General features: G+C 41.8%; 5 protein-coding genes and 1 long non-coding RNA gene across 7 annotated transcripts; 2 read left to right on the forward strand and 4 right to left on the reverse strand.

The window, feature by feature from the left end:
* Positions 1-27516: 27516 nt before the first annotated feature.
* ICOSLG (inducible T cell costimulator ligand) lies at positions 27517-42082 on the forward strand. The gene is made up of 7 exons (XM_066571670.1): positions 27517-27622; positions 31288-31328; positions 33264-33635; positions 34114-34398; positions 35946-36122; positions 37557-37592; positions 39951-42082. Exons 1-7 carry the CDS (start codon positions 27609-27611, stop codon positions 39959-39961), a joined length of 936 nt encoding a protein of 311 aa, XP_066427767.1. The 5' UTR covers positions 27517-27608; the 3' UTR covers positions 39962-42082.
* A 12727-nt stretch (positions 42083-54809) lies between these two features.
* LOC136571315 (uncharacterized) lies at positions 54810-77497 on the forward strand. The gene is made up of 4 exons (XR_010785698.1): positions 54810-54900; positions 57191-57308; positions 76905-76977; positions 77427-77497. It is a non-coding gene; the product is annotated as an uncharacterized lncRNA (long non-coding RNA).
* A 17443-nt stretch (positions 77498-94940) lies between these two features.
* On the reverse strand, positions 94941-102978 carry GATD3 (glutamine amidotransferase class 1 domain containing 3). Its single transcript, XM_066571671.1, has 7 exons — positions 102759-102978; positions 99461-99513; positions 98693-98806; positions 98235-98354; positions 96993-97085; positions 96516-96672; positions 94941-95895 (listed from the first exon to the last, which is right to left on the reverse strand). Exons 1-7 carry the CDS (start codon positions 102870-102872, stop codon positions 95767-95769), a joined length of 780 nt encoding a protein of 259 aa, XP_066427768.1. The 5' UTR covers positions 102873-102978; the 3' UTR covers positions 94941-95766.
* Positions 102979-103687: 709 nt separating this feature from the next.
* Positions 103688-119507, reverse strand: PWP2 (PWP2 small subunit processome component). Its single transcript, XM_066545513.1, has 21 exons — positions 119445-119507; positions 119221-119333; positions 118284-118378; positions 117836-117935; positions 117198-117341; positions 116651-116786; positions 115996-116216; positions 115339-115482; positions 114559-114629; positions 113688-113824; positions 112468-112616; positions 111712-111859; positions 110527-110677; positions 109981-110161; positions 108897-109044; positions 107836-107944; positions 107480-107545; positions 107117-107335; positions 105918-106068; positions 104801-104875; positions 103688-104656 (listed from the first exon to the last, which is right to left on the reverse strand). The coding sequence occupies exons 1-21, from the start codon at positions 119460-119462 to the stop codon at positions 104497-104499; spliced, it is 2736 nt and encodes a 911-aa protein (XP_066401610.1). The 5' UTR covers positions 119463-119507; the 3' UTR covers positions 103688-104496.
* A 2060-nt stretch (positions 119508-121567) lies between these two features.
* Positions 121568-159492, reverse strand: TRAPPC10 (trafficking protein particle complex subunit 10). Its single transcript, XM_066545514.1, has 23 exons — positions 159312-159492; positions 150001-150082; positions 149177-149312; positions 147981-148177; positions 146483-146678; positions 145240-145351; positions 143989-144236; positions 141603-141749; positions 140071-140185; positions 139495-139571; positions 137531-137622; positions 136236-136376; positions 135228-135340; positions 133677-134191; positions 131102-131243; positions 129703-129861; positions 128823-129052; positions 127914-128014; positions 127445-127571; positions 126581-126751; positions 125005-125182; positions 124407-124601; positions 121568-123625 (listed from the first exon to the last, which is right to left on the reverse strand). Exons 1-23 carry the CDS (start codon positions 159388-159390, stop codon positions 123387-123389), a joined length of 3792 nt encoding a protein of 1263 aa, XP_066401611.1. The 5' UTR covers positions 159391-159492; the 3' UTR covers positions 121568-123386.
* A 17502-nt stretch (positions 159493-176994) lies between these two features.
* Positions 176995-265823, reverse strand: AGPAT3 (1-acylglycerol-3-phosphate O-acyltransferase 3). Of its 2 annotated transcripts, none has more exons than XM_066545516.1 (10): positions 265755-265823; positions 226696-226816; positions 194614-194840; positions 188593-188762; positions 187628-187789; positions 186023-186176; positions 185521-185623; positions 183071-183146; positions 180709-180907; positions 176995-180047 (listed from the first exon to the last, which is right to left on the reverse strand). In XM_066545516.1, the coding sequence occupies exons 3-10, from the start codon at positions 194789-194791 to the stop codon at positions 179959-179961; spliced, it is 1131 nt and encodes a 376-aa protein (XP_066401613.1). In that variant the 5' UTR covers positions 194792-194840; positions 226696-226816; positions 265755-265823; the 3' UTR covers positions 176995-179958. The 2 variants fall into 2 exon arrangements, with proteins under 2 accessions (XP_066401613.1, XP_066401612.1); XM_066545515.1 differs by lacking the exon at positions 265755-265823 and adding an exon at positions 265138-265370.
* Positions 265824-288358: the final 22535 nt, after the last annotated feature.

Raw genomic sequence — 288358 nt, forward strand, 5'->3', positions numbered from 1 at the left:
TTGCAGCTCAGGGCAGGAATGTCTGCAAGGCTGAGTTAGGGAAGGAGTGCCATCAGAAATGGGACTTTTAGGATTTGCCAGTCCCTTTTGGGGCTGTTTGGGCAGGGAGTCAAAGGGCAAAGTGAATCAGGGCTCCAATGCACCACTGGCTTACAGACTCTGCTGGTTCAGACACCACTCACACCATCTTCATCCAAAAAGAATTCACACTTTGCTTACAAAATGCTTATTTCAGAAGCCTCTTTTACTTCATATCTCCACATAATCCTACACTCTAATTGTACTTCATTTCTTTAATGCAGTGTTAAGTCTTCAGGCACATTTAAAGGCTAGAGAGAACATTAACTGCTTTGCAGGTATTTTTAGGAGACATTTTGATGACTTTGTACCATAGAGTTCAGTTAGAGTTTTCTTTCTAAAAACAACTAAGTCATCAACATGATTAAAATATGGGTATTAAATCCTTCAAAGCATTTAGATAAGTTTGGGGCTAGAAATAGAAGAGTTCTTCAGTTTTCATGGCGACACAGGACATCCTGTGCTATGGTTTAAAAGATAACTTTGACTGAGAAAAGGTCACTGGACCTTCATAACCCATCTACAGGTCCAAGGCTAGAGCCCACATAAATATTCTTTCACAACCTCAACACAATTCAGACCTATAATTATATAGGTATAAATTTGATATATATAAATTTGATCGGTCATCACTGATTTCCCTCAAATGTGGCAAGTTCATTTGTGTTTATGAAAGAAATAAATTGTATTTGAGCAGGGGTGAAAGGCAATAAAGCATTAAACAAAAGATGTAATTGAAAATCTGACAAGTTCCACACAAAGTCTGTTAAACAGATTTGCTCAGACTTGGTAAAGCACAGCCTCTTTCTCTGCAGAGCCACAGAGCTGTGGATGAGCTTACACAAAATTTAAGGGGCCAAGCCCACAGATCATCACTAAAGAATTATCCCCATGATGCAAACATTCCTGCTCCTTTTATAGGTTTTCAAAATGTGGATAAGAATTACCTTCAGAAGACACACTCTGGCAGGATGAATGGATACTGAGCAGAAGTTTAAATAAAGAAATGCTTTTCTGGTTCTCAACACAACCAAGCTGCAGTGAACACCACCAGACCCTTCCCTCCTCTGGGGAATGCAGAGGAACAGAGCTCTCCGGCAGGAAGAGACCTCTGGGAGCTCTTCCACGGGGCCCAGGAAGCACCAGCAGATGGTGCTCTGAAAGCAGGCAGGTTCCTAAGATAAATCAGCTTTTATGAATTGAAATTTGACAAGCACCGATGAGAAAATGTCTTCAGTAAAGATATCACAGTAATATAATAAATTATTCCTTCCTTCAGAGGAAAAATACAGCACTGTAAAAGGGCAATTTCCCCCCCTAACTCATCTGCTTCCAGATGATGCTGCTTTAATTATAATGGCACTGCTTTGTTTCCAGAGCACAAGTGCCAGTGCAGCAATCTCCTCCTTACCATCAGAGTACCTTCAAGACATCATTCCTTCTTGATACTTCACAGATTTGCCTTGGAGGCAAGAACAGTTCAAGTCATTCACTTATGAAACCAAAGAAATTCTCAGCGTTGTCAGAAATTGTGAAAAATTTGGGTACATGATTCCAGTGCCTTCTCTTTTCCTATTGCTTGGCAGCATAAAACAGCACTGCTTGAATGGATCTCACACTTGAATTTTTTTTGTATATTCACTATTTAACAGCTTCCAGAGTAGGACTGGCTTTCAGCACGTACAGATGCAGTCACAGAGCTGCAGAAGGATGGAGCAGCACCTAAAATGGACTTTAATATTGGAGAGCCACAGTGGGATCAATAGAGGAAGACATCAGTGATCGAGATATTTATTCTCTCAATTTAATGAAATCAAGATATTTAATTTCACTTATAGAAAATTATCATAGACTCAAGCCTGACAGAGGTCAAGAAGTGTTTGGACAACACTCTCAGCACATGGTGGGATTCTTGGGGTGTCCTCAATGATCCTGAAGGGTCCCACCCAGTTCAGGATGCTGTGTGATTCTATGAAAAATGACCACGAAAAATGTGACCCAAAGTCCCCAAACAGGCAAATCTCCACACTGGGGGAAGGGAAGGGATCCTCACTACATGAGCTGTACCTTGCAGAACAACAGGAACATGCCATGGCCAACCAAGGTGTTCCAGTCAGCCTGGGCAAGATTTACTGATCCAATGGATGAGAAAAGCAAAAAAAACCACCCCCAGACCAGTATATATGTTTCTACATTATTTGATATATTAATATTATACTAATACACTAATATATTAATAATATTTTATATATTATAAGATTGTTAATTTTATATATTGTTAATATAACAATATTAATATTGTATAATTATATATATATAATTTTATAATAAATGTATATTTATTGATATACATTTCTACATTTATTTGCTTGCAGCAGTTTATTTTATGTTTGCTAAACCAGGAGCCAAATCTTTCTAACATCCTCAAATAAGGTATGAGGTATGTAGTTCTCTCCTTGGTTTGGGAATCATGTCATCTTTAATTAAATATTTAATCATTAGGTGCCTCTCTGGGGACTCAGAAGAGCTGAGTTGCCTGGCCCAGCTCAGGTTTTGGTCTGTGAAAAGCCATCCCAGCTGCCAGCAGGAGATAAATCAGCAGCAGAGGGGAAGGAAGGGCAGCACCAGGTCCTGGGAGGAGCAGAGGCAGCTTTGCTGGGCTGGAGCAGCAGGACAAACAGGGCTGAGGTGAAAGAGGAGCGGGGCAGGTCTGAGGTGCTGAAACCCAAGGCAGAGCTGCTGGGAAGAGGTGTGGAGGAAGGGGAGAAGGGTGGGAAAGAAAAGGGGAATGCAGTATCCTGCATGGAAAGAACTGGAAACAGATAACTCATTACACCACACCACTAATCCTAATTACCATCCTCGGGTATCAAAGATTTAATTTGTGTTGAGCGTGAGCTTGGCACCTCTCGCTGGTTTGGGTAAGCTCAGGCCAGCACTGCCTGCACACAGGAGTGGGATTTCAGCCTCAAGGACTGCCAACCCACTGAGTTCACCAGAACCAGGTTTAAGGTGGGTGTGTACCTATGGAGGGAGTGGGAAATACTTTTCCTCTCTAATTGAGCAGTCCATCCTTTTCCTGTGCATTTTGAAACGCAGGTTTGACCATCTTTGAGGATGTACCTTACAAAGCTGTTCACCTGCAAGGACGGATTTCCCCCTGCACATTTCCGTGTCAGTTGCTAGCCAGCTATTTTACATCAAGATTTGTCTTTGGCAACCAGTTTCACAATGAGAATATTCACACCTAACTTCTCTCACCACAGCATTGAGCTCCAGGCAGAGAAAAGCCTGCAGTGGCAAAGTGGGCACTGTTCAGTGGGGATGCACCACTTGCCTCCCACACTGGGTCACAGTAAAGATTTGTAAGTTCTCTTTTTATTTACTTGTGATCGATACAAGAGAAGCAGAGAACACACCTCACTCACTGCCCCAGAACATACATCAATTTTCTGTATCAGTAGAACAATTCATGTGTTGATTTAGAACTCATTAGTTCCTATGATCTCTCCCTTGTCATTAAACTTCTCTCTGATGCCCTGCCTGATTTTAGTAGGACCTTAAATTACTGAAGAACTGTGCAACTGAGCCACATCTGTTTCCTCTGAGATTTTTAACACTATTGCCTGTAAAATATTTCTATATGTTTCAAAGTGAAAGGTCAAAAATTATCATGAGCTTGTTTCCTCCTACTGAAGCATTGTTTTCCCACCAAGTCTTTGATTTGCATGCAATTGGAAAGTTCCCCTTGCTTAATATCTTTGTCCATTCTAAATCTTTCATTACCTTGATGAAGAAACCAGATGATTTATCATTTGACACTGTTCCTGGATTAATATTTCCATCATCTCCACTAGAGTTATTTGTTTCCATTTTTTTTCTCTTGGAATAGTGGTAGAGACAACAGGTCCTGTGGCAATGTTGCATATATTAGATTTTATCTCAGCTTTAACTGATGCAAGGAATTCACATTTGCTGTCTGCCTCAGTTTCTTGGATGAGGGCTTGCATTTGGATCACATATCAGCCTTAGGGTCCCTATATGTACTTTTTCCCTCATGAACAATGTTTCAGCTCTTCATCTACAGCAGAAAGGTATTCTTTCATTCCACTGGATGGAACATTCTACCTTTAGCCTTATTTTATTTTCAGTCCTTCCTGACATCATTGCTATCAACTTCTGCTGGTACTACAGATCTCTGCAGCACAAAACCCAGCGCTTTCCTCAGGACATCACACAGAATATGATGGGTTTAATTTCACTTTCCACCACATCAGGAAAAAAAACCTGAAGTGTGAGAAGCAGGCAGTGGATACAGAGTTTGTTCAATAGACAAGAGGAACATTTTGCAGCTGCAGAGCACATTTCAGCTAAGGGCCTCAAAACATAAAATAAATTTCACAAGAGCCCTGCTGAGATAGGGTTTTGTGAAGTTCATTTAATTAAAGTTTAGTTGATGAATGAGGGTAATGTTTGAGTTTTTGCAGAGGAAATCTGCAAACAGTGTCAACAACAGTGACAAACAACTATATTTCTCATTTATTATGTGAAATTTGTGATGTTTCTGAAGAATTTTATAATAACCTGTGAAGACAGTCCTGGATAATCTTTCTCACACCAGAAAATTTTTAAAAACATGCAACTCTACTTTGTCAAACCATAATTGATTTCATATTGATCAGCAGAGTCACAAATTTGTATCAAGGCACTGAGGAGCAAAACACACCACAAAAGCAGAAGAGAACAATTGTGTGGAAAATAAGTGACAGGATTATTGAACCAGCTTTATCTGATATTGCATGGGAAGATGATTTGCCATTCAGGCACAAAAAAAAAAACCTTAAACTAGAAAAACAGTTAATTAATACACTCGGCTTCACAGATGTTTTAATCAAGTGTAGTCTAGATGATTGAAACTGGAACTGTTTGCTATCCTGAGTAAAAGACATAAAAATAAATCTTCAGCATTGAATCCTGACATGAATATGGACCTTCTAATAAGGCAAAAATTTACAATAAAATTAGCATAGGCATTTCTTGACAATTCAATTAGCTTAAAGAAATGTATGGTTTTACACAGATCACCAATCACTTTAAGGAGCTAAAAGTCCTTTTCCATTTACCACTGAAAAATCAAATAGTATGTACCTCAGGCAATACAAAAATTCCAGGAATATTAGCCACATTCTTATGGTTGTATTATCTTATGAAATAACAATTTCAAATATTTTTGGGACTGGAAGGAGGAAAGCCTTTGGGAGAGTGAAAATAGAGGGATGAGTCAGGTCCTCCTGCATGGTGTAGGCAGAGCTGGTCTGACTTGGGTCTGTCTTGGTGGCCTGAATAGCCCTGGGAGATTCATGTCACCACCCCTTAAAATGGAAGGTCAAGTGAGATGTTGTTCAAATGGATCAAAACTGCTGGACCGGAGTGGTGGAAATACAGAGTTCCCTGTTTGCTGCAGAGAAAAATACCCAGGAATCTCAGCAGACTGCAGCAGGGGTTAAAAAAAGGGTAATGGAAGTAGGGAAAGTTAAATCATAGACTCACAGAATGCCCTGGGGCATTGGAAGGGAAAACAAAGATCCTCCAGTTCCAACCCCCCTGCCATAGGCAGGGACGCCTTCCACTATTCCAGGCTGCTCCATCCAGCCTGGCCTTGGACACTGCCAGGGATGGGGCAGCCACAGCTTCTCTGGGCACCCTGTGCCAGGGCCTCACCACCCTCAGAGGGAAGAATTTCTTCCCAATACAAATTTAAACCTCCTCTCTTCCAGTGTGAGGCCATTCCCCCTTGTCCTGTCACTAGGCTGTGTCAGTGCTGTCTAGCCAGTCGAGGGCTCCCACTAGTGTTGCTCTTTATTTCAGTTCCAATGCTTGAGTAAGGAGCTAAAACCAGGGGATTATTAAAGAGGGGGGAAAGGACAGTAAGAGAAAGAAGTTATCATAAGGGTTAGGCTCACAGATACTTTCACACTCAATTCATCAGCTGTAAACCTGATCCATGCTGCCAATTCCTCAAAGCTTATAAAACCTGGAAATTATATCATCTGGAAATCTTGTTGAAAATATTCAGATGCCATTGTCAGCACCTAATGAAGAATTGCAACACTTTGTGAAAAATACAGTTTTAGTTGGAGCTCTGGAGAAGGATGGGGGTCATAGGGTGATCTGTCACTGCTGCCTGTGGCTCCTTCTAGAAACATCCATGGGCTTTTTACACCTGGTCCTCCAAATTCATGGTGTTGGGACACAGAATGTATCTAAGGCCAAGGAGAAACCAGTCTAGTTAAAATATTTAAGGGGGGAGGTTAGTTTGGTTTGCTCTTTTTCTTTAAATCAAAGCTGCAAGCTGAAGATCCTGCATGTAAAAATAAATCATGGAGGATTGGGCAATAGCAGGTAACACTAAAAAATTAAAGTCTTGGGAACAGAGTTAAAGCTGGCATATCTGGAAGCAAATATTTCCACACCTGACAACTTAAGCTGGTTTGCATGAGATAGAAATTTGCCCAGTTCTTTGTGTAGAACTGAGAATTTCTAATCTTGGAACCTTTGTAATATTCCACCCAAGTTCACATCTTTTGAAATATATCTTCTAACACACTAAAGTACACCCCTGACTTGGATTTTCTTTTCTAGCAAACATGATGAATATGCATTAATAAGAGCTACTTATTGGGAAACTATGAGCTTTTTGGTCTGTGTGTAAAAGAATTGAATATCTAAATAGGAAGGGGCCACAGGAAAAAGTGTTTACTTTTAGATTAGATAAAGACATAGGACACAAATAGTATCTTTGTATTTTCATTGAAATTTGCATCTAATCTGGCAATTTCCAGGCTCATATCCTGAATTCATTATTAAATAAATACTTTATATTTGTTTCCTGTGTATCATGCTTTCTCTGGCATGGTGAGTTGGGGGAACAACCAGACTGTCTGCTGGTACTCATGAGTCTACTGAGAAAACTGTAAAATGCCAAGTAGTTTACATTTTTAAAGTCTGGAAAAATAAATATAATTCCACTAAAGCATTTGATAGAGATATTTGTAACTCTTCATATCTCTTGGCACAAGAACGCAACAAAATGTTGAGCTCAGAATGAGAAAGCCACACACAAATCCAGATGAGAGACAAACCTTTGATGTGGAAATATGCAGCAATCACCTACTTAAGACATGGTCCATTTTCTGGGGGTTTTTTATTTTTATTTTATTAAGCCTTTAATTCAGGTTTGTGCAAATATAGATTTTTAAGTATTTGCTATTCACCAAATATATTCAGGCTAATTACCTGTGGGACAGCAGCTATGTAAGAAATAGGGAAGAAATTATGACTTTAAAACCCTAATTCCTTTTCTCAGTAAGAAATGGAATTCCCCAAATAAGTGTCACAAATTACACAAATAAGTGATAACCTTGCTTTTCTGGAAGCTTAGAAAATAAAATAAACCAAGAAGATTTATGAATACATGTAGAATTGCTGCCACTAATGAAATTCAAACTCCCATGTGCCTCCAGGACTATCATACACCAAGTTTTGCATAAACAAATAGTAGTTTCTTTTTTAATCTTCCCAGACTTGTGTCCATTTAAATGTATCCACTTTTCAAAGGTGGGATATCTGCTAGCTTCTTTTGAAAAAATTAACAACTGAGATAAAAAAGTCATACCTTTGGGGTTGATTTTAAAAGGAGAAGGAGTAAAAACTTACTTAAGTTGAGCCTCCATGAAAATGAACCTGTACATCTTCAAAACCTGAAAGTTTGCTGTTTCATATGAACAGGTGCTCCTGTTTAAGAGATTGGATGCCCTTGACACTTCCATGAGTGTTAAAGGCACCAGAAACCAGCTGTGTTTTATGTATCTGTGCTTGAGTACTCACAGGTTACTAAAAAGAAATCAGAAATAATCTGCACAGCTGATGGGCTGTTATGCTTAGGTATAAATTTTCATTGTCTTTTGATTGATTAACTGAAAGGGCTGAGGTTATTACTGAACCTGATCAATCCTGCACTGTTTTCCTTTGCCCATGTCATTATGATAATGCATGCCTTTGTTGTCAAAACAGATACTGAGCTCTTAGTTCTTAAAAGGGAGTCATCATCAATTGTCCTTGAACTTCAAAATCACTGTTTTGCAAACTTTAAAAGGATTTTTCAAGTTAATGAAGGCAAGGGTATTTTCCTGTGACTCAGAATTGAACGTCTCTATTAGGTGCACACAGGGTTTCTATTTCCAGCACCAAAACAATGCAGATTATCAGCACTGAACATTTCCATACAGCAACTGTGGGCTTTGATGACTGGACACCAAATATTTTTCTAGCAGAGATAAAACCATTGCCATAGAAGATTTCATCCTGCTTCAACAGGCTTGATTTCCAAATTACCTTGCTCTTCACAAGCCCTTTAGCTAAAGCCAGAGGTATCCAGTGTCAGGAATTTTAAAACAGTTCCACGCTGGAGCACCGAGAGAAGGAAAATCCTCTGCCTGCTCCTGCCCATCCATCCTTTCCCCAGGAGGGGGAAGCCGAGCTCTGCCAGTTGCAGAATAAAGTTGCAGTGGATTAAAGGGAAGTGTGGGAAGGATCTTTTATTCTTTAACATCCACTATTCTTATGCTTGTTCCCACGAATGAAGTTAATACTCTCCAAGTGTCTCCTCCCACGCCTCCCTACTGTGGACAAGAATCTCTCTATCCTCACTGAGAATGCTGTAAATTTTGGGTAAAAGAGATTTTTTTTTTTTCTTTTTTTTTTTTTTTTTTTTGCCTAGGCAATTCTGCTCTTGAGCAATAGGAGGATGAAGCTGACATGAACCACATGCCTTTCTGGCTCTCCTCTCACCCACACAAATGTGTTTTAACAAGGAGTTCCGAGCCCAAGCATCAGTTTCAATGAATACAAAATGCAACTGCTCTGTTATCCAGGGCCAGCAGCCTGTCTGGAGAGTTCCTCTCCATAATGAGGAGAGGTGCTACTTTCACAGAAGGCCATTTTCACTGCTGGAAATGAGGAGGATGAGTCAATTGCCAGAACACTTTCTTGCCATTGAAGCCTTGTGAAAGCTGACCTAGAACAGAGACTGGATAGGCTAAAGAATAAAGCAGGGATTTATTGAAAGGCCTCCATGGATCCACCTTGGGCAGCACAGGAGCCCAGCCAGGGCTGCACCCAAGATGAATCAAAATGGTCAAAAAATGCACAACAGGTCACGGGGTCTCTCACTTTTATAAGTTCTGCTCCATTTGCATCTTGCAGTTCATTGTCCAACTACAGCTTTAGGTTATGAAGTCCCCTCCTTGTTTTTCTCTCTTCAGTCCACGTTGTTTGTGCTCTTGGGCCTGAGATTTGGATCATTTGTCCTTGGTCCCCAGCTAGAGAAGGAGAAGAAATTATTTTGTCTTCCTACTCTGTGCAGAGAGCTCACCATCCCTTAATATGAAGCCCAGAAGTACACACTAAAGCAGTACAGAATCTGAAAAACATAAAAGCTAAAACCTGAGGCATCACCCTTGGAGACACCTTGGTCCCCAGGTGGTTCCAAGATTTCTGTAGGTTTACATTGCACACCCAGATGCCCAGGGTCATCTCTCCTGGCACACTGCCCACCTTTGGGCACCAAATCCTCCACTTGGGTGTGCTGGCTGCCCACCTGCAGGGCAGGGTTTGGTCTGTGAGCAGGTGTGAGGTGGGAGCAGCAGATGAAGTGTGGGACTCAGAAAATGAAACCTTCCCATGAAGCACTGTGACCACAGTGAAGTGATGGCTGGATGTGAGTCTGCAGCACACAAAACCATTAATTCTGCAGTCTTTACCTACAGCTTCAGCTGGTCCAAGGATACAAAGCCCAGGGAACTGTTTTGTGAGCTTCCCAGCCATGAGGAGCTGGGATGACAAAGGAACACCTGTGTTGGCTGGATCATTTGTTTAGGAAGGGCAGGCTGCAGGCAGGCAGTGATTTCCACACCAGAGCAGCAGCCCTGCTGCCAAGCAGTGATGCAACATCCACAGCAATCACCACTCCAGACCCCTGGGAAATCAAAACTAAAAGTTCACCACAAAAAAAAAAGTACAGTTTATAATCCTCAGTGGATAACTTCAAAGACTTGGACAATTATGTGAAGCAATCTTTTGATTCAGACAGAATCATCCCGCGAGGTTTCTATCTGCCTGAGGGCCCAAACCAGTGTCCTTTCCCTTTCGAAAGGTGAGCACACCTGACAAGCCTTGGGGTCAGCAAACACAGTATGACTTCAGGGATTAACCAAGCACATTCTGCCCCACTGGTTTTATTGAGAAAACAGCTCATGAATTAGAAGTAGATCTTGCTCCTGCTACCCTGTGGTAAGCACACAGAGCTGTTCTCCTTCTGATGCCTTACAGTTAGCCTGAAAAACTTGACAAGAAATCAAAAAGATTTTTTATTATTACAGAATTTTTTAGCAAAAGATATTCAGATTCTGCTGCAATATAGTACTTATAATGGGGTGTGTTGGCCCTGAGCTTTTAAATCATCTTACTTTTCAGCCTTCCTCAAAACAACCAAAACCAAGCAAATCAATTTTTTTTTTTTTAATTGAGAAACATGGAGAATATTTTTTTCATCCTAGTTCTCTGCTGTGCCTTTCTGTACATGTAAAATGCACAGACTTTTGGTTCTTATGGGAAAAACAAGTACACAAGCAATATATAGCATTGTTGACCCAGGATTTTTCGAGTTTCCTCCTAGAAAAAAAGCCTCCTTACTGAGTATGCATCCTCAGGGAGCAGAAAACTGATTCTGTGCATGTCAATTTCCGTATAGAAATAAATAAAATTTGGCACTATAATTTATATCTCCACTACAGAAGAATAAAAGAGTTTGAATGCTTGCATAAAAGAGTTTCTAAGAGTAGATATGATTTAATTATATACAAGACTGAATGACACTTTCTCCATTACAGGAGCTTATATTTCCCATCAGGAACTGCTGAATATTTTCTTCCACATTAATGCAAATCAATACAACATAAATTATTCTGTTAGACTATTTTTTAATTATGCCTGCCAGAAAAATCCTTATCTGTATGAAAGCTGTGTTAAGACTGTGCAATTCAGAGTCTGACTGTACCCATGCTCATTTCCCTGCCAGTGCCAGGGCCAAAAACAGCTCTGTGATATAAACCCTGTGCATTTCTGGGCACAGCAATTCCAAATCTGGGGCTCTAGGTAATGGAATTTTTTTCTGATGGTCTTTCTACCTGTCCTCTTTTTTTTTTTTTTAATTACAAGAGGGTCAATTTAGATTGAAATACAAGGAATAAGTGCTTTATAAGTGGTTTACAAGTGGGTTTGCATTCAAGAAATGACTGAATGTTGCATTTGGCCACAGACAACTTGGTTTGGGGGTGGCAGCTGTGGGAACAACTCCAGAGCCACAGCACACAGTGCCTTCTCTCCTTGATTTTCAGGGTGACTCCAGAGTCACTTCTGTACTGACTTGATTAACCCCACAGAAATTTTAGCTGGTACATTCTTTTTGCATTTGGATTTGTATAAGTCCTTTTTTTCTGGTGTGCCTGTAGATACCACCGTAGTTCAAGAGAGGGTGTGCTCTCTGCCACAGTGCCACACCTCAGGGACCCTGTGCCACTTACAAGTGTGGAGCACATCCCAAAATTCCTCTCAGCGTGTTCCTGGACCTCATCCAACCCAGGGTCTGAAATAAACCTGGTGGAAGTGGCTGCTCCATGTGGTCTGCTCCTTGTGCTGACCCTGAGCATCCCCCAGCATTCTCTCTCCAATACACATCATTGAGCTGGACCTACAAAAATGTTCATACTGTGAGAAGCAGCATATTCCCCCTCAAACAACTCCTACTGCCATGTCTTTCTTACTGAAAAGACAGAATTTGGGAGCTTACTTTCATGAGCTTGGGCCAGTGGGTGCCTGTTGCCCTTCCTGCCTCTCCCTCCTCCTCCCCATGGCCTGGAGTGTCCCCCAGCTCCTGGCAGTGATGGGGGATCACTCCTGTGGTTAGATATGGATAATCTTGATTTAATGGCCAACAACAAGCAGTTTCTTGCCTCTTTAAAGTGCTTGAAAGTTCTCAGAAAAGCCACTGCTTTCCCTTATTACTCACACTGGCACTTTGGAGTCTAGGTCCTTCCCGACTGAAGCACATTTTGTCCTTCAGAATGACAATGCTTTTGTTTTCTTAAAGCCTGCCCCAGTTTCTTTTCCTGCTCTTTAAGGCTCTCAGCTCCTGGTCTGGGGGGGTGCAGCAGCCTCTGTGGTGTCTCTTCAGCCAAAACAACAACCACTCATCAGATTAAAAATGAAGGGAGGGTCTCAGCTTGAGCCAACCCAGAGTTTGAAGCAGAGGTCCTACAAGGATTAGAGAAAAAATAAATGGCTGATGTTGAATGTCTGGAATCCATCTTGCACAAATTGATCTCATATTACACTGGGATTCATATCTGAAGATCCTCAGCTGTGGGAAGTCTTAGACAAAGCTTTTGGCCTAACTCTCTTATGGATTTAACAGAGTGACTAAGTGACTTTAAAACAGCACAAAAGCAACCACGGAGCATACCACAGGTATCTGTGTTTCTAGTTTTGATGCACTAATATGAACTAATAAAGTGAATACACTCAGATTTATTCTGCTGTGTGTTTATCACTTTCCAGCACCTATTTCTTCAAGAACTTCAACGCTTTTATGAGAAATAGGTGTTCCTAATGATAGTTCTTCAATACCAGAAACCGTACCTGATATTAAAAAAACTATAAACCATCCACACAATTTAAATCACTATAGATTTATCACTGGTGTTACAGTATTATCTGTTGGAGGAGCCCATTCCCACAGAGTTGGGATCCTGATTCTTAGACAGCATGAGAGCCAAGTGCTCATGTTGGCCTCAGCAGAAATCTCTTCACCAGAGTAGAGAACTGCCCTATCCAGCCCACAATACAAAGATTATGTCTAATGGCCCTCACAGTATTAAAACCTGCCTGACACTGTAGCCTAAGAGTTGCACACAACTGTGTATTTTTCTCTTTCAAAAGACAAAAGCTTTGAGCATACAGAGATATCACAGAGAGAACCTCCAGAACTGCATAATCAGGGAAACAAGACTGCTCATCACCTGCTCAAAGGTGACCAGCCAGGGAGTTTACAAAGGTTCAAGAGCTCTCACTTCTGGCCCTAAATTTTCTGGTGAAACAGCCAGCCATTCCCATCATCTCCTAGGTTACTGCTGAATAATAAAGCCTACCCTGTTATCTGCAGGTACTTCAGCACCATCTTAGGATCTGATCCTCTGGTTAACCAGTGGACTGGCTTTAGACTTTTAAATAAATTTTTTCTCACTTTGTCTGCAACTTCATAGTATTGTCCTCAGGCTAAAGAACCAAAGATATTTCTTGAGATGGCAGATATATTACTTATATTCTAGACAAGACTGCCTTACATTTCCTGCATTCCCAAAATTTATGTGTTTTTTTTTTAAAGCAAATCTCTTTCCCCAACTACATCTCATAATGAATGAAATTATCACATAAACTGCAAAGCAGTTCCTCTTTACTGCCCTAAACTTGGTATACAATAAAAATCCTATTAAAACATTTCCAACTCTTCCTTTGATAAATAAAATATGTTTATTTTAACTCTTCAAAGCTGACCTAAGATAATAAGGTCACATTTTTATTTAGCTAAATCACAAGCAGATAGGGCTTGTTTGGGTACAATTATGACTAAGTTTCAGTGTCTACGTCTACCACAGTCACTAGGAAAACATTCTTTTAAAATGCTTTTAAAATGCTAGTAAATATTCTTAATACAATAGAGTTTTGATAACACTATTTGCTGGCATGCCTAAAATATGGAACTAAGAAATTCTTCCCTGGATTGGACTAATATTCCCTCTAGTGCTACAAGAACTGCTCAATTAACATTTCCAAATATTTAGTAGATATGTAAACTGACTAAAACAGCCTGTCTCCCAGGGCAGGTGTTACCCAAAATTTATGAGATTTCTGTGTTATTTTTCTATTCAGTCCTGGTTTAAATTTCATTTATGTAAATAAGATCTTGTTGACTCCTAATAATCTTGATTCAGCTCTAGACTGCAACTTTCCTTCTTCATATTTCTTCCATGGTACATACAAAAACCACGTGTTTTTTTTCCTTCCACAACCACATTATTGTCTTTATTTGACATGAGGATGAGATTGGGTTTATGTTATTTCATTAGCTACTCAGAGACTGTTTATGCTGACCTTTGTGGTGACTTTGTAGAACACTGAGGTCTTGATTCTGTAAATGTCTTGTTGAGGCAGTCCCACTGACACCTGTGTAACCTCAGTTACAAAGCCTACTTGCCTGGAGGGTGGAAATCTCCATCAGTATCCACCAGGTCTTTTACATAAACACTAACATATAAAAATATTCTTTCTCTTTAACCTCTTCAAATGCTTACCAAATCAATGATTATTTATAGGTTAGAATAGTAAAATGTGTCTCATTTTTAGAAAATTGTACAGGATGGTGAATCTGAGAAAAGAACAGGATTTCTTAGTCCAAGTTTAAAAATCATCCTGTAAACATACTTGAAAATTACTTGGAAGTGTTTTATCTTGCTTCTAATGGTGTAATTGAAAGGTTTTTGACATCTGAATAGAAACAGGATAATAATCAGAAAATATAAACTCCTGAGAGCTGACATGAAAACGGAAAATAAAGTCAATGTAAGCAGTACAATTCCATCTGTATGTTATTGTTTTGTTCTGGGCAACCTCAACTCACATCCAGTCTGGCAACAGATGAGAAGCAGACACAGAACTAAAGCAATCACATTAAATTACAGCTCCATTATTATTTTACTGAGTAATTATTAGAGATAATTGCTTTCAGCACTTGAGGAAAGGCCATATAGAACACTCTCAAAGCAAGCACCACTGCCAGCTGGGAGGAGACCAAGCTCTGCTGCTGCTTTTTCATGTTGGCCTCAGACTAACTCACCTCATGGCCCTGTCCCTGCCCAAAGTCCATCACCTTTTGGCAAAGGCTGCTGCTGAGGTGTGAGTGCAGGCAGTGACCAGCCTCACAGACCTCTCTCTGCTCAGCTACACCCCCTCAGCAGAGTAAAAACTGTAAGAGCCTGAATGAGGGATGTGGGACTCCAGGCACTCTCCAAAATGCAGTTTATTCCATCCAAGAGGTTGCAGCAGCCCAGGGTGGTGGGTGACAGAGCTGTGCCTACAGCTGTCAGCTCCAGCTGCAGGCAGGCCTGGAGACCCTTTGGTTTAGGTTCCAATGCATTATAGACTGTTCTTTGCTGAGCATCTTAATGCAGTACAACCAATCTATACCTGAACTTTTATCTATAGCCTGTCATAACTACTGTAATTACCATATTCATGCTACTGTTCTCCAATCACTAAAAGTCAGTACATTGCAGTTTAACCTAGAAGTTGTTTTCCAGTTTTCTTTTCAGTGGAAAATTCTGAGACCTTTTTCCTACTTGCAGCTTTGCTGACTTGTTTGCCTGTGCTGTCTTTCTGCTTGGTAAAAACATCTTCTTGTTTGGGGTGGGTTTATCCTTTGCTCTAAGCCATAAAAACCCCTTCTAACTAACACACCCTGTGCCTCCTTGGTTATCCAGTCAGACTGGCTCAGCAATTCTTTTCTTCTATATCAAAACCTGCTTTCATTTCTATTCCTTTATCAGACTCTACATTTAAAAATCTTTCTGCTAAGCACACATATCTGTGAGACTTTCTTGTCAAACTTTCATTCTTCCAAATAAAAATCCCTGCCTGTCTCTGAACACAGGGCCAAAGGCAGCCCAGCCATGCAGCTGTGCTCAACAGCTGGACCTCAGCACAGCCCCAGTGAAACCCCACCAATCACTATAACAACCTTAGGACACCCTTTTTTTAGACATTTTCTCAGGCTGCCAATGGCCAGCAGAAAGTTAATATTTTCTACACAATATGAATCAGAAAATGCTCAGGGCTGTGATATTAGAGCAGGGGATGTTGTCCCCTGCAGGACTTCCTTTCCTTTTAATAGCTTTCCAAATATTTTTATCCTTCCAGTGGGAATTAGAAGAATGCCAAATGGATGCCTTCTGCTTGGGCAAGACCATACTGGACTGGCTTCACACAAAAGCATAGTCATGAACCAAAAGATAAGATTCTCAGAAACAATTAAAACACGCTGTTGGGGGGTAATACAGGAACAAATCATTTAGGAACCATGAGGGCATGAGCAGTCCAGATAACTTACTGGAGTCTGATACTGGGTGGGGAACAAATAAAAGTTACTGGCAAGGAATCTTATCTAGAAATTAATAGACTTGATTAATCCCAAGGAGGTAGTAAAGCTGAAAACATTTGCAATATATATCAGAGGTATATCTGGTGTTTGGGTCCAAATTGCAGATTTAAATTAAATGCCCCCAAATTTCAGGAACAGAATTATCCCAAATATTCTTAAATTATTTCCACTGCTAGCAACATTCCCATTAGGAAGGGATGCCCTCTACCTGTCTCACCATGGAGGATTTAGGCACTTGCACACTTTCCCACACTGGCTATTCTTATTTGGAAGTGTTCCATACCCTGTAGAACATTTTCCATTGTGTCACTGAGTCACTGCCTCACATCTCTGCCTGTTTCCACAGCTTGTTCTGCTTTTGTGGCTGTGTGGGTGGACAGGCCTGAGCAGCCCATGCAAGGAGCTCACAGGCAAAGGAAGCACCTCTGCATGCATGCTCCACTGAGACCCTTCCAGCTGTGATTCCAGGAAAACACCCACGAGTCAAAACAGGTGTGTGGATGGGGAAATCAGCACAAATGGGGAAACTGAGTTCTCTTACATCACATGTGCTCCCATTTTTTATTGCAGCATTCCAGCAGATGGGAATCTGGGTGAAAATCTCTGAATGGAATGCAGAGACAAAGTAAAAGATAAATGTCTGCTGGATTTTGAGTTGGTGATGTGTGTTGTGTAGCCAAGGTATTCATTCAATGTGGTTCTCATTCCTATTCATTCCCACATTTTCTAAACTCCTTTGTTTATGGGTGGAAGTTCTCAAAAGTGAAATGGTCAAGGAAAAGATACAGCTTTTTAACAATGTCATCTTACATTTCTTGTAGATCCCTGCATATGGAATACATACATGCATTTCCCTTGCCATGGTTCTGATATTCTGAAAGCAGTGCACAGTATGGATTGCATCTGCTGTGTAGATACACGAGTAGCATGCAAGAGAACTGGGATTCCTTCCCTTCCCTAAAATTAAATGAATGCCCAATCTGGTCCATTTAAAAAGAGAAAAAACCCACCAAAACCAAACCACAAAACCCACAAAACTTTAAAACCCCAATACTTTCTCTAGAGCAGTCTTATGAGCTGGAAGGGCAATGCTTGTTTCTACCAAGGTTGATGAATTATACACTGAGTCAGAGCGAAAACCACTAGGGCAAGAGAAATAATCCCAAACTTTCTTTTAGTTCATAGACAGGTTGTCTTGCAAATTCCTCCCTGAATGTCTGTAATCATCTGTTGTGTCCTCTCCCACAGCCAAACTACACTAAATCCTAACAACAGACATAAACAAAGACAACTTTAGAGAGAGATGCCTGACAGCACAAACTCTGAGGTGACCAACTTTGGAAAATAAAATAAAACTGATTGGAACAAGGAAAACAACCACTGCTGAGATGAGTCAGTCCCTAAAACAGTCACTCGGAGAAGGTCTAAACATTGCTCAGCAGCTTTTTTGCTCCTGAGAAATCTCCTGAGGATTTGAGAGGGAGGACAGAGGAGGGACACAGCTGCACATCCATCAGCAGTCCTTCATTCCTGGTCTTGCTGTGTGCCAAACACACACAAACATGCTCATAAGGGGAAGAGACATGCACATTTCTGCACCCCAGCTGAGGTACAGCAAGAGCAGACAGCCTGTTAATCCTATTTGTTGCAGAATTACAGACTTAGACAGATCCTGCTAATACAAACACACTCAAAGAGGAGAATGGAAGAGATTACAACTCCTCATTCACACTCCAGAGAAATTTAATACATGCTCTAGAAAACTAAGCCTATAATCTCTTAAACATTCAGAACACAATCTTAAAATATCTCTCAGCAATCTCAGACCTCAAAGGCTGAATGACCGCCCAGTGCTTTCAGTAATAAAATAAATATTTGTCTTTACAAGGGCAGTATTTCCTTGTTTCCACTTAGAGCACGAATTAGCACAATTAAAAAAAAAATGAAAGCTTCCAGTACAACCAAGAACATTTCAAATGTATGTACTTAAGACTCTTCTAAAAAATTGTCTGCTGGTCACAAGAGCAGATTATTTGCATTTTTAAAATAACAAAACTGGGAAACTGTTTTTCCTGAGGTAGAGTGAAATTATAAAGACGATGGAGGAAAAGCTGAACTCTGGCCTGTCCTTCTCACAAAATCAGTTCTATAACATTTAACCTAATTAAGGCTTTTTTTATGCAAGTCATCTGGTCTTAAAGGTGGGTTTACCAGGGTTTTGTATGTCTGCCTGCCTTTCTGTTCTTCTTTTTCCATTTTTCACTTAACCTTTTGGGAAGAGCCAGTCTGTTACCAGTGCAATGAAGATAGCACTTCCAATGCCCAGCTAAGAATAGACACAAGTGTTTATAGACTTTAAATTTGTCTGATATGTCACTCCCCTGATGGAGTAGAGGCAAAGGACCTGATTCTGCACATTTAAAGCACATCAGTCCTGTTGTACTGCCTTATTCATTGAACTGCTTTTGAATTCGGGTTCTATTCCACCCTCAGCTGCACTGCTGTACAGGTGAAGAACAGTAGGCCATGTCAATAATTCTTCAAGCTGCAGAAAAGCAAGAAATGCAATGAAAGGTCAACATTCACAAAAAGCAGAAATTAATTTCAGTGCAATGCTGTGGCACAAAGCCCATCAAATGGCTGGCTGAGGGAGAGGAGGGAGGAGGCAGTCACTCTAGGAAGGCTCTTTACTCCAGCACAGAAATGAGAAGGGAAACCAAAGACTGGAAGGAAATCCAGGCCACTGCCATGGGAGAGTGGAGAAATTGTTAAGAGTATGAACAATGAGCTCTGGAAATGAGCCACTGGCTGACATAACAGATCCATGTGGATGTGTTTGTCTTGGGCTTGTAGGTTAAACCTGGAGGTCCTTCTGGAGGTGAGGCTCTAGCCAAGCATTTGCTAAAGAGCTCAGGGCCCTTTGACTCTGGTGGCTTAGAGGAGTCAAAATAGCAACTTTAACAGTCCTTCAGCCTCTGCAAATTCACCAGAACAAACACAGATCCCAAACAAGACAAGAGATGAGTGAGGTGCCTGTGGGAGCAAACAGGCCAGAGTCTCCAGCTGCTCTGTCCTCTGCTACTGTCTTTGGAATGAAGGATGAAGTCTGAAGGGAGCCTGGGTGGAGGTGGCTGGGATGCCTGTCAGCCTTGGGGGCTAGCCAGCTTTCTTATTATTCTGGTACAGCATGTTCAGAAAGCAAATTGAGGTTTTTTCTTTGCTCTTTGTGCCAAAGGGAGTGTTGTGGCTGAAGCCAACTGCCCTAGGAGCAGGTCCCAGAAGTGCTGATGCCTGGGAAGCTGAAGGGCTGGAGCCAGAAGGCAGAGCAGGAGTGTTCTCCATTCTCTGGAGCAAGGTCCCCTCAGCTGTCACAAAGGCAGGGGTCAATGTCTGCTCCACAGGGCTGGCTGTGCAGCATGTGTGTGTAGATGAATGGCAACATCCATCTCCTTTTCAGTGCTCTCTGGAGTATTTCAGGGAAGTAACATCAGAGTGGGCAGTGTTCGCTGAGCAGCTTACACCCTGCCAGATCACATCCTTTTTTACCCCAGCAAAAATGATTTCTGCATCATTTAAGGCAAAAACTCATCTTAAATACCATCAAGTTGTGGCAGATCATGACTTCTTTTCATACAAAAGAGCAGAGGCTTTGAAATTTCCTCTTCAGAAATGAAAATCAGAATGGATCATCTCCAGAATGTGTCTAGGCAAAGATCACATTATTGCCTTCACCTCTCACAGGAGCACCTACAGCTCTGTGAGGTAGATTCTTCCTTCCTTCCTTCCTTCCTTCCTTCCTTCCTTCCTTCCTTCCTTCCTTCCTTCCTTCCTTCCTTCCTTCCTTCCTTCCTTCCTTCCTTCCTTCCTTCCTTCCTTCCCTCTCTCTCTCTTTCTCTCTACAAAATAAAGTCACAATCAATAATCTGACAAACAAAACTGAGAACTAAAACCCACTTCTCTCTCTCTGAGCTGTAACTAGTACAGCAGTGTATGCTGCTCCACCAAATCTTGCCTGCATCACATCACACCAGCATCAGTGATGAGAAAAGGACAAAGAGGCCACATTGCAATATTAGCTGGAGACAAGTGCCAGTGAAAAAAGGAAGTCATGAGTTTGGAAAAGTCAGAATTAAAATATTACAAAATATTACATATATGCAATCAATGGTGCAAGAAGCTGAGCACCACGGGCTGGAGGAAGCTGTTGGACAGCTGATCACCAGCTGATAAGCCATGCAATGTTGCTCCTTTTTTACTTTCTGGGGTGAGCCCTGTCCTGCTGTGCATAGAAGAGGCAGCACATCCATGGCTGCCTTTCATGGCATGGCAGCACACACAAAAATCCAGGCAGCATCCACAGGGAGATGCCCACCTGTACTCATTGTGCTGACAGCTCCTGACCTGCCTCTAACCCATTCTGGAATCAGGTTAATGTCCTGGCCTCTACACCTCCTGAAAGACAGGGCTTTTAGGGGAATTCAGCCCAATCACTCATCTGTCCTGCAACCACATTTTCAAAAACCCAAATGCCACACTACACTTTATCTACACTTTACACTTGTATTTCAAGTGGTATCAAAGGGAATTTTTTGAGTTATTTAAGGGCCAAACCAGCTTTTTACAATAAAATGAAACTACAGTTCTCATCAAATCCTAGTAGTAGTACCATATCTTATCAAATAATTCAATAAACAACATAAAGTCACATAGATTTCAGTTCCCATTTCTCATTAATTGGCACCCGTATCATATCCTGTTGCATTACATGGTTTCCTATTCTACTGTGCAATGAGGAGAAAGAAACACTTTTCTATTTTTTTTTTATTTCTAAAGACAATGTTAAAACATTCTTTTTGGTATGTGATGGGCACTGTTTTGCTCTGGCACTAATGTATCCAGGAATACAGCTGTTTTTCTTCAAGAGGGAATATTTTAATGTCAGAGATTGATTTCCAAAATGTGCTAGATTCTTAACTTCATGGCAATGGCTTAGAACAGGACAGATACATACTTGCTTTCTTACGTAGTGCTAAGATTTTTTTTTACAACATCTGTTCTTAAAATAGCTTTCTATAAGGTCCATTTAGACTTGGAACACAATATCAGTTTTCAAAGCCGTGCTTAATATGTTTTATAATTTCAAATCAGAGCTCATGTATTTTAACAGTTATAATGACATCATGATAATCAATTTATAATTATATATATAAAATTATGGATAATAGTATTTCTTTTAATCTGCTTCTTAAAAATTGTTGATGTAATCTTTAATTTGTACAGCAAATATCTGTGCTGAATTTTATTTCCTTAAGAAAGTATTAGTCTTGAGACTTTACATAATTTTGTTTGAATCTGAAAAATATTTTACCTATTTAGATGTTTTACCAGTTTTGTTTGTCAGATTATTGCCACAACGGCTCTTAAGCATTTTCTCTGAACATTTCCTTAGTTCTCCTCAAAGAAGATCACCATGATCACAAACAAAACGCCACTTTAATTGTAGGGCATTTTATGGACTTCATCTTACCTCAGTTTGAGAAGGCTGAGGTTTGAAATCAGTTTTGGTAGGTTCTAAATACCTTTATGTTTTAGTTTATATCAGATAGCAGCCGGTATATGCACCATGGATTCCCTCTCCATGCTCTGTGTGAGAGTTTGCAGTCACTGGGATCCAGGGTTAGCTGTGATGGGGATTTTTTTAAATTGCTCAGAGGATTTCCAGTGCTCTGCATGTTATGTGGGCTCAGAAATGCCATGCTGAAGAAGTTGTCCTAAAAATTAACAACGTCCTGTTGGAGAAGGAAAAAATTTGCTGAATGGTTTCAGACAATCTGGTTCTTCTCTTCCTCAGTTAAAGGCATCTGCACCTGGCTTAAGGCTGAGTTTCTTCAGCTGTGCTCCCTCTCTTGTCACTCTTAGAGTCAGTGGAGTGAACCTGGGCAAAAGAAAGTAACCTTTCTCCAGAAGGCATTTCACACTCTAAAACCTGTGAACTCAAAACCTGTGAATTCTATTCCCAAACAGCTTCTTTGATGCATAATCTCGTGGCCTGAGTAAATAATCAGAACAAAGACTATCTGGCAGAAATGAAACTGAGCAAAGGAGCAGAGGGCAATTGAGAAAACAAGAGCACTCTTCTCTTTGGAATCATTCCACACAGGATAATATGGCCTGAATACAAGAGGCTCAAGAGACATTTTCAGCAATGACATACCATGGTGGATCTTTTTTTTTTTTAACATGCCCACACACAGTGAGCTGGGAAAAATATTGTTATAGTATAGATATTCCCTTGCTATTCCTAAAACAACAGAAAATCAGCTATCTAAACATGCACAATTAATAAAGAATTGTGAATATCAGTGCTCCTTTCTAACAACATAATTAAATATAACACAGTACTTTCCTTCTCTGGGTATAAATAAATGGATTGTCATTGCTGCCACACACACAGAGTACATTTTGCCCAAAACATGTGTTTTACAGGGCTACAGGTTTCCTCTTTTGTATGGAACAATCTTGGAATTTGGGTGTTTAAAGTGATATTTTTGGCCAATTCCCTGAGTGCCTGCTGTGACAACAAAATGTGAGCAGGAGAGCAAACAAAGAGACAATCGCTTCCTCTTTTTCATTGACTTCTCACAAATGGTTTTCTCAGAATCACAAGATATTTTAATTGCAATTGCATCTTTTCCCATCACCAGACTGCTCTTAGCAGTCAGCTTCGCTGTCTTACTCCACTGTCTCCACTAGTTAAGGAAAAAAAATATGTTTGTGTTCCCCTCATCCTCTATTAAGTGTCCCTCCTCCATCTGCTAATTCTATTCGCTTCTCTGTAGGCAGATAAAAGGTATTGGAAAAGCGTTGCAAAATCATTCACACCTTGTGCCTTCTTTTGGTTTTACCCCTACATAAAATCACACAAGTGGCCAAAGCTACTGTGATTTCTCTCTTGACTTCTTTCCCAGTTGCAAGTCATACTTTACTCTAGTAAAGCTTTAGTGCCACACACTGAAACCTCCACAGTGCAAAAACCAGAGATTTGTGGACACCATTCCATAAGGATGTGATATATTTCAGGTGTCACAGCACTTCTTTCATGGCTGACTCCAAACACAGTTGAAGTCCTACATACCACACACAACCCTGTCACCCCTTTTTCCTGTCCCCGAAGGTGTTCAATCTGAGATCATTTCTTCTATAAATTTAGTGAATATATATCTTCTATATATGTCTCTTTTCTTCTATATATGTCTCTGTTTCACTCTGGATTCTCAATAACTGTATTAGTAAGATGGGTGTTTTGCAGATCCACCAGTTCTCTTTGCATGACACACGTCTGAAAGCAAACAGCTCTCTCATTTCTCTAAGAGCCTGGAAAAACTGGGATACTGTTTTCCTCTCTCTTTTTTTTTCCCTCAATCTTCGCAGTGTTTCTACTTTCAAAGTCCACAGGCAACATATTTGCCACACACAAGCTGTAGGAGTTACTTTATTTTCCTGACAGCCTTAGATGCTTTGTGTCAAGTCGTGTGTCCACACTAAAGAGAGGACAAATTACCTGTCAACAATTAGGGTGTTTTTAAAATCACTCTAGGAACTCAGCTGTCTCTGTCTGAATTTTTCTGTGAGTGCATGGTAATAGGAATGAGGAGCCACATCTTTGATGAAAACTTTTCACAAGCACCTGTCTGTTATTGTTCATCTTATTTTTCATGGGATACTTGTAGAGCAAAGATCACATCACTGAGGTCTCTCTTTTGACCCTGAACCAAATACCCCAACTTATTGCTAGCAAATGCCATATTAACAAATCTGTGTTCAGAAGAATAAAAATACATTTTTATTGTATGATATTCAGTGTAAATACAAGGAACCATATCAGCTGCAGCTGCTTCTCTTTTTTTTTGCTTGTATACTAAGAAACATCTTACATGTAATGACAATGATTTGGCAGTGAGAACCCACTTTTATTAACCACAGGGTTGCTCAGTGTGTTCCATAGGAATGGAGCCAGTGGCAGAAGAACATCCATATATTTCATGTCCTCTGAAGAATTCTGCAGATAGGGGCAAGTTACCTGCATAAGGCTGGGCCTTTGTGAACACCATTTAGAAGGGAAATAGAAGACAGGTTGACTTATAGATTAAAAATTTATCAGGCAATCCATATTCAAAAGTCTGATGCAGGCAGCAAAGTGGTTTGCAACCTGACCTTTCCAAATCCTAAAGAGATTCCTGGCTATGGAGACACATTTGCCTTTCTTGCTTATTGGGACATTCCTTTCCACCAAAACTGGTACAGAGGAGTGAAAAAAGCAGGATAGAAGCCATTGCAAAGAACAGCAGAAGAGTTCTTTCAAATTATGTATCTTAGAAAGAAAAAAAAATTATATCCAGAACTGTAAAAAGTCACATATAAACTCCCAAGCTTTTAAAGTCAGGAAGTTTTTAGCCACAAAGAACTGATTCTTTGTACATCCCCATTCACCAGATGCCTGCTATTAAAAACAACACCTAAAATATCAAAAGAACAATTCCCAAACTAAGATGTACCATCAGGAAATGTTTCAGTGAAAGACATGAATTGGCTGATACAAATATGTTCTGATTCAGGCAGAATTCCATAGGAATGTTGATCTTTCTTTAAATTCAGCACAAATTTAGGCCTACCCTCCCAAAAGGATGACTGATAGTGGGAATTGCAAGCAGTCCCGACATGGGAAGAGATGAGAATCTGACTCCATGTTTCAGAAGGCTGATTTATTATTTTATGATATATATTATATTAAAAGAAAATTATATACTAAAACTATACTAAAAGAATAGAAGAAAGGATTTCATCAGAAGGCTAGCAAGGAAAGGAATAGAAAGGAATGATAATAAAATCTTGTGACTGACCAGACAGTCCGAGACAGTTGGACTGTGACTTGCCAATAATTAGAAACAACCACATGAGACCAATCACAGATGCACCTGTTGCATTCCACAGCAGCAGATAACCATTGTTTTTCTTTTCTTCTGAGGCTTCTCAGCTTCTCAGGAGAAAAATCCTGGCAAAGGGATTTTTCAGAAAATATCATGGCTACAACTGATTTGCAGGTGTCAGTGATACAGAGAGGCTGAAGTAGTGTCAGCTTTAAGACCCAAAACTGAAATCCCCCTCTTGCTGGCTGGCAGCGGAAATGGCCTTGAGATGGCGGGTCTTGCACAACCCCACAGTTTCATATTCATTGTGCACAGCGTCATCGCATTCCCAGGGTGACTAAAACCCTGAAAAAATAAAACATGAATGTGCTAGACTTTAACCATTGCTGTGAAAGTTTTGTGCCTTGTGTCACAAATGCTCACATTGGCAAAGAGGTTCCAGCTGGGTTTGAGCTCCTAACAAACAAGGCAAACACAGCCATTGATGTGGAGCCGAAAATGAAACTGTAGCGACTGAGAACCGCAGTTTTCAAACAGCCGGGGGGTGCTAAAACACCCCCTCACCAACACACCTACGACAGCTCCAGGTGCGGTTCTGTTCTCTATCAAATCCCACTTAGCTATTTACAAAATATAAATACAGAATAAAGATGCTATTTATGTAAACATACACTTAACGTACTTTGAAAAACAACTTTCCCGCTTCCGAGGCAGGATTCTTCGAGATCTCCGAGATCACCGGGTGCAGTCCCTGCCCTCCCCCGGGGCTGTGGCACCGAACTCCAGCGCCTCGCAGAGCCAAGAGGACGGCTGTGAAAAACGCCAATCACTTGTTTTGAAAATTGTAAAAGTTTAATAGTAATAAAATGGTTTAAAAATAGTAATATAATTAGAATGGTTATAATAATAGTAATATAATAGTAATAAAAATTTGGACAATTAGGATTTAGGACAATATGAGACAATAAAAAACAAAGAGTTATGGACAGTCCGGGTACCTCTTTCTGGGCAAAATAAGCCCAAAAAGGACACATGTTAACAGAAGATTAACCCTTAAAAGCAATAGCCTGTTGCACATCCATACATCTCATACATGATGCAAAAATTCCATTCAAATACAGGATTCTGTCTGGTCAGTGTCAGCTTCTTCCTCTTTATCCTAACGGTGTCTTCATGGCTGAGCAAGGTAGGAAGAAGTTCGTTTCTCCTGATAATGGAACAATAAATTCTCTTTCTCTGAAAGATTTAGGTGTCCTGTGGCTGCTATCTCGCTGCGAGTCCTTTCTTTTAAAAAAGTATCTTACATAGCATAGTTTCTATTTTAACATTTTTTATAACCTAAAACCATATTTAACACACTACTTAAGAAAATCAATACAGCATAACTTTCTAACATAACACATACAATATTCGTTCTAATATTTGCGAGAAGGCAGTCATAAAATACGCATTTTTCACAACGCCGTTGTGTCTTCCACAACGCGCTATGGCCAAAGCCGCCCAGCCACGGCTCCTCAGCAGCGTGAGGGGGGTCCCGCCTGACGGGGACCGTCGTCCTTCCCTCACGGCACATGGATTTGCAGGAGCCGGGATCCCCCATCCAGAGGCCCCGACGAGGCTCTGGAAGGCGCTCACTGGGGACGGGCGGGTCCCCGAGCCCCGTCACGGCCGGGCCGGGCTGTGCCGGGTCCCCGAGCCCCGTCACGGCCGGGCCGGGTTGTGCCGGGTCCCCGAGCCCCCTCACGGTCGGGCCGGGCTGTGCCGGGTCCCCGAGCGCCCTCACGGTCGGGCCGGGCTGTGCCGGGTCCCCGAGCCCCCTCACGGCCGGGCCGGGTTGTGCCGGGTCCCCGAGCCCCCTCACGGTCGGGACGGGTTGTGCCGGGTCCCCGAGCCCCCTCACGGCCGGGCCGGGCTGTGCCGGGTCCCCGAGCCCCCTCACGGCCGGGCCGGGCTGTGCCGGGTCCCCGAGCCCCCTCACGGTCGGGCCGGGTTGTGCCGGGTCCCCGAGCCACCTCACGGCCGGGCCGGGCTGTGCCGGGTCCCGCTCACCGGCTCGGAAGGCGGAAATCCCCGGCGGAGGAGGCGTGGGAGGAGAAAGGGAACGGCCCGAGGCGGGCAGCTGGTGCTCGGCACGGCACGGCACGGCTCGGCTCGGCTCGGCACGGCTCGGCTCGGTTCGGCTCGGCTCGGCTCGGCTCGGCTCGGCTTAGCTCAGCTCAGCTCAGCACGGCACGGCTCGGCTCGGCTTAGCTCAGCACGGCTGGCCCGGCACGATGAAGCCGCGAGGGTGAGTGAATGGCGGCCGCGGGGAAGGGTCGCTGCTGCCGCTCCCTGTGCGCTTCCCGGGCAGGGATGCGCATCGCCCTTGGGAAACGCGAATTTTGCTGCTGCGGCGGGCAGGGAAAGCGCTGGCGGGGGCTGGGCTGCTAAAATGCACTCAGGGAGGAGACCCACGGAGCCGGGACAGGCGGCAGCGCTCCCGGAGCCGGGAGCAGGGAGCCGGGGGTTGCCAGAGCTCCCCGTCAGCCCGGGCAGGGGTCCCCTGTCATAGCAGCCATGGAGGGCTCCAGGCAATCAACGCCTTTTATGGATATTTTCAGCTGAAGGGTTGCGATGGGACGTGACTCGCTGGGGTTTATTGCCCCGGGTGGCGCTGCCTTACAGCAGGTGTTAGAAAAGCTCCGCAGGTGACACGCTTAGGGCACCTGCTGATCGGGAAAAACCGTGTCACCACAAGGCTAGGGGACAAAGTGGGTCTCAGCAGTGCAGCAAAGCCCCCAACGTTGTTACTGCAAGCATCAGGATGTCTCTTGCCTGGCTAGAGCATGCCATGGCAGCAGCATCCCGTGGCTTTAAGATAAGTAGTGTTGGAGAAGTTGAGGTGCTGGTAGGAAAATCGTCTCACCCATGAAAGGAGAAGTGCAACTTTCTCCTGTTTCACACGGCATTTTAAAACACTTGCAGAAGAGGAAGGTGTGGGAAAGAATTGAAAAAGTAAAAAAGTTTATATATTTTTTTAAAAATTTAGGAGACTAAGACACGAAGAAGGTAGTGCAACTATGCCAGCACTTAACTGAGCTCACTGCTAGTGATGGACACAGGAGCTGAGTGAATGTAGAGGTTTCTCTGCAGGCAGAGCATTTCTCCCTTTTTCCAACTGAAGCTTGGAACTAAAGCCATTCCAGGGGAACATCGTGGGTGGACACCACCCCCTCAAAACCACAGCTGCAACTTCCTTCAAGAAGGAGGAGGAGGCATCTCTGGATCTGTCTAACCTTGACTGTGGCATCATTTATTAAAATAAGAAATCAAGATCTGCTTTGTATACATACATATGAGAATCAGTTCTGGCTGAATATCTAAATGTCTGCTGGCATTAGCAAATTCCTACTATGGGAAATTCCCTAGAGAGTCTCTTAAGTATTAATCAGTTATTGTTTTCATTCTATTCAAATGAGTTGCTATATCCACAGCTTCTAACTTGGGTTGGGAATAATAAAACAAACACAGGCATGGGATTAAGAAAGATTGATGACTACATGACCTGAGCTTGTCAAGACAAACATCTACAAGCCTGGCAGAAAAGTGATGACTCCTGAACAGTGTAAAAAATACAACAGAAATAAAATGCAAATGCACGTGTAAAGGCCACTGTCAAAATCTTTACACTTATGTTTATGCATTAGTAAAAAAAAATCTATTGCTGTTCTGTTTTGTAGAGCTGTATGTTTTACATCTTTGATATTGGTTAATAAACTACTTAATGTAAGAGAAGTAGTAGAAGATAAATAATAGTACAGAATGTTTAGGTGTGCTTCCCTGGGAGACTTCTTTTGAGACTGATTGCAGATTTGCTGAAGTAATAGAGCAGAAATTTTCCACACTGGGTATACACTTAAACTTTTCAAGCCTCATCTATCAAATAATTTCAAAGGACACAGAAAAATAAAATTAAGTGTATTCTTTATACAAAAAATAATACAATTCAGATTGATTCTCCCCTAAAATTTCTCTACCTCAGTCTCTGGAAATGGGGCTTTGAGTAGATGTAGATTTTGTGTCAGGAATGTTCTCTGCATGGGAAGGTGAATATGTTTGGGAAGATGATAATTTTCCTGGTGGACAGGTTGGAATTGAAGACACTCCTCTGCAGCAGAGGAGCCCCAGGCTGTGCCCAGGCAGGTGGTGGGAGCAAAGCTGGGCAGGAGCAAAGCTGTGCCTGGGAAGGGATGTGTGAATTCCTGTGCTTGGCTGGACAAATGAGCTGTGGGGAAAGGGCAGGAAGCCTGGAAGAGAGGGGATTTTGTAAAGTGAGGAATGGCTGCTGGGGAGTGAGTTAGGTCAGGGCTTGGAGGGAGGAGGGCCAGACAGGGCAGGGTTGGTTTGGAGGGAAGGCAGTGACCAGCCTGGGTGGGGGAATCTGGAGCTCAATCCTGGGCAGAAATGGCCTGCTGGGAGCAGGTATCCCTCAATCCCTTTGCCTCAGCTCAGGGCTCAGTGCTGGGCCTGGCTGAGGGCTGGGTGATGCCTTGAGAGGCTGCCTGGAACAGAGGATTGACAGCATTAAAGGAATAAAGCAGGGATTTATTAAAAAGGCCTTCAAAGGATGCACCTTGGGCAGTACAAGAGCCTGGCTGGGGCTACACCCAGGATGGGTTCCTGGGTCACAGCTTTTCACACTTCTATAAGTTTTGGTCCATTTCCATATTGGGGTTAATTGTCCAATTACAGCTCCAGGTTATGCAGTCCCATCCTCCCAGATTGCTCTCCTCAGTTCCCTGTTGTTTGCACTTTTTGGGCCTAAAGCTGCCACAGTGTCCTTGGTTCTCCAGCTGGAAAAGGATTGTTTTATCTAATTAAACTGTGAAGAGAACTTGCTAACACTTTCTATTAAGTTCAGAGTTATATACTAATGCAGTACAGAATCTGGAAAATATGAAAAGCTAAAACTTAAGGCATCATGAGAACTCTGGAGGAAGGGAACCAGCAGAACCTGGGTAGTGCGGCCTCTCAGTTCTGCTTGCAAAGGAGAGCTGGGTACACTGGTGACAGGCCAGAGCTCCTGTTCCTCTGCCTGTCAGCTCAGCTTTGCAACCTTATTGCATCTGAGTAATATCAAGGTGGCCAGCTCAGCCACACAGTTCTCATTCCAAAACCTTTCCAGCACCTTTCTTTCCCTTCCTACAGCAATCTGGAAGAAGGAGAGCACAATGTGTAACTAGGTGTGGTGGTGAAAGGCTATTTTAAAGTAACTCACAGGGAAGTGCTGTCCATTTATCTTAAACCCCTGTGGGATGGGAGTTAAATCACTTGGACTTTATAGATGGGTTAAACTGGGTTTCCTATAACCTCCTTTCCTTTGGAGAAACTCCTGCACAGATTTGCCCCTCCTGAGTAATCAAACACACCAAATTCCTCCCAGCAAAAACCTTTGCACAGCTCTCCACTATCAGCAGGTTTCCTGTTTACACATTTTTACTCAGTGCACAGCCTGGTGGGCAGCATGGTCAGATGCTGTTTTCCTTTAACCAGACAAAATGACTCCTGGACTTTCAGCAAAAGATTGGAAACTTTTATAGGGTTTTGACCTGTGCAGCCACTGTCCCTCCCAGTGACCCAGATAGCCTCTAGAACCTGTTTGTCCAGCAAGCCAATCAATTCTTTCAGAAGAGAAAACAGGCCCAACACCAGCTTCATGCCCTCTGCCCTGATTCCAATATTAGTGCATTTTGCTGCTATTCGTGGCCTTGGCCACCAAACCACTGCTGAGTTGTATAAACAGAAGCTTTGCAGCTGTCAAAAATGCAAATACTTAATGGGGCATTACATGGGAGCAGTACCTAATTTACCTACTTCTGCCACTATATTAAAACAATCAAAATTGGGGTTATTGCTTATTTAAACAACAGAGATGCAAAGTCAGTTGTAACACATATTTGCTCTTTGTTTTAGGTACAGATTTCTGTTACTGCTTCTTCTTATCCTGAAAGCTGGTAAGTTCATAAAAACTCAGTAAAAATTAAACTGTCCTCCCTTTAATGTGTTTGGCCAATTGCACAAGGTAGATGTAAAATGTACAATATTAACATCTCTGTGTTTTCTACAAGATACTGAAGAATTCCTCAGAGTAAAATGTTTCTCTGACATGCATCAGGGAAAGAAGATAAAATCAATTTCTGTTTCATTGCAGAGAGCAGCAAGGGACCTTATGGATGCTCTTGCTTAGATTGCTTTGCTTGCTTCAGAGACTTCCCTGTGTACTTACCTCTGTCAACAAAAGGCCTTAAAAGTGGAGTAATAAGAGCTGCTGATAAGCAGATCTAACATGCCTGTATACTCAAGAGTAGAATTATATGTCACGGTATCAAGTAGCCAATGCTAGTAATTTTACTACTACTTATTAGTAGTAAATTTACTCCTACTATTAGTCATTTTACTTTTACTATGGTTCTAAAATATCCCTTGCAAAACAAAGGTAGAATTAAATTACACCATCTGGTGATATTAAAATGTTTTTAGAGTTCTCTCCTCTGTTCTTGCTTAATCACTGAGAAGGACCTCAACAAAGTCACCAAGGAAACTCCCTGGCCCCAATATCAGGACAATCTGTACCAGATTCAGTCCCAACAGATGCTGGCTGGCCTGTCTCTGTCCAGTCATGAAGTTGCACCCATCATTGCCAGGGCATTACTTTTCCTGCTATTCCAACGGGTTTCCCAAAATCTGAACCAAGCATTTGTGTTGCATTTCAAGCCTGTTGTTTCAGTCCTAGTACCTGGTAAACATCCTGCCTTTCTCCCTGCAAGCACTGTGCCTGCCTCAGTGGTAGTTTCAGACCAGGGTGCCCAACTCAAATGTGTAGATGAGCTGTTTCTGAGTCCAGTGCACCCTCACAAAGACAGGTTCCCTTTTAGCATTGACACCTCCCTCCCACCTCACCACATGCTGTTTCTGCATTTCCCAACCTCCACTCCTGTCATCTTCCTCCCCCTCAGCCATCCACCCAGGTAATCCCCTTCCCCCAGCTGTAATCTCTCCCATCCAGCCCCATGCCTGGCCCCTCTTGCCTGGCACCCACAACACAAACACTGCTTTGGTGCCACCAAGCAGTTGCACCAGTGAGGTTTTGGCTGCTGGTCTGGAGGGCAGGGATCCAGCAGGGAGGCCGTGGGCAGAGCTGCCCAGCCCTATGGGACTCACTGAGCTGAGCTTTCTGCATCAGCTGTCATCACCTTGTGCCTTTGCCTTGCTCACATGGAGCAGAGGCTGCCTTTCTCATGTCCAAAAGGCAGGAAAAGTGCTCTGAAAGCCAGATAAAGTTCTGACTTTACCTCAAGTGACCCTCAAGATGTAAATGTCTAATGAATGTGCCACTGGAGGTATCTGGGTGTGCTGGTTTGCCAGCTGAGTGTATTTGTTCAGAGGGTGTCACTGACAGTAGCAGTAAAATGTGGTTGCTTTGTCATGCCGGCTTTGAGAAGTACTTCTTTTAACTCCCTTCTTAATTTTTTGGGTCTCAAAATAATGGCAGCACTCTTTCTTATCAGTGTTTCCACTTCTTGTGATCTAAGTGGAGTTATTTGGCATTTTTCTTAATTAAAAAAAAAAAGTGATTATTGAAGCATTAGGACCTGAATGTGTGTCTGCAGTCAGTGTGAAAAGTGAAATGTGGGTATCCATGGGGCTAGGAATGATTAACACTGCTTTCAGAGAAAAGGTCCCTTTGGACAATGCACAGACAAATAGACATGATGAGAATTAGCCACTGGAAATTTGGGAGATAGGAATGACTATGAAGAGAGCATACTCACCTACCTGCTATAAAACTAATAACAGAGTCTATATGTGGTATAATGTACTCAAAAATAATTACTTTTTTCCCCACATAATCTCCCTTTTTTCTCCCTCTCTCTTTTTTAATCTTTTAGTTACTGCACGAGAGAAGAAGAACATCATCAGTAAACTTGGAGACAACGTCACACTAAGTTGCATTTATAACGAAAAGAAACCCTTGCAATTAAAAAATCTACGGGTATATTGGCAAATAGCTGATGATTCCTATCAAGAAAAGTGTTCAGTTGTACATGTACTGATCTCTGGCCAAGATGATAACAGTAATCAATGTATTCACTTTAAAGACAGAACTCAATTATTCTGGGATAAGTTGGAAAATGGTGATTTCTCTCTGCTATTGCTAAATGTCAGCCAGAGTGATGAACATACATACAAATGCATAGTGCAGGAGAAAACTGAACTTCCCAAAGTGATTCACCAGGCAGAAGTGGTTCTCAGCTTAGCAGGTAAGAACTTGTGTCACTTTGCCCAAATTCTCCTTTCTACTTTTCAAATTTGTGCTATTTCAATACTATATTTAAGCACAACTTTAATTTTGAAACAGACTTCTGCTCTTTGCTGAAATGAAGTCTTCTCTGCTTAATGTAAGACAGGGAACGTAAACCTTGGAAAATGAATGTAAAAACTGTTTATCCAGTGTCTGTTTCTTTTCTTCTTGTTTTTCATGGGTAAGAGAGCTCTTGCATGTAACTGGGTAACAGCAGCTGAAGTTGGTCCTTTTCCTTTGGGTTTGGCTTTAGCTTTCTGCCCTCTCAGAGATTCTCTCAGCTCTGTGGTTTACAGACCAAACCTGCAGGCACTTCTCCTTCAAGTCATGAGGGTGGTTTGAAATCCAGCAGTTTGTTCAGAATCCATCCCAAAATTTTGCCTTTCCAGTACGTTTCAAAACATCGACAACTATTTCTTTTTCTCCTTGCTCTCCAGCGAGTTACAGCAAACCAATACTCAGTGGACCAATAAGAAACAGTGACAGCACTGGAGAGGAGGTGACCTTTTACTGCAGGTCTGGCAATGGATACCCAAAGCCCAACGTTTACTGGATCAATAAAGTGAACAACAGTCGCCTGCATCCCTCACAAACTGAGATCATATCCCACGACGACGGCACCTTCAGTGTTTTCAGCACACTGAAGGTGGCAGCCACTTCTAACATGCAAATAGAGTGCTCCATAGAAAATGAGATGCTGCAGGAAAATCTATCAGCCAACTGTAAGTTCCCTCATGCTGCCTCTGTTTTCTAGGTAGCAGGAATTTCAACCAGCATGTCTCTGTCTGTAGATGCACATTAATGAGGGCTATGCATTAATTCAGGGGTTCCAAAATGTTCTGAGAAGATCTTAGGCCTTGTTTCAAGCGCCACTTGTGCTTAGCCATGGACCTGATGTTTAAATCATCCACACTGAAGCAAATAACCCACCAAGTGTGTTGTGACAACAGCACTGAGAAGCTCTTGGATCTGAGGCAGTTGCTGAGCTTAACCTTTTAGTTCCTCAGGAACATGATGGTTTGGGGAGTCAGGTTGTTTTTTAGGGGCCACCATCCAGCAGATCCATGATTTCTGACCCCCTACACAATGGCTTTGCAATACTAATATTTGCTTTTTACTCTGCCGAGTTCCAAAATTCAATTTCCATTTTCTCCAAAACTCAATTTAATACAGTGCACAACTTAAACCAGGTCTGCAGCAAATGGGCAATATGAGCTCAACAGAACAATGTACTTTATAGCACAAGTGTAATGTGCTAATTATTGCTGATGTGATGATTAATAGTAAAAGCAAGTATTTAGTCATTCAACTCTTCACAAAACCAGAAAGCTATTTTTAAAAAAAGGTATTAAGAAGTTATAGTTTCAGTACCACTGCCAGAGTTCATTATTTCCAAAAAGCTGTGTAGAGAATCTGTCTGGAGTGGAAGGCTGATCTGGAGGTGGCTGTTTGATCTCACTGCTGTTCCTGGTCCTGCCTCCAGCCACACCTTTCTCTCACAGGTCTCTGCACCCTGGTGCAAGGAGCTTGGAATATTTCCATAACTGTAGCTGGATACCCACAGTTAATTTACCTGAACACCCCTAACACTGATCCCATGCATGTAGGCAAACAATATAAACTATTTCCAGGAGCAAAAATTGAGCACATGAGCAGAAGTTGCACAGTAGAGTGTTTATGTGATAATACACCATGCTGTCATCCCAAATTAAAGGAAAATTAAGTAACCTCATCATTAGTTTCCTAATGGTATTGTCATGTTGTCTTCTGAGGGAAAGGATCTTCATATTAATATTTTTGTGGGGTTTTTTTAAGTCTCTCAATCGCACTTGAAAGAGTCAGAGATGTGATTTGAAACCTTCAGTTTGCAGCATTGAGTGAAGATTCTTCACTAACTTCAGGGAAGCAGATTTTCACCCATTTTTCTGAACACTATCAGGTTTGCTTTATAGATTCTATATAGATTTATTTTCAGCTGAGTCTAGATACAAGCCCAAACATACAGTCTCTAAAAGCTGGAGGGAAAGAAGAAAAAGGAAAAAAGAAGAATGGATGCATTATGATGACAGGGAAGAGTAAACTGGTATTTAGACATAATTAGTTGGAGATGTGTCTTACTCAGAAGGAATCACCAAAATCACAGTGATATGAATAGCACAAATCTTGACTCCTTCAGAATTTTTTATGCATCGAAGACATGGTGAAATATTTGCCTGGTATGAAATGTGAAAATTTACACCTTATGACATCCTTTTCTATTTTATTCTAGACACACAGCAGAAGAAAAACAGTGATGCTGGCACAGAAAGTGACAAAAAACCTGAAAAAAAAGGACGAGGTGCTCAAGCAGCTGCCATCATTGGCATTGTCTTTGTGATAGGTCTTCTAACTGGTTTAATCTGCTGGCTGTGGAGAAGGAGGTCCTCTAATCTAGTGTCCTATAAAGGTAATGAGACACTTCATTTGCATGACCAAATTATAAGAATCCTTTTTCACTTCCAAAATCCAACAGGAAGAGATGAAGTATGACTAAGCTACCTGCCCTTGGCAGTAGGAAATCCTGCCATTAACAAAAACTTGGGATGCCTTGGGGAGGAAATCTAGTGCCCCAGGATATGTTATTCTTTATGATTTTCTCTTCCTGTGTCTGAGCCTTTCTTCCTGTGTCTGTGCCTTTCTCCAAGCTGGAGGTGTTTAGCCTGGAGAAAAGGAGACCCAGGGGGGTCCTCATCACTCTCTACAACTTCCTGCAAGGTGTTTGTAGTCAGGTGGGGCTGGGCTCCTTCTCCAGGCAGCACTGGCAGAACCAGAGGACACAGTCCCAAGCTGCATTGAGGGAAATACAGGTTGGATATTAGGAAAAAGTTTTTTATGGAAAGAGTGATAAAGTTCTGGAATGGCTGCCCAGGGAGGTGGTGGAGTCCCCATCCCATCCCTGGGTGTGTTTAACAAAGCCTGGATGTGGCAGTGGGTGCCAAGGTTTAGTTGAGCTGTTGGGGCTGGGTTGAACTCAATGATCTTGAGGGTCTTTTCCAACCCAGTGATTCTGTGAATTCTGAGCCTCACAGGAAGTAATTTCTGGATGTGAGAGTAACTCAGACTTTGTGTCTGTTTGGGCTATGGTTTGTCAGCTGATCCCTGCAGGCTCCTTCTGGACAGATGGCACAAAACAGGACTGGGGTCAGTAGCTTGCTCATCATAGCACAGTTTGAAGCAGAAATCAGAGCATAATTCAGTCCTGAGAGCTTTTGAGTCACTGGCTGGATGATTAAGGGTCAGGATCCTGCTGGGATCAAGCAGAAATGTAGCTGGTCACATGGCTACCCTTGTGTAGCTGGATTTGCCCACGTGTGTGACTCTAAAAAAGCTCTAAAAGACATCTTGAGGGCCAGACTGAGTCTGCCAATGTAGCTGAGCACTTGCTCTAAGCCCCTATCCAGGAGCCAACATCTAAGGGACAGAGCAGGAGCAACCACACTTTTCATGGACAAGGACAATGCATGTTTTCAGTCTGTGCCCTCTTCCTCAATGTTAGCAACCCTGGGTGCCTCAGAAAAGATCAGGGGAAAGCAGGGGTGTGATCTTGTCCAGGATCTGCAGCAGCTCTTGTAGAAGTAATGTCCTTCCTACAGAAACAACAAGAGTGAGGCAGGACTCTGTCCCAAGATGGGGAGCGGGGCCATCACTTCAATCCCAAAACCTCTCCTTTCTGAAATGGTAGCCTGGATTGTAAGCAAATAGAATATTGGACTGCATTTTACAGAACATTTAGCACATTGAACCCTCAGCTTTGGTGGATGTTGCTAAATATGAATCTCATTTTTCTGAAGTCGGTGGTTGTCTATCCTACATGCTGAAACCCATGCATTTGTTCCAACAGATGTCCAGCAAAGAGAAGACCAAGGAGGACTCAGCTGTAAGTATTAAAAATATATTATTTTGTTTGTCTCAAATTACTTAACTTCATAGCTTCAGTACTCAGGTTCAACACAAGCCTTTAGATTAGACTTGCTAGATGATACAAAGTGAAGCATTTTTTTGTGCACTACTAGGTGATCTTTAACTGGGATACAGGGACATCATTTGCATCATGTCTGTGAACTTGAGCCTATATACACCCAATTTTAAAAAAAGCCTACCTTTCCTAGAAGAAACATACTCTTCAGACCTCCACCATGTTCATATTTTTATTTTTATTGCCACACAATATTGCAGGCCAGCTGGTTTACAAATTCATTTGTTATTTATAGTAGAGAAAAAAATGAAAATTGGGTGAAAAAATAAAGACAGATTTGGAAAAAAATTGGACAGAAGACTTGCAAGAGTACAGGGTGAAATATCTGCCTATTTGGTATCTCATTTGGTAGTTTCTATGAATCTAATGACTGTTGCCTGTGTGTCTGCAAAACAGGCAGAAAATACTGTGGTTTCACTAAAACTGTACTAGTTAGAGCATAGTTTGCTGTAGCAGATTCTGTGAATGTACACAATGCATAGTATCAAGCAGAAGCAAAATAATCCTTAAATAAATAAACCCATAAAAAAGGCTTTTACTTTTCCTGGAATTTCTCTGACAGCCATGGCAACTGGGTTAATGGTCAGTTATTTCTCAGACCACAGCCTGATCCCCAACATTTGTGGTTGCTAAACATCAACAGCTGTTGCATTCCCTCCTGCAGAGCATAATCTATGGAGGAGGATGGATTTTCTCCTTAAAATAAAGAGACATTTTCTCCTTTTGTTCCTAGGAACTGCATTGACATAACACAAGCAGCTCATTTAAGGTCGACTTTTTCTTCTCCAGACTGACTTAGAGCAGGCCCTTCTTGGTTTGATCCCTGGCCTTAGCCCATTAGTAAAAAAACCTCAGTGGCATAAATAAGAGTAAATATTTATTGTATTGAAGGCTGCTGTAGCGTGATTTGTTCGTTGAGGACAGAACAAGGGCACCTTCCAGATGCTGTCTTTCCATTGTCATTTCTCCACTCCACATGTGCAAGAGGAGGTGGGACAGCAGCTTTGGTGGCTCACTGATGACAGAAGCTGTCCCACCTCTGAGGGCCACGTTTTGGGCATCCTAATTTAAGGGCAACTTGGATTAATACCAGAGAAATGAAAATGGTCCAGGGAATGTCATCTCTGTTTAGGATTATGTCTGTTTAGGCTGGAGAAGGCCAGGCTGATTAAGGACAAAATAACAACCCTCTTCAGAGTGTCTTTTGAGAGGATGGGAAAAGTTATTTATTGTGCTAACCCAGTTGACACAGCAATTAAGGCACAGCAGACTTAAACAAAGGAGATTTAAGCCAGATGTTAGAAGAAATTGTCTAAGGGTAATGGTAGTTGAGCACTGAGGCAGAGTTTGTCCAGGCTATCAGTCCATCAGTCCAGGTTTGCTGCTTTGTGATTTCTTAACAAAAGAGAGAACCAGTATCTGGCAGGAATTATTTAGAAATAAAGCTGGTACTACCTTAGTACAAAAGATGAGCTCTAGGAGAAATTCTAGCCTAATTCAATCATTACTTGGTATTTTCAGTTCTGTTGTGTGTGGTAGGGGAATAAGGCCCTGGGGAGGTGCATCCTGGGGGATGCTCTGCCACAGCATTTTGCTTTTCAATACTGCTGTAAATGCACTTCTGCTTCTGGCACCTTTTGAAGAAGGCCAGGTTGTTTCATGGCAGTGAGAATCCTGAACGCTGCAAACCAAAATGAGATATTGAAACTAACTTTGCTGTTACAAAGGCAAAAAAGAGTTTGGAAACTGGGAGGAAGGCAGATTGCAAGGAAGAGTAACTCCATCCTGGTGGGATCAGTCTCTCCAACCACCCACTCCAGGCAGTGGGGGAGGAAGCCCTGGTGAGAAGAAATTCAGAGCTGGAGCAATTCTGAACTATTACATGAAGGAACTCCTTCATTTCCTGAGAGGACCCAGAGGAAGCTGTTTTCTCTTGGCCACAGAGAGGCTTTTTGCATCTCATTCTCTGAAATAGTTTTAAATGAGCCCAAGGTGATACTGATATCCCTTCACAAGGGAGGAGGTCACTGTTTCCATTCGCACAGAGAGGCACTTCCAGACTGTGGCATGAGGACAGAAAGCCCCCAGTGTCTTGGGTATCCAGGCAGGACTTCTCCCCAGTCAGTTCTCTCTCAGCAGCATGAATATGTCTTTTCCATAGCTTTGCAGCTTGTTCCACTGGTTACATATTAATGATTATTTCTGAGGGAGTTTTTTATCTATTTTTTTTTATAAAAATAAATTATTTTGTTCTTACAGCACCTGCCTAAATGGAAGGTCTGCCAACAACTTGGGCAGCTGGAGATGTGTCAAGAGAAGCATTGCTCCCTCAGTGGCAGCATTGTTTGTAATACAAGTGACAGATTTCTGCCAAGAGAGATGGCAAAGAAAAAAAAAAAGCTTCTAGAACACAATAGAGAGGAAAATCTGCAGAATTTTCCTTCCAGCCACTGACTGTGTCCACAGAACAGTTGTGTCACCACTCCAGCTCAGCACTTTGGACAGTCCTCTGTGATTGTCAGTGGTTTGGGCACCTGTACTGGGGAAAGCAGAAAGCCTGGGACTCAGCTGCTCTGTGCCAGACCACTGGAAGCTGGTGACTGTCCAGTCTCTCATCAGGATCCTTGAGGACTCTCAGGAGCAGAAGCAGCCACCTTCAGGAGCATGGGATGTGGTTCCTGCCACCTTACCTTGAGGATGGCTACTGCAGGTGAAGAAAGGCAGCTAAAACAAAGAAACAAAACTGAGGGGCTCTGCAGAGTGAGATTTGTGACTTCTTCCATGTTTTTCTCTCTCTAAAATGCAATCCTTTCATTGTCTCTTTTCACCAGCTGCTACTTTGTACAGAACCAGGCAGAGCACTTTGACCCAGTCCTCCAAAAACAGGAGTTGCTCTAATGGGGTCAAATACTGAATTTTTTATAATAAGGGAAGGTGCCTTCTTTAAGCCTTGATAGCAATATTTTGGTTTTTACCAAATATTCCACCAAAAAGGGGACTTCCACTTTCAACAGGAGCCAGCTGTGAGAAAAAAACAGGCTGTGGAAATCAGAAATGAAAAATAGTGCTCTCTACTAAGTGAATGTCATGTTACCTGGACTTAACCTTCTCAGGATGGTAAAAAAACCTGTGGTTGAGCTCTGCTTGATTCAACTGAATCTTTATTTAAGCACCTTCCTGTGGCTTCCAGGGAGGATTTTAAACTGAAGGTTTTAAACCAAACTTGTGCTTTTGTCTCATCCTTGCACACACCCAACAAAACAAAAAAGAACAAAAAACAAATTCTATCAGTGTGTTGTCCATGAATGTCCAGAAAGCCAAGAGCTGCATTTTCCTTGTGCCAGTGCATGTGTGTTGCTGTTTCAGCCCCAAGTCAGCCAAACTGACTGCCTGAAAATAGCAAAAGAGTAAACTTTGCTGATGACACAAAATTTTGAATGAGGAGGAATTTTTACAAGCTCTCTTTCCAGATGGGACAGTTTCCTCATCTTGTCATGGGGGGATGGAGATTGTTATTTTAAACTGAGCTCTGGAAACACTTGACCTCTCCTGCACCAGTTGCTAGACTAAATTTGTTTGATTTTTGTGAATAAGTCTTGTTTGTTTTTGCTTTGTGTGTAAGAGGCACTCTAGTATCAACTCTGAGCTCAGACACTGATTTTTCATATCAAGATCAGCTTTCAATTCCCAGCTGAGTGAAAATTCTGTTTTATTCACATCACGTGGAGGCAGGGCCACTTGGCAACAGTGCAGCAGTTATCTTTTGTCAAAGCAATGCCCCCAGGGAGGCTCCCAGCTGAGTAGCTGGGCTTCTCTCATGTCCCTAAGTCCAGATATCAGATATTTTCTGAGTCCAAATCTCGTCTTCAGTGTACCCTACAGGGAACTTGCTTGAAGAAAGCTTGCAGACACCTCAAAAATGTGAGCAACATCTGTGCAGATGTGCAGGGCAACCATTTCCTAGTGGTTCAGTAAAAAGTCCTGCAGACATTTCCTTCTTATCTGTCACATTGTGCAGCCTGTGGTGCTGCTGTACCTGACAGAAGCCTTTCCTACAAGTAGTTTCCACTTTTATATTCTGCAACTGTAATGGTTCAGAGATGTTAGAAGTGACCTAGCAGTCACTCTGCAATATGGCATTAAAACAAATTTGGACTGGTTGGGTTTTCTTACTTCTGGGCTACTTCATGGATACACCTAAATGCAAAAGCCTTTTCTTGCAAAATCTCTGCTTGCATTTAGCTTAGGGTTCCAGCTGTTCTTAGAGGTCAGTAAATCCTAGATGACAGTTGGTTGCTACCATTCAAAAGGACTTGGGAATTTAGTGATAACAGCTTTTGTCTTCACATGCCATGTTTATATTTTAAATAAAGTCTATTCATTCTTCTGGATGTTTGACTAAATCTATCAACACACACAGAGCCAAGTCAATCTGAGCCATTGCCTCCACCCAAAGTGAGTATTACTTTTAGCCACATCCCTCAGTGCTCCTTTTCAAAGGCCTCAGATTAGGGGAGAAAAACACAACACAGAGCTGACCACCTGTGCTTCATTTTGGCTCGCACAACAAAATCCCTCAAACAACACAACAAACTCCAGGAAAGCCAGGCAGTAGCCTGAGGGCAGCACTAAGCCTGGGCTGATTCATCCTTTTCTCATCCAACATCACAACCCCAAGCAGAGCAAAGGCACAGCACACACTCCTGCTTCCAGAACTGAAACCAGCTCATTGCACTCCCCCAGACCAGTCTTGCACAGGAGCACCAGCATCCCTCTGTTTGCCTTCATTAAAGACAGCAGCTCACTTAAACACATGCACAGGAAAGCAACAGTTGATGCAGCTTTGGAGGAAGACTAATAAATGGACTCACTTTAACAGAAAAGTGAAAGACTTTTGTTGTGGCATGGCTGGTAAACCACAAGTGGAAAGCCCCAAGAGAAAACATGTGTTGCTACTTAGTGATCTGGATCCGTCTGTCCTGTTGTTAGATTCATTATTTAAATCTTTTTACCTGAGAGAGCTGAAGTATCTCTTTTGCTCAAAAAAGCATTCCCTTTTTCCAGCTACCCTGACTCCAACATCTGTTCTCAGTAGCTGTTGGGCTATGTCAAAGAAAACTTATTTGTTGCTTTCCCAGCTTACAAAGTGAATTTTTCTCATATTTGTAGCAAACATGCACAAAAGGTAACATTACCCCCAAGTGTAATTTCTCCAACCTCTCTCGTTTCCAGAGGAGCAGAAACTGCTCTAAAGAACAATTGAGTACAGCCTAACTCCACAGGGAGAAAACACCCCCATAGCTGTCAGGCTCTTGGGACTTTCCCTCTCAATATGTGGTGGGCATTAGGGCTTTCACCACCTCCATGATATGACATGGGATGGAATCATTGCAATCTGGTCCCCCTTGAGGATTATTGTGGAGCTCCTGGAGCAAGTCTGGAACAAGGGTACAAAAGTGATGGGGGGACTGGAGCCCCTCAGTGATGAGGGAACATTGAGGGAGGTGGGCCCAAGAAGAGACAACTGGGAGGGGACTTGAGCCATGTCTGTCATTGTCTGCAGGGAAGGCTCAGAGCAGGGAGCAGGCTGAGACATGGGACAAGAGGAGTGGGCAGAAACTGGTGGACAGAAAGTTCCACCTGAAAATGAGGAAGAACCTTTTGCTGAGGGTGGCTGAGCACTGGAACAGGAGGCCCAGAGAGACTGTGGAGATCTTCCCTGGAGATGCTCGAAAGCTGTGTGGACACAATCCTGAATAGCATGTTCTGGGGCACTCTGCATGAGCAGAGAGGTTGGACTGGATGACTGTGGCCCCTTCCCAGCTTCCCCGTTCTGTGTTTATTAAAGGCACCCCACATGTCCTTGGAGGTGATCTCTGCATCTGCCACCCCAGGGAATTACAGAGCAGTGACTTCTATGTCATTCATCTCTCAGGATGCACTTAGGTGACAACAGGTCAGTTTGTACAATTACCTTCCAACATGGGAAAAATGCTTCCAACATTTCCTGTGTAATCAGCACCACTTAGCATAATAACTGCATCTGAACCATGCTCCCTTGATGTCAAATGCAAGCCCTTGGCAGCTGCTTGTGACATTGTTGTTAATCACAAACTCTTTGTTTGTATATTGTTAGGGAAGAGCCTGTCTCTCATTTCAGCCTGGCACAGAAACTGCTAAGTAGGGATAGCTGCTCATATATCAAGGATGCTTAGGCTGCCCTTTGAACTCGCCCAAAATAGGTTCCAACAATTTACTAATAAATTACTTATTCGTTTTTCTGTAATGCCAAGAAATGCTGCTAAGGATGACTGGACACAGAGTCATGCTCAGAGTCACACAAGGCTGCCTGTAGCTGACTTGGTGCTTACACTCCTATCTCCAGCTTGCAGAGACCTTTTTCCACTTGCTGGACTGGAAAGTCTACTTTTTTGCAGCTTCTACCCCAGTAGACATCATAAGTCAACAGAAGCTGTTTGCTAATTTTGAATGGGATTACACTGCACACAAAAAAAAGATCACCTCTAAAAAATTTAGAAAGAGGAAAAAGATATCTTTAAATAATGTGTCAGTAAAAAGCAACAGTAACACAGCCATAATGTGGACAGGGAGTGACTGCAAATGTTTCCTTAATTTCTTCTGTGCTGTCACATGTCATCCCTCTTACAGGGCTGAGACTGCAGTTTCGAAACAAGATCAGATTTGCCTGCAAAAAGAAGTTTTCCACAGCATCACGCTGGACTAGAAGCAACTCTACACCTCTCAATTCATCTCTCTGTCAATCAGACTTACCATTATTGTGCTACCTAGCTTCTAAAATGCATCACCACTGCAGTTATCACAGTTACTGTAACTAAAAATAGGTCATGGAATAAAGGTGCAAAATGCCTGAACTGTAGCTAATTTTATAACAGTAGGCAAACATGAAATATCTTTATCACCTTGTTGGAAGTTTTATTAACCAGCTCAGATCAGTGTGATTAAATTCTGTGTCAGAAAAGGACTACAAGTCCTATCACAAACCTGGTCTTTCAAGCCCTTGGTTTGGTTTTCCCTGCCCTCATGAACTAAGTCTCAATATGCCCATATTTCCATCTGGCTGTATCTGCAGCACAGAGGGCTGCTCTTATTCAAGATATGTTATTGAATTCTCTTATCAAAACCATGAGAAAAATCCAGCTCTGTGCTTGTTCCTGACCTATTGCACAAAGCAGGAGGACTGGCCAGATAATGGCCACGCTTCCCAGGAGAATTCAGTGACTGATTCTGCACAGGGTGAGGCAGAGGGACACCACCCCAGGAAGGTCTCCTGCACTCCTGGCACCATGCACAGGAAGCATGCCCAGAAACTGAAGGACTGGAGAGGCTGAGGAAGTGGCTTTGGAGACAGTGAAGTCTCCAGGGGTCCCAGACAGGGTGAGCTTTGGTGCCAGGTCTCTTCTCAGCAGGTGAGGATCCCATTGGGAGTCCTGGACACAACCCAGTGCTGAGGGGTAAGTGCCTCTGAGCAGGAAAAATTAAAAGAATACATAATTAAACACATAAATAAATAAATAACCCCCAAACTTTGTGCAACTGTTCTGTTTAACTTCAGATTATCTGTTTATTTTTTGAAGTTGCACTGCTCATGACTATCATGGGGCAGACAGCTGCCTGCCCATGCTGTTTTGTATGGGACAGTTTGATCCAGCTGAGAGGAGGAACAAGAAAGCAAGAGGGAAAAAAATATTTTAATCCTCTCCAGCCCAGTGACAATTTGCCAGTCCTCAGGAGATGAAGGCTTGTGGGGGAAATTGATTGGTATTTAATTTACTTTTAGTGACAATTTGCCAGTTCTCAGGAGATGAAGGTGTCTGGGGGAAAATGATTGAGTTTTAATTTGTTTTTATTTAAAATAGCCCATAAAGAAGAGCTACCAAACATACACTCTGGCCAGCTGGAATGATTAACCAAAAGACTATCAGGCATGCACAGAGTGAGCCAGTGCCTTTCATCAGCATTTTAGGCAATGTGGCAGCTGCAGACCAGCTTCATATAATGTGTCTCAGCTTCATTTTTCAGCAATTCCTACTGAATCACAACATAATCTGGGTAAAAAATTATTTCTAAACAAAGTCAAAAAATGGTTCCTCAGAAACAGAAAACTTGGCCAAAGGAATCCACCAGAGTCAGTGGCTGCATTTATTGCATCAATAGACCTTCAAGTCTTGGGAAACAGTAGTAGATAATCCACGTGTCAAACACCTCCTCCATTTTATGCTTTATCAACTTTTGCATTAAAACTGGTTTTAGTGTTCCCAGGTCACAGATGCTCAGGCTCAAGCACCCTACAGCCATGAGGGATCCCAGGCACAAGGGGTGTGCCCCTGCCTGAATATTTTTCAGAAGATTTGGGGTGTGGTTGAAGGGCAGGACAGGAAAGGAATTGTTTGGTTTAGTCTCCAGGCAATGCTGCAGTAAACAGCAAGGAGGGACCCACTGACCTTTTGCACCTAGACAGAAACCAGGTGAGAAGCTGGCAATGGACCCTAAATCCCTCCTACAAAGGCCTGGCTTTACAGCCCAGCAGTTTTACTGATCTCTCACTACACCTTTTACAAAGCAAGCTATAATCTCAATCTCTGCACCCCCAGGTGATGGGGCAGAGCACCCAGCCTGGCAATAAACACTTGTATATCATATCTCTGATATATCCTATCTCAGCTGAAAGCTCCATGCAAGCACACAGCACAGTTGAGAGGTGAGCACAAAGCAGCCACATGCAAAAGTGTAGTGGAGCAGAGATAAAGTGAAATTCAGCAGCTTGCCAAATGCTGGTCAAATTTTGCAAGGAGATAAGCAAGAAAGCACATGGCTCCCAAAACACCCCTGTCTGAGTGGCAGGACTGTCACAGGCTGGATGCAAACACAACTGGAACATCACTGATTTCATTCACACTGTTTGTTTTTTGGGGAGCTGTGGAAACCCAGGGCACCAGGAATATTTCTGTGTCTGCTCTGGGGTTCCCTGACCCCCAGGGGAGCACTGACTTTGACCCTCATTCATGGAGAAAGTTTCCCAGACTTCAAGATAGACCAGAATCCACAAAAGTGTGAAATAGATTATAGAGAGCAGTGTAGCAGTATGTTGTGGATGGCAGCAAGATGGAGGGCACAGGGTGTTGTCCTGGGTTTCTTCTTCATGCTTCTCCTTCCTTCTTCTCCATGGGTTTGGGTGGCATTTTGTAATTGGGCAGAAAAGTCCCCATTGCAGCTCTTTGGGATCAGTTATTGGGTTAAAAGGGAAAATAATCCAGGTGTCAGTTCTTCATTGGAGAGTTCAGTCTTAAAAGACCTTGTACCAAGAGATTGTTGGCCATTTTGTGCCTTCTAATGAAAAGCTGCCCAACTCACAAGAGTGAGACTGTGTTACTGATAAGAAATAATAAACAGCTGAGTGTGAACACAAATTACTGTCTCAAGTGCCTTCAATCCAAACCCAGAGAAACCAATGACTGGTACTGGCACAGGGAGGGAATATTGATATTCCTGTCTCCCCTGCACCCCAACATGCCAAAGCTCATGTCCCTGTTCACTGCCAAGACAGCACAGACTATTTTTTGCCCTCTTGAGGAGCTGCTCCCCACAGGTTGGCAGAATACCAGCAAGTTAATTACACAGACAGCTATTAGGGCCTGCCTGAACTTTCACACTAGGAAAAATTGGGCTTTCTCTCAAAATACTGATTTTTAGGTAAGGTGAGTTCCAAGATCTGAAGAGTTGCTGCTATATTCCTCTCCCATCACAAAGTCCCTGCTCACCTTGCTGTCCTTGTGGGTCACAGCCACAGGGAAGGTGTTGCCTTAAGGGCCTTTGGACACTTACAGCACAGCAGGTGGTGCTGAACCAAACAATTTCCCCACTATTAGACCAACTTCTGATAGGTCAGGGGTAAAGGACTGCAGATAACAACTGCAGAATGGGCACTTTCATTGCTTGCTAACATTTACAGTGACACGTGACCCTTCAGAGACAAAAAACCCTCTACAAAATATAACAAGAGTGGCTGGATCTGCAGTCATGTTCAGAAATGAACACATCAGGCTTGACAAAGCTCACACAGGATAGCAGAGACCATAACTCTGAGAGCATAAACCAAGCTGTAGGATTTTTTTCCTCTTGGATCTCATGGTATCCCTGCCATGAAATGGAAGAACCGCTCCTATAATTAGCCTTACTAAGCAGTTGCATCACTGGAGGATTGCAAATGGCATTGCTGGGTGTGAAAAACGCCAGTCACTTGTTTTTAAAATTTTAAAAGTTGAATAGCAATAAAATTATTATAAAAATTGTAATACAATTCGAGTAATAATAATTTGGACAATTTGCATTAGGACAATATGAGACAATAGAGACAAAGAATTACAGATGTCCGGGTACCTTTTTCTAGGCAGCAGAGCCCAAAAAAGGACACCCATTAACAGAGGATTAACCCTTAAAAGCAATGGCCTGTTGCATATTCAGACACCTCAAACATGATGCATAAATTCCATTCAAACAAAGGATTCTGTCTGGTCAGTGTCAGCTTCTTCCTCTGAATCCTAACAGCGCCTTCGAGACAGGAAGAAGTTCATTTCTTCTGATAATGGAGCAATAAATTCTCTTTCTCTGAAAGATTCAGGTGTCCTGTGGCTGCTATCTCGCTGAGAGTCCTTTCTTTGAAAAAAGTATCTTACATAGCATAGTTTCTATTTGAACATTTTTTATAACCTGAAACTATATTTAACACACTACTTAAGGGAATTAATACAGCATTACTTTCTAACACAACACATATCATATTCACTTTAATATTTGAGAAAAGCCAATCATAAAATACACATTTTTCACACTGGGACTGTGCTGAACCTCCCCCAGGTACCTCTGCTCAATTCCTGGCTTACACAATTCACAGGCCCAGAGAGGAACCCAGTTACACCCCCAAATACTATTATAGTTGCAAATAAACTGGTTGGAATGTTAAATACCTTTCAAAAGGTGGGTGTGCTCCCTGCACATTTCTAAGCTGAGCAGAGCCTTCCCCCCACCTGATTAAAGCAGGTCCTGCCCAACTGAAATAGTCTGTTTTATGTCTTGCTTATGCTGGGAGAAAAGCAACCATACATGGAGAAAATTACATTTCCAACACCTCCCTGTGCTTTCTGCTATTCCCTAGGAAAATCCAGAAGCCTTGTGGCAAATACAACCATTAACAGCTTTAGAGAAAAAGTACAAATCCTCCCCTGAGTGTCTGAGATCCTGAGCCCTCGGGCAGCCACCCACTGCAGGGTAACCTGAAAAAAGGGGGGAATTGACTTCAGAGAGAAACAAACAGCTAATTGATTGGCCCAAAAGTTTTATCAGTTAAAGTAGTAGTAGTAGTAGCAAAAATCAGCTTCACATTTGTTTCTTTCTCACAGTCAAGCTGAATTTTTGTTCCCATCCCTGCTGGCATGTTCAGGTCATTAGGCCACAGTAACAGATACATATTTCTTGCCAAGTATCTCCCATTGCCAGGACTTACACATCTCTTGGACAGCAATGCTGCTGGCTGTCACCTCTTCCTTTGCAACTGAACACACTGCTTCAGTTTTTGCTACTATGGCTGCACCGTGAAAGGTCTTCCACTGTTGCTCAAGTGACTCAAAAGCCAGCATGGAAACTCATTAATTCTTCCTGTGTCTGCATCTGCCCTCACCCTGGAGTAAGAGTCCTCACCACACAAGGTATTAGCTAAATACGTGATAAAAAGGGAAACCAGACACAATCAGGGCTGGAAAGCCCCACTGAGCAGCCAAATCCAAAATGACAAATAAAGCACACAGACTCAGGTGCTCACTAGTCTCATTTGAACAGTCTTTTGGTTTCCACCTGAACTGGAGAAGGATTAAAGTTTATCAACAGGAAGTGGAGAAGGTGAGCAGGACAAGATACAGCTGGTCTGTACTGCCTTACTCAAACAACCTTGCTGTCTTCTGCTCAGAATGACAAATGGAGTTTGCATTTTCCTTCTGAGGAGGGCTTGGTTGAGATTATCTATATTATTTGGTTAATCTGATAACAAAATGAGGAACAGGGCAAAGAGAAAAACTCACATTTATTAGTTATACCAGCTACAATCACCAATATGAGATGAACAGCCAAAAAAATACTCACTTTTTGGAGAACTCTGCCAGCAGGCTTAGAAGCCATTTGGATAACAAACACAAGCAGAGAGGAAATAAACAACTAGAAAAAGGAATATTGCAAGGTTACAACATGCTATAATAGCACCAAATGAAAGTACACAAGTCCCTTGACCAGTCTGCACCAGTACTCAGCTGAATGCAAGCTTATATTCCAGATACAGGAAATTAAAATATATAAGCTATTCATTCTTCCATCAATTCACTTATAGATGATGAAAACAGTCTGGCTCTGATTTTGGAAAGGATCTGCTTGACAGTGTTTGAATTAGCACATGTGTGGGCAACTGTGTTTGGTAAAAAAAAGGGAGTTGTGTTCTGTGGAAAAGCAGGCTGTATTTTGCTTTAGTTGGAAACCTTTTATCAAATATGCAGGATATAGCAAATACAGGGAAGAAAGCACATTTATACACCCTTTTACATGCTTTAAAGCAGCATGACAAAGGTACTGATCATGTGAACATCTCCAAACACTGAAGTGAGGAGCCCCAGGGACTGAAAACCAACAAGACATTAGACAATGGCCTGTAGTAAGTGAGCCAGCTTAAGGATTTGTGTTGGCTTGGTAGCTTGTCTCAACAAGGTTTTGTTCTGTGCTTGTTTCATTGCAATGTGTAGGAAGCCAAAAAAAAACAAGCAAAAACATACCAAGAGGCCTGCATGGATGCACAAGGAGATCCTGAAAAACTCAGGCACAACAAGAAGCAGGCAGAGGGTGGAGCAGGGGTGGATGACATGGAAGGAAGGAACAGAGACGCTGTCTGAGCATGCAGAAAGGCGGTTTAAAAAAAAACAAAATCCACCTGGATTTTGATCCATTCAAGGTTTTGATGAGATGCACCAATGAGTGCTGAGGGAGCTGGCAGATATCATTGCCAGGCCACTCTGGATAATCCTTGATGGATGGTGGCAATTGTGAGCAGTGCCAGAGAGGTAGAGGAGAACAAACATCACCCCTGTCTTCAAGAAGAGAAAAAAAAGGATCCACGTCAGACACAAGTCAGCATTGTATCCTTGTGGCAAAGAAGGTTAAAGGCATCCTGAGCTGCACTAGGCAAAATATTGCCTGAAGGTTCAGGGAGGTGATCCCTTCCCTCTCCTCAGCACTAATGAGGGGAACTTCCGGAGTTCTGGGCTCCCCCATACAATAAATATATCAATCTAAAGGGGAGAGAGTGAAGGGCCACAAGGATGAGGAAGAGACTGGAGTATGCCTTCTGTGAGGAGAGGCTGAGAGAGCTGGGGCTGTCCTGCCTGGGACAGAGGAGGCTCAGGTGGGATTCCATCAGTGTATGGAAAAACCTCCAGGGAGGGTGCAAAGAGGACAGAGCCAGGCTCTCTTCAGAGGAAATGGGCCCACACAGAAGGCTCTGTCTGAAGATCAAGTAGGTGGCCTGGCTTGAGCAGGGGAGCAGAAGCAGATCACTTACAGAGGTCCCTTCCAAGCTCAACCACTCTGTGGAAAAATTATGACTGGGTTTTGAAAGCATACAGACATAACAGCACTCCCCTTCAGGTCACTCAACCCATGCTAAGTTTAATAGGATAATGTTGGAAGAACGGGAAGGCTAGGAAGAGAAAAATATTTCTTTCAGTCTTTTCTTTCTGTCAAGATAAACAATTATAAGCCAGTATTGCACTGCTGCCAGGTCTTAATTTTCTTCCAAGTTTGACTACACTCAGTGTAGCACAGTGGAACACTCAGCAATCACAGCACCTCTTCTGTCACATGAACTAGTGATGAGCCTGGAAAAAAAATCATCCCAAACAAAAACCAACTCCAAACCAAAGCTCAACCACACACTGGAAAGGTTTATCCTGGTGAGCAGTCACCACAGATCAGTATGACTCCTTTGTATTTATCACTGAAAATCAAATTGAGTAAAATCTGTATGGCCATGCCCACCAGACCCACAGCCTTCATCCAGACCATTAAATGACCACAAGTGTCTGTAGCTCTTGTATTTTTGTATGCTGAGTGTGGAAACCCAGGGCACTGGGAATATTTCTGTGTCTGCTCTGGGGTGCCCTGACCCCCAGGGAGCACTGACTCTGACCCTCATTCATGGAGAAAGTTTCCCAGACTTCAAGATAGACTGGAATCCACAAAAGTGTGAAATAGATTATAGAGAGCAGTGTAGGTGCATCACTTGGTGAGAAATTGAGGTTTTGGGGTTTTTAGTATGTTGTGGATGGAAGCAAGATGGAGGGCACAGGGTGTTGTCCTGGGTTTCTTCTTCATGCTTCTCCTTCCTCCTTCTCCATGGGTTTGGGTGGCATTTTGTAATTGGGCAGAAAAGTCCCCATTGCAGCTCTTTGGGATCAGTTATTGGGGTAAAAGGGAAAATAATCCAGGTGTCAGTTCTTCATTGGATAGTTTAGTCTTAAAAGACCTTGGAACAAGAGATTGTTGCCATTTTGTGCCTTCTAATGAAAAGCTGCAGAACTCACAGTAGTGAGACTGTTTTACTGATAAGAAATAAAAAACACCTGAGTGTGAACATGAATTACTGTCTCAAGTGCCTTCAATCCAGACCCAGAGAAACCCACAACTGGGACCCCCACAGCTGAGAGGTTTTGAAAGAATGGATTGGTGATCCACACCTGCTACCTCCTCCTGCAAGATGGGAGGACAGCAATAACATGAGAAAATAATGGAAGGCACAGAGGGTATCTAACACAAAGCTGGAACACAGTGGCCTTTCCATCCTCATGAGTTTTTTGGCTAGGTGGTACTTAATCACCAGGCAGGGCACTTGGAAGACAAAACACAAGAAAAACTTGTGTTTAAAGACATAGGACTTTCAAGGGATGTAGTGGAAAAGGCTGTTGGAATCACTGGACACACAGGGCAATTTCTTCAGCTGATAGTTTAAATTTAGGCTTGTTCAAAGCACGTAAAGAAGGAATTAGCCTATGAAGCATTAAGGTCACATCCTTAATCTTTGTTATGGAGTGATTTTCTTTTATCTCAAACAGGACATGGCACCTCTGAGTCAGATTCCAGCAACTGAGTTAACTTGGACAATACTTTTGCTGTTGTGAGAGGAGTTCTCAGAGTAGGATTAGGATCTTCCAGAAGAGTAGCACTCAGAAGAGCATGAGGGGGGAAAAAACCACAAATACAACTTTCTCTTGACATTAGTGCAGCCATAGATGGTTTTGGTACTTAATCATGAATTCTAGTATTGGAAGACTTCCACTTCTGTGTTTCAGTGCTAGAGAGAAAATAACTTCTACAAACTCACAAGTTTATTCCCCTGCTCTGTCTTCCACACATCTAAATATGAGTTGCATCAGACATTCAAAGCTTTCCAAAAGTGAAGTGCCTCAGGAAATACTCTGGATTATCACTGCCACAGGGGAGAATGAGCAACTCCATTACAGCCCTATTTGAGTGAGAAATTACATATTGCTCAAATACTACCATGAAGCTGACTGATTTGTAAGTCTTACTTTTAAAACAGTTAAATAGAGTGTGGGTGGCTTTGTTTGTTTTCTAGTATAATGAAAGATGATTTTCTAGACTTTTTTCAATTACTTAACTTCTAGCTTAATACCAAAAAACCCCCAAAAAATAATGAATCCCCAAAAATAAAAACAAGAAACAAAAACCAAACAGGCTTATTCTAAAGTTTAAGTATTTTTTGTATGAGTGTAACATGTTAATATTTAAATTCTTCCAGCATGATTAAATAGCAAGCTCTCTACTTAATCCAAGCAGAGAAGGAGCTGAGATAAATGAGAACAGTGGTTGTATTATTATTATTTCTTTTTAAGAGCAAGTATTATTTAATACTTTTTAATAATAATTCAAATCAATGGGTATGCCTTTTATGGCATGTTTATATAATGTAAAATTCAACTAATAGTGAATTAAGTGTGTGTATGCATCTGTAAAGTAAACAAAGGGAGATGTCAGAAGGATTCAATTCAGTGCAAGAGAGACTACCCAGAAACCAGAGTTTGAATAAGTGTTGAACAGAATACACCAAACATATTTTTCCACAATTGAATTGCTGAATTGTGCAATTATGCAACTATGTGAAAAAAAAAAAAAAAAAAAAAACAAACCACCCTAGTGAAGAAATGCCCTTGGCAGCAAATGCCCATTGAAAGGAAAACATAAATTTCATTATTCATTCCAATTTCATCATTCAAATTTCAATTTGAAATGCAACAGCAGACCATGCCAGACTCAGAGCTCAGCAACATGCAAGAGCTCTCAAGGAGAAAAAGAAAGGCTTCTGCCACGGCTGGCTGAAAACATAAGGGGTAAATATTGCTCAGAACCTGCACATCAGAAGCAGAGAGCCAGGGGAAAAGCAGTGCTTGATTCCAGAGCAAATAAAAGAAACAGCTTTTTTTGGCACTCTAGAGTTTAGAAAGGCATGCTTAGAAACTGCAAGGGGTAGAGTCAGTGCTCAGCTGTAAAGGAAACCAAATACAATTAGTTTTGACTGATGTTAATGTAAGATAAAAGTTTTTTAATTATTTTTTTTCCTCAGTAGAAAGAATTAAGCAAAGTCCCAAGTGCCTGCTAAAGCTGAGAGACAAGAGTTGTTCCAGAAACACTGGCAAAATCCTTGTTCTGAACATTTTCAAGTAGCACATTCATGCAAAGAAATGCTTAACTATGAGACAAAAGGTAGGCAGTCCTCCTAGAAGGAACTGCAATACCTGAAGGCTGCATTATCGTAAATAGCTAAATTCTGGGAAAAGATCAAAGGTGGATCCTGAACTTTTTCTATTGGTAAAGTGGTAACTCCTGAGCTTTTTCTATTGGTAGTTTGTAAGAGCCTGTGTCAGCTGAACAGTCTATGGTGAGAGCTGACAATATTTCCATTTATTCCTCAGCTTGGCTGGAGAAACAGCCCCTGATTTCTCTGAGTCACTGCTCACATCCTGCCCTGCTCCAGCACTTCCTCATTCACAGCAGAAGCTCCTTGCAGCAGCACGTTTGGATCTCAGCACGTGCAGAGGGGACACAGGGAGATTCCACAGAGGTAAGCAAGAGATCAAGTTTTCTATATTGGATGAGAAAGTGCTAAAATTGCAGTATTTGGGCTATGGGGTTTGGCTAAGGTCTTTTACACTTGCTTCAGATGATGTTTCCATGGGTAAAAATGAAAAAGAAACCATGTGGATTAGGCTTGCGGGTTTGTTTTATTTTTCTTTGTCATAAGCAACAGTTTTCCAGAGAGGAAAAACTCTGGATTGAGGGGGTTCCCATTTGTGTAACTGCTCTCCCCTGTGCTGGCTCCCAGCTGGGGTGTGCTCAGACTGCAAAATGGAAAGTGAGGCCACCACTAAAACAAAAGGCATTTCCAACTAATTTTCTCACTGAGCACCACTTTGCCTTTATTTCTGCTCTTATCTTTTTGCTTTTCCTTAGCCATGAAAGTGGTACAGACAGAAGTGACTGAACAGGGAGTCTCAGCTTGGTGAAATTCAGAGGACAAACACTAGGCTGAAAACAATCCAATCACACTTGCTGCCTCAAAATGTCACCTGAGCAAGAGCAAAGGCTCAGGACATTCAGCAGCCAGGCAGAAAGGGAGCTCTGGGTAACTCCTCAGGTTCTGAATGGTCTCTGATCACAAACTGCAGAGAGTAACAGCAGCTAAAAGGAAGGCAAGAGGTCCCGGGGTGCAGGCTGCAGGTAGTGAAGAAGTCAAGTGTAAGAGTGACAAGACTAGAAAGAGGCTATACATCTGCACAGGAGGGTTTTCCCAAACTGAGTCACTGTGGTTTCTACTAGAAGTGGTGGTGGAGTTTGGGAAAAAAAAATTAAAATAACCAAATTCTGTTGCACAAATAAGCTCCAGAGAAACCTGGTGCCTTGATTTTGACAGATTTATATTAGATTAATTACAAAACAAACCACAAAACCTACACAGCAATATATGTACAAGCCAATGCCCAAACAAGGCATTTAAAACAACTTTCTTATCTTAAAATCTAATTTTATTCTTGGTAGCTCATTGTGGCCTTTAGAGGGGACTGTCTGTACCCACCAAATGAATGCAGGGACAGAGGAAGGTAGGAAAAAGACATCTGGGAGAAGTACAGAGCAACAAATGCCACAAAGATCAATTTCTCACACCTCCTCCATGTGAACCTGGAACTCAGACCCCCTCAAGAGCCAGCTCATGCTAGATAATCTTGCCTTTTTGAAAGCTAAATAGAAATATTTCACCAGATGACTCAAAGTGAATCTTGGGGAAGAAGTGAAATAACAGAGCTATAGATTTCAGTTCTCACTAAATCAAAAAACTTGCCATTTTTTGGAGTTTATCTTGGTAACACAAGTGTAAGTAGTGCAAAGGTGGAAATCAGCACAGATTTTTCATTCATTTCATTATTTATCTATTTCTGGAAAGGGAAAGGAGATGACAGGAAATTTTTTAGCTCCTAGTGCGCTTCTCGTAATACAGACCAGGTTATTGGAATATTTGGCAAGATGAGTATTACAAAAAAAATTCTGTTAAGCTTTCCCCAGTTGGAAAAGCCCTAAAAAAAGATATACTACACTCAGGAGACTGATCTTTTGGTAGAAAAGTCACCAGTTCTGCACATTTTATCTCCAGAAAAGCCACTCAGTGTTTGGTGGGAGGTGAGGGATGGGTGAGAGAAGAACATCTCACTCTGCAAAAGAAAAAGCATTTCTATCCTTTAAGGAAAAAAGAAAAGAAGCCAATACACAGGTGCAGTCAATTCTTTAGGGGGCTTCTTGGGTTTTCCTACCTTGTCACTTATCTACAGTTTTCTGCTAACATAAAAGAGAGACCTGGTGTAGCAGATCCAGAAGAAGTCCATAAAAACAGTCAGTGCTGGAACACCTCTCTTCTGAACACAGACTGAGAGAGTTGAGGCTGTTCAGCCTGGAGAAGACTCTGTGGAGATCTCAGAGGGGCCTTTCAGGGGCTGCTAAAAAAGAGAATTTTTACCAAGGCCTGTAGTGACAGGACAAAGGACAATGATTTTAAACTGGAAAAGGGTAGATGCAGGATGCACATAAGGAAAAAATTCTTTACTGTGAGAGTGGTGAGGCACTAAAATGGGTTTCCCAGAGAAGTTGTGGATGCCCCATCCTTGGAAGCATCCAGGTCAGATTGGATGTGTCTCTGGTATAGTAGAAGATGTGCTTGCCCATGGCAGGGGGGGTTGGAACGAGATGATCTTTCAGGGTCACTTCCAAATCATTCTATGATGAGTACTTAGAATCCTTTGAAAGAGTTTAGGTGGTTTTTCTTTCACACCCTTCTCACTTTCCTTTTCTGAACTGTGTTACAGCCTCCCTACCCTCTGAGGACAAAGCCTCCTATGGAAGCTGAGCATCCCTGAACAGCCACCTAAGGTGACAGTCCAGGTGCTGGGACATGTCCATGACTGAGCTTTGGTTCAACAACAGGTGAGAGAAATAAGGGAGGAGAGAAAAATGCATATAAACTGTCCTCTGAGCAATGAGATACTTTTCTGCTACATTACATTAAATACACACACACTTGAACATGCTTCAGTGAGTGTGTCTCATCGAGCACTGATAATTTTCAGGGCCATTTGGGGATGTGTATACATTGTGAGTGTACCTGCTGTCATATTTTTCAAAGCAGCCTGAGCCTCAGAGACTTCCATTCATTGATTTCAGGTCACATCTGCTCACATATTTTTAAAACAGCACCTCAACACCTTGAGGCAAATGCTAACCCCAGAGCAAGGTGTGGTGCAGAGGTGTCTGTGCTAACAGGAACTGGAGAAGTGCTGGAGCATTGCCTAGACATGAACTCCACGTGCTGAAGGGCAGTTGTTAACTGCATTACTCCAATACTCAAAGTTTCACTCCAAATTCACTTCTGTTCTATACAAAAAGAACACTGGTGAGTGGTGTAATCCAGGCTTTGCTTGATGTAGTTGAAGAATGCAACTTTATTAGAGAATGGGAAAGATGGAGAAAAAAGGGGAATTATTGATCTAGATAACTATTATGGGTTATAATCTATAGGGTTCTAATTTTTAAAATTATTTCCACAACTTAGTTTTGCATGTATTTTCCTCTCACACCACTTTGTGCACATGTTACAAAGCCATTTTTCATATTATTTCATTTCACTTACAATCTCCTTGCAAGGCTGCTGAAAAGAGCACACTAAATGAGACTAAGGAGACTGCTGCTTGCTTGATTTTTTTTTTTGGCCTCCTATCAGTTTATGAATATAGTTAATTAGTTGTACAGTCCAAACACATTTCTCAGCTAAGTGCATTTAAATGTAATCTCCAGCTCTGGCTTCTCTTCTAACATTTGAGCACCCCATGTTCTACATTGGCATGCGCTTAAGCTCTGAACCAGAATTTTTTTTAAAAGCAAAATTGCTTTCAGCTTTTTTATCAATAGTCTTGCCAGGCCAATGATTGATGCCACCACAGAGAAAGATCAGAGCTAAAGCCAAGCAGATCCTTCCCATTGGATCTCCAAAGAGGGCTGATTCATTTTGACATCAGGAAAGGGAAGAGCATACAGAACTCCATACACTACCTCTTTGAGGTAGACCAGCTTAAATTTGGTTGATCTTGTTACTCAAATGTAATGTATTATCCAGAGGATGACATTTTCTTTAAATAGTAATAGCAACAATGAAGGGGAAAAAGGAGATGCCCAGAAGCATTTGAAAAAACCACAAGGTGAGAAGAAATGGAGACAGGAGTGTCACCACTTTTCCAGCTCTATCACAGATCCAGCAAGGGCCATTCCATGGTTAATTCACTCCCATACACTCCTCACTCAGTCACCCACAGTGATGCTTCTGAAGACTCAGGCTGCAAGCCAAGTTTTCTGGCAGCACTATAAGTAGCACTATATTCATACTTCACAGAGATTTTTGAAAGCAAAGCATAACCTTGTATGAATCTAAAGGCCCAAGTGATAGGATCAATAGAGTAGAATCTATCAGAGCTTCAACTGTCTTCTATAACAAAATCAATATTCTTTTACAGAATGATTTGTTTAAGATGAGGAAGGATTTTTTTTCTCAACAAGAAATTCTGCAATAACGTGTGAGGATGGGAGTGAAAGCTCCCTGGGGTCCCCATGTTGTGTTGCATCTCTTGTACTTTTTAAATCCTCTGCTGGGAAAGGGAACAGGGACATGAAATTAAAAGCTTTAGGGCTAAAAGGTTTTCCTGGAAAGGTCCCCTCTACAGGACAGCTATGCCAAGCCAGAGAGTCAGGGGTCAGAATACAATTTCATTTCATCCCTAGGACCCATGTAAGTCCCTGTGCTGTAACACATTTTACTACCTCCTCCCCCATTTCTTCACTCAGCACAGAGGAATGAAGCAGAAAAGAGTGTGTTGATTTGTACTAGAGTGTTGTCATCCATCCAGTAAGTGTACCCTGGGGAAGCCTAATTCCATAAACATTGCTTGGGCCCACACTTGGCATCTATTAAAGCCAAGGAAAGCAGCAGTGCCTTGCTGAGGACAAACTCCTTTTATTACACAGGATAGAGCTGCATGAGTACCTGGATGAAACCTTCAGAGTCTCAAACTAAAACACAAAACACCTAATTAAAGAGCTAGCAGGGTTGTATGGTAGGCCTGTCTAGGGGATCTTTGAATTTCCTCATGGGAAACTTCTGTCCTCAAAGATTATCCTCCACACAGTTCATTTCACCTTTTGAGAACCTCACTGTGGCTACAATTTTCATGGTGGTCATGGAAAGAAACCATTTTATTACAGGTGTTTTCCAAATACTGCTTTCACTGAAGCTGAACAACTCAATTCAGATGCAGAGTGACCTGCAGGAGCTGATCTCCAGTCAGTGCAGATTTGCTGGCTTGGCATGTGTGACAAAGCCCAGCCACAGATGTGCCCCACACCTCAGAAGAGAGAGGATGATCTAACTTAGGATAGCCTTGGTTAAAATATAGTTTTATTAGCTTGGCTCCTATTTTCTCCTACTCTTCTGTGTTGAGAGATGCACGAACAAGTTCCCACTCAGAAATAGCCCTCATGTCAAGGGTTATATCCAAGGGTAAATGGAAACTTCAGCTCCAGTGTTCCTTGCATTTGCAGGCCATAAAATGCAGGGATTTGGGGATGAAGCAGCTGTAAGAGACAGAGCTCAGGGAGGTAACACAAATCATGGCAAGGCCACCACTGACTCCCTACCAGCAAGGTGTGGATCAGAGACACCCCATGTCTTGCTCAGGTTAGGCCAGAGCAGGTATTTCATCTTGGATCAGAGACACCCATGTCTTGCTTGGGTTACGCCAGAGCAGCTATTTCATCTTGGATCAGAGACACCCCATGTCCTGCTCAGGTTAGGCCAGGGCAGCTATTTCATCTTGGATCAGAGACACCCCATGTCTTGCTCTGGTTAGGCCGGGGCAGGTATTTCATCTTGGATCAGAGACACCCCATGTCTTGCTCTGGTTAGGCCGGGGCAGGTATTTCATCTTGGATCAGAGACACCCCATGTCTTGCCCAGGTTAGGCCAGAGCAGGTATTTCATCTTGGATCAGAGACACCCCATGTCCTGCTCAGGTTAGGCCAGAGCAGGTATTTCATCTTGGATCAGAGACACCCCATGTCTTGCTCAGGTTAGGCCAGAGCAGGTATTTCATCTTGGATCAGAGACACCCCATGTCTTGCTTGGGTTAGGCCAGAGCAGGTATTTCATCTTGGATCAGAGACACCCCATGTCCTGCTCAGGTTAGGCCAGGGCAGCTATTTCATCTTGGGTGGCTCCTGAACAGGGCTGCAAGGCCCAGACATTTTGCCATCCCTGAAAAACTGCATAGAAATAGGATTGCTTCAATTCCTGAAACCAGTGTTATGTTTCAGAGCTGCTCTGAGATGTTCACTGTCCTTCAGCTGCCAATTCAATCTCTCAAATGATGTTTTACAGCGTGAGTGATTGTAAAAAGGCCAACATGTAACACTCTTTGTTCAGTCCTCTAAATAAACAATCCTAGAAGCAGCGAGGTCAGCTTTGAGTTCCTCACAATCTGGGGCATTGAAAGAGACAAACTTAACGAGGCTCTTCAAATCCCATCTGGTAGCAGGACAGGAATGTAAGGGCTCTGAACCACAAATATGGGGTTGGCATGTTAACATCTAGAGAAGATTTCTGTGAGGGCTCTGAGGAAGTGCTTCAAAACTAGGTCATGTAAACTTCACATACCTTGAGTGCTTCCTACAAATCATTTCTCCCTTGGGTTGAACCCAGAAGCTACTACTTTTTTTGACAACTGTCACTTAAAGCAAATCACACCAAATAACTACTAGTAAACTTTCCACAAATGTGTCAGCAAGGGGAGGAAAAAAACCCCAATTTGTTCCATTATATATTCTCACAAATGGACTTTTGTGTCTGCAGAAAGGGCAGCTGTAGTGTTTAATGCCATTCCATAGTGCTCTAAAGAACCAAACACAATTCTTTGTTTGCCTGCATTATAATGAAGCCTCCAGATGTTTGGCAGCAGCCTGTAAAATATGCAAAATGCCATAGCTAATCAATTAGCATTTGGTACTTTCCCATCTGAGGACATCACATCCTTTTCCTTCGAGAGTTAGGAATGCCGTAGGTTGCAGAGAAGTCCCACCCAACACTCCCCCCCACTGCCCCAGCTGAAGTTAGGAGATGCAGTTTGGGTAAGAAGTAGGTCATTGGCACATTCCTATCAAGGATCAATCAACTCAAGTTCCCATTAAATGCATCAGCTCTTTTTACCAGGAAGCAAAGACAATTTGGAGAAGGAGTCCTGCCTTTCCAAATCAACGCTTCTGTGCGATTTTCATCTCAAGTTTAGTCATTTCTAAAGGCCCAAGTCTGGCCATCTCTTACCACAAATACTCAGAACTCAAGCTTTGGGCTCATTGAAAAAATGGGTTTTCATGAAAAGCTGATCACAAGAGAGGATGTGAATTCAGACAGTCCAGCTGTGGAAAATGTCAAGGAAAACATCCTTTCCCACCCATAGGAAGACCCACTCAGTTGCTACATCTGTCCTAGAGTAAAATTGCTACATCTGTCTAGCACATTGAGCACATTGCAATGACAAAACTCCTCCAGGCTACAGCTTTGTTAGACATCTCCCAGAAGTGCCTACTTCCCCAGAATCTGATGGCAACACAGAAAAATCAATTGTTTACTTTGGTAGCAAGAGCTGTGCATTGAATAACATTGTGTTTTATGAGAGTTTGACTCTCACACACTTTCAGTGTATTGGAAACACATTGAAAAGTAATTTAAGAACTGCAAAAAAGAACATCCCTTCCATCCAAACAAAATATCCACAGCATATTACAAGATGTCAAAAGGGCCCAGCCAGACATGGTCCTGCCTCTATTCTGCATGTGGATAAATAATAAAGTATTTGGCCTATGATTTTAAACATTTTGTGCAAGAACAGAATAAAGGAAGGTAGTCCTTTCTAAGGAAAGTGCAGCAGGCATTCTTAACTAGAGAAACCCAGATATAAACAATGATCTCACATATATCTCATTCTGTGTACAAAAAAAGTGGAGAATGTGAAGTGAATGTGAAGGAACACTGTCCCTTCAGCTAATACTTTACACATTTTGCTTTCCCAGAGAACAGGGCTATCCACTGGTGTTTACAGTTCTCAATGAGAATGATAGGAGAGAAAGCTGAGATCCTGTCTCTGATTTAGGTCCATTTGCACCTTAGGAGATCACTAAAGCAGAGAATATCAGAGGAGCTTGAAAGTAACCAGTTTAAAACCAGTTTTCACAGCTTGGACAGTCAATGTTTTTGTCATGGCACTAGGAAATGTGAGCAGAGAAACATTTGAGAAGCCTGGCCTGACACCACACAGCCATAACCTCCTGCTCAGTTCTGGATGGCCTCATGAATGACACTGCTTCTCTGGTATTCCAGGAGAAGATATCCAAGGATTCAGAGTTCTTAGGTGGTATTAGAGATTTCCACTCACACACCTCCTGGATTTTTGACATGGCTAGAACAACCAGTGCATCTTTCTGCCCTTTATGCTCCAAGGCACATCATGCACCCAACCAGAAATTAGCTGCCATATAATACAAGTATTTAGTAGTGTTTCCAAAATCACTGGCACAGACATAATCACTGTAGAGCTCCAACTCACTTTTTCCCTGGATTTCCAAAGAACAGTTGTTATCTAGGTGATGCAAAACCTCATCACTTGTGCAAATCTCCACCAAGGGTTCAGAGGGTGCCAAAGCAGATGTGCCACAGGCACTGTGGCAGAGGAGATTTGTGTCTGTGGCACTGAAACAGCTCCTGCAGCTACCCAGAGATACCAGATCACAACTGTTGAGCTACAGCCTGTTCCTGCTATTGCAGAAGCAGGTATTGGATCATCCTAGGGGAAAAAACCATCTGGTGTGAGATAGCATCAGAAGATATTTCACAGGGTGTTAATCAGTGGAAAGGAAAGAGCACAAGTTCAAGGGATGTAAGGATGTGTGTTGGGAGCAGGAGATGTCACACAAGCAGTGCTTCAGTCAGAGCACTGTTAAGATCTCTCAACAACACTGGTGAAGGTAAATGCTGCTGTTTTGGAAAGGAAAGGGCTCAGTCATTTGGGGGAAGGCAAGTCCTAAAGACCCAGCTGTGGGTCAGTGCAATGCTCTGCTGAATTTTCAAGCCTTATGTGGGTCATGCATTTCACACCCTCAACTTCCACTTCAGGGCTAGTTGAAAATAGACTGCAAAACAAAGATCACCTAAAACTTTCACAGGGGGATTTCCTACATTGAAAGTGTAGAACCACAAAGAGGTCAGGCTGATTTTTCATAGCAGGAAACCTTGTGGTTCTGCACAAACTGCTGCTCTTTCTTTTCAAGTCATTGCTTACCAAGGTGCTCCAAACAGCATAAGCATCTAAAAGAAATGCTGTTTGGCATCTCTGATGCTGAGAAAGATTTCCTTTGGTGCACTCTAGACTGCAAAAAAGACAAGACAGCAGCAACCCCTGTGCTGCTGTAGTTGCAGCTGCCTGCATAGCCAGCAAGTTTCCTTCAGAAAACAATCTCACACAGCTGATCCAGTGACTCACTGCTAAGGTAATTTGTTTGGGCCCAGGGCCATATCTAAAGGGAGCTCCAGCACAGCCCACAGGATGACCCTATGGCCCCCCAAGATGACCCTACCACCCACTACCGAGTGACCACCAGATGTTATTGCAACACAAGACATCTGGGCAGAATTTATTAGCCTGATACCATCTGGCTGATTTCAGATATTCATTCTCCAGCCTGCTTTCAGCTGTGTCCTATTTTCAGGACTCTCTGGTATTAAACATACCCACTGGTGAGAGGGTTACCTGGCTACAACCAAAATAAGCATCCTCTGAAGCAATGAGACAGTTCATTACCAGAGCTCCCTTCTCACTGAACCATTTCACCTTAGAAGAGCAAACTAAAAACTTTTTAAAAAGTCAGTGACTTTTAGGATTATATCCTCCCCTAGTTCTTGGAAGCTATAATACATTTACATATTGGGTTGTGCTCTTCAGTTGTTAAATTCAAGGACTGACTTAACTTTTCCCATTCTATCCCAACTCAAAGATCAGCACCAGCCAATTGCAAAAAGATGTAATTAACAGTTCACAACTTGGTTTCTTAAGAAGAGTGAGGTTTGTGGGATCAAGCAAAACACCTGCTTAATTCCTCCCTCTTCCCCCCAGCACCCCTTTTGGCCCTTTGACAAATCTTGCAAAAATAAGAAAGTAAAATAGAAATATTAAAAAAACCAAAAAAGCCAAAAAAAACACCAGCCAAACAACAACCAAAAAAACCCTCCAGAGATTCTCTTCTGAAGGCAAGAGAAAAGACATAACTAAGACAGTTCTGTAAAGTCCAGGGAATTTGTGTTAGAGGGCAAAAACATTAACATCAGAGAGACATCAGAGAACCCATACCAGAATTCATGTGCCCTTTCCATGCACTTCTGTGCACTTTTCTCACAGCAGTTATGGAACAACAGTTTGCCTTCCCTCAACAGTCTATCAGGGAATGCAACATCCAACGCAAAACATCTCTATGTCAACTGCTGCTATTTCTCAATTCTAAATTCATCCTTTGTAAAACCATCTGTAATGCTGCTGGAGCTGGATTTTCTATTCTCTCTCCTAGTTCTCCCAGATAAAGGCTTGCAACAGCTGATTTGCAATAGGAAAGGGAAGACACAGAAAGAAATTGTAATAAGAAGTGCTACAGCATAAGAAATTGTGGTTTCCATCTTACACTGTTCCTTTGCTTTCTCCTGGGGGAAGAGACCTTTTACTGTCCACTGGGGCAAAGGGGAGAGCTGGAATGGGAGGAGCTGGTTTGGATTTTTAAAACTAGAGCTGTTGGTCATCTTCCAATTTTGGAAGAGAAACACTTTAACCAAGTACGGCTTTAATTTAAAAGATCATTCACAAAAAAAAAAAAAATCCTGCTGAAGTCCTGCAGTCTCCAACAGGAAAACTAAGGCACTGAACCACCACAGAAAAAGCAAAAGTAACACACAGCCCTTCCCCACCCAGACACATGCACAGATAATAATGACACAAATTTCAGCTGGTCCCCACATACACCTAAACGAGAGAGCAGGTAATATGAAAATTAATTTACATGCACACAGCCATGGGAAGAATAGGGCACTGTTGTCAGAAAAGAGTAGGAGGGAAGATGCCACCTCATTCTCATGCCATGGTTCTGAGCAGAAACACGTAAGTAGGAAGCAAACACAAGTGGTCTTTCAGAGAGGTTCAAAAGAAGGGAGTTCCTTGCTTTGCTTCCAAATCCCAAGCCTTTTACTTTGAAAAGCAGCCAGCACCTCCCAGTGTGGCTGTGATTACAGTCAGGGGTAAAAGAATGCTATTAATGCTGTTGCATTAATAACAGAAATTGCTGTTTTGCTGGTGGGACAAGAATGAGACAAGATCTCATCATGCTTACACAATGCTTGAGAGATGGGTGCTCCAGATAGAAAATCATTTGGCTGAACTCAATCTGAACGAGGCATTAAAAAGGCCTGAAAGCTTTAAGAACATTGAGGAAACATTCCAGAGCATGGGGCCTGCAGGAAGTGCTTATGATCCTCAAGTCTTCCTTCTCTTTTTTACACAAATTGACTGTTACAGACAAAAAACCAAAATTTTCTTCAGACAAAAAAATACATCCACCTCAACTATGAAGCCAAAAGTCTACAGACCTTCAGCACCTGGGCAAAATGTCTCTGTATGACTGTTCTGCACTTGGAACAATTATTTGAAGGTTAGCAAAAGAAGCATGAAGTGCTTACAAGCATTTTTAAGGGCCTGTGCTTAGGATCCTGTTCATATCTCTGACAAACAGAAGTTAATTGGAGATTAATATTATCATGATTGTAACACAGCCATACAACTGGAAGCTTTCTGCTCCAACACCAGAGCAGCTAGGTTTAAAAGACTGTGTAGGCTGTGGCTTCATAAATATTTTCAAAAAGCAGGGGTTGGGAAAGCAATTCCATGGGGAAGAGGGGGTCAGGTTCAAGCCTGCAATATTTGGCAACTCTCAGTCTTATTTTTGTCACTGATTCAAGAGCCCTTGAACCACTAGGAGTCCATCTTTTTACTAATACAAAGTATTCCATTATACTTTGTGCATTACAATGGGCATCTGTGGAAAAAGCCAAGTTGGGCTCCTGGAGAAGGGAACAGCTTTTCCATTTCTTAATTATTTACACATCTGGTTTTTTCCTTGCATAAGAAAAGGTGCCATTGGAACCTGCAGAAGTATCAGAGATAATTCAGCAGCACGCCAGAGGTACTGGGTGTGCTATGTGTGTACATGCTATGAATCACTTGGGAAAAGCTCTTCTGTAAACAGCTCCTCTCTCCTTGAAAAGTTCTCACAAACTGCAGTTGCAGGTCAGTTTACAAGAATTGTGAGAAAACAAACCTCAAATAAAACCCAGACACCTTCACTTTTACTTTAAGAGAGCAATGTTCCTTGAGAGACCAGCTCAGGCAGAGACCAGCTGCTTTGGGTTCCTTAGCTCTGACATCAGTGAGCTAATTATTATCATTGATTGGCCCTAGGATTTGTTCCAGGTCTATAAGAACTTTATGATGAACAGTTGCTCATAAACATGTTCAAACAACTGCATTTAGTAGCTGAAAAACACTGGCTGTTACTCAGGTGGTTTCTGTTGCTCAGAGGAGCTGTTCTCAGGGTTTATCTTCCAGGTGTACAAACCTTCAGCAGGGGACTCTGTCACCTCAGTCCCCATAAAGTGAACATTAACCTCCAGCAAAGAGCCAAGAGAAGTTACACCAGCCTTGATTAATTTCGGTTTCTTTCTCTCCTCTCACCCTGGCACCCTGAACTTCCATTTTCAGACCCACCATTCACAGTGCATAGGCTGCTAATTAGCCTCATTTACCTGTCAGGCTCATCAATTTGTTGATGAATACTTAACTCCCTCTTGTAGAACAAAAACATTTTCTGAACTTGGTCCAAGTTTCTTCCTCTTCTTGTCTGATAGGAAATATAATTACAATTATTTTGGCATTACAAGTCAAGGATGAGATATATTGTCCTAACAGGTCTGATAGAGGGAAAAAAATCAATTGACTACTGAGGCTTGGTAGGATTGTTATATGTATCACTAACAACCACATCTTGTAGAAAGAACCTCTTTTTGAGATATTATAAAATTAAAATAGCTAAGGGAAGAGAAGAATCACAATAAGGAAAAGAAACTGGTAATCCTGGAGCTTCTTGCTAGCAAAAATAAACATCTGTATGTCAGGATTTTCCCTGCTCTCACAATATTGGGCTGGAAAGTCATTTTGGAGAATAGAAATTCTCTGGCAGTTGTGTGTTACACTTCCTCCTATATAAGGCATCAAACAAAAGTAATAAAGGCATTTTATTGACTATTCTGTCAGCTCAAAGCAGTCTCTTGAGCCTGAAATAGTTTCTCTTCTGCTTCCTAAGAAATTCCCCCAGAATTTCCCTTTCTCCCTCTCCCTTTTGATTAGGCTATATCCACTACCTGGATACAAAACTTCCAAGGGAGGGAGTTTTCCTCTTTCCTTCCTTGGGCTGATAACATTTACCAAGGGGGTTTTATAATCCTGGCTCTGTGTGAAAGATAGCTGCAGACTGGACAGGAAAAAAACCCACACTTTTAAAATGGATCATTTTGGAGCTTTACAAACTTAACAGCTCAATACTGTTCATAGGTTGGTCTGGGTTTTAAGGGATTTTAAAAGATCACCTCATTCCAACCCCTCTCCATGGGCAGGAACATCTTCCACTAGACTGGGCTGCTCAGAGCCTCATCCATCCTGGCCTTGGGCTCTTAGTGTTCAGTAACTCAATTTTTGTCAAGTTACATCCTCTCTAAGTTTTCCTTGCCCTTTCCATCATTCCAGGCAGAAATACCCTCCTGACTCTGTTTTTCCAAGAAGCCTGAACCAGCCTTGTACACATCTAGCTGTGCATGTACCTTGTCCCTCTGTGGGAGCTTTGTAACAAAGGAAGAGCTCAAATAATTGTGTGATTTCCATGCAAGCAGAGGAGCTCAGCCCATTAAATACTGGAGCTGCAAACTATTTGCAGAAATTTAAACTAGGTAGAGATATTTCATTGTAGGGAGGTTTCTACATGTAACAGACTAACAGAAGGATTAGGCTTCCATCCTCATTTTTAACAAGATAGAATAGTTTCACTTAGGGAATCTCTAATCCAGATGGCACAAAGCCCTTTCAGGCAAGTAGTAACTGCAATGGGAGGGAAAATGGGAGAGAAAAGGCAAGGCAAAATACCTGCCAACCACACCCATACTATGCAAGAACTTCCCACATATTTCAATCCATTTTGGTCCTTCTTGCCTGTATCTGTCTTATGAGGAGGCGTATTCCAGAATTCCTACCATTTGACATAATTAATACATAATTAATGTGTGGAAGGCTAGAGGAAGGATAGTGAGGTATTTTTATTTCACCTATCTTCTCTCCTACTCCAATCAGTTCCTCTCCAGTTTGTATCTAGCAAGAACCTCACACACATCCAGTCAGTAAGGCTCAGTAATCATTTCAGAGATTGTGGCACACTTGTACAGAAGCTGAGCTCTCTGTTCCAAAGTGATGCTAGCAACCCAGACTGGATCATCACTCTTCAAAACCAGGTCTCATTTTTACATCTCCAGATCATCCACTTTAGAAGTATTAGTACTGGTCAGTGTTGTATTAATCCAAACACTTTCACTGATATCAGTTAAACTAATAATGCCTCCGGGATTCTTCACATAATTTAATCTAAGAATCAGCTTAGCTGCTTGGTTGTTGAGTACTCCAGAGTCAGGCAGTATCACTGATTTAAGGGTTAGTTTGAGCAGATGCCAGAGGAAAAAAAGACCCCAGTGAAGAAAAAAATCAGATCCTTATTTCCATGTTAACATTCTAGCCTACAATACCTCTGTAGGTTAAACAACACTAAAATAAACCATTATACAGTGAGTACTAGAAGCAGATGTTCAGGCAGGAATTGCCTCCCAAATAAGAAAAAATACATAACATAGATTCAGCTGAATGAATTCTTGTCTCTTTCTGCATTGTCACTTGGGAGCTACTTCTTTAAGGCTACAGTTTCCTAAAAGGTAAAGCCTCACACACCTGTGCCTTTTTCACATAACTAATCTCTTGAAAGAAATCTTTATTCTTGAGAAGAATAATTTATTCACCAAAAGAGGAAAAAAATATATTTTGTTGGAACTGGAAGATAAAGAGCACTGGAAACTCTCAGAAAGGCAAAAAGGAATTGAGAAAAAGAAGAACTTTTGTGGGAGCTGTCAGAAGGACTTTACAAAAAGGAACCATGGCTTTTTTGTCTCATTCCAGAAGCTTCATCAAAGGGCATGATACCACCACAGACCACAAGTCACAAGGAATAAATCTCACCCATGAGCACGAGGGTCAAGGAGGGGATACAAATAGATATATAGATACGTATATATGCATATATATATATACACACACACATACACATATATACATACATATATATATTTATATATACACACACATACATATATATATTTATATATACACACACACATATACATACATACATATATATATACATACATATATATATACATACACACACACACACACACCCACACTTATACTGCTTAGGCTGTGCTTCCTGAGATCAGATGTCTCAGATCTGCAGAACTCAGTCCCAGGAGGGCTTAGGACACACAAGACAGGGATAGGTGGGGCTGGGAACATTTCCTAGGGATTTAGAGTGAAGAAGTCCCTCCCTATGCCAAGAGTCTTTGCAACAGGTAGAAAGCAAATGGAAGGCACTGCTCTGCCATGCAGCAGCAGCATTCTCTTGGAAAGCTAAATGCTCCAAAGTTATCTCACATAGAAAATAAACCATGTCTTAAGAAAATGGGATTAGGGCCCACTACTGAAAATGACAGACAGATGTCATGCCAAACTGCCAAACACTGACCCCAAATGTCAGGATCTTTATCTTGTCAGAGTGATCCCGAGATACATTAGAAAGTCTCTTTTCCCAGCCCAAGCGCTTGAAGAATGAGTTGGAGCTCTTCAGTTCTCAGTCTCAAGGTTGTTTATTGTATCTTATCTATAAAAAATTTTCTCCTGTCCAGCTGAGGTCCATCCAGCAGGACAGTTCCAGGCACTCTGCCTGCCCCCAGGGTGGTGTTGTGTCTTTATACTAAAAACTACCTGTACAATGTTTACAATTACTTTCCAATACCTATCTCCTATGTTAGACAGTGAGCTTCTACTCTACACCAATCTAAAAGTGCCAACATCACAGCAGGAGATGGAGGCCAAGGAAAAGAAGGAGAAAAGCTGGACACGCCCAGTTCCCTCCATCTTGCCCCCTGAACCCCCATACCAGAAACCCCAAAATCTACTTTTCCACCCCGTGATAACTTCACTATTATTCTACCTAAACTGTTGTGGCTTGCTGATCTTCCTATAGAGTTGGTAATTTGCTCCATGGGTCATAATCAAACCCACAGGTGTTTTGGGCTCTGTGCCAGGGCTCCTGAGCCCCCTGGCAGGGGTCTTGGCCATCCTGGACAACCAGAGGGATGTCCTGGGTTCCCACACCCAAAGGCAGCAGAGACACAACATCCCTCTGGAACGAGCACAAAAATCCTCCTTGTTCGTGGATTTGCCTCCATACAAGGCGATCGAGGAGATGACAGACACATTTCTCAGAAATAACAGCAGGAAATATGGATGCGACAGATCTTGACTGTCTGAGAATTCAATCAGACCAGACTTAACATGAAACCACCAAATAGCCACAAGACTGTAGCTTCATTTGCTCAGGGTTGAATTCTGTTCACTTGCATACCAAGAGCGTGCTTCCTTCCCCCTGAAACTTGAAACGAAACGTGCCACTTTTAGCATCAGTCCCCTGAGCCATCAAACTCCTCCCATTTTACAAAGCCACAGACTACCTCAGTTTAGTCTGAGAGCTATTTAGAATGGCTGTTTCTGAAATCAAAAACACAGTCTAGTTTCCCAAGGCTTCCAGCCTGCTAAGTGTGAGAGGTCACATACAGTCTGTTTCTTGCCAGACACCTCTAGAGTTTTGCTATTTTCCTTCAAACCCTTGGGAAGATGTTTATTTATGTTTGAATTCTGGAAACTGGTCCATTATAAACTGAAAATCCTGTTTTCCCTATGCATTTTATTTCCATGCACAGAGATAAATTTCTCTTTACCAAAGCTGTTTATTTAAAAGCCAGGGAGGCTCTAAGTTCCTGCTGCAGGACCTGTATGTGGTACAGTGGAGCAAACAAGGGACAACAGGGGTGGGAAAGGGTCTGGAGCACAGGTGTGGTGAGGAGCAGCTGAGGATGTTCAGCCTGAAGAACAGAAGGCTCAGGGAAAGCCTTATCACTCTCTACAATTATTTGAAGGAGGCTGTAGCCAGGTGGGAGTCAGCCTCTTCTCCCAGGCAACAACTGACAGGACCAGAAGTGGCCTCAAGTTGCACCAGAGGAGGTTTAGATTAGATATCAGGAAAAAAATTAAGGGTTGTACAGCACTGGAACAGGCTGCCCAGGGAGCAGCCTGTATGTCCATACAGTATTCATCATAAGGATTCATCAAATGATGGAGTCACTATCTGTGGAAGTGGTCAGAAAATGTGTAGAGGTGGCATTTGAGGGCATGGTTTAGTGGTGAACACAGCAGTGGTGCTGAGTTGACAGGTGGACTTGATGATCTTAAAGGACTTTTCCAACTTTAATGATTCTTTGATTCTACAGCTTTCCACCAGGAGCAAACCATGCACCATCACTCATTCATTCATTGTTCCCAGAAGGAAAATCTTTTCAGATCAGAAATGCCTTTGCTAACCTTTCAGTCCCCAGAGCCTGCTTGTGGCCCACAACAAGCCTTAAGCAATGGGACATTCCAGCAGCATGGGGAAACCCAGGAAAGCCCAAAGGCAGCACCCCACCCACCACCTCCACAGCTGGGCTGGGGTGACTGCAGCACAGAACACACAGAAGCCCAGTGCTCAGCAGAGAAGGGAAATTCAGAGAATTACAACTGCATAAAGTTTGCTAAAACAAACAAACATGAAAACCAGGCCAGCCACCCACAGCAGGGCACCTGAAGATAAGGATCCCAATCCAAGACCCAGCTGTCACCACAGCACATTTTGCAGCCTGAAGCTCCAGGCAGTCCCCCAAGGTAGAAGAGGACACTCCTTCCTTCCTTCCCACTGCCTTGGGCCACAAGGGTGGCTACAGAAACCCTTGCTGCCACCACTCAAACTTCCAGAAGATTGCTTTCAAATTAGGGCAATTTCAAAACCTAGAATCCTTGAAGAGGAAGCCACTGTTGCTTTTGACTATGTATCAGCATATACCCCTCTCCAAGATGTCTTAAATCCCTGTCCTTGAACTAATTATAGGGCAAGCCTGTAAATTGATGCCTCATGTTGTTTATAGGTTGCTTTCAGATGAGACCAGAAGTAATCACCCAGTTTCAGTACAGGCTGTTGCATCATAAAACTTTCTCTAAGAAACCAGAGTGTAATTTCCACTTGCAAACTCACTCATTAGCTTTCTATTAACTAATGGCTTTTACCTAAATGTAATAGGACTGTTACTGTGGTTACATGAGAGAGAGCATTTAAAGAAATGACAGAAAATTGCCTTGATGTGGGTAAGGAATAGCAAGGTGGCATTTTTCAGCTCAGGGTACACTCAGGATTTCACAAAGTCATGGAGAAAGGTGCCTCCCCCATGCTCCTGCAAGCACCAGTAACAACAGTCACTTTGCATAAATCTGTTCTCAAAAGCCAAATGTATGCAAGGAAGGGAGGGGAATAAAAACCATGCTTGAAAAAATGACCAGTGACTAAGCTACCAAGCCTTGCCAGGTGCACAATGAGAAGTTTCCACCTTGGCAGCAGCCTTCATTCATCTGCTGGGTGATTTTGGCTAATCCTTTCAGAAGTGCTGCTGCCTTCTCCAGCTGGTGTCTGCTCCACCTTGCACAGCCACTCATTCCGTGCCCAGGGCTGGATGGTGCCAGGTGAGGTGGAAGAGCTGAAAAAGCAAATCAGTTCCTTCAGTTTGTCCTGCCCACTTAGTTCACAACCACTTTGATATCAGTGTCACACTCTGTGGTCACCACACATGAAGAGTTTCAGTGCTCCCAAGAGCATTATAACTTTGACAGTAGCATTTAGACCCTTTCTCACCCATCCCTCCTGCACTGGAAAGGGACAATTGGAATCCTTTTGCTTTAGGACACAAAGCCCTGCAGTTCTACTGGGAACGTTTGGTTACTTCACTACTTGATTAATTTAATTTTAATGCAGGCTGAGCTAGCATGCTCAATACATGGCCTTGCACATATGACACAAAAGCTGGGTGACAAAGATTATGAAGATGATCATAATGTTACAATTTAATAATATGCTTCACAAGTTAATCATACACTTTACAATTTAATCATATATTTTAATTGCACCCAATGTCTTAGTTATTTCAGGTAGCTTAGCATGTTAAAGAGTTACTAATTAGCATTTGAATTCTTCCTGAAGTGACTATTCATTGCAAAGCCTTACTCTGTTAATTATTTTAACCTCTGGAAAAAGTCCTAAGTAATTCCTACAGCTGATTTAAATGATCAATAAATGGATCAAATTTTAAATCTGAAAAAAAAAATTAGAAAGAAAAAACTGTAAGTTTCCAAGCTTCTATTTAATTTAAACCAGAAATGGAAAATAAGAAAAATGAAATATAAAATAGAAACTGTTTTAAGTGCTTATCCACATGGTGCAGAACACATCTTACACCAGCTCAGCTGAACAGACATGAAGAGATCTCTCCTTTAGGGTAGTAGGAGCATCAAGTTAAGTCAGCTCAAACCAGAAAGAAATGTTATTTCAACTATACAGTACTGAATTAAGCTAAATTAGGGTCAGGTGCTCCAGCTAGACCATCTGAAGCATTCCTGTGGTTTGGTTCTGCTTCCTTAAAAAAGACCTGCATTGCTCTCTTTATGCACAAGCTTAACTCCAGTAGGGAAGTAACTCCAGCACATGGATGGCAAGAGAGCTCAACATACCAAATTGTGTCTGAATTGTGTATCTTAATTCTGATCTCAGTCATCCCTCAATCCAAAACTTCCAGAGAGGCATCTTTGAGAAGCAGAAACTCCACAGGGACTCCGTGGAAGGAAGCCAGCCAAAGGCAGGGACCCAAACAAACCAGCTATGCTGGAACAACCACCCTGCTTTTCCTGGAGTCAGAATCAAAACTGACAGAAAACAACTGATGCTCCACAAGAATAATACAGCTTTCAGGAGCCACCCTGGTTTTCCTGGAGTCAGAATGAAAATTGTCAGAAAATTACTGACCTTCCAGAAGAATAATACAACTTTCAGGAGCTCTGCCTTGTGGGTCATTCCTGTCTGCTGCCACTGTACTTTTAAAAATGCCTGTTAGCCGGCCATACATGCCAAAATGTTTAGCTGTTTTTGGATAAGGAGATTATCATAAGGACCACCTGTATGTAGAGAGAGAGTGGACATGGCCACAGTACCACAGAGCATGAGCTGCTTGGCCAGACACCCTCAGCATGGCCAGACCTCACTGCTGCCTGACAGGAGAGGCTGCTGGGGAGCCCTGGTCCAGCAGAACAAGTGCTCCTGGTATTTTGGCAGCTTTATGAGGAATGGAACATCTGCACAAAGCTGAGAGGGCAGATAAACTCAACTCTTGTCACAGGCAACCACACTGAGAGGACACAGCCCTCAACTGTAGCTGGGGAGGTTCAGGCTGGACATCAGGAAGAATTTTTCACAGAAAGGGTGGTTAAGCATTGGAGTGGGCTGCACAGGGAGGTGGTGGATTCTGCAGCCCTGCAGGTGTTCAAGAAAGAACTAGACATGGCACTCTGGTCTGGCTGACAAAGGTTATTCTATCTCAGAGGCCTTTTCCAACCCCAATGATTCTGTGATAGGAGCAACCATCAGTGCCTCTGTTTCATTGACAACAGGCAGGCAGGAAGGAAACAAATATGGAATAAACTTCCATAAATGTACACCCTTGCCCAAAACCTCCTCAGTGGGGAGGGAGGCAGCCATGGGAGTCCAGCAGAGACAGGCAGGACACACTGTTAATGTCAAAGAAGCCAACGATGGCAGATGGTTTGCACTGAGTATCAGGATGGGGCTGTTGAACAATTCATGAGCAGGGCTTGGCCATGAGGAGAGAGGGAAAAACACAAATCCAGTTCCCCAGGAAGCCACACTTGTGGCAGGAGCAACAGCCAGGAGAACAGCACCAGCACCCTTCCCACACAGAGCTCCCTCAGTGGGAAGAGAATCCTGGCTAAAACACCGCTTCCACCATCAGAATTGTTGGATCGGCAGAAGAAATGCGGTGCTCAATATGCGTGATCAGCAAGTCTCAAACTTTATTGATAGTTCACACATATTTATATTGGTGTTAAGGAAGCTTATACATATTGCAAAGCTGAGCTCATTATTGGTTAATTACTTATTGGTCAACCACGCCTACTTCCATATTCTTATGGTTATTTTGTTACTACTTCTACATTCTTGTGGTTATTCTGCTGAAACTATCCTCATATTTTTGGCAAAGGATCCTCTCCTCTATCCAGTTGTTGCACCAAGGGCACAATGTCCTTGCCAGTGATTGGACACTGACTGCTGAATCCTAGACTTGTCTCCTTCTAACTCAACCAATGCTATCATGTGGACGTGACCTTTCTCAGCTGGCCAACCGTCCACAAAGCTCTCCCAAGGATCATCTCTGAGCACACAGAGAGGAACAATCACTCTGATATTTGTACTCCTTAACCTGTGAGATCCTATGAGGATGGCGTTTGGAAGCCCAAACTCCACATTCATTCCCATCTCCACTCCTGCTCCATTTTGGATTTTTTCCTGAGAAAGTACCTGATTTAAAAGCCTCCTCAAAGGAAATATTTTCACTTTCCTTACAGGCTCATTATTTTGTTGGGATGTGTGCAGCTGTGGTGGTATTTAGCAGTTTGTAGGATGGTGCCTGCACCTCCTAATAAATACAACACCCATCAGGTTTCTCCACTTTCTCCTCTCAGCTGGCTGCAGAACAAAAAATCCCTTCACTGAGCTGAGGGCTAGTCAGTGCAGGGCTTGTGACTCACATCCATCCTACACAGGAAAATACATTCTTGGTATTGTAAGAGTGTGTGCAAAAAAAAAAAAAAAAAAAAAAACAAAACAAAACAAAAAAAAACAACCCCACAAGACAGTGAATTTACAGTGAATTTACAAACACAGACTGTAAATTATATATACCCAGAAATTATATAACACCCTGTGTTTTACATACACAAAGTGAAAGAAAACAGCAAACGAAGCATCAGTAAATAACCTATTCTCTCTTACAAGGAACACTGCTAACAAAAAATTAAGAGCCCTTTCACTCTTTTGCAGAGACACAAGTGGCAGCTGAAGTGTCTGGTGAAGCTCCTGATTCCCAAGGGCTGGGAGGCACAAAAATGAAATGGTAAGTTATTTCTAAGTAAGTTATTACTATTTATCACAGCTTTTCCTTGGGCTGTGAAGGAGCTGAAGTTTGGGAGCAGAAGGAATTTCATTTAATTACCAACAGAAAATAATCTCAGGATCAAACTATGACTATGTAGATGCAATTAACATTGTCTGTATGTGAAGGCAAGAGGGAGGTACAGGTCTGGAGTTGGCAAATGAAGCCTTGTCCCATCATGAACACTGAGAAACCTCAGTTCTACAGGCAGCAGATAAAACCCACACCAAAACTAGATGGCAAAACAAGCCAGGATTTCTAACCCATCCAGCTTCATATCCAAATTACCTTCACAGAGGAGGGAGCTGGGAAAGATGGCATAAATTACACCAGAGGAAAGGTCTTTGATCTCTGCTCCAGCAACCTAACAAAGCATTTGACCTTTCTCTCTTCTCTCTCCTTCTCACTAGGGAGACTGCTCTCTGGATGGTTGCCTGTTTACTGCTTGCTTCTCTGCCCAGAGGTAAATATTCCATAGTGCACACCCAGGAATTTGCAGAGGCATTTACATGCAAACACACAAGCTGCAAGCAGAACCTTGGAGCAAAACAGAACAAATGAATGTATTGATTTGCATCTATTTCATCACAATCCAAAGTTTGAGAGTACAGGTCATAACCCTCAGATAAACTTCTGTATCAAAAAGCAGTGGTTTTCAAATTTAAGGTGTTTCAGACCCAAAAACCTTTACCTATAAAGTTTATCCTGCCATATCCTTAAAAGTACCCCATCATTTTAATAATATCAAATATTACTTGGAATCTCATCCTTTAAAACCCCAAACCATCTTGCATCTGCTTAGTTCTAGCAGAGTTGACTTTCTGACATTACATGAATTAGATACCATCTTGCCTATGGAAAGGATAAACCAGCACATGTTGTTGAGAGAACTTTATACAAGATGCAGTTTCCTCATTGATGTTTAAGGACAGTAGTAATAAGACCTCTGTGTGTGGTCAGGACTCCTCTGCTTGCCCAGAAAAGCCTCACATTTGCCAGACACTGTGGTGGTTAAGGATGCTACACTTCACCTAGAAAACAAGGGGGGGGAACAAAAAAAGGCTCAATCTTCATGAGCTTCCCTGCACCACACTTCAATTGCTGAAGCAGGAGTGCTTTCTCATTACAGGAGTCTTACAGATTGGCTAAATTGTCACATTCAACTTCATCTTAACAGGCTTAAACATTTCAGCAATATTTAAAACACATACCTTTTTTTAAATTCACAAAATAAACTCATCCCACTTTCCTCATAACTGCAAGTGAAAGCTGTGTAGCAACATTCATCTCCTAGATGGAGAACAGCCCCTTCCATGTGCAAAGCTTTCTTGCTAGGCAAGATGAGCACTCTTAATCCTGATTTACACACCTCAGCAGCAAGTGCCACCACAACTACTCCAGTTTTCTGGCCAGGAAGTTCCCTGCTTCCACATTTCTTGCTGCAGTAACAGCCTCAGTGGGAAGCTCTACCAGCACCACCAGCCTTCAGCAGGACTTTACTCTTCTCCTCAAGACTGGCTTCTATAAGGACTCGTACTTGACTTGCCCCAGAAGTCTGTTCTCCCCATCTACCAAAGACCTCTTGCAGCTGTGGGCTGATTAAATAACTCATTACAGCAGATTTCAGACACCTGCTCTTATCCCAGCCAGCTTCAGCAGTGCCTCCTTTCCTGCCTCCTTCTGCCCTGATTTTACCAGCTGGAAGCAGGGAGGACAGGGTGGGCTGGACCCTGTGGCTGTTTGTAGGGTCCTCATGAGTGTTGCAAGGTTTGTACACCATGTCATGGAGGAGAGGGAATGGGTATGGCTCAGCTCAGGTATGCTAAATACTGCTGTCCTCCACCTTCAGAAAAAGAATCAAGAGCAAATAGGTGTGCTGCTAAAACCAGTATCAAATGTACAGGAGTCCACAGCCAGGAGGTAGGAGCCACACCCTTCCTCCCTCCTTTGCTCATTGGGAAAATCCTTATTGTCCATTTTTCTGCACGGAGCTACAAGCTCTGTTTACCATCTTTTCTTCATGCAAGTGCAGCACCACGCATTGCAGGCACTCTCCCCCCTCACAGCACCCTGCAGACAAGACTTTTCCCACCAGGAAAGTCTCTCTCCCTCCTCCTCTGGAGGCTCCTTTCTACCCCTGCCTGCCAAACCCCTGCAGCAGCCTCAGGCAGACTCCTCTCCCCCTGTGGTTTCCTGACCGTGGTCAGGGTCAGCCAGAACCACAATCTGCTTTCACACATGGCCATGCCCTGGGGACACTGCTGAGCACAGCCTTTCCCTGTCAGGATCAGGATGAAAGTGCTAGAGATGGTATTTTGTGCTCTGGCTCAAATGTTTATTATTTCTTATCTATATTACAATCTTACAAGCTGCGAGTTCTACAGTATCCTACTAACAAGCTAAAAAATGACCCCATATCTATCTCTCTACAAGGTCTTTTAAGGAAAAACTGTCCATTCAAGAAATGACACCTAAATTATTTTTACTTTTAACCTCATAACTAATTACTCACGTCCCACAATGCAGACTTTTCTGTCTAATTACAAAATACCCCCAAACCCATGCAGAAGAAGGTAAAGAAGAAGGACCAGCCTCTGCCCTAAAACCTCCAACTTATCTTTATATATTGCCACTGTCATATTTTCTGAAAAATCCTTTCACCAGGATTTCTTCTGCAAAGCTGAGAAGACTCAGAGAAAAATGTAAATAATAATTATCTGATTAGCTGCTCCTGTGTTTGCTGCTTTGGAATGTGGTCTGGACATTGTTTACCAACAGGTGAATGTTTGACTGGTTCCATGTGAATTGTTTTAACTTAATGACCAATCACCATCAGCTGTGTGGGACTCTGAGGAGTGAGTCATGAGCTTTCATCATCATTCTTGTTAAGCCTTCTGATGCATCCTTTCTCTTTCTTTAGTATAGTTTTAGTATAGCATTATGATATGATATGATAATCAGCCTTCTGAGAACATGGAGTCAGATTTCTCATCTCTCGTCCTGGGGACCTCAGCAAACACCACAATATATATTACTATATTCTAAACCCTTAAACTCTAAGTTTTCCACCCTATGATATTACACACTTCTAATCAAACTACACACCCACAATCCCAGTTCTGTCATTCCATTTTGGAAGCTTTCTCCATGGCCTCAGGTCAAATGCAGTGTTCTCTTGAGGGTCTGTCCTTTCAGAACAGAAAGTTTTAAATTCTCAGCATCCAGGGTTCCAACATTTCCCCAGGCCTAAACAGCTCAGGGAATGGGTTCAGGATACTCCATCTCCTCCTTTATCCAGCAGTGGCCCCTTTTTTTTGTCATGGCCAAAGCATAATGACCAAATGGCTCAGCTCTCCACACAAGGGGATTCTCCTTCCACCACTAACCAGAAAAAAGTCTTGGGATATGTGTTTTTTCCAGCTAAAAGCTGACATTGTTGGGCAAACTTGGCTGGGATTTTCAGCTGAAAACTCTGAAAACCAAAGAAAAGCAGATGTGTGGTGATAGAGTTATTACTGAAGACATTTACTTGGCTCTGAGATTCAGCTGTCTGGATCGTGCTTTTCCTTCTGCTTTCATGCCTGCATAAACACAGTGTGACACCAAAAAAGTCTGATTGATCTGGAAACAAAGGATGTAACAAACTGAGCCATGTGACAAGCTGAGCCATGGCTGATGTCACTGCCTTCAAGGGGAAACTGGGACTCTCTTTGGTCTTTAGCCTGACATATGCAGAGAGCTGATGCAAGCCAGGAACACAGGAGTGACCCCACTGCAATCAAGAATATTTATTTCAATATTGAGTCCAATTACTTGCCCCTTATGCTTCCCAAAACTTTGGCCATGGAAGCAGATTGAGTTGTTTCACAGTGAATTTTAGGGTTTTTTTTTAGTGCAGTCACAGACTCACACTGCTTTTGCTCTGTTCCATGCTGGGAATAACTTTTTCATCCAAATTAATTAATCTGCATTTAATTTATAATATTATTTTATGCAACAGGTTTGGTCAGAGTGCTAATTTAAGCCCACATTCTGTGCTGGAAATACCTAGTTGTTCATGCTTTATAAATGCATTAAAACTTTCTTCATTGCCCAGTCTACCCTAGAAGATGTGGCACTACAATCTGATAGGAATTGTCCTACCTGATAGAGGCAGACTCATCCATTTTTGCAAGTTTTAGTATGCTTTCAGCTCACTTGGAAAGATTTATAGAAATAATTGGCACTAAGTTATTAAATGAACAGTGTGTATAAGTGGGGTGCAGCTGCCTGCCCTGCCTGTGCCCCTGTTTGCCCACCTGCAGGATACCTCCATCCTGGCTCTTGCATGTGCTGGAATTGGTTGGCAAGGTTGGGAAAGTTGGTAACACCTCTGCCTGATGTCAAGGACATCCACCAAGTCTCCCCAAGGTCTTGGAAAAACCATTTCTCTAAAGTGGGAATGACAGACTCTTCTTTCTGGCTGCTGCAGATTAACACCCAAGAGTGTGAGACCACCAGACAGGGATCAGCAAGAGTGCACCAAGCCAGACCTGCAGAAAAAAAGCTCTTTTCTGTCAGACCCTCTGCAAGATTTTGCAGAGAAAGGGGGATGGGAGCCCCCAGCACATTGCTTAAAAGTTGGTAATTGTGATCTGGTAGCCAAATAATGGGAGTTGTGGGAGACCAAACTCGTCCAGGATTTTTCTCCTGGTCTAGCACTGTTTTTACACTTCTTCTTTTTTTCAGACAGACTTCCTACAAAACTAGAACTTGTTTCATCATATCTGCCCACCCCCACTTCCCTGCATCCCCTTTTCCTCTTGTGACCTGACCTATTAATTAAAGTCAAATCAGACACCTAATCCCACAGACTGAGAATACCAAAAGCTGGAACAAAAATCACCAGCTAAGGGGAAACAAGCTCAAGCAAAAGCCACATTTCCAAAGCGGAGGCAACTTGCACATATCAACATCTGTCCTGCTGTGTGGGGGTCCCAGTTGTGGGTTTCTCTGGGTCTGGATTGAAGGCACTTGAGATGGTGTTTCATGTTCACACTCAGGTGTTTTTTATTTCTTATCAGTAAAACAGCCTCACTACTGTGAGTTCTGCAGCTTTTCATTAGAAGACACAAAATGGCCAACAATCTCGTTACAAGATCTTTTAAGACTGAACTCTCCAATGAAGAACTGACACCTGGATTATTTTCCCTTTTACCCCAATAACTGATCCCACAGAGCTGCAATGGGGACTTTTCTGCCCAATTACAAAATGCCACCCAAACCCATGGAGAAGAAGAAGAAGAAGCATGAAGAAGAAACCCAGGACAACACCCTGTGCCCTCCATCTTGCTTCCATCCACAACATACTAAAAATCCCAAAACCTCAATTTCTCACCAAGTGATGCACCTACACTGCTCTCTATAATCTGTTTCACACTTTTGTGGATTCTGGTCGATCTTGAAGTCTGGGAAACTTTCTCCATGAATGAGAGTCAAAGTCAGTGTTCCCCTGGGGGTCAGGGCACCCCAGAGCAGACAGAGAAATATTCCCAGTGCCCTGGGCTTCCACACTGCTGCACAGCTGGCTGGGCTCTGAGCACACACGGCCCTGCTGGCTGGAAACAGGAGAATTTGGGAGGGAGAGTGGCAATAATGATATGGTGAAGCCAAATTCTAGGAATCGTGGTGCCCCTGTCTCTGCTGCATGCTGATGGAACTGTCTGGGCTTTATTCCAGGTCAGCTGGACACCGCGTGCCATGCATTTGTTGGAGAAACTGTGGTTCTGCCTTGCACCACCACCCCTCCTGGAGAGCTGGCCCTTTCCAAGTCAATGCTCTACTGGCAGATTGGCACCAAGCAGCTGGTGCACTTCTTTCAGAATGGGCAGGATTCACTGGAGGGCCAGGATGAAAAATTCCATAACAGAACCAGTCTTTTTCCGGACCAGATGAAGCATGGCAACCTTTCCTTAAAGATCTCTAATGTCCAGTTAGGGGATGATGCTGAATATTCCTGCATCTACAGACAGACTGAGAGCCACCAAACAAAGAAATCTACAATTAAACTCAATGTATCAGGTAAGATTTTTTTTTAGTACAGAGGAGGGAGTTGAGGGTGCCATTTCTTGTTGATAAGTCATATGCAGCCATTGAGAGGGATTACTTCAATTTTTAAAGCATTTTTTCACTCAGTTTCATCCTGTTCCTTGCTTTTGTTGAAAGAATATGTGAGAAAGAAAAGATAAATCCTCTTTGTTAAGCTTCAGCACTTCAGGGCTCCTAAAGGCAAGGCACCTGCCTCTTCATCCTCCCTTTGAGGAGACATTAAGGAATAATGTCCCCAAATTTAAGCCTCTGGTTATTTATGGTTTGGCCTGTCCTTGATCCACTTTGCCCCTGAGGAACAGCAGAGTTAATTTCACTGTTTGCACGTGGGTCTGTGAGGCAGAAGTTTAATCCTGGCAATTGGATCCAAGGTCCAGGTGACAGACCCTTTCAGAGGAATGACAGCCAGTTGCTGCTTTCCTTTCCCCTTGCAGCTGGAAAATGTGGGTCTGATGGCATGGCTGGACAGATGCAACAAGAATTTTTATTTTTCCTCCTTAGGAAAATGAGTGAGACCATAACACATGTTTGAATAGGCCAAACCTGTTTGAGCTACCTACAAGCATAGAAACCAGAAGGATGAGGCATTGAGTTTGACCAACTGAAAAAGAAAATCAAACAATAAGTAATAAACATCAAAACAAATAGTACATTTTTAAGGTGTCTTGTTTGAATAAATCAGCTGGAAAATTTCATTATGCTCAACCACACAAATTTACTTCTGCTTAAAATAGAAAAAAATTATTTTCAAATAATATAATCCTTTTAATATCTTTCTTTTAATGAAAAAAATTCTTGGGAGAAAAATGCTTTCAAAATGTAAAGTGAAATAACATTTGTTCAAAAATTTTGAGGTGAAATGTTTTACAGTTTTCAAAATGAAAAAAAAAATGTTTTGAAAATACAGAATCAAAATGTTTCAATCATCTAAATTTTGGGGGCAGTAAGGTGTCTTTGATATTATTCTGTGATCATACTCAAACTTTCAATTTGTTTGACAAATGTAGGAGAAAAAATAACATTAACCCTTAGATCAATTATCAGAAAGAGAGAAAAAGTTCTAGGTTCAAACAATTAACCTTGATTATTGTGGGGTTTTTTCCCAGCTGCACCTAGGATTGAGGAGCCACCTTCCCCTTCTGGTAAGGCAACACTCCTTAACTTGCAAGTGTCTGGGTGATTATCCTGTGCTTTACTTTGTATTTGCAAGATTGGCAAAATGTGCTGAATAGAGAAAGTCCAATAAACTTGGGGTGCTTGTTCTCCCTCACTAAGCTGTCCCAGACAGGGAAAACATCTCCAGCACTGAGACAGAGCTGGGCTGCAGGGAGAAGAAGGCTGAAGGGCCAGGAGCCTCGAGTCCCTGAGGACACTCACCAGTATGGGCATCATAAAAACCACTAAAAAGCAGGGGACGCAGAAGCCACTCCATTCTGGGAGTTAAGGCCTTTGTAAACTATCTTGCTGTGGATAAACCACGGGATCATCAAGGCTGTGAGACACCTGCAAGGTCATCCAGCCCCACCATCATCAGCCCTAATCCGTGTCCCCAGATGACACATCCAGGTTTCTCTTGAGCACTTCCAGAGATAGGGATTCCACCACCTCCCTGGGCAACCTCTTCCAATGCCTCCAACCACTCTCTCAGTAATTTTTTTTTCTAATATCTGATCTGAATGTCCCCTGATATAATTTAAGGCCATTTCCTCTCCTCCTGTCATTTGAGATATGGCAGAAGAGACCAACCCCACTTAGCTACCACTTCCTCTCAGGTAGTTCTGAAGTTACACTACCAGGTACCAGGTCAAGAGATCTGGGGGGTCCTTTGGTAATAAATATTAAAAAAACCAAAAAACATGATTAATGACTCCACATAAGCTCTTCTGGGAAATTAAAGTAGATTTCATCCAAAGGCAATATTGCAATATAGTGCAGATGTTATGATCTAGCTTTATTCATTACAGAGAAGTAACTACACAAAGGTGATTTGTAAACACTGCTGGAGTGAACTCAATGCAGAAAGGATGCCCAGCTTCTAGATACCATTGTCAGTAACTTCTTCCCTAAATATCTTCCTTGCAAGCCAAATAATTCTTATTAGTGCTACAAAATCTTGAATGGGCATTAAACCTATAACACTTGGTCATATAAAATCAACAGCAGCAGTTTTTATTTTAGTCAGTGGGGCTGGAAGATATGATCTTTTACATAGTAATTATTATATTACATTTAATGTGATAAGTTCAGCCACACTGTGACATTACAGACAGATTATGCTGCTATAAACTCAAATAGAAACTAAGAAAGAGAAATGTTCCAGGGTTTTATCTCATGATCACACAGAAGGAAAAAAACCAACCCCAACAGTTCTCGTGCCTGACAAGCAAAAAACAACTTGCAAAAATACAGGAAATATTAATTTTTAGAACTAAGCTAGGTAGTCTAGCTGGCCTGAAGGTCTTTAAAAAACATGAAGTTAAATTCAATATGGTATAATGTGCTTTCACATTACTTTATAAATGCAACTAGAACAGGAATTAGAATATCTCCAGCTGTTACCTTCCACAAGAAATCAGAAATTATTGAGGGTCAAACTTCTTAATGCAGAAGCAGTGGAAGATTCTCAAAACCAAATGTAAGTGTGTTATATTTAAATGAGATAGTTGTATATATGTTTGACTCAGCCAAAACCTCCCTGACAACTACCCCTGAATATAAACTATTTCTAATAATGAAAAGGCATTTTCATTGAGGAAGAAAACAAATAAATTATTGAAACAAAAGGGGAGTGTTTCACTTTAGGAGTACAAGCTGAAACACACACCTTTGACACCTCGTGGTTCTTGTACTGCAGGTTTTTGAGGGGCTTGGGGAGGAGGACAGAACAAAAGCCTAACTTTTTAAGTTTAATTTTTTGCAAAAAGGGAAAATCTATTTCCTGTTGTTAACCTCTTTTAAAGAAAATCATCAGCCACAGCTCCCCCCTTTTTTTTTTTAATTTTCAGCAATTTCTTAAGCAAGAGAGAAAGGGAATCTGTTTTATATTAGCTGTTATTTCAGAAGGGATGTAGGAAAATTTAAAAATGACCTGCTGGGAACAAAGGCATTATATACAGAAACAGTTCTCACATTTCACAGTCAACCAGATCAACAAATACCATTTTTACGTCAAGCAGAAACAATTTTCATCTGTTTCACTATGGCTACATCTCTGTTTGTTTGCTGCATGGATTATTTTTCCCAACTACTAGTTTAACACTTTTTCTGGGAAAAATGAAAGGGCCTGGGGAGAAGACACAAAAGGCCAGGAGGCTTGTTGTTATAACCTTACATTTATTTCAAAGCATTACTGAGGATTACCTGATGTTTACTTGTTCTCTGCACATTAATATCACAAACTCCTTCCAGGAACAGGGGGGAAGCACCCTGGCTAGAGATAAATTAACTCCAGTGAGACACTGACAGCTGATCCCACAGCAATAGGAACAGCCCTCAGGTATATAAAAACCAATATACAGCCTGTTCTTCACAGAGAAGGACTTGGAACACTTACAGGAAAAAATTCTCTTCTTTTTAACTCAGGGGTTGAAAATTTATTTTTAATTGTGTACTACATCCAGCACAGGTTGAAGATACCACCTGTGCCAAGGGTAATTTGTGGCTTTTGTCCACATTGTGGTTTTTGTACCAAGAGTGGCCCACAGTGCTGCTACCATCTAAAGTGTGTGTGACCCAGATTTTTTAATATTTATTACCATCATTTATGGACTCTTAATCAAAACATCTCCCTCAGGCCCTGAGTAGGAAGAAGGAGAATGTATTTTCATCCTGAAATCATAGAGTGGCATGGGCTGGAAGGCATCTCAACAAACCCACAGTTCCCAGCCCCTGCCATGGGCAGGGCCAGCTCCCATTAAACATTTGGCTGGTTGCTGCTTTTCTGTCAGGATTTTAAACAAAGATTCTCAGTCATCCAGAAAAATTGCAATCATTATTGCTGGGTTTCTGCACTTTTTCTGTGAAAAAGAAAAATTTATTTAATGTCCCAGTACTTTTTGTCTGGACTCTGTACAGACACAAAAAAGGAGAATTATGAAAATGAGGCAAAATCCATTATTTTAAAAATAATCCTCCATCCATCCATTTATGTAAAATGTGTCATGCAAACTTATATATATTTTGTCAAGCCATCACTTACATGCTGGCTTTCTCTTTTTCAATTTTTCAGAGCAGAATCAGATTCCCTCCGGAAGCCCCGTGGATGTGCCAAGTCTGGCTGTGCTTCCCCTCTCTTTCCTTCTCCTGGTCCCCCTGGGGCTTTGGCACTTGTGACAGGGGAATCCAACCTTGTCTTTGGGAAGTTCTCCTCACCAGAGGACCTTTCTGGGCAGGACAGGTCTGTGGGGTCAGTGTGACACCTGCTCCAGAGCACCAAGAGCTGAGAACAGACCAAGCATTATTAGGTGTTTACGTCCCACATTCTGGTGTTCCACAAAACCAAGGGCAGCAAAACTCTGAGGTGGCAAGTCTGCTTTTGCATTTGTTTCTTGGAGTCCAGTTTTAGTGCTGCCAGGATATACAATTTATTTTGGATTGTGTGGGTTTGCTTTACTTGCAGGAGAAAAGGCTCACAAAACTCCAGGATCAGGTTTTAGCTGATCCAAATGAGATCTTTTGCCTTTCATCTGCTGTCCTTCAAGACAACTGAAAGGAGGAGTGGGAGTAACTACTACTCTCTGTGTCAGACAAAAACTGGAAGTAGGAAAGCACTCCCATTGTCTGAAATGTGAGGATGGAAAACTTGTGAAACTTGATTATGTGGAACTTCAGCTTCTGTTTTCACTTCTAACGTCATGGGCTATGAGTAAGAACCCTTTTTTCCACAAGAAATGTAGTATTTCTTCAGCAGATGGGTGAAGCTTACCAAGAAAGGAGGTAGAAGTTTATAAAACATACATATAGAGGAAGGAAGTGATGTATTACTATAAAATCCACGGCTAAATGTGCCAAAAATTCAGAAGGCTGAATTCAGTATTATCTTTTTCTGTCATGGAATAAGGCAAAGCTGGATTCTTAAGCTGGAACTGTGCAATGAGAAATCATTACTGTGACAATGTTACTTCTTTAAAAACAGTATCTTTGGAGTGGAAAAAATATTTTAAAACTCATCAGAATACTTGTAACTGATACCTATGCAAACTAAATGAGTTTATTTCTAGAAATGTTCAATTCAGGTAGCAGAGGTGTCCTGGGCAAAACTTGGGTCCAAAGGACCCTGCGTACAAACAATGTCAAGGAAATGCAGAAGTTTTTTTCAGGCCAGAACTGCAATTCCCCTGTTTCACAACCAAAAAGCATCCAGAGAACAGAGCTGAGACTGAACCAGCTGAGACTGAACACACTGAGCCCTTGGGCAGGGGGAATGACTCACAAGGATGCACAAAGTCACCCTGATTTGGAACAGTTGCACCTTTTTTTTTTTTTTCCATTGGAGAGACAAGACTGTTTTTGCAAGGAAGGGACAGAATAAATCTGAGCTGAAAATGGACATGGAGGAGACAGTTACCTTTGAATTTCTTAACTAAAGGCTCTTTCCCCATGGTGGGGAAGAGAAACAAAATCCCCCAAAAAGGGCCTGTGCTAGTGCTGCAGTGAAGCTCAGGTGATATTTGGCTACCCTGAGTACAGAGCAGCTCAGTAGAACAGCTGGGGTCCAACTGCACAGAGAGATGTTATTGTAATAATTGTACATACTGTGACTGTCTTTCTTTTGGGTCTCATCCTCCAAATGTTTGTCTCAGAATTTGTGTATTTTTCAAGACACAATATGATTACAAATAAAAACCTGAAATAAAACCAAAAACCCCAATGAGAGCAATCACTTGGTCCATAAGAGTTCTTTATTTGTATTCCAGTTGTGCCTACAGTTAGAGAGGCTCTTCTGCAATTAGAAAGTTTAAAAGGTAACATCTGTGTGCTTTTGTTGTCCCTAAAAGTCTGGACTGCTTGCCTCATCTCAAGGACTCCATGACCTCTAAAAATCTGATAGCCACTTAAACAGCCCCGCATTTCTCAGGAATTGTAGAATCCCAGAATAGTTGAGGCTGGATAAGATCATTGAATCCAACAATTAACTCAGCACTGCCAAGTCCACCATTAAACCCTCAGAGCCACATCTCCATATCTTTTAGATCCACCCAGGGGTGGCAGTTCAGTTAAACAATCTCAACATTTTGGTGCCAGCTCTGTGTGAGGACACGTGTCCAGACAGAGACTAGAGACAAATTCCCTTGGCAGCAGGGCCCTTGTCCAGAGGGCTGCCAGGAAGAAACATGGCAGTCTGTCAGGAGCCAGGACTTCAAACCATATGTAATTTATAAACTAAACTCCATGTTTTGTGTCACACTTGAAAACAAACCAGGAGCCAGTGCATTTTAGAAGGAAACTTTCCTCTTTGCAAAGGGTGTCACAAGGCAAAGGGATGTCGAAACAGCACATAGTGGAATAATTTGCTCTAGCTGTGCTAATTGCATTCCCATAGTGCTGTATGTAGCAACAATCCAGACTGGAATTATAAAATTCCTTAATCATAGCACTGATGGCCACATCAAAAAAGACAAGGTCACATCTTTTTTTAGCCATTGCAGATGGATATTTTTTGGAGATGTTGATGGAACTTGGGCGTCTTCTTCCTTTAACAATATCCTTCCCTCCTTTCCCTTCTCTTCTCCTTTCCCTTTAGCCTTTTCCTTTTACCTTTTCTCTTAGCCTTTCTTTTCTAAACTATGGCCAGATTTTGGGTTTATATCTCAACCCAGGGGCCTTCCAGTTACACTGTACGTAAGACATCTAAAACCTCTCCCTCTCCCCCAGTTCCTCCCTTTCCCCTCCCCACATCAGTCACACAGCTCTGCCTTTCATCCCTTCTAGATCAACAGGCACTGTGTGAATGCTGGTTTAGCCTATACTAAGAACAGCATTTTTCTCCACTTCTACATGGAATTAAAAAGGTGTTTCCATGCTTCTTGAGTATTTGACAAGAGTCACAAAAGAAAGTTGAAATGGCAAAAAACAAACAAACAAACAAACAAACAAAACCCCAACCAGAACAAAAATATTCCCACACCTAGTTTTTAATTACCTTTTCTCTTCTTTTTTTCTAAATTCTTTTTCTATCTCACCCTTTGAGAAGAAAGGACTATTGGAAATGTATCACTACACATGATACACTCAGGATATGGCACAAGAACACAGGCCAAGCAGTTCCTGTTTCCTGAATAGCAAGAATTTTAAGAATGAGGATCTAGAGCAAACAAATTAATATGAGGGGGGAAAGGAGAAGGAGATTCATGGATTTTTCCAAATTATTACACTTACTGATGGCAATCTTTTTTGCCTGCCAAAATTGCCTGCCAAAACTGTGGGCTTCTTGGCCAGAGATGAGAACAAGAGACCAAGCCAGGGCATGAATGGTGCAAGGGCAGCAGCAAGAACTGAGCTGCAAGGACCTATCAGGTACTGATAGGTCATTGAAGATGTAATATGAATAGGTTTTGTAATGTAAACTGTTGTGTAAAAAAGGTTCTGTAAATTGCAAAAGCAAATATGCAAATAGTCTTAAAATTGCATTTAAGGAACCCAGAGTGGTAGCACAGGGCCTTTCTTGTGCTCCAGCCCAGATGCACCTTTATTGCTGGAATAAAGAGAGGACTTCTGCTGCCTTTTTTTCACAGTACCCTCCAACAAAGGAGAAGAAAATTAAAACACAAGGAAATCCATTTCAGTAACACCTGCATGGCTAAAGCAACCTTGCAATTTCAGCCCCACACCAGAGTCTTTTACAGGAATCCCTTTATGGCACAGAAGGGAGGGAAAGTTCCCAATTGCTTTAAGCACAGAAGAACACTAATGCAGAAATCTCATTTTTCCAGTGACCAGCCATACAAAGCCCTTTTGATGCAGGCAGCTCAAAGTATTTGTATAAATTCAGAGAACTCCCCAACACCACCCCTGTGCAGTGATGGAAAAGAGTCATCCCTGGTTTAGGGGGAGAAAGCTGAAGAAGTGCAATTTTTTCCAGCTGACATTGTTGACAGATCAGAAACCTGAGTCAAGATTCCTCACTTTGTTTTGGGTTTCTTTTGTGCCAAAAGCAGGAGAAACTTCCTAGCTACTGTTTTACGCAGTACTGGGCATTTATTCTATCAGCATTGTAATTTCTTCATCATAAACTGAAAAAATATTAGAAGTCCAATCATGTAAATGGACTAATGTATTCATTCTCAGAGCATATTTTGAAAATAAAACCCTTGTAAAAGCTGCACAAGAACAGAGACATATCCACTGTAATGCATATGGAACTAAAAGGTGTCAGTAATAGGCCCAGTATAAACATATGAGCTAGATTATATACTATTTAATTTCTACCAGTTTTTCTCAAAAAAATTGTAGAACTCAATTTTTATGGCTGCTGTGAAAATTTATTGAAAATAATTGGTGTTAATTGATTATCACCTGTAAATTAAGTCCATTAAAACTGATTTGTAAAGCCATGATATGAATAAGACTCTGATGCTTTAATGTTTTTTAAAATGTTTCATCTGGCATAACCTTTTTACACTTGAGTCCACATGCTGTGCTGTTGTTGGGAAAATAACATTTATTTCTTTGTTGTATCATCTATCTGTTTTTAAATGTAATTATTGCTGTGTGCTGCTCTGTGCTGTGTGAGCACCTCTGCTGACAAGTGTGAGCTGTGTGACTACAGAAGAGCCTGGGTGACCTCTTAAATGTTGTTTACAACTCTCCTTTCTTATGACTCAGATTTGCAGCAGCACTTTGGATGTTTAATTGTCCCTGTTTATTATATTTTCCCAGAGCTGTACTTCATGCCATTCCCAGTGCTTATCTACAACCACCATTCCAATTTCCTGCAAGTGAAGGTTTGAGTGACCAGCTGACCTCGAGTTGTCCTTCCTTGTCTGGGTGATGACACAGGAAAAAATTTTAAGTGCATATTCACACATATAAAGTACTGCTAGCTTGCAAAGCCACAGACAGTTCAAGAAACAGTATGTTTCCTTCCAGGGATATCTCTAGGCCTGATAAAAAGTCCTTCCTGACAAAACTTCATTTTCAGTAACATTGGCCATAACACCACTAGTGTTTAAATAAAATCCAAACAAGAAAACAAAAAACCCCATCCCTATTAAAAAAACCCAAACCTCACTATGTACCTTTATGACTTTATACTACACTTTTCTTAATTTTTTTTTCCAAGATATCTATATCACAGGAAGGGGCTAGAGCTTAACTGATGTTTATTTGCTACTATATTTTCAGGGGTATAAATAAGTGTGCTGAAGAAATGAATCTTAACAACACAGCAGGACAAATGCATTCATTGCAATGGAATAGGATGTCCTATCTGTTATTGTGAAGCTAGGAGGAAGAAATATTTGTTTTATTCTCCATACGGATCCAAAATGTCCAAAAAAACTGCCCTACGGAACTGTCCCACGTTCCAGCTGCCACACAGCTGGAATATCGTCCCTGGGTAAGTGGAACCCTGCACAGAACGTTGTTCACCAAGTGCCCTCTGCTGGCTTTTTATTCCCCCCCCCCAAAAAAGTGTCTCTCGCAGCCACAAACCAAAGGGTAAAAAACAAAACGGGCTTCTCAAACCCCGACTCTTGTTTCTGCTTTAGAAGAGAAAAGCACTGCTGCCAAATCTCTGAAAGCTGCAACCACCAGCAGAGAAACCTTCCACAAAACAGGGTTTGTGTGTAACCTTCAATGAGGCAAAAGGGGACAAACAGAATCACAGCTGAGAGGCAGCAACTCCTCCCACTCCTGCAAGTTAATCCTGCAAGCACTAGAAAAGCAACCCGAGCAGGAACACAATTATTACAACTCACTTTCAGCAGCACAAAGCTCTTAAATGCTTCCCAAAGATAACAAATGTCAGGAATCCATAAGCCAGGTATTGCATGACTCCTGGTGGAGGCTTCAAGAAGCCTCTTTCACTTCTTATTTCTGGTAGCATTTAGCAAAACATATTAATCATAAACTCTTGTCCCCTTGGCTGAAAGCAGCAAACCCCTCACCAGTTCCAATCTGCCCTACTGAAGGAAAGGAAAATCCCAGTTTGCAGACAAATCTGTAATAATAATCTCTAAATGCACATGGAATTTCCCTCCAAATTTACACAGGCTGAAGGCCAAGATGACAATCCTACATCTTCCACCAAAGTTAAACAACTTTCTTCTGATAACAAAAACAAAAACCAAAACAAAAAACACTGAACAAACAAACACAACCAAAAAAACCCACACCACCAAATCCTTGAAAAATGTGTGTATCAGAGGTTTCTGGTCAGCACATTACTGGGAAATTAGAGAGAATTTAAAAAATGAAAGGCAATTCTGGTGCACGATTCTTTCAACCTTAAAAAAATCCCATTGTCTCTAAATTCAGAGAAATTTAAAAAGAAGGGTAAAGAGAGTTGAGAACTGTTTTAAAGAGGCATCATCTGGGTGATCCAACCACCAACTTCCCACAGCTGCTCACTGATAGCAACAGCAATTTCTCCAAAAGATCATCTTTTTTCTCAGGGCACCTGGGTCTGAAGATTCAGCATCTAAGGAAGCTTTGTGCCACCACAGTTTCACTTCCTAGGAACTGTAGATATGAGAAACCTTAAATTCCAGCAGCCCTCAGCCCTGCTGTGGTGAGGGAGTTCACGGGAAGGTTTAACCCAGAGCCGAGTTCTTGCAGCAGAAGGAGGTGCTGTTAACGCAGGCACACCAGCTGCTCTTCCACCCTGGGGATTTCAGTATCATTTCTGTTGTGTGATCATTTCTGTTACCAAGTTTCTTCTAAATCTCCTGCAGATGTGGGAAACACGTGCACTTTAAAATGTTATTGCATTTTATATGAACAATGACCTCCTGTCTTCTGCTAAGCTTCTCCATATTGATCCTGAAATATCCACTAAAATATTCACTTTGTACAAGAAAAGCTCATGAAGGGGTGTTTTTGCACTGAAATATATAGGGGCAGTGTTATAAATTCTGTTTCTTACCAACTTGATACTGAAAATTTCATTAAGAATCTGATGCATAAGCAAAAAAGGTTTTAGAGAAATGTCCAAAATTCACTTTATGAACCACGTCTACTTCCACAATGACTTGGTGTCTGTGTATGATTCCTTTGTAACCTCACTGGAGTTGATCTGCTCAGGCAATCTCTGAAATCCCCCAAGAAAACAGTGCCAGCACTGAGTACAAATCCAAATCTTCTAAATCCAGATGTGATTTTTTTTCTTTTAGTGACAAAAAATTAATAATTAGGAGGCTCCAGAAGCAAAAATGCTTATTTCCTGAACCCTGACTGAGGAAGCTGAGCATGCCCAACACTCACTCTCAAATTTTCTCTTCACTCACTCCAATGAAAAAATGTCACCCCACACCCCTGGCAAGTGTTCAGCCACAAATGGCATTTGCCATACACCAACTCAATCTAAGACTGCTAAATTCATTTATGAAGCACACATTTCTCCCTTGAAAATATGGGTTCACTTCAGCAAGTCTCTCATGGAAAAGAAACTTAAATCCAAAGTAAAGGATGTCATTTTGCTTTTTTGTTTGTTTGAATTTGAGAAATGCTGTGTCCTAATCAATAGAAAGAGGTGGAAGTGGAGAAGATTCTGCTGGATTCTATATGGAAAAAATATACAAAATTGGTGAACTGAAAAGCAGAAGAACTGCTAAAATGTACCGACCAATGTAAGTTATCAAAGGTAGTACCCAAACACAAGTGAAAGGACAAGGATAAGATAAAGGCAGAAATTAATTTATTTATACATCATTATTCCAGACATTCAATAATACTTCTTTGGAGAAAGCTTTATTGCCCTAAAGCAGAGGAAGTTAGGATATTTTGAGATTGTTTTTTCCATTCACTACTTGTCATACAACTGCTTTAACAGGGTGCTGTCCTTAGAGTTGTGCGTCACGTCAGCGGATATTATTTTCTTCTTCATTTCAAGACCTTTTAAAACTATAATGGGCCAATGGATGAGTTTTTCAAAGTGCTGCTGTTGTGGCAGTTGTGTCCTGCTGCTGATTGGTGTTCAGAATGACCTTGTGAAAGTAGGATTCTTTGAAATTTAAACAAAATCTTTTCATTAATACTGAGTTAAATTAAGATGTGGAAGATGCCTTTTCCCTCAACAGATGAGCCTGGCTGTTGGTTTCCAGACACAGGCCTGAGCTTAGACACCTTGAACCATGCATTCCTTCCTCTCCCCCCATTCTTCATCCACTACATATGTTGCCATGTGACAAATCCCTACAACGCATATGCCCTCAGCTTCTGGAAGGGCCTTGAGTCTCTTTTTCCTCCCTTAAAACTGGTTTGACATTGGTGTGTTGGGAAGACTTTTGTTTCAGAACACATCCAGTCAGCTCTCTCCAGATGGAAAAGCTCAAGAAAATCCTCTGTGTCTCAGGCCAGGCTCCTTGTCCTCTGCAATGCCCCTCTCTCAAAAAGGCATGGAAAATCCTTTGTATCAGCATTCACTAGAGTGTGAGCAGGACAAGCAGGTGCAAAGATCTCCATTGGTCCATGATATGTTTGATACCACACCCTAAATTTCTGATTTTATTTGCCAGTTAATTTTAGCACATTCTTCACCATTGCCCCAATGCCATCAAAGATATGGTGTAATGCTGTTTCACACATAAACGCTGGGGTGGTCACCACCTTATTTTTTGTATCCACATGAGCTTCGTAAAAAGGAGTTAAGGAAAACACAGCACTTGCAGATGCTGTCTGCAAAATGAACCAGCACTGAGAAAACTTCACAGCTCCACTATCCTATAAAACTTCCTCCAAATATGGGATTACCATCCAGCTGTAAAGACAGCTGCAACCTATAATCCAACCTATGACAAGCTATTTTTTGCCAGAAATACAAATGCTGCATGAGAAACCTGTGGAAACACCCAGAAACACCAGAAAACCTACAAAATTCACTGATGGCAGTAAAATATCTCTAAGTACAATCTGCAGCATTAAACTTCAGGAAAATAAAAATCTCAAAGAGAACTGACCAGCTGTAACCCACATTAGTTTTATGTGCAAATTCATTCAGCACTTGGTGTATTACTGGGTGCCCAAGGGAGCTGACTGAGAACAACTTCTAACTCCCAGTGTGTAGTTACACAGCAGTACTTACACAGCTGTGTACAGAAGAGTTTGTAATCCTGCACTGCACCACTGCTATCTGCTACCCACTGCACATTCCCATGAAAATCTATGTGGAAAAGCACAGATTTTACAAGTGTTCATTCCTTTAATGCCACATTTCTGAACTGTCTCCCGACATGGAAATTACCAGGAAAGGATATGGTTACTTCTTTCACACAGTGTTTTGCTCCCAGCTCTTTGATGGCTCCTGCAGTCCCAGCATAAGGCCACTTGCCCCCTTCCTCCTCTTCATGGCCCACAGTTACCTCAGCACCAGAGAGCACCTTTGCTGCCAGCACTGGGGAAATGCAGCACAGGCTGCAACAGAAGGAACTGTAAGAGCAATTCTACACCACCACTAGTCCAGAACTTGCTCACAACTGACATGATTCAAATGAACACAGCCTTGAAAATCTGAAACACATCACAATTTCCTCTCAGCATTTCCCCAGCTTCTCCTTTGACAAACACCAACATACACAAATCTTGAAAAACAAATATAAAAAATAGGCTGCAAATGATACAAACCAGAAGATCCTTTTTCCAGTTCTAACAACAACAGCTGCACATTTCAACTAGACACAGGTTGTTTCCATGGTCACACTTTCAAACAAATGCCATCCAACTCACATACCTACCCAATAGGTTTGCCTGCTTTGTGGAAGTCTTTCAGGACTCGCTCAACTTCTCTGTTCACCTTGCAATCCTTCCCATCAACAGCAAAGGTAGATCTGTCACAACAAGAAACTTACACAAAGCTCAGTATAAACCTACAAACAGAGGTACTTGTCTATCTGCTGTGAAACTGGCTCCAAAGGGTCATACCAAACTTAACAGCTACTGAAAAACTGGTTAAAAACTCTCTGTAGGTGACCATCAATGCTTCAACCAAAATGTCTCTTTTCTAAGGCTTTGTTCTGCCAGAAAGTCTCTTACTTAATAAAAACATCTTAAAATGAGAATCATCAAATCAGCTTTCTAGGATTACTGAGAAGTTGAACAGCAATCTTCTCAAAGAAGAAAAATATGTAAGAAGAAAAGGGAAGTAACATTCATGTTCCTCCAAGGAAACAAGAAAGCATCTCAACAGCAAGATAACCAGTATTCCACATGGCTAACACTTTTTATTTCCTTTTTTTTTTCTGAGTCTGCTGTTGTTTTATAATTATAAAGCAAGCGGGGATTTTTTGGTAGGCAGAGAGGAAGAAACAGAATAACACTACAAGCATCTGAAACCATTAAAGTTGTACCTTCACTTCCCTCAGACCCAAAAAGAAACACCACTAGGGGGAGGAAAAAGAACCTCTTATGCATTATCTGAACTCCTGAGTTCTCATCAACATTGTTCAGAGAATTTAAAACAAGACAATGACAAGACTTTGAAAGGAGCTATCCTTATTAATTAGGAGTTACATATGTAGTAAATAAGGTCATTTATGGATTTTATTGTGTGAATCTTGGTTCATAGAGTGACAGAATGGTTTGTGCTGGAAGGGACCTTAAAGATCAGCTCATTCCAACCCCTCTGCCATAAGCAGGGACAACTCCCTCTAGGCCAGGCTGCTCTGAGCTCCATCCAGCCTGGCTTTGAACATTGCCAGGCATGGGACATCCACAGCTTCTCTGGACAACCTGCTCCAGTGCCTCACCATCCTTACAGCAAGCAGCTGCTGCTTAGTATCTCATCTAAACCTACTCTCTTCCAGTTTGAAGCCATTCCCCCTTGTACCATCACACCAGACCCTTGTAAAAAGTCTTTTTCCATCTTTCTGGTACTGAAAGGCTGCAATTAGACCACCTCAAAGCCTTCTCTTTGCCAGGTTGATTATGCATAGTTAATTATGAATATTTAGTAAATCTGATGTTTAGTTGGCACTCACAAGTTTTTGGCAGCTCCAAATCCACCAGGGAATATCACAGCATCGTGGTCTGCTGTAGTGAGCTTAGCCAGGCTTGTGATTTTACCACGAGCAATTCTGGCAGATTCCACTAAAACATTCCTTGAAGAACCAGAAACAAAACAATGTGATTAATTAAGCATCTGCACACAGAACAGAGTAAATAAAGTTTTGCAGAGGAAGAGGAGGGTGAGGAAGGGAGGAAGCAAGAACACTGGTATTTAGTAACTGAAGCTATTGAAGGTTCTGAAATGCTACTGCTGGGAAACACAGGCACTGACAGACTGTATATAATCAAGTCCAGAACACTCATATAACATCTTCTCTCCAAGAAAACCACCACAGCTGGCATAAAGCTACTGAAGGCATTCAGCCAAGTGCTACAAGAGCCATTTACAGGCTACTACATCTGAAGAAAGCCTAACACATCACAGACTTACCTTGACTCAGCTTCAGCTGGTTGCCCTTTACTGTGGTCAATGACATGCATCTGAGGGACATCTGGAGCATACATCTGAACCTCAGCTCCCCCACGGCTCAGGTGAACCAGGACACTGCAAACATGGAGATACAACGTGCAGAAAACTTTAAGGGAGAAGCTTTATGTGACCCCTAAACCTGCTACAAATATTCCACCAACTGGTGGTGGGATTTGAATTTGAAATGATGAGAAAAAATACACATCCTACCAAAGCAGGCAACCAAGAACAACAAAAGTTTCCCTTCTCCAAATCCCCAAGTGTTATGGAAGAATCTCACAATTAACATAGTCATTAACATTTAATCTAGGTCTAGGTGACACATCTCTTATTAGGTCACAGTAAGATGCTTACTTAATTCCACTTAAGCATTAACAATTCTGCTGTTAGATTTAGCCCCAGGAATGGAAACTCAAGTGGTTCTGGAATTAAGTCTGTATTTGACTCTCTTGAGATTGAATCTGGAACTCTGAATTCCTGTTTTGAAGAGAGTCTCTCTCAGACTCATTGTTCTGGCATCACATGCACGGTGCTGCATGTTTGGACAACCACTGAGTTCTACAAGAATGCAGCCTGAGCTCACTATCAGGCTGTGAGAAAACTGTGAGAAAGCTTCATCATTCATCTCTCAGGGTAATTCTGACAGCCAGAGACAGCAAAACTAAATTAAACAAACTGCTGCAATGCAACGGAGACTTGTGGAGCCCACAGTCCCAAAAAGCAACTTACGCTGATGCCTCGTGGATTTCTGTGCCATCATAGACACCACAGCCAGACAGGACCTGAAGTGAGAAATTAACAGAGTATTTAGTGAGAAACAACAGAGTATTGTGAGAAACAACAGAGTATTTAGCGAGAAAATAACAGAGTATTGCAGGTGACACAAAACTCCCCACAGGATCTTTCACAAGGTAAGATTTTAAAGAATAGTTAACAACAATTTAAAAGCAAGCTCTTACAATGCCAGTGAACACCATGCTATTAGCACTGGTGTCACCACTTGACAGACTGCAGAAATGACATTTCCTATTTATAGCAACCCATCACCGGGCTCAGAAATAACCACTATTTATTTCCTGGCTTATACTTAGTATTTATTTATACCAAAGTTAATAAACTGACATGCTACCCTTAGGAATGTTTTTATTGTGCACACAGTGGGTTGTTTTGAGTGTCATTCATCTTTCTTATGTAGTGTCCACATCCACGTGAAACCCTTCCTCATCCAGGTGCACATCCACCAGAAGAGGGACAGAAATGCACTCTGAGGTGGCACCCAAAATAAACTACTTTACCTGCTGCTCTATTTTAAATGAGCATCTGCATCAGAGATCAACAACTACATCACTTTTAATGCAGTAATACAATTATGCCGTATTAGCCATACTTCTCTTTAACTATGTGGAAATAATACTTTTGTTTATACACCCCAGAGAACAAAAAGCACAAAGCAGTCAGCTACTCTTGTGTGGGTGGAGAATCTAACAAAGTAGAAGGATAAAAAACTTTTTTTTTTCTAAAAGCCATTGTAAGAATGAAACAGAACCAAAAAAATCCAAAGGTTTATCTAAATCCTGAAAGCATAAAGGTGAATTCTTTTGGAGCTTTTTGTTTGGCTGTTTGTTCTGAAAGGAAAAAATCCTGTTAGGAAGTCAATTTTCTTTTTTCTTTTTATTATAATTTTTTTTTACTTTAGTCTCTTCCTTCCTGATTTTCCCTCAGTTTTTTTTTTGTTTGGTTTTTTTTTTTTTTGAAGCTTGAGAGTTTTTAAACACAGACACATGAACAGAAACTCACAACTGAAAAAGTCTCATCTAGTAATGTTACACTTGAAGGGACTTTCTGGTCACAATACCCAGGTGTCTGCTATCGTGGGCAGAACTTCAGCAAGTATCACCATCACCTCACCAAATGAACAAGACACGTGAATGTTCTTCTGTCCATGTTAATCTATTCTTATATTTAAGAGCTGCCTTTTGCTTTGTAACTCTTTTGTCTTATCTTTCATTTAATTTAGACTGAATAAAGACACAAGCAACTGTGCTAGGGTTATGCTCTGTAAATGACACTTCTAAAATGTTTTTGAAACTCAGTGAAACCAAAATACTGTAACATTATTATTGTAAACTCTTCTAAATATAAACTCTTCTGTTATTTCAGTACCTGCTTGATAATAGATCTTTTACCACAGTCAAAAATTTACATCACTAATGTCAAAAATCACATTTGTTTTCCCAGCTCTATTTTAAAAAGTGACTACTTATTTCAGTCACTTTTATTTAGTGACTTGCTAAAATGACAGCATTGCTGTTGGGTTATTTTTTAGCCATTTGGACCAGCATTCTGCCCTTTCCCAAACCAATTCTGCCCCAAACATTTCTTTATACAGGCAATGCCTTCTTATTCTTTTATGTGAATGCTGTCTAGACTATGCAAAGCTCAAGCTTCAAAGACTGTCCACTGAGTTCCAAAACCATTTGTGTAACCATTTGTGACACCATCTACAGCCTGGATTTTTCTTTAGCAATCTGTAGCCACCGCCTTGCTTTTTTCTGTAACATGTTTTTTCTGTTACATGTTTTACCCCCTTCCTGCCAAAAAGCATAACCCAATTTAAATATATTCACTGCCAGTACCTCACCCAGTAATAATATCAACTATTTCAAGTTAAATCCTCCTGGGTTCCTCAGTACAAAGGATTCATGGAGCTGTTCAGCTTCAAGAAGAGATGATGAGACTTCATTAATGTGTACAAATATCTAAATGGGAGGTGTCAGAGGATGGACCAGGCTCTGCCTGGAGGCACCCAGCAATGGGACAAGAGGAATGGGCATAAACTAATGCAAAGCTCCACCTGAACATGAGGAAGAATTTCTTTCCTGTGCAGTGACTGAGCACTGGGACAGACTGACAAGTGTGAAAAATGCTTATTTTATGATTGGCTTTTCGCAAATATTAAAATTAATATTATATGTATTATGTTGGAAAGTTATGCTGTATTAATTTTCTTAAGTAGTGTGTTAAATATAGTTTTAGGTTATAACATGTTAAAATAGAAACTATGCTATGTAAGATACTTTTTGCAAGAAAGGACTCGCACCGAGATAGCAGCCACAGGACACCAAAATCTTTCAGAGAAAGAGAATTTATTGCCCCATTATCAGGAGAAACAAACTTCTTCCTGCCTTGCTCAGCCATGAAGACACCGTTAGGATAAAGAGGAAGAAGCTGACACTGACCAGACAGAATCCTGTGTTTGAATGGAATTTATGCATCATGTATGAGGTGTATGAATATGCAACAGGCTATTGCTTTTAAGGGTTAATCCTCTGTTAATGGGTGTCCTTTTTCGGGCTTATTTTGACCAGAAAAAGGTACCCGGACTGTCCATAACTCTTTGTTTTTATAGTCTCGTATTGTCCTAATCTCAATTGTTCAAGTTTTATTACTCTAATTATATTACTATTTTTATAACCATTTTATTATCATTAAACTTTTAAAATTTTAAAAACAAGTGACTGGCGTTTTTCACAACAAGGAGGCTATGGAGTGTCCCTCAGTGAAGATATTCCAGAACCGCCTCGATACAACCCTGTGCCAGTGCTCTGGGCCGGCCCTGGTGACCACCGTGCTCCCTTTCCAGCCTGACCCATCCTGGCATTCTGTGGTTCCCAAACCAACTCCAGGCCAACAACAACTACACAGACGCCAATTTTTACATGTTTCCTTCTACTGGCCTGGCTTCCTCCAAGTTTCTGAGCTGCAAGCAGCCTTTTCTTCTCAAATTCAGCGTCTCTCCAGGGTTTCCAGCGGTCGCAGCCACCAGGCGAGGCTTTCCCAGGCCGCCGCCCCGCCGAGCCCTCCCCTGCACTGCCGGAGCGACCCCGGCTGCAGGGCCGAGGGTGGCTGTGGAGAGCCAGACGGTGGAAAAACAAACAAACAACAAACAAAGAAACAAACAGACAAACAGACAGACAAACGCTTCTCCTCAGCGCTGCCCCGGCCCCCGCGCTCCTCCATTACTCACCACAGCGACGCGGGCGGCGCGGCAGCGCCGAGCGGAGGAGTGGAAGGAAGCGAGGCCGCCGGGCGCTGCTCGCCGCAGCGCCGTGCACAGGGCCGGGCCTCGGGAGGTCAGCATGGCTGAGGGCGGCGGCGGAGGAGCCGGGAAGGGGAGCGGAGGAGCCGGGAAGGGGAGCGGGAGAGGCCCACGAGAACCGGGATAAACGCGCCCGGAGGCCGCTGCGCCCTTGGCGGCGGCGGCGACGGCGCCCCCTGGCGGCGGGGAGGGGCCACCTCAGGGCCGGGAGCCGCGGGCCTTTGGTCCCTTCACGGCCCTCATTTATCGGGAATGGCAGCGGTGGGAAGGGGACTGAGGGTGAAAAGATAACGGTGCGGAAATTACAGGGGAAAAATAAACAAGGTGGCAGACGGTGCAAAACTGGGAGGAGTTGTTGGGTCCTTGGAGGGCACGGAGGGCCTGTAGAGAGACCTTGCTAAATCAGAGAAATGGGCAATTGCCATCTGTATGAACATTGGTAAAGTGCTGGATTCTGCCCCTGGGATGGGACAATCCTGGATATACAGACAGAATGGGGAATGAAAGGCTGAAAAGAAAGGTATTAAACTATCAGAGAGTGTCCAGAGGAGGGCAGTGAAGATGGTGAAGGCCTTGAGGAGAAGCTGTGTGGAGAGCACTTGGGTCTGTTCAGCCTGGACTGAGGGGAGACCTCGTTGCAGTTACCTTTAATATTTAAAGCCCCATAAAACAAATCCAGAGGAGCAGAATATGCTGAGGAAATAAATTCTGGATCATTGGTAGTAGTTGTAGTATCTTCATTAAAAGCCATTTCAGCATGTGGCTTCGAAGTATTGCAAGGACAAGCCCAATTATTTGTATTCAGGTCCCTGCTCTTATTAGCCAGTTCTCCCATCAATTCACAAAACCAGAGGGAATGAAAAGTTACAGGTTTAATGTGTTAATAAACATTTAAAAAAAAAGACACAAAAGGGCTTTCATCAAAAAAAAAGAAAAACATTTTTAAAAAAACCTCAAAAAAATCCAACAAGCCATGACATTTGTAGCACATTCTCTTACAGTTTAAGTTACTTTATTTGGTTGGTAATGTCCAAACAAATTTTCACTACAGTACCTCAAGGCTGTCAAGCAAACTTCGACACAAACTGTAAAGCCCCATAAATTTTCTCCAATAGCTGCTGCTATGGGTCCTCATTTCTCCTCATTATTGAAATCTCATCAGGTTTGGAGGCTACAGAACTAAGAAAAGTGTTCCAGAAATATGTACATATTAAATCCAAGTAAAACAACATTTAAAACAAGTTGAGACCAGTATATTTCCAATCAATAATTTTTTTCATCCTTTTTAAAATTCAGTCAGTCTTTAAGCTTGCACTATAAAATTCACAATACTTAATGTCCAAGGCATTTTTAATAAAGAATAAACTTCTTCCAGTTGTACTTCTAACTTCCCTAAGAACACTTTTTTGTTTTCTTACTTGAAATCAGGAATTATTTAAAAAAAAGAAATCAGTTAATCAAGAGATCAATGCTGTCTAGTTTACAGCCAAATGGTACAGGAAATAGGCCAAGTGCCATCCATGGCATGTCCCACATTTCCATCACTACCTCCCAGGGAACTCTGTCACACTGTTAGGAATTGATGCCACTATGAGGGCCACTCATTCTCAGTGAATACCACTGCATAAAATACAATCTGAGGTTTTCTCCCTCTCACAAGGAGCAATTAGGAACTCAAAGTATCTTTATGAGCTTCTTGCATAAGATAATCACTGTCAGAATCCAATTCTTCTTCATCCCCTGGTGTTTCCTCTGCTGCACGTTTCATGCCCCGCTGCTGGGAAATGGCCAAGGCGTATTTGATGTTGTAAATGTTCCACTCACAGCTGAAAAAATAGGGAAACATTGTTTTCCTCCTGAAATAAAAACAACTCTAAAAGAAGGCTGTCTCAAAAGCTTTAACAGCACACTGTCACCCCCCAAATCACTCCAGGTTTTAGATTTGGACTTTCAAATGTAACAATACATACAGTTTTGAGACATCTTCAAAGTGACGCTGGATGCTCTTCTGGAGGAACTGAATCACAGGGAGCAGCTTCACTGACCTTGGATGGAGAAAACATGCAATTCGCAGTGCAGTTCATGTTTACCTATGGAAATCTAGAACTTTTCTATGCTCTCAAGATTCTAACAAGCATACAACTTTAATGCCAACTTTTTAAGATAATCCTAAAGAAACAAAAGCTCTCTGCTTTTGACTCTGTCCACAATGATTACACTTAATACAAGTAATATATTGTGAGAAATGTTTTTTCTAATGTCCAACTGCATCTGGAAGAGCTGATTCTGCTTGCTGCAGCAATGACAGTTCCTTTCAGATACTACAAGACTTTCTGAACAATGGGGAATTTGTTTTAAATTGTCCTCTTCTACTTTAGCAGGAACAAAGGAGAGATTTTGTTCCAGTCATTTCAGTAACTAAAACATTAAAATCCATGTTGAAGCAAGGGAAGAGTTACACAATGCACTGTTTTTTAAATTGTAGGACTCCTTCTCAGATTACTTCTCAGCCCATTTTAAATTTGTAAATTTGCCTGGTTTTGTTCCTAGAAGTCTAAAATTCTGTATTAGGGGTAGGCTGAATATAATTCACAGACCAGGCCTGTGTAGTTTCAAAGTACTCTGTAGGAAGGCAGAGTACTACCAGCTATAGTCACAAGCTAGGTCTCTAAAAATGCAATCAATACCTGCACATCACCTTTCAGTTAGATTTAAGATGCATAACTGTTTAAAAACACAACTGCCAAATCTTGCTATCACTCTTGAAATCATTATGCAGTTATTGTCTAAGTAACTCAAGCAAAGTTTTACCTGTTGTATTTGAAAAATGTTTCTGCAATGTGTCTTCACAAATACAGTAACATATTCCAATTCTGTCACAAACACTTTTTAGAATCTTTTTTAGAGCTTTAAGATCAAGTCCAAGCTGTAACTTCTATCATTAGCACAGAACTTTTAAGACTGAAGTGCTCTAATTGTAGTGCATGCATTATCTAGAATATCAGTAAATGTTAAGTAAAAGCCTTAAACTGACAGGTTTTTAATTTTAATATTCTTGTCAGCATTTTGATTTTCATGAGATCTCACCTTGTTTTCAACTTCTGTCCATGCAGCATAAGCAACTTATGAGCCCAAATAAGATAGAACTCCAAGTGACAAGAGGTCTCAAAAGCAGAGGCCAGGAACTCCAGTAACTTCTCCACATACAGGTCTGGCAGTGATGAGCAGACAACATCAACTGTGCAAAAAGGAAAAAAAACCCATAAACATTCAATAGAGTTGAGTTATTACTTGGAATAACATGAAGGAGACCACAGGAAAGCATAGGGGGAAGAAGAAAGCAGCACTTTGGCAAGTGGTGGATATTTAGTGCTGTATTTCAGGGTACAGTACCACAATCTCTCAGAGGACAAATGTTCCTCCTTTGAACCTTCCAAACACTACTGTATTTAAAAGCAAGATATTAACTCCTCCCTCTCCAAGTTCTTCCTCCTAGCAGAGTTTTTATTTCACCCTTTTCTCCTCCTTTCTAAAGTAACAGACTTTATTGTTGCTGCTTCTGACCTCACCCAAATTTCTGTATTCAGTGGAACCAGTTACGCACAACAATCAGAGGCACTGATACTTGAAAAGACAGCAAAGTCACCTGCCCACACAGGAAGGATCTCAATGCTGTTAGCAACAGCACAGCACAAACAAACACTATTTAGAAGCATCCAAACTAATCTCATATATAACTAAATTACCTCATTATAATCCATTCTCAAAGATAGCTTTTGCTTAAGAAAAAGGCACACAGTCATCCTCTGTTAACAGTGGATTACAACAGCCTCTCGTCAGCTGTACTCTGGCCTTCCAATCATTTTCTAAGCTCTCCACCAGATGTTCTGGAGCATCAATGTCTTTTCTCGTGCTGTCAGCCCAGAACCAGGCACAGTACTTCTGATGTGGTGCCACAAGTGCTCAACAGACAAGATTCATCACCTTCCTCAAACTGCTGATTACATCCTTGCTACTGGTTAATGGTCTTCATCACACAGGCACAGTGCTAACAAGGTTAAACTCGATGTGCCCCTCCAACACCAACTGAAATCCAAAAACCCTGCCTGCACCTCTAGGCCTGATCAAATTCCATGCTGAGAAGTCACTAAATGAGCATGAAGTAGATGGGCAAAATTAAAACATAAATTAACACTAAGAAATCTGCCTTTACACCTCAACTTATCTTGGCTCACACATGTCTGTTTACAGCTAGCTCAGCCCAGTTTCATGGCAGATCCACTCACCTTCACTGCTAGGGACAGCCTCTATCACCTCCTGAATTAATTTCTTTTCATTCAGCTTGAAGGCCATGACAATGGCCATAGTGTATTCCTTCTGACTCAGTGTTTTGCGGATATTGCTGGGTGTGACATCAATATCCAGCTCAAAAGGATCAAACATTAGCCCAGAGTCCAGTGAATAGAGCAGGAGGCCCTCTGTGGTGGTGGCTGCCCAGCTTCGTCCTAAAAGAGAAATAACAATATTTAACAACAAAGAGATGTGTTCTAGAATGGAAACAGAAGAGTGATGATAATCCTCCAGTACCCTATTCTTTCACATGTTTTATATGGAATTAAAAAAATCCTAAATTAACTGTTGATACTAACCTGTAGGACAGAATCGCACACAAGTCACCCTTATTTCTGGTTTAAAGTGTCGATAGCTCATGTCACCTAAAAGAGAAATCTGGAAGTGATTTAACAGATTCACCACAAGTTCACAGTCTAGTTATCAACTCTGACTATGATGTTACCATTAAATAATGTGCAGCATGGTAAAACCTGGCAGAATTAAAGACTGGGTAAGGAAGGCACAGTTCATGTCCAAGAGATCACAGCTTAGGTGGTGGGACCAAATTTCCTGATGTTAAAACTGAGCTAAACAAGTCAAACCCTTCTTACCTGTGTCAAAGGTTCTGATGCACAAAAAAGTAGAAACAAAGAGAGCAAAGCCAAAGCCATACCTCTTTTTACTCCAGGAAGAGGGATGGCAACACCTTCGTCACCTCCACCACCTTCATCGATCAGAGCCATGCTGCCAAATTCAGTCATTTTTCTCCGATCTAAGTACTCCTGGAAAGACATGCAAGTTCCATTCACTGCACTGAATGTCTTCTCAAACAGCAGAGCTCAGTTTGGACTGTGCTTTCACATTATTATAGGTTTGATATATACTCCAGAGATGGACTGTTTGCTTCCTCAGCTGCAGCCCTACTCCTTCTGTCCTGCAGGTTCCATAACTGCACCGTGCTAATGCAAGGGTTGTGTGGCCAAAACACTGCAAATGAGATTTTAGGGACTTCACAATGTAAGTGAGATTTTAGGGACCTCTCTGGTCCCCCTTTCTAAATACCCATCCCCTCCAGGATTCTGTTTCAGCTTGTTCACTTTCTTTCAAGGCAGACGTTGAGCTACACCAGCTCACAGACCACTGCTATGATACTTGGAAGTACATAGCAGTGGTCTATGTAAAAAAAAGGATACCTGGAACCACAGTCAGATAGAGCCTGAAATGAACAATAATCATCCTTCCTGGTAAGGGGATGGTGAAAAGGGTTACTGGAATTTTTTCCCCTTCTGATATTTTTCATAATTCACTTTACTTTTAAAGGAATTTAATTCGGTATTTGGCAATATTCAGAAACAGAGTTTATAAAGGTCAGCGATGTTGTTCTGTATCCACAAAAATAATCCTTCATTTCTTTGCTAACACAAACTGACACCTGGGGAGTTAGCTTAGTACAAAAGGTTGGTAATTTAAATTTTCACTTCCACTTTAAGTCTAGTGCCAACTAACTTAGTATGCTTGAGAGTTCTGCCCATTCAACACAAGCACAGTACAAATCTGGGAAGAGTTTCAGGAATTCATTCTGTTCCAAGAGGAATATATCCTTCCACCTCTTCTGCACAAAAATAAACCCATTCTTTAAGAAACATTCATGAATCAGTCTTAATGAGATGCTATATCAAAACCAAAGTCTTGTGGGGGTGAGGAAATTTAAAAAAGACTCCTGTGCTCACATACCTCCATTGCATCTAAAGAATGGTTGCATGAAATTTCAAATTTTTTCATAAGAATCTGTTCCTTGACATTATATATACAGACAAATTTTGACAATCCACCTGCCAGAATAGATTGACCATCTGCTGAATAGCACAGAGTTGTAAAAGATCTGGTAAAGAAAAAGAGAAAGCAGTTAAATTTCACTGCCACATCTGAGCTAAAAGATATGAGTAGAATGTAAAGACTCAGAAAATAACCACTACATGGTAAAAATGGAGATCTTCATTCACACTGTATGTACTTCACACACACATTTACTACAAAGCATTTGGTGCTTTACATGAATCAGAGACAATTTCAAGAACTTCAACAGCTTCATGAAATACTTCCATACTTCTGAATCTGAGTCACAGCTCAGTCAATGAGCTCTCAACTATATCATGCATGACAAAAAACCAGAAAAGCTACAGAAAAACCAATGCCATGGCATGTTTGAAAGACATGGTTGAGAGCTCACCAGCAAAAAATACTGCTTTTTTCCAAAGCTTTTTTCCAAAAACTTATTGTTTCCCCCTTTTTTTTTTTATTGGAAGCAATATGGAAAAAAAAAAGGGGAAAAGAGAAGAATAAAACATTTCTCTAAGATACTTTTTGATAGCACACAAATTCAACTTGCTTTTAAACATTACTTCACATGCATAGCAACAGGTAATAAACCCCATACTTTAATTACCTTCTTTCAAAAATCTAATAGTTTCTACATACTAATGGTTGTACACTAGTATTTGTGTAGAAAGATATCTACTAAAAAACCTAACCCACAGCAAATTAACACCTTGGCCTGAGAAGCTTAATATTATGTGGGCAACCCAAGTCCCAAATAGATGAGAAAAAACACATGCTCAGAATGGTGCTGACCAGTGAGAGAACACAGCCAACTACAAAAGGGAGGCATCTACATGTCAGGCAGGCTTTTAACATTCAGAATCAGAAATATCTGAACAGCAGATGCACTCTGCAATCTTCATGTAGAAAACAAATGGAAAAACAACTCCAAAGTGACCCAGTGTGGCACCCTCTTGTCACTGCAGCCCCCTGGACGTACTTGCCCTTGGCTGCCTGCTTGGCAGTTATTTTATCCAGCTCCTTCCTCCCCATCTGCAGATCGTGCCTGCCCTCAATGGAGCCAGTCTGCACTGCACTGTCATGATCCCAAAATGTTATCTGGCCATTCAAAGCAGCAACCGCCAGCTCTTTGCCATCGGGACGGAAGGCAACAACAAGAACTGCAAAGAATTTTCAAAACAGTTAAAAATGCACTCATATGCTTTTCTAAGAAAAGACCCTTAATTTTTCTAGGATCTTATCTCAGCTATTAGAAAAAATTTAAGAGTAAAAGAGCAAAAAGTATGACTGTACTTTTTCCTGTGGACAACATACAATTGTATGTTGTTAATTATAACACTAATTATAACGCTAAGCAAGAATTAAAGTATTTATTGCATTATTAACCAAGCACAAGAGTGAAGTATCTGAACTTTTCCATTTCCATGAGTGAGTGTCTCTGTATTTGACATGTTCTGTTGTTATTAACATATTTTACACAGTATCTTTATATTTGATAAAAGACGAGAAATGAAACAAGAATTACCATCTGAGTTTATTATGAATGTCTCCTTAGTTCTCCAGCTGTCCAACATATCCCATAATTTTACAGTCTTATCCCAAGAGGCACTGGCTAGAACACACTTCATTGGATTAAAGGACAAGCTGCTGATGGGACCCTCATGACCTGCTAAGACCTAAAAAGAGAAGAAAAAAATAACCTGGAATTAGGTGTAAGAAACTGAAATCTGTGTAGTCTGCATTCAGTAAACTCCAGATACAGCCAATAAACCACACCTGACTTGTCCACACACATTTGAGATCACTTTTGGACACAGGGCATGATACACACCAGTGATTCTCAACTTTTTATTTTCACAAGTTTTTAAAAAATTCCCTGTAGTGCTACCACTATATAGGCATCTACAACCACTCCTATGCACACACTTTAGGGATGCATTGTGCCAATTTCCTCCCTCCTTTCAAAACAATCAGACCAATTGTGAAAAACCAAGTCATTGCTCTAAGAATTCAGTACCTCCTGCAGCTGATAACACTTCAGAATAAAAACAAAAATAAAAAACTGAGAATAAGAGTGACAGAGATTTTCATTTCATGGAAGGTTCCTACTCCTCCAAAAAATATCTAGGAAAGAAACTAAACTCAAAACTCTGGAGATCCAGTCAAGTATATCCCAAGTTACTGAAGTGATCTGTATTCCATGGCTGTGCCAAATTAAATATGTGAATCACACACTCTTCTACTTGTACAAGATGCAAAGGAATGCTTAAGAATTGAAACAATAATTGAACAATTATGGCCCTGCCCTGCTCCAGCAAAACCCTTCATGAAATCTGTATCAGTCTTAACTGAGCAACTACGATTTCTTCATTACCTGTAGAAAATATGTGGCAAAGAACATCTCTGAATAAGGAGGGAAAGACTTTCATGCCCATGTGTTAGCTCACCACCACTGGTGTTACTTCATGAATAGAAAGAGCTCATTACTCAAAAATTTTAACTATTTCCCACACAAATTCAGGGTGAGCTCCATGCAATAAATAAAAAAAAATGCTGAGAGCAACATAGTGTAGCTCCAGTGTTTGAACATAAATATAACAAAACACTTCATGTTGCATTGAAACTCCCCTGACTAATCCCAAAGTTGCTGAGTATCACCACACTCCACACAAGGTTAAATTCAAGCCCTCCCAGCACTCTGGGTCCTTACATCCAGCAGCCTCCCACTCTGCATTGACCAGATGAATATTTCAAAGGAATCCTGGGAACCAGCTGCCACAATCTCACCACTGGAGTCCACAGCTAAACAAGAGAACTGACTTGGTCGTGGAGAGGTAAAGGTACGGAAATTCCGGTACCTGTGGAGGAGGTGAAAAGAAATTATGAGAACATTTCACGTAGATTTATTTAAATGTGTGTTTAACAAGTTTATTTATAAAAGGAGTTCATTTGTTTTGTAAAGACTTCTAAGCTATGTACAGAAAAAATATTTTTTTTATAAAATTAAGATATGTTGCCTCAGCATGACTGCAAGATCCAAAAGAAGCATGAAAAACTCTGCAGAAATAGGAGACAAAAATACTCTGAGGAGCTCTCTTCTATTAAATAGCATGTGTCAATTTTTCAGAAACATGGGCTTGTTTACACACCCAGTTCTGTGCACAGCTGTATTATATTATGCAAAGTGCCTTCTCCCCATTTGAGTAAAGCCAGACAATGATTTTCTTGGATTTCCAGCTTCTCTGAGGAAAGTTCTTCCAGAATTTTCTTCACAGAAAGTGGACAGAATAAGAGCATTCCTAATAACTATCTCAATTTAAATCAAAGGCTGAACCAAAAACCAGTAAGGCAGTGCTGCTCACCTTTATGAGACTTCAAACAAACAATCAGTAATTTGCTGTATTTTGGGGGGAGTGTGAAAGCTGAGGACTAAATGAGACAGGAAAGCTTTCATGCAAAGAGCTACCTGTGCAGATCAAAGGCACGCACTGTTCCATCCAGGGAAGCACTCAGGACAACATAGCCAGTGGAAGTGAAAGTTACAGCAGTTACACCACTGTTGTGTTCTGTAAAGGTGACAAAACAAAAGCTGCTTGAAGTGTTCCACACTTTCACCTGCAGGACAGACAAGAAAAGACTTCTTAGAATCACTATCATCAGAAAAAAGAGAAAATCAGAGTAAGGCAGCAGCAGAGTAGAGAAAACCTAATTATAGAACTCTGCAACAGCATAAAAGACTTTCAGTAATAGCACTCAAGAGGCCAGAGATTATCATTATACCTCTTAAGACACATTTGCAACTGAAAATCTAAGCAGAGACAGACACAAACAAAGTTAATAAAGGAAAGTAACACTTGGTGAGCATCTTGAGCTTCCAAGCTTATACTGTCAAATAAAACAGGTGTCAAATTCAAAACCAACTCTAAAGCCATTACAAAAGTTACAATTGAGATGATATTCCAGTTGTTTCAGGGTTTTTTCCTGAACAAAAATTGTATGCATTTAGCCTTCTGCAGTTTGACACTTCTTGGTTTTGGCCAGTTTTCATCCTGAATGGCAGAAAGTGACAGATCTTTTTCTGCCATTTAGAAGTTTTGACAGGACATCAGCTACTACTATTGTCCCATTTATGTGCCAAGACATCGTGGCAAAACACCTTTGAAAATAAAAGTACCTGTACACACAGCCTATCATTTCAATGCAAGTCATCCATGAGAAGTTAATTTTTCTCTTAAATGACAAGCTTCTGGAATGGTACATTTAAACAAAAAAATTGCACTGGCATAAATAATTTGAAATCAATTTCATATCAAAAAACAATTATTTAAAGGGTAAGAAGTTGGGTGGCTGAAGTTCATTCATCCCAAGATATCATGGGACCATAAATAACATTGATGAATTTGTTACTTTTGCATTTATGGTGACTGGATCTGTAATAATTAAAAAATCACCTGCTAGAAAGCATAAGTGATGCAATTTACAGCCACAGGTAGTAACAAAGCAAAATATATATACTCTAGAAAGAAAAATCAAAACATTTAAGGAAAGAGAGGATAAAAAATTATGACTTTATAGTAAGAAAAATATGTACCAATTACAGTAACAGAGCTTTCTACATAAAATGCAAAGTCAAGCTGCTTAGTACATTATTACAAGTTCACATTCCAGCAATATTGTCTCACTTACTTTGCCATCCTCCCCTCCAGTTACTATGTACTGTCCATCTGGAGAATATGCCAAGGAAACCATGCTGTTGAAATGGCCCTGCTGCTTCAGCACATAGGACTCGCTCTGCCACTCCCACACCAGGAGCTGACCCAGACCTGTAAGCACAGCAGGATTAACCACAGCCATGAACACAATGACCCTGCAAATGCAGGCCACAAAACACACAGTGGCAAGCAATGTCAAAAAAAAACCCCCAAACAAACCCAAAGGTTAATGCAGACAGGTAGAATTCTGCATCTTTCAGTCCTAATAGGAGCTTTTTCCTTTTATAACTTCAGGGAAACTTCCCCAAAAATTTCCTCCATGAGCTGTTACCTGGAATAATGTTTTCAATAGTACAAGAGCAATGCTATCAACCAGTTGATAAAAGAGCTGGAAAGAAAAGTAGGGCTGCATATAAGAGTAAAATTTTGGGTTTCATGCAAACCGTTATGGACAGGGTGGGAATGCTGGGAACATCCAGGCAGGTTTGTAAAATGCCATGGGCAACATTTTGCAAAGAAAAAACAGCCCAGAATGAAAGCAGAAATTAACTAGAGGGGATCTGGGGTCTCCCTAACTCTGCTAGAAGCTTTCCTAAATAAAATATGTATTTTTTCCTGCAAAAGAAATTTTTCCCGCTTTGTTAGAAGCAAAATACTTCCCTGAATCATCAGAATTCTCTGAGAGACTCATTAGTGGTATTTGTTTTACTATACCTAGACAGCACAGATATGAGACTATCAATTATTTAACATTTGGAGTCAAAACTAGCAAGAGGAATTTGGGCCTTATGCCCACCACATTTCTTATTTTTCCCATGAATACACACAAAAAAAACCTGACAAACCTGAACATCCAAAGGCAATCCAGTCACCAGTGCAGTTGATAGAAATAGAAGCTATCCTTTGGTCTGAAATACTGAAGTAAGAGAAGTAACCAATAAATAAATTTGTGTGATAAAACTTCAAGTCTAATATTTATTAAAGCTCTTCAAGCAAGTTGTTTGATTGTTTTACTGAACTTCTGTACCACTGTAACATCAAAAACCACAAAGTTCATTCCTTTGTTCACTCCAAACCATCAAACATTTCCAGAATGAAGGCAGAGTATCTGCATCCCAAAAATGTACTTGCCAACACAATAAAACTCCCCAAGTTTAAGAAAATAAAATAGGGGCTTTTTTGTACATGGAAATTGTTTACAGTTATGGAAAAGAATCTGATATGATTTCTCAACTTAGATACAATTTACAGATAATTTTACATATGCAGAACTTTCCAGCTAATATTTTCTACAAAGAAACTGAAAATATTAAAATGGACAAAGTTAAAGAAGTCTAGCCAACGACCAGGAACTCCTGAGTAGTTTCCTTATTCAGACCTCACTTTTCCAGAATGAGGAGTGGAATTATATGGTATTTATTACATAAATTTATGGTTTTGCCTTTCCAGAAATTACAGTATTAAATAGACAGTCATGTTTTAAGATTTTTGTGCTCTTTTTTATTCATCCTTCACTGCTTAACATGATATGTACCCAATCAAACAAACACGAAACCCCTGCAAAAAAACCTATTCCCTTCCCCCACAAAAACCAAACCAAAGATAGTGATAATCCCATGGCTCACCTCAAGGAGTGGATCAGATTGAAATCTGGAAGCTCATGGAGGTGAAAGACTCCAGAGGCAAAACCAGTGACTAAAAGATGTGTTTTCTTGTGATAGGCTGCAGCTGTCAGGTTATTAAAATCTCCCTCTTTATTGAAAAAATACCTGGCACCCAAGAAAAAAGAAAAAAGGTGAATGTTGAAGAACAGGATGTTGTCAGAGTTGCATCTCCAAGCAGCTCACCAAGAAGGCTGATGAGCCACCTTTATGTCATCTCCTGAAGTCAACCAAGCCTTTCTGGCAAGAAACCAAAGCCTCAAGACTTAGAGAGGGTACTGTAGTAAAGTAGTAAAAAATCTGTAGTAAAGATCCCATTTACAATTTCTGAGTTCCAAACAACAGGACACCATGAGTCAGTATTTCTTATACTGCTAAATTACACTTGTTATTCTGAAGGTAAAAGGTAGTGCCCATCATATAATCAAGGTAAGACAGTTCTACCAGAACTACTTAAAATGGTATCTGCAGTAAATTTCTAAATTTTAAATTCTAGACAGTTAAATTTCTAAATCCTGGACAGTTTTATACTGCTTTGAATAAGTTAGAACAGATGAAAAAAAACCCAGTACAATAAATCCCCATTGCTACTTTCATTTTTGATAACTGAAAACCACTTACTTTGCAACACGTGAATATTTAACTTTATTTCTAGTCTCTTCTTCACTTGGATCAGCTTTCCCATGAATTTCTTCACCCTTGGGCTCTTCAAGCAGCTCTTCATCATCTTCTGCTGCCTTCTTTTCCTTTGCTGCATCTTTAGGGGGCATGGGCTTCAAACCATCCAGCTCAGTGTCACACTGCCACACACACAGAGCTGCATCCTGGCTAATTGTGTACAGCTAGAATACAAACACACAAATTATTATTGTCCAATATCCATGCTCTGTGCTCTGCAAAAATATGAATATGGACTTGCAGAAGGGTTAGCAAGTGTGCATTCTATTCTCAGGATAGAATCCAAGGTGCTTTGAACTGGGAGTTTGACTTGTCCTGAGAACTGGTGAATTATTTGCCTGCCCCCAGAAAAATTTTGCAAGGACCAAAAGCAACTTGATAACCAGTCAGCATCACAGCTAAACTAAATCATTTTTTCATATTTAAAGCTAAAATGTTTTGGGTGAGCAAATTTAAACATGTAATTATGGCAGAGCAATCAAGAGACATTTCTGTATTTTCTAAATTCTGGATATTGTCAAAATAGTCACTTACAGATAAGGTTCTGTTTCCACTATTTCAATATTACAATTCAAGTGTGTTGTGTGATTATACATACATCTAGGCTGTTCTCTTCAAAAAAGCAGGCAACTATGACATCCTTATGGCCTCCAAGAGAGTAGTAGATCAAGTTAGCCCATCGCTCTGCTCCAAACACCCACGTAGACATGTCCTTGCTCCCCACTGCAAAGCACCTGCAAAAGAAAAATAGAAAAGAAAATTAGAACACTGGACTGCAAAACTCTTCCCTGGGTGGAGAATGTTCTGAGCTCAAATCCAGCAGTCACCACTTTGATTTTACAAACAAGTGTTGTAAACTGTGATTGCTGACCATAGCAGAGGTAGAAGGGGCTAAAACACATTCAGAAGGTCAACCCTGCTCACATTCCTAAGATATGTTCCTTTTATGAATTACTATGCATTTTCAAGTAAGAATACTTAAATAAGTAATTTGATTCCCATTTCTTATACTTTCTGGTCTGCCTAATTGTATTTTTTAATTAAAGACACAATTTTTAAAGCTAGTACAATACTTCAGAGGAAATGCAATGTGCATTTAAATATCAACATGTGCAGGTAAACAGTGCTTCAGTTTAACAACTCACTTGGAATCATCAGTCCAGTCAATACAAGTTGTTTCGTCATATGGGCCATAGTAGGTTTTGTCCAGAACAAATGCATTAAATTCTCTTTTCTTCCCAGGAGCATGGTACAGGTAAGCAAGATTGTCTTTTGTAACCACAAATTTCCTGGCATAATGGGGGGGAAAAAGACATAACTGCACACAAAGCTGATAGAGCAAACAACTGTTCAGTACAGACTGCAATACAATGAAACAATATAATAATAAAGAGGTTCCTGCACTACTGAAACAATAAAAATGAATTGCTTTTGAAGGAAAAACAAAGTATTTGCAGATTGATACTATCCCCCAACTTAAACATTATAAAAGAAAAAACCTTCAGTAAAAATTACTGAAGTTGAATACTGAAATTCTTATTCTCAAAGCCCCAAAACAGAAGGAAAAGTTCAAACACTCAAACCAGGATATTCTATTTTCAAGGCTTTGCTTTTCTTCTTTTCTTCCCCTCTCAATTTTACAAAGTGACCCTGATCAGCTCAAAATCTCCCCTCACTCATGAATAGGAAATATTTCCAGATTGGTTAGGATGTCTTCATAATCACAACTAGTTTATCGGGAAATTCCTGCTGTTCTGTTCTAAAGCATGCACTTCTTACTTACTTGCCATCAGGGGAAAAGCTGACACTGTGAACTGGCTTGTGAAAATAAAACTGATGTATCACACATTTCCCAATCAAACTCACAAGCAAGGCAGCTCCCTCTGTAAGGGCAGAAGGAAAGGATCATTGAGTACCAAGAATAATTGAGTACCAAAAAAATCATAACCCCAGAAAACATTCTTTTCTTGAAGAGGAGGGGGAAAAGCATTTCAAGACAGTGTGCTTAATATTATTAAAATTAAAAAATACAGTCCAAATTATGAGACACTCTCCAAATTCTGTAAACAAGTTCTGTAAATAAAGATACCTTACCCAAAATTATAATGCAATTTCTAAAGCATATGACTTTTAATTTTGTGTTAAGGTTGAACACCTAACAGATTTCCTCCCCTCAAGGCTGCATTTTTACCGAATTCTTTTAAAAAACAGATGTCTCTTTGTGCAAGTACCTTCATCAATTAGAATGGCAAGGCTTCCATCTGGAGAGAGCCCCACGCACACAATATTGAGCCGTGTAGCCAAGGGCAACGTCTCACACTTGTTACTGCAACAAAAACACAGAACAGTAAAATGAGGACAGGGATGCAGGAAGAACATCAGTGTCAGTGAAATATACCTTTGTTAAGCCTAGACAAAATTTACTGTAAAACCCTGACAACTTTGTTCAGCTGTCACAATCCCCTGAACATCAGCTAGGTGGGTTGTTCTGAGCAGGGCCAGGAGCTGGACTCGATGATCCTTCCAGGCCAGGATGGTCTGTAATCCTACATAACAGAATTATAATTCCAGGCTCCAGGATGGTCTGTAATTCTGCATCACAGAATTATAATTCCAGGCTCCAGGATGGTCTGTAATTCTGCGTAACAGAATTATAATTCCAGGCTCCAGGATGGTCTGTAATTCTGCATCACAAAATTATAATTCCAGGCTCCAGGATGGTCTGTAATTCTGCATAACAGAATTCTAATTCCGGGCTCCTGACTGGAACGCAGGCACAGAGAGCACTGATCACAACTCTGGCACACAGGAAAGGTTGATGATGCTCTAATTTTTGTTACATGCAAGGCAGAAGCACACAAAGAAACCATACAACTAAATCAAACACAAGTCTATTTCTTCCCTTTTCTTTTTCTCTCTGAAATACACCTTTACATAATTCCTCTGCTATTCTCCACACGAGTGTACGCGCCCAACACCTTGACAGGTATTCCACTAGACAGGCTTCTACCTTTTCACGCTAAAGCAAACGCTTTCCGGGATATTTTGGCAGGCCGAGCATCCTGGATAACCCCACGGGTCGGGCTCCAAAACGCCCTCAGAGCTTTATTCCCCCCGAAACCCCCGCGCTGGCAGCGCCAGGCCCTCCCCGCCCCTCGCCGCTCTCACTTCTTGAGGTCGAAGAGGGAGATCCTGTTGCCGACGGGGCTGAGCAGGGAGTTGCCATCGCGGGTGAAGCTGAGGTTGCCGCGGCGGTACACGGTGCCCAGCAGGCCGGAGAACTGCGGGGGCAGGAAAGGGCAGGGTTAGAGCGGCTGCGGAGATGGGGATCGGGGGAAGGTGATGGGGAGATGGTGCTGGGGATCGGGGGCTGCCCCCCGGCCCGCGCTCACCCGGTACGCGAAGCGCATGGCGGCCACACGTGGGGAGGGCAGCCGCGGAACTGCGGCACCCAGGGGCGGGAACAGGGGAAGGGAAGGAAGGGAGCAGAGAGGGAGGGACTGGGAGGAGAGTGGGAGGGACAGGGAGGAGAAAGGGAAAGGGATGGGCTGTGGCACTGCCCTGTGTGCCCTTCCCCAGGCACGGGCCTGCTGCCCCCTCAGCCGCTCCGGGCCCTCCCCAGCCCCCGCCACGAGCCGGGGGAGCTCTGGTTCTCTTTAGTAAATATATTACGGTATTTATACTTTTTATTATAAATGCCTTGGAGTGACTGTGAGAGCTGGACCTGTTTATTCTGGAGAACAGAGGGCTGTGAGATCTCATCAATCGATATAAATATATCCCTGGTGGGTGTCGGAGGATGGTGCCAAGCTCTTTTTCAGTGGTGGCCAGCATCAGAATGAGGAGCAGCGGCTGTAAAATAAAACACAAGGAGTTTCAACTCAACATGAGGAAGAGTTTGTTTATGTTCAGGGTGGCAGAGCCCTGGAACAGCTGCCCAGGGAGGACAGAGTTCCCTCTCTGGAGACATTCCAGAGCCACCTGGATGTGCTCCCTGTCACTGCTCTGGGTGACCCTGCCTTGGCAGCAGTTGGACTGGGTGATCTCCAGAGGTCACTGCAATCCTGACTGTTCTGAGATTCTGAAATTAGAGTGCAACAACACTGAATGCCCGGTGTATAGATGTGAGAGCTTTATTTTAAAGCAGTTTTATTGCAGTGGAAAGGATGTTGGTGGCCAGTTTGATTCTTTTCAATAAAAGTGTAAAAATATCACAAAGAAAATACATAAGGAAAAGGAAAAAAGGGAAGGAATGGGTAAAGAGTAGATAGTGGAGACATAACAGCACCCATGGATCTAGTGATGAGACTTGAGTGTTGGCATTTCAGTGTCCCTTGGTCAGAGAGATGATCACAGTCTCGATCCTTTGGCCCACAAAACAAAAAGTTCCTCGGGTTATGTACAGCCAGATTAGCATTGCAACACCCAGACCCCTCCCCAGGAAGGGAATTCTTCATGTCTGACACAGACTGGGGCATGCAGCACCTGCTGAGGGAGAGTTCCAGAAGGTGTCATGGGCTGCTTTGGGGTCCTTGGTGGTCTCAATCCCCCTCTCTTGGTCTTGCCTGCTCCATGACCCCACTTCTGCACCCACACTGGGAGTTATGTGGCCATCATGGACCTGACAGTAAAACTGGCACCAGAAAGATGCTGCCCTACCTTGGTATTTCCCATTTGAATGGTTATTGGTGTTTGAGCTTTAGCAATCCATTAAATCCTTACTGTCTGTGCTCCTTCAGCCTTGCCCTTGGATAATCACTCACAGGTGTTAGTGTTGCAAAATGTGGAATATGTCAAAATTAACTTAAGTCAGGATCTTTTTTGATGGTTGATCTTTGTATATTTCCAAGCCTAATCAGCAAAGAAGGAGAATTAATTGGTGGTACAGAGAGCAGCGTCCCTTAGTTATGGACATCATTATAATGAGCTAATAAGCTCATTATAACTAATCAGCTTTAAGGATGCAGTAAATCAAAATATGAATGTATGTCTTATATGTTGATAACTTGGCAAAAGACTCAAGTCCAGGTATCCTATAACTGATTATATAATAGTAATATTAATGCATAATTATATTATTATTAATAATATAATAATTATTGTAACCAACTTATTATTATAATACTAATAGTCAGACCTACAGGGCAAAAAGACCCTGCCCAGGTGAAGACCCTTCCCTGGAGGATGCATAGAAATCAGCTGGGATTACACAATTTGTGTGGAAATTATTAACCATTCATAATAGAGGGGCTGTACCTGGGAGGTTGCCAACACTGAATTTCTGTGTATAAATAACAGCATGAAAAGTCTGGAGGGGTGTGCTGGATTTGTGGAATACTGTGGAGGCTCCAGAGGCTGCAACTCTGAAATAAATAAATAATCAATGTCTCCCTCGAGTGTGTAATTGCACACCAGGTAACAAATCTGATTTTTGCAGCCAAAAGCAGCTTTGGTTAAAACAGATGAAGCAATCACTCCTCCAGACCAAACAAAACTCACAGAGCAGAGAAGGTGATTTCTTTTTAAAACATGTATATTTAGAACTGTAACGCTTACAATTTCATTAAACAATCTTAGTACAATGTGTTTAATCTAACAGTATCTTACAGAACAATGTGAAAAATGATTTAATAGCAAACCATGAAAATGGAATTAATAATACCTGCAGTGTCAAAGTCACTAACTTGTTACCTTTTCCAGTCAGAGAATCCCAGCAGTCATTCGCACTAAATGATGCTTTGGGTTTTATCCAGAATAAAATGGTATGATTCCCACAGAGAAAGGGCATTCCTTCACAGAAAGAAGATGCATAATAAGAACATTTTCAGCTAGCAGGTCTACTTTATACATCTAATTAGAATTTTTAAATAAAAAATAAAATTAAAGTAAAATGTTTAGACCAGTGCAGGGTGCCTATTCAACTTATTTGTGGTTCCTTTTGAAAAGAGGGTTTGTTTTTCATTTCCCCTTTGTAATTTAGCAGAAGAAAAGAAAATAATAACAATGAGTTTGTCTAATGAGCAGATCCTCACTTCAGTTTTGCTGACAAGTGTTTGACATGGGACTGTTTCCTCTGTGGAGTCTGTTGACAACGCACCATTATAGATCTGCAAGTAGAAAAGGTCATTCTCACATTAAATGCACAAGTTTCAATATCAGAAGCAGGACATCAGAAGAAGTTGTAATTTTTCCAGTCACAGGTGAATTTGCAACATTCACAAAAATTACACTTTTTTTTTTTTACATTTTTTGTATTTACATTTCAGATATAAATAATGAAATTCTTTAAGTTACATGTTTTAACTTTGCTTCACGATTATTCTACATCTGCAAGCTTTCCTGTATCAAACCAACCTCCTTCTTTCATCATGAATGCACAAGTCTGGCCTCTAATCAGTAATAATTACACTTAGCCTTTATGATGAAAGGTTGACTGTTCAAGTATCACATCATACTGAAATTTTTGCCCCAACTTAAAAATTGGGGCAGCAAACAAAGCCACTTGGAAATGGTAATAAAAGAAATTAATCTGGGAACTCAATAAGCCAAATAATTTATTATTAACTTCTATCAATATCTTTCTTTGGTAAGAAATATGCAAGAGGATAACCCAAAGCCCACCCCCAAAAAAAAAAAAAAATCATATAATATGTGACATCACAGTGTCTACTCTGTGAAGGAGAAAGCCTCAGAAAATTAAGGAATTTTGTTCAGTTAAGATTGTTTATAGCAGTAGCTCTTCCATGCATCTAAGTATGCAAATGATGGAAGTTTAATATAAAATTGCAATGGCAGGAATTAACAATGATCAAACAAACAAAATAAAAGCAAACCAGAAAAGCAACTGTTACACCAGTGAATGTGTTGTTGTATGCTCTTGTTATGTTTCTGGCACATGTGTGGAAAAGCCTGTAAATTATTACATAAAAATTCAAGATTTGGATAATTACATCATCCAACTCTACATTCTAAAATATGTAGGAAGCATGAAACAAATCTCTCAGCTGCCCAACAAAAATAAAGAAGTGGTCCAAAGATTTGGATTTTTTGCTTTTTGTTGCCCTGTGTTGGTTGTTGTGATGCAGGGATGTGACTGCAGGAAGAAAACCCAATAGCTGACACAAAACATACTAAAGTGGCAATATAAACTAGCTGACACAAGCCTCACTGTACATTTAAATTGATACAATTGTCTGCTGCTTCCATGGCCAGTGCACGCCGGGTGCCACGGGTCTCCTTGGAGTTAATGATGCAACGAGGACTGAGCAGGTCATTATCCCATAAAGTGCTTTCAAATCCAGTTCCTAAGGGGCTCCTTGTGTCACTCCGAGCTGTCACGTGACATTGACCTCCAGAACGTGGTCGTCCTTGCTGGGAATGACCAGGATTTGCATCCCTGTGCTGCTGTTGAAGACCTGGCCCGGGGAGAAGGGCTGGAGCCGGGGCATGGGCAGACCCTTGTGCTCCCCGCTGGCTGTGGAATGCAGGCTCCCCCTGCTCCTGATGCTGCTGCTGTCAGCCTGCTCATCCACATTCTTGTCCACAGACAGGTTATCGTTTTCAATCCAGCTATCTGTTTGAAAACAAAAGGAAAAAATAGAGTTTTATTCTACCAATTAAGTCTAAAAGGTCATTTCAGAGCTCTGACAGTCAGCTTAACACATGTTCACAGTTATTGATCATCTCTGCTGAGGTAAAAGTCCGTGCACACTTTTGGCCAGCACCAAATGTAATAGAGTGAATTATACTGGTTTAGAAGGAAAATTTCAATAGCATGACTTCACATCTGTCACAAGCTAGAAGGATGCACACTGGCAACTCCACTGACAAAAGCTATGTTGCTTCTCTGAGTGAATTTTCACTCTGGAACTACTCAGTACAGATAAATACTCTACATGGCTGTGGTAATTTAAACTCTGCATCTAACTGAATGGCCCACATTTTCAGCAGTTCTTTTATTTCACATTCAATCCCTTGAAAACTGGGGAAAGAATCTCAAAGCTAATGAAGACACAATTTAGAGAAAATGGAACTGCAGGATTAGAGGGTTATCAAACAGTTTTCACTTGATTATAAATCCAGTGAGAACTCATTTGCATACTAATCTTTAAGGGAAACATAAGAGAACAATGCATTTATTATTCCTCCTCAAAAATTTAGGTGGCAACCCAAATTCAAAGTTCCCATTAGATCAAGTTTCAATTTAGGACTGTGAGTGAAGGTAGCAGAGACACCTTTGAGTACCTGGTCCATATATTGTCAGTGTATTTCTTGCTTTGCTTTTCTCTTTACACAAGAACACAGGAAAAGCAGAGTAATTTCTGTAAGTAGCCACATGGTCAAACTGGCCTTACCAGCATCAAGCTGCATGGAGTGAGCAGAATGGTGAGGGAGGTATTTAAACAATCTGACATCAGGGAAAGGCAGATGCCCAGCAAACAGTGGCATCACTTCCATGTGCACTTTGTGAGTTGCTCGAGGTGCTACAGGCATAGAAATCACTCCAGAGCTTTTTCCACAGACTGCCCAGTTACTACTGTTGTCAACAACTGCAAGAATAAAGAGAAAACACTATACAGTTCTTCTGTGAAAAATGGAGAACCCTCAGGATAGTTTTAGAGCACTTTGAAAATCTGCATTTTAGCAACATCTAAAAGCCCACCAGATTTTATGTGTGAAGAGCTGTGCAAGGTAAGAAAACAGCCCTACACAGAAGGGACCACAGTTGGGCCTCAAGCATGTATCCATCCAGTCTGAAGAACATTTCTACTCCACTGGAAGGCAGATTAATGAGGAGAAAATAAAATATTCCCAGTCTTGCAAAATGAAAACTGTTGTACTAAGCAGCTGTACCCACAATAAAGGAATTTATGCCACAGTATCTGGCAAATGTTATTGTCAAGAAAAAATTAGGGGAAAATTTATTAAAATGCTTAAGAAAAATAGTCTTACCTTCATACATAAGTTTTGTTGTGCAATATCCATCTGATTCTGTTAATGCTTCATCTCTGTCAACCTCAGAGAGCTCAACAAGCCGGGTGATGGACACCTCTAAGGAGCAGAGTGAGCCTGTTTTACAGTACTCTGCATCCAAGGGTGGGAAGATTTCAGTTTTCACATGGTACAATGTCTGTCAGGAAGAAAACAGTGCTGTTATCAGGAAAAAATGGGTGTTCTATTTGTGTTTAAATTGAACTGACAGTGGGTACAGTACCAACTTTACACATAACAGACACATCCTGTTAAATCTTCTTAATGCAAGAATCACTTATAAGCAATGTTCACTTCATTTTCTTGCTCAGTTTAAGAAAATCATAGAACATGGAATCCTAGAATGCTGTGCAATAGTAGGGACCTTAAAGATCATCTGGCTCCAACCCACCTGCCATGGGCAGGGACACCGTCCAGTAGAACAAATCAAATTTGATTCAATCTATTTTTGATACCAACAGTGAAAATATATTTTTTCCTTCACTTCTGTACTTTAACACAGACTTTCAATGCTCCTAAATGGACACCAATCTTACTATTTAAACAATTTTTATCAGTTTCTTAGCTCCTGCCTTTACAGACACATCACTCAGATTCTGAGTAATACAGAACTACTTCATCCTTCCTCCTATCATAGTCCCTGGAATAACAGTGCCCACATCAAAGAACTGATTCTTAATTCCTAAAAAATTAAATTTCTACCAGAAAACCCCCACTGTTTCACACAGGTAGTTGTCTTTAAAAACTCCAGAAAGATGCTGATAGAGGTGCCAAAAATGCTTGTTACATGGCAGTAGGCAAACAAACACCTGAAATGTTGCTCAATGCCAGTTTGCAACAAGCAGATAGAAAACACTGAAAACAGAAAAAAGGATTTGAAAAACAAGAGTCTTCTAATGATGCTGCTTTTCACCCAAGCATCACAAAGGGGAACACTGAGTTTAGAGATGAGATTAAATAATGTTGATAAAACTTCCTATTAAAGGAATTCTACCTAGTCTATGAGCTTCCTAGCTGATCAAAGGAATAAAAAGTTTGTCCATAAAGGGGAAGAAGAATATTTCAGATAATGGCCTAGAAAACCCTAAATATTTCATTAGAGGAGCTCATCTCAAGCACTGCAAAAAACTACTCAGATGCTTTCAATAGCAAAGATATTTTGGAAATTGCAATTTGCTTTGGAGAGCACAATCTTAAGCCAGCAGGGAAAAAGCAGCTCAGTAAGCTGCAGACAATCTCCATGGCACCAACCCAGGAAGGTGAAAACAGTAAAAAATGGAACACAATTAAGCACAAGTGTTACAGCTCTGACCACATTTCTGTGGCAAGGATATGATTCCACTACATCACATCAGGCTGCAGCTCTGTCACTCACAAATTGACTTCCCAATGATTCTAAGTGGGTATCAACCTCATGATATAAACCAATTTTTTCTAATATATTTCTTATTTTTCCCTTTTCACTCCTTAGGAAACCTCAGTTAAGGAGGAAATACTCAGTTAAGATATGCTACCCTATTACTTAGGGAATACTTACAAAAAAATTTTCCACTTGGAATTCGTAAGTGAACGGCTTCAAGATAAGAGACTGTTCTTCAGAGGTAGCTGGACAAAAGCTGACTGAAAACAGGCACTGCAAGGAGAGAGGAAGCTCTTTTGTCCACTTCAATTCCCATACAAAGAATATTGATTGCTTACTGTACACGACCTGAAAGAGAGTGTTTAGAGTGTTAGCTGCTTCCTTCCTCTGAGAAAGAAGAGGAAATGCACACATGAATGCGTTTGTCTGTTCTGGCATTGGTACAGTTTACAGAAACAAACTGTAAATCATTAGGGAAATATGGAACAAAATGACTAACAGTGAATCTTTTTCACAATGCACATATTTTTAAAAGAAAGGATCCATTTCACTGTCAGAATCAAATGTTTCAAGAGGAAACACTTCACATTCAGTGAAGTTCAATTTCATATTTTAAAATATTTAAATATTTAATAAAATTATTAATATGTTCTTACATACTTTTTCTAGGCACCAAGACTGAACAATTTAATATGTTCAGACAAGGCTGAAAGAAACTTGAAGGTTGCCCAGGGAACTTGTGGATATCCCACCTCTGGAAGTGTTCAATGCCAGGTTGGATGGGGCTCTTCTGAGCATCCTGGTCTAGTGGAAGGTGTTTCATTCCCCAGTCCAGGGCAGGGGATTGAAACTTGCTCATCTTCCCCTTCCAACACAAACCATTCTATAATTCTGTTGTAAGAAACAGTTCTGCAACTGAACTGGTTTACAGCTGTATTTAATTGGAAATCTGTCTCTGCCTGACTTTTTTTTTCCCAAAACCCAATGACAAGCTGCAACCATAAGATGAATAAATTGAATAAACCAGCAAGTGAGTTTTACCTGTTGAGATGCAGGGTTGAGAGGTACCAGCTGCAAATCTGTACACTCAGCAGAATTTTTTAGGCTGTAGTCTGAAAGCTGGAAACAGAGTTCTGACAAATTCTGTACGCAGACTTGCACATATTTCCTGAAAAATGCGACACAGTTTTTTCAATAAAAACTGAGGAGTTACACTGGAAGAGTCCATGTCCATAAAACAAGGCTGTAAAACATCCTCTTTCACAGTAAACAAAACCAGACTACACACAAACAGGATAACTGGGTTCATCTTCTGGTCTTATTTCCAAAACCACGAATTTGTTTTATTGTCATGAAAGAACACGAAAGGAAATGCACAAGCTTCCACAGGGAAGATAGTAAAAGCCCAACTTATATATTTAAAAAAACCTGCTATAAATATGAGTTATGAAACCTCATACAGCTCCATACTTTGTAAGAAGAAACAATAAATAAATAATGAGTACATTACCGTTTGCCAGCTGACAGCAAGGAATGCTTGGCATTAAAGGGTATGCAGAATGTTAATGCAATAATAGTGGAGTAAATTGACCAAGGACAATCAATGGTCACCTACAGGAAAAAAGGGAACACAGTTCTTATTTGCAGTTGTCTTTGGCACAATGATTTTGCTTTTCTTTTCCTTTTTAAGTGAAATTTTTCTCATCAAGTGTCTATATCTAATGCATACAGGAGGGGAAGAAATAAACATTTTTAAAAAATCACTATGTAAAATCTAATCTGAAAAAATAACAGGTTTTTGTTTGCCTGTGAGTGGGATATGAAATCTCAAAGCAGCTTTTTCTCTAGGAACTAACATACCCAGTTCTAAAGACTATAAAAAAAAGGAAGGGGAATAGCAGAAAAAAAAAGGACACCAATGGCATCTCTGACACCTTTACCCCTGGTAAAGGTCAATATAAAATAAACTGCTGTAAGATCTATTATTTTAATGTCTTTATAATAATTTAATATATCAAAATATTTTTATAAATGCATTTAATGTATATTTGTTTTTATTTGAAGTAGCACACTTGACTTCATCTTTCCCATGAATCAGAAGCAGGAATTAAAAGACCACCATGCTACCTTTTACAAAGACACAGGCACCCTCTATGCTTTATAAACTGTGTTAAAACACTTAAAGTTTGATTACTACCCAAGGGAACAGTTGACAATTTATTAACAACAGTGTATATTTCTGCTTATATTTGCAATTTCTTTACATTTTAACATTCAGTATGATTTTTGCATATATGCCTTTTGAAGGAAAGTAAGTTCTAAACAAGCAAGTTCCCCCTCACCACCACTTCTATTTTGTGAAGTGCTTACCCCTGCAATCAAATACATTTCATAATAAAAAAGTTAAACTACATCTTACTTTTTGATCAACAGTAGCCATGCAGTTGTCCTGTTTCTGCTTCTCTTTGTTTTTTCTGTGATTTTCTTTATTTGTAGTATTTTCCTTCTCTACTGCAGATTCTGTGGCTGATGGCAAATACATGACTTCTAGTTCAAATTCAATCACGTGGTAAGCAGGGGCCACTGGCAAGCTGATGCTTGTGATCTTCTCAGAAGACTGAATCCTTAATGATGACTCTGAGATCTTTTCTATAGATGTGTAGAATGGGAAAAAAAGCAAATAATAGAAAAATATGTGGTGCCATAACCACCTCCCAGCAATGTTTCCAAAAACAGCAATGAGAAACCATGTTAAAAAACTCCACAGTAACCTCTTCAAACCAGCTATAATCTGCACATGTTAAATATTTAACTTCCCATGAGTAATGCTCTATCCTTCTTTAACTGCAGGAAGTTAACCACCACATTCCATGTAATAAAAGGCTCCTAATGCTCAGGAAAGAACTGAGAGGGCAATTTAACAACAAACTTCAAACCAGCTAAAGAGCAACTTTAGCTCATCATATAACACTTATTCAAGTTTCTACAAAGTGAAAGCACCTTGTTAAGCCTCATCATTTCACTTCAAGCAACCTTGGACACACGTGCAGCAGTTTCATATGCCTTCTGGATTTCATCAATGGAAGTAAAATTGTCCAATTGTGTTTGTCAAAGTTCATACTACTGGTTTGAAGGTGAAAACTTGAGACTGAAGTACTCAGTTGTAAATCCCTAAAATTGTTCTTAATAATGACTATTGACAAGCAGTGTCAGTGCTCTTAATGCTGTAAGTATTAAGCTTCAGGATGACTGAACTTGTGGGCCTTTTAAAGATGATTCCTTTCCAGTTCCTGGCTTACCCCTGGTGTTGGAGTAGATGACAGCCTTGCTCTCGGGGTGGTACAGGATGGGCATGGCATCGGCGTTGCTCAGCTGCAGAGTGTCCCCGCTCTTCATGCTGTAGTGACCAGTGGTCACTGTGAACTTCACCTTCTGGGGAATGCCAGCCAAAAGGCTCTCTGGAGGACAGAGCAGGAATTGTTAACAGATTCCAGCACGTGGTGACAGTGCACTAAGCCTTGTTAGCAGACAGTTGGTCACACAGTGGGGTAACTTACAAGTGTGGGGTTTTGGTGTTATGGGACACATTAAACCCAGCTCAGATACAACTTGTGGGGAAACCACATTTCAACCTGAGAGCCCAAACCCACTGCATCTTGGATAGCTTACATGAGCTGTCTCTCTAGCACAGATTTCAGTGAAATACAATAACCCCAAAGAATTTACTAAGCTTTTAAAGTTCTCCAGGTTGCAGACAGCTCTGTATTTTCACACCTGTGATTCCAGTCACACCCATGTGCTGTATTTACATGATCAGCACAGCAAGAATGCCAGTGTGCACACAGAATGAGAGCTATCAGTTTCATAGGGGTCCCTAATTTGATTTATGCCCAATATGCCTGTCCTTCCTTAGCCACACACTGCAACCTGGAAAGCCAGCACAAAATTCATATCAATTCCTCAGCTGTCACACTCAGTAGCCTGAAAACAAATCACTATTATCTTCCATTTATACACTCTAATAAACACTACAACAACTAGTATTCAGCTGTCCCTGAAACCAATGGATGCATTCAGTATTCATTTTTGATAAGTTATATTTTTTCTAGTAGAGAATCCCACTTCTTACTTATTTCTTGTAAATATCAAAGGGACTCTAGCATTAAGTTTGGAGGAATTTCTTCACAGAAAGGGAGAATACACATTGGAATGGGCTGCCCAGGGAGGTGGTCACTGTCCCTGGAGGTGTTTAAAAGGAAGACTGGAAGTGTCACTCAGTGCCATGGTCTGGGTGACAAGGTGGTGTTTGGCCATAGGCTGGACCCATCCCAGAGGTCTTCTCCAGCCTAACTGATCCTGTGATCACAACCAGTAAGGAGCTCAGTCAATCACAAATGTAAATATTCACGTCTAGTCAGTGTGGCAGCTCAAATCACACCTGATATTTCAGTGACAATGCATGCTCGAATCAGGGTTCAAACGTGACACTATGTGTTGTTCAGTTGAATTAGTTGTTCAAAACAGGCCATCACTGGCAGGATATGATGATGGATAATTTAAAAAGCAAGGCTGTATTTCAGACTCACAAGGCAGAGTAAGGCAAACTGAGTAATACTGAAGCCATGAAACACTTTCTCTAGTCCCACAGGAGCACAAGAGGAATCATCAAAGCAGCTTCAGCACAGCCACTGCACCTACCAGTCATGGGCTCCACTTTGAGCTGGGGCTCCTGGGAGTACACATCGTACTGCACGATGGGGTAGATGTGAAGAAGGACAAACTGCACCTTTCCCACTGAAGTGCACAGCTGCCTGAGCGTGTATGTCCCAGGTTCTTTGGCCTTGGAAGAAAAACATTTGAATTTTTTTCCTAATGTTAAGAAAATACTCCTAGAACAAGCCCTCTGCTAAAGAACAGCATGTTTCCATCTCATTTTTATCAGGTACTTTGGGTTTGTAAGTTAAAATTGCAGATTTCAGAAAACTCAGTTTTCTGAGTAAATGACAAGATTTACACAAAGGAGCACCTTTTGCCCCACTAAGATAGAAACTGTCTGATTCCAGAAAAAACATCATAATTAACCAGTGCTAATACTAATAATCAGGATAACTAATGTAGTAGTTATGCTGTCAGTTTGTTACTTTGGGGTGTATTTTGCCTTATTTGTTGGTTGGTTCCCCCCCAAAATGCAACATACATGAAAAAACATTTTTAAGTACCTAAACAACACCTGTGCTTATTTGGCTAATTCATAAAAACAGTTATAAAATCCCAAAGCATTTATCTAAGGCACAGCTTTCAGCTCCAGCTATTGATTTCACACATTCCCCACCACACAACCTGAGTCAATGTTTACAATAAAGTAACACATACATATTTAATTTCCAACTCTTCCCATTTCCTGAGTAATGGGATTCTGGATGTTTCTCAATAAGATTAAAAACAAAAGCAAATCTGTAACACCTTATAGTATATTTATTCTTGATTCTATTTTCTCTTAGGGACTGTAGGGAATGGGAAATGTTTTCTTTTATTCATGTGCCACTTTCCAAGTGTAATACATAAATAACAATGCTGGGTAGAATTAAATAAGTCTACAAGTTATGGAGAAAAGCTATACCAACTCAACAGTCAAACCTCATGCAGTTATTTACATGGCAAATCCAGACTGAAATTCAGTATTATGCATTCTGACATTAAAGTCACTACATTTTAGCCCTAAAAAACCAGAAAAGCATGAGTAAACTAATACATAATATACACATACTTTAAATCTTAGCATGAGATGGGAATATGGGTCTAAAGAATTTAGACAATGCTTTCTCATCTCTTTTAAGGCTTGTAAAAATTTGGAAGATTGCTGTCAGCATAGATAAGGTTAATCATCACTGTAAGATCTACAGAAATGATCAAACCCCTCTGGGTCATAGAAGCACAGTCATTCCTCTTCCTCTTCCTGCAGAAGTGGTGCAATTAAGCATTACTTTAAGAAAATCCAGAAAACAAGTTGCCAGCAGTTTCTATCCCCTGGCCAGCTGTGTAATCCAGTAAAAGTGACACAGTGTATTACTACAATGATAATGGATTTTTAGTAAATATTTTTTAAATACTGCAGCTCAAATCCAGAGACACTTATGTTGTTTTATCTCATAATACACTGTTAAAATTATAACATGCTCAGATTTTCCCTTTAAGGACAGATAAATCATGCCTGAAACAACTGTATTGTGGGATTCACACTGAGCAGTCTTCCCATGCAAAGTTCTTTCCTTGAAAGGAAGGTTGGGAAAATAGCAAAGTTATAAAAGTAAGGCTGTGCATCCCCCAGTGGCTACCAGATTCACAGCAGAACCAGACAAATTCAAAGCAGAGCTCTATCTAGCTTTTCATCCATCTCTTCTTCTGCTGTTTCCAATTGCATCCTGATCCCACTAACCCCAAATGCCAGGTCAGTGCAGTCCCTAACAGCTCTCTTCATCTGAAATCCACTTTTACATACATGTGAATTCATTTTACAGAATATGGGATTTCCAGCCACCAAGGCCTCTGATCCAAATCCCATTAACCTGTCCCAATCCTTTGAAAGGATGAGAAACCTCAGAAATTAGGTCAGTAGGTAGTTCAAATGACTGCATTGCCATTCCACAGATGATAACCAGTAACTAATAAGTTAGTTAACTTAGATGATGACTAATGGGGACAATTTTAATTCCAACATCTTCTAAATTCAAATACTTGTAGCTGATCTCAACTTCTTGCAGGTAGGTTTACTACATCCCCCAAGAGAAAAATTATTCTACCACCCTCTGCAGAGGAGAAAAGGCTGTCAACCAAATTTAACCACACAATCACTTACTGAATGGCTGGAAAAAGAATTCACATCAAAGCTTTTAGACGTTATTCTGAATAACCTCAAAAGCACAGGCAGACTTCATGAGCAGTACATCATATTGTATATGAATTTATCAGTTCAATTTTTGTCAGCAATTGTCAAGATGTTTAAAATAGGTTTAGGAAGGCCGACTCAAATGATTTCAAGTAGAAGAGTCATCTGTATGTTTTAGCATAAACACAACAGCATCCTTTCAAGGGAAATGATGGTGGAGAACAACAAAAAGCTGCAAGGGGAATGGATGATCCAAGTGTAACAGGAAGCAATCAATACCTGTATATACAAAATAGGCACCACTCACCAGCACAACGCTCTTCCTCAGCCAGCATTTCTACTTTCTCTACAATCGAGTGCTGCAACCACCCAGCTACAAAAACATACCTGAATATTGAAGGTTATTTTATTGTCCCCTGGTTCCAGAGTCAAGTTGCTGCACTTCAGGACGTGAGCCCCATCCTCCAAAGTGAGCCCTGAGGGCACGTCCAGGGAGCTGCTGCTCTCCTGGCGCCGCAGCAGCATGTGCGCGTTCTTGCAGATGATTCCTGCCGTGTTCAACGCGTTGTCCGAGGGGCTCCTCTCGTACATTTCAGCCAGCTCCAGGGCTGGCAGGCTGTTTCTGGACAAAGGCAAGCCTGTCATTTCACTAGGGAAGCTGATGACACCGTTGGAAGTTTTGTGCTTGGTGAGCCACTCGGCTGTTTTCCTGTAGCTGTTCTTCTCGATGCTGAAGTGAACGTGGATGGCAACCTGGTCCACCTGGACAGGGATGGGCATTTGGCTCAGCAAAGTCAACTCGATGGACAACTTTCCACCCACATGGACAACAGCATTTGGAGGGTCAAAATGCAGAGTTTTCAGCTGGGCAAAGGAGTGCATAGGCAATATAACCTTTTGACCTGCAAAGATAAAAACAGGGATTTTATTATTCTCCAGTGCTGCTGGAGATGAGCAAAATTTTTCTCTTAAAAATTCAATCCCTAGAATTGAATGGATCAACAAATTTTCAACAATGAATTATTTCTCAACAAATCACTGCTTTCTGATTTTTTATCTTGCATGAGAGTTAAACAACACTGAGATTTGTTTTACTTAGACTACAATTTCCATTTCCAGGCTATTAAAAACAACTGAATTAAGAAAGATTGTCCAATCAGAAGTTGAACATTTCACCACTACAGAACACAGTAGCATTAAGTGACCAACTTCCCAGAGCTTGTACAAAATTAAGAAACTAATAATCAGGCTGCTGCCTTGAGCCATCAGCTCTGCCGTGCAAGGGGTTTTCATTCTCTTTTCTACATTCCAAAAACAACCCTAAGGCAGCACCTAAAATTAATTAAGAATCAAGTCTAAAGTAACATATTACTTATGGTACATCAAATCATTGCAAATTCTGCGTATTTCTTCATATAAAATATTTCTGCATATAAAATAAGCAGTGTTCAGATCTACAGGAAGTATTCCATATGAATTTGAATTGTGATTAATATCTGATAAGAAGATATTACTGAAGCAGCATGAAGAATAAAGAGAGGAAACAGGATGGACAAAACAATAAACTGCATGTGGATGGGCACAGATCTAACATCAAAATCCAGGATGCCCCATCACAGAGCTGCCACTTGCATGCCAGCACTGAGAGACAAAGATAGGTTAGGAATTGAAAAAAACTCACCACACAATAAATTATGGGCTGTTAAAGCAGAGAAACATAAGTGAAGGAAAACAAAGACTTTGTAGTTTTTAAAATAAAAATGTTAATTACACTTTCATCTTTGACTATTCTTCATTAGAGGAGATTTATAAATGTTTTGGAAAACACAAGTTTAGAAATTATACTCAAAATAATGAATCAAATGAGAAAAAGCCTCCCCATCTACCTTTAGGGAACAACCAGATTGGAGAAGCTGAAGTTTTAAGACCCAGACTCACCTTGGTTTTCTGCTTGCTGATTGGTAAAATCGAGTATTTCTTGGCAAAATCTTTTGCGTTCCTCTTCTGTTAAGTGATTATCACCAGCTAAAAGGCTGCTTGTTTGGAGATAACTACTGAAGTTAAGGAAACAGGAGACAGAAACCCACAACAATTACAAATTTGACTGAAAACAAGACATTCAAGTACTGCTTTTCTGAGCTTTAGAGACAAGACCTCCTGTTATCATCGCTGCACTTTTCCACTAGAAAAGAAAAAATGGAAGATTTACCATCATCTGAGAGTATTGCAGAATCTCAATATTTCTGTAGCAGACCTAAAAATATGATCCATAATTAACCAGTGCAATCTTGCCTCATCTAAAAAGATTCACGAGCATAGAAAATTCATTATTTTACAATAATCCATGCAGTGTGCAAGGTAAAGACACAATGTCTTGTATCTCTGACTGGCCAACATTTAGCACTAAATAATCTTGAGTATTCTATTTTATACCAATTTACCTGGCTGAGAATCTGCCAGCTGTTACAGCACCACTTATCATAACTAAGTCACAAAACATTCTTTAAAATTTTAAGTGCTGAAGATAGAAATGATCACTTGGAATATTTAGCTAAGAATGCAATATTACTGGCTCAGATTCCTTATGAGCATTTGCACTGAAGCAGAAAAATTTAGGAGTGCTTAAAAGTGATGTGAGAATATTTTGTAATTACTGCAGCTCAAATCTAGAAAAGCTTTCATTGTTTTATTTAATAATAAATTTGCAAAGGAGGCTGACATGTAAAATGTATCTTGTTCTAAAAGCACATGAACCAACAAAAAACCAGCACAACAGAACCACCCCCAAAATACACTCTATGGTATCAAATAACTCAGCTGTCTCAGCTCAGACTCAGAATGTCTGGCAGCCTTTACCATTAAATAAAAGTTAGAGATATGTCAGAAAAATAATCCCAAGCATCATTTTTCCTGTCTTCATTGTCCTGGCTCTGCCTTAGAGGATACTTTTCTATCTGGCCGAGCTGCTTCTGACACTCGGCCAGCTGCTTCCTCGTGTGTGTGACCAGCAGAGCCCAGCCCTCAGCAAGGTAGGTTTTCAGTGCTCCTTGAAGATACACCTCTGCCTTCTGGGGACCTTTCTTCCTCCTTGGAAAATGAAAAAATGAGCACAGGACAATGTAAGAACCTTTGCAGCCAGGAAAACTCTGCATCTTTTCTCCAAGTGCTGATGGGGAAGGAACATTGCAAGTAAATGCAGGACAAAGTGCAGTGATCTTGAATTATGGTAATCTATGCTGTCTATGAATTATGATCTTGAATTTTCTGGTAACAGATCAACATATGGGCCTTCCTTGTTGCAATTCACTTCAGCAAGTAGAAATGCAATTAATGTCATTATTCCATATGCAGATCTATCCCAAGTCAGAGCAAATGAGGTGAAGGAACCTCCCACAAATGAAACAAAAGCCACCCAAAGCTTCTGACAGTTAACTAAAAATTTGCTTCCTCAAAAATTTTAAAGCAGAAGAATACTACAATGAAAATTTTAATCACCACACAGCAGTTCCATGGCAGTCTTTAAACCTAACATTACTTCCTCTGATAAAAATTTAAGTTAATTTGGGAGAAACTGTTGCAATGTGGAGATCAGACTGCTTAAGTGAATATCGGTGGGAAGCATGCCCCAACATAATTTTCCAAAAAAAACTCTTATGACTCCCAAATTCTAAATAAGAAATACAAAATGACACTGAAAAATGCAGGAGGTTTTCTCAGTGGATTTGAACAGCAGGGATAAAAAGAACAAAAAAAAAAAGTGGAAATCAGGAATCAAATCACTGTTTCACAGGAGGGGAAACAATCACTTTGCAATGATAACCTCAAATATGAAATGCATTACTCTCCAAAGACATGTTTCCTGGCTTTTTTAGATAGATGCAGTTCATATATGTAGTTAAGGCAACAACTGCATTTACTATAGCCTGCTTGCTAAGGAGGCCTCTAACTTGTTTCAAAGTTTACAGTTATCTTTCCCAGCCTTTTCTCCCCAGAAGAAGAAAAGATCAAGCTAAAGAACACAGAACAGTTAAAGGTAAAAGTACAAAACCATGAGGTGAGAATTAAGGTTTGATAAGAGAGATTGCTAGTTTTCTTTCTTTTTTTTCCCCTGAAATAGGGTTTGTTTACATTTTAAAAAATACTTTTTAAAATTCCTGTTTAATTACAGCATATCTTCCTCAGGAATAATTTTCAACCTTTTCAAAGGCAATGCATTTAGGACATTTTAAAGAGTCATTTACATATAAAACTCTGCCAAGTCCTTTCCCACAAGCTTAGCTGAGCGAATTCTTCCAATATTTGTGTACATTTCAATGGTGGCATGGGACAGATCCTGTATAAAAGAAAAGAAACCATTATGAGCTTTATGTATTTTTGGCAGCTGTATGGTTATTTCACACAAACTCATAGCAAGAGACTAAGTTACTGCAACAAAATGCCCAGAATGAGTCACATTTGCCCTGAGCACAAAATACTCAGCAGGTCACCTTCACTGCTCCTGCAGCTGGTCATATCCCACATCTGTGAATGCTAACTTATAGTCAGAATAATTATTTTCACAAGATTGCCTTAAAGGAATTTTGTTTGCCTTCCCAAATTGAAGTTTATCCCTCATCCTTAAGCTTTAATCTCCAATGCAGCCACAGTGTCCAAATGTCACCCTCCTCCCCTTGCCCTAAGCTTTAATAAAAGCAGCAAACCTTTCTCACAAAATTAGCATTTACAACACACACACTGTGTTCAAGCATTCAAATTCTTTCAAAAGTCCATAATAAACTCTGGCCAGATATATAAAAATACAAAAAATATATCACATGGTGACAGGATAAAGGGGAATGGCTTCAAACTGAGAAGATTTTTTTTTTTAATGCAAATAAATTATCTTAGGTGTGTTAGTAAGTTTTAACTAATTCTTGTCTACTGAATACAGGGCAATATTAAATATGGGCATACATAAAATGTATATATTTACATGACAATTACACAGAAAACCATCTTTTAGAGTCTATCTGATAGCTGAATTTCCATTGCATAAAAGTGCAGTTGTAAATACAAAGAGAAATGGCAATTCCTCTGGCAAACACTACAGATCCCACTTAGTTTCTTAAATTTAGGAAGTTACTGCTGAGCTTAGCAGAGATATTCAGGTGCAAGATGGAACTGAATAGGTAAGAGAAGCTGGCAACTCTCGTGATTTTGTGTGATCCAGCCACACAACTAGTCCCATAAATAAATGAAAATAAAAGTGCAACCCAGTATCTTCAGACAAAATGTTTTGAGACTTTTTCTTTTGATAAAATTTTACAAAATTAAAGTATCACATAGTTTTCATGTTTCAAAAAAAGTATTCAATTTTCCTTCAAGCTTTCTCCAGAAAATCTTCTTTGCCATATGCAAATATGAGAAATTTTAAAGGAAAATTATTTAAGGAAAAAAAGCCCAAGCAAAACTGGTTGGGAAAAAAAAAAACCCCAAACAAAAAACCCAACAAAAACTGTCAAACCAAGCCCTCAAAAATCAAACACATTCTTGTGACAGTCAAGAGTATTTTGTTTTATTTAACAATCTTCTACTTGAAAAACAAAACCAGCAAAATAAAAAAAAAACTTGAAATCATTACAATGGTTCCTCAGTTGGGGAGCTGTCAGGAAATAAAAGATGCACAATATTGGAATCCTCATTGTGCATCAATCTATGCCAGGTACAACCCTATTATCCACAGATGTCCCACAGTTTATATATATATATATATTTTTTTTTAAATCAACAGTATAACTTTAATCATGTAATACTCACTGCAAAATGCAAGCCCAAACCATTTAAAAGGAAGCTGAATTCACACATCAATATTCTTCTGGGTAAGAGTCAGTTAATTCTGACTTTGGGATAGCAGAACATGACAGCCATGACATTGGCTTTTTCAATATCTAAGTATACATACCCACAGATAATAACCTCCAGCTCATAACTGTAAATATTAAGGTTAATGCAAATATTTGAAACCTGGGGCCCCTACAGGGTTCCAGCTGTTAAACAAATCAGCCTTGCTGTTTTCAGTGTGCAAGAAATAACCTTTGATACCAAAACATGGGAGTACAAATTTATGTTCTCAATGTATCTTCTCAGGTTTGAAAACTCTGGCCCTATTTAATCTACAGTGCAAACACACACAAAACTAATATAAATAACCAAGACTCATACTTACTAAGTAGTGTTTTTCAAAAGCTTCTACAGATGATAAGGCCTCTTTGAGTTTCTTGTAAGGGCTCTGTGATGCATTGGCTTTGGAAAAATGCAGGACAAGAGGTGTTACTTACAAACACATTCTGAGAACAGCACTCCCCACATCCCTTCCCTGCTTTTTCTCCAGTACAAAGTGGAGAGAAAACTAAAAACCAATACCATTTTGCAGCTCCAGGTGCAGGTTATCTATCCGCACACAAACAAGGATGCTCCATTTGTTTTTCCAATAATTTTATTTTAAATATTTGTCTGAAAGCATTAAGACTTTAATTTAAATCCAGTGCTGTTCAAGCCCAATCACCTAAATGCTGATAAGTGGAGCATCGATGGAAACATTTATGCTTGCAACAGTAAGGAGATGCACTGGTAGTTTGAAATACTAAATAGGCATTAAAAGACTTACAGGACATAAAGTTCTATCAATGTGTGTGTGTATATATGTAGGGATACCTAAACATTTGTATTTCTGATGTATTTCTATGCCATGCATTTCAGACAATGGCAGCTACTGAAGGAATTCCAGCTCTCCTGGCAGTACCTGTTTCAGGGCGTTCTGCTCCCAGCCCTGCCAACAGATCCACAGTCCTGTTAAGGTCTTCTGAATTGGGTCCCTTCTCTGACACAAGTCCACACAGGTAACCCAGAGATTTTAACTGTAAGAGAAGCCAGATGCTTGCTTTCAATAGGCTGTAAAATCAATATCAAACTCCTCTTGTTCTATTACATCGTTCCATTTTCATTGCTTTCATATTATGCTGCTTATAGGATCTCAAAATTAACTGTTATTCTCAAAATATCAAGTATCTTATTAAGGAATTAAATTGCATATAAGTTACTGCATCAAATATTGGAACATGTGCCTACACACACAGAATCCCTATATGCACAACACCTAATCTGAATAATTCCTTCTGGTTTTCAACACAAACACAAACAAAGCTTGAGATGTTCAGCAGTTATGACCAAAGATTATTTCTAATAGCTGTGTCTGTGTTTTTGAAAACTGCATAATCAAGAAAAGCAGGCAAGTCTGCAGTACAGTGATTAGGCAGCTTGCAAATCCACCTGAAGGATTGTATCCAGGTGAAAACCTTCCTGAAAAAGAGATCAGCACAGCTAACAGTGTTAGCTACCAAAAAACCCCTTCTAGACAGCAGCTGGTGGCTCAGCACCCAGAATATTGTCTTAAAGAAGCTCTTATCTATTGGCCATTTGGTTAATTTGCTTAGAAAACTCAATCAACTACAGAGGTAAGCCTGCAAAGGAATAAAGGTCTCAGCTTGTCACATAAAAAATGGGGATGGACGTTAACCTCTTGTTAAAATTTATTTTAAACTCCACTTAATTTTGTCACTAGTTGCTAAACTTCTTCATTCAGTCAATTCCACCTTACTGCTACTCATTATCTTAAAATTCTTCCCTTTACCCTTTGTGTTAGAAAAATGATGGAAAGGAAGAACACTTCCAGTTTATGTTGGAGCTTATTTTCCCTAGAAACATGTAAGGAGTATGGGAAGAATCTGATGCACCAATTGCCATTTTAAACAATTCTTTGCTTCCTTTGTTCTGATCTCCATCCCCCTCATTTTTTTTAGCAATAACTCTTCAAGATGAAATTTCATTTCCCTGCTTTTGTAATAAAACAAGGACCTCAAGGGCTCAATTAGAGGATTATTAAGTCTACTGAAACATGAGCAAACTATAATTAAAATAAAGAGAAAATATTCTACAGGCTATGCAAACAAAAGGGCGAGTCTTCAAAAGATGTTGGTCTTCAAAAACATCCATAGATACTACAGTAGACTATTCCAATAGTTTCTGGAGTTTACCTTCTTTCTAAAATGCTTTTCAGCAGTGGACAGAAAGCAGCAGCAACCTCAGACATCACCTCTTCCATAGGAACAGACTAAGTGGAATTTGAAACATGGATGTCTCATCTAGACTAGACTCAAGACAATGTACAGAGCCCAGTATTAAATTCCACAATAAAAAGGACAAAATCTGCTCCAGGGAAACAAATATTCTATTTCAACATTGTAATACCACCACCCCAACACATCATTCACTCACCTTCTCCGTGGCATAGCTCCACAGGCCAACTGTGTGGGAAACATTTGCATCTATTTGAGCCCTATCACAGCAGCCTTCTATTCTCTGTAAGACTTCCAAGCAACTCAAAAACACCCAGCAATCCAAAGCTCCAGGAGGAACTGAGACCTGGAGATGAAGAGATAAAATTAGCTAGGAAATAAACCATCATCAGATGAGAAAATACTTCAGCAGAAGTACTTTTCTTGACACAACACAGCAAAACCTCTTAGAAGAGTTTACTCTCAGAATACACAAAGCACAGCCCAACTCTGGCTGCCTCCTGAATAATTTATACATATTAGTTCATGAAACATATTAACTGGATCTGATACATTCATCAAGATGAAAGAGAAGGAAAGGAAGACTAATAGGTCTTGGAAAAATTCCAGAAATCTGAAAACTCAGCTTAAGGAAAACAGAGTTAGGAAAAATTTCTGGAAATAGACTACTACTTTCCTAAGAAGACATCAGTTCTAACTGAGACTGAAATGAAAAGTGTAAAGAAGTGTTAAAAACCTGGAGAAAACAAATTAGTCTCTAAGATTCCTTCACAAAAATAAGCTTATTCATTGAAGGATAAGACATCTGCCATGGACAATTAATTTAAAAAATGGAGATAAAAACAAACAAAGGAACACAAAAAGAGAAAGCTAGAGAAAGAAAAGAGAGTCTGATATTAAAATATTTTCAAGACTTGAGATAAAGATAAGCATAACTAAACACATGGAATATAGACACAATAATGGTGTTTCAAAACCCTGTTCATAACCCGTGCAAAAATATTCCTTTTAAAAAGACTATAAAAGTCCTAAACCCCATAATAAACTAAGTGACTAATGGGATAGGAAAGTCCAAAGTATGAGCACAATGAACTTGAAGAAATAATAAAGATCTGAATTCTGAAGGAATTTTCAGGAATACGGAGATCCTAAGAAGAGAGTAATTTAGATTTCTGCTGTGTGTTCAGTGGTGTCAAGCCACGTTAAGAGGTTTGCCTGCATAAAGAAAAAGGATCACAACAGGGATAAGTACAAGCTGTGCACATTAATGTGTCACTGTCTCACAGTCAGAACATTGCATTCAGTTTGGATCACCACAGCAAGACAGGAACAACAGAAATAAGGGACAGTGCAGAGGAAAACTCCAAACACTGGGGGCACAGGACAGACCTGGGATGCAGCAAAAGGGGAACTGTAGGAAGTGCCTTCAGAGATCTAGAAGGCTACACTTTGGAAATTTAAAATAACCCACAAAATGCACACACAAATAATACTATCTGTGGGAATTACACATTAGTTTGAGAACACATGAAGGTGTCAGCAAAGCATCTGAAGCAGATTTGCAGTTTTTAAATACAGATGAACAGATGGAACTTAGTACCACGATGTCAGACAGGCAAAAGTTAGCAGCTGCTGGTATAATGGCACAAATAAAACTAACAGGGCACCCATGGGATGAGGACATGGGTAAGCCACAAAGTGATATTCAGAAATAATCTCTTCTTTTTGTTACAGAGGATTAGCCTGCATAACAGCATAATAGCCACGCTGCCTTATTTCCTTCAATACAACACTGCTATAAATTTAAATTATGGGAGCTACATTTCAACAGATTGGTAATAAATCCATGAAATAAGCAGGCAAATGACTACCACTTTAGAGAATAACTTTGCACATGAAGAATAAAACATTTTAACTAACTAAACACTTTACCTAACTAACTAATTAAACAGATTTGGTTCCCAGATGTGATGTCTCCAAATTTCTTCCCAAAAACATCCTCATGATGACACAATCAGCTGCAGCACCACTGTTATTAAAGCACCATTTTGATAACTCCCAGCCAGCCCTTATTGAATGCAGGTCACCAACAGCTAAACTTGAAAGATCTCATTAGATCATTATTGTATTTGCTGGGAATTGCCCTGACAAAGGCAGGAAAGATGAATCTGACTCCATGTTCTCAGAAGGCTAATTTATTGTTTTATGACACTATATTATATTAAAGAATACTATACTATACTAAAGAATACAAAAGGATACTTACAGAATGCTAAAAAGATAATAATGAAAACTCCTGACTCTTTCCAGAGTCTCGACACAGCTTGACCCTGGTTGGCCAAAGAGTGAAAACAACTCACAGCAGAATCCAATGGAACAACCACCTGTGAGTAAACAATCTCTAAACACATTCCACATGAGCACAACACAGGAGAAGCCAATGAGATAAGAATTGTTTTCCATTTCTCTAAGGCTTCTCAGCTTCCCAGGAGAAAAATCCTGGGCAAAGGGATTTTTTCAGAGAATGCCACAGATCATCACTGGATGAAATAATGCACAAAATGGAACAGATGACACCAACTCACTTCCAACAGCTTGAGCTCCTGCACACAGTTGTGAAGAAGCTCCAGCGCTCTCTGGGAAACCTCCCATGGCCTCTGCAGGAAGATTAACAAGGTGCACTGCCGGGAGAACAGGTAACTGCGCAGGTCCAGCAGCGTGGCCTCCTGGTTCTGGATCAGCTCTCTCTTCTCCATGTCTATTGGCTTCCTCAGAATTAAACCATTCCAGCTCCTCACTGGCTGGCAAAAAAACGTCAGCCAGTTTGCACCATCTAAGTAAACAAAGTTAATATCCAAGAATCAAGCAGTGCTTTCCAGGAAAGCCCCTTCATCCTCCCTCCAGAGGCTGTGAGCTGCCTTAGTCCTTCCCAAGTTTATCACATGGATAAATGACTTATTGTCTTAGCTTTAAAAAGCAAACCAAAAACCCACCAGAACCTCCACAGCAAGGTAGGATAACTGAATTCACATTCATTTCCCATAGGCATTTTGTCTTCACTGTATGTTTGTTATCAGTACAGTGGCAACCAGTTTCTAATTTATTTATTAGCAATTAAGCCTACCTGAAGTTCAAAACAAACAAGCTTTATTTGCTTAAGTATTTCTCACTCAGCCATCATGGATGGATATGCCCCACATCTAGGTATTGCATTGGGTTCAGTCAGCATAAATCTATTTCACTGCAATTACTCCTGCACTATATTTTCACCAGATTCATAAAACATATCTGATTAAAGCTGTTATATAACAGCATGTGCTTTAGCTCATTAAAAGAGTTTAAAGCTATTTGATACTTCTTGCACAGTAATTTTTCCTCAAAAATGAAGTTAAATCTTCTGTAGTGCAGATTAAGCACCTATTTCTATTAAGTTCTGCAGTGATTACCAAACATCTTGTGTAATTTGAGGCAACACTGAATGCACTTTTCCAGAAAGCTCTTTACTGAAAAACCTAGCAGTGAGCTGTAAAAACAGCAGCTGTATCTCAGCCTGATCAATACTTGTGTCATTTCATAGTTCAGGCCTCTGGTTGTAACAATCATCCCATTAGAGCAAAACACAGGTTTTCATTAAAAATTGCTTCTAAGCCTCACAAGACAAGAAACAAAATTTTGGTAAGACTGCAACTGATGGACATTTGTGTTTGCACACAGCATAAAACAAGAGCACAAACTGCCTGGTGCAGCCTCCCTGGGACTGCCCAAAGCACAGGGCTGCTCAGCACAGTGAAGGAATTCATGCACTCAACATTTATTTCACATTTTCAGACACTTACCACCAGCCCCAAAGTTAACAACGTACTGAGAGAACAAGGCATCCAGCTCATCATACTGCACCAGGGCATCCTCAAACTGCTGCAGCATCTCAAAGACAAAGGCCAGCTCTTCCTTTTGGGACACAAGAAATACAGGGAACATGTTATTGACATTATTCACGTCTGGTTTTACAGCCTGTCCTCAGTCCTCATCCATCCACACAGCTCCAGGAACTACTTTTTCTAATTTTTGTTTCACATATATAAGAAAAACCTGCCATTAGAGCAGATTTCTTCCCAACACAGGGAGGTCCACAAAAGAAAATTAAATCCTACAGCTCTGCCAGTAAATTCTGATGTGTATCCAGATCCTGATTCACTACAAAATATTGCTCATAGATCTATAAAAAGTTTGAATTTAAATAAATAAATGAATAAATGCTGAAGACTCATCTCCCATAATAGTACTGATGATTTCCTCTCAGTTTAAACCATGAAGGCATCAATTGCAGTGCATCATAAAAGGGTTTTTTTGTACACAAAGCCAAACTGCTAAGTAGAAATGGCCTCAAAATAAGACATATCCTATACAAAAGATAGCACATGCAGTCAAAGGAGGCAGGAGGATGCAGTGGATTCGACATCAGCATTGTACAGGGACCAAAAAATTCCAAAGGAATCAAGATACTGAATTTTATCAAACAAGAGGTTCTTGCTTTTCTCTAAACCACCTAAAACAAAATTGTATTTATAACTACATAAAAAATAGAACTCATGGCATGGCAGTCTCTATATGGATTACTTCAAAATAGACACTTTTCTAAACATCACCTCCATAAATACTGATAACAATCTGAACAAAGTAAACAGCAGCATTCACATTAAATACCAATTGTGAGTTTGAGTGTGTATGCACAGTAATGGGACACTTACCTCAAATTCAAGATCAACTACTAAAACATTTTCTAGATGCAATTTGTTTGCTTCAATTGAGTTCAGAAAATTTTGACAAGCCTGAAGAGATTCTGCTTTTTTAACAGCAGGAAACTGTATTACTGTATTAAAAGGTAACTCAAACCTGCTGCAAACAGGATCCAAAAATGCTGCTTTTAAACCAGTCTCCATAATTCCTGCCACAGCCCTCAAAGAATAATCAGATGATTTAAAGGACCAGAAATCCAACCACAACAAAAAAGCACCATTTTTAAAACTAGGACTCAAGTATTTTCTTCTTGAGTTCTTCTTCAATATCAAGGACTCTTACCTGCACCATGAAATACTCGCAGAAGCTCCACCCCGGCTCAGTCCTTTTCTCTCTCAGAGTTCTCATGTCATCTTCAAACTTGCCTAAGTTTTTGGTAAAGGACATGAGAAGCAATGTCCTGAGTTTGGTCAGGAAGGCATTCCAAGATTCCTGAGAACGGGAAGAGTCTTTCAAAGGGTCAGAAAGTACCACACATCTGTAAAGAGATTGATAAAATTCTATTTGAGGAGGAAAACACATAATTCACATATAAATGCCCAGCTGAATACTGTGCATTCCTGACAATTTCAGAAGGAACAATATTTAGTTTTCCATCCACCTTAATCAGAGGAAAAAAAAAAAAACAAGACAAGGGTTATGTTTGTTTGTTTGGAGGCAGCTATGTTGGGGTTTTGTTTTTGGTTTTTTGGTTGGGGCTTGGTAGCTTTTAATAAACTTTGTCATGTGATATAGTTTATGAGAACAGTTAAGTGTTTTACCCAGAATGAGCACTCTAAAGCTTTTTTTTTTTTTTCTTGAAGCAAATAATGGGATACATTATTCTAACTACTTAAATATAAGTAATGCTGTAGCTAACTTAGAAAAGAAAAGTCTGCCTAGCAATACAAATCAGCAGAACAGCAAATATAGCTACTCCTGGTAAAGATTCTACAAAATACAAATCAGGATCTATCAGTTCACATATAGTCAGCCTTTCCTAACTCACTTGAAATCATCATCCATAATAGATTCTTGAAATGTCTCAATCCTACGTGCTAAAACTTCCTCTGCTTTTCTCAGAAAATAAACAGATCCTATTAATTTACAAATAAATCTACTATTTCAGAGCATCTTCCTTCCTCAGTTTTTCTATCACAATTTATTAACATCCAAAAAACTAATGATATCTCTAAAGGCAGGAAAATCTCTCATCCAAGGAGAGCACTATTTCTGATAAGAAAATCCTATTTTGTTTCCTTTAATGAAAAAAAAAACAGTTTCATACATTCATTAGTATTTCCTTAGAATAAAAACATCTGAAGAAACTGGCCTTATGTCAATTATCTCAGAGTGGAAAGGTGATTAAGTGAGCAGCAGGAAGTACAATGGCAAAAAATCAGCCCTATGGGCTTCATATTCCCTACTCACCTCACTCCCACTACCTGCAACTCTGGTAAGCTTTTGCAAGCACCTAAGCAAACAAAAAACCCCAAAGGTCTAAAAGCTGATTAACATCACACTGTTCCCCTTAAACCTCTCTAAGCCAGGAGGAGATACTTGAAATCTATTTGACACACATTTCAAAGCTGCCACAAACCCAGGAAAGCTGAAAATAAAGTTTCTCCCTTTATTCTTTGTGCCTGCCTCCCTCAAAGCACAAATCTTACAGAGCCACCACTGTTAATGCTGGGCATCAAGGGAAGTCTTTAAATGAGTAAGGAATGTCTTGCATATGGAGCTTTAGAAATCAGCACACTGGTCAAAAGATGAAAATGTTTGCAAGCCCATGAATGCTCACCTGTCACTTTGCTTGTTGCAGAAGTCATTCCTTATTTTATCTACTATAGAGGTTCGGGGAAGGATGTTGGTTTTGTTCTTTTTCTTGGCATCACTCTCAACCACCACAATCAGCCAGTCCACTGAGCTGTGAGCTTTGAGAACGTTCTGCCACTTGGTGATGTCATCCTTGACTGTGGTTTTGTACACTTCCGTGTCCTGGGATGAGAAGTGGTGAATCATCAAATCAAACAGACATTCTGAACAATTTCAAAAGGCAAGTTTTGTTCCAAAAGAAAGCAAACAGAAAGACATAGCAAATGGAGTTAGTGACAGTAAGTTCACTTACTGAAAAAAATCAAATAAGGTAAAGCATAGTAAAATTCTAAATTCTTTTAATTTAATTAATTTCCAGTATTTGAGTTAATAGCAAATATAGTAGTTGGTACATTCTCATTCTTTAATTGACTGAAATTAAGATTTTTAAACATCGTTTAAGCTCTTTACTTTACACCTTCTGGAGCTTTACAATAAAAACATGTTTGAAATTACAAAGCTGAACTGTTTTATTCTCACATAGTAACAGAAGTGTGATATTTCCACCTTCTGCACTGCTCAAATCTCAACCTTTTTAAAAGCTTATTTTGCTTCTGGGTTGGTTTTACTGAGATAAATACAGATAATTCTTAACACTGTTCTGGATTCTTTTTGACTAGTCAGATGTCACCTGTGTCCTTCAAGTGGATAATTAATTCACAACAGAGGCAAACCAAAAGGCAGTGAACTGGAGATAAACAGGATTAAGACATTCTAAATTTTGCCCAGTGATGAAACTAAAGAAAAAAGTATATCTTTAGATTTTAGTGCACCAACAGATCATAATTGAACTACCCTGGCCACATTTCTGTGTTACAAAGAAAGTGCACAGTGCCACTGCAGTGTCACTGTAAGATCCTTGGGGTTTTGTGACAAAGTACTGAAAACAGGTTATTCAAATGCCTGTCCTCTTAGTGTCAAGTAACATTACAAACAGATACTGCTTATGGCAAGAAGTGCTCAAGCTAAGTTTTGTTTCCAGGAATATATATGGTATGCATGCTTATGCAACCCAGAGTTTATTGTTTTGACTTTCTGCTTGTGCTATCTGTTATTTTCATTTGCTTTTCATGCTTATGTGAACAATTTCATTTTTAAATTTGAGTTTTTCCGAGTACTTACACAACATTCTGTCCAATAAATATGAAGGAAGGGAAAAGTCAAAAGGGCTTTATTCCCCTCTTTGGGTAGTAGCTCCTCTTTAAACTGAACAAAGTTGGATTCCAGGTGAATCATCTTCGGAGCACGGCCGTAAGACCTACGGAGTTTAAAAAGTGAAATTAGTGGACAGAATAGAAAAATGAACATGTGTTGTGGGGAAGAGAAATAAACTGAAATACTCTGGCACTGGAAACCCACAAACTACACTCAATGCAGTTGGTGTAAAGTCAACTAAAATTTGGTATTGCTTGAAATGAGATAAAAGCTCCTTTTTGAAGAACAGAAGCTAGAAGCTCTTCAGCTTTCTTTCAGTAAAAGATTTTCTGTATCTCTAGGACAAGGAGAAAATACCAAATAAGAGAATTCCTCAATTTTTTTTTTCCAATCAGAAAACATTCAAATATATTAAATGTATTTCTGAGGGGAAATACATCTAATTCCATGTGAGTTCTACCTATATTCTCATCGAGAAGAAAGCATACCACTTTCAGAACACAGCAGCCCAAGTACATCAAAGCACACCAAGACAAACCCACAAACCACAAAATCAGGAAGAGAAACACAGCATTACTATCATTTTTCTTTAGACAAAGTTGAAGGGTTGAAAAGATCATCCTGAAGTGCACAACATTCACTTTGATTATCTAATTTCTCCAATTTCTTCGAGTCAGTTGCTCTGTTCAACTCAATTTATGGTAAGAGCTTCTCAGAACACAACAAATACACATTTAACCAGGTCAAAACCAGACACTGAAACAGAATCACTGAATAAAATGTAAGTTTACCTCCTCCATTCCATGGGTTCTCTAGGAAGCTGCTGAGAAAGTGTAGGATATAAGGAAGTAAATAAATTCTGATCTCCAGCACCTGAAAATGGAAGGCATCAATATATTAGCATGTGCAAATTATAGAATGTATATTAATATGCTATTCTACTAATGGTCTGCTGTTATTAGGAACATTTAATCTTATCTGCTATGTGGAAACTGGAGTCCAGCACTGAACTAGAGTTTTTTAAATCACTCTCAAGACAAATACAACATTTTTCAGCAGACACTGTTACAAACTTACTATTGTGATTTTCCACAGAGCTACATAATCCATATACCTAAGAGAGTATCATAAAGCTGGTGAAACTCCAAAAACAAAACAAACAGCTCCTTAGATGGAGTCATTGGTTTAAAAAAAAAGTATATTTAAAAATATTCCAGAATTTGGACTTCCCAAACCAGAAGACTGGGTAGAGAGTGGTTCCCACCATTCTGTATAGCTGGGCCTACGCTGAGAAAATTTGGTTTAGCACATGTTCTGTGTTTTATTGGATATGATTCCTCTCTCCTCATTTTCTGGGACTGTTGTTACTACAAAACACCTCCCTGACTACCACGCTGTTCTGCAGAAACATGAGGTCTGTTAACACAGTGCAGGTCCCAAACAGCTACATTAAATACAACACCACTGCAGGAGCTACTTAGATACAAGTCAGGACAAAATGCACTGTTTACCACATGAAAAAAGTGTATTACCAGTAACCTTTCAACAATAATTCTTAAATTCTCTTAGGTTCAGGGAGGATATGATAAGGACAAGACATTAATTAAGATTTTAACAGCCTTATAGACAATTCTGCTATTTCCTGGTGGTTTTCCTTTTCACAATCTTTCTGCACACCAGAACAGGAAGATCCTCTCACCTTCCTGTGGAACTGGAAACTGCAGAAGTACCTGACATCCTTTTTTCTCCCTCCCAACCCCCAATCTCACATCCAGGCACAAAGCCAGGCATTGCCTCTACCTTCCTTTAGCATTCTTTAATTCATCTTAGAAATCTTTTTCTAGTCCTCTCTCCTTTCCCCAGTTTTCTCATATATGTTATTATTTTCGCATATAGTACTTTGATTACCACAATTCTATCACCACACAATAAAGTATATTAAAAATTAAAGTTTAAGAGGCTGATTAAGTTCAAGAACAAGAAAAAACAGCTCTTCTGATGTCTGACCACATTAACTATTATTCAACAATGCAATTTCATAAAACAGCTAAAAAACATAACAAAAACAATCAATACTTTAGCCCTGTTTCTCAAGAAAAGTACCTCATGCTGGATCCTTCACCTTCATGCCATCTGAATTAAGTGTACCATACCACATGCTATTTAAGACCACAAACAAATGCCCTGAATGAATACTGAAACAAGTGTTAGTGATAGTGTTAATGCTGTTTTATACCAAGCTACACCTCTGTGAGACAAGCTGAGAACAGTCTATTGATTTACAACTCATTACTGCCCACAGAGAGTGAAACATAGCTCAGTGACTTAGGAGCTGCACGATGACCACATCAAAATGAGAGCCTGTGAGCTCCAAATCTGCTGGAAAGAACAAGCCACATATTTTATCTCTGGAGTATAGCAAAGTAATTTTTCTACACTGCAGCTAAAAATTCAATGTATGCCACGAAAATATTCTAGAATTCAACATCTTAAGTAAAAAGGACTGCTACTGAATACAGAGGAACTAAAGGATAATGTGTAAGCACCCTGCTATTCAGACAGACACATCACATTATCAGCTTAAAACAGGTATATTCATTTTAAAACCAGTCAGCTTTTCCTCCTGCACTGGTTTTGAGGGCATATCAAATACACATAAGAATGTGTTTTATGATCAAGGCAACACAGCCCTCTAGGATTAGAAGAAAAGTGAGAACAGACCTTCAATGTGAAATACATTGGCTGTCTTTGAACACAGACCAAAGCTGCTACCACGAATTTCCAACACCCAAAGGGCTGCAACATTTCATGTTCTGCTCAACTGGACCCTGTATCTACTGTAATCAGCATGTTTGAGCTGATCAAGCCAAGAACACTAGAATGAAGTTATCAGCAGGCAACACCAGCACAGCACTGACACAAGACCAGCACTGATACCAGTAAGTACAGCAAGGAATTGTTAGGGCTGTCAGATGCACAATAAATTGTCAACTGGTGCTACTGGGCTGAAGGGAGGGAGACAAGAGCACAACCTGCACAAATACCAGAACAGAAAGTCCCAAAAGATCACTATTTCTGGAGTGGTGTTGAGCAAGATTCCTACGGCTCAAGAGACCTCAAGCATGGCAGAAGTCTCATTCTCTGCTCTCTATATATATGCCTCTAATGCCTCAGTATCTATGATCTACTTTCCAAAATATTAAGAAAAGAAAAAAAATAAGATGGAAAATAAAGAAGAAATAAGGGAGAAAATACAAACAATACCACTACAGGAGTTTTTGCTTGTATCTGACTGAATTCTATGAATTTAGAATGAAACATTCCAAAACCCCAACTCCAGTAACCCTAGAATTCAAACTTAGAGAAAACCCCAAAGAGTCTGAGAATTGCTTCAAATACCTTGTTGTAGAACTTTTTGTCATTTTTTGCGAGTTGGTAAGGAGGTTGTTTTGTTTCAGGTGTTTTGGAAAAAGAAAAAAAATATTAAAAAGATGATGACTCGACCATATCACAGCAAATTCATTTCAGTGGACTGGTCTCAACACTAAGACCCAAGCCAAACCATTCTATGGCTGTCAGTAATGGGGCCAGAGTGTAAATGATTATCAGACACATTTCTCCTGAAAGAGACAAGGAAGGATGTGCATATATGGGAAGGAAAATTCTGGAATCCTATCATAATTAAAATCAAGAAGCCTTCTAGAGAAGGGTTTTCATCTTTCAGAACCTACAGGCAAGTAAGACCAAATATCCCATTGAGATGATAACTAGACAGTAACATTAGAGTCTGATAACCTCCTGCAACACCTACCTCAGCTTCTAAACCATGTATGTCTGAATTAATCTACTCCCCACCTGGATGTCAACAGACAGCCCACAAATACAGAAAGAACACAGAGACTCTTTCAGTGATACCACACCAAGTACAGGGTGCTTCTGCACGTGAAGTGGTGACACACAACAATTGAAAGTGGTAATGTTCAAGTGATACACGTTAAAAAGAAGTACTCCAGGAGAAAGAGAAGAACAAAGCACCTGTTTCTTTTCTTTCTACATGACAAAGTTCAAAGGGCAGGGCCTTTGGCACTTTTGTAAACACTTCCCGTGCTGTGGGTGGAGAATGGATCCAGAGCAGCCCTGAGGAGAAGGAATTGGAGATGTTGGTTCAGGAGGAGCTCAACATGGCCAGGCCAGGTGCACTGACAGCCCAGAAAGCCCAAAGTGTCCTGGGCTGCATCCAAAGCACCGTGGGCAGCAGGGGAGGGGGGGATTCTGCCCCTCTGCCCCGCTCAGGTGAGACCCCACCTGCAGAGCTGCCTCCAGCCCTGGGTCCCCAACATGAGAGCGACATAAACCAGTTGGAGTGGGACCAGAAGAGGGACACAAAGATGCCCAGAGAGCTGGGATACCTCTGCTATGGAGAGAGGCTGAGAGAGGGGCTTGTTCAGCCTGGAGAGGAGGCCTCAGAGCCCCTTCCAGTGCCTAAAGGGCCTCCAAGAGAGCCCGAGAGGGACTTTGTACAAGGGCCTGCAGTGACACAACAAGGGGCAGTGGCTTTAAGCTGAAAGAGGGTAGATTTAGACATCAGGATGAAATTCTGCCATGTGAGGGTATGCAGGCCCTGGCACAGGGTGCCCAGAGAAGCTGTCCTGCCCCATCCCTGGAAGTGTTCAAGGTCAGGTTGGATGGGGCTTGGAGCAGCCTGGGACAGTGGAAGGTGTCCCTGCTCATGGCAGGGGTTTGGAACAGGACAATCTTTAAAGTCTTTTCCAATCCAAACAATTCTGTGATTCTTTCCTCCTTGTCTTTTTTCCTGACATTTTGGTAGATCAAATCAGTGCAGCCTTCCTCCCTTCCCTCTTTCCTATCTAGGACACTTGTTCTACTCTAAATTTGTACAGGAACAGTGAAAACCAGAATGACCACCTAATCAAGGGGGACATGCACTCTTTGTAGCAGCTGCCTAATACCAAAGAACCATAAAATACTGACATTTTTTAGGTCCGTGCCTGCTTAAAACCACCAAAATCCCCAATAATATATTTTTCCTAACAGTTTCCAAACTTCTTAGGTGCTCAGAGGCTTTGTCACTATAATATCTAAATATACCACAGTGATTTTTTTTCCCCTCTAGAGGAAATCATCCTAACCCACTAACTACACAGGCAGTTTGAAACAAAAACTCCTGAGGTCAGATGACTAAAGAAGACAAATATTTTCCTTTGATACCAATGACAAGCCCAGTCAACTGAGATAAAAGGCTTTGAATGCCTTTAAAAGAACGCAGAGCCAAGACTACACTTTGGAGTAGTTTTGTTTGGGTTTTATCTCCAAGTATCACTCACAGCTAACCTTTCTGACCCCTCTTACTTTTCCACTAGTAAAAAGTTCTACTGTGAATCTTTTTTCTTAAATCACTAGCCTGTAAGAAGTGGATCTACCTGAAGTTTTGGTGAGGTTTTTATATTTACATCTTTTAAAGGTCCTCCTCTCTCCTAACTCAAATTCATATTCAAAAGAGGTCAAAAAACCAAAACACAGCACAGTTAAATTGCTATATAAAAACCATAGCTGATTCACTAGAAGAAAATCCTTTTAGCAAAACTCCACTTCTGCACTTCTGAATCTGTAAAACAGGTTAACACTAACAAGTATATGCCACTTCTTCTCAAGACAAATGTAATCAACTATTTAAGCACAGAATAATGTATCAGCTACACAATGTGTGTAGCTGATACATTATAAGTAAGTGATGACTTACAATGCAGGCAGGAGCTCTGGTTGAGAACAGGGGAAATGAATTTATAGGATAGAGTTGTTAAATGGTCTCACCAGCAGCAAATCACTCTGATCACTTGGGCTACATCCCGCTTCTTGCTGCCACATTTTTTATTACATCTATCTACTAGTAACAGAAGAACTTTTGAATCAAGCTCCTCTAGTCCCAGAACAAAATTCTTAACTGCAAGTATTTATTTTCACCACAAAAAGATGCAAAATTCCTCCCTTTCCCTCCCCACCCCTTACTTTTATTGATCTTTCTGTTCCTGCTGTAGATAATTGCAAACATTTTCTTTTCTTGAGCCTACAAAGCATTTGTTGATGGTTTTTCTCTTGCTGTATCACAGCAAATTCTAAACATGGACCAGATAAAAATGATGCACATCATTCTCTCCAAAGATTATATATAAAGTCCATTGTGCTAAAACAGGTTATTGACAGTGAGAGCAAACATGCAAACACACAATATAAACAGACAGAAGACAATATAAACAGATACTATGAGCTGATAATGGAATATTCCACAACTGCATGAAGATAACTACAAAAGAACAGCTTGTTAGGAAAGCTCTGGAAAGCTTAATAATTACTTCATTTTGCAGAATTGCCTTTAGTCTCCAGCCTCCTCTTCATATGGACAGAGCTAATAATTTAAGTGCAAATCAGCTACCTAAGGATGAGTTCTTTGGCTGTTATATATGTGCAACAACTTTATATTGAAGCTCCAAAGACTTTCTCAAAATTTCAAATAGGATTCCTGAGAAGGAAACAACATTGTTTGGGTTTCCTAGGAAAGCAAGCTGCACTGGCTTAGAGATTTTGTAAAGTCAACATTTTACAGAAACTACTCAAGTTCAAGATGTTTGATGCAAACACTCAACTTGTCTCTGCAAAAAAACCCTAAAAAAATTAATGAAGCTAAAAATAATCCTTCTTCAGCAGTGAGAAAGCTGTAAGATGACTCAAAACACTTTGCAAGCTTACCAGGTCTGGCAGCAATGCAGATAAACTGCTACAAAAGAGTTGAGAGTTTACAAAGTAACCTGCCAGAGAGAGCAGAACCACAGCTGGACAGAGAAACTTCCCAGTGGCTTTGCAATCTAGTAAGACTGACAGTGTAAAAAATATGGCTCAAATTAATTTGGAATTGAGTCATCATGGCACTCAGTCCTACCTGACAAGAGTGATTTAACACTCAGGGGTGCTGCCATATTGAGAAAAGGGAAAACACAAAATGGAACAGCAGCTTTCTGTGAATATACTGCTTTTCCTACATGGAAAATACAGTTGTCTGTATGCCTAGGGAAAGGGTCTCCAGAAGTTTGTCATGTCTTACCAAAGTCTATTAATCTAAAAACTCTCTTTTAAAACTACAGGTGTTTCCAATGATGCAAACACAATAAAAACAAGGCTAATTCACTTACACACAGCTTCTGAGGGCAAAATAATCAAATTACAGCACTAACATGAAAGAAGTGCTGACAAAAACTGCATTTGCAACTGGCATCAGATATCCAAGACACGTGGAACCTGACATTTCTCCCCACAGGCCAAAGCCTGTACACAGAGTGCTGAATTCAGGGTTGTGCCAATATAGCACATAACTACTGTTACAATAGAGATTAACTCATAGATTTGACAGCATAACTCTCCTTACCAAAGAAGCATTCCTTTCACAGCACTGTCAAATTTATTTCAAGTGGGTAAAAATATTTGTTTACAAAACAACTCTGGTATGCACAGTGTTGAAAAGAAGTTTCACTAGGAACAAAACTCCCTCTTCAGTTCTCTCTTACTAAGAACAAACCCTAAGAGTTAACAGGAGTTATTTCATGATGCAAAAGTTTACCTGACAGAGATCAATCTGAATCTTGTAGCAAAAGGAAATACTTCTGTTCTGAAAAGCACCCTCATTTAACCTTCACTCTCACTTCACATAATCAGAACCCAGCCATCCCCTCACTGGTCTGCCTTTCCTCCACGTGCCCCTCCTGGGTGGGACACAATAGAAACACACAGGGTGGGACACTTATCCCAGACAACTCCAACTGCCTGAAAGTGGAACCACAGACAAAGATAAACTGTGTTTGTTGAGCAGTTTCTAACACCATGGCTTTTAATGTGTTTTGCAACAAACCCGTTCCCTGGAAGGCCAAGCCTCACCTCTCTGTAAATCTTTAGCAATATAATGCTTAGAGGAGCTTCTCCTCAAGTAAGTCATTATTGGTGAATGCACTTATTTGAAATATTAGAGTCTCTAAGTACTCCACTTCTCTGAAGAGAAAAGAAGAGAAACTAAAGCAGTTACAGTAAAATGCATTCCCCATTGAAATCAAATGTTTTGGTTTAAAATGTAGCAAGTCACCCATACTACATTCACCAGAGAGGTAATCTCTGAGCAATTTTACTGAATTAACTTTAACTCCTGAATTAAAGCTGTCAGACCAAGCCCCTCCAGTCCATACCAGTAAAGATATTCCTGTTGTGCTTGTCCAGGGCAATAGAAATAATTTCCTCAGTCCAGGAGTGAGGCATACAAGTGACACATAATGCTCACCTCCTGTCTCATTTGTAAGTCTGCTGCTACCATACTGGATGGGGATAAGAACAAAACATTTTACAACCATAATGTAAACTCACTCACCACACAAAATTAATACTGTTTTCAATATCAGGCAACTGGGCTTGATTGAAATCTGGTTAAATTTTGTGTTTGGAAGTTTGAAAATTCCCTTGTACAAAGAAACCATAGTTCTTTCTGCACCCACTAACAAAAAAACCCAAGGTTTTACCCTGAGGTAAAACTTTGTGCACTTCAACAGACTAAAATGTAATTTAAATCATACAGGAACAGTGAAGACTGACCTGCACCACACATGGAGACTCTACAATGCTGAATACACATAAAGCCAGAAAATCTAAAAAGCAAGTCCCCACAGCCTGAACAGTAGCATTAACACCAGCAAACTATATCCTCCAGATGTTTCTGATATGCACATTTTTTCTGACTTTAAATCTAAAGTGAAACGGATTTCAAAATTCTTGAAATAGGTGAGTAGAGAAGATTCAGTACAGATCCTGTTCACTTCAGCTTATGAACTGCATTCAAAAAAAGGAAAAAAGTTTAAGACAGAAAAAAAAAAAGCACATTTATAAAATAGTCTGGACAAAATATATATACACAGAGTTCCACAATTATACAGCTACAAGGTTACAGTTGGATACTTTTTCTAAGTAAGGTCTAAGACCTTAAACACCAATAAATGCTTACTCCATAATAAGACAACACAGAACTGTGAAACGAGTTTCTATTTCACAGGCACATAAAGCATTCCCAGTGTTCTAGTGATAAAAGTGCAAATATGTATTTTGTACATCATCAGTAGAGATACTTTTGACTAAGACCAGCCACTGGCTACCTTTTGTTAAAAAAGGAAAAGCAGAATTCTCTATGCTGATCTCATTCCCTTTACCTTTTAATTAACAACATTATGGATGTAGTTAGAATAAAAAAGACCATTCCACTTGGAAGGAACCTGCCAGGATCATGTGGTCCAACTACATGACCACTTCAGGGCTGACCAAAAGTCACAGCATGTTAAGGGCACTGTCCAAATATCTCTTCAACACTGACAGACTTGGGACAGACTGAGACACCTCTCTAAGGAGCCTCTTCCAGTGCTTGACCCCTCTCCCGTTAAAGAAAAGCTTCCCAAGGCCCAGCCTAGCCCACCTGCTTGTTTTAAGTGAACTTTGAGTGCACCCCTCTACACCTGTAAAAGCAGGAGGGATCACGTTTTTACATCAGGAGCACCAGCCTGTCTCTGATACCTGAAAGAACTAATTCACTAATTCCTAGGAGCAGGAGCTTGGTTAACTAAGCCCTGTCAGGGATGGAACCAAAGCAGTTTAAGATTAAAGTGTAATGTCAGCGGGCAGGCATCGGTGGGATCGCCGCAGAGGATGCCTCCTCGCAACTTCTCTTAGCACCAGCAAAGCCACACAAAGCTCGCTGCCAGGAAGTTTGGGGTTCACCATTTTTTCTCACATTTCACCCTCTTCCCCTAAACACCTCTGAGCACGGCATTCGCCTTGTTATTTACTACAGAAACAACCCCAACTTTGCCCACTGCCATCAGAAAGGGGGAAAAGCAATGAAGAGGCAAACCCCGCCATCAGATCCCTTCTGCAGGCGCCCTGTCCCCACCCGGAGCTGCGGGAGCCCCCCAGAACCAGGCACCGGCTCCTGCCTCCCCCCGGGCCCGCCGGGGGCACCGGCCGGACCCCCAGCCCCGCCAGCAGCGGCGGCGGGGACACTCACAGGTCACGATGGGCTTGTTCTCCATGGTGTAGATCACGGGGGGCTTCTCCCTGCCCTCCTCCTCCTCGGCGGGGTCCATGAGCGGGCGGGGTCGTCAGCCCCGGCTCCCCCGCCCGCCCGGCGCCATGGAAACACCGCCGGGGGGCTGGGACGGGACGGACAGGCCGGGCCGGAGCGGGGGTGGTGCCGCCGCTGCCGCCCCCCCCCCCCGCCTCCCCCCACCCCCTTCCCCGCGTCCCCGCAGCGCCGCTCCGGAGGGGAAGGCGGGCGGGAGAGGCTCATCCGCTTCCTGGATCACCGGGCAGGCATTACCGCTTCCGGGGAGCGCCGCCGCCGGGGAACCCGGAAAAGGGGGAATGCGGCGGGCAATGGAGGGGGAGCGCGGCCCGGGGACGCGGGGAGGGGTCCCGGCCTGCGGCCCCCGGCAGCCGCGGGGAGCCGGGGCGGGGCTGCCCCTGAGGGACGGCCTGAGGGGTAGAGCCACTGAGCGGTGACAGCCGGCGGGAGGCACGGAATGGTCGGGGTTGGAGTGACCGCTGGAGATCGCTCAGTGACCTCCGGAGACCGCTCAGTCCATCCTCCTGCCCCTGAGGGACGGCCCGAGGCGCCTGAGGGGCAGAGCCCCTGGGCCGCCCTGAGCGGTGACAGCCGGCGGGAGGCACGGAAGGGTCGGGGTTGGAGTGACCGCTGGAGATCGCTCAGTGACCTCCGGAGATCGCTCAGTGACCTCCCGAGATCGCTCAGTGACCTCCCGAGATCGCTCACTCCATCCTCCTGCCCAGGCAAGGTCACCCAGAGCAGGTGACACAGGAGCGTGTCCACATGGGTCTGGAATGTCTCCAGAGAGGGAGGTTCCACACCCTCCCTGGGCAGCTGTTCCAGAGCTCTGCCAGCCTCAATGGAAATAAATTCCTCCTTGTGTAGGGGTGAAACTTCTCGTGTTTTAGTTTATGTCCATTGCTTCTTGTCCTGCCGCTGGACACCACTGAAGAGTTTGGCACCATCCTCTTGGCACCCTCTTGGGAGATATTTATATGTAGGGATGAGATCTCAGCCTTCTCTAGACTAAACAGGCCCTGCTCCCACAGGCTCTGCTCATAAAAGAGATGCTCTTTATTAAAATGAATCTTATTTAAACTCGTTGCAGGACTTCTGTGAGGCTCTGGTGGACTTCGTGGGCAGCTGCCTGATGTGTCATTCCCATGGCTGTTCCTGGCTAGTTCAGTGGGAGTAAGTGCATTAGGGATCATATTTTCCACTGACTTCAAATATATAAGTGAATATGGTCCTTGAAGTTTAATGGTTTATAATGTAGGGTTTTAAATGCATAGAGGTAATAACACCCCATTACACTTCTCTTGGGTCTAATTAATGGTATTAGAGCCATAAAATTGAGCCTTGTTTTACTTTAGACTGAGATGCTATTCCTTTCTTTTAAATAAACCTGCTGTTCACCTTGGTCATCTGCAGTTTCTTCAGAATAAAGAATCCTAAATTTAGAGGGTTTGCATGTACTGTCTCAAATAAAAGTAAGGTCTAGAAGAACATATTGAAAGTAGCCTATAAGGGGTAAAATATGGAAAACACTGCATACATGTGTAAAGCCAAATGTTACCTCAGGTAGGACTATAAGTAATCTGTGAATTAATAATAATTCTTTATTTCACAGTGACATTGTGCTCAGGTGGTTTGGGTGTTCAAATATTTAGAGAAGTAAATTTGTTTAGAATTTTCTTTCAGTAAAACCCGAACTCTATTTTCTGGACTTATAATGTTGATTCAAAAAAAATTACACCATCCTTGGAACATATTTCATCCCTTAATACTGCTGAATACTCCCAGTTTTAGCTCTACCATTTTACTGGGGGATTATTGGTTGTTTCCTATTTGAATATTTTCACCAACATTTGCACAGAAATTTGCTTTCACCTTGGTTGTAACTTGTTTCCTTGGCACAGTGAAACTTTAGGAATATTTTATATAGCACAATAAAATGTTTTAATCTAATTTTCAGGTTTAGGTGAACAGCTGGACACAATTTTTAATGCTGTGAGAGTGGAGACATATCATGGTACAACTTTATTTTAAAAATGTCAGCACTTAAACACTGTCTTACAGTATAAGTGTATGGAAAAAATTATTCACTGAAACAGAAAAGGAAAAAAAACACTCTTTATGCACTTATAAAAAATTAGAAATTCCTCTCAGTAAGCTCCTAAGTAACTCAGATGCCCAAAGTAATTTTGTGCATCTGTCAAATGGTCCCGAAGAGCACAGGTAGGGAAGCAGGTAAGCCCAGGTCAAATGTATTTATCCCCTATTCTCAGAGATTAGAGCTAAGGCCAATAGTTCATTGGGATTAACATTTTATTCTCTATAGAATTTGATAAATAATTACATTTCTTCTCTAGATTTTTATGTTGCAGTATAGCTGCTTCTATTAAAAACAAACAAACCAACAAAAAAAAACCCCTGTCTTAGCCTTGCTTGCTATTTTTGATAGCAAGAGAAGCAAATACATCTCCATTTGTGGTTTATTCCTAAACCATCTTCTCCCTCCCAAAAAACAAGACAGGCTCATTAATATAGGCAAGAAGACTCAGGAAAACAACTTCTCATTGTGTCTCAGGTGTGTAATTGCCAAAAATACTTGAAAGTCAGTTTGACAGGGAATGAAATAGACTGGTCTCTGATGGGAAAAGTAGATCTTTTATAGCAAACTACACAGAGAAAAAAAATCAAGCATTTGGAAATTGGGACTTCAACAATTTTCTGGTTCTACCTAGCATTTTGAAATGAATGGATGGAATTTTCCTTCTGGGGAAAAGAGGAAAAGGGACCACTTGAAGGGTAACTAGAATTTTGCTTTTCCTTTTACCTTTACACCAGCTAAAATTCTCTCTGTTTCTACTAGAAATCATTACATGTCCTAAGTGAATATTAGTCTTGTATCCACAAAACATAATCATTACAGACACCAGGCCACTGTGGTGCTACAGTTCACTCCAATTTTTCAACCTCTCATGCATGGCAAAATAAAATTTAATTCTTTCCTACCAATCAGTCTCTTCAGCCAAGCAAATTCCCTTCACCATTTCAGATTGCTGGGTATCAGGTGCCTAAAACTTTTCTGTTGCCACATTAGCAGGGCAGAATGATGCCTGCACTTTGAATGAGGAGTCAGTAAGAGAGGAGGAGCTGAATTGGAGGTAGTTGATGGCCAGGCAGAGCCTGTACAAGTGCTTTTACGTATCAGCATTATCATTTCTATTCCAGCCACAGGCTTAGTGCCCAAGTAGGTCACCTCTGGCATGATCTTGACTTTGAGGCACAGTATAAAGGAGCAGATTAATCTAAGAGGCATTTGTATGACTGGATGGAAGGACTGCATGTATATTACTAAACCATGAAGAGTTTCCTGGTTTCCAAGTCCGTGCATCTCATTTTCCTGTGGATTTCAGGTTGGTGTGGAACAGAAGTGCACAACAGCCTTTCTGTTCATCCCTACTCCACAGCCTGTGCTGATGGAGCAGGGCCATAGCACACACCATCAACACTCTGGGAACAGGGCTCTAGCAGGAAAAACAGCCTCAGAAAAATAAACTCTCCCAAAACAAGGCACATAAATGCCTTATATTTCCACAGCCAGGCTCTGTACATCACACTCATTGGTTTAACTGCACTTCATTAACTGTTTCATTAGCAGGAGCTGTGTCTCTTCTTCCAACTTTCACTTTGTCTGTGCACACTGACAAAGTGTGGTTGTGCAGCCTCAACACTTCTCCCTCAGTTCACAGCTTCTCTCTGCAATAGCATTTTTACAGAATTCAAGATTTTCTCCCATCAAAATTTTGCACGGTTGTTCTTCTGTGATGTTTCTTCTTATTGATGACCTAGAGATTTGTACACCCAGTAGCCACTGCCACAGGCAGTCCCATCAGTACCTGGCTGGGTTTGGGTTAGCCTAGCTTCATGGGCGGTTTCTGTGGCTTTTGGGAACTCTCCCTCCTAGAGGAGGAATGAAGTCTGACTTGAAAGGTGGGAATTGTTTCAGAGGAAAAAACTGGTTTCAGAGGTGCTGTTTGTGTATACTGTGTGGTGGTTAATGTAAACCAAGAGGTAAATTTCTCATTGTCCTGTTCTATCATATTTCATATGCACAAACCCAGGGGCACAGGTGTCAGGCAAACAGAGGAAGTCACCTTTTCTGCTCCTGAATTTCCACTTCTTTCTTTTTTCCCTTGCTCCTCTTCTGTTACTGGTTTGTTTAAATGATGTGCTCTGCACGGCAGGACAAGGAATTGCACTGTAAAATATTTGGCACTTGATCAAAATGGAACATAGCTGTACCCTTAAGAACCATATCACAGAGATTAATGAGCTCAGTAACTGCAAGAGAAGCTGCAGTGGTTTTCAGAGGAACTGGATCTCCTGTCTCAGGTCTCCCAAAGAGCAAGAAGGTTAATTAAATTGTGGCTCTTTGTTATAACATTAAATCCTAAAATATGATGTCAGTCTTCAGGTCTCTACTGGGACAACTCTTGGTGAATTTCTTTCAAATATTTAAGTAGCAGGAAAATGAAAGGAAAGCACTTTAAGTGTATCCCTAATTGCCTTATGTTTTGATGCAATGTCCATTACAGGGGAAAATCCACATTTGAAAATGTTCCTGCTGAGTTTAAAAATTATGACAACCATCCTATTTTGGAGAGGCAGAGAGAGAAAAGATAAACAGAAAGAATGGTGTTGATGAAAGGAAATTATTACCAGCAGGCAAAGGTTTGATAGGAGAAAAATAAAATTCTTATGCCAGGTTTCAGTCAGGAAGAAGACAAAACCAGCAGTGTCTACAGGACAATTTGATTCCCCCTCTCCAGTGTTACCTGTCTGTAAGATAACCAGGGCCCAGAGGTATCATGGTAGATCCTAGGATCCCAGGATTTGCTAGTAATAGCAGTCATGAATTTCTTGTATCCTTTCATTCATATAAAATCCAAGTAAGATTTGCCATGAAAAATTTTATCTTTATTGTCCATATCTGACCACACTCTAACATTTCTGCTGGATGTAGCGGGTTGAGCCTGGCCAGCAGCCACACAAACACTCACTGAAAAACAGGAATGGGAAAGCACATGGTTTGAGATAAAAACAGTTTATTAGGTGAAGGAAAGAGACAGCAATGAAGCAAAGGAAATAACTCACCACCTCCCACATGCAGAGCAGCCATTGTCCAAGCAGGAGCCACCTTGGAAGGCAGAAGTTTCCCTTTCTTTGTCCCAGTTTTACTGGTGACCATGACCTTGTGGCACTGTTTTGGATGTAAGGAAAAGCCCTTTGGCCAGTTGGGGTCAGCTGGCCCAGCAAAGTCCCCTCACAATCTCTTGCCTATCCCAACTTACTTGCTGGAGGAGAAGAGTGTTCAAGTCTGCTTGTATTTACAATAATCTCATTTAACAGATTTTGTTGGTTTCCCTGCAATGATGTGGTGTAGGATTATGCCAGAGATATTAATGAAATACTATCCAGACTTTGACATATTGCCACCTCTACTTAAAACTGAGCCTGTAGATGGACAGTCCTGGGTGGAATGGTAGCAGAGAACTTACACATGTCCTTTTTTACCAAAGTTTCAAGTTCTGTCTGACCTGAAAATGATTACAGATGAGAAACTTTATCGGGAAGATGAATATTTGAATGTTCAACAGTAGCAAGGTTTGGAATGAAAAACTGAAGGAATTTCTAGAGAAAGCCTCTCTTTTCAGGTGGAGCATCAACTTCACCTCTGGGGAAACTTCAAACAAATTTTTTCAGTGAGGTTAAAGGATAAATCTTTGCTTGTAGGGATTTCTTACATTTTCCTTTGATAGTTTTGGTAATTAATATTTAGGGGAAAATTGATATGGAAGTCCATGGGTTTCAAGTGAGATGACCATCACTCTAAACAGTGTTTGGGATTAAAAATTAATCAACATAATAACTGTAACTAAGTTTTACAGAATTAGTGAAGGAAACTTTACCCCAAAGGAAGAATTACTCAAGGAGTCAGGAGAGAAGCACATGCATAGTTTTATGTTTTCACTTTGACTTGTGGCAGCAGTCAGAAAACTGTCACCAAAAAGCACAGAAAGTTTAACTGAGGGAATTCTGGTTTTAATTAACTCATTTCATGAAATCACAGCCACCTGCAGAAACAGGAAAAAAAAAGAGTTTTTATATTTGGGAAAATAATTTTATAAGACTATAAATTCCTTTTTTAAAAATGAGTACTTTAAAGGCCACTTTTTTGAATTAGTATGTCAGCCACAAATCATTAGTGGTAGATAACAATCATAATTCTGGCTTTTTGTTTAATATTGTTGGGAATTAATCATTGACAGAAATGTATTTAATAGCAACAAAACCAGCATGGAGAACCTATTTCCATAGAAGCTCTATTCAAGAGTATTTTCATTCCATCCTTAGATTTCTGCACCAGAATCAGCTGTGTATTGTGAACTGTTGCCAATCACCAGAGTTAGGAAAATATGGGAATAGAGAGAAGGTAACAGTAACTGTGGAAGAGCTGCTGTGTGTCCCTGTTCTGACATCTGTAAATGACCACAGACAAACCAGAGGGAAAAACCATTTCAAAATTGAAATGTGCAATCAAAGACCTTCAAGAAGGGTCAGGAAAAGTAGTGAACAGCCTTTAGAAGGGGAGAGAAAAAGAGAGAAATCATAGAAATGCTGAAAATATTTAAGAAAGGAGTCTACAGAAATACTGGCCAGCAAGCCAGGACAGAGCAGCTGCAGCAAGGAGGAGGAAGAGATGCTGGCCTGGAAGGGAGAATCAGTGCCTTGCTATTTCTCCAGCATAATCTTCACAATCTTTTCAACACCAGTCTGTGCCTTCTGGGACTCCAAGAAACCTCCTTTCCTGGCAGTGCCTCTCTTCTAGCATCCCTTGAGACAGACTTTCCTCCTCCTCCAAACAGTTTGCTTTGAATAGTTCTCTAAAATCCTACTCATCCAGGGAGGATGCCACAAAGAGGCAGCACATCCGAGTTATCAGAGCAGCTCTACCTTGCAGACATGAGAAAGGCATTTGGACTCAGATCAAGTGCTGAGTGTGTTACAAGCACACCAACCCACCTCAGTAAAGAGAAACAAGTTCAAAGAGTGAAATTTTGAGTAGGAAAGTATAAACATCATTACCAGGATGTTAATGTTACATGTCTAATGGTGTCAGCAACTGCTCTTGCTCCCCCTGTACCACATGAATCACATAGAAGAAAGAAGAGGAAAAAGCAGATGTGACAGCTCTTACTCCAAGCTAATTCTGAAGACCAGAGGAATTCAATCTGCACCTGAGCTACCACTGCCCTTGCCTCCTTTTCTTCTCCCCCAACATGTCATTTAGATCCATTTCCCAAGCCACTCAAACATGTTTAGTAACTAACTAGAAGTAGTGCAGAGATCTTAGAGCCTTTCACAGCTCCCTGAAATCCAAACAACTTTTTAACCAGTATGGGCAGAAACAGGGTCAGGTGCCAGCAGGCAGAGAGGGGCCTCAAGCCCCAGGAGTTCCTGCAGCTCTGGACTATTTTCAGCATAGACCTGAGCTGCAAAACAGAAACATTTCATCTGCCAGCAGGGAGGCACAGGGCTAATTAGCAGGCCTTGAACTGCAAGATTCAAACTGAGAGCATCCAGCACTCTCCCTGGCTTTTAGAGAAATGAATGGTATTTCTCTGTATCACCTGCCTCTGCTCCCTGAGCACCCACCTTTTCCTGCTATCCAGCCCTGCTGAGCACAGAGCTGTAGTAGCTGTCATGAGAACATCAGCTCAAACTGTGTGAAAATGGAAATCTCCTCGCTCATGAGAGAGGTTTGCTTCAGGAGTTTCATTCTCATTTATGCCACGAGTATGAGTGGCAGAGAGCCCAAGGTAGAGTCCCAGGACAGTCACACACCAACATAATTCTGAACTTCCTCTTGAGTCTGGAGACCTTAGAAGAAAAGGGTTGTTTGTCTGGAAAGTTACCCTATCCTGCGGAGAGTTAGAAGCACAGGAAGATAAACATTTGAATACTGGCTTTTCTTTGGAAAAGGGGGAGGTAAAGGAACAGCCCCATGGGATGTTTCCATGCACAACTCACCTGCAGGGGCTTTGGTACCACCTCCAGCAAGGTGATTTCATCACCAGACACAGGAAACCTGTCATGGCCTGCCGTGAGGGCCTGGAGAGAGCACGGTGTATTTAATCTGTGCACAGCCAGAGAGCTCCCTGCCCCCAGCTCACCAGGTAATTCACTGTTCTTTATCAGCTGTACTCTGCAGTCTGCACCTGGACTCTCTCAGCTGGGGACTGACAACCCTTTCCTCCAGAATATATTCATTTCATTTTTACTTACTACACAATTAAAAACATAGATGTGTGGTCACTTTAAAAAAACACAGGAAACATTATTAAAATACACCATTACTAATAATGCCTTTGTGCAAACCTATCATAGTAGTTCTGGGTTGTTACTTCATTTATCATCCTTCTTAGGAGTAGCTTCTGAAGAGTACTGAAGTTGGTAAGAATGAGACCATAAAATTTCTAATTCAATTTTCTAGACAATAAGGATCTATTCTAAGGACCATCTAAGGATGATTGTTTAATCTCTGCCCATCACACCCCTGAGGAAGAGCTCACACATGTCCAAAGGATAATGTAAAACTGATGGGAATAAGGAAGGAGGGAATCTTAGAGTGAATTACACCATTATTTAAATACTCTTCTCTACATTCATCAAGGGAAAGCTCAATTCCAAATTAGAATGTAAAATTATTAGTTGTTAAATTAAAATGCATTATTAATTAGAAATTAGATTCCCTTGCAATCTTATCTTAGGCAGGTCCTCCCTGGGTGGCAAAATTGAAGTACTACAAGAATAATGAAGTCTGAATAAGAGGCCCAGAAAGCCATTCATAATAAGCATAGAAGTAAATATTCTGATGAGAATCCTCCCCTTCAGAATGCTTATTTTTATTTTTGTGTCCTGCCATGACAGCACACTGTGATTCTCAGAGGGTTAAATTGACAGGGTATGTGTGATTTTATGGAGAAAGAGGAGAGTTAAACAACCAGAGACTCAGCAGTAAGTTTTGAGATCATGAAGACATCCAGGCCACAAAGGATATTTCCACTGCAGGTTTCTATTCCAGGCTTTGATCCTATTAGACCCTTAGGAATAAAGCTACTGAGACAGCTGTAAAACAAAATATATCATTGATGGGAGAGAAAGGACAATGAAATCTGTCATCAATTCTTGCTCTGACCCCCAAATAATAGAGCAGCAAATATTTCAAACAGATGATGCTGCTCAGATCCAGGTCCTGTAGCAGCACTGCAAACAAACCTTCACTACTTTTAACACCCTCTTAGTCCTTTTCAGCTGTGCCTGAAGACACAAAGGTACCAAGAGCCTCGCCCTGAGCACCAAGCTGAAGCTGAGTAAAACTAAGCTTGAACCCTCCTCAGTGAGCTGTTGAGAAATGAGGTTTCCTCTTGCAAGTGGAACAACAAAATTCTGATATTTCATTTTTGTAAAGGTGCTATATAGTTGTGATGTTTTGGTTTGTATCTTGAGTAGGAGTGAGTACTGTTTTGTCACAGGTTGCACACCAAGTACAATGCCCTTTACCCTTTTGGTGGGTAGAATAGCAAATCTCCTTGTCTGGGGGACACAGAAAGGAAAATCTGGGTGTACTGATTGTTTGGGTGACACTTCTGAACCTGTGCTGAGATCTGTGAGAAGCCCAAGGGAATTAAACACTGACTCCCATCAGACTGAAAAGGAAGTCATATGCCTAATCCTATTAGTGCCTGTAAAACTCCCAGACCTAACATTAGCTCCAGAGGTTACTCCACTGAGATCCCTTTGAGAGTAAGCAAAACCCCCCAGATTGCTTCTGTGCAATTTGTTCTCCCTAACCATGTTATTGCTTTGGAGTTAACAGCAATAATTTATGTTCCATTATGTGCACTACTTAATTTAGATAGGCCAGCTGCCTTCCTTCATGGCTGCCAGCAAAAGAGTGCACACTCTCAGGAAATAACAAATTTGCAGGTTTCCCTTGCCTGCCTTTCTAATCTTACTGGAGTTCTGGGCCAGGGGTGCTGGGGGGATGTGGTTTCTTTGTTCCCATCTAGCAGGGAACTAACCCTGAGCAAGTGTGAGCAAGTTTCCCTCCCCAAAAATACAGAGTTCCAGTCTGCACAGGGTTGTGTCTCACAGCTGAAGAATATTCAAAAGCCTTTCCATAAAAGCATTTCTTAACAGTTTGAGGTCTTCTCCATCCTTAAATTAATCAGAAAAGAAATATGGGATTTGCCACATAAACTCTTTTATTGTGTTCAGTTAGAGTTTTGCTCTGAACCTACCTGCTGACAGAGAGGAAGCAGTGCATCCTTCTGACAAATTATGCCACTGTAATGCTCTGTATTGAAAATATTCACATTTTTAAATAACAGAAAATAATTAAATTCCACAAAAAAAATCAAAATTTTGCCATAAAACTTTGTACATGATGGGAATTACATTATTATGTGCTAGGTGGAACATGAGAAGAAAGTAGCAAAACAGGAAAGAGTTTTGCCTGCCCATTCAGCATGTATTTTCCCTATACTTCAGTTTTGTGCAATTGCTTAAGTAAAGCCTTTCAGAGCTGGGAGAAAGAAGTGCCTAAAAGAAGAAGTCATCCTTGTTTGGTCAAACATAACACTTGCAGCAGTTGTGTGAAGAGAGGAGTAACCTCAGAGAGAAGGATTTTCTCCCAGGGAGCTTCAGGGGATCAGCTCAGCTCTGTGGCAGGGTGGACCCTTCTTTTATCACCTACAAAGCAGCTTTGATGCACAGAGACAAATGGCAGCAATCTCCTACCTTTGACAAGGAGCTCTGATCTGATGGGAAGCAAAGAAAAATTAGCATTTTCCTGAAAATACTTGTGGAATTCATATTTCATTGTGGCAAAGGTGGGAGGAGATTTGTATGCGTTCCTAAACTGATAAACTTAGTTTCTTTCTTCTACTGACCTTCCTTATAAATGGAGCAACCACTAGCACTTAACTACTTGTAACTTCATTGGAAAAGTGAAAAAAGAGATGTCACAACTAGGCCAGTGCTGAATTTGGCTTTTGCACATGTTGCCCGACACCAGCAAGTTGAAAAACAAAGGCAGTTCATTTTCACACCACAAGCCACAGCAAAGTAAAAGAGCCTGTCCTCAGAGTGAGCTCTCTATCCCATCAGTCATGGGCCATGTCTGCACAGAGGCAGTGACCACAGGTGGCACGGGGACACCTGTTTTTTGGCACTCTGCTTTCTAGCAAATACCTTGGGAAGCATTTGCTTTGTCTTTCCAGTGGAGAGCAGAAATGCCTACTCCAGCCCCATCAGCTCAGATGTCACAACTCCAGCCCCAGCCCCAGCAGCCTCATCATAGCAGTGCTGTCCCTTTGGCACAAACCTTAATTACAGCAGGACATGGTGATGTTGGCAGTATAGAGGACTTCTATATGTGCACAGATCTCATATAATGTGTTGATATCATACATGTTATTTTTGTAACCCCTAGCAGGAGAGAAGGGTCAGTGGAGACCAGTGGGGGTGAGCGTGTTGGGGATGAATAGTGGAATCATAGAATTTTAGGAGGTTGGAATGGACCTTAAAGATCATCTACTTCTGATGATGAACATTCCACTAGACCAGGTTGTTCAAGGCCTTATCCAAACTTGCTTGGAACACTGCCAGGGATGGGGCATCCAGAACCTTCCTGGACAACTGGTGCCAGGGCCTCCCCACCCTCACAGTAAAGAATTTCTTTCTATTGCTAACCTAAATTTCTCCTTTTTCAGTTTTTACCTATCTCTCCTTGTCCTGTCACTGCAGTTCCTGGCAAAGAGTTCTTCTCCAGCTTCCCTGCAGCCCCTTCAGACTCTGGAAGGTGCTCTGAGGTCTCCACACAACCTTCTCTTCTTCTGGCTGAACAGTCACAACTTTCCTAGCCTGTCTTCAAAGGTGAGATGTTCCAGTCCTCTTATCAATGTTGTGCCTCCTCTGGACTTGCTCCAACAATTCCACATCCTCCTTTTGTTGGGGACACAAGAACTGGACACAGCACTGCAGGTGGGGTCTCACCAGAGCAGAGTAGAAGTGAAGTATCTCCTCCTTGGACCTGCTGCCCATGTTCCTTTTGATGGAAGCCAGGACAGGGTTGGTTTCTGAGCTGTGGGTGCTCACTGCCAGTTCATATTGAGTTTTTCCTCTGCTATCACCCCCAGGTCTTTCTCTGCAGGGCTGCTCTCAATCCCTTCCCCACCCAACCCAGAGGTGTGTCTGGGATTGCCCCAGCGCAGGTGCAGGACTTTGTACTTCACTTTGTTGAACTTCATGAAGTTCCCACCAGCCCCACCTCTCAGGCCTGCCAAGGTCCCTTGCTGTGGGGTGTGACACACCACAGCTGTGGCACTGCCAGCTGACTTCAGCTCTGCACAACAGGGACCAGGGGTGGCCTTTGGTTCTCATCAACAACTGCCAACAGCTGAGTGGATCAACTGGTGGTCTGAATACTTCCCCCAGTCACACACACAGAGGGGGAATTAAATATTATCCCCTCCACGTGTGGGATGGCTAAAAGAACCTGGGCCGAGAGCACTGGACTCTGATATACAATATAGGATGTGATAAAATCCAGGAGAGCATTTCATTAACCCACACCACAGCTATTAACATTTATCTACCTACAAAATCCTGTTACACAAAGTTTTGTGTCACAGAGGAACTCTGTCAAGCCTCTCAGGAATGCATTCCAGTTTTAGAAGTGTGTAGAAAGTGCATCAGCCTGTTCCTCACCCCAAAAGCCCTCAGACCAACACAGCACTCAGGAGGGTGGCACATCTGAACTCTGAACTTGCTCCCAGTGCAGCAGCTGATTGTATCTGGTGTTGAGAACATAGCATTGCTTTTATGGAATTCCAGGCTGTTTTCCCAAATACATTAGTGCAGTGTTGGAAGAAAAAGAATTAGAGATGAAAGTACATACAGAAAATGCCACCACCACAAGCAGCCTCCAACAGTGTTTGCAACTTAAAGAGAGGGTGTGTAAGAAGCTCCCATGGCCTGAAGGTCACTGTGATGTGGACTGCTTAGCACTGAAAGAAACCACCGAACAACATTCCCTGTGCCTTCATCCACGGAGCAAACATTTTCTTCCATTTCCACAGCTCCCTTACACAGTGCTGGCTGTCAAACATTGCAGTGCCACTCTGCCCCACTGACCTCCCCTTGCCCATAAACCCCTCTGCTGAGTGCTTCTTACAGGTGTAGTTGTGGTGTCTGACACTGGTTGGTTCCAGATCATAATCATCATCCTCTAAAAATGAATTATGGATGCAAGGAGATCCAACAGAGGCACTGAGGTAAGAAAAGCTGTATTCGTGAGAACTCAAGAGGAAGACAAAAAAGTTTCTGCTTGCATACTCTTAGAATGGAAGCCCATCCTCTTCACAAAAAATAGGTCTTCCCACACAGTGACACATGACACCACTCATCTGTCATTTTAAGGCAGCCCAGCCCAACCTAGACTGTTCAAAGGGGAACAGATCAGGGAAGAGAAAACCTACAGGAGAAACCAAGAACCCAGTGCTTGTAGGGTAGCCAAAAAGATGACCCATGAATGTAATATTGTGACACAAATGTCCTTTGCTAAAGGATCACATAGGCTAAAGAAGAGCTGATGGTCCAGGGGGCAGAGCATGGTACAGTGTATGATGTTGGAGTACACAGGAGGAAGTGCTTTATCTTCTAGTGAAAAATAAAAACTTTAAAGATGTCAGATTTGAAAAATTGGTTTAATCTACAGCATCTCTGTGTACCTTGCTGCAGTCTCAACTTAGATTATACGGCTTTGGGGTTACTTTGGAGGATTCTTCAGGAAAGGAAGATACCTCCCTCCCTATTCTGATCTTTTGGAGGAGCCATGCAAAATTTTATACATTGCTGCTATAAATACCTCAGTAGTGAACCATCCTTCTGCAGTTCTCAAGGACTGGCTTTGTGCAGGGAATGCCCATAGGGTTAATCTTGTTCTTGCCTCCCATCCCCACAAAATGATCCATCCAGGTAATTACTGCAGACATGTGGCACTCACATGGGTCAGTTTGCAGGACTGAGACCAAAAAGCATAAAGGGAAATGAAACCAACCAAAGCAAAAAGAAAATAGCCCTTAGTACATGTTTAGTTACAAAAACCAGAGTGATAAGTAGGAAAAGGATGCAGATCTCCCAGTTACATTATGGGCTGATCAATAAACACTTGAAAAAAAGCCAGATGCTGGGCAGTCACCATTTCATTCAAGCACAAATAAACCCCCTGTATTCCATCATAGTATGTACAAAATCACATACAGTTAAATAAACAACTGAAAGCGTGAATGAGATTAATATACAGTACTTTCACACAGCCAAAGCTAGTTTATTTTACAAGACGAGGCTTTTGCGTTCATCTTTTTTCTGAAAGCCCAGTAAAAACAGCGTAAACTACTTAAGCAAAATTTAAGAGACAACTTACAAAGTAAAATTTGCATAGCACTGTAAATCTGCGTGTTTGTTTGGGCACAGTTCTCTGTAAAAACTACAGTAGGTGACAGGGTTGGGTTTTCTTAATAGCTTGTTTTTCACCAGATTCAGACAGACTTCTTCTGAACATCATAAAATCAAGTGTAGGAAACAACTGTAAAAATGTACAAAAATATATACACATGCACAGTAAATGCATACCCTGTATACAGTTTTATTACTCGTTAGATTTGGCTAATAATGATCATCTGGTGACTTACACTTCCCTCCAGGAATGACAGGTTTGCAACACATCAATCAGCTCCAGGAGGGTGATTTTCCTCGGAGAGAAGGTTTGGATTAAAGCTACAGTACTTGCTGGTGATCTGAGGAGTGAGCGAGGCACCAGCGGCAGCAGCCGCCGGGCGTTCAGGCGAGTTCAGCATTCAGATGTCACAAGGGACAGCTCGGACACAGCTAAAGCAAAGGGACACGAAGGGACACAGCTCGGCTCTCTGCACAGATGCACATGCACGGAATAAAGGAGGTACACAGAACCTGCTCATGCCTTGGGGTGTAAAATTTAATTCCTGATTAGGCTCTGCTACCCACTCTTCCTTCTTTCGCAAATTGTATTTTAGTAATTTGTAACTCAGCGTGTTTTCCTTAAGAATGCACGCTGGCCAAAATGAAAAAAGTTGTGTAAGACTGAAAATTGGTAGTGGTAGCCCCCACATTAAGGAATACTTCTAATTTAAAATTTAAAAGTACTATTATATTTTGATTGCTGCTGAAGTGTCTAATTTTAAAATTCACTTTTCTCCTAAAAAGATAAAATGCTGCTTCTGCTAGTGGTTTATAGAAATAGACTATCTGCACTCAAGTGCTCTCAACAGTGAAAGTGCACAAATAATCTTTCTTTAGTTTCAAAAATTGAACAGTGGCTGGTAACTACAGGTATAACATTTTAAGAAACACAGGCAGCTTTCTAAAAGCCTAGAGAGGCCAAGGATCAGAGAAACACATTTGTCTTAGATGCCAATCCCATGTCTTCCCAATTCTGAAGTATGAAATATTTTCATGACTTTTTCTGGTGGCTAACACACGTGGAACTGACTTCCAGAATGTTCTCACTCCAAACCACAGCAGGTAAATAACACACAACCAACAGCCTGCAAGCATCTTCTGCAGAGACAATCAGATAAACCAGCCCTAAAGATAAACAGGGCAGAATGAGAGTCCCCATCTGAAACAAGCCCTCAGGAGGAATTCTGACCCAAATCACATGAACATGGCAAGGGTTATTCTGCAAGTTGTTACACGGAGGTCTCACATCCACATCAGTCAGAGCCTGCCTCCCACACAGTTGTCTCTGCTTTGCAAAGCTCCTGGTGATCACTCAGTTTTCTCAGAACAAGAATTTGGCCGGACCTATCAGTGTTCCTGCTCCTCCCAGCCATGTTCCTTCTCCCTCACAGCTCCCAGCAGGGCTTTCACCTGCTTCAAATCCCAGCTTCACTCAGCACCAGCAGCCCTGGAGCCGCCTGTTATGATTAGAAGGCTCAGGAATACAGGAACAAGTGGCTGTGACACACTGGGTGGGAGTACAGATTCAGCATTCCCATCACAGGGACGAGCTTCTTTGTGCAGGCACACAGCAGCACTTGCAGCAATCATCTGCTGGGAATCAGAACCTTAACACCAGGGGACAGAAGCACATGGCATCCAGGAGATGCTGTGAGCTATCCTGCTGTATCCCATCTTCAAAGGAGATCAAGGAATGGATTCTTCACTTTGATCTGTGTTGGCCTCCAGCATCTGCATGAAACACTTGGGTGAAGTCTGCCCAAGTCTGGCTTTAGATTCTTAGCAAATACTTCTCCAAGATGCCAAAATACATCAGATTGTGTCTTCAATCTGAAACACTCTGTGTAGCGTCAAGTCAGCATTATTCAAAGACTCCAACCCCACATTTCTTCAAAAGGTACATGATGCAAAACCAGGTGTTGGGGTAGTCCCAAGACAGAAACAGTACTTTCAGCAAATATCCCATGGACTCCCTTGCTTTCTCATTATTCCAACTCTTAGTAAAAACCATGTCCCAACTCCCTTTCACCAGAGGGACCTGTTGCCAGGTAGGGAGGGCCTGTGTGAGGGAGGCCTCTTCTCATCCCTGCTAAAAGTTTTGCTTTGAAGCAGCAAAGTTGCACTATCATATAACACAAACACCACCCTGTCACTTCAGACCTAGAGCTGCCAACCAGTGCCAAAATTCAGGAAGAGAAAACCCCAGCCATGTGAGACAGCTGCTGTAAGACTGGTTGAACTGGAGAGCTCGGAGTTCCTGCTAAGAGGTTGTAACCAAACCATCAGCAGAAGATACAGGTGAGCAAATATACAGACATCAGTGATGGAGACAAGAGGTACCACATGAAAGTGAGCAGTCACACCCACTTTTCCTGTGAATACCAGGCAATTAGGACACAGGCAGCAGTCAGATTCATTGGTCAGCAATTAAATGTAGAGCCCTTCAAGATAAGTTAAAGCAGAACAAAGGAACATTGCCCATGCTCTTTGTGCCAGGGACAGATATTTTGCTCAGTGATGCAAAGTCAATTGCAAGAGCACATTCAGCCCACAATGAGCAAGAGAGAACTGTAATCCTACCGAGCCAAGGCCTCTGGATACGACCTCCTTCTTCAGCATCAGCTCTTTGTGCCTTCCTAACTCAGAGATGCCACGTGGCCAGCAGTGCCCAAGCTCTCTCACCAGGTTCTCAGCTGTAGGTCAACCTGATGCTCCTTTGGAACTGCAAATCCCACTTAGAGAGCAGCACCATTGCTGTTGGTGACAATGACAAGTGCTGCCAAGGCCAAGAGCACACATCTATCATCTGTCCATGTTAGTCTGAGAACCATTCCTCTTCAGAGTCAGTGCTGAACTCCATGGCAGTCAGCTTGCAAGTCCATACTGGCAAACTCTATTTACTCCAAACAAATAAGCAATAAATGAAAATTCTGAAAGGTGGAGAGAAAAAACACTCCCATAGCTGTAAGTTTATTAAACCTAGCATGGTTGAAAAGCAAAAGACGAAAAACATGATATATTTTTGTTTATTATTGCTCTTAAAGGGCTTGGTAGTCAAATATACAAGCTATGCTCTATTAAACCAGAAGAAAATAAGATATAAAATCTATGCTCACTTTTCCAATCCAATCCACCTGCTAATCTTCATTAGTGACATTAACTTCAGCTAATTCCAGTCATTTTAATTGATACATACTCTGTGTATGTGTGCGCGCGCGAGTATAAAAACCCCTATTTGAGAGATAAAATTCAAAATGAAGAGATTCATGTTGGTTTTGTACTGTTTTGTGCACTGCTGTAGTTTCAGTTTTTCAAGTGTTACTGATATGTCTGTTTAGAAGAGCAAAATTTAAGTATCTGATGATGTATTTATTATATTTTCAAAAAGAAAGCATGACCAATAAGTTATGATAAGAAAATACGAAATGTTGATTATTCTCCCCTTGATGTACATGCACTAATCCCATGATCCTGAATAGGGAGTTACATGCACTAAGAGGAGAAAAGGATCCTGTAAAGAGAAAGGTTATTAATTCCTTTCTCCTCTAAGCAGCTCCCCTCTTCTCAGCATTAAGAAGGGATTTATTTTGTGAGATTCTCATCATGCCCATTAATATACTGCTCAAAATGTAAGTATAAAACATAGTCAATGGTCAGCCTGCTTAGCAAGCCTCTTCTGCTAAGCCAGTACAATTTATATATACTCAATATCATCTTCAGGAAGCAAGTATACAGCATTTGTAACATCTTTCTAGGAAGCAAGAACTATACCCATTACTGAATTACTTAAGAAAAAAAAAAAAAAGGAAAAAAAAATAACCCCCCCCACTGTTCTCAGTCCTCTGGTTAAAAACAGGGAAAAGCCAGAGTTAACTTTATCATCAGCATTTGGAGTATTTGAAGACAAATTACAAAAACATCCAGCAAGGAAAACAGTTATGGCTAGGCTCTGCTCTCCTCAGTTCCCAAAGCATATTTCAAATCCCACTAACATTTGCAACAGATTTGCAGCCCCTCTCTTAGGGAAGATTTATTGAGGGGACAATGACACACTAACGTTGGGGGTCTGGGTACAAGGATTCAGCAAGGTGGAGTCTAACAGGAGACAGACAGAACTCAGGTCAGCCTTCAAATGCTCTTGTTGAAAAGACCACAAATAAAAATCAAGTGCATGACAGAACAAGTGATTAATGACCCCAAGTAAAATATTTTTCTAAGTTACAAAATTGCTCTTCCAGTGTTTGAAAACAGAAAAACCTGTGGGAGAAGAGGTTACATTCCAACAGTTAAGAGCAAATTCGGAAAGAAGGTAAATTATTACTCTCTTATCTTGGTTACTGGAGCAAAGATGAAAACAACAACCAGTGCTTTGATAAAATCTGCTCTTTACAAAAGTGAGATAAATATTCTAGTGGCAGCTGGGTTAAAGATACAGACCCTGAGGGTTAGCTTCTGCCCTCAGTTGTAGGTCTGCAACTCATTTCACCCACTTCTGTGAGCAGCCAAGTGCAGATTGTGACCTTCAGACTTGAACATACAGGTATAGTTACCATCTGTTTGCAAATAATTCCCCAGCTATGCATACAGCAGCAACCTACAGAAACCTCCAAATGTGCGTTTGTAAAAAAAGGAAAAGAAGGAAGGAAAAAGGGAGACAGGTACAGACATGATTCTGAGCTCTAATTTTCAGTGAAAAAGACCAAAAGGTCAACAAGCAAAACTAAAGATAATTAAAATCCCTGAAGAGACCTTATACTCTTTCTAATGCTTCAACAGCACAGCTCACCTTGCAAAAAACTTCACATGAACATCTAAAGCATGATCAAGTCAAAAGAGCAGCACACCCTATCCTGACACACACAAGGTAAAAGTCCTGGCCTCATCTCAATCCATGCTGAAACTCTCATTAGAAGTTCAAGAGATACCAGCATTCAAAATTGGACTGCTACAGACCTTTCCTTTTCACATTTTTTACAAAAGAAGACATTTTGAAAACTATTGTGCTGATTTCTAGTGCTGCCTCCCAGTTTACTGAGAGAAGTTGGCTGAACTGGACTTTGGTAATGAGAGATGCAAACAGAAATACAAGGAGAATCAAAAAAATTTCCTTCTTTACACAACTCTAAATCCCATGGCCAACCACTAATTAAAAAAAAAAAACAAACCAAATGAGCCCAAGCAGATTCAAAATTATGGAACATGTTTGATGTGGAACAGGGCAAACAGCACTCAAGACTGAAGTAATATTTAGAAATTAAAGAGCCTTGAGCAGTTAGCAGGAGATAGGATGGGAGTGTTCTCCTATTGGATCTGTTCTATGGGATGTGCTGATGGATAACACGCTGCTTCCAAACTCCACTATCCCTTCTCCTGCGTTACAGAGGTCTTAAGATGTTGCCTGAAAATAAAAAGTGTCAGTGTAACATACAAACAGGATTTCATCTGTAGCCATGACAATACAGCCAAAAAGACTCTAACCCAATGAACACCTATCAATTCATTTAAGGAGGGTGTTTTTTCCTGGCTCATTAGTAAGAGAAGTTGGAAATCAATAAATGTTACGTTGGCTTTAGCAAGAGGAAACATTCAATGGCTCCTGTTGTAAAAGTGAGTGTAGTGCTCTTGACAGAAACCAGTTTTCAGTCATCTGAAGATACACGTGGCCATGGCCAATGCCCTCTTTTCTCCCCCACCCCAAGTCCCCCAACAAAGCAAGAAAAATTAGTTTCTTCTTCCACCCCACCCCAGATTTTCTCCCACAGCTTGACTACAGTAATCCTTGAACAGGCAGAAGGTTGGTGCATTCTCTTCAGTCGATGCCTCCAACTTCTTCATTCTTGGCTCAAGTTTTATTCATTAATATTAGTCATCAGTTATTAAGAAAAAGATAGTTTCTAAGTGTTTGTTGTTGTTTTTTAACTGAAGTTAATCGGATACCATAGTCTGGTTATATGTGCTGATCTGCAGCCGTCAGTTATTCCTTTTTCTTGAATTCCTGGTTGCCATAGCTGGAGCCTTTTTCTATTTCAGTTACTCCTATCAGTCTACGAACTCCAAAGGAAGCTTTAAAATATAACAGAGAAATGAGAGGCACATTAAAACCAGTCCGAGCATCCAAGGAAGTTACATGTAAGCACATGAGCAGAACCCAATGCCCAAGTCAGCAGTGACCAACAGTGTGCTGTACGAGGCTGCACAGGGATCACAGGTCAAGTGACACTCAAAGAGAGGGACAATCCAGATTAAAAAATATAATTATTGCTTCTCTTCGTTAACAGGACACGTGGCCTGAACATTGAAGCATATCCCCTCCCTCTACTTCCCTTCTTTTATTGTTAGGGTTTTTTTGTTGGGAATGGGGGGGAAAGGGAAGATTTCGTGGTATTTATGTATTTTTTGTTTCTGGTGGTGGTTTTGTTTGGTTTTTTTTTTAAATTCAGAGACAAGTTGTCTGGTGAAATATTTTTTCCTTCAGGCACCATAATAATGGGCTACACGACTCATCTACTACCACTACAGTTTTTGCTTAAGATATGAAGGCAAATTTGGCCAAATTAAAGTTTTTGAAACAATAAAAATGCTGTACAACAGAAAGACTAATGAGTGAGCTCCAAATATTTTTCCTGCAAGCTCCATTCTCATTAATTAATACACAGAACTTATTGGAGGTAAAGGATCCTGTTATGTGTCACACTGGGCTTAGCATCTTCTCTGCTTTTATTACCTGCTCCTACAAGTCCCAGGAAGGCAAGGATAAGGAGAGGTGATCCACTTGCAAAAACTCCAAAGCCAAATGTGAAGAGAGGAGAGAGGAGAACTGTGGCCCAAAAAAGAAAGTTTAGGAGAGTCCATGGTCTCCTAGGAGGTTTAAACTGCTTCCCAGGAAATACACCTTCCTGATTATACATCTCTTGCAAAGCATCCTGGGGGAAAGAGAAAAGAAAATGAGTTCATAATGCTTGCATCAAGCAGCCCAAGATTAGTCAGCTCCAGGACAACATCCAGGACAGTGTCTGTGCTACAAACTCATCCAGAGTGCACAGCATCCAATTCCACCTGCTGTCACTCATTTGGGCATTTCTGTTGACCATCCAAGTGACCTTTAAGCCTTTTGAAGGCAATTTTGGCACCATCAAAAACTGAAACCTTATCATCCTCTGCACTACTAAATACCTTCATCTTGCCAGTCAATTGCTTAAGGATTTAGGGCAGCTTCAGGCCAGAGACCAGTTCAGACACTACCAACCCTCTTAGCTGGGTGCTTTTCCTTCCTGTTTTCACTCCCAGAAAGGTCAGCATGATTCAGCAAAGCAGAAAAATTCTGTATGGAGAGCCAGGAGGGGAGGGCAAGGAGTGAGCTGAGAGCAGAGACAGCACCACACCAGCCCCAGTCCCAGCCCTGCAACAGAGCCACTGCAGCCCAAGCTGAGCCTGCAGAGGTGCAATCCTGGAACACATCACTCAAAGGAACAAGGTGCCCACCACCTTCCCTCACTCTGTAAGGTTGCTCTTTAAGGTTTCCAAGCCATTACCAAGGATGGCTCAAGTCCAGCTATTTCTTGTTTTTATTTCTTTCTTTTTTTTTTTAATTTCCCTTACAAAGGACTGAGAAGTGCAAGGCATTCCTTGCCAAAACCAGCCTTTGGGAGGACACATCCTCTGTGCAGGAAGAGGATTCCAGTTACAAAGTCATTGCAATAAATGGAATGAGAGGATTACAGTTACAAAGTATTGCTAACACTAAGATCAATATGTGCAATACCCATGTCCATAAGCAGTACCTCCCTGTCAACACCTCACAACAAAGGTGAACAGAGGCACAGCCAACATCAGGAGGGATGAGAGGAAATGGTGCCACATTGCACCAGGGGAGGGTTACATTGGACATTAGGAAAAAAAAAAAAAAACTTTCATGGAAAGGGTTGTAAAGCAGTAAGACTGTGCAGGGAACTGGTGGAGTCATCATCCCTGGAAGTGTTCAAAAACACCCTATGGATTTTATGGATTTGTCCCTTGAGGTGAACATGGTGTTGGGTTGACAGTTGGACTCTGTTCTTAGAAGCCTTTCTCAACTTCAAAGACTCTTTGGTTCTGTAGACCTGCCAAGGGGAGGTGGGTGGGGGGAAAAGATGATGAGCTACTGCTCTTTGTAAGATAACCTCTCTCCTTAACTGAATGAGAGTTCAGATATTCAAACAAATTAGGTTGAAATAAATATAATGAAATTCAGAACAATTTGCTGCCTACCTAGAGACTGAGCATAGGCCTGGCAATGCTGCAGCACAGATCATCATAGCTGGGGAAAGCCCAGGATACTTAAACTTTCTGTCCTCTGCTGCCTTCCCACAAAGATCAGCAATACAGAAATCAAGATACAATTTCAAGTTCAATAATCCACCACTTAGGGCTGGACAACAATTACAGCTCTCCCCTACTCCCCACAGAAGTGTTAAATCTGGCTGAGAAGTGTTAAAGTGGTTGACAAAAATGGATTTTTCTAACCATCTAAGGTTAGAAAAAGAAATGACACAAGGAAAAGCTCTGAGCCATCTGAAGGCATGCTGGGCATGTTTTATCAGTCCCTGGCAGGAGCTCCCAGGGATTGTCTGTCCCATGTCACACACCACTGCAGAAGTATTAGCAAGAGGCAGAAGAAAAGTGACAGAGGAGGAAAAATGAAAGCAAAGAACAATTGCAGCTGAAAGCTGGGACCTGCTGTCCCTGACAGACAGTTATCCCTCTTCTCAAGTGCCTAAAAACACCCACAGGGAAAATGGAGCCTTTAGAAATGCATGACAGAGATCCAAGTGCTGAAAAATGAAAAAGACACTGGATTGCTATTAGTCTTCCACAGCTCAGGCATATCTCTGAATTCTATTGTGCTTCCTGGCAATTTGAGACCTCACTACCCAGCCCTCTGCTGCCAAGGGCCTCCTTGGTCCTGCTCCTTCCAGCACTTTGAGAGATGGCTGCCTAGTTATACATAATATCCTCTCCATCCAGTGCAGGAGTGTGTATTACTCACTGCCTTAATACACTCCCCTGTGCAAGTCCCAAAAGGCAGAAAAGAATGTAAAGCTATTTACCTTTTCCTGGTAAAGCTTATGAAGCCAGTTTGCAGCTTCCTTTTCATCTTGAGGGATCTCTTCCAGAGGAAATCTCCTAGTTTAGTAGAAAGATTAAAAAATGGAAAGAAGGAAAAAAAAAAGAATTAAGGGAACAATTAAGGGAAAATCCAGATATTTGGTTTTATGCCTCTCCTAGGGAAGATCTTCCATTCACTAAAGGGCAGAAATCTTTGCCAATAGTGTCACTGATGGCAGAGGTCTTAAACACAGAGAACTGGGACTTAAAATCTGAGGTTTTAAGTTGGGAATTGGGTGCTATTTTAGACAAAAGAAACTGTACAAGCTCCTGTCAGTGTCAGCACATCAGTGAAATCATATTTTCCCATTCAAACACTGTTCCTCCTTCACCAGATCCACCCCTGGCTGATTTCCAGTGAGGTCAGACTGAGGCACTCAGAGCTGGGAAAAGAAAAGCAAGTGGAAAACCCAAGGGTAATTGCTGGTTACATTTTGGTAATGAAAACCAAATTTTGGAAGCAATGGGAGGGCAACTAAACATTCACTTTATGCCATCTCTGAGGCACACATCTGCAGTGACTGCACTTGTCCCTCTTTGCCTCTGCAGCCCCACAGACTGAGGCACACAGTTCTGGGGGTGTGTGACAATTGTGCCCAGTGCCAGCCCTGACCTGACCTCACTGAGAACAGGTGCCTTGCCAGAGCCCCTCTGCAGTGGTGAAGAGCCAGCCATTCCCCTGCATTCTTCTGTTTTCTAGACCCCTCCAAGCCAAGCCCCTCTATGATTCTGGGAATTTGTTCTAAGACATTTCTAATGATTTCTGCATCTCATAAGCCAAATGAACACCAGATCTGGCAGATTTACTTACATGAGCCCTAACAAGAGAAACTGCTCAATTCATATCAAAATGCTCAGTAAAAGCTCAGTGAAAAGCGATTTGCTGAAAGCTTTCTGGTGAAGTTGCCGTGGTGTTACTGTCACCACTAGAGGGGACTCACAGCAATCACATTTGGTGATTTCCTGATTATTTCCTCTGGAGGCAGTCGGGATAAAGACTGGATCCAGTGCAGAGCTAAGCTGCTTACCTGTGCTCAGGTAACTACGTCTGCACATACCAAGAACAGGAGCTTATGTGCTTCCCTTCTCTGAGCTACACTAAGTCTGTTGGCACAACAAGGATATGCTCCATTTTCAGCAAAACATCTGTAAAATCAGTCTCCTTACTCTCACAGCTTCTTCCCCAAAACAGAGAAAAAGTGTAGAAAAGCAACTTGAGAATATTCATTCCATCCACAAACATATTTTTAATTGAATTATCTAAGCACAGCCATTTGTAGGGTACAATTAGTAATTTTACCTGGCAACAGACTTTTACAAACCCAAACCTCTTCTAACTCTATTGAAAACTATATTTCTCTTCTTTCTTCCCATTACCCCTCCAGGAAATGAAAGAAAATTGCACCTCCATTAGCAAAAAAGGACATTTAACTGAAGGCTGCCACTATCCAGTGTACAATTAATAATTATACAGATGTACATCCATGCATGGGCACCTCAGATCCTGCTAGATATCCTACATGCACTTGCCATCAGTGTGGAATTACAGGTGGAGCTGCCTGACCAGCTGTTTTGCTGGCTGGCAAATTGTCTGCTCACTTTCCTCATCAGGAATATGTTTGGCAAGTGTAAATAGTGAAAATGAAACCCCTTGCAAATGAGCAACTCCACCTCTCCATGGACAGCTTCACAGTCATCTTTTCAGCTGAGAGACTAAAATGTTGTGGATGTTGCAGCAACACACAGACCCAAGGCAAGAGGGGAAAGGTGTGGGGGGAAGGGAAAATGGCTCTTTTTTTTTTTTTTTAACTTTTAAAAACCAAGCATCAGCCTCATCACCAGAATACAGCAATATCTTCCAAAAGGTGGATGAATCCTACAGAGAAGCAGAAGCAAACTGACTAAAGAACTGTGGAAAGAATAACCAGGTCATGTCTCAGGTACAAGCATAAAAGGGAAAAGAAGAAATTCAACAGGATTGGTCGTTTTTATGATCATAAGGAAGCCCTTGAAGCAGAAGGCAGCAAGGAGAAAGCAAGAAAGAGAAGAGGTGTGTGTGCATGCAAATGTGTATGTCCTGCATGGGGTTAGGTGTTAACAGCTACTCTTTGAGGCAAAGGAACAGTGAGGAATGTGACCAATGTCCCACCTCATTCACAGGATGTCTGAATTTCAGCATTTTTAAATTTTTAATCTGCAGATCAAACCATGTGAGTGAGGGAGAGAAACTGGCATGTAAAGGAGCTTTAGACTATTTACTACAAGGGACCATTGAAGCTGAAGGTCGAGGAGAAGTGGATTACAGGAAAGGAAATTACCCTGTAAAATCTGAATACACTTCAACATGCTAAACTATGCATCTTAGGGCTCACCTCCATCAGTAAATGCTCACCTTACACACATATCTGCTTCATATTTCTTTCCATAAAGAATTCCTAATAAAGACGGGTTCTTGTTTCCTCTGAAATTTAGTGTTACATCATACACTGCTGAAACTGTTAGGAAAAAAAATAAAACAGGGCTGTTACAGCAGCAATTCTAGCAAGCTCCTTCTGGCATCCTTGCTCGAGACAGCAAGAGAGCCTTGTGCAGGCCTTGCATTAATGATGTGTCAGAGTCCTCCACTATTCTGTGTTTACACACCACATTTATCTGCACCAGCCCCCTGACACTCCCAGCACTGTAAAACACCAGATGACTTGATGAACTAAGCAACATAAAAAGGTTTTCAGTATTTCTTAAGACTGGTGTCTGACAGTTCTGTGGCAATTTACAAGTTACCAGCTGACATGCTGGATCCTCATGACTGCCAGCTCACTAATTGTAACGAACAACCGAGCAGAATATGCTGGTGCTAAACAACACATTACAAGTGCTGCAAAGCTTGGCAGTACCTGTTCCCCTGAGACACTGGACAGCAGTGGTGAAACCTTTGGTTCTGGGCAACAGGTGGTATTTCAGTTTAGGCAACCCCTTAGATTCAGCTACTTCCATACTGATGCGGTGCTTGGTCTCTGTGAATCGAGTTCCTTCACAGTACAGCAGAAACTGTGCAAGACAAAAGCAAAAAAAAAAAACAAACCAAGGGACATCTTGAGATTTCAAAAGAAATCCAGCAGTATACTGAAAATTTGTCCAAGATAAACAGACGTGCACACCCTTCAGTTGTGTCAGCTCTTCACCAAGTATGAGGCATAAGCACCAACTCTCAGCTCATTTACCATTACCTTTACATTTAACAACACTTGTACCAAATTTAAGGTGACAAAAAGACAGCCCTACTTGTGGCATTTAGAATGCACAGAAATTAGGAAATTGATCCACTCAAGTCAATTTTAATCATGATTTCAATTACCAAGCAGGAAGTCTTGATTTAAATAATCAATGCTAACTACATTTTGCACTTATATTTTCTAGTTGTTTTCCCTAGAGACTCGTCCTTGGTTCTCAATTGTAGAATCATTAAATTGTATAGATTTGAAGCTCAAGTTCAGTCTTGAGATCTTCTAATTGGTAGGGTTTATTCTGTGTTTTCTTTTCTATCCCTTACTTATCAGAAAGATATAGTCAATATAATTCATATCTATATATTCAAGCAATTAAGTAGCTTAAAATACATTCTCCAGATTCTTACTTTTTTCTGTCTTTGTAATGGTAGAAAATTACAATGCATTCACAATGTTCTAGTTAGGGCTTAATGTTTCACTATTAATTTTAACAAGCTGTACTGGATAATACTGAAAACTCACTTAAAATGCATAAAAAGCCTCTTAATGTTTTATAAGCCAAATAATTGTACATTACATGTGCTGCTATAAAAGCAAAATTGAGAATTTATCAAAACCTTTGCATTCAAAGCTCTAAGAAGGTTAATGGGTTGATTACACCACTGTGATGCTGCAGTGAAGTTTAACAGCATTGCACACAATGAAACAGAGATGTTTTACTCTTGATTTTAAATAATGTCAAAATAAAAAGGAAAAAATGTAACTGCAGAAGCAGATATAAGCTTGCCATATGTTCTCACAGAGACTTTTTGGGAAACCTGCAATTTCACAGATCAATGAACACACTAACAGGAACTTTCCATCAAAATCCATGGCCTGTGCAGTCAAATTCACTCACTTCTCCAAACAAGATTTTTTTGGTTGATGTGTCTTTTCAGCCTACCTGAGAAAATGTTACGCAGATGTAGCAATCAAATGTAAGGGGTTTTTTTAATAGGCACAAAATAAGTTTGGACAAAATCATTAGTATCACACAAGCCTGATTTATAAATGATTCTCAAGCTTCTGAACTGTTTCCCAAATGGTTTCCCTTACCAACAGCCAAAAAGCACTACCAGCATATCCCAAAAGACCTCCTGAAACAGAGCATGGCTTTTCCATGACAGCTCTTGGAAGTGAGCACACCTTTTCCTGACACACAAAGCCACAGGCACCAGTCTGTCACTGATTCACTTCCAGCAGCCAACACCAGATGAGAGACTCAACACTTACCCACATATATTCAGGATAATCAGACAAACGTTTCAACCCCTCAATGACTGTATCTCTGTCCTCTTCCCATTTCCTTTTGCAGAAAACAATCTCAAGGAAGTACCACGTCCAGCCGATTAGGGGCACATAGAGCAGCTCTCTCTTAGCAAGAACTTTGGAACTCTTGGAGAGAAAACAAAAGTGACAATCCAAAAATGTCATTTGCTCATTTGTGCAATGAGGTCAAACACATTAAAGCTAAGATGATGGAGTTAGATCTGGGAACTTAAATGCAAAGAAACTGTTTATAGGTGGGTTTTAAGCAGTGTCGGGATCATTAGCTGGTCAGAGTGACCCCAAGAAAAGTTGGAAAGTCTCTTTTCCCAGCCTGACACTTGAAGAAGGAGTCAGAGCTCTTCATTTCTTGGTCTCAAGGTTGCTTATTGTATCTTATCTATAAAAAATTTTCTCCTGTCCTGCCGAGGTCCGTCCAGCAGGACAGCTCCAGGCACTCTGCCTGCCCCCGGGCAGTGTTATGTCTTTATACTAAAAACTACATGTACAATGTTTACAATTGCTTTCCAATACCTATCACCTATGTTAGACAGTGAGCTTCTACTCTAAACCAGTCCCAAAGTGCCAACATCACAGCAGAAGATGGAGGCCAAGAAGAAGAAGAAGGAGAAAGTTCCCTCCATCTTGCCTCCTGAACCCCCATACCAGAAACCCCAAAATCTACTTTTCCACCCCGTGATAACTTCACTATTATTCTACCTAAACTGTTGTGGCTTGCTGATCTTCATCTAAGGTTGGTAATTTGCTCCACAGGTCATTATCAAACCCACAGGTGCTTTGGGCTCTGTGTCAGGGTCTCTGAGCCCCTGGCAGGGGTCTTGTCTGCTCAGGACTGCAAGAGGGATGTCCAGGGTCCTGACAAAGCAGACCTGCCACCCTGCAGAGGAAAGGGAAGCTCATGGCCCACATACCCCCAGCACTCCAAAGCGCTCCGTCATCGTCCAGCCGCACAGGAAGTCGATCTCAAAGTTGTGGTTCAGGATGATGATGACATGTTCCTTCCCAAAGGTTTTCACCGTGGCCTCGTCTGAGAACAGGGTGCACTCTGTGCCTGACCACCATTCCAGCAGCATTACCAACTCTAGCAAACATGATGGAGGTGGAGAGAGGAGTTAGGGGTACCCCTTACAGAAAGCATTTAGAGTTTCCTCCTCAGCCCCATTCACTGCCCAGCCTCTCCTGCCTCCCAACACCATCACTTCACCAAACCCATCCAGCAGAGATGAAACAGAAGCTTGGAAGGGTACAGACCACACCATATTACCATCCCTAAGCAGTATTTAAGGCACCAGACATATGCATTATGGATAATTCAGCAAGTTTTTAACAGTGACAAGTTTGTGCATTGCATTTCAAATGCAAAATTTGATGACCACTGGAAAAAAAAGCCCCAAGACTTTTATGCCTGAAAACAGACAGTGGAGCTGTTGATTGCTCCACTAAATGTGCACAGTTCCTCCCAGGTGGAATAGAAATTATGCATAGATGCAGCCTAATGTTTTTACTCCACATGAAACAAGCCTTATGGAGGTAAACAGACGAATAAAGGTCTTTTAAAGGAATGCAGTGACATAGATCTTCTGTGATAGATTTTAATATTAAAACACAGGGCTCTAATTGTTCTGCATTATGATCATCAACACAGAGTTAAAAACAGAAAATTGAGCTAATTTATCAAAATACCTGGGCAAATATAAGAATGGTAAATTTTGTCTTCCTTTTAGTGCAAAAGAACGAGCCCTTTTCCCTCCATTTACTCCAATTTTAAAGTATCACAGCAACTCTTATTCCACCCTGAACATTTGTTACCCTTTTTTATTTTCCACCTCCCCTTTTTCATCATAAAACCCCCTTCCACTTAAATTCAGCATGCACTGACTGTAGTTGCTATGGTTAGCTTATTTCCCTCATTTCAGTACATGGAGGCAGATGGAAGGCATTGCTTGCATCATGGGACAACTATAAAAAGTATGAGAATAGTTCATCCTCCCAGTAGGAAGATTTGCTTCCCTGCAAACTGTAGTCATTGGGGTTTTTTTTCCTTTCAATGAGATGTGGTTGAAATAAAAATGTGGTTGCACAAATAGAGCAGTTAAAAAGAGTTCAACCCCTCCCACATGACTACACCTGCAGGTTCCCCCTCTGTTCCCTCTATCAGGCTCTGCCAGGAGGTTTTTCAGCTTCCCATTGGGAGTTTCTGGTTTTGCCAAACAGGGCAGCACCTACCCAAACAAGGGTTTCTGATCAGTGGGATCAGACAAGGTCACCTATCCATACTGCTAAACAGGAGTTTGGGATCCAGTCTTGCACCACTCCAGAGAGAAGGCAAACACAGGATTTGGGCGAATAATGAGGAAAACCAGTCCTGGTCTGCTCAGGGTCCAGAGCTCACCTAGCACTGTATTTTTTCACTCGTGACCACTCACTCACCCACCAGGTTATTCCCCTGTATCACTTTCAGCACTTGCTCATTTGGAGGGATGACAAAGTTATGCACCTTGCTGGCCAAGAGAGCTTAACCCCAGTCAACTGGAAATATGGCAGAGGAAAGACAGAATTGTCTTGTTCCTTCACGCCAGGTACAGGTTTCTATCACTGCTTCCCAGCTTTGCATGCTTTCTGTTCACTCACCTTCCTTTCTCTGGTTATTCTGGCTCAGTAAAAGGGGAAAGAGGACAGCAAGAGTGTCCTCAGATCACCTTCCAAGCAGGTGGCCAGGAGAATGGACCAGTGGTACCAAACACATCGTGGTACTCTGAGCAATTTTCCCTTCCCATTGCTGACTGTGTACCAAGGAGGAACACCTCCAGTACCTGCTACATTTTCTTATAAAATTATAATCACCTGGGTGTGTTTCTTCTTCAAAATCAGGGGAAAAAAAATCTGCAGAGGCCATTGTGGATGTGACTTTCTGCAGAACCTTTTTCCCTAAAACAGTGAAGGATTTGCCAGAGTTCATACTGAGAGAGAAGGGCTGATGAGCCAAAGGATTAACACGAGGAAACAGATTGTCCTTTACAAGTGTGCTGACAAATGATGTAATTATAACCAGGAGTGGGCTCATTTCCTTTTTTCAGTGTGTGGGTTACAGCTCCTTTGCGTGGCACTGATCCTATCAATGCTACACAAGAAATCCTTCTGAATGAAGGAATGGCAACACTTGCACTGCCCAGGACAGTTCCTGTAGGGAATAAGCAACACCTGGCATCAACCACCCCAGCAGCTGGGGGTCCCACAAACCAAAGCATTTACAGCCTCACAAGCCCCCTAAAAATAAAGCAAAGAAGGGGCACAGCATATCCCTCAGCTGGAAGTACCAACATTTGAGAGGTTATTTTTGCAACAGGACGAACCCAAACACGCTGCACTCTCCAAGGGTGTGATTCATCTGCAAGGAGCTGACGTGGGAGAGCTGCAAGTACAGACTACCTGTCATGAATTTATGGGTTTATGCTGGGGCCAGAGCCTGAGAGGCTTCCTTCCCCAAATGTCTGTCAGTAACATTGGATAGAGTCTCTCTCCCTCCCCTTTGGAAGCTGGCCTTTATGTATTTGAGAGGAGAGGCAGTAAGAACAGAGCCTGGTTTTCAGTACAGAGCCTGTGTTTCACCTGTGTATCCCTCTCTGCGCTGATCCTCTGCCAGCTGGGCAGAGCAGCTTCTCTTACAGACCCTCAGCCTAAAACCACAAACCGCTTGGAGAAAGTGAGCAAAATGTAGCATCCAGAGCAGAACACCAACCTACAGGTTCCTTCCCAAAAGGCTTCTCCATACTGAAATATATTTCATTATGGATGGCAACACTGGGGTTACTGCATTTACACAGCTTACCTAAATTGCTATAAATCACAATTGAAGAGCATATTCTGGCAGCTCTTCCTTTACAGGCCATCAGCTCTCTGCAATCCCACATAACATTTACATTGATTTTCATAGCTTAATTTCCCAAGATGTTAATTTATAACAGGCTACACACTAGGGGTTATCCTATGTACAAGCAATTATCTGCTCAGCTTCTCCAAACCTCTTTGAACAATGGTGTGGGTTATTTCCAGTGTTTAGAGGTTGTAAGACAGCAGCATTTAAAGTGTGGGTTTTTTTATGCACAGTGCTAACTAAAGGACCAAGCATCTCATATCCTCAGAAAAGCTTAACTATTAATGCAGCAATTGTTTTCAGCATGAGATCAGATTCTAGATTATTAAAAGCACAAAGAAATTCTTACAAGCAAATTAAAAATAAAACTTCCTATATGTCCCCACTCTCATCCAACCAAAGTAATTTGGAAGTTTCTACTAAGCTCTTCTACTACAATACCTTTTTCCCTGAGAATTTGCCTGCTAGTCTGTTTAATTTCCTTTCTCCTGTGCTTCTCAGTAGGCAGGACAAAAAGCACAGTAAAGGCAAGGACAAGCTTAAAAAGAGACTGAACCAGACACCTCAGAGAGTTTTTGTTGGTGATACTTCACATGGATGATTTACAAAATGTGGGTGCCTGTCAGTGGACTGCTGAACTGTAATTTCAGTGTTCATTCTGGTGACTCATTTACCCAAAGTGGGAGTTGGATGCTGAGCTGAGCACTAAGGTAAGTGGCCATGCATAAAGGGAAGGGATGGAGAATGGAAACCAATTAGATGATTCACTGCTGAAACAGGAGGTGACATTTGTGCTAAGGAGCCTTCTAAACACTCTAAACATTTTCAGAAATCCAGCTCTGTGAGAAGAAGGCATCCACAGGGAGGAAGTTTTGCAAAGGTCTGACAGAGGAGAACAAGGAAGCTGCACTCAGTGCAGAGCTGACCCATGGGCAGAAGAAGAACCACTGAAAAAATGCTCACAAGAGGAGACCCTGGCCTCAGAGATGGGCACTGAAGGGTGCAAGTGGATTCTGAAGTTTGTCACACAGTTCAGCTGCAGACACATCTACATGAGACATTTTAGGATAGACCTCTCCCTCTGCAGCCCCCACAATAAACCTGGGCTCTTACATGATCAATGCTGCTCACATGCACCTGAGCCAGCTCACAGTGGTCCCTTAGCACAGGTGCTGATACTGGATGAAGATGGCATTGGGACACAAGTAACAGCTCCTATCAGTCCAGCTTGGAGGTGCAGAGGAGCTTTACTTCCCACTTTTTTAAATGACAGAGTGACAACACACTTTAGACCCTTGACTTCTGTGTGAATTCCCAGTATTCCAGAAAAAAAAAATAATTGCTGTGTCAAAAAAATTTGGACCTGCTCTGAAAGAATCTACATCTAATTTACCATTTCTCTCATCTCTGTGTGCAAACAGATACACCTGCATGTGTGGCTGTAGCTCTCTTCACAGAGAGCAGAATTCACAACTTCCCCAGGATTTTTTCTGGGGAAGGCAGTGAGAAAGCTCAGAGAAGAAGAAAAACAATTCTTATTTCTACTTGCTGCATCTGTTGTTTGGCACACATGGAATGTGTTATGGAGATTGTTTACCCAAAAGGGATTTGTCAGTTGGACACTGGTGATGGCTGTCTTGGATTGATTGACCAATTAGGTCAAAGCTGTGTTGTGACTGCCTGTAAAGGGTCACAGGTTTTTCTTTAGTATAGTTTTAGTTAGGTTTAGTATAGCATAATATAATATAATAAATACAGCATATTATATTATATTATATTATATTATATTATATTATATTATATTATATTATATTATATTATATTATATTATATTATATCACATTATATCATATTATATCATATCGCTAAATAAAGCATTTGTTCAGCCTTCTGAATCATGGAGTCATTGCACATTTGTGGTGTTTGTGAGGGTCCCCAGGATGAGATGAGAGATGAGAATTTGACTCCTTGTTCTCAGAAGGCTGATTTATTATTTTATGATATTATTTTATATTAAAAGAATGCTATGCTAAAACTATTCTAAAGAAAGAGAAAGGATACATCAGAAGGCTTAGCAAGAATGAATAATAAAAACTTGTGACTGACTCCTCAGAGTCTGACACAGCTGATGGTGATTGGTCATTAAGTAAAAACAATTCACATGTTTGGATAAACAATCTCCAGACCACATTCCAGAGTAGCAAAACACGGAGAAGCTGAAGCTTCCCAGGAGAAGAAATCCTGGGGAAGGGATTTTTCCGAAAACATCATAGTGACAGCACGTTATTCCCCGGCTGGTGTCATCCTGTATTGATATGCATATATGTATTTCCTTTGGTTAACGTCCTAGGGTGATGTTATGATGCTTGTATCCCCATTTGTGTGTTCATTTATGCTGGATATTATGTTCTGTGCCTTCCAGACTGGCTCTGAAGAGTGGAAGTTTTGTTTTGGTTTTGCTATCAGCCGCTCCCCCACGGCTGGCGGGACACACAGACAGGGCAGTACATGGTGCTGCTTTTGCTTTTCGCTTGGCTTTTCACTTTGCTCCTGCTTTGCTCTTGCTTTTTGCTTCTGCTCATTAGTTAGTTTAGCTAAGCAGTGTAAATTTTTCCTGGACTGTTTCTCCTTTCCCTTTTTTGGACCTACGTGAACCTGCTCCGGACTGGGACCTGGGAACACCGAGGGTTTGCACCCTGTGGCTGCAGCAGCACTGGAGGGACTGATAACAGAGCAACCACCCCCAAGAGAGACTTTCTGAATTTGTCATCTTTTTCAGAGCAGTGAAAGAGTGGTGTCATCCTGTATTGTTCATTTTGTGTGCTGGGGGTGCTGTGCCTGTTAAATAAACAGGTTCTTTCCACTTCTCTCTGAGGAATCCTTCCCAAACCGGTTGGGGGCAGGAGCCGTGTGGGTTTGCTTTCTGGAGGGGCCTCCTTTTGGAGATTCTTTCCCAAATTTGCCCTAAACCAGGCCATTTAACAAAAGCAAAACCAAGAAAAGCCCCTCCCCAGCCCCACCCATCCCATCCCAGCCCAGCCCATCCCAGCATACTCACGGCTCCACAGGGAATAGGCAAGGCGACAGTTTACTCGGCGGTAGAGCTGCTTGTTGATGGGCCAGAGGAGCAGCGTGCATAGTTGGATGAAGTTAATGATCAGTCCACTGACAACAAAGACAAACCCAATGAGGAGGTGAACTATGAACTGGGTCTTCAGGAAGGCAATGAAGCCCATGATAACCACTCAGAAGCGTGTGCAAGGGCCGTCACTCAGAATAACTGTCCTGAAACAGGAAAAAACAAAACAACAAAAGAGTCAAATGGAGTGGATTTACAAGCTGTGAGGAAGGACAAAGCAAAAGCCCTGAAACAGTCCAGGCTCATTCATCAAGAGGAACCCACCCCAATAAACACTGTGCTCTCCAAGCCTGCCTCATGCAGGTCTTCACACAATAAACAGGTGATGGTGCAAATCCCTGCCCAAAATAGGAAGGAATCATTATTTACAATTTACAGCCCACCAGGAAGATTATTGTTTGCTGAAGAGACTAATCTCACACCTCTATTCAAACAAATACCATATAATTAGGAGTTAATGCTGGGAGGAACACAGAGCCCTGCACTCACAGTGTGCAAACAGGGGCTTTATCTTTAGGGATGCTGTCCTGAACTGTAAGAGGAGCCTCACCCTGCAAGAGCAGGGCTGGTCACACACACCATCATTCTGGCCAACACTAAGGCATGGAAATGGAAATCAGGTATTCCCACATTCAAAACCCATGCTGGAGAAGGTTTAATAACTTGTCACTTTGTCAAGCCACAGTTCTGTGATCAAATATACCAGTTAGTGTGGGGGGAAAGTGTAAAATGATAAAAAATCCTTAGGCTATGTAGCAGTACAAACTTGATCTGGAATGGGCATTGGTGTAGAATCTTGATTCCACCAAATTAGTCCTTAACTCTGAGCCTGTGCCATATTTATACCAGGTGCAGAAAGACTGGCAAGGGCTGAACCAGCAGAATGCCACAGGAGCTCAGGCAAACCTGATCCACTACAAATCCTGCCAGCACAAAGTTGACCCAGCAAACTGTATTTACCAAGCCACCAAACTGAGCTTATTGCAAACCCCACATTATCCAGCACTGGCCTGTTTGACCTGTTGGGTACAGGAAGCCCTGCAAGGCCAGCCAGGCTGTCAAACCACAGCCTCAAGGTCTCACCCAAAAAATAAAAGCTTGATCCTGATTTTCTGCCACAGCTTGCTGATGGTTTTCATGCTGAGCTTTTGCAAGTGTGGCAAATGACCAGATCAAGCAGTAGATGGTAACAAATACTTTTGAGAAACCAGGCATCCCAAGGTGATGTGGACCCGCTGTCTGAAAATAAAGTCCCTGCCAGCTGTGAGAAATCAAATAATTTTCACTCACCACCTGCTTACGGTGTGCTGCTATTTATAAAACTCCACAGCAATTTAATTGTGAAAGCTTGTTTTCTATCCTCTCTCCTGCCAATCAGGTACAGCCTTTCAAGGCACAGAGTGTCTAGTTTTTGCACAATTAACATCCATTTGCATCATTAGTAACCTACCCACTTCAGAGGCACATAAGAGATGCAAAAAAAAAGCCTGGTTGAACACAGCCAGTATTGTGCCTACCACAGAAAGCAAAGCAAGATGAATAGTATTGGAGCTCATGATAAATAATCTAAATTCTCCCAGTGTTTTCCTGTAAGGATGAAAGAAACATTTCTTCCACTAATAAATTACTTTAAGAACAGCTGTTGGGAAGCAGAGACTTCTGTTTGAAAAGGAACAAGAGGAGCCCTCCTTCCTCTTCCCTCCCCAAAAGGCTGCAGTTGTCTCACACAGCCAAAACACCACAGCAGTGTTCACACATTGCCATGTGGGAGGCAGCTGTGGCATCCAGTGACTCCCTAGCACTGGGCTTGTTTGTCTTTTCCACTGGCACGCTCTAATAAACACTGCCAAACATTAAACACCAAGTTCTTCACTTCCAAGAGTCATTCTCTTCATCTGGTGTATCTCAAAAGCCAGTTCAAACAAGCAAGAAAAGAACAATTCCCTCCACCCCTGCAAGCTGTTTCTTGAGTTCTTGCTTGCCCTCTGCAGAGCCATGTGCAAGCAGCTTTGCTGATGACTGTGTCCAGTGTCAAACCATTCAAAGGCTGGATTTGAGCATCCTGGAAGCTCTTCCAATATGATTTTATCTGTGACAGTCATTAGAGCAGCACTTACAGCCTTTTTCCACACAGCCTGGCCCCTCTCAGACAGGGGCACAAAGCAGACACAAATGGCACAAGGAGAAACAGGAATGTCAGGTATTATCTATCCTCAAATCAAATGGTTTGGCTCCACTTCCACAGCCTCTTGGCTTTGAGCAGAGTCTGTGGCTGTGTTTGTCTCTAGCATTAAGGACATTGCTGTTTTACAGACCCTAAAGGGCACATCCCTCCTTACATTGCACCAGGATGATTTCTCCAGCTTTGTTGGACATGAAAAACAGGATTTATCACTCTTGCACCAGCATCCTGCCCCACATGCTGGCCACCATAGAATCATTAAGGTTGGAAAAGCCCTTCAAGATCATTGAGTCCCATCTTTGACCAACCATTACCTCATCAACTAAACCATAGCCCTAAATCTCACATCCAGTCACTTCTTGAGCACCTCCAGGAATGGCAACTCCACCATTCCCCCAGGCAGGTTCAATGCTTAGCAACACCTTCCATAAAGAAATTCCTCCTGATGTCCAATCTGAGCCTTCCTGGCACAGCTTGAGATCACCTCCTCTGGTCCTGTTGTTGTTGTCTGATCCTTCCAGTTTCGCTGCTGGATACAGAAACCTGCCAGTCTCTGTTTTGACAATCCCTCACTTAACTATATTTGACTTTTAAGATCATTAGAAGTTAACCTTAATCTAGGAATTATTTTGTTTTCTGCATCCCTGCCCATGTAGGACAGCCAGGCAATTTAGGGACAAGACAACAGGCTAAAGGTGGTCAGCAGCTGTTTTGTTGTATCCCAGGGTCAGGGGAGGATGGGGAAATCAGAATTTGCTGAAACAAGGAAAAGCAGCACTTCTGCATTTGGCATATGTATTAAGATCAGCTTAGTGAAGTATCTAGGAAGTAAACAGCTGCCTCAGCCTAAGACAGCAAAGTCTCAGCACTATATAATTTTTTTAACCTATCCATATCATCTGCATTTTTAAAGACCTGCTGGTAAAATCTTATTTTTGTCCTTGTTTTCCTTAAACACTGTCACTTCCCAGCATTGACCTTTCACCACAAAACCTTCATTTCCTCCTGTACAGCCACACTGAGAACCGTGGGGAACTTTAGTACTCTCCCTGCTTTCATAGGATCAGAAAATGGTTTGGCTGGAAGAAGCATTAAATATCACCAAATTCCAACCCCCACACCATGGGGAGGGACACCTCCCACTAGACCAGGTTGCCCAGAGCCCAGTCCAGCCTGGCCTTGATCTATCTGCTCTGATGAAAAAGTTCTTAAATGCTTTGCATCCTTCAGGGCTCTCTCCCTTATTTCTATGCCTCTCAAGAAAAGGGCAAGGAGAAAAATGTCTTGGTGTGGTGAGCTGACCCTGGCTGGAGGACTGGTGCCCACCAAGGCTGCTCTATCACTCCCCTCCTCACCTGGACAGGGAAAACACAACCAAAGGCTTGTGAAGGTGAAGGTAAGGACAGGGAGAGATCACTCACCAATCATTGTCATGGGCAGAACAGCCTCACTGTGGGGAAATCAGCTCAATTTATTACCAATCAAAGCACAGTGTGGTAATGAGGAATAAAACCAGATCTTAAAACACTTTCTCCGAACCCCTCCCTTTTTTGTTGAGCTCAGCTTCCTGATTTTCTGTATTTCCTCTCAGCCAGCAGTGCATGGGGACAGGGAATGGGGCTGTGGACAGTCCATTACTCCTCTCTGCTCCTTCTTCCTCAGAGAGAGAACTTCTCACACGCCTCCCCTGTTCCAGAGGGGAGTCCCTCCCACAGGAGACAGTCCTCCATGGACTCTTCCAATATGAGCTCTTCACCAGCTGCTCCAGCCTGGTTCCTTTCCATGGGGTGAAATCCTTCAGGAACAGGCTGCTCCAGAGTGGGTCCCTTGCAGGCCCACAAGTCCTGCCAGCAAACCTGCTCCAGCCTGGGCTTCCCACAGGGTCACAGCCTTCTTCAGGCTCCCATGTGGGCTCCTCCAGGGGCTGCAGGTGGATCTCTGCATTCCCATGGATCTCCACGGGCTGCAGGGGCACAGCTGCCTCGACAGGGTCTGCAGGGGAATCTCCACTCCAGTGCCAGGAGCACCTCCTGCTCCTCCTTCTGCACTGACCTTGGAACCTCCTGGGCTTCTCCCACATATTCACACTCCTCTCTCTGGCCACAGTTTCTGCTGTGGAGTTCTCTCCCACCTTCCTTCCTCAGTACACTACCCCTGAGGTGGTACCACCATCTCTGGTGGGCTCAGCCTTGGCCACTGGCTCTGTCCTGGACTCGAGGACAGAGTTGTCCTTGAAGCCCCACGTTCACATGTGGGTTTCCAAAAGATACAACATGCCTCTCAATACAAGTCAGAATATTATTCTTCTCCTTTACCCAGCTTTCTACATTCATGGAAGTCCTAATGATTAAACTTCCTGGAGACTTCCACCTCAGCCAAATGTCACTGGAATTTGCCAAGTTCAAAGCCATTAGAAGGGAGAATGGCAGAGAAGTGTGACTGCATTCATTAAGAGATCAGTCAAATGCACAACATGCACATTACAGCATTTCATGACACATAGCTATTTATGAACTCAAAATTAAAAATTAAGCCACTAATCATTCTGTAAGACAATATATTCAGTTTGAACTCCAGATTTTAATTAATTTCTTGCTGTTATGCATGTGCAATCCCTTGAAGTTCACGATGTTTGCATGAAATTAGAAACTGGTCCACTGATCCTAATATTCCAACACAGTGAGAATTAATGTGCTTGTCAACAACAAAAACTGTGGCAGGCACTATTTACACTTCCAGACCTTTTGCCTGCAGTTTTTCTGAACATGCTTTTGCCATCTCTGTTGTGCCATATTTACCTCCACCCATGAAATCAATTACAGATATCTTTTGCCCTGAATACCTTGCCCCCACCCTGAAATCTGGTATTTTACCTACTTTTGCTATTTGAGAAATGAGCGAAACTTTTAGATCACTGAATTTCACCTTTTACCACCACATTTTAAAATCCTGTACTTTTCAGATGAAGCTTGCTAAGCCTCCTTGATGTCTGTATAAACTTGGCAAACCCTGCTTGTGAGGAAGGGTTAATGATGCTGCAAGTCAGAAGCAGTACAAAAAAAGGCATTTTGTTGCCCATCAAGAGTTTCCTGACGATTTTTCAGAATTCTACAAACACCACTCATCAAAAACACACAAAGAAAATAAAATCTGTTTTTTATTCAAAGTGAGATCTACCTGTTGCATGAGCTGCTTCCTGAGTATGGGGACAGATAAAAGCAGCAGAAACAAGGAGAAAATGGCTTTTTCTGAGTGTACTTTCTACCCTTCCAACCTCTACCCTTCCAACTGAGGCTACTTCTCTTTCAAAAACATGAAAATTATCAGCCTAAGTGCCTGTTCCCTCACCCCTCCTGAGATCAGAAAACCAAAGAGTCGGGGCAGAGATATGAGGGACAGCTTCCAATGGCCCTGCCTATACCTCTTTGTCAGATAAATAAAAGTACAGGTCCCAATCTGGTTGTTTTAGAATCCTTCAGAAATACCACATTACCACATTGGGGTAGTAGGTTATTTCCCTGGACATTTCTGGGACATTCCACACAAAAATATGTTGATCATCTTATGATCAATGCTTTGAAGTAATCAGTTACCACAAAGGAATAATTTTTCCTTGCAGAATACACAAAACTCTTCTGGCTGAGAGACAGAAGTGCAGTGGCTATCCAGCTTTTAAAAGCTAAATGAAATATTCATAGCAAATAGGAAAATATTCAGGAAGACAAGAGGTCATTGATGGGCTCCCACTTCCTGCACTGGACCACATCTCCTTTTGGGATGAGCAGTTTGGGAGCCTGACCCCCTGATGCAGAAGCCACACAAAACCCATGGAGAGAGTATTTACCCAGGACCTTGCCCCAGACTTTAGAAAAGCATCCCAGGACTCCTGCCCACTTTGCCATGGCACCACTAAAAGCAATCTCCACTCAGGCCTCGTTTATTTTAGAACCAGCACTGGCAACCACAGGTGTCTAAGTAGGCTGGAAAACAGAGCTTAGATCAACAGCAGTGAGTCAGAGAGAATAAGCAAATAAGGTATAACAACAGTTTTGGTACCCATTTGAACAGTCTGTACCAGGGATTCTCCAGATAAGCTGTAAAAATAGACAGCTACTCAATTGCATCCCACACAGCATTACAAACTGTCTACTACAGACCCAGCCTTTTAAACCTAAGCCTGACAGAATGATTATCTTAGTTTCTCACACAATACAGGTCCAATTTCCCTGAACGTGCCTCAGTGAGGTGCAAGGCTGATTCAGAGTTCATTAAAAATCCTGCTTGTCATGAATTTTTAAAATTGAAGGGTATGGAAAAGAAGCTTAAGCTAAACTGAGGTCACAGAGGTGTAAGTTCAGTTTTGAGTTGTAAGAACTAGGAATAAGACCTCAAATAGAAAAAATGGTACCATCATGAAATCAGATGAAAACTCATTCCTTGAAATGTTGTCCATCTTGGCCTTGAAACAGCACCACAGCCAATTTCCAGGAAAGGTCAAGAGTGGAAGATTATCACCACTATTTGTCTGAAATATATTCCTTACTTTGGGCTTGATCTGAAGGCATTCAAGCCATAGAAACTTCCACTCAATAGGTCAATAGGTTTGGCTCAGTATCTGTGGAGATTTTTGATAAGACCATTTCCATCAAATGCCAATACTCTGGGGAGGGAAGGAAGGAAGAGAGAGGGGGGGAAAGAGAAAGAAAGAGAGAGAGAGAGAAAGAGAGAAAGAGAGAGAGAAAGAGAGAAAGAGAAAGAGAGAAAGAGAAAGAGAGAAAGAGAGAGAGAGAGAGAGAAAGAGAGAAAGAGAGAAAGAGAGAAAGAGAGAAAGAGAGAAAGAGAGAAAGAGAAAAAGAGAGAAAAAGAGAGAAAAAGAGAGAAAAAGAGAGAAAAAGAGAGAAAAAGAGAGAAAAAGAGAGAAAAAGAGAGAAAAAGAGAGAAAAAGAGAGAAAAAGAGAGAAAAAGAGAGAAAAAGAGAGAGAAAGAGAGAGAAAGAGAGAGAAAGAGAGAAAGCAAGCAAGCAGGAAAGCTGTGCTTATGGCTCTGACATTCATGATCATTTCACAGATATATAGAATTTGACTTAATGAGAAGTTTTTACATTTCATTCTTATCTACAAGATACAGGTTGCTCTAAGAAAAAAATACCAAGATAACCAGTTGTTTAACTTGCATTTTGCAGTGAGAAGACCACAGAATATAATAACAAAGCAAAGTATTCAAACAACTCAGAAAAATGCCAGCTCTCAATACTACACATCACTGCACCTGGGGGCAGATTTCCCTCTTCCCTGCCCTAAATGCAATGTTACTGACATGACTGAGCCTCCTCAAGAGCTGCAAAAACACTGTGCCTGTGCCACCACTAGGGATGAAATTATATTTTCTCTAACTTCTGCTACAATATTACAGCTGAAAACACCAGCAATATTAAAATGGCTGTTTTCAAAATTTAATTTCAACCATTTCCTTGTATCACACTTGGCGCAAAAAAGAGGGAGCAAGTGTGCACAAATTCAATTTCTTCTCAGCATACACCCTTCAGTTAACATTGTCTCTATTTGAACAAATGGATTGAATAACCAAAATGAACCCTGATTTGCTTAGAAATCTGCTGGCTGCATGACAACCCCCACAAGGAAGCAAAACTCCTTGCAGGATTTCTCTCACTGCAAGCACCTCTTCATTGACAAAGAAAATAATGGTATTTTCATAGGGATTTTCTGTTCCCAACAGGAAAACCAGAGAGATTCTGTCACGAGTTCCCTGGGTAAAACCAGCTCAAACAACTTTGATGCCATGGCTGAGTCTCACCAGAGCAGGCTGACATCACTTTTCCCACAAAACAGCCTCCCATACTCCCAAGGCATCAGAGGGCTCTGCATGGAGCTTTCCAGGGAAGGCACCCCACAACTTGTTTTTACTCCAGGAAGACAATCACTGCCTTATATTTTAATAAACTTACAATAGTTTCTATTAGAGTATGTCACTTACAACTGCTGGTAGGTGTTTGTGTGCTGCTTCTCCCCTGGATACACACATTTGTCATCCCTCAGTGTGCAGTCTCACACTTTTGTTTCAGTATGAGCAATGCAAAATGAATTTTTTTCTTAGAACTATAATTACAAAACCTTAATTGCTATTAAATTTAGATTATATAATAATTGTGAATTTGGCAAGTTTGCCTCATTTCTCACAGGTTCAGATGGGTTTTGTGGGTATATGCATATTTACAGATACTTGTGAGAGCTTTTGCAGAACTCAGCCTTAACAAACCTTGTCCCAAATATTACTGATCACCAAGGTTTACCCATCTGAGCTCAAGTTTTCTTTAACCTGCTTGCTATCAGGAGGAAAAATAAACACTCTGTAACTTACACTGTTCTACAAACCATACAACCACATAATTAGCCTGATTTTGAACACCAAAATCAGGTAGACACGGATTATCCCTGGTTTCATTTTTAGTGGAAGGCACAGAGACATGAGCCAAGGCAAGGGGGATCCATGATCCCACCAGCACAGCAAGACACAGCAGCATGGAGCAGCAGAAGATAAACAAGACTGCAATTTCTAAGAAAAAAGGATGAAAACCAGGGGAAAATACCAGCCCACTGCAAGACATTTACACTGAAATGCACGAGCTAGAACACTGTCATATTCTGTATATTTTAAGAAATAAATAGGAACAATTATTCAGCTTTGCAAATTCCTCCTGGCTCCAGACAGACAGCTTAGCATGACTCACTCAGGAATGGCCATCAAACACCTTCTGCCAGCCTTGTTCTTCTCCTCTTGGGAACTTTTAAACTTCTCCCTGGCCTTGTCTGCTTGGTGGCAGCAACTCTCCCCCCTTTGCCACTCTGGATAGAACTCCCCCAAGGGAGAAGCAGGAGGATCCTTGCTAGCTCCTTAATTCCCTATTCCCTCCCTTGTGTCATATTCTTCTCTTTCACACACACCTACAGCTTCCCAGCCTGGGCAAGAGCCCTGCTTTGTGCCACAGTGGCCTTGAGCCCATCCCATCACTGCACAGAGCTGCAGGCACTGCCTGCCCACCTGGTGCTCGGGTTGTGTGTCAAGCCCAAATTCTGAAAAACTGTCACGTTTCCAGCTTGCTTGGAGAGCAAAAGCAGGCTGGGAGAAGCTCTTGGAGAACTGAGCACACTCCAGCAGGTCCACTGCACTTCTTTAAAGGACAGGCAAACATTTTGAGTCCTGGTAACTGCTCCCTGCAATCTCACCCCAAGTGCAATGGCAGGGTGTCCTGCCTGAGGTCAAACTGGGCAGAGTATGGCAGCACTGGGATGCTCCTGCTGTTGAACACTCCCTTTCTTTCCCCAGACAGGTTCACTCACCAGAGATAAATGAGACAGGACATCACAGGATGGTTTGGGTTGGAGGATAGCTTGAAACTCATCTCATTCCACCCTCAGCCATGAGCAGGGACACCTTCCACTACCCCAGGCTGCTTCAAGCCCTGTCCAACCTGGCCTTGGACATCCCCTAGGATGGGGCAGCCACAGCTTCTCTGGGCAACCTGTGCCAGGGCCTCTGCACCCTCACAAGGAAGAATTTCTTCCCAACATCTAATCTAACCCTACTCTCTTCCAGTTTGAAGTCATTCCCCATGTTCTGTCACTCCAGTTCCTCTCTGGCTTCATGTAGGCCTCTTCAGATCCTGACAGCTGTTCTGAAGTGTCCACAAAACCTTCTCTTCTCCTTCTCTTCTCCTTCTCCTCTCCTCCTTCTCTCTCCTCTTCCCCCAAATCTCTCATCCTGTCTCCACAGGGGAGGTGCTCCAGTCTCCTATGAACTTTGTGTTCTCCTCTGGACTCACCCAACAGTTCCACATCCTCCTTGTGCTGGGGGCACAAGAACTGCACACAGCATTCCAGCTGAAAATCCTGGCTGAGGAGGCAAACACAGGGCACCCCTTTAACCCTGTACACCAAGGGAGGGATACCTGGGAGAGCCAGGAGCCAGCTGGAGCTCCCTGCACAGCCCACACATCATTTCATGCTGCACTTGCAGTGAACAAAATCACCACCAGCACCACAAGATATTTAAGCAGTTTTGAATGCTCATCGTGAAAAATAAGCCAACAAATCTCCAGTAAGCACAGAGTTTTGCATGCTTCCTACTCCCAAAGTTGTACCCAAGGCATGGGAAATCCTTTCCTTAGTGACAGCACACAGCTTTAGGGTGTTGCAGATGTAAAACATCCCCAGAGGGCCCTGTTGATTCTCCACTTGTGCTCATGTTGCTCCCTGCAGCCAAGCCAAGACTGGCCAGTTTGTGTTCAGCACCACACTGCTGTGGCTTTGAGGTTTCTGGGGCTGAGGGTGAGGGAGCAGGAAGCAATGTTTATCCCTGGAAGGAGCAGGATGGAGGGGATGACCAATTTCAGACGTGTGGTGCTCACAGTGTGGGCACTCTGGAGATCTCAGAGGTTCAGTAGGCAGCGCTGTGCTGACACACCAAGCAATGCCCCTCAGCCAAAGGCAGGTCTCACTAACAGGGCAGAAACCCCTGAATCTGAAAATCACTCTGCTCATAAATCAATATACACACAGATACAAAAACAGGCTGAGGTCCAGCCATTTCCAGCCTAGGAATTGTAGGCCTGAAAGAACACAATTTTAACCCAGTAGTTATGCTGGTATTTGGTAAGAAATTACCTTTAGAAAATCAGCATTGTAATCAGAGAAAGGGTGGGAAGTGGAAACCAGGAGAGCATGGATCTCATGATTGAAAAGTAATGCCACAATTATGGCTGGCCATAATCAATGCTCTTCTCAAATCAGCTCATCATTTATTCCATCCTGCTGCACTCTGAACACCTTTGTAAGTGCTACACTGCATCAGCAATCCCACAAATCTGTGGTAAAATTTGCATTTGGACAGAAGCATTAATGTTTCTTTTTTACAGGCAATGTGGTAAGAGCATCAAATCCCTTCCCTTCCCACAAAACTGATTGCTGCCAGTTGAATTTTTCCTGTTAATGCATAGATCAACCAGTGCAGAGTAGTAAGAAAGTTAAGATGAACATTTTAGACGTACTCCTGCAAAAAGGACAGACAAAAGGAAGCAATTCTTCCCAGTTCTCAACTGGAACAGAGACTCCTACCCTGAGCTTAACTTCTCAAATGCTGAAAATGTGACACATATTTGGTTTCTCCACCTTTGTTCCCCACGCAGGTCACTGTTGTTGCTGCACAAACACCTTGAATATTGTGAAACCCTGACCAGGCTGGGTGCTGACACAATTCCCATGGCTGTGACAATCCCCCATGCCAGGAGGAGCCACAACCCCCCCTCCACTTGGCATGAAGGTGGGCAAAACCAGCAGTAAAGTACATTGTGAGTCAAAAATACAACCCAGGATTTCGGTTTGATTAAAAAAACAAAACAACACAACACACCAGACACTAAAAAAAGCAAAACAAACTCTACCTGCTTAAAATGATAAAACGGGGCTGAGACCAAAACTTACAAACATGTTATTTCACAGAAGTAGCTGGAGCTGTAAGTTACCTCTGCAAGTTCTTCTCAAATAGATGAAAAATGGGTACTTTTTCTATTTTGAAGAACTCAGGACTTTTGCACCCCCTGACTGGAAATCATGTCAAGATTTAACCACCAGGAAATCACATTCTGCATCCAGCAGCTCTATTATTTTTTCAGCCTTTCCCATGGAGCAAATGCTGATACTGACATTTTCCCCCTCAAATGTAAGCATTTTCCATTTCTCTTGCAAACCAAGACTTTCTGCCTTAATTACTTCTGGTTTTGATAGAGCTAGCAGGTGTAGTGAGTATTTTCTTCATTTCAACTAGTTCATTCAAAGTTGAAAACCCAACTGGGAGTTGGAAAAAAAAAATGTCTCTTGCAATCTCTGAATAAAAAACAGGTGGGAGAAAATGAGGTCTCTGAATTTTAAAGCAGCCAAGCCTTTCCTTGGCACTTAGGTCTTGTTTCCTCCCTTACATTCTGGCTGTGGCTGCTCTTTAGTGAGAAGAATAGTACCCAGAGTGGATTTTCACAGTAATTCAATATCTTTCCAAAGCCCTTCATTCTTTCTGAAGTTATTAAGACTGATAGTTTGACTGCATGGGTGAAAATGCATTTTTATGAATACAAAAACCTGAAGCTACCAACAATTACAACTGGCACCATAAAACAGGATTTAGTCAGATTTATGTCTAGACTCTGATAATGACACTTTTAAAGCATTAATTAAACAGTGTGGGGAAAATACTAAGAAATAGTTCAAGAGTAACATGCTTAGATAATATGCCACCCCCTTGACTCCTAATTTCTAATTTGTGATTAACATCTGCCTTGTATCTGGTAATTAAACCTCCCATTAGGTCCCAAATTCTGAAGTCTAATCAGGTAAAAAAATATTTTCTTTGTTAAAAAAGATAAACTCAAACCAAACCAAACAAACCAGACTGAAATACAACTATTCCAGAGAAAAACTTTAGCATTTCTAACTTCAGCATTTCTGTATTTCTATGCAGGGATTTTCAATTTGACAGTAGATTTGCTGAAGTGCCCTTTCCTGAGTCACTTGCTCTGCTTTGCACAACTCCCAGGTTGCAAAAAATTTCCAGTTTCTCCACCCTTGTTGAAGACAGAGTTTCACTGACAGCAAGTGGCCAGAGCAGAGCCATGGAGCAACCAGATGAACTGGAACGTAATAAATTAATTAGACACAGTAAATTATACTGGATTTTTTTTTCCATCTTGCCCCAATAAACTTTGTAACACCACAAAACCAATATTACGGCTTTAAAGAAGTTAAATAGTATATGGAAAGGCATCTTTTAGAAAATGCTGCCTGTTTCCAGATGGGTGTATGGTTTCTCCCAAAGACCAGCGTGCACAGCTCCAGGTGTCACCCCCTGGATGGAGGAACAATTTCCAAAGGGAGCCTCACAGCTGCTGAACAGAAAACCTGACCTGTGGGGCTGCCACTACCAATATCAGCAGCAAATGAAACCCAAGGAGTGCACAGGGACTGCCAAACCTCCTGCAGAACAGCAGCTTCCCCACACCCCTGTGGAGCAAGGGGCCCAAACCTGATTCACAATTGCTCGGGTGAAGAGAAAGGGGAAGATAAATGAACATGGCTTAAGAGAAACTGAGGAGGAGTACAGACCAAGCTCCCCCTGAATCCACAACTGGGAAGATGAACAAGTCTTCCATCTCTCACTCTCCACCTCCATGCCAGAATATTCAGCATGCTATTTCCCTCCCCTACTACATGCAACTACAGGAGTTATTTATACCTCAGAAGAAACTCTCCTGACTTTATTTTTTTCCCCTACTTGCTGATTCCAGAGAGTAGAATGACAATCTGGTGTCCTGACACCATCAATCTGATGCTAACTACTATCATGGCACAGAGACAGGGTATTATATTAATAACCATGACCACTATAACACTTGGATTTAGTCAGACAAAATGAGCTGACTAACTGCCAGAAAAACCCCTCTGAGCTGGGCTGTTTGTCTCCCAATCCACTGAGCACAGAAGGAAGCTGCATCCATCCCCACACACATCCCCCTGGTGCAGCTCTGCCCTGTTCATCAGCTTCCTTCCACCAGACCCACTGGACAAGCAGAGCAATCACCAGCTAATCCAAAAACTTCCCAGACATATCAAGAGGGTAGTAAAGCTAAAATATCCTTGCTTCATCTCCTTCTCCACATAAACATCTATTTTCAGAACTGTCGCTTCTATTATTGATCTCTGGAGAACAAACAATTTGGTTTTAATTCTCCCCTCACCATGGCAATATGTGCACCAAGTAGAAAGATGGTTTATTTAGCAAAGAGCATTTGATGCTATTTCTGAACTCAAGATACAAAACAGTATCTTCATGGTTTGCAAGTTTAATTTCTACAGTAATTTCACAACAACTCAAGTACCCATTAATTTTTCTGATATTACAGGCCACTTCCCCTGTCATGTTTTCTGTTTTCTTTTCAAAAGAAGTTTTCAACAAGGCTATAATATTTTAATTTATATTTTAATTTGTATTTTAATTTATATTTATATTTTTTCCTGACATTTCATATCATCATTTCTAGTTAGTTTTCTCTGCTAACTTTCCTCCTCTCCTCTGTGTTCATGTATTCATTTTTGTCATCCTACCTGCTCCCATGTACACAGTTGGTCTCCTTAATCTTTCCCTGGATGACAGTTCCTATGAGCACTTTATGATCTTTGCTACACACATCAAAGTTTTGCTTTCACCTTCTGGTTTTATAAATGCATTGGACTGTGTAAAAGCAAAAAGAACACATGCATGACAGGAATCTGAGGGAAAGCATCTTCAAACAATTACTGGTGAATATATATTTCAAATTATAGGACAAACAGGAGAAAGGGAGTGACTCCAGCTGCTGATAGCATCTGTTTCCCTGGCACAGTCCTTCTGCAGGATGAGAAATCAGCATTTCACACAGACTAGGCCAAACCATGGATACCTGCATGGGTTTGAATCTCTCCAGGCAAAGAAGTGCCACCAAAAAAAGAAAACCCACAGGCTTCTCCCAGGTTTACTTCAGTTTCAAAGTCTACCAAACTTCAGATGTTTGCATTTTCAAATGGCCTGTCCCAAGCAGCCACCTCTGGAAAAAGTGACTCATCATTTCCTTTTGGACATAGACTAATAAGATTCTGTTTAAAAGATGACACCAATTTATGTTACTGCCAGCTGTGTTAACAACACAGAACAGTGGCTTCAGCACTGCAACAAGGGAGTGCAAGGAGGCTGAGGAAATGCCATCCTTGGGCATTTTCAAAACCCAACTGGACAAAGCCCTGAGCAAACCAACCTATATCAGAAATAAGCTTGGCTGAAAGCTGCCTCATACTCAAATCACAGCCACCCAACTATCTTCTATGACTGGATTTTTATTTTAATGACAAGCCCACAATGACAATCTCCATTAAAAAAAAAGATGCTGAGATCTCTCATTTGACCATGTGAAGCCATCCTGAGACCTCTCCTTGAAATGTCCTCAGTGGGCTCTACAGGAAGGCAGGCATTGCACATGGAGCAATAATAATTAAGCCCAAACTGCCTGAGTTTTCACTCCACTTCCCAGGTGTTTTTTGCAGCCTGCAATGAGCTCTATGTTGTCATGGCTACTATTACAAGCATTTCACCCCTCTAAAACTAATCACATCCCAGCTGCAGTACAGACACACCCTACCAGGTAACTCAGATTCATTTTTAACTCTACCAGCTAAATCTAAGATATGATTTGAAACACATTCATTGTTGTTTGACAGACCTAAGTTTAAGTATTACTTACATTTATTTTGCTCCTCTTAGTCCCTTTGTTAGCATTGAAATGGTGGGTGTCTCTCGTGGTGTCTTCCAGATTTCACAGCACTAAATCCCATCTCTCTCATATCACAGTCTGACATCATTTGTTTTCAAAGGGCAAGCAAATCAGCCATGGGGGACCAAATGCCTGGGGACCTGTGCTGCTGCACATCCTCAGTGGAAAAGGAACTGCTGCCTCTCTGGACCAGAGCAACCACTGCATGGAGCAGGATCAGCCAAGTCCCTGAGGTCAACCTGTTTGCGTTCAAAAGGAAAATGCAGCCTGTGCAGTGTCAACAGCTGCTCTTCCAGCCTCTCCTCCAGCATTTAATATCTCATGTTTTATCTAACCTCCAACTCAGACCCATATATAGGAATCTCTGTTTAGTTCCTGGATAACAATTGCTCTGCTTGCAGAGAAGAGCTTAAGTAGCTTAGAGAGCTGCCTGCCAGAGAATGGAATTTAGCATGTCATTCCAAAAGCCTGGCTCCTCATGAACTTGGATTTTAGTGTTGACAGTGCTCACATCCATGTAGAGACATGGGTAGCAAAGAACATCCAACTTTGTCATAACAGGCTCTTAGCAGCCCCTTTCTCCTCTCCCAGGCTGCTTCCATGAAACTTGTAGTATTCCAGTTATTTTGGAGACACTCTCATAGACACTTGCCAGCCAGCCAAGTGTGTCTGGAAATTCCTCCACGAGTTCAAAACATATCACTGAAGAGAGAGATAAATGTATTTGAACAGGACAACACTAAGTTTTATTTCCACAGCAAAGCAGGCTGAAAAGTCTGCCAAGCTCAGCCTCTTCAGCTCATCACATTTAAAGACCCAGCAATGCTATGTTAGCCCAGATAACTTCACGCTTTAGGCACGTGGGCATGGCCACAGAATTCTTTGGGTAACGAGCTTTTAGATGGTTGAGGTTTCCATATTTTCAACAAGCAGCAGCCACAGCACAGAAACAACCCCCCTGAAATCCACATTGAGAACGCTGCTCAGAGCTCCAACTTCTCTGCAGACTCCTGATTTAGAGGAATACTCCACACTCCTCAAAGTGCGTGGTTTGGTGCTACGGGCGTGCTGGGAAGGCACAGGCTGCTTTAATCTCCAGGCATTTATCTCACAGACAACTACTCAGTCAATGTAGGACACCTATCAGCTCAGTGCTCCACTCTAAGCTGCCTAAATAAAGCACACAGTGGCTTTTACACAAACATGGTTATATTTCAAGCACGAGCTGCTAGATTATGGGCACATTATCCACAGATGACAGATATCACAAACCCAGCCCTAACGTGACAGGAAGGGGGCTCAGTGCTCACATTTCACCAGTTTAGTGTTTACACTGCACTTCCCAGAGCTCCAAACCATTCCCATGGCCAGGGGCTTCCCATGGAAACAACCTGGCCCCATTGTCTGTGCATCAGCTCATAGAAATTAGGAACCTCCAGGTTATTGTGGCTGAAATAACAGATAATGCATTCAGTCCAAAACCACCATTATGGGAATTGCTAATAAAATCCAAGTGAAGATAGACATCATGTGCTAAACTACTGCTTCAAACACTAGAAAGAGAGAGCAAAGCACCACTTCAGTCAATAAGCAAAAAAGAGAAAAAAACCAAACAAAAAAAACCCACAAAAAAAACCACCACCACCACAAAAAAAAAAAAAAAAAAAAAACCCACCAAACAAACGAAAAAACCCCACAAAAAAAAAAAAAAAAAAAAAAAAAGAAAAAACCATGGGGTAGTGAAATGATGTGGCTCATTAAAACCAGAAGTCTAGCACAGGTGTCCCTTCTCAAAAAACATTAATCTATTGCAGCACAAAATACAACAGTAGCCAAAATGTTGTGATCTGAATTATTTTGCTCTTAAGGTGCATTAATAAAATCAAAGCATTCATGGCAAGTTCAGGCATTTGGGCACCTCACTCAAGCAACAAGGTGGCTCTAGGAATGAGGAAAAGTCACTGTGTCAAATTATCTTCACTTCTAATATGAAGTACACCAATTAATCACACTAAATACTTGTTAATATTCCAGGTTCCTTTGGTGGCCAGAAGCTGAAACAGAAGGCAGATTTGGCAGCAGGGGAAAAAGAAAGGAAAAGCATTTGCTTCAAATATTTTGTAGCTTGGAAATGGTCAATTAAAACATACCAAAAAAAAGTACAAATGATTCTTATGAGTTTATCCTATATATTAAGTGATGACAAGCCTACACAGAATGATAAATCCATTATTTATGGGCTAAGAGATTTCTTGATTGGTGAAAAAGGACAATTCTTTTAGGGGCTCATGTTGTGGAGAGGACTTAACCAAACAAACTCTCTGAAGCGGCAATGACTGAGCAAAGAGGAAAATGTGATGTCTAATGCTGTTATCATTTCTGTCTGCTTTGGTCCTGCACTACTGGATTGCTGAGTGTATCCTGTGAGATTTCACACCTGCTCTCAGAAGGAGCCTGCATGTGGCTGGGTAATGGGGAATCCTCTGGATTATTCTCTATACAGCTGCCTGTAACTTTGAGACTCTGGTGGTCCCTCACCCTTTCACCACTGCCTGAGCACCAGCCTCTACATATCCAAGAATTGCATATTTATCTTCCTCTTTCTGTTTTGTTTTTTTTTTTTTTTTTTCCTGGGGGGAAGTAGAAGAGACATGCTGATTTCCAAGGCTTGGGGTGGTATTACATGAGAAATGCAGCAAGGGAGCCTCAGCCTTGAGGGTGCCACAAGTTCCAGTAGAACAAAGAATATTCACTTCCTTAGATGAATTCCTTAGAGAGGACAAATTAAATTTAGTCCAGAAAGTGACCAAAATGCATCTGGTTCAGCAAGTTAATAAGGGTGCTCCAACCCAGGAGAAGCAAAAGATCAGATGGAATCACAGAAAAAAAACTGACCCCGAGTTAATCTCTCAATATTCAAGGTTGATTCCCTGCTGAACTGGTGATCTCTGATCTTAATCACCCCAGCTCCATCTGAGGATATTCTAAGGGAATTGCAGCAGCCAAACTAACATATTTAAGAAGCAAAAGGAAATAATTAGTCTTTCTAGCTACTTCCTACAGGGCAGACTTACATTAAAAATTAATGAACTAAAATATTTATCAAAGTCAGCTTTCTTCAAGCAACAACAAACTAAAGAGTTAAAAATACCCAAACCAACAAAGGCAAAAAATTGCTGTAAGGTACTTGCATTAAGTCTCATCTACATCTAATCAAGAGGTTTGAATGAGCTCTCTTCTCACAAACAAGCAGGTGATGTAATTAATTTTCTCCTGAACCTTGAGGTTGTCGAAGAAGAGGATCTGACCTAATACCAGCTAATTCCTGCTGTGTGCAGAATTGTAATCTCTCCTGCAAACCAGATTTGACCTGGATTCAAGTCAAGAATTTTAAGAGGGAACAAAATAAAGGGAAAGAATGAATTCTGAGAGATGTGTGCATGTTATTCTGTATGCATAATGCACACAAGTTTATATTTGCATCAGTAGAAAAACTAACTGCTGTCAGATACACACATCACACCCCAATATTAAGACATGAAGAATTAATTAAAAACTACACTGGGTTCATGTATGTACTTACCACATTAATTTTCTTTTGTTAAAAATAACATTTAGCAGGACAGCTATAGATGTCCTTAAGCTCTAGATTTCCTGATTTTAACATTAAAACTGTAAAGTCACTTACACATGTCTGTTTTCTTGCACATTTTGAGAACTACAGGCACTAGTAATCACACATATTTTAATTTGAGCTGCCACACTGTATAGCTGAGAGTTTACATATCTGCAGAGAATCACTGGAAAGCTTAAATGTAAATAAAGTCATAATTATTACAATTTTGTGCATACACACACACAGAGGATTGTAGGCTTGTAAGCGATACAGGCAAAACTGCCTGGAGGAAAAATTTGGCAAAGTAAAACCAAGATGATCCTACATAGATTTTAATTTCTTTTGGTTTTTTAAATACTTTATTAAACAAACAAACAAACAAACTCATGTGTCATGCTGGAAACTTGTTCCCAGCAATGTCACACTCCTTGGAAAGTTCTCCAGGCACAGCCATATTAATTCCAATTCCAGCAAGCTTTTCCTTTTACAGTTGATGTGTATTTTTTCACTAAAGCCAGTCAACAGGTTGCATTTCTAAAAGTCACTGTTTGGTCTAAAAGGTTCTAAAAAGTTTCAAGACTTCTTTTGGCTGAACATCTTGGACATATGTGGAGACACAGAGAAACAAGGCCAGCCCAGAAATGTAGGGCAGCCCTGCCCTGCTCCTACCCTTCCCAAACCCAGTCAAAACACCCAGGCACATGTGGGCTCCTGGCTCTACTGCTCCCAGCCACCACCCTCCAAGGGCTAGAATCTTCATTTTCACCTGCCTGAAGCATTCCTTTTCAATGCTGAAGACATATGTGTCCCTAATGCAAACACCCTAATACATGGTGAGCCTGTCAGCCTAATTTCCGTGTTACGTGCTGAGAGACAGCTGAGAGAACACTGAGAGCACAAAATAAGAGTAAAGGAGCTCTATAAAGGCTTGCAGAAAGAAATGGAAACACACAGTCACCACCTTGCCCAAGTGGCATCCTTAGCCACTATGCTCTCAGCTGAATAAAACCACAAAAACTCAGAAGGCAACAAAACTGAGTCCCATAACAAGGGCACCAGAGCAAATCAGGGAAGGTATCTACCCCAGCCACACATTGGTAAGTACACAACAGCCTCCTAGAGCACTTCAAAAAATACCATCACTCTCCAGCTCACCCCAAGGAAGCATTTTTAAGGACAAGCCACCACCAGCACAGCTGCAGTACAAAAATCCAACTTACCAATACAAGTAATAGGCTAAAGCCAGGACAATCAGGGTAGCGCAGACTCCAGCTAATAAGCATATACTTGACTGGTTTACCAACATCTTCCCAATTTGTTATTGATTAATAAACTGACAAACAAACACAAAAAAAAAAAAAAAAAAAACAACAAAAAACAAAGAGGAGAAGAAATGGAACGGCAAAAACGCACGATGTGAGTCTTGGCTAGGAGAGCGAATCAGTCTTGACATGGAGGAGGGATTATGGTGACAAAAGCACATCGAGGTAAATCTGGAAGTGCTTCAGCTACTAAAACTGCCTGCTCAGCAGCCTGAAAAATCAGCTGGGTGTCCTCTCTACTACATGGCTTTGTAAGCCACTGAACTAAAAAAGCCCCTCTTACCTCAAGAATGAAGGCATGAATGGGGCAGAAGTGGACTAATATTTAAAACAGGTAATACTGCTCAAGAAATATTACAGTCAGGTGGTGTTGCTGGCAAACCAAGCCTTTGCTCTAATCCAGTAAGCTCCTTACAGGAAATTACCAGGCTACAATCGACCGGATTCGCTCGCGTGGTCGGGCGTGTGCTCAGCATGGCCACTCAACACTTTTTGTGTCTGCAGGACCTGACAAAAGATTTTTAACAAAATCTAGATTTCAGCACAAAGGAACCTCCCATCACAGAACCCAACAGATGATCATGGCATTTCCTCTCTCTTCTCCCTGCTCCAAAATCAGGGCTTTTGGAAGGCTTGAGCAGGCACTGTCCAGGAGTTTGGTTAACAAAAAGGAGGTATTGGAGCCTGAAGAGGGGAGAAATGAGGTGGGAGCAGCTACACCCTGTGCAAGAACACAGTGCTGATGGGGTGGTAAAGCCCAGGGCCCTGCTGCCTCAGGTTTAGCTTTTATATTCTTCAGATTCTGTTCTGCTTTAGTGTGTAAGTCTGGGCTTCATATGAGGGGATGGTGAGCTCTGTGCACAGAGCAGGGAGACAAAACAATTCCTGCTCCAGCTGGGCACCAAGGACAAATGATCCAAATCCCAGGCCCAGAGCATAGACAACATGGACCAAAGAGGGAAAACAAGAAAGATGGGACTTCATAACCTAAAGCTGTAATTAGACAATTACCTCCAACATGCAAATGGAGCAGAACTTATAAAAGAGAGAGACCTCATGACTGGTCATCCATTTTGTGGCCATTTTGGGTTGTGCTGCCCAAGGTGGACCTATTGAGGCCTCTTAATAAACCCCACCTTTATTCTTTAACTCTGTCCAGTCTCTGTTCTAGGTCAGCCTGCACAAGGCATCAGCCCCATCCAGATGCTCTGCAGCATAATGTGGACAGCCCAGGTAAAGACAGACTTGAGGGCACATCTGTACCAGGACACAACAGCTGGACTGAAGAGTGATTCCCATTTATCAACACAGCCCTCTATGAACATGCAGCATAACTCACCTGGTCAGAGTTAAGCCTCTAAAGAAACAAAATCCAAACAAATTCTAGCTCAGATACCAAAAATGAAAGTTAAGTGGTAGTCACAGGCCCCTGACACTCCTGTTTTTTGACTAAACTTTAGCAACAGCACTGAAGAGAGCAAAGTCATGGTGTAAGACCTTCTTAAAACCCTGGCTGCCCTGGAGGTAGAGTCACACTGGAAGAAGATTTTAATAAGGTTGAAATAGGTAGCATAAAACCACTTAAGATGAAACAAATAAGAACATTTTTACACTCAAAGAACAGACAATGTTTGGAATTATTTGGCCAAAAAGGAAAAAAAAAAACCAAAAAGGAGGCTGTGAATGTTTAAGTTACAGACAAATAGGAACTTTTATATGATTTAGCAGAGCTGGGTAGAATAAGAATATAAAAGCTGCCTCTGAGTTTAAAGCACACACAAATTAAATACAACATACTCCAGAAAGTGTGGTGAGTAAGAGTCCAGTGGAAAACCAGGATAGAAGCACCACAGCATTCATAAAATAAAGGAAAATTTCAGGTGCCCTCCATGCACCACGTCAATAGGTCCTCCTGTCCTCTTATATCCTGCACAAAGTCCAGGTCTGTTGAAAGACCTTTTGCAACCTCACCTGCAGCTCAACCCCATTTCTCAAGCAATTCCAAGGTAAAAGTCTTACTACTATCTACATCTTTGTTAATGAAGGAGATAGCTTGCAACTAAATTCCTTGCTTAGGAATAATCAGTTTCTGTGGGCTCCAAGGGAATTTTTACTGATTGTGTTCCCCAATCCCATTTTGAGACTGGACTCACTGCTCCTGTTCTCAATTGCAGAAATCAGGATCTATCAGAAAACATCAAAATAAACTCCAAAGCCCAAGAGACAAACACACAAAGAGTTCAAAGATGACAGGAGGGGTTCAGACATGCAGAGTCACTAAACTGGCACTTGCAGTGTTTTCATAGGTGAAGCTCAGTCACCACTTTCCAGGACTGCTGATCAATACTTTTCCAATGCACAACATTCATTAGAGAAAATGCACATAATGAATTATGACTGGGCACAGGACAGTATCGTGATTTTATAATGAAAACAGAACCCAAAGTAGCAATTATCCAGAGGCCTCATTTGGGAAAAAAATAATTACGATATTGGAATAATTGCCTATATTTGGAAAAAGGCTTACTTGGTATTTCTATGATAAAAGCTATTCTAAAATTATAGTGCTGGTATTCAAACAGCAATTCTATAATACCAGCCCTTACATAACAAACAGAAAAGGAGTTATCTAACAGAACCCCTATTAGTACAAAATTATTTGAGTAATAGGCCTCTTGCAATGTATAAAAGAGATCAATGTTATGTAATTACAAAATGCTGCCAATCTTAGTCTCTGATTATTAAGAAAAAACCTCAGTAATGTCTGTTCATCTCTAAGACTACATAAAATGCTCCTCTTCACTCCAAGTAGTTGAATTTTCAAGACAAATGGGAATTCATCCTTTGTATTCAGATAAAAATAAACTACAAAAGAAACTTCAGGAGTGTTAAATGCATTTACACACCAAGCTGTGAAACCTAGGGAGCCACCTGCTAGACAGACTGGGTGAATCTGGAAAATGCTTTGTGGCACAGGCCCATCACTTGTTAAAACAGGGATGCAAAATAAAGGATAAACAAAAGAGTCTCACCTGTGAGATGTCACAGGGAAAATGAAATACTTTGCTTTCTGGATGAAAAACTATGCAGGAAAAAAAAAAAATTAAGCCTCAAACACATGACAGAGAGAGAGCCAGCCAGGAGACATCTGTCTGCATGCAAATGTGCTGTGGCTGAGCAAGGAGAAGCCTCAGACTGCTGCTGCACAGAGTCTCAGCAAGCACAATATTCATGCCTGCAAGCCCCTGCCCAGGTTCAAAGCTCCCCTTTGAAGTACTGAGCACTAATTGGGAAGAAATGGAAACTCTGTCTTCCAAGAAGTGCTGAGCTGCTTTAAATTTCAGGTATTAAACACTGCCTGATGCAGAAGAGGAGCAGTGTGATTTGCTCTCTGATCCACAGTAATGCAGGATCCCTCATGCAAGTGAATGGGCAGGGGGGGCAGGAAAGCTCCTGGGGCTGTCTGGTGGCAAAGCCACCACCTCCTCAACCAGTGAGTCCAGAGAAAAAGGACCTCCTCCTGAATCAGGGAGTCCAGAGAAAAAGCTACCACCTCCTGACCCAGTGTGTCCAGAGGCAAAGCCACCACCTCCTGAATCCATGTGTCCAGAGGCAAAGCCACCACCTCCTGAATCCATGCATCCAGAGACAAAGCCACCACCTCCTGACCCAGGGAATCCAGAGAAAAAGCCACCACCTCCTGAATCCCTGTGTCCAAAGGAAAAGCCACCACCTCCTGACCCAGTGTTTCCAAAGGAAAAGCCACCACCCCCTAAATCAGTGAGTCCAGAGAAAAAGGACCTCCTCCTGAATCAGTGAGTCCAGAGAAAAAGTTACCACCTCCTGAACCAGTGTGTCCAGAGGAAAAGCCACCACATCCTGAATCCATGTGTCCAAAGGAAAAGCCACCACCTCCTGAGAATCCATGCATCCAGAGACAAAGCCACCACCTCCTGAACCAGTGTGCTCAGACCAAAAGCCACCACCTCTGAATCCATGTATCCAGAGGAAAACCCACCACCTCCTGAACCAGTGAATCCAGAGACAAAGCCACCACCTCCTGAACAAGGGTGTCCAGAGGCAAAGCCACCACCTCCTGAATCCATGTGTCCAGAGACAAAGCCACCAGCTCCTGAGAGCCAGCTTGGAGACAGAGCAGGGCTCAGCATATCCCCTTTGTTCATTTATGCCTCTGCTCCAGAGTTTGTACCACAAGCTGTACTGCCAGGATGGAAAAGATTAAATAGGATTATTTATTATTTTTATGATTAATAAGTAAGTAAGAGGGACAGGGTAAAGCAAAGGCCTCAGGTGACAGCTGAGCTGTGTCACAGCTGCAAGACCAAAGAGGGACAGAAGGAAAGTTTTCCCCTGCCAGTGCCCTGCTATACCAAACCTAAAGAATCCCCAGAGGAGCATTTGCATGATCTCACCTACAAATATACCTCCAAACCAGGAACTGCTCACAGCTTACCAGCAAGGAAGAAAGGCAGCTCTAGAACTGAGAAGCAGATTATATGCTATGCAATTTTGACTTTACAGTCCCCAGTCTTCCTGATGGATCTGTGACAAGTGATAAAGATCAACCAGCCTCCTGTCACCAGGCTGACATTTGTCACATGGACAAAGACACCTTGTCTATACATTTTTATATACATAAAATATCCACACATTTTCTTTTTTTTCACCATGAAATTTTCCATGGTTTAAGCCTGGAAGGAGACAGAGGCCATGTGACGAGTGAGAGAAGACAAAAGTCACCATTCTTCCAAATCCAGATGTTTCAGATCTTCATCCCAGGGGAGACAAGCAAAAATACCAACACCAAAAGTAGAGTTCTGCTGAGTGACTGTCACCAAGGCAGCTTCAGATAAAACCCACTGTTCTGCAGTCAAGAACAAATAATAGGTGAAAAATATGACCTGAAAATGCAGCAGGTACACGAGCAAACAGTTTCTCAGAGAGTTCAGTGAGCTGAACTGGCAGCCTGAATTACAGTGGGTGGGAGCTGGATGCTGCTCAGTGCATTCACACTGCTCATACAGAGCTGTGCACCTGCTACCACAGCCCAAAGGGGGAAAAGCAAGAAAGGAAGGGCTGTACAGAGGGCAGGGACCCACATCATCCCCTTCCTCCTTCTCTGGGATCCAACTTCTCCTCTCTTGGATGTCACCCTGACTGCCAACAGCAGTGTGTTCATTCCTGAATAAGGCATTTGTTCTTCTTTTGGATTATTTCACTGACAAATATTGCACAAGGCTGTTATCAGCCTGAATCCGTAATTACCCCTGTAGTCAGACCTGGTTTTGCATATACACAAAAGCAGGTATCTTCCTAAAAAGATAGACCAGACTTATCAAGCAGACTGATAGCAAAAACAAATCTATGCTGAACAAAGTTTTATTGTTCTGTGTTTTCTGTCAAGATCACACCAGCCTGTTCTGGTCTCTGTACCAACACTGGCAGCAGCCACTCACCACACAACCTTTACCCTGACCTCTTCACCCAACAATAAAAAACCCTCAAACCCCCAAACAAGCCACAATAAAAGAAAAAAAAAAACCTTTCTTCTATGTGAATATGAAGATCATGTTTGAACACAAAGCTGAACTCCATGTGCATAAATGTGCACTTTTGCTTGTGGTGAAATCTTTATAAATTACAACCAGAATTCTCTACAAATGCAGTAGCCCACAATTCAAAAAAATTAACTTGTAAGTGGGAAGGCTGCACATTGTGTAAATTCTGGCTTTTGTTGGCCATTCAGCTGGGAAAGTGAACAGCAGCCACTCTGTAAACATCCCATCTGTCTTTAAAATCCACGTCAGACAAAAACCTGAAAAGAAACATCTACAGCTCTCACTTTTTCTTAATATCTCCCATCTCCTGGGTGGCTTTGGCATTCTATTGCTAAATAGGCCTCTAGCAGCAAATATAGTTAATTTAGGCCATCTGGATTCTGCAGAGCAGGGGACCCTTCTGTGGTAACACACAGAGTCTTTGAAATATGCTGCCAACAAAGATCACAAATCCAGGACTGGTCAGCCCTGTCACGATTCAGTGTCCCTTGTTCAGCTTCTTCTGAACAAGGGACTTTTAATGCAATGTTTGAGAGAGACATGACCTAAATACCCTTTTACTGAGGGCTGCAGGAATCCCAGGAATGATTGGCCCACTAGAAATCCACACTCGCCTTCCACCAGCAATGTTCAGACAGCAACACAGCTTATGGCGAAACTCCGGGAGCTTTCACAGATGCTCTCTTTATCATGGTCTCATATTTAGCTGGCTCTGACAGACTCAGACTAAAGGATATTCAAATATTCTGCCACTGTGAGTACTTTTTCAGTCCTACAGGTGCCACAAATACTGCCACTAATGTGACCACAGAAGATCTCTCAGTGATCACAACCCCAGCCAGGTGGGCAGCTGCCTGAGTGGAAATTTCTGCATCTCCATACATTCCTCTGTATTCCTTCCACTTCTGTCAGAGACACAAAAAAACCACCAAAGCAGGGATTGTTTCCTACTGGAACAGTTAAAAAGTCCCGGAAGAAATGTGAAATTACTGGTATACAAGTGAGCATCCACTTCTCTTGGAGCTTGCAGCATTTCTGAACAGTTTGACTGCCAAGTCAAAAACTGCTCCCCATCACTTGAAAAATTAGAAGCTAATTAGTAAAGAGAGGAGTTCACTGTACCAAAGCTTCATATTCAAAAGACCCTATGTGCCAAACTGGAATTATGGATGTCACCACTGCTAGCTTGGCACTGCTATTCAAAAGCTCCTCAGTCAGGCTGAGTAGCAGTTTGAGAAGCAGCATTTATGCTCTTATGATTCATTTTTATCTGCCAGAATAACCCTCAGCTCATCTGCAATTATATGCCCAAAAAAATCAGATATTCAAGGGTATTACAAACTGCTTGCAGTTCAATGCAATGTGTTAATATAGCACACATTTATAGACAATGAGTCTAGCAAACCAGAGTAGCTTCATTTAAAATAAACAAACAAGCAGCCTGATCTATTTACCAGAACTAATCTAAAAGAATCAATATTTCCCCAATCAAGACATAGAAAAAAAACTTCATGCTATTTACTCAGCAACGTATAATTACTTCTTGAATCTGCAGATTTTGTTCACTTTTAAGCCCATTAAACACAAACTACTTTTTATTAGTTCTATTTAAATTCTTTTTGCCTTAACTGTAATAAACCAGATTTCTAAATAACTGGAATAATTGAAACTTCACTGCCTTAATCAGAAATATTTTACTGTCAGGAATTCATTACTTCCAGGCAACTGGGAGTTTTTTTCTATGCCTGGTTTGACTGAGTGCTCATAAGCCTCTCCTCCCAGGCACTACTACAGGCTCACTCTAAACTCAAGCTTAAGGTCAGCACATCCTCAAGGTTTGCTTGTATAACTGCTTTTACAGTTATTACTCATCCCACATCTCTACCAACAAGATATATCTTAAGCCAAACTGTTGGGTTTCAGGTTTTTTGTTTAGATTTGGGTTGTACTTTGAGGTGTTTTGTATTTTATAAAGCAGATAATTTCAGCAGACATTAGGGAACAGTTAACCCAGGACAGTAATAAGAGGCATGATTATATCTTCAGCACAGGAAAAGGAACTGCACAAGGTGATGCTTAGACATTTTGTTCCCATCTTGCAATATGGATCCGAAGTATCCAGATGACTTTGAACTAAACAAGTTGAAAGCTCACAAAGCCATGGCAAAGAGCATCAAAAGTGACCTGCAAAATGCCCCAGCACAGCCAGGTCCTGCAGTGCCTCAAGGGCCCAGCAGCCCCATCACCAACTCACACTGCCCTGAGCCTCTTCCCTCTGTCCTTTTCATACATCCCACAGGAGGGGGCTTGTTCAGCCTTTGGAGGGTGCCCCTTATCAGCCCTCTGCAATCACAATTTGGCTGTGCAATCTTTAACTCCTCAGTCTCAGGCTGACTGACTCTTGTGCATCACTTATCCCATTAAACTTTGTGGAAGAGGTTTTACAGCGACTTCTGTGAGCCAGAGAAGTTTGATAAGAGGATCCATGTTTACCCCTGAAAGAATTTTCTACCAAGGTCATTGACACAGAAACCAAGAAGGATAAATAAGAGAAACCTGCAACTGCCTATTCCAATAAGCATTTTGTTTGTCTCTCATGACCAATGAGTAAAGTGTAAACTTAGGAGTTTTGTAAGAATGTATAAAAAGCATGCATGCTATAATAAAAAAAGGTTTGAAGCCTTCTGAAAATGGAGTGTGTTGCTTTGTATTGTCTCCATCTCAACTACAACAAAACTTGAGCACCACAACCAAGGAGAAAAGGGGGGCCCTTTCCAGAGGGAGACACGGGTGCAGAGATTGGGCAAATGAAGCCTTGAATCAGAAGTGGCCTTGCTGCAAAGGCACAGTAATATTGTCCTGAAGCACATCCTGTGACAGCATTTGTATTTAGAACTGTGCTTTCTGCTGCTTTGGAAAGTACTGCCAAAGGTCCTGAATGTGAGGCCTTCACAACTTCCACATGTGAAAACAATGGCTCCCACAGCATCTTTGACATTTTCAAAACAATTATGAAAGAGTAAATGCCATTATGGCTTCTAAGAAAGCACTTTCCGTTTGGATTACTTTTTTCTTCTCAAAATAAACATCCCCAGGAGATGAAGTTCAGTCCTGGAGCTCCACCAGCAGATATCCCCAGCTGGAAGTGGATCCTGTGCTGGCCCAGAGCAGTGACCACCCTGGCAGGGCTGAACAGTGCCGGGTTCCAGCCATAAAAATATCCAGAATTGTTCAGCAAGGCTGGTTTTCCTTAGGAAAGAGGCTCAAAGCTTAATGGGGTGCAGTTTTTGAAGAGTAAAAGTGAGTGTTACAGAAAAAAAACCCACTCTCATGCTCCCTTCCTCCAAATAAAAGGTGCAACAACTCAGTGCCTATTTATTAGAAACAGATAGGAGAGAACATTCCTTCTGCAAGTTATGCAGACTGCCTAAAAACCAGAGCACACCAGACTAACAGCAGGGATCACACCTCTGGGAGCAGCTTTTCAGAGCATCACTCTGCCAGTGGAGAGGCCTGTCTTACAGGCTTGGAAACCTCACCACAGCCTCCACACTGGCAAATTAAATATGAAAACAGGGACTGTAACTGGTCTTCCAATACACTTTACATTTCACCTTGCTTGAACTGTAGAAACTCTTGAAACTGTGACTGTCATGACTGCTTTTGTGAGCTGCTCTCAGGTCGAGCCTGATGAATCCAAAGATTACTTTGTTTTTCCTCTTTGTGGTCTCAACTAAGCTTTTATAAAAAATGACTTTTCCAGAAATTTCTACAAATTATAAACTTGACAAGCCAGAGAGACAAATCCCCCCCAGTAAGACACACAATAAGGACAGCAGCAGCAGGTGACAGATCACAGAATCACAGGAGGGTTTGGGCTGGAAGTGACCTTAAAGATCATCCAGTTCCAACCTCTCTGCCATGGGCAGGGACTCCTGCCTCTATCCCAGGTTGCTCAGAGCCCCATCCAACCTGGCCTTGAACACTTTCAGGGATGGGACATTCACAACTTCTCTGGGCAACCTGTACCAGGGCCTCACCACCCTCCCAGGGAAGAATTTCTTCCCAATATCTGCTCTAACCCTGCTCCCTCTCAGTTTGAAGCCATTCCCTCTTGTCCTGTCACTCTAGGCTCCTTGTAAATAGTCTCTCTCCATCTTTCTTTCTCTTTCCAGCTCTCTTTAGGCACTGGAAGGCCACAATAAGGTCACCTTCTCTTTTCCAGACTGAGCAATCCCAGTTCTCTCAACCTTTCCTCACAGTGGAGGTGTTCCAGCCCTCTCATCATCTGGGTGACAATCAAGAAAGAGAAGGCTGAAGGGATTATTCAGGGGCTTATTCAATCCATGCAGCTTCCAGCATGGCCATTCACTCCACCCAGAACATTTGATTTCCAGATTATTCCTTGTTTCGGGTTCTAGTGACCCAAGACAAGACACCCAAACAGGACCACACAAGGGCACAGGTAACAGACCTGGCACCCTGCAGGGCTGGGTGTGAGAAACTCAGATTTTCTCTTCTCTGAACAGAAGCACAGCTTGAGAATTCTAGAGCTGTCACAATCCAAAATCTTGCTCCCTCCCCACGCCAGCATATTTTAGCTTCTCAGTAACTCATCAATGGCCTTTTCAAGCCTTACACACAAAGAAGAAAAGCAAAGATTGCAGCCATGTAAGTTGAAAAGTATCCTACAAAATCCAGCAACTAGATAAAAAAAGAGCTTTCTTGTGTTTCTGGGGCATTGCTCCTACACCAGTCGACAAGAACAGGCAAAAACATTTTACACAGCCAGTTTTGAAAGCAGCTGGTCACCATGACACTGGGACAAAGCTACTTTACTAAATCAACTGCTGGGTGTCCCTCCACACACCAAAGCTGCAGGCAGTCAGCCAGGTTCAGCTGCAATAGCTAATTTTTGGGGGTAAAATTTTTGACCCAAGGATATTTTGGGCTTGCAGGAAGTGTCTATTTGCCCACCTAATGAGCTGGGATCAATGCTTTCACTTCCTCTACAGCAGGAAAATGTACATCTTAAAGGGATGTAACTTTGCACAGGGTCAGTAAATGCCCTGAACACAGATTGTGGCTGTTCCAGAATGTGCTGCTTTATGAAACACAGCTTTGAGAAATATCTCACAGAAATTGCCATTTTTAGGGAGACTACTCGTCCTACAATAGACCTCTAAAGGTGATAGAACACCAAAGCAGTAATTCAAATCTTTGCAAAATCACCAAGATTAAATTATTTTCTTACAAAAAAAATCTACAAATAACCCCTAAAGGGGGCAGGGTATCAGAGATCACCATTAAAATGTCAACATCTGACAGTAACCACAGGTTTTAAGATTTTGTCCTGAAAAAAAACTGCTCTGCTGCTGTGTCAGCAGGGTCTCAGCAGCTTTCCACTTTCCCTGTCACTGTTTGTAGGACATACTACAAAAAAAGACAAAAAGTAGGAAGCTTGCAGAGATACTTAACATTTTCACAGGCAGTTATTGGATAAAATTTCAAGATGTTCAGATTAAAGACAGCCTAGGATGAACCCAGCCAGCATTGATGAGATCTCTATGAACCCCATCAAGGAGGTCCTTCAAGCACTGTAAGGACACAGTTCCCCTTCTTCTACATTTAAGGAAGGAGGAGACAGATAAGTATTTCTAGAGTCCCTGGGAGGTTTATTTGTGGTTAAATCTCTGCTGCAATGATCACCAGCAGATACAGCACACATGAGACAGCAGCAGCCACAAGCTCAAGTGCTGATTTCATTCCTGAACTAAAATTCTCCAGAGTGGGAGACATCTGACTCCCCTCCCAGCAGTTCATGCAGCTCTATGAAAAGAACAAGATTTGCACACCCATTCCCCCCCCCCCCCCCAAATCATATTGCTACAGACAAAACACAAATACAGAAACGTGGGGGAAGATTTCTTTCTTACCACCACCACTGGGGACCACTTCTGGCACCTGGCAACACTCAGAGCAACAGGAGAATCCCCATCTCCTCCCTCCAGGGAAGTACCACTGCTTATGTCTCAAGAGATTTGCTTTCTCATTTGCCTATAAGCAAAAAAGACATTCTCCAGTGAATGAAGGTAAAAAATATTTTGTTTAGAAGCAAAATGCAATGCAAACAAGCAGCTGACAACCCAGGTAATGAATAACCCAAACCCTTCTTAGTAAAATCATGAGTCTTCTTCCTTTCTCTGAAGGAAAAAAACCCTACTTGATCCTTCTTCACATCTACATTACTACACTCAGCTCCACAGGTACCAGCTGCTATTGCTTTCAGAGGGACTAACTGGCACATATCTATGAAATTAAAAGCAAGTGTTCTAAATTTGCCACTAATAGTGAAATTGCAGCTGCTTTTCAGACAGGAGCAAGGGCTTGCATACATAAGAACTAGCCTACTTTTCCTGGCTTTACTAATCAGCATAACAAAAGGTTATTTTATTTCTCTTACCTCCAAACCCTGTCTTGAGAGAAGTTACTGAAAATGAAGCAGAAGCAATTATCTGCTCTGAGAACACACAATTAATCCCTATATTTTATTAAGAGTGTTTTTTATGATCCTCAAGTAATTAAGCTAATCATTATTAATTTTAGATTACTGAACTGGAGATTTACTTCAGACACAAGCTCACTTTCCACATAATTTAGTCTCAGTAATTAGAGATGTACTTTACCCAGAGGTGGCTTGTTTAAAGCATGTTATCTAATTTCACAAGCCTCACACCATGAAAGTTTCACGTAGAAATCTACAACCCAAACTTCAAAAATGAGAAAAGCCCTGAAGACACTCAGATTTTCCAGACTGCAAACCCGTTTTTCCTTGAAAAAAAAGGGAAAAACATTCTCTAAATGTGTGCCCAGCAAATTAATGTATCACAAAAGCCAACACAAAGCATTTCTATAACCCACCACTCCTCTAGCAAGGTGTTAGAACAAAGAGTGCTCCTCTCACACGGATCACTTCATTTATAACTTACTTTAAGCAGGATGCAGAGTCTGCAAATATAAATGTTTGATTAGGGCACCCAGCAGGTACCTGCCACAGGATGTAACCAGTGATGAAACACTCAGACACTTAAAGAATTCTGTGCCAGTGTTAGCAGAGGAACAGAAATAGGGACCAGGCAGGTAGGTTCATACTGCACATACTGACCCTGGCCATGATGCCACTGGAAAACTGCTCAATTCCAACCCACTTCAGATAAAACTGTGTTCTAGAAATCAAACTGTGCCAGGAAACACCAGCTACCCTGGACACTCCTACCCACCCAGCTCAGCTTTTGTTCTGCAGACAGTTGATGCCATCCATCCAGGCTGGGACATTGTCCAAGGCCAGTTTTATGTCAAAATACATTTCCTGGCTTTTGGAAGGGCATCACCTCCCACCACTGCCTCTAAAGAGAAGGAAAACATGACCAGGCAAATATTTGAAAAACACATAGTGCTTTTTGCAACTTTCTGCTTTCTAAATCCTTCAACAAAACCAACAGATGCAACTGCTCATTCAATTAAGAGTCAACTACACTTAAATCTCTAAAAATGCAGAAGATGCAGATTTATTCCAAGATTTTAGTGCCAGTACTTTCACAAACCAGTTTGACTTGCCACATGTAAGAAAGACTACAGAACTCATCAACAGCACATGAGATCTCAGCAAAGACTGACAAAGAAGAATCAGAACGTGAAGCTACAAGGAGATCATAAGAAGACAGGTTGGTTATTGGGAGTGTGTTTAAAATAAATACAAGTAAGTCTCAGCTATCTGGATATGCAACAAACATGCTTTTCCATGTGGTATCACATTAAAAGTGTAAACTTGGAGACAGAGGAATTGTGACAGCAGTAGATTCTGCCCAAAAGAGATGGTGCTTGACAGCACAGAAAGAAAAATCTTCTGTGAAAAGGCTTCTTGGAAGTAACTGATGAAAAGACAAACCCTGGCAATCAATCTTCTGGTTCATTTTTAACAGATTAATGGCTTGCATACAAAAAAAAAAGAGTAATTTTGGCAGCTGGTGACAAAGCTGGGAAGCAATCTGAACATGAAGTGCATTGAGGTGTTAACACCACAGGCACCACAGCCATGAAGAACCACAGGAGCCACAGGACCGGGATGCAATTGCTCCTCATAAGATGGTAAAGGCAACCACTGGGAAGGGAAATCAACCACTTGAGGCAAAAAAGGCTGCTGGAGCCAGCACAAACAGCTGGGCAAGGGTAAGTTCAGGCTTGAACCTTTGAGAACAGCAAATCTCTGGGAGAAGTTTTTGGGGAGAATAAACCTACATGCTTAAGGAAGCCCTATTATGACATTACCATCTTTCTTTAGCTCTAACTGGCTTTGTAGCTGTTCCATCTAAATATTCATCAAAGGGTCTATGAAAGTATCACCAAAAGCAGGTGATTCAGCTGTCAGTGCTGGTGGGGAAGGTGATACTGTGAATTACAGGGCTAGGGGGAAGCTAGATTATAGGCTAAAGCATAAAAAATTACCATAGCATTCCTGCATAGCTATACAACAAATACTGTTACATTTAAAATAATAACATTAGCCATTTTGTTTTCATTAAAATCCACACATGCAACTAAGGCAATAAAAAGTGTTCATTAAAAAAGTTCAGCAAGTCAGGAGCAGTATCTCATCCTGCCTCCCATTATCCCACAACAAAGGGATCCCTAAAACCAACACAACACAAGTTGAGCTGCTCCTTGGAACAAGCACATTCTCTAGTCCTGGAGCAATTCTTGAGAACTTCCTCCATGGGCTATCAAAAGGATCTTTGCCTTTTTCACTGCCTGTGTACAGCAGCTCTCATGCAGACATTTTAGTTGAACTGATAAAACCGAGGTCAAAGTTCCCAGAATTAAAGAGTGCAACTGGTAAGAGAATAATTTCTGGTTCAAGACTGAAGCAGAGCAGTGTTATGCAAGAGAACAGGATCTGAAAGCAAGCTTTGATCTGGCACTGTTTATTGTACTGCTGCTGGCTAAGAGGTACCTGAGCCCCAAAGAATGAGAGAGAAGCTCTTCCCACTTGAGAAGAATCCTCACCTTTCTCACTTGGAAAAAAAAATGTATTGAGAGATACAAAAAACACCATGTACTGAGCACTGCAAGCTGTATCAAATTGCTTTTCTGATGTCTTCTAAAATGGAACAAACAGATTTAGGCAGTACATTGAGGATGAGAGTCACATTCAAGCATACACACACAAGTATTTTTCCATTTCAAAAGTACTGCAATTAAATATAAATGTGCATGCACTTAAACACACAGTTTCTTTCTTGCACAGTACCTTGTACTGAATTCAATATAACCTTCAAACCCATGTTTCCATTAGCTACTTTGTGATACCACAGCTTTGAAAATATTCTCAGTGCTCCAACAACCAAGGCATACAAGACTCTAAAGTGGCCATTCACAACTCTTATCTTCAGCATCATCTCACAAGGAGAACATTTCATTCCTTTCTATTTCCTCCACCCATTCTTCCCTTATTCTTAAATAATTTATTAAAACTACTGAAAGTATTTTCTGGTCAGCTTTCTTCCTCACTATAGGAAGCATCAGTATCTTTAAATCCCTGGTTCCCCAGCTTGGTTCCCTCTCTAAAGGTCATCTTCTATATAATAACCTGATATTGATGGACTAATGTCAGGGGGAAAAGGGGGAGAAATTATAATGTATTTCTAATCACAAGCTGAATTTCTCCCTAGATAGAAAAGCTGATTTCATGGCATGCCCCTCTTTCAATGTCTTATGGAATCATCCATCACTGACAGAATGACTTCAAGAAATTCCTTCCTGCTACCATCCTACAACTATGAGCATTAGCCTCTAAAAACAAAACACTGCCCTAAAGATAACTGGAAATTATTGACTTCAATAACTGGAAATTATTGAAGGTGCTTTCAGAAAAAAAAGTCTTCACTCACAGCAGGAAAGCCAGAGAGGATGTCAGTAAGCTATGATGGGTGTACAACAAATAATCAGAAGTGGTTTCCCCCCTCATAATCCAAAACTGACACGTGAACCTTCTTGCCACAGCTTCTTCAGAGGTGGTGTAAGTAGGGAGAAAAGAGAACTGGAATCCTGAATGACACAGAAGTGACAGAGCAAATACCAGCCACTGTGTTGACTGTAAATCCTTTAGTAGGGAAATCCATTATAAGCCAGACTACTGACCTAGATGGACCAATGACAGACAAATTCTCTCCTTTCCAAGATGGAAATTAGACTTCTTCAGCAAACAAAGCTATTCATTTCCCATTGTAACTTGCAACAAAAGCCTTCAGTTTTCAGCTTCTCTCAAAGACAAGACAAGCAAGACTGAAATGGGTGAATGTATCTGTGACCTCATAATTCCACAAAGTTCTGTGTTCACTCATCAGGAGAACCTGAGCTCCAGCAGCCATCAGTTCCACCTAACTCTGTCCCTAACCATGTGGAGCCACTGCTCTGATGGAAAAACATCCTGGAGCAGGTTCAGCTGCGGCAGCCTAAAACATTACTGCCCTCTCTTGTCCATCCCAGCCTTCTGCCAGGGATCACTGCTCCACAGCACCGACCTCAGCTGCTCCAATCCACAGCACAGAGTGCCACTACAACCCCCTGATGAAGGAGGGTTCTTATCATCATTCATTTTTTATAGGCAAACTGCTCTGTAATTTTCCAGCTGAGAACTGCAAGGGTGAGGCAGCCCATGGTCCTTTCTGCAGTGGTTGGCAACACCTGGAGGAGGTGATGCCTGAGGTCACTGCAGCAGGTTTGATGCAACTCTGGTCCAACTTGGAGAGGTTGAATTATTCTTGGTGAGGGAGGCTGTAATTCTGCTGTTGCTATAGCCCAGAATCAGGGTAAGTAAGAGCACTACAGTTCTGGAAACTTTCATCTCACGCTGAGCTTCAAATGGGACAGAATTTCAAATACAGGACAGGAAACCAAGGCCATGTGCAAATGAAGCTGGGAAACACACAGCTGCCCTAAGCAACCAGGGCAGAACATCTTTGAACCAAGTGAAGTGTGCCCTGTCCTGGGAAATCTAATCCCAGTTTCAGTCCAGACAGGTTTAGTCCCAGGAGTAAATTCTTGCAGCCTGGTTACCTCTGAGGTTTTACCATGACTTATCCCTGATTAAAGGCCTACATGACAAACAGCATAAGAGAGTAAGTGTAAGAGGGGAATTTGAGCAGGCTTAGCCAAGGTTTCTGCATTTCCTTGTGTTTGGGAATGCTTGGGGGTTTACATGGGTTTATTAATGAAATTTAAATAGTGAATAAATCTTGAATGTTGATGCAAACTCAGCCATAAGTGTTGCCTAAATTGACTTCTGGGAAGAAGTAGGCTCTGAGAAAGTACCTGAATTATTTTCTTAAATGACCACTAATTGTACACTTTTTTTTTTTCCTTATTGCAATATATAATGTAAGTCTGTCACTTACAGAGTAATCCTAAGATTTGCTTTTTTCTTTTAAACACTGGAATACTCTCTTGCCTAGAATAAGCCCATTATAGAAAATGTTTATGGCAACAGCAGAACACAGAGCTATGTAAAGCTATGCATAGAAACAAGGAGAGGTGCTGTAATCAGCATTGAAATACTACTCAGAGAGGCCTGAGTGTGGGACACAGACACAGGAGTGATCTGCAAAGTAAGGGACAAGCTTAACTTGCTCATTTCCCCTCCTCTTTCACTTTTCCTTAAATAACAAACAACAAACAAAATATCTGTTGCAAACATCCTTCCTCTGACTTCCATCCTTCCTCATCATTTCCTCTGGCTAAGCAGCACATCCCTTTCACTACAGTGGTCCCCTGCTTCATTTTGTGCCCTCCCTCAAACCCTGGGGTGAGGGTCCCTGGCTTGCCCCCAGGTGCTGCATCAGCTTTTCTCCTAATGCTGTGATGTTTTCTTTGGTGTGCAATAGATTTATAGGCTGATTTTAGAGCTGTAGGGTTTAAGTGGACTTCAGTCAGGAGGAAAAAAAATCCTAAATACAATTCTTCATAATTACCCAGTAACAAGAAGCAATTGATCATTAACTTTCATGCTCTGATCTTCCACAAGCAGACTTTCCAGTTACTCCAAATTAATCATTTCCTTAGGAACTCCCAGGCAAAGGTAACAGGAAGGAGCTGTCTCATGGGATTTGAGAACTGCAGGGAATCTTTGGCAGAAATACCTTTCCTTTACCAGCTTTGAATCTGCAAGGTTCCAAAATGAAAATCTGTAGGTGACGCGTCAGCGACATCAGGGTTAAAACTCTCAGCCACCTGTACATGCCAGCATGCCAGACTCACATCACCTTGAGCTCACCCACACCCTCTCCCAGGCTACTTTCAGCCCCCTTTAGCAAGAGGCTGTCACCAGGGTCACAAGTCAAGCAGGCTTGGCTAAAATTATCCCCCAGCACTGTCCCTGCTCTGCCTCACTGCCATCCACCCCACCCTGGACATCATCCAGGAGACACTCACTGGGCACAAACCTGTGTGAAGCTCAGGGATCCTCCTCCTCCTCAGGAGTTACTTTACTCCCCCTGGTTGGAATGAACTAACTACCAATATTTGTTTATTCACTATTCCTAATTCAAGTTCGAGTGAAATTAAAAGGCTCTAGAATGGCAATCTAGTTAAGAACTTTAATGAAGTGCACTTTAGATATAAAATCTATTATAAAGCACTTAAACTAATGAAGTTCCTGTCCTTAGCATTCTACATTAAGAAGGTAAAAGTCTTTTAAAGAAACCTTTAAAATTCTGAACTGCTGCAGGTAAGATCTGGAGAGCCAACAGTAAAACAAGCTGCATTTGATTTCATATCTCATTCCAGGACAAAACATAGAAAAAACAGTTTAATACACCTCTATCCTGAGAAATATAATGTTATTCTTTGTTATGGGTGAAGTAATTTCATAGTGACTGAGATGATAATTTTCAATGCATCATCTCTTCAGGCTCTCAGAAAAATTATACCTCTGTATACTCATACTACAGATATTCATACTCATAGCAGGGAACAGTGTCTAACAATAAAATAACAATAAAAAATTCAAAACAATCTTCAATAGAGCTAATAGAGTGGAGGTGGAGAAGGCCTAGCTCATCTTCTGTACACTGGAGTTTTGAATAATCTTTTTTCCCCTTGTTTACACAAGGAAAGTTTTTTTTAATACCATCTTAATAGCTTTTTTAATTAGCCAGAAATATACATAAATAAAAATAGATTTCCAGAAGCCTGATGAGGCTTGCAATCTAAAATAACAACGTAATTAATTCCTAGGAGGAAGCATTCTCTTTACACTGCCCTTCCTTGGTCAAACACAAGAAGAGAGTAAATTTGGTTTAAAACAGGGAGAGGGGGGAAGAAACCAAGAAGAGCACATGGCTGAGGAGACAAAAACCCTTGTGATCAAAGGGTGACACAGCATGGGTGTTTTATTAACCTTGCAGACCCTGCCAAGGGTCTGGCCACGCTCCTCCCCATGGCCACGCTGCTCCACCTGCGAGAGGCAGAGAAACCCTCACCAGACCCCTCTGCCTGGCCAGCCAGGGCTGGCACGGGCCCCAGCCCAGCCCAGGCCAGCCTGACTGAAGCAGGTGCTGGCTATTTTTATGTCTAAAGTGCAGTTTACATCTGCCCTGTTCTCAAGTTCAAAGGGAGAAGCAGGCACAGCAGCCCCCCTGTGCTGGCAGAGGGATGTGCCCCCAGCTCAGCCATGGAGGAAGGGTTTGGATGAGCACATTGTGGCCCTGGGATGGGCTGCAGGAATGGGCTGCTCCAACCACCATAAAGCAGCATCTGTCTGATGCTGCACAAGCTGTGAGATGCCGAAAAGGCCTGAGGCCTCATCCCCCCTGCACCACAGCACCCACCCCTGACAGCACCAGGGTGTGGGGGTGAGCTTAGACTCATCTCGGGGTTTGTGGATACTGAAATGTCTGCACACTTTGTAAATACAGGAGTCTGGCACTGAATTCATACATTTCAAAGGGCACTGAAGTAATAATCTAATCTTAAACTGATTTACAAGTGTGTTAACTGATTCACCAGCTCACTCTCACACTACAGATCAAAGTTCCCTATTTGAAACACAATCAAGTGGCCAGGTATGTGCAAGGAATCATGTCCACAGCTCATCTGCAAATTGAGAATGACTTGAAAATCCACTTCAAGTCATCCTCCTGCTATGAAAATCTCAGCTTCTAGGACTAGAAACCTTGTGGAAGATTATTCATTCCCTCATCTCACAGTTAAAAGGATGCCAGAATTACTATATCCCAGACTGTAGCTGAAGCCATTCAGTGAAAGCAGCTTTCCTATCAAGGGACCATCTTTCCAGTGAGATCCATTACATATCTCAGGGTTTGACTGAAGTATTCTGACTGAAGTATTTAGTATCCTTTTTTTTTCCCCATAAACACAAGAGCTGAGCAGTCTTCTAATCTTTGAGATCATAAATGCCCAGCATCTACAGCTGCAGTAATTAAACCAACTTCTCATTCCATTACCCACATCAAGTCTCTTCCTCAGCATCTGCTCTATTCCCACACTGCACTCTTCAATCAAACCAAGATAAGCTATTTTCTAAGATCAGCTGACTTGTCTGTCCCTCAAGACATCACCAGAGCCAAAAGGATTCTGAGCAGATATGATGCATCTTGCTAAATATCCAAAAGGTCTCTTGTAAAGGAAAAAGAAATAAAAAGTAGACGTCAATGCAAGTGGTTAATTTTAGCATCTGAGTTGTTCTATATTTATTCCTTTATGTCTTTCTAAAAGAAGCACAATCTCTGATGAAGCATTGCCATAAAATACACCCTCCTGGGATGTCTGCTTTATGACTCCTGGCTACTGGGCACTGCAATAAGTACATCACACCACCCATTCAACCACACAAGATTAAGGGTGCACACAGAACACAGAACAATGCTTCCTCAGTTCCAAAGAAGTGCTTAAAACAACCCAAACCCAAAAACCAAACCAACCCATCCACAGAAAGCAAACTCCTCAGTATAATCTGTCATTCTCATTAGATGCTCTCTTCAGACTCAAGCTTTAAAACTGCCACTTTTAAGTATTTCTAATTGTCTAACCCCCCCAAAAAAACCCCTCAAGACACCCTGTGAGTTACCTGTTAAAAACAACACAAACCACAACCCCAAACTCCAGGACACACCATATTTCAACAAACTCTTAAGTTAGCAGGAACAGCAGCAGCTCAGCTCAAACAAACACTAAAACTACAAAAGACTAATTTCTTCCTTATCCTCTTCCCTTATAGCTTTTACCTTCTTGCCCTGAAGACTCTTGGCCCTCTACCTCCAATATATTTATCCCAATAACCTTGTGCCTCTGATCTTATGCAAATTAGCTGAAGATTTATTTTCAAGGACAAGATACCCTTAATCAAAGGTGTGGTGTGGCTTATTTGTGTGGGAAGTGATATGTCAAATGAACAGAAAAACAGGACTGTGTCAAGGAAGCTTCTGCTAGTTGCAGTAAACTTTCACAAAAAAGAAAATAGTTTAAGACAGGGTCTTACATTAACAAAACTGAGAAGAAAACTTGCATTTTGAAGCTAACAGAATTTTAATTTGCTGCTCTAGAAAGATAGCTGTTATCTAGCCACAGCTATTTTAGAATTTTGCATTATGCTAGAGCTCTCAACACACCCATTGAAACAGCAGGACTTGGGATGGGGTGGGTAAAGACAATACAAACCTCTGTGTGTTAACTTGAAACCTCTCACTCCTCTGACCTTGAAGAAATCTGTTTTCCTTCCAGGTACCCCCTATCTATGAGACAGACATGTCCCATCACTCAGCTGTGCCCTTCAAGTACCACAATGTGTGGGTAATGCTATTTTACAACTGGCATTACCTGCACATGGACAGCTCTCTGACCCCAGAGAAGGAAACCATGCTCACCACACTCACTGATATCAGATAAATAGGTTTGATCAGTGGCAGGTTATTGCTACCTTCATGCAGTGCAAATCACCCAAGTCACAGATTTTCCACAAGGTAAAATTATGGATCTTCAAAAAATAATACACTTTGGAAGTTAAAAACATACATGCCCTAATTACCTCAATCTCACACTGACCTTTGTATATTTGTCTACAAAGACCTTGCACTAAGTAACTGTTGCACTATGGAAGCCAGAATGACTCCAGGTTAATTTAAAAACAAGCTGTTCTGAAAGCTTTTAACTGAACAAACCCACCTAACCCTATCTTGTTGTGAAATATTTTCCCTACTGATTAAAATGTTTCCTGTGCAGCTGTGATTTCATTTTAGTCTTCTGCAGAAAACTGAAGACAGAAAATATCTAGTTTGAATTCAAGGATCCTCTTGTCATAGCAACATAAAATTCACCAAAAAAGGCAATTCTCTCACTGTTGCTCCTCCTCTACTAATAAAAAAAAAAGTTTCTTTATCACTGTAAAGCACCCCAAAGCAAAAAAATCAGAAGCATGCAAAACTTTAGTGAGAAATCAGATGCTTTTTATCCTCTGATTATTAAAAACAAATACTACACCACATACACAACAACTGATTATTAAAAACAAATACTACACAACATACACTAAGCAAAATTTAGTTTTGTTCAAAGAAAGTTCATCTGTGGCAGAAGGAGCGCATCCAATTTATTCTTAGTTCCTAGATTAAAAGCTATTTAGTTCCCATGAAAATTCTGAGGCAGTTTGTCTATCTTTTGTGAATGAGATAATCCCTTTTTCAAAATTTATTAAATTCCAGAATAAGCACGTCAAGAGAAGTTTGTTCAGAAACCTGCACTGTGAATGAAATGGAGTTTGCCTCTTGGCAATCTTCACTTTTCCTCTATTACTTAATGCCCAAACTTGGCTGTTCTATAGATTTTTTTAGTATCTGGGTGTCAAACTGACCACATACAACCTGTGCACTGAAAAGCCAACACACAGCCAGGTATAAGCCATTTGTAATTACAGTTCACACATCCTTCTCAGCTCCCTGATGTGCTCCTCTGAGCAGACATCCTCCACATCTGAGCTGGTTCCTCAACACAGGCCACAAACACAAAGCTCCCAAGGACACAAAAACCTGGTGGGGTCACTCCCTGGACCAGCCACGAGCACACAAGGGACAAAAATAACTTCTTTCACAGGAATTAAGACTACAACATGACCTCTGGCACCTGCCCCTGCTATGAGAAGGTGGAAAAAGCAACAAGGGAAGTGCAGCAAGAACACATCCAATCCCAGACACAGCCAGCATCAAAGGCAGTAGCTAAACAGAGGGCTAAGCAGCTCCCTTTGCACTTTTATATTTGATGTTAACCACCATTTCTGCAGCTCTCAATCCTTGGTGATCAGCTTTGCCTTCTGCTGAGGCCCCTCCATCCAATCTCTTGTGCCACTGTTCTTTCCTCAATATTTGCCCGGCCTTCTGTCATCTTCCTCATCATTGCTGAACACCACCACTATTTTCAGCTTTATTTGGTATCATTCTGCTTCAAAATGTCCTTTCCCACGGCAAAGCTGAGCACAGAAGCATGGTCTATTGGTTTATACTGCCTTCCAAATAAGCCTGGCCTAAATCCCCCATAGGCACACTTGGGATATGGGACACCTGAGTGGTGTGGTGTGGTATATTATTATATTATATTATATTATATTATATTATATTATATTATATTATATTATATTATATTATATTATATTATATTATATTATATTATATTATATTATATTATATTATATTATATTATATTATATTATATTATATTCATATAATATATATTATATGGAATATAGAATATAGAATATATTATATATATTGTCATATATAAATATATATTGTCATATATAAATATATATTATATATATTATGGTTATCCTAGTCCTAAAAACCCTAGGCACCACTGCCTTTCCTCAGCAACTCCTTCTCTTGAGATGGCAATAGCTAAAGGAGGTTTTGCTAAATTTGCCTTCCCTTCCCCAGCCCAGCAAAGCAGAGACACCACTCCAAGTGCAGTGTCTCAATGCCCTGAAGCCCACTGCCCTTGAGGGCTCCTCAAGGATGGGGACAGGAGGCACAAACCTGGAAATGAGGAAGATCCAAAGGGTTGGAGGACCAGGAAAAATGCTGTATAGGATAATCAAAAGGGACAAAAGGTGAGTGTGCACACACATGTGCAGGCACAGGCATGAAAACATGGGGAGGGCAGGTTAAGTAGATTCAGGATCCATCTCTTACTTTTTATTCATCAGTGCTCAAGCACTCATGGCACAAAGTTTTGTTCCCCTGTTCCACTATGTCCATTCCAAGACATTGATCACAATGGCTTTCCTTTGTGACAACTGTCTTAGATGAGACCCATGCTGGGGATTCCAGCTTTTTGGAGCAGGTGTGTGAGGCTGAAATTACCTCCTCAGTGTCCACAGCAGCCACCTGTGACACCCAGGGCCCTGCAGATATTTGCATCCAGCCTTTTGTGCAGGCAGAACCAGGCAGAAGGTGCCACCTCCATCAGGCAGGACATGAGGTCCTGGCCTGGAAATACCTTTCCATGGGCTGGAAATACCATTTTTCCATGGGCTGCAGTCAGCAGGACTAGCAAAGAACTGTCCCCACTGTTTATGTGACAGTGGTCCTGGCCAAGGCCCCAGGCTGGAATCAGTACTGCTCACCCTGCCTGGGGGTCCACAGAAGGCAAAGGCCCAGGTTACCTTGTTGAAAACTCCTCCTACATGGTGGTAAAAGGTCTGGAAGACATCCATGGAAACCTTGACCATCACTACACCTACCCCACATCAGCTTTCACAGCTTCCAGGGACTGAGGTTCATGAGACTCTACAGGTGGCAGTTGCTCTCTTGAGCAAGGCCTGAGCTGCTAAAATTCCATTCAAGGACACCACAGGGTGGAAGAAGGCTTTGACTGTGCCTCTTCTCACAGCAAAACTGTGCCTGCTCCTGATTATTTCACACATTGAGAGGAATAGCATCCAGCTGGATCAAGCTTCTTCACCAGGCAAGAAAAAAAGCAGCTGCAAAACTTGAGAGAAAGTTCCTTTTCTGCCTTCCCCACCAACAGGATGTGCAGAAAGGTGAGACCCTGGTCCAGTGGTGAGCTTCTGGAGTGCTGATGGTGAAAACCACCCAGCCCCTGACACCACCCTAATCTCAATAATCAAGTGAGAATTAGGGCAGCAGGTTCCATAGGTCACTCAAGGGAGCAGGAAGAGAAATAAAGTTTGTTCCCACAGGAGGCTTACACAGACAACACTGCCAGGGAAATGACTGTAGCTTCATCCCTGTGAAACAGGGAAGAGGATAATCTGACACTTCCTGGAGCAGCACTCCAAGGAGCAGAGATCCAGGGCACAGGTTTCCTGCAGAGAGCTCTGCAGCACATGCACAGGAAGGACAGTCAGTCCAGGGGGTAGGACACCTCAATGTAAAGAACATGAAGAAGATAAAACAAGGAAAACTGGAATCTGCTCTCCTGGCCTGCTCATACTGCACACTGCACATGGGATCAAAGCAGATCCAGCCACTCAGCTCCACTGGCAAAGGGATCCTCTCCTGTGTGGAGAAAAAGCCACAGAGAACAGCTCCAAAATCCCAGCCAAAGCCCAGCATTTGCACTAAGGGGAGGAGAGGACCTCTGCTAAAAAGCATATGAGAATTATATGCCATGCTGCAGTACAGTTCTGTTGCTTGGGGGTTTGTATGTCTTTATAAACTTTTGCTTCAGAGGGACAGGTAAATTTTCAATTTTTTTTTCAATCTTCCTTACAATATGTACCTTTCTCACTGTGGCTATAATCCCCATAGAAAAAACAGGGATTAGCATGTCTATTTGAACTACTGATAAAGACGGAAAAGCACACCACACAGCCCTTTGATTTCCAGTTTGAGCAATATCCTGAGTCTGAACATTTCACATGGGTGTATTTCCCCCCTTCCTCCTCCAAGCACGACATTCAAGCACCCAGAGGTTATCACACACAGAGCTAGTATTAACCAGCCTCCAGGACATGAATCCCATGGGCTCAGGGCACATTGCTGCAGAACCCTGTTTCTTCTTCAGTGAACCTGAGCTGATTCCCAAGGCACAAGAGGAGCTCAAGGCAAGGGCAGGACCCCACTGTGGCACGCACCCTGCCAGGCAGTGCAGCCACTGCTTCCCAAAGTTCTACTCTTAAGCTTGACTAGTGATGCTACAAGAAAGGCCAGAAGGCCAAATTTGGTCAAAAACAAGTCAGGGGTAACCTAATAGGGTCTAAGCAGAGTAGATGACAAAGAGCCAGTCCTTAAAATAATTTTTTTGACTTTTTTTTTTTTTACAGAGTTGTCTTCTTGTGTCCCAGAGCAGCCAGAGCACTGCAGCAAGTAACCCCACCAAGTGCTTCATTGAACCACTGCTTCACAAACATCTCCCTTCCACAGCTTGCCATGAAGCCTCACCAACTCCCACTGCTTCAGACATGCTCTGAAGATGTCTCCTACCCTGACACCCCCTGTCTCCACTATTCTGGAGCAGTACCCAGAACCTACCCAGAAAGGAGATATCAAAGGAGAGAGGGAAGGTTTCCTTACATCCAGGCTCCTCCTGACATGAGCAACGTGAGGAGCAATATTTTATCTCAGGTGTGTGTGGGAAATCCCAAATCTTTATGAGTATATTAGAGACTGAAAGAATTTTTCAGTAATCTGTTGTGCTGTTTCTTTGCTTTCTCTGCTCCTGTTCTATATTTAATAGATGCTGGCCTATTCTCCAGCCAGAAGCACTGAGCCACTGAAATCTGAGAGAAAGCAGATCTCTCATGCACTCACATTATCAGCACCTCCATGTAAATCCTCAGTGTTGGCTCCCAATTAGAGAAGAACCAGCTGCAGAACAAAAGGAATATATCTCTTTATCAGGCAGTTCACTTCTCTTACAGGGGTTTGGACAACAGAGAACAGCCAAACTGGGGGGAGAGGGATGAAATGAATAAAAAAGGTCGGGGTAGGGAACAGACTAAGCAGATTTGCAGCTGCCTGCAAAAGGGGACAGAAACAGCTCTACTTCCAAATGGGATAACAGAACCCTCAGAAACACACAGGATAAATCCTTACCAGAGCTGTACACTCATACCTAGTGCCATCCATTCCTGTTCATGTCTGGACAATACTCTGAAGCCTGGGGAAAGGACTAATTTGAGCACAGCTCTTCACTGGGCTGATGAATCAGCTCTCCAGTGTGCATTCTCCTTAGGGAGAAAAGGGAGAATTGGCAGAGGACAGCACTGCAGAAGACAGCAATACAAGGAAACAGCTGCTGAATTGGATGCAGAAGCAGCCCATCATGTGGGGAACATTTTGGTGCAGTGTTCTTGGCCAAAATCCTCATCCCCAGCCGAGCACATCCTCCAGCATGAAAGGAACAAGCACATTCCCCATGGAAATTCACAGGCATTCCAACTCCAAAGTGCTGGCACAGCAAATCCTAAGGCTCTTGGTTCTGCACATGCAAGTAATAACAAGGCAGAAAATATTCTGTAACACGTGGCAAATATCAAGGGAAACACATATCCATGATTCCAGCCTTGAAAGGACTGCAGTTGTGTGCACCCAAAAGTGATGAACTTGTCACATGCCCACATCTGTATTTCTTGAGACCTGCACAAGTTTGAGGATGGTTTTTACAGCACCTTGAGGTCCACTGGCCTTAAATCTGTACTGTTAATTTCACTCATTAATTTTTCATAAGTCTAAATGCAATATGAAATTCAAGTCTTTTCTATAAAATTATTTTATAAAACCCTTAAAAAAATCCTCAGAACAAAACAAGAGTATGAAGCACCAGGTAGGGCCTCTAGACCCTATACATGCTCACTTCCATAGGCAAAAACATCTCCAGGAGAGGCTCCTACAGGTGAGGGATGCAGAATCAGGAGTTCAATTTCCTCCTCTCCATGTGAAGGCAAAAACCATCCCTGGAAGTGTTCAAGGCCAGGTTGGATGGGGCTCTGAGCAACCTGGTCTAGTGGAAGGTGTCCTTGCACCCTCAGGGGTGTAGGAATGAGATGACCTTCAAGGTTCCCTTCCAATCCCTCCCATTCCATGATGCTATTGATGATGCTATGAAGCACAAAGCAGAAAATTACAACTGCAAGTGTACATGTGCTCCAAGGGATCTTCACAACACTCAATCTGTTCCACCAAGCAATTTTTATACTTTGAGGAACAGAAGTGGGTTTATATTCCTGTGCCAGACTGACTGGTCCTCTCCTTTTTCTTGGAAGTAAAAAAAAACCAAAAACACCTTCTCTCAATTCTGTCAGCACAGAGATAAGGATCTAACTTCAGAGAACTGCAAGTAACTCGACCTTTTAATTTTTCCTAATGCTTCACATGTGTCCCATCAGTAGCAGACTAATGTTTTCCTTATTTGTTCTTTTCCTGCACAGAAGAAAAGAGCTTTCAGTCTGTGTGAAAGACGATGCCTTGGGCGCTCCCCATGGGCCTCTTATTGTTCACTGTGACTTATTTCTCCTGCTGGAAACTGGAGACTCATTCACCAGATTTCTCTGGTGACAGGTATAATAAGAGACAAGCAGATAACTTCTGTTGCATCTCTGGACACCTGCTCTGAGAGGGTTTTCTGTTCCTGCACACTGTTATTTGAACACATATTTGACCTTTCCAAGGCAAGCTCCAGTTTTCCACAGAAAAGCCTTGATCTGACTGTCAAACTGAAGGGTGGTAAAAAACCACTTGTTCTCCTCAAATACCTTCCAGCATTACCTTCATGAATTGAGAAACCAACAGCCTCAAGGACTTATTTCCAATCCTGCAAAACACAGGGCTTAAAGCAAACAGGGCCTTACTGTTGTAATACAAATACAACTGTGGTACTGCCTATCAGGACTGTAAAAATACAGAGCCCAGTGAAGGAGTCCTGCTGGTTTTTTCATGAGTTTTTTTCCACTTTCCCCCAAAAAAAGCCTTGACAGGAACCTGGAAAAGCAAAGCAGCAGATTTTTTTTAAATTCTAAATGCTGAGCCACTGAAAACTCAGGGAGGGCTCTGCATACACAGCAAATTCCTGAGCCTGGTGAGACTCAGGACTTGAGATCATTGCTTCCTCTAAAGTCAGCCTGAAGAGTAGAACCATACTAACAGGCTTCTAGTATTCACTCAGTGGCTTTCAAACCAGTCAGTAACTCTACCCAAAAGGCATAAAAATTAGGTCCTGAAGAAATGGTGAAGACGAAAACATGCACATGAGGTTTTGGGGCAGCTCTGGAGCAAGGGAATGAAGAGCAGATAAAGAAAACTCCATCAGAGAGGCAGGAGAAGCAATGGGAGTGACAAAGATGCTGGATGAAACTACAAAACAAAGAGGTCACAAGCCACATACTTCAGCAAAGACCAGCATCCCCTGGAACAACTTCCCAAGGGCCAAAAATTACAGTTTTTGTAACCAATAATTTTTTAAATCAAGTTTGGAAGCTTTCCTTGGAGAGAAATTGCAGTTTGCACACAGATTTAGAGACATGGGTTCATACCTGGGATAATTCCTACACCCTCTAATTTTGGCTTGTGACTTGAGAAGCCAAGGGGTGGCTCTGCAAAGGGATGAGGGAATGAAAAAGGAAAAGGAAAAGAAAGTAAGAGAAAGTACAGAAAAAGATACAGAAGGAAACAAAGAAACCATCCTGATAATGATGAAGAATGAGTGAAAGCAGCCTAAAAAGATAAAAGTATGTATGCAGTAAGTGGATTTCTTTTAGTAGAAGATGTGTGGGAGAAAATAAATTGAATAAGAGAAAACAATTCTGTGCAGGAAACAGTTCTGGGGCTGGAGCAGGGCAAGCAGGGGCCATGAGGGAAAAAATGACAACTTTATTTGCTTTTTCTCTCAGATCACTGAGTATTTCAAGGATGACTTTTCCAAGCACAAAATTTCCTGTACCAGAGACAGGGAGCCTGGGTGCAGCTGGCCATGCAACACACTGAGCAGTGCTGAGCTGAGCAGTCAGTACATAATCCCAAATGACAACAAGCCAGAAAAATGCTACATATTCACCCTGACTCTTCTGGGTGACAAATCCCCTGTTCCAAGCAAAAAGTGGGAGCAGATGCTCTTTTAAACTCACTTTATTCCTCTCCCTGCTGCCCTGATCAATACAGCTGTTGTTCATTTACTTTTTTTAAGCTCCACGACAAGGGAAAGCAGCGAAACTTTACCTGGACACCAGCTCTGGGGGGGATCAGATGTGTGCAGGCATTGTGATCTATGCAGAGGGAAAGGGGACACCAGGAACAGGGACACAAAAGCAGGGGACTGCCCAGCCAGGCTCTTTCTGCTGCCTTCTTTAAGCAACAGCTACAGGATCCAGTAACAACAACCAAATTAAAAGGGTTTGCCACACAGTGGTGTAAGTTCAGGTCCTTACAGCCAACAGTAGCTCAGGTGGAAAACTGTACAGGACAGATCAAAACATCCTGGCTGATTCCTTAGGCACAGAGGCTTCAAAGCAGGCTGGTTTGTCTCGTTTACAGCTCTATCAATGAAACCAATCAGCCTCTCAGAACACAGCAAGAAAGTTTATTTAGGGCAGCACAGCAGGCTCCTCTCACCTCTGCCAGGCATGGGATGGCAGCTTCCATGGACACAGGATCAATTCCCCCACCAGATCCAAGTCTACTCCTACCTTTGCTCTAAAAATCACATCCAGCAAAGCACACAACCAGAAACTTCCAAGTGGATAAACACTGCATAAAAGCTTACAGCAGCTGGCTATAAACTAATTGATGATAAATACTGTGATACCTTTTGAGCCCCTCCTTGTTCTCTAACTCAGCTCTGCAAGACACCATTCATGTGAAGGGCAATCTGAATATTGTAGGTTTCAGATACAGTTTGCTTTCTTTAGTTCCTGAATAAATTAAGATTCATCCATACTATGTATGTATACCATTTCTTGTTTTCAGGTAAGAAAGTGATATTTAATATTAATATACAATATTAATATACTCTGTCTTAGGCAGAAAATGCACACAGCATCATATGCACACAAAAAGCCATAGGCAAAAACTAACTCAGGGAAAATAAGTCTGCTGAAAGTCTTAGGGAAGTAAAAACAGGCAGCTTTACTACATCCTCTTTTGCTTCCACCTATATGTTTCATCCACTGAGGAAAACAAAACAAAACAAAACAAAAAACCCAAAAAACACCACCAAAAAAAAAAAAGAAAAACAAAAAAAAAAAAGATACAAACCCCCCTGCAATAAGCAGAGATATAAAACAAAACCATGTTTTGCCTCCCACCAATCCCACAGAGTCTCTTTGCAACTGGTGCAATACTGCCCTGGATCAGCTCAGAGAGCCTCACCCTGCACAGAGTGGTGCCAAGCAGTGCTCACTCTGGAGGTATCAGAAAAAGCAGAAAAAGCTCTGCTCGTGTACAGATAGACTTGAATTACTCCAGAATGACTCAAGGAGAAGGGAATAATTATTCCTGAGCACTAGAGACAGCTGGCAATTTACTCACACCACATGCAGAAAGACTTCTGAGCATTCAGCAGCACAGTCAAAGAGATTTATTCCTTCTTCCATGTGCCTCTGTCCCTGTGCTTCCAGTCTCTCTGCTCCTGGGAGCTCCATTATCTGTGTTAAAGTGTACTCCTTTTTAATCTACCTACTGCTTTCCAGATTCAATTCACAGCACGGATTTTAAAGTTTTAAAATCAAAGGGAAATAAAAAAGAAATCACATTTGACCATAGGAAAGTAACCCTACCCAAAGAAGCAAGTTGGGGTTTTTTTTCTCTTTCTCTGTATAAAATTTCTAAACACAAAGAAAGGCAGTGGATAAAAAAAGACAAATGAACAGTCAAATCCAAAAAAAATCAGATTTCTCCTTGTCATTCAAATTTGACAGATCTGGGTCCTGCAGTAAGACTGATTGCCTTCAAGCTCCACCAAAAAGACTCAACGGCATCCACATATCAGTAGCCTCTTTTCACACCTCCTTGTCAGCCTGAGTACAGGGTTAAGTTTTCCCTGATTCTCATTTTTCAGGTGCCACAAGACTCTAAAATGGAACAGTAGAGCCACTTCCTACACAAAGAAATTAAAAAGAAGTGAGGTGCCTCTCTACATCCATCACATTCATTTATTTGCATACAGGAAGCAAAAGATGTCTCCTCATTATCCTCACAGGGAAGAGAAATACATGAATAAAGACAACTTTTCCTTAGTGGATGGGAAATTTAAAAAGTAACTGCTGTTTCAGGAATATGGAATCCAATCCATAAAACAGTATTAGTAACTAAAGGTTAAAATATTTACTGGCACATGGAAAGCAGAATTCCATGCTGACAGAACATCCCAAGTACAGCACACTCAGTGGTAAATAGATTAAGACCACATATTCACTCCAGAGGTGACATGCAGGGGAATTGTAGTGACAGGACAAGGAGTAACCAGTACAAACTGAAAGAGGAGAAATTTAGGTTAGGTATGAGGCAGAGATTCATTACTGTGAGGGTGGTCAGACACTGGAACAGGTTGCTCAGGAAGGTTGTGGATGCCCTGGAAGTGTTCAAAGCCAGGTTGGATTGGGCTTGGAGCAACCTGGCTCCAGGCTCCTGCCCATGGCAGAAGGGTTTGGACCAAGACCATCTTCAAGATCCCTTCCAAGCCCTGGACATTCTATGGTTCTGTGAGTGCAGCTTTTCTTTAAGGAGTTCCCAAATTCACTTTGCCCTCCAGCCCAATCATCACCCTTGAAATATCAAATCCCAAACCACTTCCAGCAAGCTGAGAAACGAGTTTGCCCCATTCTTCCCACCCAAGAGCTGCTGTGGCATAGACCCACAGGAAGCAGCCCTGGCTTACCTAATGGAGGGATGCTGCTCCAGGAAAGAGGAACCACAGGAGGAATTCAGGCACAGCCAGGGGAGCAGCTTCCCTGGCCTCACCAACACCTTCTGAGCTCAGCTTCAGTGCCCCAGAGGGATGGCCAGCTCCACCTTCATGCCCTCTCCTAAACCCAGGGATCTTTCACCAAGGGAGTGCCCCAGAGTATCCCCAGCACAAGGTATGGCTGCCTGCACACCCTGCTACCTCCAGATGTGTCCAGCTGCAGGTCAGAGGATGAGGGAGGCACTGCTGGGATGGCTCAGGGAGGAACAGCCAGTGAGTTCTGAGCATGTGTAAACCACCCCTCACGTCCTTCACAGGCCCAGCTGCAATCTCATGTTGCTTAAAATATAAATACCCCTTGGAAAAGGCACACAACCAGGCCAAAGGGCACAGGTAAAGCAAACACACAGCTGCCCTCTGGACCTCTGACAGGTTTTTTTTTATGGTCACTAGGCAGGGTTATGGTTCCTCACCAGTGCATTTTGCCAAGAGCCAGAATTGGCTTTTCAACCCCGTGTCCTGCCCCACTGCCCAGCCCTGCCCACAGCACTGCAGGCTCAGCTGTCACCTCCTTCCCAAGCTAAATCCACTCCCTGCAAGCTTTACCAACCCTGCTGCCAGTGATCTGTCACACCACAGAGCAGCATTTCATTACAACCCTCAAACACCATTTGAAATATTCAGAAAGCACGAACTACAGTATTACTTACCCATTACAATTCTATAACACACTGCTCTGAGACTCTTTTTCAATGTAGATACTGGCAAACAGAATATATTTTGAGCCATATTCAAAGTAGTGGCTGAATTTTAGACAAAGAAAATTAGGTAAAAATGAGCAGAATGCCTTCTGAAATCACGCACTGATTTCCCACTACTGCATTGAGCATTTGATGCACTTCAAAGGAAAGATTGTTTATTTCCAGCAGTGCAATAACCTGGATTTTAACTTGTGCCCATCTCTCTAGTGACCATCATTTTAAATGCTGGTCACTAGAGAGATGGGCATGATTTACTGATCTGCAGGGAATATTTCTAATTACTAATTTCTAGGTTTAAAGCTCTGCTTAGCAATTGATTCTTAAAACCAGCCAACTCTGCTCCTGTCTTTCTCTTGGACACGGAAAAAAAACTAAGAGAAAAGGAATATATATGTAAACTGCCCACCCTGCAACTTCTCCCCTTCCATCCTATGCCTTGCCTCCCAGAAGGGTTTTCAAAAATAGGAAATTCTCAAAATACAGAACAACTGAATCTATACAGACCTATATAAGAGGAGTCATAACAAAACCAGAGTCTTAGTGACCAAGTAACCTGCAGTACCTTAATATCTGAGAGGTGTTCAGACAAAAAGAACAGCAACATTCAGAGACTCCTTGAACCTTACCCCAATTTCTCCTACTATCTACACTCATCTTTCTTTCCACAGCTCAGGATGGTTGTCATATTTTTTGTCTTAAGGCAGTGTGCAACAGTTTGCCCCTTTTGTAAGTCCAAATCACTCTTCAGGAATGGTGATAAAATTTAGAGTAAAAAAGCAACTTCATTCAGGACATACAGGAATCTTAAAATCAAAAAGACTTAAACATTTATCAAGTGTTATCCTCTGGATAACAGAGGATTGGAAAGCACAGAGGTGCAAGTGATTTTTGTTAAGGAATGACTTCTCTCTTCACAGGACAAATATTTTCCTGAAGCTGCTAATCACTGGAGTTGTTTTATTTTGTTTCTTCAGACCATCAGAGCTACCACCACAAAGCTATCACACAGTGTTTAGTTTGGAAGTATTGTGTTAAAAGACAATGGGAAAGTAGGGGGAGGAAATAAAAATCTCACCATACCAATCACTACCCTATTCCTCTGCCTTGATCATAGCAGAGGAATTATATTTCACTGAAATGGGGATAACACTGGGGGCCAGAAACAGGGGAGACAGCAAGCAAGCACTTTATAGGCATTGCTCAGCTGCCTGTAAACTGTTTAATGCATAATAAAAAACTTGATCACAACAATAATGAAAATACTAAGGCTTCCAGCACTTGCAGTTCCATAAGTATCTATCCTTCAAGGCACAGCACTCCTACTGCTATGCACCTGCATTTTTGCAATGTTCCTTTATTATAGATTACTCAGAGACATTAATTTCAGAGTGGTTTTAGAGTCTTACAGCCATGAAATCACAACTTCAAGACAATCAAATAATCTCAGACTGAATTCATGCACTGACCTATGGGTGTATCTGCATATTGGAACTTAAAGCATTTGGCTTTGAACACACACAGGGAGGCAGGGAGATGAAAAGATGGCTGAGGTTGGAGGAAAAGGATTCCAGGTTAAAGGGCAGAGAAAAGTTGCTCCTTGAACTTCTAACCAACATTTATGGAAGAGATCTGGGTTTCTAAACATAGCACCAAGAGATGTTTTTAGATGTTTCCAACACACACCCACAACATCCACACAGGACTGGCAGATGCCACACGAGACCATTGGGAAACCAGTGCCCTTTGAGAGAGGTGGCTCCAGGCCAGGAGAAATACCCCAAACTACCTAAAGGGAGATGCCCAGCTAGACAAGCTGTGCCACAAGTCTCTACAACATTTAATTAAAGCAGAGATAACAGTTTAAACCAGCCTGGTCCCTCCATCCTGTTCCTTTCCAGACAGTTCGTTTGGTGGATGGGCACATGACTTCAGTGTGCAGGAAAAAAGCTGCTGTCTCAGTGTAAATATTTTTAATATTTTGCCTGGTATCAGTCTGTCTGAATAAATAGTGACCACGAGAGAAAGAGCACATAATAAAAATCTGATCTGCACAGGAGGAAAATAGAAGGTAGAACAGGAAAGGTCTAGGCTTTCACAACATCAAGGGATTTATAACACTATTTCCCTCTATTACTTTGTGAGAGATCATGGCAGTTTCTCTCTCTCTTAAAAAAAAAAAAAACAATCAATCAAGCTCCAGTATGAAAAAGCATACATTATGAACTCAAATCCCCTCCAGGTTTTAGATATCAGACATTACATATATTAACTACCTGATATGCACACTTCATGCTTTTGGAAAGTGTTTTCTAACCTCACAGAGCCATCCTGCCCTCCAAGGCCACAATGATTGCTAATGGGAACTACCATGACATGGTGAACAAAGGTGACATCTTGTAGACTCCAAACACTCTGCCTTTATTTACTTGAATGCTTTTTAAGTTTACTCTGCTCAGTGGCAATAATTTTAAATTTCAAGTTCATGCTAGCAATGAAGCAGGTCAAAACAAAATATGTCCATGTCTGATCTACAGAAAAAACACTATGCCAAGGGGAAATGGTTTTGTTTCCCCTTTGGGCTTTATTACTTTCCCCAACACATTTCTGTTAGTCAAAAGTACATTTAATACAAAACAGAAATTAGTGTTCTGAAGTCTGAAATGAAACCATGTCAGGAAAGCCAATCACTGCCAATGGGAAAAACCAAGTAAAAATTAGTTTGAACACTCCAGTTCTTCTGACTTCTATGAGCAGTGCCCAGCAACCAAAACATGCCCATACAAAATGAATCAGCCCTGACTGAAATTTGATTTTTGACCCGATTACATTCTTCCTCCCAAAATAACCTCTCATTAAAGAACTAAAAAAGCAGCAGTCAAGAACTGGCCAACATAACCAAAATCTTTAGTGGTTAGCACAGCCCCCTCCACATGCAGAAACTCTCACTTCCATCACAGGAACTGCAGAGCTGCCTGTGATAAGTTAACAACTGAACAAGTTTCAAGATAGGATTTCTACATAAATTAGGACTGCGTCCAGACCCGAGGCAGAAAACTAGGACTCCCAAAAAAAGGAAGAGATAATGCATCCTAAAAAATGGGCAGCAGCTCTTAAATGGCTGTAGGAGCCTCTTGGCCTCTGACAAAGCAGCACCAAGTGCCTTGGTGGGACACAGGGGGAAAGAAGCAGCAGAAAGAACTCCATGAGTTCCTAGTGGAGAAAATAAAGAATTTGACAAACAGCACATTCAAGATGTGACAGAACCCAAGGAAGCAAGGCCAGGAGAGATGTGCCACAGGAATTTAGGACAAGACAGGCAACAGGAGTCCCAGAAAGCAACAGGTTGAAGAGATGATGCTGCACAGGCCCCACAGCATCTCCCTGGCACATTCCTCTCCTCCAACCCAGATCACCCTCTAGACCTGCTGGCTTAGTTCAGAGCTGAAAAAACAGCAGTGGCTGCCCAAATGTGGACCTGCTACATTCAGGCTGCCTACAGATGGACTTGGCAGAAAACAGCAGTCCCCACCCCATGGCAACATAAATGTTAAAGCCAAGAAAAACCAGGAATAAAGACCATTTTCACCCCCTTCATGCTCCTGATCATTCCCCCACACACAACTTGTACCAAAAAATGGTCAGAGGTACTGGAAAGAAAATCTGATCTGAGTATACTGGAAGGACAAAAATGAAGCCCACAAAGATGAAGCATTGCAAGGACAGTTACTGCATCTGTCATGCTGTGCAGCATTAAACTTACCTGCTTGTTACTGTAATTTGGCAACTGACTCTAAATGCCTAAAAAAGGGCCCTGACAAAACCCACAATAAGTGGGATGAAGCAAGGAAGAGAAGGAGGAGGAGGTGAACAAGAGAAAATTATACCAAGATAAGTTGGAGATGCACAATTTCACCTGTCTGAGAAGATCCACCCCTCTCTAGAAGACATGCAAGTTAAAATTTCAAGCAAAAAAGCTCAGTGCAGGAAAAAAACCCCAACTTTGTAATCAGGTTGTATCTTCTTGATGCTGTTGGAACTTGTTAAATACTATTGTTGTCAGCCAGACACGCCTGCAGAGAGGACCTGTACCAGTGCAGTGGGGACTTTAATTTGTGTAACAACTATTTGGAGGTTTAGAAGCACACAGCTAATGAGGAGTCACTGGCCATCCAGAGAAAATATGTACTGTGGAGTGCAGGTAACTGGCTTTCTGCTGCTCATACCCTCTCTCATATGTGTAATTCCACCAGATTTGTGAACTCCAAACACTACATTATCTGCAAAAAGTCTTCCAAGGTGGAGGGTCCAATTACCTCACAATAACATCCAAAATGCTTCCAGTGGACAGAACCCCATCTTAACGTTGACCTGGAATTAGGGTAGAAACACAGAAGGGCTCCCCTCTCAGAAGAGCATCTGGTATTTTGAAAACCAGCAAATTACAGATTCCCCCAACAGCTACTGAGTTATTAAATGGAGGCTCAGTTTATCCTAGTTCTGCCTGCTCTCTGTAGGCACAGGCCCTATAGCCAGCAACAGGAAAACTGAATTTCCTTGTGCTCAGGAGCCAAGTTGTGCTTCATTTACATTAGAAATACATTCATTTTTGAAGCTTTATTAATACACAGCTGATGAGGGCTCAGCACTGCCAAGGTGACATGCTGGTCATTGCACTGGGAAGAGAACTCCAAGGACAAGATGCTCCACTTGCACTTCCTTGCATGGAGCCTCCCAGATCGCCTGTGTTTTACCAACACACAGAGACCATATGTCCTGCCAAATAATTTTAGGCTCACCACACACCAAAGAAATCAATTCAGGAAGCTGGATGGTATTTCTTTTCTGCTCACACAGAGTGACAGACCATCACAGTCCATAAATTTGCTGGTACTTCATCTCAGATGCTTGCTAGCGAAGCGTTCGCTGGTGCAGGGAGCCAGGAACTTGACTCAGATTTTAATTCAGTGCTTATGGCTCTGCAAAACTCCTCCAGCACCCACCAGCTTTGTGCAATGGCTGCAATACCAAAAAGGCAAGCAGGACTGTGCTGTAGAGAGAACCAGCACCTGCATTTAAATTCTGCAGGCACTTCCCCAGCCTTTCAGCTTTTGTTCAGTGCCCTCCATGCATTCCTGGTAGTTACAACTCTCCTTTGGCTGGTCATCAGGAATTAACTGAGCCACAGAAACTCACTGAGAGCCCAAAGGCTGAAATAAACAGCAAGCCAACGGCACCATGGTCTTCCTGGTGCACCTGTTTTGAGGCTGATCTCTAAGGTCACCACCTTCAAGGCTTTGCTCCACCTTCTCCATGGAGCACACATGGATTGCAAGTGAATTGCTTCACCTTCTCAGAGAGGAAGATAGGGGCTGCTTCTTATCTGAAAGGAGCACTTGAAAGCAAATTAAAAATACCAATATCCTTCCCAGGGTCGTTGGATCTGACAGTCAGATCAGTGTTGCCCTGTGCTGGAATTCACAGCACGTGAGGCTCCAAGAGTGGAGCAGGGTTGGAACATGAGTCTCTCCCAGTATAAAATTTCAGAGTGTGCAGCTAAAGGAGGTTTCCATAAGTCACCTAACCCAGCTGTCCCCAGCCTTTGCCAGCAAAGCTCCTCCATCACCTTTTCCTTCTCTTCATCACGACTGCTAATTTCTTGCCCCCCACCCCCTCCTAGCTTTATTTTCTTTTTTTGCACAGCAACATAAGGGATGAGCAGGGAAAGCCAGAGCTCACATTCTTTGGATCTCCCCTGCCTCTTGCCACATCTCATAAGGGCTCATTTCCCACCAGAGACAAGGCACCCAGAAACACCAAACCCCAACTCTTCTCCAGCATCTGCCAGGATCTTTTCTTTTCGAGTCGCTTCCGGCAACATCAGTTTTACAACTCCTGCCTGGCAACAGAAACTTCTTCCAAGGTTCTGCAGCTCTCCATTCTGCATCTTAAATCCCTAAGCTGTCCTCTCTACAGCAGGCACAGACAGCAGTTCTCTTCCTTCTGCTCCTGCAGCAGGCTTTCAGGTATTCTCTACGTAGAACCAACTTGATTCTTTAAACCTTCCCTTTATCAATGTTTTCTAGACATCTCTGTGATTTTTTTTTTTTCCCACTCAGTTTTTCTTACAGCTTGGTCCACAGGAAAAGGTGCCTTCAGCTGCATGCCACAGTCCAGCTTATGCCAAGGAGAACCATTTTGCAAGTGTGTGGGTGCACCCTCATAAGGGGTGCTTGGTTTTTTTTCTTTTGGAGTCAGAGAGGAAGGAAGGGTTTGGGGCTTTTGGGCATCTTGACCCACATTCAAGTTTCAAACTGCTAAGTGGAAACACTATGTTTTTGGTTATTATCAAAACAGATATTTGGTAGGAATACAAGACAGTCTAGAGCTTTTTTCCCCTTTAGAAGTTTTGCCAACCTAGCTGTGTTAATAAACAGAGTTTAAAAAAAGCCTCCAGAGTAAATACAGAGGCACAAATGAATGCAGGCAATGGTATCACCAAAAATTGAGGCTGTTGTGATTAATTTTATTCAAAGAGAGGGTTCAAGAGTACCAGCAGAGTCCTACATTCCAGACTAACTGGCAATCCCACTAAAAATGATGGTGCCAACCTTTTTATTCCAGTGTTGGTATTCCTACTGCACTGGGGAAGAGCAAGGAGCCAACCAGAGACAGGAGGGAGCCAGTTTTATCTGCTCAGTGACAAAATCCTCCTGCCCAGGAGAGCTCCACCACTCCACACACTGCATCAGGCAGAAACCTCAAAAGAGAGGAACATGGCTCTGTCTCCTCTTTAGGGATCCAGGACAGTTAATGCTGGCCAACAAGAAAGGACAGGCCTGTGAGAGGAATGGGAGGAATGGGAAAAAAAAGGAGAAAAACTGTAAGTTGATTATTTTAGGTCACCCAGTAAAACCAAGGCATCTGTGCAATGCTGCAAGGTTCACATTTAGAACTGAATTCAGGAGGTTCAGAAGGCAGCTTACAAACACCACAAACACAGTATGCCTCAGACCATTCTAAATGCTTTTTGGCCTGAACCCATCTCATTAAAAGCCAGCATTTTTTTTTTTTTCCAAGCCCACCCCTCCCACATACCTCCCTGCCATAGGGCAGCAATACCACAGACATTTCTCTCCAAATTAAATCCACTTCTTCTTGAATGAAGAGGGTCAGGAGGATGAGGGCACTACACTTTACAAAAGGGCATTAAAAAATAATTATGCTAAACCATGTATCAGCACAAATTAAAGAGAGACAGTAAAATGCCTGCTTTCAGCTTGCTTAAACATTCAATTAAAAAAGCCATCTAGGCAAAATTTTATTAAAATAAATCAACAGAGGAAACGCCTGTTAAACCAATGTGAAACCACATTCTTTTGGATGTTCTTTCACTGAGAAGTAAATCTCCACTGCCATTATGAACTCAATCATGTTCTCAAAGGATGTGCCTTCCTTCACAGCAGCAATGGTGTGAAGAGCAACCAGGGCTAGTTTCACATGCAATGCCAAGTAATGCAGTAAAGCTTCTGCTGGCTTCCCTTGTAGAAAACCACATCCTCCTCCTCTCTCAGGCCCAGCAAGCCAAGTTACCCACAGATAACCCTTCCCAGCAGTTCATAGCTTCCTCTGGGAGACATAAGGACAGGTTTAGAATTGGAAGAGTTAGTATAGATGGATGTAATGTACAGCCTTTGCACCCTTCACTGCCTTGAAGGAAAAGCAAAAGTTCAACCTCCAGACCAGATCTACCAAAAAACATTGAGATCACTGCAGAAACAGAAAATGTTTAACGTTTAGGAGATTAAAAAATTGTGAAATACAAACAGTGCAAGACAAAAGAAAGGTAAGAAAGGATTATACCACTTGCTTTTGCTGTAGAGAAAGGAAAATGCTCATTACCTGAATGAAGTAAGGCTCATAATGGGTTGCATACAGCAATCCTGTTATCTCAAAGATGAACAGTGTCTACCTGGTTTTTACTGTGAAGTATAACTGAGGTGATGCTGTGAGTGCCCCTGGACTCATCACCACCACTTGGGTCAGCTCTTGCTCTCCAGCATGATAATGCTTCTGAAAAGCCAACACACCACTCCAGCAGTGCACTGGAACACACCAGAAAAAAACTATAGCACACAGACAGAAATGAAACTTCTCCTCATTGGAAAGTTGTTGGCAAAAGCTTCAAAGTTAAAAAAACAACCAGAAGCACCATCAAGAGGGTTTTGGTATAGGCAGAGCTGGACCCAGGAGAGCCTGCCAGCAGCAGCACACATCTAACACCATAAGCATACATTTTTAATTGACATGTCTTCATTCTTAGACTCTATGCTCCAAAAACCTTCACCATAAGTTATGGTCCTCAATTCACAGCCCCAGCTGCAGCAGACAAGCTGAAGCAATGCCATTTTTAACCAGTTTTTAAAGGTGAGGCTGAATGCCTTTTCTGGGGCTGGGCAGGACCCAGGCAGCAAGCAAGCACGTCTGTAGCAGGTCAGAGCCAAGGTCCACCCCACCTCATGACCCATCCCTGGCAGCAGACAGCCCCTGATGGCCAGGGAAGAGCAGAGGACCAGGGCAAGCACACTGTGACCCTGCTGCTGCTGCCCAGCATCCAGTGATCTGCAGCCAAGGCACTTCCCTGCTGCTGCCCTCTAAGCTCAGCTTAAGGCACCACTGCTGTTAGGCAGTGAGTGCAAACTCAGCCTTTGCAGAGCAGGCAGAGGGCTCACTGAGTGCTTTCTAATGAATATTTGGGCAGGAAAGCTTGAAAGGAATCAGCAGTGTTTGGCAGCAATAGGTCTTGTACAGAAGACGCTGGGGAAAAATGCAGCTGGAGTGTTAGGCCAGCCAGTTCAGCTTCTGCTGACAGAAACAACTCAACTTGAGACAATAAAAACCCAACTGAGTGTTAAAGTACATCCTATTTCAGATTAAGCCATCTCAATTCCTGAAAGATTATAGAAACAACATCCTTGCTACAGTGCTAGCTAAATATGATATACATCTGTTTGCAAGTAGTTGTCCTCTCCACAAGCAAGAGCAATACCACAGGCAAATTCAGCGTGAAAACCATTTACAAGTTTCAGAAGAGTTAGTTGTGAGCAGAGACTGCAAAAAGGCATGATCCTGTCCCCTTGCCATGGGGTGGCCAAGATAAAAACCTCAAAACACAAAAGCCACCTCAAGCCCATGATCCCAGGGATGATATTTCACTGAAAACTGAGATCAATAACAATCTGTAATCTGGCCCAAAATCCCATTGCTACTTATACATTTAGGCAAATGTACTTTACAAAGAAAGCAAGTTAAAAAAAGCCAAACAAACTCAAATAGAGAGGAGACTCCTGTGCTCCTTAGAAAGAGAGGGGCTCCAACCCTCTGTAGTATGAGTAGGCACAGGAAGCTGTCTGAGGAACCAGAGGCACCACCTCTGCTGTGACCACCAGAAAGAAAAAACACTGCTCAGGGGGTGATTTGGGTCACAGCCTCCTCACTGACCTCAGGAAATGAAAACCTTTCTTTCCCTTTCGCTTCAGGCCTCTTATAATTCAAACCTGACTAGCTACATAGTTAATAACCCAAGGGCCATCAGCATCAGAGGGATGCAAGACAGAAAATTCAGCTCAGACACACTGGTAAGGAGATCAAGGCTTCAGAAAGGTATTTGGAGCAAGGAGCCCCTAGAAAAGAAGACACTGTGCAGCATAACCTTGGGCCAATCAATCACAGCTGGGAGATGAGCCCTTGCATTAAAAAGCATTAAAAAGGTGTCAAACCTGGAGCTGCACATCCCTGCTCAGATGGGAGAACAACATCCACACTGAAACCTGCTGGAGGGTTACCTGCCTACCAAATAAACTCATTATGGTTGTGTTATTTAGCAGTAAATCAGCTGTTATCAAGACTTGGGTCCATAAGCAGTCTGGCCCATACCACTACCAGGACCATGAGAGCTGACCTAGCAAGAGAAGACTGAAAACTGCCAACACTAAGGCATGATATGAATTATGCCAAGAGGAAAGACAGGCTTCTTTTGAACCAGCACTGTAAATCACACATTTCCTCCATCGTGTTCCCCTGAAAAGACCAAATCTGCATCTGAAGTACCGACAACTTTGAATCTCCAGGGGGGAAAAAAAGCGTTCTTTGTGCAGAGTCAAGCTTCAGGGAATCTTGCAGCAGTAATTACAGACACTGCCTCCCCAAGCCATCTGGTGTGGCATTTATAACTCCTGGAAGGGCAGCAGGCAGAGCTGGTGGAGGAGAAGAGGAGACACAAGTATCTCAGCAGCCACAGCCAGGCTGCACAGCAAAGCTGTGACACTGGGCTGACCCAACAGGGACTGATGTCCTGGTGTGAAAAACGCCAATCACTTGTTTTTAAAGTTTTAAAAGTTTAATGATAATAAAATGGTTATAAAAATAGCAATCTAATTAGAGTAATAATAATGTGGACAATTTGGATTAGGACAATATGTGACAACAGAAACAAAGAGTTATGGACGTCTGGGTACCTTTTTCTGGGCAAAATAAGCCCGAAAAAGGACACACGTTAACAGAAGATTGACCCTTAAAAGCAATAACCTGTTGCATATTCATGATGCATAAATTCCATTCAAACAAAGGATTCTGTCTGGTCACTGTCAACTTTTTCCTCTGAATCCTAATCCATGAAGCCATGGCGTCATCATGGCTGAGCGAGGCAGGAAGAAGTTCATTTCTTCTGATAATGGGGCAAAAAGTTCTTTTTCTCTGAGGGATTTAGGTGTCCTGTGGCTGCTATCTTGGTGAGAGCCCTTCCTTTAAAAAAAAAAGTATCTTACATAGCATAGTTTCTATTTTAACCTTATGTTATAACCTAAAACTATATTTAACACACTACTTAAGAAAATTAATACAGCATAACTTTCTAACACAACACACATAATATTCATTTTCATATTTGCGAAAAGCCAATCATAAAATAGGCGTTTTCCACACTGGTTATCCAGACCTCCTTCAGCTGGCAGACACAGCTGGTGTTCAGGCAGCAGAGGAACAGTGGGATCTGCACCCTTTTCAGATCAAAGGAAATCAGGAGACCACCCTCAAGTCACACTAAGCAAGCCCAGCCTGGCAAGGCCCCAGTGGGAAGTTCTGGCCAGAATCTCATCCCACAAATGAGGGAACTTGTGCTCTGGAGCCAGTCTGAGCAACCCAGTTCTCACATCCAGATGGACATCCCAGATCACAGCACAGCCAACAGCTCCACACACCTCTCCTCCAAGAAGTGATGCCAGTGACGTGGTCAGAATAATTCAGAATGAGCTAAATCCATCCTTTATCAGGACAGGCACGCTCCACCCTGACCTACACACCTTCATGCTGATGACCACAGCATCTGCAGAGTGTTTCCATCAGCACAGATACAGATACAGATACAGACAGAAGAAGAGGCAGCAGGACAGGCTCACCCACCCTCTGCTCCCACAATCAGGAGTTCCAGCAGCAGGGCAAGCCCCGGGCATGCTGCAAATTCCACTTTCTCAGTACAGCTGGAGACAATGCCGATTAATTGTTTTGCCATCCATACAGAATTACTACAATACTCACTTCATAGGGTTGTCACAAGGATTATTTAACATCTCTGAAGAGCTTTGGAGAAGAAATAGTGGCTATTGTTCTCAGTACCATGGAATTGGGAACTATCTCACATGAATTTTGCATGACCGTGCATGTGTGACAGTTGCAGCACCAACAGATTATTTTTCTTCACCAAAAAAAAAAGCACCTCGCAGTAGCTCATTTACTCTGGGCAACATTTTAGTCAGAAATGCATTTTGTTCTGCTTGTTAATATATCCTAAATAGAGATCAACTTTGACTATTTAATTAATAGATTCAGGTGCTGTTTCTAGTCTCTGTTAATTAAGGGAAACACCGTGTTTTTTACAAAGAACTCCGTTTAGGCTGTCAGGGCTTCTAGCGAGCACACTATAATTACCTAAGCAATGCTAACACACAAGAACAACAAGAGGAGAAGAAAAGGAACTAAAAATGTCACTGAAATCTCATTTCATTTACAGCAAATGAGAAAGTCTGCAGGGAGAAGAGATGCTACACACAGAGTCCAATGTCATACTCCTTACCCCTGACCGATAAGCATCTCTTAGCATTGATACAGAACATTGTAGCAGTTTAAATTTTTTCCCCCCCCCGAATACACAGGAGCTGTTGGATTCTAAACGTTCTGCAATACACTTGGATCCACCTCATTGGTATGGAAAACTTTTACCATTTCAGTCCAACGTATAAGGAATCTATACACCTTTTCTTTCTCATAAAACACAGGGAAATCAACATCTACTTCAAGTATAAGCTCTTTTATTTCCTTCCTGAGCAGTCTGAAACTCCAGCAGTTATCACACAATTAGGCAACAAGGTTGCAACCCAGGGCATAGCCCATTTTGGCAGAGAAAACTACAGATTTCCACTACACCAAGCTTCAAATGATCTTTCAACTCTTTGGGGCACAAACCACATCTTTTGGTTTGGAAAGCAAACACCTAATTATTGATACTACTGCAAGGGAAATGACAGTATTAAGACTAGTCAGCACAACAGCTTTCATTCCCCATCCAAGAGGGAACAGAAAGCTTGTTCTCTTTATTTCATGCTGGCTCTCTACAGAGGAACTGACACCTATGGGTGCATAGAAAATGCAGCATTGCAGAAGAAAGCCTCACAGAGCCTAGGTCCCAAGTTCCCCAATTCCCAAGGGAGGAACAAGCCCAAAATTATGCATGCTTGCTCTCCCTAAAGTTACATACCTCAGAATAGCCACAAGGGCTGGGGGGAAAGAAAAAAAAATTTTAAAAAAAGCAACAGGAGCAACTGAGCTGTTTTACCAACAGCAAGGAGATGTACTACCAATTCCTGCTTTCCCTGGGGTTGTCTCATAAAGATCAACAACTTTGGAAAGTTCAACGTGCAAGACAACACTGATCCCTTCACAAAACAAGCACAAAACAGAAAGCAGAAAGGTCACTCTGATTGTCCCCTCTGCCCATCAGTATCCTCAGGTACCCTGAGCTGTGAATTATTTCAATACCTTCCAGGGAAAAGGCCAGGAAAGCTTCATCATAATTGCCACCCAGCAGTTCTTTGGTCAATGCACTGAACTCCTAAAACTATTTGGATTTTACTTGAGTTTACCTACCAAAAAGAGCCCATAGGCTCTCAGTTCTTTCTTATAACACTGAATACTCATTTGGACAAGAACAAAACCCAAGTCTCCTGCTTCCCAAGACAAATGTCCCATCCAGCACAGTTATGCTGGTCAGAGAGCTGCAAATACAATGCACAGCAGAAGGCAGAGCTGCTGCAAAGGACTGGATCCAAAGGCAGCACTTGTAGATTGGTCTTTACAAAAAAGACAAATATTTTTTCATCTTTGCTATGACTTGTGTGTCACACATCTAAGTGTTCATCTTCTCATCCCTGTCATGTCTTACATACTCCTATATGTGTCCAGACTCACGGGCACAAGGAAATGTTACAGATAAATCATAAATATAAACTGACTTTGGAGGCATTGAAAAAAAAATACATAAGCAAGGATTCACTTCCTTTTTAACCATTTGAAATTTGGACCTCTGCAATTAATAAACCAAGGTTGGTACACCAGCAAATTAAACACTTCCTAGATTATCTTGACTTTTCCCACAGGTGCCTGTCCTAGTGATAATCAGTCCCTAACTTAGGTGCTGACTCACGCCTGGAGTCCTACCAGGATCCTGCATCAGATGGCAAACTGATTTTCATGCAACACATTTAAGAGTATCTTCATCAAGCATGCAGCACAGGCCTGGGGATTAGTGCTCCTTTTTCTTATTTTATCTTGGTTAATATCATGGGTAGAGAAGAAACTTGGATAACGCCTTGAAATATCTCTCTATTCCCTTCCTTTTCATTTTGGTAATAAAAAAATGTTATCAATTACTTGCTAACAGCTACCCACAAGCAAAAGCTCCCTGGCCCTAATGTGGAATGCAAGTCTAGACAGAGAGTAGTTATTCCTGATGTCTCTGCACCAGAAGGTAGAACAGTCTGAGAAACAATCAAGCCCCAGGTTCTCTTTGGGTTTTGTCATTTCTTTTGTTCTTTACCTCCCAGCACTCTGGGTACCAATTGCCAAGAAACCTGGTCTTTGTTCAGGCACCAACTATAACCAGGCTACACATGCACTAACCAACCATGAACACTAAAAAACCCAGTGAAAGAACAGGACATTTTTAACCACTGCAGATGATAATTAAGTTTCTTCATCAGTACCCTGGCCATTCTTATTAAGAATTATGTTCTCATAAGCCAAAGCAGCAAGACTACATGCCACCTTTTTTTTTTTTAATTTGCAATGTAGAAGCAGAGTCCCAAAATTTATGGCTATCATAAATTTAGAACAGGTGAACTCATTACAGTTAACAGCAATACTTTATTCACTGGTTCCCCACAAAATGTAAGCCCGAAATCCAATTATTCTGCAACAGTTTTGTAAGTAAACAAAACACCATTTAGGATTTGAAAACAATGCATCTTTCTGCTAACAGAGGCAGAAAGGGAAAAAAAAAAAAGGAAGCCAGCACAAGACTATGCAATAATTTCAGTTTGTAAGAAGATTAACACAAAGCAGAAAGCTCTAGCTCTGGCTAGGAAAAGAACATATACTTTGTGCTAGCAGAGTTCCCTGTAATTGTAAGTGGAATTTTGTCCGGTTTGTTAATGCACCTCTTCAGAGATAAAAGAAACCACAAGGGGAAGAGGAAATATTCTTTTTTTCTGTCTAACATTACCTCAACTAAAGCCCATTCTGATTTCAGCCCTTGTCAGGCACAACTTGAGCACTCTCAGCAGAGCATTGTTAAACTGCACTACAAAGTTTTGATAAGTGGTCCTGCCATTTTTATCATGCTCAGCGGGGACAATCTGGTCAGGTGTTTTTCCTGCGCTTGTTGAATTCCAGCTATATTTGGAGACCAACTGTTCTCTGTCCTGCTTTCTCCAATTAACTGTGTGTATAAGGGTGGAGAGGTGAAGGTGGGAATCAGGCAAGAAAGAGATAATGAGACTTTCTTAAGAGTACATAAAGCTGCTCTTAGAAAAGGCTGAAAACCACACTGAAAGTAATGAGCAAAATCTTGGTCATGAAGGCTCAGTAACAATAGATGTGATAGGGAAAGAAGGCTAGAGTACACAGAAGGGAACCAAAAGCCAAGGGCTCCTGTGAAAGTTACAGGAAATAGTAGAACATTTACATTTAAAATCCAAGGGTCAGAACTGTTCGCAGCACAAGGAGTCCTGTAACAGCCCAGTGCTCAACTACAACTCCATTTAACTGCTCCATCTCCTACACAGCTGCAGTCTTGCAAGAAAATTAATGGAAACCGTACTAGTTCTGCTGCTTGTAGAATCAAACTTGAAAAAAAAAACCCACATATATCTCAGATTATGCTGAACTTCACCTAAATGACCTGTGGGTCGAGCAGAGTCTCAAGTGAAGAGCGTCATCACAAGAGAAACAGTGCCAAGTCAAGAGGAGAGCTTTACCACTCTGCTCCCAAACACGCTTGGCACATCAGCAATTCACTGACAGCAAACATGCCATCTTGGACTCCAGCCTGTTTCCCTTAGAGCAGGACAGGGGGAAAGGCCATGAAGTTTATTTTGGCCTTGAAATTAATGAGTAAGATACCACGATGAGCTAATGAGATTATATTATGCTGCTTTGAATAAGCAGCAAGATTCTTGGAAACTCTGACACTTTCCTTTCTCATACCACACAGGCTCTCTGCCTAATCAATGAGGAAATATGAAGACTAAAAGAGGAAAAAATATTGGAGGGGAAGAACATACAAGTGTGGCATTAAACAGGTAACCATCTCAACACAATACAATGTTGAAAGCTCTAAGTATACAGTGTATAAAAGTACTAAGTATACAGTGTATAAAAGCTCTAAGAGGATAATCAGCGTGCTTATTTATTTAGATGCCTACACCTTAGACTAACACCTTAATTTATCTATCAGCATGCTCTGAACAGAATCCAGGCTCAACAGCATCCCATTTGGTTGCCTCTCTCAGATCAATAGGGTTTGCTCTTCTCCATTTTGCACTCGCAAGCCGTGCATCCAGGCACAGCCCGGCTCTTCCGAAACGGGCTTTCCTTCTTTCTTTCTTTTTGTTTTAAACCGCTCCCCCACTTTTTGCTCGCTCCATCCATCCATCCATCCATCCATCCATCCATCCATCCATCCATCCATCCATCCATCGCACTCGGCGGGGACCCCAGCCGCCCTGCTCCCGGCATCGAGCGGCCAGCCTGCGCCTCCCGGGACGGCGTCCATCTCACCCGGGATGGGCAGGATGCGTTCCAGCCGGGACCATTGTGCCCTTCCCCGCACCGCCCCGGGTACCGCCCGCCGGCGCACAAAGCGCTGCCCCCGCCGGCGGCACCGGCACCGCCGGACCGAGCCGGGCTGGGCCCGCCGCGGCTCCTCCCGAGCCGCCGCAGCGGGGGCGGCGCGCCGGGGCCTTTTCGAAGGGGCTCCCGGCCGAGCCCCCGGCGTGCGGCAGCGCCGGGCGGGGATGCTGCCCCAGGCTCCGCCGCCCGCCTCCCCCCCGCATCCCGGTACCCGCGCCTCGCCGGCGGAGCGGCACCAACCTGCAGTCCCCGCCGCCGCCGCCGCCTCCTCCTCCTCCTCCTCGGGAAGAGCCGGAGCTGCCTCTGCCCGCTTCAGCCTCCAACCCCCGGCGGCGGCGGGCTGGCTCGGCGCCGCTGCCCTCGGGAGGCGGGGAAGGGGTGAGCGGGGCGGGCGGCTGCGGGAGCGTCGCTCATTGAGTGCGGCAGCCCCGGCTGTCGCTGCTGCCGCCGCCGCTCCCCGCAGCCGCTACTTCCTGTGCGGCGATGGTTCAGTTCCTCCCGGGCCGCTGGGGGCAGGAGAGCCGGGGGGCGGAGGAGGAGGAGGAGGAGGAGGAGGAGAGGGGGAAGGTCGGGTCAGATAGCGGGGGCGGCAGCGGCCGCCGCCGCCGCCGCTCCTCCCGCCCAGCGCGGCTCCGCCCCGCAGCGCCCGGCCGGGGCTCCGCGCTGCCCGCGCCGCTGCGGGACGCGATGCGGCGGAGCCGCCCCCGCTGCGCCCGCACCGCGCCCATCGCCCGCTGCGCCCTGGGGAAACCACCCCGCGCTCCGCTCTGCCGGGGGTGGCCGTGGGGAGATCGCCCAGCGCCGGGGGCGGGAGAGCGGCTCCCCCGCAGCCCCACCGCCCGCCCCGTGCCGCTCACCGGAGACATGGCTCTGGCTCCCGCCGCTGCCCCCGTGCGCGCCCGCCCGCCCGGCAGCGCATCCCGCGGCACGCACGGAGGGAGGGAGGGAGGGATGCGGACAGGGAGGGAGGTGCCCGAGGGCCCGGCCCCGCCGCAGCCGCCCCGCGGGGCTGGGAGGGAGCGGGCGGCGCCCGGCTGCGGTGGGCGAAGCTCCGGGAGCGGGGTCTGTGTGTGGGGAAAGGCGGGCATGGAGCCGTGGGGGATCGATGGCGGAAAGTGCCAGTGAGGCAGGGAACGGGCACGTAGCGGTGTTGATAAATGGCACGGTCCCGGGGCGGATGGAGGGATGGGGGCTCGGCTGCAGATGCTCCACGCGGTGTAAATCCGTGCCCTGCGTGGCGGAATCGCTCCATGGAAGGAGGAGGATCTCACCTGGGCTATTTGATTGGTGCAAATGTGACACCAACAGACTGACGGTGTCTCTTTGTTCCTGCACATAAACATAAAGGAGCAGGTCGGAACACATCAAAGGCTGTGCAAGTTCGTTCTGTTTTGCAGAGTAAGTGTTAAAAGATGATGGTTTTGTTTGGACTCATACTCGTTCTCCTCAGGGTGTGACGGGATTACGTGTAGGGTCTGTCCTGGCCAGAGAAATTCAGCATGAAGAGGTTTTTATGGGCAATAATGAGTTGAGATAGGGAGGTCTTCCTCTGCTTTCTTGGATGCAGCATGGCAAGTGTCAAAGCTTGGAAGCCAAAACTTTCCTTAAAAACAAAGGGGGGAAAAAGAAGAAAAGAAAAAAAAAAAAGGAAGAAAAGAAAAAAGAAAGTTGAATTGGAGCAACATTTTAAAATACCAGTTCCTAGTGCTACCCTTCAAACACCTTACTGATTCCACTAAATAATTAGGTATAATCTCCAAGATGGTGAGTGCTTGCAGCTCTTAACAGTTTTTCTTCAACATCACATGTGTTCATTACCTCTGAAAGATACTTCCAGAATACAAATTTTGAGGAGATTAACATTTGGCAGTAATATGGAAAGAGAGGGTCATAGTGTTCTCTGAATCTTCACAATAAAGCAAATGTTACCCTCAGCAGCTATGGCAGACCTATTAAAAAAAAAAAGTGGATGTAACTGTGATTTAGGTTCCAAATGTTCTCCCTCTTTTGCCTGTGATATATGACATTCAGAACATCATAACTCGACCTACTTTAGAAAAGTACACACAAGGAATACCTAAATATTTATGTTCTGTGTTTACTTGAAGTGCCATTAAATCCCTTTATTGCTGTGCCCTTACTGCCGTCCCAGAAACTCTCAACTGGTTTCCAGCTGTAGTAGGGGGCAGAGATTTCTGCCCTTAGGTCAGGTGGGTGTGTTGCTTTTCCTTCCCTCTCTGTCCTGCAGCACAGCCTCATGTGAGGCTGCTCAGCCCACGCTGCCTTGGCCAACCACAGCCCCTTTGGCTGATCTCCTGTGCTGATGTGGCTTTGCAGGAGGCTGCCATGAATTCCAGCAGCCTCCCTGGCTTCCTGGACAACATCACAGGTGTAGTTCAGTCCTCCCATGGAATGGACACAGGACAGAGGCAATTCCTCTCTGAAGTGCTGAGCCTCCTCTTCATTTTCCACACAGATTTTTTCAGCTCATTTTTTTCTGCAACTTTTGTGTTTGGAGAAGCATGCTCATAGAGTAGAGCTTCAATTTTTTTTCTCTGTGTGAATTTTAGTGTTCCTCACAAATCCTTTTCCAGATAAGATGTCGCTCATTCAGAGAAATGATCTCATAGAAGTAGCTCGTGGCAGTTTGACTGCAGAAAGGGAGCATGATGCAATTCTTCAGTCAGAAAAATACTCAGATTGTATCACCAACAGGATGACAGTTAAGCTTGCCTGACCTGTTTCTGGTCTACCCAAATTTTAACTACAGCAAAGTATAAATTCCCTATATTATTACATACTGGCAGTCCTACTTTGCAGTGCTTATTGTGTCCAGTGAGAGTGTTGTGCACATAAAAATCAAATGATCAAAAATAAAACCTGAAATGATGATGCATTCACAGGGTATTTTAACATAAGACAGATAAAGAAAAAAAAAAAGAAGGAAATACTTTTAAAGTTTAGAAATAAAAATGGTGAACACAGAAACAGCTTTAACAGCTTTTTAAAAATCCCCAAAGGTAGCACTTACAAAGTTTGCCAAGAAATGAGTTGTTCATATTCCTGCTCTGCTGTGTTCTGACATCTCCTGGCAAATGACATCTTCTCTTTCTCAGCACTTAAGAGAGCTCTCTGAAGTTCTGGCCATTACCTCTGGGGTGAAACTGAGAGCAGCTGTCCTGATATTCATCCATTATCATCTCCAGGATTAAAATAAACTCTTCCACAGAGGAGTTTGCTGTGTGTATGAAGCAAGATTTCAAATAAAGCACTACCAACCTTTTCAATTGAGCAAAATCCCCTTAAGTAGATTTTAACTGCTTTGATGTGTTAAGAGCATGAGTGAAGCAGTTATTTCAGAGAACCCCAACAAGTCTGCAGGGTATTCTGGAAAGAAAGTCTCCTGCACTGATCTTCACCTGTCAGTTTTTCTGAAAGCGTGAATATCATCAGAAGCAGATTTTCTCTTCACCTGAAGAGACTCTCTTAGTACCCATTTCACCTGCTAGAGCCCCTGCCTCCCCAGATCTCATTCTGGCTTCTCAAACCGTTGGTTAGAAATCACTGGAGAAGGTTTTCATATTAGTTTTCAGTCCTGAGCTGTGTCTAAGGCATGTTCAACACCCTGGTGCAAAGGCAGCTCCTCGTTGTTTCCAGTCAAGGGCAGAGAAGCCCCAGTTCCCATCTGGAGTGAGCAGAACCCTGGCAACCACTTGAATATGGGTACAACAGGTCCTGCACGAGCTGCTGAAGGGTCAAGGAGACTTAAAGCTGACACTGGACTGGGACTCATCTATTCTTAAAAATGATGGAGTGCCCCACAAGCACAGATGCACAGCTTTGGCCACGTGTGTGAAGCACAACAGCAACAACACTCATCTTCTGGTGTTGACACATCCTGTCCTAAGTTTAAGCTCTAATTAATTTGAGGTCTCAAGAAAAAGCAAATGCTGACACAATGCATTAATGTGCATGTGATACAAAAGATGGAGAAAGCCAGAATTCATCTCCTGAAGTGGTTAATGCTTTAAATCCAACCTAACTGAATATCTTGCCAAATGTTCAGCATTGCTTTCCACTCATTGCTGCAAAATTCCCTGTTTTGCTGTGTTCCTGGCAGGCTTGTGCTGTTGTTAATCACAAATGAGCAGAAACCTGCATATGAGCACAGCTTTCTACCAGTTACCTGAAAACTCACTGCTGTTAGAGCTGAAATTTCTTAACGCATAAAACTTTTTTTTTTCCCCTTTTTGGAAAAGTGTAGTCAGCTTTCATTTGGCCACTTTTGAGTTACACAAGCATTAAAAAAAGTCCTAAAACTATTTACAAAGACTTCCAGTATGGTAGAAGAAATGACTAGAAATAAAGAAGCTGCAAGCTAAAAATACATATATAGAGGGCATTTCAGAAGGGACTGCTGATTTGGAGTGCCTGTGTACACTTCAAGGGCCCAGCTTTTCAAAAGCTGTTGAGTTTGTATAAACAGTTCCCTTCCAGATGTCTCTGTTATATATAAGCTTGTTTTTTTTCTCTCTCTCTGTCCTCTCAGATTTAGTGTTAGCTCAATTGGGAATGAATTCAGAAAGTCTGATAGAGTTGCTTATGAGACTGGAACACAGGAATTCCTGTTTTAGGAATGCCAGATGATTTTAGCCAGAGGTGACATCTCTAGATTTTCATCTCCATGTGCAGAGTTTAGAAAACTTCAGGCAACTAAGCAGAATTTAAGCAGGAAACTGAGGCCCCTCTGTGAGGTGGGAGGTGTGGAAGGCAGCTTAAATTCCTTTTGTGCACTTTAAAGGCCTAAGTGCTTAGCTGCTGTTGTGGTTGGAAATGGACTTGAAATCATATTAAATCCTAGTGTAGTTTAATTTGGATTTTCCTGATGCCTTGTACATTTCTTTGGATGAAATCATAATGAAAATATATATTGCCAGCAGCAGATAAGTATGTGCATATGCTTTACTTGTCTGTACCTTTTAAAAGGGTTATGAAGTTTAAAAAGGTAAATAAAAAGTAATATCATGTTTAACTGCTTCATTGGGCAGAAGTAAAGAAAATCAGTATTGTCTCTTTTCCACTGGAAAATTAATTCTACTTCTTTACAGAAGAGTCTTCCAATACAAAAATCACATGATGCTGGGAAATAGGTCATGCTGCTCAGGGAAGAACAAAACCTTGCACAATACAAACACATAATACACATTTTGCTGTAACTACAATCCCTACACTTTCTCTCAAAATTTCATTTGTTGTCTTTGGATGCCCTGAGGTGAATTTTAGTTCTGTTCTTCTCACACAGCACTTGGAGCAGAACCAAGCACTCTTGATTTATACTGAAATTGCATATTTTGGCCTGTAGTCTAGGGGTTGTGTTTTGTACATCTTTTAAAGGGAAAAAAGTACTCATTAATGTTAGTAGGAGCTTTTCTGTACAAAGGAAGCAGAATCACAATCCCATACATCATTGAATCTGAGGAAATACTGGAAAAACACTATTTTGGTTTAACCCCTCTTAGCTGTGTTTATTCACCCCCTCTCTCAGCAGTTTATTTTCAGCCTCAGGAGCCTGAGCAGGGCTCACTGTCCCAGCCAGGCCTGTTTCCCACTGATAACACAGGCAGCCCAGGGAGTGTAAGCAGCTGCACTTGAGATGCTGAGGGGGAAATGAATCCAGCACATGCTGAGTTCTGTGGCTGCAGAAGCCTGGGTCTGGAAGGGACCCTGGAGATCACTCAGCCCAGGGCTCATTTATCTGCTCCAGGAGCTACATAACCACTTCAGATAAAATGAAGGAGTCTTGAAATGCACCCCTGAAGGTTTTCATTTACCAACAGAAAGCCTTGGGTTCAGCCTTGAGTGATTCTTTATGTGGTTTCCTTTAATGAACTGGTTTTCTTGCTTGCATGCATACAGGTTTGATCCTGAGTTTTAGTGCCCTGTTCCATCATCCACCTTCTGAGCTGTGCACAGTCCTCAGATCACAGAGTAAAAAAAGAGTTCATCTATAGAAAATATCCATACAGAGAAGTAGGATGAGGGAATGAAAACCCCACTGAACACATGTGGGAAGAGAGGAAAGTTCACTGGGGATTCTTAATTTTGAATTTCCTGGTGTTTACCCCAGACACAGGAAATTGATTTGACACTGTTTGAGTCTCTAAAGTAATTCTGGAAGCTTAGTCAATTGATTTCCCTTCTCATTGCCAGAATGGTGGACCTGGGCCAAAATGTGAGTGCAAATTAGGTGCCTCAGCTTTGGGAATGCATCAGGAGAGGTTCTCTGCCAGGCACAGCTCCTTGCTCTCCAGAGGCACTCCCACCCTGCTGGGTTTTGCTGTGTTTATGGTGCTGGTCAGCACTGCAGGCACAGCCTCCAGATTTACAGCTGGGTGTTGACAAGCCAGCACACCTATTCCATGCCCTGCTCCAATGAAAGCCTCCTCACTCAGAGCTAAGCTGCCTCTTCTCTTTTGGCCAGAGCTGCTGGCAGGCTGCCCTGTTATGTATAAACATGTAAACCACAAAAAAGGACAAAAGACTGTATCATGCCAGATCCCTAATATAGATGAAAACTTGATTGCTTACCTCTGTGAGGAAGAAGTTGCTTTTTTTCCCAGTTTTTGGAAGCATTTGCAGTTCAGTAAGCTGCTGTTACATGGAAGGGGATGTGCTTTGCCATCATGGTTTTGATTTACTTCAAAATGCTTTTCTGGAGTAATCGATTGCTTTGCCAGCCTAAAACTCAATAAACATGGTTTAAAAGGGCAAAAATTTAGTGGTGCAGCAGTCTGCACCATAAATCTCTGTTGATTTATTAATGAATGAATGAGGCCAGAGATGATTGTCCAATATTATCTGCCATCATTGTTTACAATCCCTGATTTATGGGCCTGACTCCTTGTTTTCTCAGGTGTGGTTTGATGATGCTTCTGGAGTCAGACTGGCATTGTGACAAAACACCCAAGAGGAAAACCAGCCCCTATTTCTGCCATCAATTCATGTTGTAGGTGCAGGTATAGATAAGCCCCCAGGCTCAGGTGAGGGCTTATTAGTCACTACATTAAGTTATTATAACTAGTTATTACATTAAGTGTCCACAAAACCAGGTTGTGGCAACATTTCTCTTAGTCAGGCTTATTTGTATGGTTTTCTCTATGTGTTAATCTCTATGCATGAGTAATTTTCCCCACACAATGAAATGAAAATTGAATGTCACACTGTCTGTTTGGTCTGTACATCTGTTACTCATGCTCTGTTTTGTAGAATGGTGTATTTTTCTACATATTTTATTGCAGATTTCAGTGTCATTGTCACATTTCCGAGGCTAAGAGGAGAAGGGAAAGGAGCCAGTGGACATCCCTCCCCGCAAGAGGAGCATGGAAGGTATTTATAATTCACACAGCTTTAGAAATCCCATGGCTGATGTATTGCTGCTTCAATATCTACATTCACAAAATGCAAGTTTGGAGAAATGCCAGTTCCACCATCATGTTACAGCCTGGACTTGCCAGAGCTGGGAATGGCAGATTTGGTGTCATCAGCAGTGCTTCAGCAATCTACAGTTGGGAAGAAATGTTTGGATGTATTTGTGTCACAAAAGAAAAGCAGCAATTACTGATAGGGAGTCTGAGGCACATCCAAGTGCATCATCACATGGAACAGACAGTGGCTTCTCAAATGGAATAAAACAAAAAACAAACCAAAACCCCCACAGCAACCATATTTGAAACAGCCAGGGATTATTCAAGTGCTGGTAAATGTAATACACAGTGACCAAATGCCCAAGTAAAGGAATCTGTTGGAAGGGAAATGAACAGTTGGTGCTTCCCAAGTTTCCTATGAGAGATTGGGGCTGTGAAAGCCTACTGTGATTGTACTTTCTCCCATGTATACACTGAGAATGAAGAGGTCATCCTGCAAACTAAGAGTGGGACTGTTAGTCTGGGGTCTAGATTAGAATATGCCCTAATGCAAACATTTGCTGGTCAGAAATAGGATATTCATTAATCCAAGTGCAAGAACTCTGACTGACTTCACAATGAGACTTATGCCTCTGTGAACTCATAAATATATAAGTCAGTATTTAGAGGATCCATGGGAGAAACACTTCCCATTGTAAATGAGAGAATGAATTTGAGGAACTACCAAACATCCTTGTTAAGACAGAAGAAAAAAATTACTTTCAGGTAACTTGTTTGGAAAATGTTTGCTATGGATAAATCTGTCGGTAAAAACATGGCTGACATTTCAGAGCTCAAACCAAGCAAACACAAAGCAACACAGAGGCAATAGATTTTGAGCAGAACAGCATCATTGCAAAGAGCTGACTTGTCTAGTAACACCCTGTGAATCACTGGGGGGAAAAGGACAGGCAGGAGACAACAGGAGGCCAGCTGAAACCATCCCAGGAAATCTCTGTGCAGTACAAACTGAATCAAATCAAAAGCATGAGTGGATTTGTGCAGACCTTCCAGAAGTGTATTAGCACTCCAGAAGGGAAGTGGCAGATTTCACATGGCATTTGATATCTGCCAGGAGATACCAACAGAGGCACTGCAAGAAGGAAAGGAAATTCCTCTTCTGCAAGACACACGGTCTGAGAACAGAGACCTCTGTTGTATAGCTCTATTTATAATCCAGGATTCATCAAATTATCCCTTGAGAATGGAGAAGATTCTGTGATGTGGTGGTGTTCACAGGGGTCTTAGGATGAGGGAAGAGATGAGAATGTTGATTCCATGTTTCAGAAGGCTTGATTTATTACTTTATGATGTATATTATATTAAAACTATACTAAAAGAATAGAAGAAAGAATTTCATCAGAAGGCTAGCTAAGAATAGAAAAAGAAATTATAACAAAGGCTTGTGTCTGAGACAGTCAGGACAGCTGGGCTGTGATTGGCCATTAATTAGAAACAACCCCATGAGACCAATCCCAGATGCACCTGTTGCATTCCACAGCAGCAGATAACCATTGGTTACATTTTGTTCTTGAGGCCTCTCAGCTTCTCAGGAGGAAAAATCCTAAGGAAAGGATTTTTCATAAAACATGTCTGTGACATAGTGAGAAGCTGCATGGCAAAGATCACTGTCCCAGACATGGAACCTCACCAGAAACCACTGAGAGGAAACTGAGCTTCTGAAATCAGCACAGGAGACACACAGATGTGCTGCTTCACACATTCTCCAGGATTAGGGTTTAAATCAAGCCTCACTAAAGGCACAGAAGCCTTGGATTCATCAATGCTGTGCTGCACTGGAATATTGGGAAACTGCTGCTGCTTTCTTCTTGTTTTTCTGAAACACAACCTTGGGCAAGACTCCCTGACAACAATAATAATAACAACAATAATACAAGTACCCTGATGAGTGGCTTTTGGGATGAGGCACAGTTTGTAGGTGTTTCTGCAGTCAGCAGAGCTTCAGGAGCCCTGCTACTGACAGACTCTTGCAGGTTTGGATATCAGGGCAGTTCCCACTAGGGCATTCCCACATCTCAGTGCAAAGTGCAGTGACTCTGGGCACTGCAAGACTCTTGCCTGTGCCAAATGTGGGTGCAGGGAGAGCCAGGAGACAGGGATTAACTCCAGACACCTTTTGCCCCACAGCAGTCACCAGGGTGCCTGGAATGGGTGCTTGGAAGTGAGAATCTGGAGACAGCTGTGAGTGTGTGCACTGTTTATTTTCAAATAAAGTTTGGAGAACAAAATCAACAATATTGCTGGAATAATGCATCTTGTGTCATAGTAGTGTCTTGCAGTGTACATTATGGGTGTTCATCAAGAAAGAGTAATATTCCATTTGTTTGTGGTGCATTTAAGCAATGAATATTGGTACTTGTATTGCAATTTTATCTTCTAACTATAACTATGTGAAGCTCAAGTATTTTTGCACCAAATACATTTGTCAGTGATGGGAGGAGGTTGCCATAAATACATTAATTACTAACTGATAGACTGCTACAAAGAGAAGGTGGTTATATCTAAAACAAGCCTAAAAATATAGATGTCTCCAAAAAGCATCTCTAGAATTTGCTGCCTTCAGTGATACCAAGAGCTGATATTTCCAAACTTGTCTCACTTGGCTGCATGACCTTTAAAGAGTGAAAGAAGCAGTGTGCTCTGGCTTTGCTGCAGCTGTATTGTCATCTCAACAGAATTCCATGTCATCACAACATGAAACAGGTTTAAAAAGTGCATACCTGGAAAATATTAAAATCAGCAGCTGTTCAGTTCTAGAATAAGTGTTATTGAAAGATTTTCTTACCCAGTAGCTGAATAAAGTCTTGGAAAATTTTAAAAATATGAAGATGTCCAATTACTCGAGCAATCAGAATATCTGAAAAATATTTTCTGAAGCTTTTAAGTTAGAGGAAGAGAGTGAGTAATCATTTGTTTGTCTAATAATTTAAATGCAGGCAGGTACCAGAGAAGGTTCTAGGCAGATAAATCACAGATGTGAAATATTGACTTCCCACATATTTTTCAGTTTCATTCTTTATCAAAAGTGCTTGGCATGAATTCATATCAAAATAAATTTCCTTTTTTTTACTGTCATTATATCACTCAGCACATTAGGAATGCAAAAAATTAAGCATTTGGATAAATGTATGTTAGAGCAGGTAATTAATTTAGTAAGTACATACACAGATCTTGTTTACAAGAAAAATGTCTGACAGTGTAAAATTATATATGATTGCAAAGCAACCTGTTTTAATGGTTTTAATGGAATAATAACCAACTTCTCCAAATGAAAATAGCAAAAGGATGAATGGCCAAAAAAAAGTATATAAATCAGTGAATATCCAATCACTTAACTGATGATTGAAGTGACTATGGATTCAAAATTAGAATTCTTGGGTACTGCAATTTCCAATCCATAAACAACTTTTGCCTGGGGCCTAGGGCTTTTTTTTCCTCACACAGAACTTGAAAAGGGAATATTCCCCACAGCAGAGCTTTTAGAACTCTAGCTGTTGAAATGTAAAGATAGGACACAGACAAACACACACACAGTGCTGAAAATATGCAGGTACATTTTGCCTGACTCTCAGCTGCCCAGTTACTGTTCAAGAGAGAAAAAATATGTGTTTAAGTGGCAACAAAACACAAAGAAGAAGCAAATCCTTCTGGTTTGGAACCTGAAACTACCACAACAACAAAAAATCCTTATGTCATAGATCAGCATGCATTTATTGCCTGAGTGTACAGACCAGCTTTCCAGTCACAGGACTAACTTAAAGTATGAGAAAGGAAGAGAGCAGAAATTAATATCCTGATTTTTCTTTTTTTTCCAATCAACAAGATATTGCCTCCTTACAATACATCCCATCCACCACGCAGCTTACAGAACAAGTACAGATGATTAGAGTGTTTCATAAGACAGTCTGAACATGGGTTTTTGGGAAAAACTATAAAAGTTGCCATTTCCAACTGGGAGACAGCTCATTAGAAAGCATGAAATCAGCTCAAATTATGCCAAGAGGGAGAAAGAAGAAGGCAAAAAGATCCCCAGGTAGGCTGTTATAAGTATGGATTATTTGCCTTGCTTTAAATTTAAGACATATTTAACAAAAGGAATGTTTTCTGTTACTCCTTGGAGACTTTAAAAATAAATCTACTCTGCTTTCTGTAATTTTTCCTTGGTTTTAATTGCTCAGGACTCCGGGGTTCTGCTGTGGTAGCAGTCTTTAAATCAGTGACTGATGCACACCAGCATCTCAATGTTTATTTACCTACCTCTGAACTTGGTTGGAGGAAGGTAAACAATCTTTCTAGGTTTTAGTGGGTGTTAATTATTTGATTGTAAAGCACAGTGAGGCGTCTGTGCCTGAAGAAATGCCTCCTGTGCCTTTTGAGTGGCTTCTGTGTAAATCCTCCCACATCTCCCTGGTGGGGCAGCCTCACTGGTTAAATGGAAAGGCAATCCTAAAATTCACTCTGTGCCTCAGGTTTAGCTTTTCTTTTTTTCAGGTTCTGTGCTGCTTTAGTGTGTGGGTCTGGGCTTCACATTAGGGGATGGTGAGCTCTCTGCACAGAGCAGGGGGACAAAACAATTCCTGCTCCAGCTGGGCACCAAGGACAAATGATCCAAATCTCAGCCCCAGAGCACAAACCCCGTGGGCTGGAGAGAGAAAAACAAGCAGGGTGGGACTGCAAGGGGCTAAAGCTGGAATGGGACAATGAACTCCAATATGCAAATGGAGCAGAAGTTATAAAAGTGAGAGACCCCGTGACCTGTTGTCCATTTTTGTGGCCATTTTGGGTTGTGCTGCTCAAGGTGGATCCATGGAGACCTTTTAATAAATCCCTGCTTTATTCTTTATCTCTGTCCAGTCTCTGCTCTAGGTCAGCCTGCACAAGGCATCAACTCAAGGATGTTCAGTGCACTGAACCCACCCTGCCCTTCATTTCCAGCTGCTGCCAGCTGGATTGTGTCTCCCAGCAGTGCCCCACAGCCTTGGCCCTGTCTCCAGTCCATACAGGCAGCCCTTGTTTATTGGGAAGGGGGGATACAGACATTCTAACCATGGATGTCTGCATGGAAGGGGTTTTTTTACCTTCCTTTAGCTGGTTTTTACTCCAACTTGCTCCTTGGCATTGACTGTGATTAGGAGGTGCAGCATGGTGGCTTGGGTTTGGGTTTTTAATAGGTTTTCAAAGGTTCAGCAGCAATGTTGGACTGCCAAGAGCTGTACCTGTGTCGGGAGTTTCTGGCCATCACCATCAGATGACACAGAAGAGAGGAGTTTTCCTTAAGTTATGCTTTTAAATGTCATCAAGATAAGGGAAAAATTCCTGCAATCTTGAATGAAAGGTTTTTTATCCTCACTGTCTCACAGTCATAAGCATTTATGATCATAACAGACAGGCACACTAAACTATTGCCTTTGCAGCATTAAATTTTACAGCTGCTGTTGCAAAATCTGCTGTTCAAAGTAGTTTGAATTGATTAAGTCAAGGGTTTAAGGGCAGCTACTGTCCAGAAAAAAAAAAACAAAAAAACAAAATAAAACAAAGCAACTAAAACCCAGCAATACAGCCAGAAAATGATTAAGACAGGTCTTAGGAAAGCTTAGTTCAGTGTAATTGCCTTGTCAGAGAGAGGAAGGGAATGTCATGTTCATGTTGCTTCCTCTTCCCCTAAACCAAGAAATGGAATTAAGTGAAACTGATGCAATCAGGGCTCTGATTTGGCTGTGTTTGTGCAGCTGTGTCAAGCAGTGGCAGCTCGAATCTCTGCCTTGCCATGACACAGCACAGGCTGTGCAGGAGGCAGCTCCAAGGAGCTCTCCAGGACAGCTCTCTCCACAGAAAATTTTACCCCCTGTCCCTTTCTTTCTCCTCCATTTTGCCTACATTAAGCACTTTTCATGGTAGTGTTATATCCTATAAGATGTCAGAAAATATGCAAAAAATATTTACATTTTTTACAATAAATATTTACATATTTACAATTTTATACAGCAAATCTACACATTATATTGCAGTTTTATTGCCATTTCCCTAAATTCACCCACTAGTTAAAATCAAGATAAAATCTCCATTAAATGGAAGGGCAGGGGATCCTTTCTAAGCACCAATGTCCTCCCAAATTCAAGGTGCAGAGGAATGAATCACAAAGAGAGGAGGGCAGGGAGGTGGCCTTGGCAGCCAAGGGGACAAGGTGGTGTTTTGTGTGGCGGGGGTGACCAGAGGCCCACATGCTGGGGAATTCTACACAGAAGTCATCATTAGGAAGGAAATAAAAACTGATGATACATTTGATCAAAAAGAGGGGAGGGTGGTATGGGATAAAACTGTTGATTGCTCAAGGGTAACCTTGAGACAGTCACAACTCCTTTCAAAACAGCAATCTGAGCACCCAAGAGAGGTGATTGGTGTTGCAAAGCTCACTCTGTGAATAAGAAAACCAATTTCCTTCACAAGACAAACACAAGGACCACAGAAGTCCTGCTCTCCCTCTCCTGGGACTGAGCCTCATGGGGTAAGTCTTCCATACAGCCTCCCAATTTGCACTGGTGCCCACCAACAGCAGTCTCACATGACATTTACAAAATTTCAGGACTTTTGACCAATTTAGAGGCACTGAATAAAAACAATTGATTAAAAATAAAAAAATATTTAATAATTTAATAAAAATTAAATAATAAAATAATAAATAATATAATATATAATATTATATATTAATAACATATAACATATAACATATAACATATAACATATAACATATAATATATAATATATAATATATAATATATAATATATAATATATAATATATAATATATAATATATAATATATAATATATAATATAATATATGATATGTGATGTATGATATATGATTATGTATGATATATGATATATGATATATTATATAATCTGTTATATATTATATATTATATATTATATATTATATATTATATATTATTATATATTATTATATATATTATATTTCATATGTTATAAATAATTTCTGAATCAGGAACAGGAGTGCAGACAGCCACAAGCTCAGGAAGCCATGCACACCTAGCAAGTGAAGGATTCAGTTTCAATGCTCCAACTTGCATGCAGACAGAAGCCTGTGCAGAGTGGTTTCACTGCAGCTGAAGGAGAACCTGTCCCCAGAGGAAGCAAACCTGACTGAATTGTTCAGGAGGGCAACATGGTACCAGCTAATGGCAAAGAAGAAGCACCAAACAGGCATTGGGTTAGCATAAATTCATGTCTGAAGAGAAATTTAATCAAGGCACCAAGCACATGACAGGAAGAATGTCTCATTTTCTATAAATCAGCTCTTGATGACTGGGGTAATAAATGAGATTTGGGATTTCTTAAGGAGCTCAGCCTGTTTACCTTAATGAGTAGAGAGTGATAATTATATGATAGGCTGTAAATATCTACCTACAGGGGAGCAGAAATCTGATTAGAGAAGGCTCCTTCACCTACCAAATAAAAAAGTCCAATTGTCTAAATGAAGCTATAAACTCAAACTAAAAATGACATGCAAAGTCTGAAATGTGAGGATAGGTAGATATTACCAGCTGTACTAATGCTGAATTCCCATTTCTTGAATCCATTAGGAAGCTGTAGCAATGGAACAGTGGATTTCCTACTTGTAATCTTAAAACTAAAAAAACCCAAAGGTTATGTTTCTTTGTTGCTTTGTAGGGTTTTTTTAAGTGGGTTTTCCCCAAAAATAAGTGGTTTAAACAAGATTTTTGGGAAGGTGGATTGTGTTGTAGAGATGATTACCCTACATAATCCAAACTCCATGTTATTTATAATCTTCAAATCCCTCTTTTGTACAAACTCATCTTTTTAAGGTGCTTAGCAGGGTGTATGACAAAGTTAAAGGAGTCAATTTTGGTGGGAACTGCTTGTTGAAACATTGGTGGCCCCTTACCATGGCATCCTCATGGAATCCTCACTTTGAAATCACAAATGTGTGTGAGAAAAAGACCCAGAGCTATGCAGAGCAGCACCAGGAAAATGACAATGTTCTGGAGAGATTTTTCTCAAGTATATATAAACAGAAAGAAGCTGAAATGATTCACATGACAAAGGGAAATATCTGCAGTTGAAATTAACTGTCACATCCATCAAATCTTGGATTTAAGCCTGGCACTTTACACTAAGCAAGAATTGCTTCCAGATTTCCACCAGTCACGAATTGACAGTCTGGGCTAAACAGACCATAATGCGAGTGCTAAGAGAATTCTGATGAAATTGGACAAAGAGTGAAGAGAATTCTAAAAGCTCCACATCTGGTGGTTTAGAAAAAGGAAAGTTTCAGAGGAAGGAAGCTTAATCCAGTCCACAACTTTGGATTCCTGTGGACGATGCAGTCACACACTGAGAAGGAGCAATGGCACTGCCCACTCACAGTGGGAACCTCTCTGGGATCTGCCTTAATTATTAAAAAATCAGGACAGAGATCCAATAAAAGACCATTTCTGCTCCTATTCTCCCTCTCCACTCAAGGCAGGATAGAAGAACTTTGCTACAGAGTCTGGAGCCCAAGGGTTTGGGCAAACATGAGTGACCATCATTGGGATAATATGAATTATATGTCCACAAATAAAAGTAGACTACCAAGACACAGAGAGAATTCCTTGGGTTATTTCCACACCTTATTTTTGCAGCTTTTCAGAACAGCAGCAGAGTTTGGTCACTTCTAACAAACACAAATAGCCTTCTTCTTAACATGGTTTAGATCAAAATCAAACTGCTTTTGTTTGGTGTTTTTTGGTGGGAGAGAAGGATTTCACATCTGAATTTTAGGGAAACTGATCTGAAATCTCAGGTTAAAGTCACTCTTCATGAGATTTGCTTCCAGACTTGAGGCATTATTGATTGTGGAGCAAGGTTTAAAACCAAATTAGATGCAGTAATTTGCCCCCAGGAAAATTGTGTACAAAAGATGTTTCTCCAAGCAAATCTCTAAAGTTAAAAAAAAAAAAGGGAAGGAAAAAAAAGAGGAAACAAAACAAAATAAATCCCCATTGCTTAATTAAATCTTTTCCTATGTGACAACAACTTTTTCTCTTTAGACAGAATTATTTTTGACTTTGGTTGTGAAGAACACTGGTGGAAGAGCTCTTGTGTGAGCCACAGCAAGCAGCAGCAGTGCCAAAAGCATAGCTAGGATTTTGCAGGGTTGCTGAGACAGTAGTGAAACTGCTGTTGTGTCATCTAGGAAGACAAAAATGATGCACTTTTCACAAATTCAGGCAAAAATGTGATCACAGTCAGATTTTGAGAAGGAGCATTGTATCAGACTGAAACTCATTTTCTACCCTAGTACACTCTGCTGCATTTTGGGATATTTTCTAACATATCTTTTTTCCTCATCTCCCAGGATTGCATCAAACCAGTCAGCTTACAGCATTATACATCAACAGCCAAGGAGAGAAGAGGGAATAAGACATTTCTACCAGCCCCATTTGCAAAGCTCACATGAATGAAAATCAAGCGCTGCGGTGCTTCTGAGCAGCCCTTGACTGCTGAACCCTGGAGCTTTAACTTGTCATTTAAACAGTGGGTCACTGCTTATGGAAGCAGTCATGTCTCAGCTCTCTGGAATTTGAGGGGGGGAAAAAAAGTGAAGTCAAACTCCCCTTTTTCTGTCTCAATTAAAAATGCTATGATTCCCAGGGTGAGAGCCTGTTGGGCAACACCTTCATGGCATTTGCTTTTCATTCAGCGCAATTAAAAGGTGATTTGCAGCAATCCCTGCTGATGAGGGCAAGTTCCTCCCTGCTCACTGCCCCAAATCTTGCCCCAGGCACCATCCCTGTCTCTTGGGTGTCCCTAGAGCATGCTGCTGTTAGGGTATGTGTGGGGGTACCATTCATTGGTTTTTTTGGGTCTGGATTGAAGGCACTTGAGGCAGTAATTCGTGTTCACACTCAGCTGTTTATTATTTCTTATCAGTAACACAGTTTCATTACTGTGAGTTCAACAGCTTTTCATTAGAAGGCACAAAATGGCCAACAATCTCTTGGTACAAGGACTTTTAAGACTGAACTCTCCAATGAAGAACTGACACCTGGATTATTTTCCCTTTTACCCCAATAACTGACCCCAAAGAGCTGCAATGGGGACTTTTCTGCCCAATTACAAAATGCCACCCAAACCCATGGAGAAGGAGGAGGAAGAAGCATGAAGAAGAAACCCAGGACAGCACCCTGTGCCCTCCATCTTGCTTCCATCCAAAACATACTAAAAACCCCAAAACCTCAATTTCTCACCAAGTGATGCACCTACACTGCTCTCTATAATCTATTTCACACTTTTGTGGATTCCGGTCTATCTTGAAGTCTGGGAAACTTTCTCCATGAATGAGGGTCAAAGTCAGTGCTCCCCTGGGGGTCAGGGCACCCCAGAGCAGACAGAGAAATATTCCCAGTGCCCTGGGTTTCCACAGGCATGAGCCATTCTTTCTCAGGGATTTGGGAACCTCTGCCCCAGCTGGCAGAAAATCCCACTGGAAGGAGCTCTGGTGGGAAAGGGATTGGCTGGAGAAGGTTCCCACTGTGGGCAAGGCACAGAGACCTGTTTGGAGGTGGCCTTGGCAGGAGATCCTGCATCTGGGAGCTGATGGATAAAGAGAGGGCAGCCCATGAACCCACGAGGGGCAGCTGCAGCATCACAGAGCACTTTGGGTGGGAAGGGACCTTTAAAGGTCAACCTGAATCCCCAGGAGGGAGGTCCAGGGAGGACACAGAGGAATGGGGGCTGAGTGGGAGGAGATTGCTGTGGCATGTTAAAAAGGATGGGGAAATGCACATGGGTGCAGCCCAGAAGCAGCCCAAGCCCTTGGATTTACCCCTGCTCTGTCCCTGCTCCTCTGGGCTGTGGCCTCAGCAGGGACAATGCAGCACACCCAAGCAGAAGGCAATTAAACTTCCTCCTGTACAGCAGCAGGGACTCTCTTTTTAGCTTTAGAAAGCTGCTCTCCAGGGCTTAAATTGAACTTCAGTCTACAATTGAGCAGCACTATGGGGGCTCTGCTCTCGACTGGAGTACCTGGGAATTACTGCAATGTAAATAATAATTTCATAATATTCATGTAAGCCTGTTGTTGGGTTGCAGAGTCACACATTAGAGTTTAACATGCCTGGCATAAGGTTGCTCACTCATGGTCTTGGCAGAGGGAGGAATTGGGAGGGCTAAATAGGAATGAAGGGGTTACTCTGACATTTCTGCTGAGAGTAATATGGGTTTCACTGCCTACAACCCAGTAGATCCATATGGATGATTCTGTTTTAAAACTGGCTTTTATTCAAGGCTCTTCAGAGAATTTCCCTGCTTTGCTTTTCAAATGCAGTCACAGGAGGAAAGGAAAAACATATCTGAACAATTTCACTGTTGAGGGATTTTATTTCTTTAGTTTTGCTATAGCTGCATACTATTTCCCTCCTTTGCAAAGTAGCTTTGAAATACAAAGCTAAAGAGGGCAGGGACCATTTATTTTTATTTAGTATTACTATTTACTGCAGAGACCTTATAATTTGGATAAATTTTCCAGGTGCAACCATGGCCTTACAGAAGTCAATAATAACTCTCCACTGCCTCTGTGGGACTGAGTGAAGGGAAAGCAATCCAATGGTGGGATATTGTTGGTGTCTCCTCTTTTCCAGAGATACTACTCAACCCAAACCCAAACAAACCTTGACTTTTGGTTTTATGCCTGAAGGTCACAAGTCTCAGTTTTGTTTAGGCTGCACATGGACCTGCTTCTAAAAACATTGGACTCTTCCCACAAGTGCATCTGGTGTCTTATCTCTGATGCCCAGGAAATGAGCCTCCCCCCTCCTGTCACACTGCTATGTTGAGAAGGAGATTTTGTAATACACTGAGAGTAAAAACCATGCAGGACTTTGTTAATCCAAAAGGAAGATCTTGCACTGGGACTAGGAATAAAATTCTCCAACAGGCTATAGTTCATCCTCGCGCCAAGAGATACTGAAGGACTGCTGGAATCAGAGGACTCCAGAGGGCACCAAAGTTATCAAACTGCAAACTGATGGATGTCAGGATGATATATGTTGGCCTTTTGCTCACCTGTGATGGTGACTTTCTGGTGGCAGATATTCCCAAATTTGAGTAACAAACTAGAAACCCATCCTGAACTGCAGGGACTGCGGGTGTAATTAGTAAGAGATTATATTTCCACACTTTACCTGTTTTGCATCAAAATAATTTTGCATTAATTTCTCTGACTGCTTAACTGCTGTTTTTTCCTTTTTCTAATGAGTTAGTTCATCTAGTTTGGCAAAATACACATGCACATTCCAATTTCTGCTTATTTACAGCCCTGATGGTATAACTCCATAAATGTCCAGCTTAATTTTGTGGTGAGTTATATGTGGTGGAGGCCACCACAAGAATTTCATTAGCCTCAACTCTAAAGCAGTGACAGTAATTGCTGTGAGGCTATAAAGATTGAGCGGGATGTCATAAAAACACAACAGTGCCAATAAGAAATGTAAATATTTTTGATACCTGGAGACCATTTAATCCATACAGGCAACGTATCATGTTCTATATGTTTGTAAAATGAATCTCTGTGCATCCTGTTGGCAGCAAGAAACTTTAAACTGCAGAAAACTTGACTCAAACTCTCAGCAGGTCACTCATCTCCAAAACTGCAGCATTAATTTGTGCTGCTAATAGTGACTCAATAACCCATTGAAGAAAACAACTACCAACAGTGGAAATGTTTGAGTGGAGGCTGGGTGACAACCCACAGGGACACTCACAATTTTGCAAAAATGACCTGTCCAGAACCTCTCTGGGCACCCTGTGCCAGGGCCTCACCACCCTCAGCAAAGCAAAGAATTTCTTCCTAATACCTGATCTAAACTTCCCTCTTTCATTTTAAGGTCATCCCCACTTGGTTCTATCACTCCATGCTTTCTTGGAAGGCTCCCAAAAATCCCTCTCCACTTTTCTTGGAAGGCTCCAAGGCTGCTCCTCCTTAAGATAATTTGTGCTCTTCAACAGACACCACAATCTCATCACTCCCTTTTTCTGAAGGTGTGTCAGTGGTACCTCAATACCCATCCTGTCCTGGCAAGTCAGTCTCTTTTTCCTAAGGTAGCAAAGTGTCCTCAGAACGTTGAAAATGCAGGAACTTGTTGCTAGCTCCAAACCTGCCATCCTACTGCAAGCAGGACAAGCTTCTTAATGAACTGAGAATTGATTATCTGAAAAGTGGTGATGAACTGAGAGTTGGTTACCTGAAGAGTAGTAACTTAAGTGAGAATCCAAAGTTTTGTCTCACTGTGCCATGTTAGAAATTTGGTGGGGGGAGAAAGAATGTTTTTAGAAGGTTTTCATTTTGAGTTCTGTGTGTGTGTTTCTTTTACATACTGTAAGTTAACAAAGTTTTTTCTCTGTATTCCTATGTTAGAACCTGCTTTGCTCTATTTCTAGTCACATCTCACAGCAGACATTAAGGAGAATATATTTTCATGAGACCACTGGCATTGCACCAGCATCAAACCATGACATTTTTGGTTCCCTGACCAGGAAGCAAATTTTAGGCAAATGATAAAATAAAACTGTGAGATAGATCAAAGAAAAATAAGAGAAAAACATGTATTAAGTTAAAGTAGATTGATAGTGAAAATGTAGAGATAGAAGTTTAGTGAGTTATTGTTTTGAGTAGAAGTATGTTTAATGTCATTTTGATAATAATTTTAGAAATGTGTGTTCTCAGAGGCGAAGGGTGGAGTGTCCTAGTTTGAAAAGAAAGTGAGTTTTTTGGGAGTTTGTAGTCAAACCAATCAGTGCTCAGATTTGGATATTGGCACCTGGTGTGGCCACTGAGGACATGGTGCTCCAGACATGTGGGCAAACCTTGGTGATGTTAGAGACCAAACACCTCCATTTCAATGTGTTTCTGAGCCACCATCCTCAATGAGGCACAGGCTGTGTGACTGCAGCTCCCTGAGCTGGCATTAAGGAAAATAAACCCTGCTCTGAGAGAAGCAGAGCTGAGGAAGCTCAGTTTTCTATGGCCTTGCATCCTACATATTTTCTCTCTACTCTTCACACAGTATCCCCTTCTACCTTCCTTTATCTCCTGAAAAGGTGAATACCTTGTCTCTGATTTCTCCAGCATCCCTCACAGTCTCCTCATCACTACATCCCAGGGATGTGCTCATCCTGCCTCCAACCTCTTCCCATGTACCAAGGCAGGGGCAGTTTCTGTTGTGGCCACATCTGTGCTGATTGCTGGGATATCTGACCACAGACTGACCCTCCCAAGGCCAAACAGACCCAGGGGCTGCCAGCACAGGCTGCAGTCTTTCCCAGAGGAGGACACACATGGGAATTTCCCTATCCCTATGTCTTCAACACACCTCTCAAATTCGGGCAAAACCGGTCGGTTTTGAGGGGCAAATTGACAGATAAGTGTGACCTCATGGTCTTTAGGAGACCTGTGGAAAAATCAGTAGGGTTTTTGCTGTTATGGTGGTACAGCTGGGCAGCACCAAGGCCCAGGGCTGTGGGACATCATGCAGCCAATCTCTCTGGATTTCTTTTGCCTCTCCTGCTCTCCTCTTTGCTATAAAGCTCCAATGTCCATACTAAAAACCTGCCAGACCTCTGAGGCCATGGCTGCACAAGCTGCCCTGGATGTGATGTCTGTCCTTTTGGAACAGCCCCTCAGGCAGGGCTGACTCAAGTGTCCTCACAGCCTCCTGAGAGACAGAAACTGGAAGCTGATCGAACTGCAGGGAATAAAAAAGGCAAAATGGGGGTAGGCATGGCAGCATTAGAGCTCATGGCAGTAATGCTTAAACCAGCACCACTTGTAGGAAGTAATTTGTCTGACAGGCCCTGAGTTTAGGGTAGGGGCCACTGCAATCACTGCTTGAAACTGAGGTGATAATCCTTGACCAGGGGGAAGAATCAACCAATGAACCAACATAAAACCCAAAACCAAAAACCCCCCACAAAATACAAGAAGCCCAGGGACATCTTAAAATATCTGCTGGGAAGTGGTAGGGAAACCAAGTGTACACAGCATGTCTGCCACCAAGGAGAAGTTATTCCTACATGGAGATTTGTAACAGGAATAAGTCTGGTTGGAATGAAGCATGAATGGAAATGTGTTTCTGAAATCACCAGAAAAAAACCCAGCAGAACAAGGGTTAAAAGAGCAGCCTCTGCCAGTACCCAAGGTCAGCCAGATAGCTATGAATGATGCATTAATGAAGATGTTTATGCCAAGAGCAGAAGGTCTGTGCTCAGATAAAGGCACAGCTAGGATGGTTCCTCAACAGCAGACCCCACAGGAGGAGGGCAACAAGATTGTAGAGACCTCTAAGAATCCCAAAAGTGGGAAGCACAGACAAGGCACAGCAGGTTTTGCTAACAGTCATGAAGGATGAAATGAGCAAAATTCTGAGGCAAAAAATTGCTGGCTGTAATTTCTGGCTTCTAAAAGGTATTAAAGGCCCATTCAGACCCAACTGGCCATCAGCAATGAAGAGGAGATGCCTGTGTCTCTCATCTCCCTCAGACATCACTCTGGGCTCTGCTGCTCTGGTTTCCTGCACCTGAAAATGTGGAGACAGACAAATAAAAAGGTTCATAGCTCTGAAACCTCATCTGCTCACAGCTCAGCCCCCTCACTCATAGTTTTATGTGCTCCTGAAAGGATTGCACTTACCAGCTGATTTTTTTTCATTAGCATTTATCTTTATCTGAAGTAGCTGAGCAGGTGGAAAGGTTTAACAGTTGGTGCCTTTCCAAATCCATCTCCCTCATCTTCCAGGTCTTCTCTTCCTCCTCCTCCTGCTGCTTTGCTGGAGTGAGTGAGCTGTGTCCCTTGTTCCTGCTTCTCCTCCATGACCCCAGCTACAGACACTGTGTTGGGGAAGTGTCACAGAAATGGGGTAACTGATCCTTTGCTCCTGACTGATCCTTTTCTCCTAAGC

This window comes from Molothrus aeneus, chromosome 2 (genome assembly GCF_037042795.1).
Source record: "Molothrus aeneus isolate 106 chromosome 2, BPBGC_Maene_1.0, whole genome shotgun sequence".
In the NCBI taxonomy this organism is placed as follows: domain Eukaryota; kingdom Metazoa; phylum Chordata; class Aves; order Passeriformes; family Icteridae; genus Molothrus; species Molothrus aeneus.

Bases quoted from the DNA above. Each gene is read 5' to 3' on its own strand.
- ICOSLG (XM_066571670.1), top strand. The intron at 31,329-33,263 runs GTAAGTTCATAA...TTAATCTTTTAG, and splicing joins TCTTCTTATCCTGAAAGCTG to TTACTGCACGAGAGAAGAAG. The intron at 33,636-34,113 runs GTAAGAACTTGT...CTTGCTCTCCAG, and splicing joins AGTGGTTCTCAGCTTAGCAG to CGAGTTACAGCAAACCAATA.
- GATD3 (XM_066571671.1), bottom strand. From the start codon at position 102,872: ATGCTGACCTCCCGAGGCCCGGCCCTGTGCACGGCGCTGCGGCGAGCA. The intron at 98,807-99,460 runs GTAAGTTGCTTT...CCATGTTTGCAG, and splicing joins GAAATCCACGAGGCATCAGC to TGTCCTGGTTCACCTGAGCC. The intron at 95,896-96,515 runs ATATCCTTTCCT...ACTCCTTTTTAC, and splicing joins ACTGTGTGAAAGAAGTAACC to GAAGCTCATGTGGATACAAA.
- PWP2 (XM_066545513.1), bottom strand. The intron at 117,342-117,835 runs GTAAGTAAGAAG...CCATTATGCCAG, and splicing joins AGCTTTTCCCCTGATGGCAA to GAAATTTGTGGTTACAAAAG. The intron at 116,217-116,650 runs GTATGTATAATC...TTTGTATTCTAG, and splicing joins TTGAAGAGAACAGCCTAGAT to CTGTACACAATTAGCCAGGA.
- TRAPPC10 (XM_066545514.1), bottom strand. From the start codon at position 159,390: ATGGACCCCGCCGAGGAGGAGGAGGGCAGGGAGAAGCCCCCCGTGATC. The intron at 129,053-129,702 runs GTAAGCCAGGAA...ACACATCTATAG, and splicing joins CATCTACTCCAACACCAGGG to AAAAGATCTCAGAGTCATCA. The intron at 128,015-128,822 runs GTAAGATGTAGT...TTTTTCCTGTAG, and splicing joins TGGCTACTGTTGATCAAAAA to GTGACCATTGATTGTCCTTG.
- AGPAT3 (XM_066545516.1), bottom strand. From the start codon at position 194,791: ATGGGCTTCATTGCCTTCCTGAAGACCCAGTTCATAGTTCACCTCCTC. The intron at 188,763-194,613 runs GTGAGTATGCTG...CATGTTTGCTAG, and splicing joins TGCCTATTCCCTGTGGAGCC to AGTTGGTAATGCTGCTGGAA. The intron at 180,048-180,708 runs GTAATAAAAGCA...TATATTTTAAAG, and splicing joins CCTGGGACTTGTAGGAGCAG to CTTCCTTTGGAGTTCGTAGA.